This window comes from Xiphophorus hellerii, chromosome 2 (genome assembly GCF_003331165.1).
Source record: "Xiphophorus hellerii strain 12219 chromosome 2, Xiphophorus_hellerii-4.1, whole genome shotgun sequence".
Classification (NCBI taxonomy): domain Eukaryota; kingdom Metazoa; phylum Chordata; class Actinopteri; order Cyprinodontiformes; family Poeciliidae; genus Xiphophorus; species Xiphophorus hellerii.
Window position 1 is genome coordinate 20255208 of NC_045673.1, and position 256751 is coordinate 20511958.

General features: G+C 37.8%; 13 protein-coding genes across 24 annotated transcripts; 8 read left to right on the top strand and 5 right to left on the bottom strand.

The window, feature by feature from the left end:
• Positions 1–2441: 2441 nt before the first annotated feature.
• chka (choline kinase alpha) lies at positions 2442–30361 on the bottom strand. Of its 2 annotated transcripts, XM_032587029.1 has the most exons (12): positions 29833–30361; positions 27536–27644; positions 24731–24784; positions 15497–15610; positions 12357–12490; positions 11456–11560; positions 11019–11077; positions 10831–10918; positions 7571–7679; positions 7385–7491; positions 7204–7285; positions 2442–6613 (listed from the first exon to the last, which is right to left on the bottom strand). In XM_032587029.1, the coding sequence occupies exons 1-12, from the start codon at positions 30066–30068 to the stop codon at positions 6554–6556; spliced, it is 1257 nt and encodes a 418-aa protein (XP_032442920.1). In that variant the 5' UTR covers positions 30069–30361; the 3' UTR covers positions 2442–6553. The 2 variants fall into 2 exon arrangements, with proteins under 2 accessions (XP_032442920.1, XP_032442927.1); XM_032587036.1 differs by lacking the exon at positions 24731–24784.
• Positions 30362–32033: 1672 nt separating this feature from the next.
• On the top strand, positions 32034–39373 carry LOC116710010 (uncharacterized). Of its 2 annotated transcripts, none has more exons than XM_032548788.1 (3): positions 32034–32560; positions 34449–35074; positions 36020–39373. In XM_032548788.1, the coding sequence occupies exons 2-3, from the start codon at positions 34544–34546 to the stop codon at positions 36605–36607; spliced, it is 1119 nt and encodes a 372-aa protein (XP_032404679.1). In that variant the 5' UTR covers positions 32034–32560; positions 34449–34543; the 3' UTR covers positions 36608–39373. The 2 variants fall into 2 exon arrangements, with proteins under 2 accessions (XP_032404679.1, XP_032404690.1); XM_032548799.1 differs by lacking the exon at positions 32034–32560 and adding an exon at positions 32572–34219.
• Positions 39374–41162: 1789 nt separating this feature from the next.
• anpeplb (alanyl (membrane) aminopeptidase-like b) lies at positions 41163–59161 on the top strand. The gene is made up of 20 exons (XM_032587048.1): positions 41163–42359; positions 42912–43054; positions 43147–43277; positions 44062–44182; positions 44424–44578; positions 44788–44901; positions 45579–45722; positions 46766–46831; positions 47878–47943; positions 48045–48190; positions 49231–49310; positions 50346–50479; positions 51687–51742; positions 52135–52282; positions 52502–52590; positions 53075–53185; positions 54967–55134; positions 55259–55399; positions 57100–57163; positions 58399–59161. Exons 1-20 carry the CDS (start codon positions 41749–41751, stop codon positions 58549–58551), a joined length of 2841 nt encoding a protein of 946 aa, XP_032442939.1. The 5' UTR covers positions 41163–41748; the 3' UTR covers positions 58552–59161.
• Positions 59162–60138: 977 nt separating this feature from the next.
• arpin (actin related protein 2/3 complex inhibitor) lies at positions 60139–63564 on the bottom strand. Of its 2 annotated transcripts, none has more exons than XM_032587123.1 (6): positions 63374–63564; positions 62934–63009; positions 61897–62029; positions 61452–61658; positions 61088–61251; positions 60139–60649 (listed from the first exon to the last, which is right to left on the bottom strand). In XM_032587123.1, exons 1-6 carry the CDS (start codon positions 63463–63465, stop codon positions 60641–60643), a joined length of 681 nt encoding a protein of 226 aa, XP_032443014.1. In that variant the 5' UTR covers positions 63466–63564; the 3' UTR covers positions 60139–60640. The 2 variants fall into 2 exon arrangements, with proteins under 2 accessions (XP_032443014.1, XP_032443005.1); XM_032587114.1 differs by having other exon boundaries at positions 60139–60705.
• An 86-nt stretch (positions 63565–63650) lies between these two features.
• fam169b (family with sequence similarity 169 member B) lies at positions 63651–70322 on the bottom strand. The gene is made up of 8 exons (XM_032587101.1): positions 70196–70322; positions 69742–69874; positions 68516–68618; positions 68348–68433; positions 67720–67885; positions 66961–67143; positions 65634–65764; positions 63651–64676 (listed from the first exon to the last, which is right to left on the bottom strand). Exons 2-8 carry the CDS (start codon positions 69868–69870, stop codon positions 64623–64625), a joined length of 852 nt encoding a protein of 283 aa, XP_032442992.1. The 5' UTR covers positions 69871–69874; positions 70196–70322; the 3' UTR covers positions 63651–64622.
• Positions 69827–75928, top strand: ldhd (lactate dehydrogenase D). 4 transcript variants are annotated; one of them, XM_032587072.1, is made up of 11 exons: positions 69827–69903; positions 70824–70923; positions 71506–71618; positions 71738–71879; positions 72084–72225; positions 72356–72790; positions 72934–73062; positions 73285–73412; positions 74440–74530; positions 74861–74972; positions 75105–75928. In XM_032587072.1, exons 2-11 carry the CDS (start codon positions 70831–70833, stop codon positions 75283–75285), a joined length of 1566 nt encoding a protein of 521 aa, XP_032442963.1. In that variant the 5' UTR covers positions 69827–69903; positions 70824–70830; the 3' UTR covers positions 75286–75928. The 4 variants fall into 4 exon arrangements, with proteins under 4 accessions (XP_032442963.1, XP_032442971.1, XP_032442981.1 ...); XM_032587080.1 differs by lacking the exon at positions 69827–69903 and adding an exon at positions 69953–69971; XM_032587090.1 differs by lacking the exon at positions 69827–69903 and having other exon boundaries at positions 70631–70923; positions 72356–72515; positions 72591–72790.
• A 3926-nt stretch (positions 75929–79854) lies between these two features.
• znrf1 (zinc and ring finger 1) lies at positions 79855–128136 on the top strand. Its single transcript, XM_032587135.1, has 5 exons — positions 79855–80959; positions 109580–109675; positions 120728–120833; positions 122707–122798; positions 125069–128136. The coding sequence occupies exons 1-4, from the start codon at positions 80566–80568 to the stop codon at positions 122762–122764; spliced, it is 654 nt and encodes a 217-aa protein (XP_032443026.1). The 5' UTR covers positions 79855–80565; the 3' UTR covers positions 122765–122798; positions 125069–128136.
• Positions 128137–130921: 2785 nt separating this feature from the next.
• Positions 130922–134793, top strand: gins3 (GINS complex subunit 3). The gene is made up of 3 exons (XM_032578216.1): positions 130922–131191; positions 131976–132209; positions 132967–134793. The coding sequence occupies exons 1-3, from the start codon at positions 131021–131023 to the stop codon at positions 133195–133197; spliced, it is 636 nt and encodes a 211-aa protein (XP_032434107.1). The 5' UTR covers positions 130922–131020; the 3' UTR covers positions 133198–134793.
• Positions 134794–151400: 16607 nt separating this feature from the next.
• On the top strand, positions 151401–202872 carry ndrg4 (NDRG family member 4). 6 transcript variants are annotated; one of them, XM_032587164.1, is made up of 18 exons: positions 151401–151583; positions 175325–175415; positions 177127–177285; positions 181306–181344; positions 187385–187490; positions 191423–191543; positions 192277–192339; positions 192746–192806; positions 193279–193365; positions 193475–193531; positions 193703–193806; positions 193913–193969; positions 194254–194305; positions 196274–196321; positions 196644–196679; positions 196795–196846; positions 196982–197020; positions 198771–202872. In XM_032587164.1, exons 2-18 carry the CDS (start codon positions 175338–175340, stop codon positions 198923–198925), a joined length of 1314 nt encoding a protein of 437 aa, XP_032443055.1. In that variant the 5' UTR covers positions 151401–151583; positions 175325–175337; the 3' UTR covers positions 198926–202872. The 6 variants fall into 6 exon arrangements, with proteins under 6 accessions (XP_032443055.1, XP_032443073.1, XP_032443064.1 ...); XM_032587182.1 differs by having other exon boundaries at positions 151402–151583; positions 177127–177150; XM_032587173.1 differs by lacking the exon at positions 196982–197020 and having other exon boundaries at positions 151402–151583.
• A 282-nt stretch (positions 202873–203154) lies between these two features.
• Positions 203155–206615, bottom strand: LOC116735336 (olfactomedin-4). Its single transcript, XM_032587149.1, has 7 exons — positions 206484–206615; positions 206278–206400; positions 205978–206196; positions 205646–205802; positions 205234–205452; positions 204828–204996; positions 203155–204025 (listed from the first exon to the last, which is right to left on the bottom strand). The coding sequence occupies exons 1-7, from the start codon at positions 206535–206537 to the stop codon at positions 203584–203586; spliced, it is 1383 nt and encodes a 460-aa protein (XP_032443040.1). The 5' UTR covers positions 206538–206615; the 3' UTR covers positions 203155–203583.
• A 3785-nt stretch (positions 206616–210400) lies between these two features.
• On the top strand, positions 210401–213446 carry LOC116710475 (olfactomedin). Its single transcript, XM_032549547.1, has 5 exons — positions 210401–210541; positions 210632–210790; positions 211608–211820; positions 211902–212034; positions 212293–213446. Exons 1-5 carry the CDS (start codon positions 210506–210508, stop codon positions 213138–213140), a joined length of 1389 nt encoding a protein of 462 aa, XP_032405438.1. The 5' UTR covers positions 210401–210505; the 3' UTR covers positions 213141–213446.
• A 1289-nt stretch (positions 213447–214735) lies between these two features.
• LOC116710482 (olfactomedin-4-like) lies at positions 214736–223064 on the bottom strand. Its single transcript, XM_032549561.1, has 7 exons — positions 222934–223064; positions 222741–222863; positions 222451–222669; positions 220670–220823; positions 220304–220528; positions 216531–216699; positions 214736–216396 (listed from the first exon to the last, which is right to left on the bottom strand). The coding sequence occupies exons 1-7, from the start codon at positions 222991–222993 to the stop codon at positions 215961–215963; spliced, it is 1386 nt and encodes a 461-aa protein (XP_032405452.1). The 5' UTR covers positions 222994–223064; the 3' UTR covers positions 214736–215960.
• A 3716-nt stretch (positions 223065–226780) lies between these two features.
• On the top strand, positions 226781–231428 carry LOC116728974 (olfactomedin-like). The gene is made up of 5 exons (XM_032577343.1): positions 226781–226816; positions 226949–227107; positions 227787–227999; positions 229274–229406; positions 230138–231428. The coding sequence occupies exons 1-5, from the start codon at positions 226781–226783 to the stop codon at positions 230983–230985; spliced, it is 1389 nt and encodes a 462-aa protein (XP_032433234.1). The 3' UTR covers positions 230986–231428.
• The last annotated feature ends 25323 nt before the right edge of the window (positions 231429–256751 follow it).

The following is a 256751-nucleotide window of genomic DNA, read 5'->3' on the forward strand; positions in this document are numbered from 1 at the left end:
CATATGGTCAAACTTTAGAAATGAACTTAGTCTCTAATCTCTGTCCAATCGAACAAATTGAAACATTTTGGTTACAGAAACATTAGCGGAGGTTTGAGGTTTTTAGTGGAATCCATGTTTGGACAAATTAGAATTGTTTTTGAATCAAATATGGTACTTAAGCATTATCAGGAAACTGGTTATTATGTCACACCTAATTGATATGTGGTGATATAGGGCTTCCTTCGTTCCAAAAGAGTTCGAGAAAGATGGCAGGCCTGTCTACATTTCCCATTTTGCACCAAGCAGGGTATTTGTTTTCAATTTTCAATGGAGATAAAGATACATTTTAATATTGTATGGACAGTATCTGATGCTTATTTATTGCGTTGGCTATATAAACTCAACTGCTGAGGAAGTTGGTACTACAGAATGCAGCCTTCTTTGAGATCAATGCTCGGTAGTAGAACCGTTTTCTAAGACTAAACTTAGAGGAAACAGCCTTTGTACAGTAGCGTTCAGCCTTTGGTTAACAGGACGGAGTCTTGTCAGCTGCATGTGCACCCAAAACATCGACGCATGTGTGGTACATTGCTGAGATAAAGGGAGAAGTAAGTTATAATGGAAGTGGAGGAGACTTTTACTCCAGGCACAGGTTGGTGGAGACACTTTGCTGACTTGGCAGTCACTCTAATTGCTCTGGATATTTTCCACAAATGCCAGCTTCAATAAAGGTGATGCAAGAAAATCAGCTTTGTGTAAATTTGCTGCGACAAAAATTTAACAGAGCCTTGAATCGCGATTGCAGTCGGTGCTATAAAATACAGTCAAGACAAGCTTATCTAAAATATTCAGCCATTAAAGACATCTGCACTTACATAAAATTTATTGGCTGAATAAGTTGGTTGTAAAATTGCCTTTGGTTTTTGTACTCAGTTGTCTACGTGTTCTGAGATGATGTTGCTGATTTGAACGCACTTTAAAAAATAACCTGTCAAACTGGAAGAACATTATGCTTTTTGAGCCAGCCTCAAAAATCTCCACTCACCTTCCAACAACATGAATAAGTTCTGACAAGGTTGTACTTTCAAACTTTAAAGCTTTTAGGCTTAATTAAGAGGCAATGAGCCAGCAGGCATATTAAATTTATCTGTTTTTTTTTAACAGGGCAAAGTATAAAGGTCAGATCTGATAAAAGGCAGATCAATCTGGACTTGCACTGACACACTGATGTACAAATCAGACGTGGAAGCGAAATCGTTTATTTCACATATAACACATTAGCATTTGCTGACTAGCGGTTGTCTCATCAAACTGCACCACTTCTGCAGACCTGTTGCTACTGGCAACAGCAGGATGTTGGCAAAGGTAATATTGCCAGTCTTTTATAAATAATGGATTTGGCTGCAGCTTAGCTTCAGCAGGCCAAGTGTGACTCACCACATCCATTCAGCCGTCTCGCTCATCCCTGTGTCCATTAACTCAATGAGGTTCTATAAAAGCAGATCCTGAATGCTGACACCGTCTGCTGCAAGATCACCAGAGAAAACTCTGGAAAGTCCGAAAATCTTACATCATCATCAGATGTACTTCAAACAATCAGTTCGCTTTGTCTCATTTATTCAACTCTGCCATTTTATAGTGCTTTGCTGCTACACTATGACCAGTATAGATGAAAGGCCACCTTCATTTTATTGTTTTTTTGTCTCTGTTGGCTGAAGGCAAATCCTTAGTGTTTTAATATAAAAATGCTTTAAAATGTTTTTGTTTTTTTTCTGAAGTGTGCTGTAAATAAAAGAATAAGTTAAACTAATTTGAGTTAGAATTAGACTCGATGTTTTTTCTGAGAAGTATTTCTAAGTTAAAAATGTGAAGTCAGAACAAAAATGTGCATTGCATGTAACCAAAACCTGACTCATTTTGAAACTTGAATGGACTTATTTTAATGCTGAATGCTGTTGCGAATAAACATCTACAAATTTTTGTTTAATTATTAGTTCAAATTAGATCTATTTTAAAGTGGCCATGGACATTATCCTAAATTCAAGCAGTATATTTTAACTTATCTCACAATCCATGTATTATTGAAGCTTTTTTCTTTGTTTTATCCCTTTTATGATTACTACTCGCTGTACTTTAATATCAGTACAGCCACATTCTCCATGTTGGCAATTACCACAGTTACACTGGTATGGCTCACCAGGTGTTGTCTTCATCCAGTGAGATGATAAAATCTGACTTGGATCTTGATGTGTTGGAACACAGATAAATATGTGAGCTTTGAACTATGCCCCAAATAAAAATAAGTCACCGTGTGTAACTTCAGGCTAAATATTGCGGCGCTCCTTGAAGTTTATTATGCCTAAAAATAGCTGAAGAAAACATTTTTATGATTTTCCTGACAATTAAGCATCACCGCGTTTCTCATGTTTCAATGTTCAAAACAGATGAAACCCCCAAAGTCAAATTCTCTATCTCTTCAGTTTTATTTGTGCAAAGCATAGATTTACAGTCATTTCAGTGCTGCTGCAGTTTAACAAAAAACTTTCTGATTACAGAGCGAGTTGATGTGAGTACATATGCATTCAGTTACAGCTGCATAGATAACAAAGGTGAGTAAAATCACAGAATATTTGTGGTCATCATCAAAGAATAGAACAATACCATAATGTACAGCGCAGCGAAAAAGGCATTCGCCCTCTTACAGATTTCTTTTGATTTGTTTTCAGATGAAAAAGATCCGACTTTATTACCAGACAATGACAGTCTGAATAAAAATAAAAAAGACGTTTTCAAATGTTGGGTCAGTTTTTATGGGAAAAAAGCTCTCTAAACTAACATTAGCCAATTGGAAAAAGTGAAAAATACAAAAGGTTTTGAAGTGGTTCAGTCAAAGTCTTGAATCACATTGAAATGTTGCAGCATGACTTTTAACAAGCCAGTCAGGTGGAAACCTCTGCAACATGGCTGATTTAAAACATTTCTGCAAAAGGTGGGCACAACCAGTTGTTAGGTTTAACATATTCTAGACGTGTCTCTGTTCCAGAACACCTTACTTAAATGTTTGCATGACCTTCACTCCTGCTATCTAGGAATGCAGAAGCCTGTTAATCACCCACCTATTTAAGTCAGGTGTGTGGAAGAAGGGAAACACCTACAATATGCAGGGCAGTGGTCCCTGAGGACCAAAATTGAGAAACACTGGTGGAAGGGGCAATTCCTTCTTCGCTAGGTTGACTCCGATATGTTTTCACAAATAACTGAAATCAACTACTCTTTATATTTTCTCACGTCATAAGAAAAAAAGTTGGTTTTTGTATGATTATGATGACGAAAACTAGCAAAAATAGAAGAAATCTGTAAGGGGATGATACTTTTTCACAGCACTGTGCACCAGCAATGATGACAGGATAAAACCTTTTCATTATTTATCTTTGAATATTTTTTTCTACTTGTTTGTTAGAGAATATTACATTAAATATATACAGAGTGGGTGTGTTTGTTCAGCGACCAGGGTCTAGTTACAGTTTGACTGAGAGAACCACTAAAAGCCAACTTCTAGGTCTCAAGGTTCAATGTGATCCCACTTTTAAAAAAAAAACCAAACCAAAAAAAAAAAACATGAATGGAATGTGGCGTCTTACTCATCAAGATGCTGTTCTTTTTAAATAAACAATGACATTACAAGAGAAACAAAGGAATAAAAGGCAATGTCTAAAACAAAATAAAAATCCGAGTTAGCTTAAAGGAAATTCCACAAGTGATACAGACAGTAAAGATGTACCAGTAACATTACAAAAAAAATTAAATATCTGTCCAGTACAACCCCTTGCACATTCTGACGGTGGACATCAAGTACGATCTATCAAAATGAAAATAAATCTACATATTAAACACATCAAAAAGTAAATATAAATACACAAGCAAAAGTACAACTAACATTTAAATAACTCCAAAGTCACAGTTCAGAAACCCTGTTTTTTTATTTTCCTCTTTTTTATAAGCTTTTCAAAAGTGCCTCAATCGACGTTTGAATCTAGTTTTTAGCTCCAGGTGTAGTGATCAGTTGCTGTTATGCTTCACAGTGCTCAAAGGTTTTCACTACAACCACTGCAGCTTTTATATAGCTCGCCTTTTTCATGATGCCCACCAAAGTATTCACTTATGATCAGATGAAGGAGAGGAATAAGGCAAAATGTATGCAGCGTAGATTAGTTAGTTTTGTCTGACAATGGGGCAGAAATCGGAAACCAAGCAGAAAATGACAGACGAAGTAAATGTTTCAATCTTGCATACACCAAGTTTGATGTATTTATTTTAAAAGCGTGCATGGTGGATTAATGGGATTGGACTTTAGACTAGTATTAGCAACTGTCAGCATGTGCCAAATAAGGAACTGTTCACAAAGTATGCAAACTTTTCACAGGGAATATTCTGTGTTAATATAGAGGTATAACAGAATAAAAACAGTGCTGTAGTGTGTCTCAACATTCAGGCTAATTATCTTTGTTATGATTAGCTTTTCCTTTATCCTTTATTAAATAGTCCAATTTAAAAAGCTGTCATCTTTAACTTGAGTAAAATTAAAGTTTTTATTAATTTGGTCAAATAGGTTAAAACTGCCTTAAATAGGGAAGTGGGGTGAGGGTTTTCCTGATTTTACAAAGCACAATTTATGGATTGTTGGATGTATTTATTCAGTTTATAAAAACTAAAAAGTAGCTATCCAGCCCTTTCCCTGATTAATCTGAAGTAGACTGAGTTTAAGAAACAGTCCAGTTTAAATTCTGTACTCAAGCACTGCAAAAAAAATTGCTGAAATGTCCAATTTTGATTTTTTAATACGTCTGCAGATTTTGATGACTTAAAAAGCAAAATACTTACGGCTATAATACTAATTTCACAATATGATATGACAAATCAAAAATGTAAAAAAAATCATTTAGACATGAAGTAGTACAGAAATCCTGTTAAGTATTTTTTTTAATAAAACATCACATTTTTTAATCCATTAAAAAACAAAATACGGAAATTAAGAATGGAAACAAACTTCAGCATTGTAGGAACCACGTTAAAGGAGGCCCAGTGTGCCAATTAAACAGGAGATATGAAAAACAACTAAACACAAGAAACTAAATATTGTATTTAACTGCAATACACATATAATTGGTGTTTGGTGTCCGTTGATTTAGTGCAGTGATTATATTTCTCCAGTTTCAACATTTGGATCCATGTCTATTACTCAACAGCATAATAGTTGAGGTAAACTTGAGAGACCGTTTGCCCTTTTCTGTTTTCATTTCTGTTATCAAATGCAGTACGATTTTTACCACGACTGAAAACACAGATTATAATACAAGCTTGAATTTTTAACATGACCTAGGTCTCTAAATTGTAGAAATCCTTCAACTACCTCCTTGTCACAGTAATTATTTACGACGTTTACTTTAGTGATTTGTGCAAAACAGATTAGCTTTGATGCCTCGACTGCCAGTGTCATTACTCTGGATGAAGAGTACAATGAAGAGGCAGCGTGGTACCAGGCACTTGTGTCAACACACGAGTGACCAATCACCAAGAGACCATTATTAGAAATAAAGAAGCAACGCTCTATGTAAAGCCGTCTCTAGTATACAATTGTCAATGTGGCGTTTAGCAGCAATGTCCATAAAAACATGCTAAGGTATTTGGCTCAGTTAATTATACAGAGATGTGTATCTATTGGTCACTTAAATAAAATAAAACACTTTAAACACTCCATACTTCTGCTTTAAAAAATATAAAGCCCAGTTGTGAGTATGATTAGTAAGGATGTCACAAAGACTCGGGCATAAGCACTGACGATTTTATGCCTTCGAGTATCATCTGGAGGAAGGTATTCACATCTTTAAAAAGTTCTGGTCTGACAATGACAAACACACCCAAATAAAAAAAAAGGAAATCACAGCAAAAGTGTACAGAAAAATCTATAAATCAAGTCATAATTTCACCAACCCCTTCAGCCCATCATCAGTTAACAGGCTACTGGCACATTGAACGCTATATAATATATTATAATACACATAGTTAGCAACTGGCTGCCTCAGTGAGCAAAACTAGGCAGAGTAGTCTGCGTTTTGGTTCCTTCCCATAGAGCATCTCCATCAGAGAATGATCTATACATACACATTGATGCAATGTTAACATTTCTGCTCTAGCAGTAACCCAAATCTGCCGTTCACCTACTCAAATCCATCATCCATCATCCATCAGTATGGTCCAGCAGAAGCAGAGAGGACATCTGAGCGGCAAAGAAGGTTAGTAGAAGTCAGTGCCTTTTCTTTTTCGGTTGGCCTTTGTGTAGCTACATTGTAAACTTTGAGCTGCGATTGATTTGGAGGTGTAACTCAAGAGCCTAGCCATTGGATTAAGTTTTGGCTTTGGTCAACAAAACACCAACACGAGGCAGCAAAATCCCCTTTAAAGATGGGGAGAGTAGGTAAAGCGTGAATCTTTGAATCTTTTCTCAGCCTTTGTGTCCTCCTGCTGACATTTTGGCTCAATGTGTTGTCTAATCACCCAGTCGCCTGCTGCATTAGGCGGCCCAGATCATCTTCTGCTGGAAGTAGGCGTCAAACCTGGCCTGGGCGTACTCCTGCAATACAATCAAGCGTTCATGAACACATGGCAATGAGCTTTACAGTGGTCTGAGTTTTTAACTTCTGTAGTTAAAAAGCTAAAATTGGTTTGTTTATTAATTTGTTCGTCCTGTGGGAATACAACACCAGTCCATCCCTGGTGTTTAGCAGCATTTTTGTGCCCGAATGAATCAAACTATTTTAATAATCCTTTGATTATGACAGAAAGAGTCCACAACATTTTTCCTGAAGCATATTGTGCTGTTAAAAATGTTAAAATTTTAGCAACATCAAGTGCAGTGGGATGCAATATTTTAGTTACTTTGATAAGGTGTTTTAAAAAAAAGTAGCATAGTTGATAACTCCTTTTTTTTTTTACATCAATCTGTTTGGATTCAAGGGTTTTAAATAACTGTTCACCACTAGATCATCACATCCTGTCCGGCTATCATGATAACCTGCTCTGATGGACTCTGTCCTCATCTCAACTCGAGGTGTTGACACAGTGCTTACTGCCATTTGCACATACAAACACGCCAATGACAATGAAAATAACAAAATGTAGAGAAGCCAACTTTATCCCTGTACAACAAAAGAAAAGGCTCACCAGGTATCCAAACTCAATGGTTGACAGTCTCGCTTGGATGATGGACCACAAGCCCCAAAAGAAGTGAGATGCAAGTGAGAACCTACCCACAGAAACAAACGCAGAGAAAGTTTTGCACTTCTTAGAAAAAACACTTTGAAAGTATTATCTTCATGCTAGTCAGGTTAGACATTAAACTCACCTGTTGACCTCCACATACAGCTCCTCTTTCAGCTTCATCTGGTGCTCTTCGCTCAGGTTGTCAAAGCCCTGGTCGGACTCTCGCAGGTAGCTCTCGATGAAGTGAAGCTGCCCACAAAAGACATTCACATCAGTTAATCATCCGTCAAGAACAAAATGCACGAGGCACAAGCGAGCTGATATGGACCTGCTGGGCTTTTGAAGGGTAGTTCTGGGTATCAACTTTGAAGAAGGGAAACTCTTCGCAGGTGTAGTCATACATCCACTCACAGAAATGGTTGCCGATGTCAAAGCCTCTGCAACGCAAACAGACAGTGGAGTGATCTATGGGTTAATGCCTTTAGTTTCATTAATCAGGGTCATGATAAAGAATGGATCCTCTTTGTTCTGTTTGCTTCTGTCTGAATGTTTGATTTAATTCAGTTTGGTTTATTTATAAAGTGCCAAGTTCACAAGAAATATATATTTATTTATAGGATATTTTGGTTCTATTTGAATTAGTTACAGTTGTTATTGTTGTTGAAATTGTTAATATCTCAATTTACTTCCTACCTTATAAAAACTCAGTGAACAATACACATGATGTGTTTCTTTTCAATAATGTCTACACTATTTTGTGTCTGTATAACATCTACAAAAAGGTCTGCATTAAGATTGAGACCACATGTTCTTTTTATTTTAGAAAATCCTCCTGTGTTTGATTTATTAAAAAAAAACACTTTACATTAGAGTATCAATAATATATTTTCTCCACTTTCTGTTCTGTCTGCAGGAGCCTCTAAAACAGGCCAAGTAAAAAAATGTTTTAAGTGTGTTGAAAGCACAAGGGCCTTGGTTTAATTAAAACATGTTTACACCAGTGCTTCCTTTTGTTTCTTAGTTGTGTTTGATGAAGAACCAGCCCCAAGTAGATTAAACCAACTCTTCTCCCATTCTCTAAAGCTTTGCTAGCAGATTGTGTTTACTGCTGTAAGAGTCTTAAATGATCAGAAAATGTTCATTCTGAGCAGTTTTAATATCTCCAGATGTCTAGAACATTCTAAAAATAAATAGAGAGGCATTTCTTTCTGACTTGCCTCATGAACTTTACTTGTGGCAAGTACAGTCATGTAAAAAAGAAAGCTATATGTCACAGTGGAACCTCAAGTGCATCTTTTTCAGGCTACTGTCCTAAACAAATCTGGGCTTCATTATGCAAACCTTTTGATTCAACAGCTTGTAGAACCACTTTTAGAAGATTTTTAATTTCTACAGAAATCTTTATCTGGATGACTTCTCAGTCAAGTTTCAGCAGCTGAGCCGACGGCCACACATTTAATTCTGAAATATTTCACCTTAGTGACAGCAACATGCCCGAGTCCTGTGGCCATGACACTTCCTCTTCTATGTTTGAGGGTTTGTCTGAGTCATTTCACCTGATGTGTCCTGTTTGGTTTGCTGCTGCTGCGCGTATTTGATTGGTCTAATCCAATCAAATAGACATTCTTTCATAACTCTTGTGCTTGATTTAGCTCCAGCTTTGTAAACATAAGCTGTACTGCAACAGAGAGGTTTTTTTTCTATTTTTAATCACCAAGTTATTTACAAATGTCTTTCTAACTGTTCCCTGATTGATAAACAGCAAAAACTGCTTCTGTGTGATTATTTCTAATCTGTTTCCATCTTAACGTTTTGTTAAAACACCTGAATGACTCCAAGCTGTTGCTTACATGAAAGTGATAAAGCATACTGACCAGTTAATGCTGCAACTTTCCGTTAATCCAACAGAGGGAGCAAAGGTGTATATAATTTTAAATATGATTGTAACAGTCGTGAAAATCAATTTTTGCAGAACTGCAAAGTAGATTATACTCTACTAAATACAATTTGCATGGGCATATGACAGATTTTTCAAAGTAATTTTCTAATGGTCAGAATGATTTGGGAAGTAACAGACAGTGGCCTCTTGTGTTGCAGTAGATATAATTTCCCACACATTTTATCAGGACTGTATTGTTTTCATCTCAAAGTCTCCCTTGGCTCTGCTGGGAAGTGCCAAATGGGGCTGGTCTCCCCTTCTGCTGTTTTTTCGAGCCAATGCCTATCAGCCAAGACCTAAAAAAACCCAAACACCCCCCAGTAAGGGTCAGAGTGAGCGCAATGGTGGGCCAGCACCATGAGGTCATGTGTTTGCTGTGCAACATTTGCAGGGGATAGGCTGAAGTTTGGTGGGAGGAGGTGGGAGTTCCCTGTGATCTACTCCATTTCCCATAAATGAGCCACTGAGGAATTCACACACACACACACACACACACACACACACACACACACCCCCCAGTAGGTTTTTCTATCGTCACAAGGATTTCACATTGAATTCCATTAATTTTTCATTAACTTCTGTAGCGGGACCCAAAACCTAACCAGTACCAGTACCAGTACATGCCAAACCCTAAAAAAATTTGTAAAAAAGTGCTCCTTTAGATTAACAGCAGTGTAAATCCACTGCACCATCATGCCTCAAAGTCACACTCAGGTCTTTCCATTTTCTCCATGCAGGGCACCCTTAGTAATCTGCAGAACGGTGATTACGTAACAGCTGCAGTGAGGCCGAGTTACAAGCGCCAGTCAACAAATATTGATGAAACTACAATGCCTGATTTCTCTCTCCTACAGCTTCGCTGTCTCTGACTTTGGTTTTGTCCCTCTCTACAGCAGATTGCAAGCAGAGCTCATCTCATTTCCATTGGACAGAAGGTCAAATGGGAGGAGAGTTACTGGAAGGAGGATGGGTAATCGGAGATTTGCAGTTTGTAGAAAAAAAATGATTTTGTACCTTCGTTTCGCATAATTTTTGTTAAAGGGGCAGTGTTATATATTTTACAGGCACAGTGACATTTCACAGAACAATCGAGTGACTATTTTACCTTCAGTTGTAACAAGTATGTTGTATAAGTCAAAAAGGACGAATGGATGGTGTAATATTTTAACTTCCATGACCGTCTCGACAGTAAGCGACTTTTCTATATTTATGCTGTTTTTTTATTTTTTCTCCAAACAGAAACTAAGTTATTGACTTTATGCATTTCTTTCACATTTTACTTTATCATTATTCCCCACACTTTAAGGATGTAACATATCTAGTCCTAATGTACCAGTAACATAAGAGAAGTCTAAGTAAAATAAACAATACAGTCATCAGTAAAGCACTCCACACAAAAGCAATGGGAGACGGATCAGATATGGTATTTTAGAGGAGTTTAAAGACATTTTCACTATTTATAGAGAGCTGTGTGACTGGCTTCGGTAAAGGAGAGCGAGTGGTGGAATCATGGAAAGTCAGAAAGGCCAAGATTCATAATGCCGTTGAGAATTTAACATGATCATCACAGCATGCATCTATTCAGTTCTGTATTTATTTTTTATTTTTATTATTATTATTTGTTTTGCGTTATGTTGCTAATTTAGTACCTGTAGTTGTAGCTGCTGTATTCAAAGTCAATTAGCATCAGCTTCTGTTTGTCTGAGCTGTGGCGGCCCTTCAGGAGCAGGATGTTTCCTAAAAGCAACCCAAGAAGCAAAATTCAGTTCCTCTAAAAAGGACCAAAACAAACAGATGCAGAGTAAAGATAAACAGTGTGTGTGTAGGTGTGTTTTACCTTCTTGGCAGTCATTGTGGCAGAACACAACAGGGGAGTGTGTGGACTCCAGCAGGAACCTGGTCACACATAAAAAAGAAGAGCTGCTTCAATGCTAAGATGGTGAAATGTTTATCCATGGAAATTAACATAGATTACCACCTTATGCTTAAGGTTCCCAATTTGTTTATCCAGGTGTTATTTAATCATCTGTTACTGAAAGCTTCAGGTCACTTTTCACTGATCATATGGCTGAAAAAAATTAACAGCCTGTTCACCTTGGTTTTAGATTTTAGAATCATGTTTGTTGAACAAAGAGTATTTGAATTATACTCTCATGTGCTTCTTAAATGTTTTGTTGCCCTTTTGCAACATTACATCAGGACGCATCATCAGTTAGCTCAGTTTTAAAGCTGTGCATCCACATGTTCCATAAATGTGTGATCTTGGTAGCTTACTTTAGCGTTTCCATCTCCTGTGGCAGGTTGTAGGCCAGCATGCTGTTGAAGCGGCGCAGGTGGGACTCTCTGGTGAAGTTCAGCCTCATGACCTGGCTCAGGTACCTGGAGGAAAAATGAGCAGTTACCCCGAGACAGTTCATATCAAAAACTTTATTTTGACTTGAAATACTTAGGCTAGACACTGATTTTAGATTGTTGAAGTGAGACTGGGCTCATACTGAAATTGTTGCAGGGATTTTGTGTTTCTGGTATAATTTTTATGATGTCATGATGTCAAAAACACAAATGTTTTAAGACATTTTGCCTGGCACTTGTCTACAAATTTGCAAGTTTATGTAATCAAATCTATTTTACTTTTTATTTATTAGAATTGTGATACTTAAATGTTTGCCTTAGTGCTTCCTGTGGGCAAAAATCCTTATTTCTGCAATAGCTTGCTCTGCGTAACAGGCATAATTTTCATTGGATGGGCTCTGTTTTTTTTAGGATAGTTTCACAGTTTCCCTCACTGCAGTTTTCTCATTTTCCAATATGTATCTGGAAAACTCATATTTTTTTGTTGATGTGGAAGTTTTCACATGAAAGGTCAAACTGCAGGATGACAGAATAAGAGAGATAAGAGCAAATTATAGGTGCCTACAGGAATGAGGTGAAAGAACCTCATTCCTCTGAGGTTGTTCCACTCCTCAGAGGAATGAAACAACAGCCCTCATTTCCTCAAGCAGGCATAAAGCTGATGTAACATAGCAGATGTTGTGAAAGCACTTCAAATATCTGATATATCAATAACTTATCAGCAGTGCCACATGTTATCATGGAAAAATCCTAGGTTACTGAATAACTAAACCTTTCAAAGGCCGATTAATTGAATGGTGACACAGAGGCCTGAGTGACTCACTTCTCCATGGTCCCAAACAGCCACTTTGGCTCCTTGTTGAAGGGCATCCTCATCCCGTGAAACCTGGCCATCTTCTGTGCCACCTCAGTGGAGATGCTGGGGTCGCTTAGCTCACAGGTGTCCAGTTTACGGCTCTGTAACGTCACAGTTTTTTCTATTACAACTGAATTCACCATGAAGACAACTATAACAGGATTTCCCCCAGTTTATTATAAGCGTTTACATCTCGCACACTGTCACTCAATACGTGCCTTGACGTGCTTGGCTCTGTGTCTGCACTTTGATGAAGTTAATACAAATAAACCAGTAGTCAATCGTGAGCACATCTTTTTCATCTAGTATTCCTTGAAAATACTGCATTTGCTTTGAAAGTTAAAGACAAATCACCACCAGCAAATCACAATACCACACCAAGCTGCAGATATTACTAAACAAAGAAAAGGTAATACAAGAAATACTTGAATTTTCACCCTAATAATATATAATTCAGCATACAAATACTTATCATTGTCCATTTTAGGTGATATTCCTTTTATTTTATTTTACTTTCAAATGCGAACAGGGCTGGCCCTAGGTTCTATAGGGTCTTGAGCAGAACATAATTTAGGAGCCCCATTGTCCTGTTAAAAACATCAGCACCACAAAACAGACTTGGCGGAATCTGAAAGAGCGGGACAGTTTAAGCTTAAAAGCAATCACTGATAATTGGTTATTATTTGCTGGGAGGTATTTGTGAACAAACCACGCTCGAACACAAAGATTTAGCTCATAGCATCATGATTGTTGACATGGTAATACAATAATCAAACTATTAAGGATATTATTTGCACTTTTACAGAGAAAACTTGCCAACTCCTTAAATTCTGAAATGTAAATGTTAAACAATTTAAACTATTGTACTTATTTAAGCTGAAACCATTCATTAATAATACTCCCATTCTCCATAAACATGTTAAAATTCTAGGTCTGTGGTCTGTGTAAAATTTCAAGCCTTTATGGGGCCCTTGAAGATCTAAGCAGCTGCTTAGTTTGCTGTTGCCTTGGGCTGGCTCTGAATGTGACCAGCATTACAAACTGTTTTAAGATCCACTTGCTAATTACTTAATTGGGAGTTAAGTGAAGTGCATAAATTACTGATATTCATTAATTTTTTTTTGTTTGCCTCTTTTTTAATACTTTGGTATGCTTGGTGTTTAAGGGTTGCCAATAATGTCTTCAAATAACATAACTAACATGTCATATTTTGAATATCCTGTCAACTTTTAACATTTTTTAACACAAAAACACGGCGAGCTGCTGATGGACTTGCCTAATGCCCATCCCACCAGGCTTTGCAAGTTTTCTGGGTGTAACCCTATTTAAGACATCCAAAATATTTTCCAGTAACAGAACATGGGGAAAAATAAATTAAAAGAGATCCATAAACTTTCAATCCTTTGAGTCGATCGACTATATTTCTGTCTTTGTGTACCTGTTTGTAGTTACTCTGATGTGAAGTCAGCTGCTGCAGATCAACCAGAACTGCTAGAACCTGAAACACTGCTTGTGCATTTTTGTACGTTAAAAGTTTTAGAATGATGTTGTTGGTTTAGTGCAGGATTGTAAATAGATTTCCAGTGAATGTCTAAACGAGAAAACACGCTTCCCTCGCAATGTCGGCTTTTTCCATTACAGATCAATGTTTCCCACGCTCAGTCAGCAACAATCAGCTTTGTTTTAAGCCATACCTCAAACTCAGTGAAGAAAAAACAATGACATCCATGTTAAATATCTGCTGGCGTTTTTGTTAACTCATTTTTGTGCTCAGTTATGAAAAAGAATCTCAGTCCATGCTTCTCCAGTGAGTTATTTATAAGATTATTTTCATATATAATATACTAAAGTTTTCATAGAAGCTAAAAAGTGAAACTGTCCTCTCATTTGACCTAAGCAACTTGTTGCGCCTGTGTCTTCTTCATAGTGTGTTGAAAACTGGAAATAGGACATCTTTCTTTGAACAATGGCAACTTCTTCTTTTGCCAGAAAGCTATAATTGATGCTCTCCCTGCCTACTCTGTTAGTTTCTTGGTAAGTTGACAGTTCCTCCATACCCGCTAAAATTTTAGATGATGAACTGAACAACTTTATCGCTGACCTGTTTGCTGTGTTCCTTCGCCTTCATGATGCTGTTTTAAGTGTTCTAGTGACGTTTATATATTAGTTTGGTGACTTTCAAAAGCAATTAGATGAATGCAATCACGTAAACGTATATCAAAATAACTAAAATCATGTTTCATTTTCCACTTTGCAATTATCCCCTACTTTGTGTTAGTCTCTTTTACCATGAAATCTTCACATAATACATACATTTTTTGACAAGTGATAAAATTTCGAATAGTTCAAGGGGTATCAGTACTTGGGCGACATGTTGAATTTGAACTTCTAAACTGGACATGTTTGAACAATGTTTTCTCTGTTGGCATTAAATGCAGCCAAAAAGAGAAGTTAAATCCTCTTCCTCCACCTGCCCTTTGCAACATTACAGCTAATGCTAGAAATTGTTTTCTTATCAGCGTGTCATATTCTTTCAATTCCCAGATTGTATCTAAGGGTGTGTTTATTCATACCTTTGCAGCTAAAATAGAGTAAGGCTATCCGGCATCAGTCCAGCTTACAAAGTCACAACATTCTCTAAAAACTTCACACAGACGTTAGCATGTACACTGCACTCTAAACTTCAAAAGGAAACATTTTAGATCAAACTAAAGTAGCTCATTGTGTTATCATTGTTCACAACAGAGCAATGAAACAAACACTGTGTGTTTGTCCTGCATTGAAATCAGCCTGTAGCATATTTTTCTTTCTATAAATTCAACTTGTGAAATGTGCCAGAGGTTAAAGTACCAGAAATCATGGTTATGGCTTCTTGGTGACAGGAGACCTGCTGATGGACACATGTACATCATAATTTTAAAGCCAGCCTTACAGCTCAGCAATTTCTCATTATTTGTTTTTGAATTGACAAAAGATGAGTATTCAGCTGGAATCTATCTGGAAGATTAATACCCCAAAATCTGGCTAATGCATTGGAAGTTATTTTTTAATCTGTGTTTTAGACAATCACAGGGACTGTACATGCAAACAAAAGCATGTTGACTTACGGGGACATACTGCTCCAGGCGGCCCTGAGGGAAAATGCCGTAGAGTTTCGGACCCAGCTCCCTCTCAGCCAGGATGGCGAACATCACGCTCTCCAGAACCATGGCCTCTGCTCCCTGCAACAGACAACGTAAAACTCTTCACGTCTGGGAAAGGCTCACACCAACGATTATATTTTTTAATTCTATAACATAAGAGCAGCTCATTGCAATGTCACCAGGTGATTATGAAACCCATTCAAGTATAGATGTAGAACCAATCAATGGCAAAGTGGTGAATTTTTCACAATGTGCCATAATTTTCTTCAGCTGAATAAAAACACAAGTAATTATTTTGGACCTAAACAGGAACAATCAAGAGTCTTTAATAATCAGGATTATTAAAGTTAGAAACTCGTGATCAGGCTCAACATCTGGATGGACCTGAACCTTCTGAGACATATAAAGATAATTACAAAGTCAGCCTTCTATCAAATACGTTTCTAGGATTGAAGAACAAATGTCCCAGTAATGTCATGATAAACTCATTCTGATTGATTTATGCAACAGTGCCTTCAGAGGTCTGCTAAGAAGTCAGACAACAGCTGCAGCTGATCCAGAATGCTGCTGCTCGTGTTCTCACTAAAACTAAGAAAATAAAGCACATCAGCCCAGTTCTAGACTTAAAAATATAATCCTTTTGTTAGTTTATAAATCATTAAATGGTTTTGCACCAAACGCAACAAAGATCTGTTTCTGTTTTATCAACCTTTCAGACCACTTAGGTGTTCTGGTTTACTTTGCATCCCCAAAACCTAGAACCGCACATGGAGAAGAAACATTCATTTGATAATCTTCTAATCTGAAATAGATTGCCATAAAACTGCAAAAATGCTGAAACCTACAGTTCCTCCAAATCAAGGAAAAAAATATTTTTAGCGTTGTCTTTCACTAATAACTAAAACATCAATAATTTTAGTTTGCTTTCCAACTTCACATTACTTTCCTTTATTTTACCATTGCAATGTAATGTTTTTGTGTTTGTTTGTTGTTTTATGTTTTCATCATGTGAAACACTTTGACCCTCCTTATTTCTGAAATTTGCTGCACAAATACATTTGCCCTGCCTGCATCAAGTACCGTAAAATTGAGAGAAACAAATTGTGAATAGTTAAACATTTTTACATACTACAAAAGTTGCTTTAAAGGACCAGGATTTGATGAGTGACGTGTGAAATGCCAAAGCATTCCCAGGGTGATAGGCAGGCCTGAAAAAGGTTGTAAAGCAGGTTTTGGTGTGGGTAACATGGATGGGTGACTCGGAAGAAAAAAACGTGTTTGGGTTTGCCTGCCAGGGTGCAGAGGTGGATTAAACTCTCTCAGGACTTGGCAGTCTCGGAAGAGTAGTCGCTGTTGACGCTGCCCAAGCAGGAAGGACTGCTTAGTCTTGCTCAATCTATCTTGCAGATACATGCAGAGACTATCATGCTGAGACTTCCAATCAAGAGTCCAGCAGGAGCTCAAGTTTAATTAAAAAAAAAAAACGTCTCACATTCCCACATGAGTAATGTTACTCTGTGGTACAGTGCCTTGACAAAGCATTCCATCAACCTTTACTTTTTTCAGACTGTTACTTGTTTAACTCTCGATCTATTCTGTAGAGACTTTGGCAGATTACTAAACCAAAAAAATTTTAATTTTCAAAATTAAAAGTTGAACAGGTTTATGACTAAGGTTGGAACAGATTTGTCCTGTTGGAGAATACCTTTGACATTTCACACTGTATTTATTGATAGTCTATTAGCACATAATGTACTGTGCAAAGTTTTCCTTTAAACTGTAGATGCTTTTTTCACCCAAGTGCCTGACTCTGTTTTCAGAAAGGCATTGGGTATTGGAGTGAACACAACATGTTTGCCCCTATAATTCAGAACTACAAATAACTTATAAATATAACACATAAAAAAAAGGCTAATAAACTGAATGAACAAGAGGGGTGTCGCATACATTTTTAAAAGTTTCTTTTCTGACACTAGTGGCTGTTATTTGCATTAAATTAGACTGGAAATGGCTCAACAGAGAGGAGGGAAGACATACAGCAAATGTCTGAGCGTCAGGAATCGAACCCCACATAGCCGTGTCTCCAGGCCCCGAACATTTTAGAACACAACCATTTTTTATTTGCATCCTCCGATATTTAGTAGCCTGTCATAAACACACAATTTGATCCTATTTATTTGGCTGAATCTGTAGAAAATAACAAAGATAATCCTATTTAACAGTATGGACAGGACTTCAGCATGTTAATTTACATAAATTTCAATCCATTAAGCAATTAATTACTTTTTCCCATGTAAAAGTCCATAACCGGCCCGGAACCTTGTCTTGAGTTTCTGGTACAGCCTTAACTCTGACACACAAGCGACATCCACAAACAATAAAAATCAAATCCCCCAGTTGATCACTTCTCTTGATCAACTGGGGGATAAATTTTGTTTCAAAACACAATCTGATAGATTGGGGGATGAGAAACAATTAAACATTTTTTTATTAAAGAGTATTTTCTGAAGAACAATCAACAAAAAAGGGGCAGGGAAGACAAAAGATGGAAGTGTGTGTTTGTGTATGGGAATGCTGGTGGGAGAGGTGAAATATCTCTCCCACCAGCCGACATCTTTATTTATTAACATGATTTATGAAAGGTTGCCATGTGACATAGGAGGTGTCGACTTTGTCCTGCATCTCAAAAATGTTATATTTCCTAATTGGACATGTTTAATTATATCCTGTAGCAGGTTAAAATAAAATGGTGAGTTCTTTTGTTTCCAATTTATTAATTTCACAGTGGGTCCTTAAAAATTACAAAATTCACCTAATCAATTTTGTAAAATGGATAAGACCATCCTTTTTACAAAATTGCAGACTTGTAGGAACTTGAAAAAAATCTCACAGTTGGTCAGAAGGAGCAAAGGTCCTTTGGATAAATCGATCTTGAACACAGTGTATCCCTTAAAGTTTCCATTGATTCTATGAGACTCCTAAAAGTGAAAGGTTTTTTGATTATTGGCCCATAATGAAGCCTGGGTGTGTATACATAATAATCTTACTGGTAATATAAAATTAGAGCCAAATCCAAACCTTGTCAGGGCCGAAAACAGACAATCCCACTCGACTCTGTCAAAGACCTTCTCCATATCTAATAAGAGTAGTAACTCTGTACCTTATCGATCAATATCTTGACTGTAGTTAATATTTAATAACCTCCTTATATCAAATATATACCTATCTTTTATAAACCTGTTGGATCTTAGGATACAACAGTTTGGAGAGTTTCTTTTGAGTGTCGCCAAAATTTTAGCTGGGATCTTACAGTCAATATTTAGTATATTTTATAGATCTATTGGATCCAGGATTTAAAAAGGTCCCTGCCTGTCTTATGGATAAGTGATATATTCGTTCATAAAATGATGGAGGAAAAGAACCTTTAGTTAATGCTTCATCAAACACCTGTAGCATAACAGGTGAAGTCTGGTCCTTAAAGGCCTTACAGTACTCTGTGGTATATCATCCAGGCATGGGGTTTATGAGTTTTGCAGTTTATATGCAGCTTTTTTTATTTTCTACATCTCAGTTTCTAACAGGCTCTTATATTGTGTACTAATTTGTGGGATGTGGACATTTCTCAAGAAGTTCTTCATTAATGCAATGATGTTCTTGGATTCAGAAGTGTACAGTTTAATGTAGAATCTGTCAAACATTTCATTGACGTCATCAGGGTCTGTGGTTATTTTGGTCCTAATTTGTAGGAAAAAAATTATGATTATTTTATTAGCAGTTTTCTAAACATGTCTTTTTAACAGATGCAAAGTAAATAAATTGTTAGATATCATTATTTTTATCTGTTTTTACTGGAGCTTCGAGAGGTAAGAAAAAGAAATGCTACATATTGATATAACACTAGTATGGAAGACAATGAAACACCAATAGTCATGTGTTTAGCTCTATGACTTGTGATCTTTGGCACATTAAAAAGGGGAATGCGTTTCACACAGTTTGTTCAGCAGGAAACCAGCTCAAGGAAAACATAACTACTCACTTTGCGCTCCCTGAGATGTTTGGGTCCAAACTGTGATGGACCTCTGAATAACAACACTGTTCTGAAGCACCAACACAGAAACTCGGCACTAAATGTACCGCTCAGAGAGGTTACTTGGATTTTGGTTTCTTATATGATAAGGCTTCAGGCCAAAAAAGGCAAATGTTCCAAAAATATATACATATATTTTAAATGACAATGAAAGACTTTATCTTAGAGACTTTCTTTAAACTGTTGTATGTTCAGAGAGAACATGGCATGCACTTTGGTTATCATAGGAAGAGTTTAGATATATGTAAGGCACAGTGAATACATCTAAAATGACTCAACGCTTATGCAGAACAGATGATACTGCAGCTCACCCTGTTTCCTTTGCTCAAACAATATTCCCTGCCTTACATAAGGCCTTATCTGCAGAATGCTGATCACATGCGCTTTCAAATCTCCAACGTGAGTTATCCACATTACCATAATCATCTTGACACAAATACTGCCAGATGACAAACCAGCTGACAGGGAGTCTACATCCAAAGCACTTGTAAAGACTCCAGTAAATAAGCTCTCTCTACAGAAACTAAATCTAATATCTTCTGCTATTTTTACCAATGTTTTATACCAATGTCTAGCTAAGAGTGAAAGATTTCTGTAGGAAGAGCACCTCATTTAATTTACATTAATTCTATGTCAGGCAAAAAGTTATTTAATGTCTTTATAAGCTAAGCCAATATTTAATATGTGTGTGATATTTTCTAAAGTCTTGGAAACAGCCACATTAAAAAATTACATCCCTTTGTGTGAATGAATTTTGTTTACTGGGAGAAGCTAAGAATACTCCTCTCCTTTTCTTTTGAAACTTAATCTTACTGCCACATTTGCCTCTCCATGTCTTCATTTTTCCAGTCCTGCTCTTAGATTTAAAAAATATATAATAATATAAAAATGATAAAAATCGATTTCTGTGCCTTGCAAAAGTATATTTAACTCTAGTTTTGCACATTTTGTCACATTGTAACCACACTCTTCATTGTATTTCATGGAATAGGCTAGAGTTAAATAATGAACCATTGTGAAGTGGAAGGACAACAATTCACTTCACAAAAATTATGAGTAATTTTGTTAAATTTAAATCAATATTTGTTCATGTGCTTATTTTACATTTTATTCTGGCCTCTAAAGTTTCTTTGTGAAATATATGTATTTTTTTTCACAGTACAGCTGTTTTTGAATATTCCCTGTTCATAGCTGAATTATTTAAAAACAAAAGTCTATTTAAAAGCAATTTCAGGAAATTACATTAAAAATGTAAGTTTAAATTAACAGCTATTTAATAGATCACATTTTGAGCAGACCTTTAACTTTGTGGATATCCACTAAGCCATTTGTTTTGGACTTTAGGAAGCAGCAAAGCCAGATTGACTGAACTCTGTTGCTCCCATATTGACTGTCTGTCTGATGCCACTACTATCCTCCATCAACCTGTTTCATTTCCCCTGACCTATTTTCAATGTCAGCGTTGTTGGATTCATCTCACTTTCTCTTCATACGTCGAACCGTCAGCTAAGAATAAATTTGAGGCCACTGAGGCTTCTTGGCAAGTGTATTTCACAATTTCTAGCAAAGACCTTCCACCCACGCCTTCCTGAAGCTAGACCGGAAACACACGCTTCCTGTAGTATAGCTGGTATCCTCTGCTTGTGTCCCACTCATGTCATTTTTCCCCCCCAAACACACTGGGTCTGATGCAGGACTTTCTCCTACTCAGTGTTTTGATTACAAATTGTTACTCTGGACACACTTCAGTGCTGCTTATCTGCTCTGAGGTATTTCACGGCTGGTCTTGGAAAGATGTCGCAGGTGCATCAAGGGCTGCCAATAGCTGCTGCTCTGACCTCAGTGCTTATCTCCCCCTACTGTGTGTGTAAATAAGCCAGTCATGGGGGTGGTACTAATGACCAGCCAAATCCTTCTGAAAGGAGCAGGAATACAGTGACGCATTTTTTCCATTAATCTGTCAAAAGTAACCGCAACACTAATAAGAACTAAAATGAATACTTAACACATCTTATGTGAAAGGGCTCAATAACCTTTTGCTACCTATTAATAAGAGCAACATTTAAGTGGTTAAGAGTCTCCTTTGTTTACTATCATTAGCACAATCTCTCTGTGTCTCCATCCCTTGGGTTTTAAGAATGCATGTTAGAGGCTAATGTACCGCAGTGACGTCTTCCATGTCACTCTAATCCAGATCGGATCTACCTTGACCAGACAGCATTGTTAGGAAAGCTGGACCTAGAAACTGACACAGGGTCAGTTCTGCATTAACCCGGATTAAAGTCGAAGGAAGCCGCTGAGGTGAAGCAGTAATCTTTAAGGAAAGAATGCAGCGTGGTAATGACAGTTAACTGACTGATGACCTCAACATGACCACATGACCAAGAGTCATTGTTTGGCTTTCCGGGATGTAACTCGAAGGTCACAACCACATGATGTGTTGCAAGATCGAGCATTTTCCAGGTCAGTGGATCCGAGTGTCTGCATAAAGGAAAGGTCCTGTTGTAAATGTTACCTTTACTAGGAGCTTGACTCAGTGGTTCATGGAATCATCCTGATGGTGGAGTTTGTGTAAGGTATAAACAATCATCATATACAAACCCTGATATAAACTGTGAATTCAGTCTACATTTTTAGAGCAGTGTTTCCCAACCCTTGTCCTCAAGACTCACTGCCCTGCATGTTTTAGGTATTTCCTTGCTTCAGTCCAGCTGATTTCAATTGATGACTGATTAACAGGCGTTTGTTGAACTGCAATCAGCTGAATCAGGCACATTAAAGCAGGGAAACCTCTAAAACATGTAGGACAGTGTGCCTTGAGGACCAGGGTTGGGAAACACTGTTTTAGAGAATAGTATTAAGCTCTATATGAGTTTGTGTGAATAATATCCATGCATCATAAACCCTTTACTAATTTAGATCTTCAAAGTTTTAAATACACAAGGTGTGTCTGCTGAGATGCTGAATTGGATCACATATATTGGAACTGGGTTGCATTGCAGCCTTTGAAGGCAACAATAGTTAATAACATACAGAGACATGGAAAAGCTAAACATATTAAGGCTCAGACAAATCCTGCACAATTGCCTATTTTAAAGAAAATGACTAATGCAAAAAAGGTCTTGGATAAATCTTATTTCTTTGTATAGAAAATGATTTTTTTTGGTTGATATCTCTTTTCTCTTAGGTCCTGTCAGGTTGCTGAATTTGTCTTGTATTTTTGAAGGCAAGACTTTAAAATAATGTTTATAAACTTGTTATATTTTAGGCTTCTTTTTTTCCCACTTCCCTCATTTTTTTGCACATACAGCACAATATTCTGTCAACCAATAACAAGAATTTAACAGACTTCAAAATAACCATAATTCCCACATTGTCTATTCTTATGGTAAAAAAATTTTGTGATTAGATCCCCTTATTTTTATTTAAAACTTAGTAGTCAAAACAATAAGTTCTATAAGTCAGGAAAAGAGTATCCGGCTTTGCTGTATGTGTACTCTTCGTTTGAAGGTAGAAAACTTCGCCGCTATGTTGTCCGACAGAGTGAACCTTTTGGACAACATAGCCAACATGACTGTCACAGCTAAGTTGGCTTTGTGCTTTGAAATGAAGCACAACTCCATTGTTTAGGATTTAACTGGTTGAAACAGAGCGGGGGAAAACAATGGGATGGATGAAAAACATTTCTCAACTTTGTTTTAAAGAGTCATGCCGTGCCAGGATGAAAGAGAAGCAGGCAGGAGGTAAATCTATTGTCAACTTACAGTGCCTTGTGAAAGTCTTCCCTCCCCCTTAATGCAACATACCATCATGAAGTGCATGACTGTGAAGTGGAAGGAAATGCTGTATGGAACTGTCTTTTTCCCCATTTATAGTGCCACACCTAGACTTTTTACCCAAGGTACCCAGAAATGAAAACCACCAAAAGCCCCGACACAAAACACTTGTTCCTTTCTCAAGTGTTTTGCTGACTTAGTTATTTTCAGTATCTAGTTAACTTCTCATTAACTCTGAGCAGTTCATCTTGTTCCTGAAGAGGAAGAACATCCCCAAAGCATGATACTAAGCATGATTCACATTGCATCTTCACATTTTTTTTTTGTTACATTTTGGTCTTTTCTTAGCAGAGCACTTTGTTCAACTTTTCATGCTTCTTATCTTATGAATGTTGACCTAGCTCCAAATCGAGTTTGTTCACAGTACAGTTCCTATTTTCATTTGATAGTTTGAAAAAAGCTCTGTAAAATGGAAAAAGCTTGAGTTGTTGTTTTATAATCTAATCCTTCTTTACGCTTTTCCAAAACGTCTCTGAGTTGTCTGCTGTGTTCCTTTGTCTTCATCATGCTGCTTGCTCACTAATTTTCAAAAAACCCCCAAAAAACTAAAGCCTTCAAAAAAAAAGCCTTATTCTGGGATTAAATTATACGCAAGCTGACTCTACAAAAAGACTTCAGAAAGCAGTGGGTGGCACCATATTTTATTTCTTGGTAGCAGAATAACGGAGATGAATACAAATGTGCAGAACACTTTCAGATTTTTCTGTGCAAAACTTACTAAAAAGCATGTGCCATTTTCCTTTCACTTCACAATTATGAGTTACTATGTCAGTCTATCACAGGGGAATGAAACTCCAGTGCTCGAGTGCCAGTTTCATGCAAAGTCCTGATGGTCCCTGCTTCAACACAACTGAATCAAATGAGTAGTTAATGATCAGGCCTTGGCCTTCGACTGGCGTTTCAGATATCTGGTTTATTATATAAAGGCCCAATAAAATGCATTGGAGTTTGTGGTTGAAATGTGATTAAAAAAAGGGCATCAACACATTAGCGCAAGTTCAAGATATCCACTGATTTCTCTGTGAATCTCTCTAAATATTTGGTTTTGACTTGGGAGCAAAAAAAAGTAAATTCAAAGGGATTAGAACAGTTTATGGATGTGTGAACATTCAGTTTATGGATGTTCCCTGGAACATCCAGTTCCAGTGAACATCCAGCCTCTCCTAGGATGTTCCAGGAGAGGCTGGAACATCCTAGTGCGGGTTGTTCTGTTGTAAACCATCTTTTGAGGGCAGAGAAACAAAATGTACCGCAGCACCAACATCAGTTACTTACTTGGAAGTGATTCTCTTTGTTTGACTGTCGGGAGTCCCCTTTATTACAGGACATCTATCAACAAGAGAAAAAGGAAAGAACTATCCATGAATAAAGACGAAGCCAAACATGCAGCATCATCAACTAAAAGCCCTGACCACCCCTACAGTACGAACAGTACAGTATGAGTTCGAACACACACCAAGTCTTTAAGACGTTAAACAGCTCATCTTTTTTTTCTTACTATCCTTTTACACATCTGGGTTGACGTGACACTGACACATCAGCCCAGAGAGAGAAACGAGTGCCAAATGTTTACTGTCACCAATTTAACGTTCTTCTAGGCCAGAGTTGCATGTCTTCACTGCTGAGAAACCCTGTCTCCAATGCGGTCAAAGCTGGTTTAATCATTAGTAGCTGGGCACTTAAACATGGGCGTCTGTCTTCTTTAATCATATTAGCTTTTTGATTAGATGCCGCTAATTCCTGCTGTGAGACAGCAGAGAAGGCTGCGGTTACCTTGGTGAAGGACGCAGTGGTTCAGCTCGTTCAGACATCCCGAGCAATAAACACTGTTTACGCACCCATTAGTAATTACACAGACTCAAGTCAATAACTTAATGCAGCTCTCATTAAGTCAGCGGTTAATGTGAGCTGGGGTATAAATTGCCTTGAAAGGCAGCCGACATATTTGTCTTGGGCGGTTTTTTAATTTATTTTTACTTTGTTTTATTGCAAACAGTGTTTGTTTTTTTTTCCCTACAAATCAGAAAATGCCAGCAGGTCACTAGTCAATGTTGGCCTGACGTCTCAAAGTCCTTCAGCCTTTATCATTCATCCTCTGAAATCATTGCGACTGACTGGAGTTTATCTCTGCAGGAGTTTTCTCACCAGCATCCGTGCTACAAGACGAGTCTGGCATTATGAATCTGTGGACTCAGCATGTAACCGTGTCGGGCGAGAATATAGACGTGGGAAAAAGTTTCCATTACTGTCAATACAATCACTGGGTTAACTAAGTACATCCTGTTTCTTTCATAGGAGCAAATAGGTAAAGCTGATTAACTGGACTGAATGACTGGGTAACAAACAAGAGTGACCGCTCCATGAAAACTGGAGTTTTATCAATTTGAAATCCATCAGCCGACAGTTGCTTGCAGTTTCAATGTATGCATTATTACAGCTTAAATGAACTGCAATATTTGATTTTGCTATGATATTTCATATGCTATGATATTTAACATGCATTAAAACTCTGTTTACTAATAACTAATGTAGCTTGTTGGATGAACTTTCACTTTCATACCTGATTTAGATCTTAGTGACTGAGATGTTAAAGCTTATAGAGGGTGATGATGATTTTAAAAAGTATTGTTGCAATACTAGAGACTGAAATTTTATTTTTTACTAATATTGGGCAGCCCTATTGAAAACCATTTAAGATGGCGGCTGATCCTCCAGTTAGTGATTACACCAGCAAATGCCACCCTTCGCACCCCAAAGCCACGCTGTGCAAAGCTCAGAAAAATTGTAAAAGATTTTTGCAGACTTTCCAGGCGGTTAGCAAGTTAAATGTTAAAGTTAATAAAACAATTATAGCTTGTTTGGATAAAAGCTTTAGCATTCAGATTAGCAAAGTTTGTCTTGGGTTCCAGGATCAATGTCTTTGAGACAGACGAGACGTGTTAGAGATATTTCACAGCACCATCTTTGCAGAAGAGGAAATGAAACTTAACTGTCCTAAAACAACTTATGCTAACTCCGAAGCACGGAGGAGGAGCGATGATTATTTGGTCTTGCTTTGGAGTCACAGGAGCAGGGCAGCTTGCAGTAGGTGTCCTAACAATGAGCTCCTCAAATTATTGTAGAGGAAAGTCTGAGATAATCTGTCGGAGAGCAAAAGCTTTACCCAAGGAAGAAGACTTGTTCAATTGATTGTAGCAAAAAATTGCCCCCCCTGAATTTTATGTTGACCTTTCATTTTTCACATGACTGCGTTCATACTTTATAGCTTTATTTTTCCAGCGACTGTAAATCGCACAAGATGTAAAGCATTTGGAAGCTAGATCGTTCTCTCTTTAGCTGAGGGATCTGCTGACGTGCAGGCATTGCCAAGATCTCCACTCTGTCCCCTACTTAAAAAAATTAAGCTGACATCTTCAAAAGTAGAAATCACAAGGCAGGGATTTAGAGAAGGGGAGGGGGAAAAGATTCAGCTTGCAGCTTTTTGTTTTCCCTCCACTCTGTGTCTTCCTGGCGCTGTGCTACATGAGTGTGTGTTACATCTTTATATTAGGCTGAGATTTCAGAGATCTCATACTGTACCGTGTTTTTTGGTGGGTTCACCTGGGAACAAGAGTGCCCAAGGCACGCTCCTTTGGGAAGCCTACGGCAAAGAACACATGCATGTACAGCCATGGGGGTACATCACTATGTACAACAATGGCTAACACGCACACACACACACACGCACGCACACCCACACACGTGAAGGCATAACTACTACACATGCATGTATACTCTAACATAGGCATATGAGCTACAGGCGCACACACAACAGTAACCTTTGATGGTGGCACTGACACATCACACTGACCCCTGTTACATGAGTCATCTCTGAGATAAAGGCAAACAGTTTGACGGTTTTACTTCAAAGAAGATTTAGGTATGCATTCTACATTTCGGTTCTTAATTGTGTGTAAAAAAAAAAAGAAAAGAAACAACAACTAAAAACACTGACAGGGAACTACTTTCTTAGTTTTACATCCTGGTAAGGAGTCTGACCTACTTTTTGGTTTATGATTGACAGACTGAAACAACTCCCACCTGCAGGATGGCCCCATAGAGGCGCAGCAGGACGCTCCTCGGCTCGTCCCCGACCGAGCCTAGGGAGTCGGGGAGGCTGCACAAAAAGAGTTTGTTGCTCAGACCACCTCTGGAGAAGGAAAAAAAAAAAAACAGACATGGAATGAGTGTGATAGTAGTGAACATAGTATTCAACGTTCATGTTTTCTTCAGGTTCTGATGAAGCCTCAGAGCAGCTTCTGCTCATGTTTAATGCATAGGCGTAAATCCCAGGGGCCTCGGGGAGGTTTATATATGGCCCAGTGCTTTAAGCGCTACATTTAAATTATGATTCTCCCCAGATATTCATTTCTATCCACTTGTTGGTTCTCAGCCATCCAGGACATGGCAAAACTAAAAAAGGCTTAAAAATAAAGCAACTTAACAAGTTATCATTTAAATAGGCCATAACTTGTATTGGGAGCCATTTCAATAAATCAATGTTTATGAGGAATTTTATTAAGAGGAGTTACTCATTAAAGCTTTTGTGTTTAGAACCTTAAAGTTTTATAAAGGTGTAGCAGAGATTAGATCAGTGAGACTGAACAAGACTCATATCTAAGCAATAGCTGAATTTTAGTTTTACTTCTTAGCAGGTTGCTTACCAAGAAAAACACATGTTTGATGTGCATTACTGGTCATTTTTGTTCTGCAGCTTTAATGTGGTTTAAAATCTTTTTAAACCACATTTGACGTTACATGTCACTGTAACTTTGCCGAAATTTTCCTGTTTATGGTCCCCCCCAATAATGAGATGGGATTTACGCCCTTACTTTAATGTGACCAGTTCAAACAGTATTAGCTCCTGAGCTGCAGTAGACATCCAGGCCGAGCCTGGTCTGGCTCAGTCTGGATAGTCGTAGCCTGGCTCTAATATTCAAAATCCAAATAAATAGAAGCTGTTGTTGAACAACAGATCAACAGAAACCCACACATTTCCTGTGCGAGACAGAAGGAGAGCAGCAACTTGTTTTATCAGGATGTAGCGAATACAGAAGTGTGCGCTGGCATTACTTCAACTTATGTATAAATGTGCAACTCTGGCTCAGCAAGTCAAGGCCTGTTTGAAGCTGTAGACAAAACAGAGAGGAACATCTTTATCGATTTCCCCAAGAAATAGTTCAAGATTGACATCTGGAACTTCCAAAAAGAGCATAAATATTGAATTTGGACCCTAATTTTTTAAAAAAATCCTAAATTACTCCTGTTTTTCTCTAAATGTTGTTCTTTGGAGTAAATATCTGTCTCTAAATCTGCAAATGTGGCCTAATATCTCTTCAAATTAAAGATTTAAACTAAATTTATATAAAAAATAAAGAAAACAAGAGTAAAGGAAAGGAAACAGTATTAGGTTGCTGTGAAATTCTTGTGAATAAATAGTAAAGAAGACCACTGATCAAGAACCAAGTACCTTAGGTATAACGTAGCGCTCATCTTCTGGTAAAAATAAAGATGATCAGTTTTATTGAATTAGGCATCCTTAAGTCAACATCTGAACCAGTTTAACAGAAAACTGCCAGAAATGTTCATCTTAAGCCTCCAAATCAGGTATTGCTTTTAGATTCAAATCAAACATTTAAGCTTAAATTTTTGCAGAATGTATTTAAACCTGATTTCATCCAAACTTTGCCATTCAACTCTTCTTAGAAAGAACTGAAAAACTCGTCTCTCAATAGCAACATCTAAAAGCACATTTGAGGTTAAATAAGAATTACTGAATGACTAGTTTTACTGAATTAAACACCTGAAATTTACAATTTACATCTGCATAACCTTTCAAAAAAAATTACCTAAACGTCACATCCGGTACTTTCAAACGCGGCATCATTTTTTTTTTTTTTCCTATTTAGCTTTATATTAAACAGTGTTGGGTAGTAGGACCGACATTTCGGCAAAGCATGCAGCTTTTCTGTTCTCCACCAAAACCAAAAACTGTGAGAATGAACAGCGAAAATAAACCTTCCACTCCTACAAAAATCCAGCCAGCAAATATAGGACGTTGCTGCTCTTAACCTATACTAGAATATACAAAAATACAAAAATAACACAGTATTTAAAGAATATCTGGAAGGATCAATTACAGTGATTCACCTTACTAAATTAACCAGATGCATTCGGTCATTTCCAATAAATTAAGAAGCTTAGCATCACCACATCACATGGCTGTTCTGACTCATTATTATTGGTTTGAGTCTGACTTCATCTTTTCACACAATGGATCAACAGAACCGCTGGCCTCTATCACGCCTACTACACATGCAGAGTGGACGCATTGTAACCTTATGATGGTGATCTCGAAGTCCTCCTCGGCCAGTCCTTTCCAGGCTCCGTGCAGAAACTCCCTGCACCACAAATAAGCCTTGCGGCGGGTCTCCAGGTCCGGCTGTTCGGGGCGGACAAGCTCCCTGGAGTCCTCCTGGGTGTCGGGCTGGACATGCAGAGCGTTCGCGGTCACTAGGAGGCCCAGCGACATAGAAGGGGAAGACGAAACCCCGTTGATAAATTTGGTTTTCATGTTTGTTTATTTAGATATATATATATATTTTTTCTATCAAGAAGCAAGCAAGAAAAAAAAACCTCCCCCGCAGTCTCCACGTTTTGGATTGTGTCGCAGGTGGATTTAATTCGGTTATTTCACGAAATGTTCGTGAAAAGCAACGCTCTATTTTTAGTATTCAATATTGCTGTTTGCTGTAGTGTCGATTTTAAAATGTTAAAGAACGCAAATATCAGAGATAAACGACGAACCCGAGCCTTAAATCGCAGAGACTGAAACGAGGATGAGGGATGCGCAGACTATCAGAGAAAGGGGCGGGGCGCGGAGGGAGGAAAAGGACCCGCCCGTCCTGCTCTCTGATTGGTTTGATCAGAACCACAACAAATCTGGCGATGCGTTCAAAGAGTGTGGGACATGTAGAAAAATTAGTGGAATGGTTTATTCGATTTCTCGCTTTAAAAATAATGATAGGACAATAAAATATAGACAAAGTCAAATAAAAATGTTAAATCACTTAATGAAAAAAGTAAACAATTTTGTTTTAATGTATTTTGCCTTATACCAAACTTTTAGCATCTATCCAGGTTCACAGTGGCACTCAAAATGCGTTATACGGTCTTACAAACACTTGCTAATTAATAAAAATAAATAATTTGATCAATATTAAAAATAATCATTTACATATTTTGAAAAATATATATATCTTCAGTGAGCTGGTTTATCTAATTTATCAGTATAGCTTCGGGCCGAGTCTATTCACTAAAGACGTTTAGAAGACATTTCTAATAGATTTTCCGTGATCAATTGTCCGCTGAAAGGAAACATAAATGGCAAAGTTTGTAAACTAGGCCATTCAAAGCGTATCTAAAAATGTAAATATTCAAGTAAAAATTAACAGCTAGAACCAGCCAACAACCTTAATTCATTTCATTAATGAAACTTTTATAAATATAATTTTTTTTTACAAAATACAATTGTATTTCTTGTTTATATTTCTTAATTTCTCATACAATATGAAATATTTATAATTATTCAGATACCAAAACAAGAAAAAATAACGCTTTTAGCCTGCTATGTGGATTCTCTGAAGCACTTTCTATTCTCTGATATTTTCAATGAGTCTCTGAATGCAACACAAACACGTGTCGCATTTCTGTCTCGTTTCTCACGTAGCACAAAAATCCCCCAACAAATCCTCCAGCATCACCAAAACCATGCGGTAGTGTAACATTCATAATTCCTGCAACACAGGGAAGCAGAAAACCACAACATGATAACCAAAGAAGCACTGAATGTAGGGAATTCCAGGATTTATTTACTTACTTCCACAGTTGTCACAAAATAGGAAGTGCTCTCTCTAAAGCTTAATGTTTCTCAGCAGTATGCGTTCTATGCACAGTTGTAAATTTAAAGTATATGGAAGAATTTTAGCTTATAACTTTAAGAGTTAATTGTTACATTTTAGTTTTGCCAATAATTTTTTGACGTAAAATATTCCCTCCGTTTACCAGCTGTCAAGATACAAAAAGAAAGAAAAGCAAGGCACCTTTTAAGTTTGTCACAATCATACATTTTCAGTCAGATGTTAACACCCATTAAGGTAGAGTGAGTTTTAATTTTAGGATTTTAATGATTCAGAATCTTTTCTTCATTTTTAATGAATAAATACAGGTTAAAATATTAGGCAAAAGCAGCACCTCTCCCGTCCTGACTAGGGATAAGGATGTACGATAATGGATGGATGGATGGATGGATGGATAGTAGATTTTCTTTTGCACATTGGCTATTAAACTGAACAGAAAACTAATTATAGTCTACTAAAGACTATAATAAATTGCCATAAACTCACTTTTTCATTACGACTTATTTTTCTAAATGCACTTGAATTTTTTTTAAAAAGTGGTCTTGATTGGAAAATCAAAAAGAAAACTTAACAAACCGCCAACACAGAGCTAACACAAAAGCGTTAATCACTAACTTCCTTTCTCCACCAGGGGGAGCCCGTGCTTTTAGTTCTCAGAGGATTTTTTTTTTTTCACTTAGTCAGCTTCGTACGTATTCTTTATATTTAATGTTTTCTATTAAAGGGAATTTTAGTTTCAGAGTTTGGTTTCTTCGCAAAGTTTTTAAGACTCGACATTTAGATTTTTTTGTGTGTTTTCTTGCTAAGCTCCGCTCCTCTGTGCAGCTCCGATGTCTAAAACATTCGCACCAGTTCCTTTGACAGAACGTGTTGATGACGCCTTCATCTACAACAACAACAACAGAACTCAGCTGCTGTGAAGCTAACTAGCCGGCCTAGTTATTCTGATTTTTTTAATATATTTTTTTTATTTTTCGTATTGTTTTTATTGGTGTCTTAACAGTTACTTGCTCATTCGGGTATGAAGTTAACGCTATAAAATCTCGACTTTAGTTTATCATTTGTTTTGAATTTGAAAGTCTTTGTCTGCTAGCATGTTAGCTTTAAAGCCGAGCATAACTCGGAGCCTCTCCTCTTCCAGCTGAAGGTAACGCATTTATTTAAAGCTACTGTTTGTGCAATATGCATCCATACAATCTGCGTGCGGCCTTTATTGTGCAAACGTTTAAACTTTACCAGAGTGCACCGGGTATCCTTACAGAAACTAGAAGGTGAAGATGTGAATAACGGAGCTGAGATGACTAGCCTTCATGTTCCAACAAGCTAAGTTGTAATCCAACTGTCTGATATGTGAAGGCGTGGATGTTAAATGCGGTTTTAAATCGCATTCATATTGGGAACGTAAATAAGTTCAGCAGGGCCGAGCTCAAGTAGTGGCAGTGGCAGCTATTGCGGCACTTCCGTATTAATATTTGTAGCCTTTGGAGTGTAAATATCAACTTAAGTATACATGTATTTTACAGCAAATATTTTAAAGTAGACATCAATAAGTGTCCAGAAATTCCAAGAAAAAAAAGTGAACTTTCAATAATATGAAATTAGAAAATGTAAAAAAAAAAAATTAAAATGTGCAGGAAGAGGTTATAAATGTCCATTTTGAAGTATTCCGACTTTTAAGTGGAAGTGGTCTGCTGCAATATACGAGAAGCTTGTCAAGCAATCTGTACATCTCTTTACTTGCCTTGTGTAAGAAGGGTGCTTTCAAAATGAAACTAGTCTTGCTTTGTGTGACCAGTGAAACATAGAGGGATAAGCCACAGATATAAGAAGCTTAGCTTTTCAGAACACTGCACAGAGAAAAATTGTTTCAACATTTAATGTTGCCCAACTTTAAATCCATTTACTTTTGGCTTATCTGCCAATTTGGAAAAGGTTTTGCTCTTTGGAGCTTCAGAGTATTGTAGGTATTTGGTTGGGTATTTATGACATCAGAGACCAAGTGAACGCCACATGAGCCAGAACTCTGTCAGTGCATGCCTGTAAAAACACTTGTATAACTGTGTGTGGAAAAGCAACATCAAGTCTAACGAATGCAGACGTTGGCAAAAAAAAAAGTTAAATAATGTATGTCTCTCTAGAAACGCTGGAAAGACGATCTTTAGCGAAAACTGGTGTAAATCTAGTAACTGTTTTTCCTCTTCAGGACTTTCACTGCCAGCTGTAAATCAGAACCACAGTAAATCCCCTCTCCACTGCCAAAAGAATAGAAAAGAAAAAAAACAATAACAATTATTTTAAAATCTAACAACAGTACAATTAAAATATGTGTGCATCTGAGTAAAGTAGATTACCATTCCAACAATTTTATTTGAGCAATTGTGTCCTTGAAGTAAAAAAATAGATTAATTTTCCACAGTAATGTATTTCACACATTTATTTCTGGTATTTCTTGTAGTATCAAGAATTATGGCTTACAGCTTATGAAAGGTAAAAATGTATCTGAATACTGCATAAGACCTACAAAAAATGAGTTTAAACAGAATTGTTACTTTATGTATGCCTTAGAAAATCACTAGGGATTTGGCAGTGTTCCCACCCACAGTAAATTACACCGTCCACAGGGATTGTAGGCCACAAACGTTTACAGCTAAAGAAGCCGACTGATCACGTGTGTTGTGAACAACCATATTGTTGAAACATTCAGTGGAAGGAAAAGGTGCAGGGATAAACACAGCCTTGGAGGGGTTGTAAAAAAGGAGAACATGACGGGAATGTTGTTTATTGATCCGAGGTCCTCTTTTCAGACGTAAGTATATTTTGTTTCTTTCTGAACAAAGAAACAAAAAAAAAAAATATTGGCTTTATTACTATGCATTTGTTTTCTGTTTCATGCTCTTGATTAAAAGGCTTATTTGTAGTGTTTATAGTCAGGGTCACAAATTTCACCATATGTTATTATAGGAACCAGAAGCTGAAAAATTTGCCGCTCCTACAACGTGGTTAAAATAAACTCTCCTGTCTTTATCATCTTTCAGGGCAGAAATATTTATGGCAAAGCCAGAACACAGGACCTTCTGGTGGAGATTCTGACCTCCACCAGTAAACACAAGCCTTTAATTATCCGTCAAAAATGTCGCCACAGAAAAAACTTCTCGTCCCAGTAAGCAGCAGGCGGAAAGCCGCGGACGACTTCTTCCCCTTTAACTCGCTGCCGGTGGAGTGCCAGCTGCACGTCTTGTCCTTCCTGAACGAGGTGGACAAATGCAGCTGCGCTCTGGTTTGCCTGAGCTGGAGTTGCCTGGTCCGGTCGTGGAAACTGTGGCGGGTTGCAGACTACTCTCGGCGCGGTGCCTTCCATCTAGGTCAGGAGGGGCTGCTTGTTTCCAACAGGGAGTTTGAGCGATGGAAGGCCTGGGTCCACCACTACACCCACCATCTGATCTCCCGGCGGGCCAGCCTGCTCACGCTAAAGGCCAGCTTCGACCTGGGAGACCGCTGCAACAAGTGGAGCGAACTGCTGAGTCACCTGCTGGATAACGTCCACTGCAGAGACCTCAGCCATCTGGACCTCAACTGGACCTTTACCCTCTTTGAGCCACTGGACCTAAGAGTGCACTCCAGCTCCAGTTCACACCAGGACAGCATAACCAAGATGGACCAGGTAATTAACTGTATTATTCTTGAGTGGTTAAGCGCAGGATAGACGTACTTTGTATGGGAGACACAGCTCTAAAAAGACAACACAGCTGAAGTAGAACAAGGAGAGTGAACGTTATTATGATGTAGATAGAGCTGCACACTAAATCAATAACTATATATCACAATAGACACGTGATCAATATCAATAGATAATACATCTGATAGAATAGTCAATATTCAATATGCAGAATATTCGCTTAACTCCGATCTAGAACCGCGCAGCATTCTGGGAGACGTAGGTAGATAATATATTTTATCTGCTCAACCTCTCACAGCTAGCTAAGCATGATTGGTGGCAACAACTAACTCACTCTTTGGTTACCTAGCAACAAGTTGTTGAGTAACTTGTGCAGCAGCTTCAGGTTTCACCACCGTGCCAGTTTTCAAACTTGCAGTGAAAACTAGATAAAACGTGAAGAGTTATTCTACCAGTTTGGCAGTATTTCAGACATTCAAAACAAAAAACTAATCAATCATTATCAATATCCCCAATTATTGATATTGACTCATGAGAAATGCTTATATTATTATACGTTTTTCAGCCATATCGTCCAGCCTTAGGAGTGGAGTGGCTCCATCAGGTGATCCATCAAAGAAAAAAGACATAATTAAACTTAGTAGCAGTGGACCAGGGGTACTGTCTTCATAAAAGGAACAGTCCACAAAGTTAGTTGTTGCAATACCGCCATCACTGGGACAAAGATACAGACACAGCTGAACATAAAGTCACTAGACTAGGTGTACCTTCTATCGAAAGAACCAGGAGAGGCTAGAAAGATGATGGCATCAAATAATAGATGATAATAGGAGAGTAGCAGGAGAAAATGGCACCTGGTAAACTGGCTGCTATGTTCTCCAGCAGTCTAAGCTTATAGCAGGAACTTTCTTCTTTTCTTTGGTTTGGCAGGTGACCAGCTTTCAGGAGCTGCTCGGCAAACTCACCCACAGCTGCCCGCGAATTTCCAAGATGCGTTTACATTTCGACTGGTCGGATCTGTCTGTGTCCCTGCTCACCCGGTTCCAGCAGCTACGAACCCTAGAGCTCAAGTACTTCTGGGTCTTCAAACTAGTGACATCCTCCACGCTCCAGACGCTTACCAAATCCCTGCCCAACCTAAAGTCGCTGACTTTGCACATCCTGGTGCCTCTGAGGAACCTGGGAATCTCGTACACGTTGGAATCTGAGTCTCTGGAGTTCCTGGACGTCTCGCCCAGTCGTGGTTTGGTCTTCTCCTGCCTGAAGCTGCCGGCTCTGAGAGAACTCCGAGCTAAGAAGATAGTGCGAGGTATCACGCTGGATCGTAGGACAAGGCTTCGGATCCAGAGCAGGTGGCCTTGTCTGTACCATGTCCTCCAGCAGGGGACGCCAAAGCTTCAGACCCTGAACAACGAGAGGCTCCTTCCTACGTGGAGGGAGAAGAGCTATGGAGAGCTGACCGCCATCCTGGAACAGTCCTGCTACTGTGTGCAGCATCTAGACAGCTGGCTGTGGTAGTCAGCTGACTGAGACCGAAGATCCGTCTGTGTATTGTAAATTCCAGCCAAAGCAAAACACTGTTTTACTCCCCTCATTGTTGCTTTTAGTCCAACAAACTGAGGACACAGAAGTTGTTTGTTGCTGCAGAGGAAAAATAGGATGTGACTGCAGGATCCTCCCAGTTCCTAAACTGGAATCTGCTCTTTGTGTAAAAACACACGTAGGATTGAGGCAATGATGCACAGCGGCTTTGTAATCATTTGTTCGATAATCTGCAAAAAGCAACGGTGCTTCTTTCTATCGGGCTCTGCTGCTGCACTGGTTAGGAAACGAGCAGAGCCACAAGTACGTGGATCAGGACTGAATGAAGAATAATATCGCCATTATTTAGCTGGAAACTTTCTAAACCTTTTGTTGTCAAGGAAAAGAACAGTGAAGAATAAAGGCAAAATATTTTTGGGATTGTTTTTTCATCCAAGATGAAACTTTATGCTTTCATGCATGAACTTTGAATTCAGTTGAATATTTATAAAAAAAATATGGTAAAAATGAAAATCATCAGTAATAATATGGTTCTCTTAGTCATTTAGGTTGTAATCTCCACTGCTTTGATGGTGTTTCCATAGGATTACAGTCAGAAATTAAGGGGGGGGGGGGATCAAAATTTTAGAATAAATGTTTTTTTAACAAGTTATTTTTGCAGTCAAAAAAATTTGACATTTCAGGCCCAATTTTTAAGTAATAAGGGAGCTTGGTGGGTGACTTTTACATGTATCTATATTTAGATGACATCCTTTGTAACTGCACTGATCTCAAATATCCATGCTTCATTCGCATTTTTTTATATTCCACTGTAGAAAAACAAACCACCTTGAAAAGTATATAAAAATACAATACATCTACAAGCATAGAATTCGGTAACCATTATATAAACCTTTCTCTTTTTCGTACTATCATAGCATACGAAGCTTAACTTTACATCTATTAACATTACTGTCTTTGTTTGTAAAAACCAGTTGCAGAATGAGGGAGCCCCCCCGCTGTTTTCTGTTTGGCTTACTTAACTTTCAGTCCTGCTTCAGGAGCACTGTTATGTTTTTTAAGCAAATTATTTAAACTCAACAAATTCATAAACACGCTAGGAAACATGTTACAAACATTTGACATACCTGAGCATAGGATAATACTCAAAAAAAGTGAATGTTTAGACGAGTAGAAACAGCAACTAGCCTGGGTTGCCATGGCAATAGGAAACAAACAGCAGGTATGCGCCCGTTACATCCTACTCTATTATGTTGTGTTAACCCCGAGAAAATTATTTAGGACCAGGATTCAAAAGGCAGAACAAAAACACAGCTGATCCACAGTTGATTTTGATTATTTTTAATTTGCAGAGCACATCCTAATAGATTCACTACTTTGAACTGAAAAAGGCTGCTGTGCTGTTCGTTTGGCCTGTAGATTCTTCAAGATCAGGTTTAGATTCCCCCCAAAATTTCCACTTTTAATGTTTAAATTTTTACAATAAAGTAAAATAAAGAAAATTGATCACAAATTGTGCTTTATCAAGTTGTATTTAGTGTGGTCTTATACAGTGATGAAATTTTTAGAACAGAACTCATCCCAATTAGAATGGCCTTGGTATATTTCAGGGAGAAAAGCTAATTAATTTAAACGTTACAAAAAAGTTCTCTCTTTTTTTTTTTTTTAAATTAAAAACATTTTGCTCCTTTTTCTTAAAAAATATACAGTATCTAACAATTCTCCAAAATATTTTGCCTTTCTTCTGCCAGTTTCTCCAGACTAAGCCATCTAAACTTTGAACCGTGACATGTCCTGTGCTATAAAATTAATGTTTGTCTGATTGTTTAGAAGAAATACAGTTATATTTATCTCCAGATATGTGATGGAGAAGCATTAGAGAAGTTTGCACAAAAAAGATGAGGTCAAAGTTAAACATGCAGTAAATATTTAGGACTGAAAATTGCTGTAAGGTAATGTTGAAGTGGGCTTTGTAACTAAAGCCGCAGAGCAGCTCCAGTCTGAAAATGAGTTGAAAACTGTTTGTGTGTTTTTGCTCCCTGACTCTGCTGCTGAATACTGTAAACTGTTTGCTGTTAAGCTGGTGTAATTCCAATCACAGCCGGCCAGGAATGCAAAGTGAGACTTAATTCCGGTGCTGGGCCACATTGTTCAAAATTGCTGGTGCTCCTTTACAGTTTGTTTTGTTTGTGCCGTTCCTCCTGCAGCAAAGGGAGCCAGCAGGGTTTTGAAGTATTTGTTTTGATGGTGTTTGACTGAAGAACTCCCGCAGCTCTTGATTTTGCAGACATTTTGCACATTTCTGTTGCCTTCATGGAAAGTTTTATTCAGGAAGAGGGCGACGCATCACATTCCAGCTTTTCGAGACTCTTTGCAGAGAAATCCGATCAGTTTAATCCGCAGTTTTCCTCCAGGTCAGCAGGTGTCCCCATTTTCAAAGATTTGGTCGTGAAGATTTCTGTGTTTACTGCTGCATTGTGTGACACGGTGGGCTTTTAGGTATTTAATGTGTGTGAGAGCAGCTTGACATTTTTCATCTTTGCTCTGTTGTGGTCAGGTTTCTTTCCCAGCCAAGCACACCAGTGTCACTTCAAATTTGCAGAATGATATGACTGACAAGCCTTTTTCCGTTTCTGAGAATTAATTTGTCCTTCACACAAGCAGGAGGTGCTCACATTTGCACAGATGTTGTAAAATCTGGTCCTCTTGTTTTTAAGAATAAAAAGACTGGCCTTCCAGGGGTTTTTGTTGTTGTTGTTTATTTGTGCTACTGCAACTACTCCAGGAATAAATGCAGGAAACCCCAAAGTGTTCTCAAAAACTGGAAATGTTCTGCCATCTCTCGACGGGCCAATTTTTCACACATTGTATGAATTTATTTTTTTTTGTACTGTTTTTCTCTCTAAGACAGAGTAAATACAAAATACATCCTTAATGTATTATTTCATTTATTAACAGAAAAGGCTTTCAAAACCAACTGGCCTTTTGTAAAATAAAGAAAAGTTGATTGCCACCTTGGTAAATCATGAACCAAGAGTGACCATATTTTTTGGAAACATTAGCTCAATTTCCCCACCTACCCCAGACCTGAGTACCACCAAATGTATAGAATTCAGAAACAGGACATGTCTGACAGTGTGAAGTAGGCTAAAAACTCTCCATAAAAACATTCAAAGTCATTTCTAATACTTTGGGACTCCAGGGATCTCTACGTCAAGAGCCGTAATCCACAAATGCGGAAAACATAGAACAGTGGTGAACCGTCCCAGATGACTGGTCTACCAATATTACTCTAAAAGTGGCAGGCCACAAAACATCCCAGAACATCTAAAGCACCTCAGGCCTCATTACATTGGTTAAGGTCACTGCTTTTGACAGTAAGAAAGAAACTAAGCTAAAATTGGTCTGCTAAACCAAAACACACGAAAGGTCCATATCAAACATCTTGATGATCCTAAGACTTTTGGGAAAATATTTTGTGGACTGATAAAGAAAGTGTGCGGACCATTACATGTGGCAAAAAGAACACCATGTTGACAGTAAACCATGATGGTGGTCATGTGATGGTCTATCATTTCTGCTCTACCAGAAAATCCCAGTGGAGAATTATAGAGACCAGTCGGCAACCACAAGCTCAACTTCACTTAGGTTCTAGGACAGTGGTGCCCAAAGTCGGTCCTGGAGGGCCGGCATCCTGCATGTTTTAGTTCTCTCCCTTGTGGCACCAACAACCTTCTCAGCATGTCAATGTTCTTCTTAAGCCTTCTAACGAGCCATTGTTTGAACCAGGTGCGTTAAACCAGAGAGATAACAAAAACATGCAGGATGCCGGCCCTCCAGGACCGACTTTGGGCACCACTGTCCTAGGACGATGATCCAGCAAGTCAACCTTTAAATGGTCATAAACAAAATTAAGGTTAAGGAGAGGCCTAGGCATCTAATTGAGCTTCCATAGCAAGACCTTAAATTATCTTTTCAAAGCTTCCATTCTGGCTGAATTAAGATCACTTGAAGGAAGAGTGGACCAGAATCCCTTCACCTGAGTGTAAAAGACTTTTTGCAAATGCCAGATGGGAGTTGTTCCTGCCAAAAGTAAGGTAATCACTCATTAGGTGCAGGAATTAAGTGTTTTTTCACGTAGCACTAGGTATGTAGGTGTGTAAAACAGAAGACACCTACCTGTAAGGCGGCCAAAACTTTTTCATAGCACTGTAATATACAGCCTAAATCAACAAAACTGAAACACTGTCTAAGCTGCTTCATCAGAACTCAGCCTCATGCTGTGTATGTCTCGACAACTTTTGCCTGAAATGGGAACATCTGGTCTTTTCACAAACAGTCACCTCTTTCTATATTTGTTTGCTGATTTGTAACCCCTCGTGAGAAATTCGAGCACAGAAGTGATGGTGGTCGAGCCTCCCTCAGGACAAGCCTTTGCAGCCAGTCCTCTGTTTTTCTGCTCTACTCCACCTCTTTCATCCAGCCCCCTCAGACATCCTTTCCTCATTTGCGTCCTGTTTGCTGTGAGTTTGTCAATCTCACAGAGCTTTTCTTACGGATGCATATCTTTGGAAACCTCTGCAGCAAGGACCTGCTTACCTGTGGATGGGAACCCTTGGTTGGGGCACGATGGTGGCAGACTGAATACCTGGACTCCTGCTACAATCAGAAGACGGTCATTTTCTTTCGTGTCACGACAGACACTTGGTGATATTTGTTTGTACAGTATGTGCTGTGCTTATAAATAGGAAAAGCGAGGAAAGTGTGATGGCTCGGAAACTGCAGCCTTCCCTGAGGTTTACCTAACCCTTGCATTAGTGGTAAGAACCAAGTAACCTCCTCCAGATGTGTGAGAGAGAGCACTGCCTGACTATCTACAGTGAACATCGCCCTCTTCACACTCCAACACTTACTCTTTGCTCCTTTGGCAGTGTCCAGGTTAATGCTTAATCCAAGCACAGACCTATAATTTTTAAGGCCAAGCCCTGTTTATGAGGGAGAAATAAGGTGGATGCCTACAGATAAGTTGGTTTAGTTCACAGGTAGACACGCTCAGAGATTCAACTTCAGCTGCAACGCAAAGGACGCCTCAGGGGCGGCCAAAGGAAGCTGCCACAATGCCACGAAAATCCACCTTATCCAAAGGTTTGGCCGTCGCCTTCGCTGTTCTGGCGGTTTCTGCCATCGGTGGGATGGTCTCCATGATGATTGTTTTCAAGATACAGACTTCTAACCTAACCATGACAGAACGTCCAACCGAACCAACGACAACTCTGGCCCCACCACCGGTTATGCGGCTGCCGAGGTCCCTGATTCCCGAAAGATACGAGATCCTGATCCATCCTCACTTCTACAGCAGGATTGTGGAAGAGGTCAACGTCACGACCCCAAACCAGACGCTGTTCTTCAATGGGAGCTCGACCGTGTACTTCCGCTGTCACCAACCAACGAAGTACATCTTCCTCCACAGCTTCGAGCTGAGCGTGTCGCCTCTGCTGGTGAAAGACCGCGACGAGAATGGTCAATCGATAATAATCACCTCATACCAACACCACGATGATGAAAGTGACTTCTTGGAGATTGAGTTGGAGGAAAACTTAAAGACAGACGGGAATTACAGTTTGTCTCTGTATTTTGAGGGAGAAATATCTGAATATCTTCAAGCAATGTATGTGAGCAGATATACAGAAACCAACTTTGATTCTGTAAATGAAACAATAGAGGAAAGGTAAGCGATTAAAAAAAACAAACTATAACGCTCTTTTAAGATTAGCTGTTACAGAGAAAGTACAAAGATGATGTATGGAATATAGAAATGCTTTTCTATTTGGAGAAACAACATATTTAAAAAAACATACTTCAATATAAAAGAATAATCCAGTTTCATTCTAAGGAAAATATTTCCATGTGGGCTATTAGGCTTTTATACCATTAAGAAAAGAAACTGAGATATTTAAAACTTCAAAGATCTTAAACTTGTTTGACACTCTAAAACAAATTTGATCAGTGGAAAGATTTTATTAAATAAAAAAAGTAAATATTCTGGACCTCCATTATAGTTTTTCAAGTTCAAGGCACAAACTGTCTTTGTTTTCTTATAGTAAATAGTGATAACTTAGTCTTGCACTGTTTGGTCTGATTTGGTTTCTAGACTTTATGAGATAGTAAATAAATATACTCATATTTGACATTTTAAATATTATGTTTTTAAAGTATAAAATGCATCTCTGTCTGTTTTTAATATTATTCTTTCGATTTTACTACAATGTCTTTTTCATAGATTCCTTGTAGCCACAAATTTAGAGCCAACGAGTGCAAGGAGATTGTTTCCATGTTTCGACGAGCCCGACATGAAGGCTGTTTTTCAGCTGACAGTAATCCATAGAGTGGGTACATTCGCTTTGTCAAATACACTACAACAAAGTAAGCAAATAAATTCAGTAAACAAAGAAGAAATCCTAATTCTTAGACCTATTGCACTGACTCTTGCTTTGTGTATTATTTTCTTCTAGCAGGCTCTATTCTAGATGAGGATTGGAAATCCACAAAGTTTTTCTCTACGCCAAAGATGTCAAGTTATTTACTTGCCTTCACAATCTCAGAGTTCCTGGCCATGGATTCCCCAAAAAGTCGTGTGAATATTAAAGTAAGTGTGAACTTGTAAGTCTAAGAAATAGCTTGTTCAGAATTTGGGTTTATAAATTAATTGTTAAACAATAAGCAGTAACACTTTATTTGACGGGTGGTGAATAAGACTGTCATGACATCGTCATAAACATGACATAACACCTGTCATGAACATGAGTAAGTCTTCATGAATGTTTATGACTGTTGTCATAAAGTGTCATTCGGTAAATCATGACACTTTTAATACAAAGTTGACATTATTCAAAATGTCTTTGTTATGACAACTTGTCATTAACCAAGAAATCATGATCTGACATGAATTTGTTATAAAAGTATTACTGATTAAGCTTTAAAAATTATATAGCTTTATGTTATTAAAGCTAAAGCTAAACCCGTCAAATAAAGTGATAACAATTCTCTTCATTAATTGATTAGAAACATCACCCATATTTGTAGCCAACAGATATTAGGCTTATAATTTTCACCACAGCTGAAATGTTGAAAGCAGGAAAAATGGAAAGGATGATAGTTGAGTAAGTTTTTGATGGTTAGATGGGTCTGAGTATCTCCAAAACTGCAGCTCTTCTGAGGTTTTCTCAGTTTGCAGTTTTCTGTATTGTTGTTAAAATTGATCAAGCTATGAATTGGCAACAGAGTCGTGATCTTTCAGGGCTGTTTTGGTCTAACCCTGCATTAGATCTGTGGTCATGATATTATACCTGGTTTACTTTGTACAATCTTGTTGCTGTTTCTCACACGTTGAAGAATAAGCAAGATAACATTTTTGTGTTTTGTTCATGCAGACCTATGCCCGTCCTGAAGCCATTGCAGCCGGACACACGCAGTATGCCGCTGGAATAACTGCGAAGATCCTCGAGTTCTACGAAGGGCATTTTGAGCTGCAGTATGGATTTCAACACCTCGGTAAAACTACAGCACCCAATTTTAAAACTTGATTGACAGACTAAGGCAAAATATGACAATTTTGTTTAATTTCTGTGATTGACAATAATATATATATATTTTTTTATCTTTATCCACTTTTTCTAAAACCACAATTTTGTCCATGTCTTTTGTAACCATTATATAATTTAACAATCTGTCAAAGCAGAATCATACAGGTGGTGTAACTTATAATTTGCCCATATTTGTATGTTTCCTTTAGGTCAAGTTGCTCTGCCAGACTTGGAACCGTTAGCAATGGAAAACTGGGGTCTTATCACGTACCAGGAAGGAGCTTTGCTCTATGAGGAAGGAGTGTCCTCACTGTTGCACAAGGAAGTAATCACCACTATTATTGCTCATGAGTTGGCACACCAGGTAAGGGGAAAGACAATTTTGTGTATTTCCTGGAATGACACACATACATTAAAAAATGTTTAATACTTCCTGGACATATTTACTGCCATGCCCATATTTGGGCATGGCAGTAAATATGTCTGGCATATAAATATGTCTGGCATCTTCTGTAGGTAAAGTAGAGTTTTGCAGTAGATTGATTGCTGGATTTTTATTTTTTTTATCAACAGTGGTTTGGAAATCAAGTGACGATGAAATGGTGGAATGAAGTTTGGCTGAATGAAGGGTTCGCCACCTACATGTCCTACCTCGCAGTGAACCATGCTGAGCCGTCATTTCAAATAGTAAGTTGAGGTTGGGCGTCCCCTCATCCACTGCTAGTTGATCCCAAAAGCAACCAGTGTTAGGAGTTTTTTACCAAACTACTTCAATCCTCAAGAAAACCACCAGACCTCCATCTTCTTAGGCTTTTATCATCACCCCAGGCTTGTAATCTGATGATCTTTGGTTTGAAGCAGCTGTCATTTCTCAGCTCTTTCATCCAAAAGGCTTCTTCATCTCTGACTGACTGACTGACTGATAAGAAGTCAAAGTATTTGACCTTTAGTTGGGTCTTTAGCACTTCAAACATCTTTAAAGCTTTAAAAGTTGGCTAAATCTTTCAAATTCTCCCCTGAAGCCTTTAGAATACATATAATGAATCACAGGTTGGATAAAGATATGCATCATTTCTATTTTTTGACACTATAGGACCTAAATAGACATACAAATTTTTTTAATCTGCATTCTTGACTTATATCTCCTTTAATGTTTAAAGACTGCTAAAATGAAGAATGTTTATCTTTGATGATAAAGGGTGGGATCAAATCTATTTTGTATGTCAAAATAAAGCCACATTTTGACCAAATTCTGTCATTACTTCAGCAAACTCTTACCTCAATAATCTACTTCCAACTTGTACACTTTTCCGGTGTCATTAAACAACCTTTTTGTCTGTTTTTTTTTGTTTGTTTTTTTACAGACAGAGAAATTAATTATGGATGACCTTCATGCAGCGTTTGAGGAGGATGCTCTGTTGACATCTCATCCTCTCAGCGCTCCACCGAACGATGTCCAGACAACTGGTGAGATCCTCGGGATGTTCAATGCTATAAGCTACAGTAAGGTAAAGTACCACACACGTGCTTGCTTGTTTTTAATTTTTTTGGTTGAGCTTTTAGAAACATGCCTTTGAACGTCATTATGTTTAAAATGTACATTTGCATTTGAGGTGTCTCTCTAGGTTGGGAACTAAAAGAGAGTTGTTTATTTTGCTCAAACACATTTAAAAAATAATGAAATTAGACAAACTGAAAAAACCTGAAATGTTTTTCTTTTTTTCCCAAAGCTGTATTTAGTCAGTGTAGCTTGAAGCAAAGAATATAAAATATTTATAAAGGATATAAATAAACAATTTTGTCCATGTCTTTTGTAACCAGAAATATTTATAAACAGACAAAGTTACATTTCTTCTAATAAAGAAGAAGTTGTGGTAGACTTTCTTCAGTTAGCTGACCTGCAGGGCTTAGCAACAGGTGGGGGAGGAGAAGTGCTGCTAACTCCAAACACAGGGAAAACTCCAGGGACATCGTCACCCTCCTATTAAGTACTTTAACCCAACAGAAAGGTGTGACGTAACATTTTAGGCAGTTTTAAAATCACACCTTTTAAAGCTTTGGTGTACACTGATGCCTCTAACCAGTCCATGACTAACCGGATGTATTTATCTCACAGGGATGAAAAGCTTTAGTTTTATGTTTTTTAAAGCATCAGCAAATCCAAAAATATTAGAAACATGCATAACAAAGACAATTTTCAGCAGCAAAGATGGCAAAAGAAAAAATGTTTTATTTGGATAGAATTGGTGACACCTTTTACTATGTAAGAACGTATTTTGGCACTGAACCCAAATCGCTGGTGCAAATTTGATGAGTTTAATAGTGTGGTGACTCTACAACACTGTGGAAAGATTTAATTTAACTGTGCAAATTAAAATGTCAGTTTAATTTGTCTTTACTGCTAATTTGTCCTTTTCTGTTTTGCTGAGGACCAAATGTCACCTTGCTAATATTTCTTGGAAATATTAGGTCTCTATCAGATTTCTCTTGTTTTCTCTTCTGAAAGCATCTGTTGTGTTTATAACAAGCCCTGGTTTCATGTACTCTGCAGGGGGCCATGGTGCTGAGAATGCTGGCGAACTATGTGGGAGAAAAAGCTTTTGACGACGGCATCAGAGTAAGACACTGATATAGACCCATGTCAAACGCATGATAATGATGCTGCAATACATTTAACCTCATCCTTTTAAATAATAAATACTCATAATATATAAATACTCATTTAATTGATGTTAAACAAGCTATAGAAAAAGGATAACTCACAATTGTTGCTAAATATCTACAAGAAGAAATTTCTTCATTTTTAGACATCCACCATTTTATTTCTACTTTTGGGTTTTGAAATAAAGAAAAAAATAGCAAAAACAATACATTTATTTCCATGGCATGTTGATATTTGTGGAAGTTGATGTAAAATGAAAGCACATAGTTTCAACCTAATGTCAAGGAGAATAGATTGAATTAATTTAGTACTGGTACTCTTGGTGTCATTTTGTTGAAATTCAATTAAATTATTCTGCAAAAACACAGAAAAACGTTTGAAACCTATTTTCTTAAATTATATTTAAAAACATATGTTCTTCATTGTTTTTATCCCGAGTTAGCAGAAGTCATTGTGGAAGTTTAAAAAGCCACAGGTTGCAGACGTCTGGCTCAGATGAGTCTTGCACATATTCTCTGGGACTCAAAAGTGGTCTCTGATCCCTTCATCATAACTTTGTCTATTTGGAGTTAAAACCAGACAGCCTCTGGTCAAAGCACAAATAGTCTTCAGACTTTTCCAGTTCACCATACTCAGATGAATCATACCAAGGCCAATAGGAAACCAGAGCAGAGCAGATTTCTAATTTGATGAGTTGACTGAGTGTCATGATATCAACTATCGAAATAGTGTTTCTGAATTCTCTGCTTGTGCAAGCGGGCTTGCCAAGTGTAAGAGAGGATTTAAAGGTTCTCTGATTCTGTTTGGTGTCCAATATTGTCAGCATAGACTGACTTTCTCAAAATGACCAATTTCAACTGTAAATGCTTTATGCTGTGCAGAGAAACAGTAAGGTTCGACTCAGACTTAATTCTCTGATTTAGAGAGAACCACAGAAGCCTAGTGCTTTGTTTCAATGTTTACTTTTCTTGTTTCTCATCACCTTTTTCCCTGCTTTTTAGGCTTACCTCAAAACGCACAGAGGAGAAAATGTAGAACAAAACGACCTGTGGGATTTCATTGAAAATGTAAAAAACGTCTTGTGGTTTCAAACAGCGATTGCATTAAGTATGAACATCTGAACACAAACATATGGCTACGTACAACTGGCTTGTGATCATCTTTCCAGGCCCGCAATGGAAAATCCCAGTACAAGGTTTCCGACATCATGGAATATTGGACCACTCAAATGGGCTATCCTGTCATCACCATCAACACCACCAGCGGAGCGATCTACCAGAAGCACTTCCTCTACAACAGCTCTGCTGTATCCAGGTATGGGCTTTTTTTTGTTTACTGTTTCTTTACCATTTAATGGAAAACATGGGGACAGCGAAGCCAAAGTCCAGTCTAAATGAACAGCAATAATCAGAGCTGTAAAATTATTTAATCTTAAAAAGTAGTAAAGCTCTAAAGATCTCTGCATATTTTACATATATTTCATGGTTGTTGGTTCAGTCATAATTTTGAAAGTCATAATTTGTAACTAATAATTTAATGTAATTTTTAGTGTTAATATTAAAGCTATGAAATCTTACCAATGGTCTTAAAACTATGGAGCAACATTAGGAAATTGGTAAGAGGTTTTTATTTTTTATTTTTTTGTGCTACTGTAGGTTAATGCTGTTTGGGGGCCCTTTGAATTTCACTGGATTGTGACAATTCAAAAAAAGTCAAAACTAATCTCTGCGTAGGAATTATATAAATTTACTTCTCACTTCCAGCAGCTTTAAACTTGTTTCATTAGAAGCAGTTATGTATTACATATGAGCGTGTTTCCATAAAATAGCACATGGCTAGCTGAGCTGTTTGTCTCACTAGCTGTGATCGATGTGCCTTCTGTTAAAAAAAAAAGTTTTGGCAAAGTTGCAATGTGCTGAATTTCTTACTGTCAGATTCAGTTTATAAAACACAGAAGGTAATTCCCTGCAGGCCAATTTGCTTTTTATCTTCCTGCCAGGCCTTCATGAAATCACTGCTGCTGATTACAGCTAACCTTTGGCCCTGCAGAATGTTTTGAGTCAATGTTTATCTATTTATTTTTTTAACTGTGTACGTCATGAAACCACGGAGGAATGATTTAGCAAACTGTGATCTGGTTTTCATTTTTTATTGGACCCCTCCTGCAGCTGCAGCATAAAGTGCCATCACTGTGCGGCAGACCTGATGTCTTTTTTTTCTGTCTGCAAGCTTCTCTCTGTTCTGTTGTCCTTAAAAAACTTAGAAGACTGTATGCTTTTATTTAGACTCACTTTCTGCATTACAAGCCATTTGGTGACATTTTAACATATAAGTTTTTTTTTTTTTTTGTTTAGTCTGACGTGGCTCATTCCCATCACATTTACTACAAATATCTCTGGACTGAACGAGGTCTGGCTGGATAAGAAAGGACCAGGTAATGTGCAGGAACACACAGTTCAAACCCCTAACACTCACACAGAAATAACAAAACTGTCCAGAATCGTTTTTAACCAATCAGATTAATCCAGACTGAAGAGATGTGCAAAAAGCTTTACTGTATTTTTGATCATACGCCAATCATTCAGTTGTAGTAAAAAAAAAGGACACTTTACTTCCATTCTTGAGAGTTATCAGGGATTGATATAACAAACTGACTTTAAGGGTTCGAACAGTACACAATGCATGCTTTTGAAGGCTTTATGAGAGAGATTCTAATAAAACGAGTCTTTATTAATTGATCACCATCTTGTTTGATTACCTCAAAAAATGTCTGAATTTTGTCCGTTTGCTGCTCCAGAGAATTAAAGTGTGTTTTATCACAATGGCAGTGACCCTAGCAAAGCAATTGTTGCTCTCCATCAATCTGAGAAGAGGTGTTAGATCTTTACCAAATAATCTAAATTCCAGTTTTGTAAAGTGAGAAAGATCATTCAGAAGTGGAAACGACTTAAAATGGTTTGCCAATGATATCAGGATTGGACATCCCAGAAACATAGCACAAAAGTCACACCATGCAATATCTCAATTAATTAGACAAAAACAGAAAACATAAGTGCATAAGTTCTCTAAGTTGATATGCAATAAGTAGATGATCAAAGAATAAACAGACAACGAGCTAAATAATCAAACCTCCATGACATTTATATCTCATGGAGACTAAAGATAATGAGAACAAGGAGAGAAAAAAATGTTTTTTTTACTCTAGATATAGAAATCTTAGATATAATCTTAGCTTTATATGTTAGATATAAACCAAAAATCATCTTTTAAAAAGACATCTGCTGTGGGTTTGGTGTTTTGTTTGCATGCAGGGCTGTTTGGGCGATTATCTTTGTGCCCAGAGGCCTGAATTGTTATAATTTGTCCTGGGAAACAGAACTGTTCTGGCCTTGTTTAGTGTTCTTTTCCAAAATCTTCAGTTTTGTGTTGAGTTTAAAAATGTGTTCTCCAAACATTTTTCATGGAACAGTGAAGATGGAGGAATTCATTTCAAAGAAAGGAGAGTGGATCCTGGCTAACGTCAACGCCACTGGATACTACAGAGTCAACTACAACCTGGAGAACTGGGAGCGCCTGCTGTGGCAGCTGGAAACAAATCCATCTGTGAGTTAGCAGCTGAACTAAATGCTTTTCAGACTATTCTCAGTAAAACGTTTTACCAGACAAGGAAAACACTTGTCCTTCAAGAAGATGCGATGATGAGCTTTGGATTCATGATCAAATCCTTCAAATGAACAGATAAAAATCAGGAATGTACCTGGCAGAATCTAAATTAAGCTTATCAGCAACTAGAAAAGCATCTGAATACTAAAGATTTTTCAATCTCTGCGCTTTATATACACCTACAAAAAAAGAAAAGAAAAAACATGTTGTTTTTTAAAGGTGGAACACAAGACTGATTTTGGTCTGGGGAGCTACATACTCCCAAAAGATGTCCAGGCCTCATTCACAACTTTTTCTACCACTGTTGTTAATCCTGACCAGATGATGTCCAACACAGCCAACATACACACATAAAGCAAACCGTCAGTCAACGCTTTCAGAGTTACGAGACCACAGGAACTTACGCCGGTCTGAATCTCGCCCTTGTATCAACGGTCTTAGAAGTACTTTGTTAATTGGAGCATTTTTATGCTTCCAGGATAAAGTCCTTATTTGAAAAGTCAAAGTAAGAAATATAAATAATGCTTTCCCAAGTTCCCTAATGCAAACCTCTTTTTTTTATTTTAATTGCGGTCCACACTTTCAGAGAAGATACCGGATTCTTAAGAAGTTTGTAAGGTTTGTAAAACTTAAATAATGGACAAGAAATGATCCATTATTTCTGTAAAGAAAACACTAAGAAAATCTTTAAATAAAATCCTGTTTCGACATGACTGCACATTGGTGGCAAGGCAAGACCCATAAATACATGAAGAACTTAACCAGAGGGGAAATTATTGCTCGGTTTCCTAGAATGTGCCTGAGGGACATAAAGTAAGAATAAAACACTCACCCAGTGAAAACAAGTTTTTAAAATTTTTTTTCTTAAAATTCAGATTAAATTACAAACCGTGCCTGGGATTATTCTTGGGCTTCATATTGGAATTTTTTCACAGATGATTTCAGTCGGCCCAGTAAACATATCCAACCAGAGCAAATTTCAGTTTTCACCTTTAATGTAGATTTGTACCAAATGAAAACAGCAACCATGACTCCCTGACTGGAGCTTGATAAGTTAACCTTTATATTTGTCTTTAGTACAGAGCAAACCCTTGGAAGTCTTAATATTTGGATGCTTCATTAAAACACTGAATTCTCTCATTTGCAGCGCATCCCTCTGATGAACCGAGGGCAGCTCATTGACGATGCCTTCAACTTGGCTAGGTACTGATATTTTTACATTATTTTTCACAAATATTGAGAGGAAAAAGTGACACAGGGATTAAAGGATATAATTTCAGCAGTAAAAATATTTGATTCGGTTTGACCCTAGTTTGTTTAAAGAGGAACTGCTTCTAGTTTAAAGCAACACCGAATGAGGAAATGGGGGAATGATAATTTCCCTCTGAAAGATTTTGCAACCTGCTTTGATCTGTTGATATATTTGTGTAAAAATGTGTCTTAAGTTATTTATTTACACACATATTTGGCTTGAACGAGGATATGTAGGTTGAGTGACAGTGCACCCATTTAAAACAAATCTCCAGTAAAATGAAATGAGGATTACTTTTCAGCAGTCTCTGCAAACCGTCTCTACTATCCTTTGTTTTTCTCAGAGCAAAGCAGGTCGACGTGACTCTGGCTCTGAACTCGACCCGTTTCCTCCGTAAGGAGACGGCTTACCTCCCCTGGGAATCAGCCGTCAGGAATCTGGAGTACTTCATCCTGATGTTTGACCGTTCCGAGGTGTACGGCCCCATGCAGGCAAGCGCCAATAAAATGCTGTTGCTTAATACAATAAAACAAGTAGAACATTGTCTTGTTTTATTATATGGGGTTGTCTTACAGCCATGTTCAGTGGATATAAAATCAGTTTTACTAGTTTACTCTTCTTAAAATTGACCTAGAATTTTATATACAGATGTTAGAAAAGCATGACCTGGAAAGTCTGCTCTAAATCTCTCTCTCTTTCTCTCGCCGCAGCTTTATCTTCGACATCAAGTAGAGGAGCTTTATAACTTCTTCAAAAACCAAACGGACAGCTCGACTATCCCCGATGATCACTCATTACAGTAAGCAAAAATCTACTTCACTCCATCTGGAGCTGTTAAACTAACAGGTTAAGGTGGAAGAATTGTCTGCAGTTTAGTCATAACCAGATTTGCATGTTTGAGGTCTATAAAGTTCACAGCCAGACACTTTTTATTCTGAGTACTTTGGCACGCAGGGCTCTGGCATCCATCTGACAGCAGAAGCATGCAAATTATATATTGGTCAGAGATTTCATTTCCTGCTTTTGGAAAGTCAAGTATAGTTCATTCTTGCGGTTTTTCCTTTTGACACAATTTTTGTATGAATGTCACCAATTTTACCCAAACTAGTTCTGAGGAGAAAAGGTTTGATGTTCAACGTAAACTTGAATTAGTCATTTAGAAATAATAATAATTTAAAAAATTGAAATTTGCAGTTTACGTAAAGCTGACAAAGAAAAGTATTTAAATGTGTTGGTTTTTGTGACTTTCAACCATTGGGTTCTGTCTGCGATGTTATTTGAAGGCACAACCAGATCACTGCCATAGAGGTGGCCTGCTCCAGTTTACTCCCCGATTGTGTGGAGATGGTTACGGAGAAGTTTGCTGACTGGATGGACACAAGCGACACCAACAAGTATGGTTTGAGATGAATATAACTTCTGCATCTGTTTTCTGAAGAGCCATAATTTGACAGTAACTGTAATAGCATCCCTTGCGTTCTGTAGCTTTGCTCTCTCCAGCAGTGATTTAGAAAAGGTAGGTGCTGTCTGCTCACTTTTTGTGTCTTTTGGTGTCGCAGCATCGTGATTTATTCTAAAGCTGCATCTCTCTGGATTTTAAAAATTATTTTATTATAAAATGCAAAAGTATCTGCCAGAATTTAACTAACAAGGAACTCCGAGGCTTATTATTTTTGTTGTTGCAATTTTCTCCAGTCAGTTTTCTGAAATGTCTACAGGTGCAGCTTTAACTATCACTGCATGCGTTGCATATACCAGCGTGAAATGTGGTTGTGTATCAGTCCACAATTGCATGTAATTATAGGCCATTTCAAGCAGTTGTGGGGAGAAGCTGATACACAGTTGCGTGTAATGTTAGTGTGTCAGTAGTAGCCCACAACTGCTTGTTAGTGCATGTGATGTTTGTGTGATGTATTGGGGAAAAAAAACGTATTGAGTGCCCTCTTCCATAGAAGTTCAATGGTCATGGTTATGTGAACAACCAAGAAATCTGACCTCTCTTTTCAAGTGCTTACGGAGGACAGATATAAAGCATAAACATATAAACTTTAAAGGAAATAAAATAATAAAGAAAAATATGTGCATGTATTTTCAACCATTTTTTGTCATGAAAAAGAAAGAAGTGTTGTGATGGGAAGTTTGGTTGACATCTTATGGAAACGTAACATACAAGACAACCTTTATTTTTTTCCACGTCGCCTCCAGAAAGCTCAACGCAGAGCTAACTCTGATGTGTTTTCTGTGTTTAGATACATTTGTCTGTCTCAACTGTGTACTGACGAAGTTTCTGACAGTCAGAAAATCTGTGAGATCTGCTGAAAGCTCAGTGACGAGGCAAATCCCAAATCAGTAAGACAAGCCCATTAGCATGTTCAGTGACCACAGTCAACACACGTTGGTCAGTAACAAATGTGCGTGACTTATTTAGCAAAACGCCAACTTTCAGATGAGAAACTCATTAGTTTATTACGGCAGTTTCTATATGTGCAGCAGCCATGTTGGATTTTAGGGCAGATTATTGAGGGACGTTCCAACATTTCAGGCCAGAATGTGTAACTCAAGAAGAATATCAGTTGTTTCTGGTGTAGGAGTTAGACATTAGCCACTATATAAAATGGAGGCACATCAAAATCAGCATAAATGCTTCAAAGAGCCCAATGACTTCTTTTCATTCGGAACCATATAAAAATTATTTTTGATACACTGACATGCAAGGCAAAACGGGAAAAAAGCAACTTAATGTAATCTGAACAGAGAGATTGTGCAAATATATATGTTTAAATCATATCTGAGTAGTGTAGTAGATGTTAGTCATTGTACATACAGTTAGAAGTTTTCAATTATTGCTGTGTGGATATTTCTAAAATTACAAGAAGGAGAGAAGTTGTGTCAAATTATTGAAAAACCTGATTGAGATCAGATTGAATAAATTTAAAGAAACGTAAAATCTAAATAAAAAATATATATGAGCTACTTCATTTTAAGCCTTTTAGCTGGCTTGGTCTGTAAGTGTTTGAATAGATGGCAGAGCATTCTTCACAACATCATTGTTGTAAAAAATATCCCGCGTGTCTGTGGACGAGCTTCTCGAGAGGAAACAGACTGAGTCAGCAGTTCTGCATAAACAATACGCTTTCAATCAGTGGACTAAGGCATTTTTCTGTTTGTTATTCAGCATTCATACCAATTTACGGTCTGTAATCTACTGCCAAGCTGTGGCCGCTGGTGGGAAGAAAGAGTGGGAGTTTGCCTGGGAGAAATTTCAGAGCTCCACTGACACCTCGGAGAAAGACCAGCTCAGAAAAGCTCTGTCCTGCACCAAGCAGACTTGGCTCCTCAACAGGTGATGAGAATAAAAACTAAAAAAAAAACCGCTCTCATAACGGGCATGCCTGTGATAAAGTGAATTACAGTCATGCCAGGTGTTGGGAGGCAGATAGTGAATCAGAACCTTCCTTATCTTACAGATACCTGTCGTACACTCTGGACCCTGATAAGATACGGCTGATGGACGCCACTTCCACTATTAACCTCATAGCGCAAAACGCCGCGGGACAAGCGTTGGCTTGGAACTTCATCAGAGCCCACTGGGATTACTTCAGTCAGGGGTAGGTTGATGTTCGGGTCAGAAGTGCCTCTGAAATAGGAATTTTCTCAGAGGATGGGGAGGAAGGAGTTTTGTTATTCAAACTACATTTAAAGGGGACTTAGGATCGATTTAATTATTGAATTGAATCAAATTATGTTATTCCTAACATCAGTCGTTCAAAAACGTACACCAAAGATTCCAGCTGGCCATTACGTAACAAACACTGATTAACATCTAATTGTTTTGGGCAACACTCTGTCACTTTTTAAAAATATTTTATTTAGAGGACTTTAAACAGTGTGGTGTAACTTATTTGTGATTTTGAGCTGTAACTATGGGGAGGAAAAAACAGTTAAAGTTCAGGAGTAGAAATCATACTTGGACAAAACTGGAACTTTTTAAGAGTATTGATGGATCCTGTATGTTGTCTGTGGGAAAATTAATGTTTGGTACTACGAAGAATTACAAATTTGTCAATAGATGTTTAGCATTGTGACTATTATGTTTTAAAAATATCTAATACTGAAGTAGAGTAAGGGGTAAACTCTGTGTATTGACCACACTGATAAAGAAAACACCATTAAACAACATATATGGTCAGCGCTGCTTTTTTAGCTACAAATAAACATAAAGTTTTGCAGGACCGCCAACTAGCTGAGTGGCTGGTCCCCCAGAGTTCCTCTGTTGATGTTTATCTTGGTTCTCGAGACAAGAGCTGAGCCAAGAAGACGGTTCCTTCAACTCGCCCAGGGAGGCGTTGTTTACAGGGGCTTCGTGACAATTTAATTGCTCGTGTTAAAGTGAAGTCATAAAAATTAGAGTTTCCTAGAGTGGCTTACAGTAATCCTGCCCTGTGTCGTCAAGGACAAAGGTCCTGAAATTTAATCAGTGCTTATCAACAGCTCCTCACCATAAAGTCTCCACTGTTTACACTGTAACCGGGAAGCCAAGAGATTTTGTATCTAAGTATATATATGCACAAGATACAAGATTTTATTTAATAACCAGTAGTTGTTGTTTATCTAAAGCAGTGAGTGTCAAACTCATTTTGATCATGAATGTTCTTAAAACCCCACTCACAAACCTGTTAAAATGTCAATGAATTCTTAAAATTAAATAATATTGAACATCTTTTCAGTCCCTCCAGGATTTCAAGATTGGTTTATGATTTAATCAAAGTGTTCTTGTGGTACCAATTTGGAAATGTTTGCGATATTTACGCTTGTTTATGACAGCAAATGCGACTTTTTAATACTCGCTGTACAGATCATGGACTGTAATCTGACATCAATTAAGGCTGAGGCAGCTCTTTAGTACAAGCAAAGAAGTTTTTCACAACTTTTGAGAAAAATCTGCAATAAACTCCCAATTATATATTAGTGCAAAGAAGTGTGGGGATTTGTTGATTTTGCGTGGATATGTGATAATTCGCAAGAAACTGGAGGAACTGATTGATATAATTTGTCAGTAAACAGATAAAAACTGCAGTGATTTGACTGATAACATAATATTTAAGCACACTTTGTGTTTAGTCTAGAATTTAGAGGGCCACAAAAAAAGTTATGGCGGGCCAGATTTGGCCCACTGGCCTTGAGTTTGACACATGTGATCTAAAGTAAATTAAAAAGCAAATATACTCCACCCTCTACTCTGCTTGATTTACTGGTTTCTTCAGCTTCTTCACTTGTTTTCTTAAATGCTGTTGCTGCTGTTTTTCAGGGATGCTGCTTCACTGGTTATGGGCGTGACCAGACGGTTCTCCACACAGTTTGAGCTGCAGGAGGTAATTTACTCACATTTTATCTGTATATATTGAATAAGTGCCACACCTCGAACCGAGTTTTATTCTGATTATCTGCTTTAGCGCTTGCATGAGTAACCCAAAACACCCTGATACCTAATCAATCACAAATCTGCCCCATCATGACCAGTCCGGTTTAAGACAAAGTTATTTATTTATTTTGTTGACTCTTGAGTTCTGACCCTGAATTTAATGAGTTGTCAAGTTCATGTGTGTTTCTCCAGATGTTTCCTCATATTACTTAATCAGTTGAATGAGTCAAAGGTCACTTATCAAAAACCATGTTATATAAACTGTGGCGATAATGTGACTCTACTGGTCAAAGTTTGGTTTTGCTGCGGTTTGTTCTTGTAAAAAAAAACTTTCAGTTTCTTTTAAACTAAGTAGATCCTATAAATATGTTATAACTCAACTCTTCATTTCTCTTCTGAATTATTTGTGAGTGGTTCATAATTTTTAGCATCTGGAATTCATATTTCATTATCATTATTCCACTTTTTTAGCTTATTGAATGTTTGCACTTTTGAATGATTTTTCTTTGTGTTTAACATCTAAGTAGCAATTACTTACCTACAGCTTTTTGCGTTATTCACTAATTTTCACCAGAGAATTGATGATTATGCCATGGTTTAATGTGAAACATTGTGTAGTATAATCTAGAACTTTTATTTAATCTGTTTGTTCTGCACAATGGTTAACACTCAACCATCTTTTGTTAAATATGTTAATAATGCTTTCACAAGTCTTTTTAATAAATCTCATTTTATAATAAATCAAAGCTTTTAATGATTTTGTAGCTATGTTTTATATTTCGATCTTCTAAAAATGTGAATTTATTTTTCTATTTAAAACACACACACACACAAATCACTTCCTTGGTTTTGTTAATTTATGTCCTATGTTGATAAGACTTAAAAATAAATTATTTGACATCACCCAGCTATTTATCTAATTAGTAACTTTTATCTTTAAGATTTGTGTATTGTGTTTAGCTAACAAGAGTCTGGAAAAGGAATTTGGTCATTACAGTAAAATCATATCATATGCATACATCTTTTATGCTTTCTACAAACCTCTGAAATCTTTTGGAAAAATATGTTTGCTAAAGATTACAATATTTCCTAATGATTATGAGTAGTTTCATTGAAGGTGAGGGCTCCTGTCGGATTTAGCTTCCACATTTTTGTGTTTTTAATCACATCAATTTGTGTCTCCAGCTGATTCGCTTCAAGGACAACACAGAGATGAATGGCGCTTACAGAGCCACACTTCAGGCCATCGAGCAGACCCAAGTCAACATCCAGTGGGTCAAGGAGAACCACGACACGGTCCTGGAGTGGTTTGAAAGAGAGACTGCCCATCTAGAATAATCAAAGCTTCAGATGTTTTGCGGCCCGTCGGATCGGCGGTTAAGCCGGTTTTCAGGCGACTAGTAAATCTAAGTAGAGATGAAGTTAAAGGACTTTACACACTTCAGTTGATCAGACAGAAGTGGCATGATGTGTAGCACAGACAACAAGAGAGGTGTGCTCTTGTTTGTGTGATTAACAATGAACATTATTTATAGTGTATTCAATGCAAATAGTTAAAACAGATTTTATTCCCCTTTATGAATTGTTCGTTTCTTGCTGGAACGTCAATCCATTGGTAAAGATGTTCTTATATGAGATTACTTGTGTGTGTGCTACTGCTGATTTATATAAATATAATGAATATATATTTTTTTCCTTTTACGGACTGACAGTTTGATTGTTATTTTACTGTCCCAATACACAACTTTAGTTAAAAATAAAAAATCCTCAAATTAACCTGTTTCCATGCTGCTGCTGGTTCCCAAACACTCACAAACATCCAGAATAACATATGAAAGTCTGCTTGAGCATGAATGTTGAAATCAAAGAATCCAATTACTGTTATTGCATTCATTTTTGCTGAATTTGTTATTTTTAATAATAAAATACCAACCAGCAAGCCCTTTCATTTGGTCTGTGTTATTTTAGTTTTAGCAACAGGAAATGCCACGCTGTCCGAGTCTGAACTGAGATTAGATGTAATCAGACACAACTTGTCTTAATTACCAGTTTGTTTTTCAAAGGATTCCTTCATTGCACAGCAAGCCTGTAACCATGTAGGATTTATTTGGGCTCTCAAAAGTAAAGAGAACAAACAACACAGGGTGAAAATTTACTCTTCATCGCTTTTAGCATTCATTTATGTCAGAAGGTTTTTATTTACTGAATCATTTAGGAATTAAAAGATTCCTAAACTACAGAAATGACCCTGTGTTGTGTCCACAAGTGAAAAACAACTTGGTATAGAACTTTAAATTGGCTATTTTGGCATTTTGTCAGCAAGCACCTTCACAAAGACATATTCCTGTTGTTGACCAACTTTAAAAGACTGAAAACAGGATTTACATTTCAACCAACTGATCATACTTTATTGGTATTATGCTTAATAGATAAAAACAAAGTAATAAAGTATAAGGAAAAGTGGTGTATGCTGTATTTTTTCACATATAAAAATCTTAAGAAGTGTTTTGAATGTTTTACTCCACCGCCTCTAAATAAAAACAGCAGAACAAAATGGCTACCTGTTGGCGTCTTCACAGGTTTGTTAGAAAACAAAAGTGAACTAGTAAAAGGAGGGACACAGTTATGGAGAGGTTTAAAGCAGAGTTGGGTTAAACAGCAAAATCCCAAGCTTTCAACATGTCAGAACTGTTCAATCCAGCATCTGCTAGTGGAATGAGTAAACTGTTCAAAACCTGAGAGTAACTCTGAACATCAGAGAGATGTCCTGTGCCAGTTGGAAAAGTTTAACTTTCTTTTTTTGTAGATACTTAGTTTAGGCCTTAAACAGATTTGTTGTTTCTCAACTTATCAACTAACCTAGTTTTTTTTTTTTTTAAATCATAATATGCAGTCGCGATTCAAAAATTAGGAAAGAAGCAGTCAAATGTTATAGAAAATGTTTAATCCATATTCAGAAACAATCAACTTAAAAAGAAACCATAAAAATTTAAAAGGGGCTGTTTGTGATGAAGGGTTTTGAATGACCTTCAAGATTTTGAGAAAATCTGGCTGCTTGGAAAGAGACTTTGAACTTTTCCCTAATGCGGAATAAATTTGGGAAAGAAATCTTGTGTTATGTGCCTGAGCTTCATTTTCAGACAAGTGGGGCAAAAACAACAAGAACTCAAGGAGCTCTGTTCTGTGAAAGAAACAAAAAAAATGATCAAGAAAATAACTTTGTTACAGTGATTAATGACGCTATTCAGGTTGTGTGTGGCAGTCAAATTTTTATAAATGAGGCCATTTAATTCAAAAGATAAAACAAAAATATACTTTTTATTATTTTTTTTTTTTAAAGCACTGCAGTTGCAATCTTCGATGCAGGATGAAAACCGTTTAACCCTGAAGACTGGATCAGAACCCAGGATGGAGCAGGACCTTGTCTTCAATCATCCTGAAGAGAAATGCAGGTCAGCTTATGAGCAATAAATCCAGTCACATGCAGAACTCCTATTAGAGAAATAGGCAAACATGATTGTCTATTTGCATGTAGAAATATACACTGTAGATTACTACTGTGCCAGCTGCCCTCTTCCTCTTTAAACATTTATTTACCAAAGTCAGAAGTCATTAAGTGAGGCTCAAGTCATGAGTGAAGTGCTTATCTTGCTAAGCGTTAAAATTCATATTCCATTTTCCGGTCAATTAATCACAGAAATATGTCATACTAGCATTTATTTTTTTATCTGTTTAAAATAGTTTATTATTTATTACACCAAAATATGATTAAAAGTTCAAAAATAATGAGTCATATTTAATAAAAAACATAAACAAAACTAAAACAACAAACAAAAATTGAATTCAACAAATAATAATTAGATGTGGTTCTGACCCATTCGTCCTCCTCGGCTCCCTCCCCTGCAGCGCCAGGCCTCTGAGAGCTGCTGCCATCTGTTTTGTTGGCCATTATCTTGTCAGTCCACGAGGCGCCGGCCTTTTCATCTCCAGCAAAGTTGCATTTGGTCACGGTCCCGCTGTCCACTTTGGCTAAAGAGACTGTGAGATAAGAAAGTGAAGAACGTGATCCACGCTGCACGTGACGTTCAAAAAGCAACCGAACCAATTATTTAAAATCTTGATCGTTACGTCTTAGGTTTTAGGCTTGTGATGTGGTAAAAACCAGTACAGCACAGCTAAATAAGTTTGTTTTTAAATTATTATTATGCAAACCAACTAAATAATTAAAGCACACTGACAGATAAAAGGACTGTTTCCTCTGGTCTTCAGTCGGACTTCCTGTCCCGTTTCCAACTCTGTTTTGTCCATCTCTGACTCTGGGTACCAAAAGGCCCAGCTCCCAGCAGGTCGGAGCTGGTCTGTGATTTTAACCAGCTCAGTTTTGTTGATCATCTGCGACAGCTGATCCTCAGTCAGACGGTCGGACTCTCCTTTGGCTTCCACCTCTGCACCGACAAAAAAAAAAAAAAAAAAAGAAAGTATGTTTAAGTCAATTCCATTTAAAAAAGTGACAGAAAATTAAATGATTTTCCCCACAGTGTGAAAGTTTGTTATTTCTAATAACAAACTTTCACAGTTTGTTATTATTTCTAATAAACTTTCACACTGATTGTTTTAGTTTGCACTAAAACAATCAGGTTTACGGAGGACTGAAGATATACAAAAACTTTAGTCGTCACTCACTGTAGGAGGACATAAGGAAGCCTGTGTTGACCTTTCTGGTGTCGCTGAAGTTCGGCTCCACCTCCTTCCCACTGGCTTCGAATTTCCTCTGATGGATGCGTCCGGGTTTGATGTACAGCACGTAGAAACGTACCTGACATTTTTTTTAGAAGATATCAGGAGTGAAAACAAAGAGTAGTTTAATTTTCATCAGTCTTTGCTTTAAATTTTGGTTTTGTTTGGCTCTGGTACCTTCTGAGTATTTTTTTTTATATCTTTATATCAATCAAATACACCCTTACAGCAGAGCTAACTCAGTTTAGCAAAGCTTGGATTAATTCCCTTGTAAAGCTGCTGTTACAAATATCTACCGCTATAGTTCATGGTATTGCTCTTTTTTTGTTTACTTTTATTGCCATAAACAACAACTCAAACCTTTAGTTATCTCATCATTTTTTAGTAATTAGCTTTAGTTTCATATTTACTGGTTTTATTCACATGCATATCTTCTTTAACAAAACAAATGTTGCATGTCAAGAACACCTACTGTGTTAATTAATTTAAACAAAAATAATCTAACAAAACAGGAAACAAAATAAAGAAATAAACAAAAATCATACTGAAAAAATAATAGTAAAATAGTCAAATGTAATCTAATATACAAAAGTAAAAAACACAAAAACAAAATTAAAAAATAAAAGCATCAAATAAAAAAATAACAGAAATAAACAAAAATACATTAAATAACAAAAAAGACATACATTCCAATCTAAAATTGCATTTAAAACAGGCCAACCTAAAATAAAACTGATATTTATTTGCATAAGTAACCTAATAAAAATAACAAAGAATAAAATAAAATCAAAACACATTACACCACGCTAAATTAAAATAACAAAATAATCAAAATTTTAATTATTCTGTTGTAATTACTAATTTTGTTATAAATATGAATAAATTTGAACCACATGTAACCAAAATTAATTAGCTGAAATAAAAGAAAATATAGTAAAATAATATAAATAAATGAGTAAATAAATAAGTCTGGTAGCCTACACCTTTTGTCCATCGATGTCACTGACTGAATGTCTGGAAACATCCATCAGCTTCCCCTCTAGAAGAACCCCAGGACCACTGAGAGAAAGCAAAATATCACGTCTGAATTGAATGAGTACAATTATTGTCACACTTATCATTGTTACATTTCAATCTTAAAATATGTTCAGTTTGTAAAGTACTGTATTAAAGGTTCTAGCGCATTGATGCGGATATAAGTATTTGTTGATGTTTTGTATTGTTGTATAGGCATCTCAACATTATCTTCTTTAGCACTTTGCAGATTGCAGCCGAATTGTTTATTTTTTGGAGTTAAGGGTTTCTAGGATATACATAAAAGCGTTCTGCTCTTCATGTTAGGAGCAATAGAAAAACTGTGATTTTACTATTGGGATTTGGTGAAGCTGCACTTTGAGGGACTTATTAAGTTTGGAGCTCTTACCTTTCATACGAAGCAGGACACCACACGCGGTCAAAACTCTCATTGTGCACCGGTTTGTTCTGTAAAGACGTGTTGTTATAGATTCTGCTCATTTTTTAAAAAAACGAAATCTCAAGTTTTTCTTCCTTCTCAGGGACTTTTTTCCTGTTTCCAAGCTTCCTGTTCCTATTGGTAGCTGTGTGAGAGCGAGGTGCGCTGGTTTTTTACGCCTGTAGTGCCGCCAGCCACAACAGATAAGAGCAAACCAAAGATCGAAACAAGAAAGGGCAACGAAGCTTGACTGAATAACAGGTTTTATTTAAGTGGATTTTAAATGCGTCATTGCATCATGCAGTCTTGTATGTGATATTTTCCAAGGTACATTTTATACCTCGTCACTATTTATAATGAAAAGTTATTAGAGGAACGGACACAGATTTGATGGATCCCAGGTTATAAAGTTATATAAATATGGGAACATAGGAAATCAATCTATCTATCTATCTATCTATCTATCTATCTATCTATCTATCTATCTATCTATCTATCTATCTATCTATCTATCTATCTATCTATCTATCTATCTATCTATCTATCTATCTATCTATCTATCTATCTATCTATCTATCTATCTATCTATCTATCTATCTATCTATCTATCTATCTATCTATCTATCTATCTATCTATCTATCTATCTTCAGTGTTCTATCTGATGATATTTGAGTTGCCTTCACCAAAACAGGACATTTAAGGTAAATTGAATATTCAGAAATACAAGAAACATAAGGAGAGAGGTAGGGGGTAAAATTACTACAGAATTAACCGAAAATGGAACAGGTGAACTCCAAAAAGCTCAAATGTTTTGCCTGTCTTGAGTAAGAAAGAAATTCAGAAACACAAAATCTGCACAGAGCAGCTTTTCTCATTTTGATATTTGAAAGCCTTTTCATGCGCCCCTCACACACAAGGAAAAGAACAGTCCTTGCTGGAGCGTGTTGTTGTGCAATGAGCTAAGTTTGTGATTTTACTCGTTGATGGATATTCTGGCTCTTTTGGACCTTTTTTGCATCTCCTCTGGGCTTTCTATGCTAGGCTTCCTTGACGAAGCTTCCTTCCATTTCAAACTTTCTTTTAAACGTTGGGGCCTCCTGGGAGCTTTAAAATCCAGAATATCAGTGCGGACTGAAGAGCAACATCCTGTCCCAGAGAGCTCGCTGCTCGGGGAGTTATCTTCCTGGTTCACATCACAGAGCTGAGCAGAGGCCGTTATCAGGGGAGCGTTCGAGTTACAGGGCTGACTGGGGTCAGGACAGCTGGACTAGTCTGTGGGTGGACAGAAACAGCTTTAAAAACATATAATATGCTTTAATTCGATTTCTTGTTATTACAAACCACTCCCATCATTGTTCACATTCAGCTCATGCAATATATACGTTTAAAAACAGAGGGGTTTTCTATACTCATCAGTGGATTCCATGATGATAAACTCCATCTGACCGTTACTCATAATATTCCCAGTGATCTCAGAGTTTTTGTTCATTTGATTCCTGGAAGAACTTTTAAGAAGCCAAGATAACCTATATGTGCCTCTGCTAGTACAGTATAATCTCAATGTAGAGTTTAGAAAAACCTAACTTGAGTACATTTGCTAAGGCATTATTGTGTTATACGCAATCCCTGGTGTCGAAGGCCATGGCTTCGTTATGGGTTAAACTGTGTAGAATCCCATTTACTTTGATCATATTACATTTGACGAGGTTAGAGAGAAATCGATCTTTGAGTATTTTATTTTATTTTATTTTTTTTTTTGCACAATTCCTCTATATCGTCCCTAGATCTGGGTCTCCTTTCTGCAAATCACCCCACCACAGGTTTCTACAAGGTTTATGTCTGGGGACTGAGATGGTCATGGAAGAAGGTTTCTAGCAACTAAACCAGTCAGTGTCGATGTAGATGTCTGCTTTGGTTCACTGTTCTGCTGAAGAACCCAGAGAGGCCACCAGAGTTTCATTAAAAGACAAACTCCCTGAAAACTTTGATATTTGACTCTTTAAAAATGTTCAGTGTAGTTTTGGTTCTGAAATAAAACTATTTATTTTAGGTCTCATTGCACCAGGGGTGTCAATAAGCTTGGGGCAAGCTGTACTTGTAGAGCACTGATTTTCCTACTTCAGTAATTGTGCGGACTAATGTATGTACTTATTTTGTTTTTACTGTTTTTGTTTTCTTGTAAGTCCATGATAAGAAACAATGTGCTCTGCGAGAAAAAGGGCCATTCACCTGCTCAGAAGCGTAGCGACCAAGTTGGATGTTGAGCCAGATGTTTCTTCTCTGAGTCCACCCTCCTGGAGCCTCCACCTCATACAGACGTGCCCGATGTTCCTCATGCTGCTGCAGGAACTTCCTGATCACTAAATACAGTGTTAAAAAGAAAAAAAACTATTTAAATAAACTTCAACATTCTGCATGAGGCTCTAAAAACATTTAGTTTCATAATTTGTTGTTTTACTTTTTCTTTAAAGTCTTTTTTATATACTCCTCCCTCAGGAGGTAAGCATGTTCCCTGCAGGTTTTCCAGTTAGATAACCTGACCATCTATTCTAGGGGTTTGCTCCCTTCTGACCTCATCACTCTGCAGAATTGTCCACACATGCAGGTTTGATTACAATAATAAGGCAGGAGTTACTGGAAACTGCTACAAATGCATGCTGGATTACCCTGGGATCCATTAAACAGACAGATGTGGGCAATTTTTCAAGCATGCATGACTGAATCTGCTTTATCTGCAGATAAAAAAACGAACCAAGCAGAAGGTGGGAGTCCAAGTCATTAAATTTACCGTGTTTTGCTTGATAGAGGTGTTAAACAGGGGGCATATTGAATCTCCCCCTGTGGTAAGAGTTGAAAGGAATAACAGTCAGAACTAATGAGTATTTAACAAACTGTCCCTTAAGAACGTTTCACCTGCCAGAAAACAACTGGAGGTGAAAGCAATGAACTGACTCAGCTCTCCACCTGGTCAGAGAGAGGCCGTTAAAGTTCCTGTCTTTGTGCTACGAGCTATTAGCCATTAAGACATAAAATATAAAAAAAATGCAACCGCAGTCTGACAGTGAATGACCGTCACTCTCCACTCTGGTCTCCAGGTATTTTTTAATAAGGGTGCCCATATGGGAAACTTTATGTTACATCCAAGCCAAATGTCACCGCATACAGTAAATGACAGACATCAAAAAGTGAGACATGAAGGGACAAAAAATTAATCACTTTTTTTAACAATTGTTCTATTTGTCAGCAGCCTGACTCCCAAGTGGTAACTCAAGTTACCAGCTGTTCCTCATTCATGGATAATCGACATGGTGAAGAGAAAAAAAATGTTTGAAACGAAAAGTATGCAAATAGTTTATAGCGTTAATAGAGTTTCTCCCAGTGACAATAGCATGTCAGAACATTTCCAAGTAAAGCTGAATGTTGCCATTGCAATTATTACAGGTCTTCTGAAATATCCATTCTGTCTGCCTAATACGCCAACAAAACACTAAACATTCTTCCCCAACACAAAAAAGAATGCAAGGAAGGGGTTTAGATTTGAAATAAACACGCTGACCTGCCACCATGCCGGACGACAAGGGAGAGCTGACTCCGAGAAACTCCTCCGAGGAGAAGGAGGAGCAGAAGTCATGCAGGATCTGAAGGCCGAAGCCTCTCCTCCTGCATCTTCTCCTCACCAGCACAGTGTCCAGGACAGGCAGCAGGTAGCAGCGGCTGCTCCAGCTGTCACAGAGTCTGCCTGAAACAGCACAGGAAAGACTTTTTATTGTCTTTTGCTTGACCACAGGATGTTTCACTTCAGAGGAGAACTTCAAGTTTTTAGACGTTTTCCAGCTGAACAACAGTATTAAGGTTTAGATCAAGCATATTCAGTTGGAGTGGCTCAGTGAAGGTTCAGAATGAAATTTGACAACGTTTGAAAATTGATTTCCATGGTTACTCTGCATCCAATCTGGCTAAGCTTGAGCTATTCTGCAAAGAAGAATGGTCTGAAGTTGTAGTTGCCATTAAGTGCCACGCTGGTAGAGGCATACTTTCAAAATCTTACAGTTTTATTTACAGCAGAAGTGAGTTCAAAGTGTTGAATCAGAGAGACTAAATACAAATGCAGGCCAAACATATCAGATTTCCGTCTGAAGGAACTACCGAAAATCAGGAATCACTTTCCGTCCAACTGTGGCAGAGCACTGCTTACATGTCTTCTATTTGAACATTTTAAACTTTAATAATAAATTCACAAGCTGAATCCTCCCTTCAGGTTTGCAGAAATTGTTTTGTTAATGGAAACTGACTGGTCTTCCCCAACTTGTCCCACCTTTGTGTTTGATGGTGTAGAAGCCGACCGCCTGTCCATCCTTCCACAGCACTTTGCAGGTTTCTGTGGGTGGATGCAGGGAGAACGACACCTCTCCATGTGACCCAGGCCCCTCCACCACCTGACTGAGCAGGAACACGATCAACCTCTCCATAATGGACTGCACCTGCGGACGACGTGCCGACTCAGTTTCTGATGTAAGTTGAACAACAATTTAACAATTTAAAACGTGTTTTTTTTTCTATTAGCAAATATTTTTTGATTTAATATGAATAAACAAAATGCATAGTTTAGACTATTTTAACTTCTGTAAAACCTGACTGACCTTTCACTCACATTGTTATCATTTTTGCCTTATGATACAATGTTCCATGATCATGAAGGAAAAATCAATTCAGATTTTGATTGGAGTGTTGAAAGAATCTGACTTTTCAACCCAGTTTTTAATCATAACATGCTCTTGGAGAAGCGACTCCGATGCAGATTATAGAGATGCTTCACTCACTGGAATGTGGAAAGACCTCAATAGATATTAAAAGTGACAAATGTGTAGGAAGTCCTACATGCAATGTTCTTTCAGATCCAGAAGAGAGAATGTCTCACCAGATTCTAAAATTGTTTCACTTACTGGCTGCAAGCCACTTCTGGATTCACTGGAGGTCTGCAGCACGTCGTCCAATGGCCACCACTTCTTGTGCAAGTATAAAGCTAAGACTATAAGGTGAAAACAGAGAGGTAGGAGTTGGTCTGCGTCTGACATGGCGTTTTTGGTGAAAGACCGTGTTTGGTTCCAAACCCTGTGTTTGATCATGTGGAGGGTGAAGCGCCAGCACAGTACAGGCAGGATGTTCGTCCTCAAACAGCTGGAGCTGTCTGATGTTGGCTGGTGTTACAGCAATCTACACGAGAAAATGACAACAGTTTACAAACAATGTGTAAGTGGTGTTGCATTTTGTAACAGGAGTAGAAGAGATGAAGCTCTGTCAATTATTTGTCTTTATATAATTATATTCTGCTGCAGCTCCTCTGGCATTTCTGACAGTTCGGGATCCTTGAGGCATGGATCCAGCCTTCCTGTGTAGCAGCTGATAGATCAGCACTGCAGGATGGAGCCCAGTCATGCAACGTTTGAAACTTCCCCTTCATTTGGGATCCAGACTGTTTTCAAGTTATTTCATGGAACTAGTTTGGATTTCCTGCAGAGAAGTTAGAAGGCTCTGTACATGGTGGACAGAATATTTTTTCTCCCCAAAAATGACTTCATTGTAAATAACCCCCTTTTGTACTGTTGGAAACAAGATCCACCTGTGCATTAGGGATAAAGGCTCCCATCTGGAGCTCCTTTCGTTTCTGTTACTTTGGTTTTTCAACGTGCAAATCCCATTTACTTCAGCTGGACTTGTAAAGTTCACAATAGTAGTTTACTCTAGCTTTCTAGCTGGCCCAGGCTTTTACCATGTTTCACTTTTATAATCCTGGACATTTTGTTTGTCCTGCATATACATTTTAGACCTGTTAACCTTTTGTCACAGTCTGAACGGACTTCTGGAAGAGGTTTTTGCAACAGTTTGAATTGTTTGAACCGACTGTTTTCTTGCTGCTGCCATAATTTCTGTCAATCAGTCAGATGTTGCAGTCTGCAAGTATTTCAGTCTAACAATGATTAAAAAAACATAGTTTAACATAATTAATAATAACATTATTATTATTATTATTATTATTATTATTATTATTATTGTGCACAGATTTGAAAGGGGAAAATAAACAAAATAAAAATGAATAATAATAATAATTCAAAATGGTATATATTTTTATTGCTGATCATTTTTCATTATTGTTTCCTTGGTGTGTTTTCTTTTCTCACTCTCTTACCTTCAAATATTTGACGGTAACAAGTCCCAACGTTATAAAAGTAGGTAATTAATATATAATAAATGTGTACCTGGAATCAAAACAGTTACATTTATATAAATGTTTTATAAAAAAGCAGTTAATGACAAGAATAAGAAAGCGTTATCCAACCTCTTTTGGCGTCAGTAATGACCGAAACCACTCATTGCAGGAATTTGTTGCGTTCAGTGAAGCTAGGTAATTTTCAGATGCGGATGTCAGCTCGGTGTCGTCCACAGCTGGCAGATCGACAGGATACATAGCCCTTCCAGAGGACAAATAGGAAAGTCTCAGGTGGAGTGACACGAAAACTGATATTTAACCTGTCATAATACTTTGTGTTTTTACAAGTTTCAAACATTGTAAGTCAATAATTGTAATATAATTTTTGCGCTTCATGGTGTTTCTTACAAAACTTTGTGATTTCGAGGCATTTTCTACAATAAACAGCTGCGCGTCTGATAATAGCGACGACAGTGCAAACAACACGTCACGACGTCATAACAGATGTCTTCAGCCGAAGACAGCGAATATTTATCACATATTCTGTAAGCTTTACAATGACATAATAATGCGTAAGCTCTACCTTTACAGCCTTGGGGTAAGCCTAACCTTTGATCCCACCTTTGCGTCAATCAACAGCGCCATCTACCGACAAAAAAACAGAGTTTCTCATTTGGTGACCAGAAGAACATACAGGGAATAAAAGCAAATACTTTCCTTTTATTATTTTTTCATGAGCAATAAATAAATAAATAAATAAATAAAGGCTCAACCCTATTTACTGCGAATAGAGTTGACCTTTAAACGAATTAAACGAAATGTACAACTGAGTTTTATTTTTTTTTAAAACAACGTTTTCTGCATATACGTTTTCCACGAAGGTTTTCTCGAGATTACCGCTTTACCTCAGGAAAACGACCGGGGAAAAGTATACTCGTAAAACGTCCGCTCTAGGCTTCCGTAACAATTACTGTACATATGTTTGTGCATGGAAAACACACCATAAGAACATGGATTATGAATATAAACATGTTTTGCTTTAATTAATTGTGCAGTAGGATTTTAAAAGATCAAATATAAAAAGTAATCAAGGCGACAGTCAAGGTCTGATTTGTGTTTATTTTATTTTGAAAAACCAAAAATAGCGGAAACTCTTCTCTGTGTTGTTTATTATTATTATGAACTTAACGAGTCAGGAACCGTGTTCACAGGTAAACAATGTGGCTTTATTTGACGCCGAGCCGCAGGCTGCTTTCTCTCCGGCGGAGTCTCATTCAGTATCGCAGCATAACATTAGAAAACAGCGCCAGGGTGAGTTGTATCTGTTTTATCAATTTTTTTTAGCCTTATCTCAGAAGGTCGTTTACAAAGTGAAACCAGGGGTATTAAAGGTTATTTTCCAAAGTCGGAGGAAGGTTGTATATTTAAATGTGAAATACATGTATAATTATTTAACTTAATATGCATTTGGTTTTAGTGTAAAAATGTTTTAAAAAAAAAACACCTTAAGATATTCTCTCAATTTGCGCATTGTTTATTAATTATTTTTGGCTTTTAATTTTAGAATCTATTATTCTGGAATAGAATAGACAGCTTGTTTATTTTTGTCATGACCTAACACGTTTTTCCTGGTCCGCCATTGTGATTGGGTTTAATATTAAGCACGTGACGTTGGCGCTGCATCAAATCATTGATGGTTCGGTGGTTCTGGCCTGCAGCCAAGAGTAGTTTATCCACAGCTTCGCTAATGTCCGTAAATTATTCTCAATGCTAGCAAAGTGAAATATATACTTAAATTTCAGGGACAGCACTGACCAGTTAAAGAAAATAAAAAAAACAACCGATATGGGCCTATTGAATGAAAACTATTAAATGTGTGTGTTATTTATTCAGAAAGCTGCTGTAGACAAGGTTATCTCTCCATTTAGAAGTATATGTGGAAAGGACAATGTCTCTCTGGGCGAAGCCATCAGAGAACAACATGGCAAAGATGAGTCTGTGCACAGGTCAGAAGTTCTCCGTTTACTACATCTTAAGAGCACTGCTGTAAAAATAAAAATAAAATTGTGTGTTCTTTTCTGTAAACGGTGGACCATGATCTGAATCATGCATTACTTCTGTGCAGATGTCGACCCCCAGATGTGGTTGTGTTCCCGCGCTGTGTGGAGGAGGTCAGTGCTCTAGCAAAAGTCTGTCATGACCACAACCTTCCCATCATCCCATTTGGCACTGGGACGGGCTTAGAGGGAGGGGTTGGTGCGGTGAAGGTGAGAGCATGTGTCAGTATTTGTCCCATAAATGCATCTCTGATAAAAAGTTTCTGTTTCCAGCAGCACGTCCAATTGGGCTTTGGTTTTAATATTTAAATACATAACTGTTTTTGAAAACAAAAAATCCAGCATATGCATTCTTATGTGAAAAAAAATCTTAAAAATATTTCTGTTATGTGTCTCTGTGATTCTTTTTTTTAGGGTGGTGTTTGCTTCAGTTTGAGGAACATGGATCAGATCTTAAACCTTCACCCAGAGGACTTCGATGTGACCGTTGAGCCTGGTGTGACCCGGAAAGCCCTCAATGCCTACCTACGGGACACAGGCCTATGGTTCCCTGTGGGTCAGTCACACAGTCTCCCAGTTTATACTCCATGAATCACAGTTTACAGATTAAATGTTAACTTCTGTGCAGTTGTATCTGGGCAGTTAGTGGATTATTGTCTAGCTGTCTTCTTGGATGTTGGCTTTAGATCCTGGAGCTGATGCTTCCCTCTGTGGCATGGCTGCCACCAGTGCTTCGGGAACAAACGCTGTGCGTTATGGCACTATGAGAGAAAACGTCATGAACCTAGAGGTGGTTTTGTCTAATGGAACAGTCATACATACAGCCGGGAAAGGCAGGCGTCCCAGGTACAGCGTCAACCATCACATACACTCTCTAGCCTTGCTTGTTGTAGTTTCATCATCTTATTATTCTGTTTTCAGGAAAACTTCTGCAGGATACAACTTGACAAACCTGTTTGTGGGTTCAGAGGGCACATTGGGGATCATTACCAAGACCACGTTAAAGCTGTACGGCGTCCCAGAGGCCATGGTGTCAGCTGTCTGCTCTTTTCCTTCAGTCCAGGCCGCTGTAGACAGCACCGTGCAGATCCTGCAAACTGGAGTCCCTATTGCTCGTATCGGTGCGGACAAGTCAAATATCTTCTACTTGTTAAAAGTTGACATCTACAAAATATAAAGCGACTTCAATAAATTGGCAAAATGTAGAATATCACATTTGTATTCCTTTTCTCTCCCCATTTCCATTGTGTGTTTGTGCTTTCAGAGTTTCTGGATGATGTCATGATTGATGCGTGCAACAAGTTCAGCTCTCTGTCCTACCCCGTCACCCCAACTCTGTTCCTGGAGTTCCACGGGTCAGAACACAGCCTGGAAGAACAAGTCAGCACAGCTGGTGTGTGAGAGAGTGGTGAACGGGAACAATTTCTCTGACATTTACTGTTAGCGACAAACGTGTTACACAGATCGGCTGTTGTGATTGTAAAGCTTAGACTACTTATTTTTTGATATTTGGGCAACAAACGAATAGAACCCAGCTAATGAAAATTACTTGATTAAAAATCAAGAGTCATACTGAAAAATTAAACACTCACAGTCTCCATGTGTGTTTCTGCAGAGGAGATTACACAGAGTAATGAAGGGTCAGACTTTCAGTGGGCTCGAGACGCTGACACAAGGAACCGTCTGTGGAAAGCTCGCCATGACGCCTGGTACGCTGCACAGGCACTGAGACCGGGCTGCAAGGTAAAACTAATCAGGACATTGAAACATGCAACATTACAAAAGTCAACCATATCAAGATGTGATGCATTTCCGACTATACCAAACCTTAGATCAATTTATAACCGATAGTCTCAAATATTCCTAACAGTATAATCATATTGTTAGAAATAATTGTCATTGTCATCGCTTGTCATAGTATGGCTCTTGCTTTTTCAGTGTACTCAGTTTTTTTCCATCAAGTAAGATGGAGGCCAGTTACATATTAAAGTAGTATATTTCTATCTAGCTTTGTATAGAAGAGCAGTCAAACAATATACAATTAAAAGCTATATTAAAGGTTTTTTTTAACTTAATATATTAGTATTATCATTATACATTTTTCCTACTCATAAGGTAACTAGTGATTTTAAAGAAGGCATTTTCTCAAAATGTTTGCAATGTAAGTGACTGAATGATTTCCTGAAATGGTAAAAATCACTTAACAAGTTTATACCAACTGTTATCAGTAATAGTACAATATATGTAAGACAGTTTTGGGTGACAAATGTATCATTGAAATATTTCAAAATTTTTTACGATTTCACTGTTGATTCTTTCCATATGTCATCAAAGGGAAGTGAGAAAGAGGTTTTCTTGAAACCCTTTATGCTTACTCAGATTTATAGCAGAATTTTGATGAATTTATTTTGACGGGAAAAAAAAAACTGTTACTATGATATAATAAAGGTTTTGTTTCCTAAAGTTATAAGCAGTACATGTCAGTTAAATATATATAATATTTGAGCCAAGTCAAACTTAAAGATGTGAAGGCCTGGTGAAGTAGAGACCAGGGTTTCCTCTTTTTTTTTTTTTGTAGAATAACTCTGGTGTCTTATTGACTGCTGCTGTTCTTGCACATTATTTATCCAAATCAGAAGCAAACTGCTCCCCTCTGTGTCTCCCTCTATTAATAGTTTAAATTTTAAAGATTGCAGCAGAGAGCTGCTTAGAGCCATTCAGATACAGTGACTTTATCTTTCTTGTATATGTGTGTGTGTGATTTTTGAAGGCTTACTCCACAGATGTGTGTGTCCCTCTGTCGCGACTTCCTCAGATTATCGTGGAGACAAAGAAGGACCTGCTTGAGAGCAGGCTGACAGGTGAGAGAAGGACATCGGAAAGAACTTCTGGTGTTTTAGAGGTTTTAGCAAAACAAACCTCTAAGTGCATTCAACCTAGTTCAGTTTTATCACTTAGCAAACCAGCAGTGTACATACAAGACAATTGTTGACTGTGTGTTCTATGACTTTGTATTTTTTTGTATGTCTTTATGATGTAAAGCACCTTGAACTGCCTTGTTGCTGAAATGTGCTACACAAATAAACTTGATTGATTGATTAATAAATCCAACTGAAATAAAAATGAACACACATAAGACATCCACTGGGCCTTTTCTGCTTAACACTGGACATAAACACATCCCGTTTCAGGTCCTATTGCAGGTCATGTTGGTGATGGCAACTTCCACTGTCTGATGGTTGTGGATCCAAATGATCCAGACGAGCTGCACCAGGTCCATCTGTTCACAGAGAGGCTGGCCAGGTAACATTTCTCTGAGGGCTGAACCAATCCTGAACCAATGCCTGCTATCTGTGATTGTCTGACTTTCTGGCTGTGTTTCCTCTCTAGGTCATTGATATGCGAAAATCTAATTTTCTCTTCGTTCTTCTGCAGGCGAGCGTTGGCCATGGATGGTACGTGTACAGGAGAGCATGGTGTGGGTTTAGGAAAGAGAGCGCTGCTGTGTGAGGAGGTGGGACCTCTGGCCATTCAGGTCATGAAGGGACTCAAGGATAGTTTGGACCCAAGGAACCTGATGAATCCTGGGAAAATCCTCCAAAGAGGAGAGTTATAAACTGAACTCCCCTATAGAGGGTGAGAGTATGGCATAAGATTGGAGTAAAAAATTCATTAGATTGTCTGTGTAGTTGTGCATCAGAATTCAATGAAGAAAGTTTTAAGATTTATTGCCATTGTACTTTCTGTTGGTTGCCAGGGCACCTGGAAAACAGAAGAATACAAAAAATGTAGCTGCTGTTTTTGTTTTTAATTACTTGAAATGATAAAAATGTGACATCAAATAATGAGATTGTATTATTGTTGCTGAGGACACCCAGTTAAAGCCTTATTGATGTTTGTAATATATTATTATGTTTTATTTCATTTGTAAAAGTGTTTTTAAAATGCTACAACAGAATTAGTTTGGTCTCACTAAAGCTTGAAGTTTCCGCAGTGTTTTTAGTTTTGCTGACTTTAAATTTTATGTAGTAATGTTATCCTTTGAATTATGTTTGTAAATAGGAAACAAAAGTAAAACCCAAATATTACATCTATTATTTTTAAAACAATAAGAGGTTGATGCTTGTATATAAATGACAGTGAAGTGATTTTTCTTTTTCACTGATTAACTGGAAGGTAATAAATACTTTTGATTAGAATTTTCTCAAGAATGGCATCAAAAAGTGACTATTTGATTCATTAAATCCCAAACGTCCATATGTGGTGTGAGTATAAATGTCTGTTCATTTGAACAGAAATACATAATCATCAACTTGATGATTATGTATTACAGCCACACCTAGAATGCATCTCACAGAAAATGTGAGAATTAGTCCACCTCCTGAAATGTACTGTGTCCACGTATTATACACTCTGTGTTTAAGATTGTTTTTGCAAGAGTTACTGCATCACTCGATCCTGGAAACTTTAAAAATTTCCAAAGTTCCCAACACAAGACACTAAAGACAAGGCGACATGAAAAAAAAAAACTATCTCTAGTTATAGACTTTGACAAAACTAATCACTGCATTATTGAGGCAGAATTTCATAGTCAAGATGTGAATATTTTTACTTGTTAATCACTAACAACAGAGATGCTGGAGTAAACACCAGCTAGCTGCAGTCTGTGTTAATGCAGAAACCCAGGAAAAGCTTTAGCTCAGGATGATCCACTTTTTGGAAGTCCGAATCCAAACCCAAGTGAAGCGTTTGTTGACACTGCAGTACTCTGTTCCACCAACTGGTGTCAGCATTTCTTCCATTTGTGACAAATTCCATCAGTCCACCTGAAGACAGACATAATAAAAGCTTATTCTTGCTGTCGTGGTTACTTACTGGTTGGGTCAGCTGCTAAGTGGAGATTTGGAATGAGACAGTTTTCCTAAAACAAACAGTTTGAGCTTCTGGGCTGCTCTGAAAATCTTTGAAGAATATTGAATTTGTCTCTCAGTTTATAGACAGTTTGTTTTTATTACTGATATTGATTTGTAAAAGCTCCCAGCCCCTGTGCATCCAGACACAGATCACTGAATGATTTATCTTGAAGAAGCTCTGTCTTATAGATGCAAAATGCCCCTAAATGGCCATAAAGTGGCACAAATTTATCCAACATGGACCCATGAGAAATAAATCACACAGAATCAGCCACAGAGAGATCAACTGTAGACACTCAATATCTCAAGTGGTTTAGAAACTCAGCTAGAAAATGCATTAAATCTTTGATAGAATATGGCACGGCTGCACGGTGGCACTGTTGTCTTCCATACAGCACCTCTCACTGTAACAGCAGTTTCAAGGTAGGCATTTTTAAACCCACTCATGCCTCATTGGTTTGAATGTTCACCTCTAATTTTATGTATTGCTTCCAGGCAGCCAGACTTTTATGTTTTGTTTTAAACAAGCATTGATCACAGGTTTTCCAGGCTAAATGAAGGACTTTCAAAGTATTACTTTGGACTTGGACCACCCATCCTTGTGCCAGAGCTTTGCAGCATACTTACTGTGCAGCATGGGATTTAAAAATGAGGAAAGTGGAGGGCAAAGGAAGAAGGGCTGCGAAAAACAACTGCGCCAATCAGATGAACAGTATCTGATTTGCTTAAGTAACAGGGAAAATGCAGCAAGGCTGCTTCAGTATGCAAAGGTTTAATCAAGCAGCGCCAGAAGAACAGCTTTTTCAGTGCTAAAATTCTGTTTTCTGTCTAACTATGTTATATTTGATGTTTTTTTGTACAAGAAGTAAAAACAAATTGAGGCCTTGGTAGATTCTGGTAACAAAGTGCTGGTTCAATATTTAAAGTTAGGAGCCTTTTTACATCTGAATAATTCATGTGTCGGAATAAGGTGGATTAAATAAACAAGGAAACCTTCCTCTGTAAATGTTCAGGGATTGAAAGAAAACCTTAGAGTGACCTACTGAAAGCGAGAGAAAGCAGGTAATACTTTTTAAAAGATTGCAAGAATGTAACAGAGGGAGGATTTCTACACAACAAAGTTGCTATCTTTCTCTGGATGAATTTACGTTATTTATTTTCTGTCAGGCTCTTAAATTTACATGAGACCCACTTGAGCGGATTGTGTTTGGTTTATTTGAGTCTGCGAGTGTGATTACATACCTGAGCAGCAGAGAGTAGACCATTTATAGGCCTGCTGTCATTATAGCAGGACAGATTAACACCTTCTGCATGACAGTAAGGACTTTACAATAGCTTACCTTATTGGGGAGAAAGACCAGGACAACTGCAAGAGACCTGCAAGTGGTAAAACACTCAACCAAACATAGAAACCAGAAGACAGGATCAAATTCCTAATTTCAAACAAAACCTGCCAGCTGGATAATTAAGTAGGGTTAGAAAAAGAAAAAAAAAGCAGTCACAAACATCTGTGTATTTTATTTGCATTGAAAAGATCAGCTTTACTGAAGCAGCTTCCAGCAGAGCACAAACCCAAACATACAACCAGAGTTACACTTGAATGTTTCAGACCAGTGTAGTTTCAGCATCTGGATTGGCCCAGTCTAAGTCCCAATCTAATTTAATTCAAGAATCTTTGGTGAGGCATGAAAATGTATGTTCACAGACATTGTCGATTTTAAAAGAAGAAAATTGAAAATCTTGAGCTTTACATACCCCAAAGGACTTGTAAAGGGTCAGCACTTGGGTGTGGCTAGATACGAACACACACCAAACGTTTCAGATGTGTTGCAAGAGATTTTCAAAACCATAATTTTCTTTCCATTTTAAAAACACTCCACTTCATCTTTTACATCACAAAATTCAGATAAAATTCACTAAAATGTGTAAATATAACGTTAAAGAATGTGGACAAGTAAAGGGGTGTGAATATAATAAATAACTTTATGGCTTCAGCTGATAAAGTTAGCTGTTGTTTATCCGGTTTGTCCAAATGGTCAGTTTATTTTGCCAGAGATTTTCCTATAACTTACTGATAAAATATTAAATTACATTAGTTTATACTGTTCTTATTGGATATATACAGTCTGTATCATATAAATAAGTCAATCAGTTTGTTGTTCCATTGACATGTTTCAGAGTTTTTGAAAGGCAATAATTATTCAAATATTAAAATAATTGTTAACTGCAGCCTTATGAATAGTAAAATTACTAGAATGGATGTTAGCCCGTTAAGTTTATTAGTTTAAAATGAAACTCCACACATAGATGCTGGGGAAAGAAAAACTCAAAATTATGCAAAATATGATCATAAATTTTATCACAGTTTCTCCATTAGACTCAGGTTTTGACTGAATTTTAACTGGGCCATTCCACCACATGAAAATACTCTGATTCAGATCATTCTGCTATGTGGTTGGTTCTTTGTTGCTCTGCTGGAAGTGGGCTCAAGTCTTTTGACTCTAAAAGGAGATTGACTTGTGTTTAGAATGACTCTGCCACCACATTTTGATTGTATTTGAGATGCTTTGGCATGACTTCAATTATGCCATTCATGCGGGAAAGCCCTCCAGAGTGGCCATAATAAAGCAATTCTGCAGAGAAGAGTGGGCCACATCATACTGAAGTAAAAGACGTATGACAGTCCCTGCTGCCAGGACTGGCACAACCTGTTAACAGACAGGAGGATTAGATAGTCCTCCCATCCCATTTGCTTCATGATATGAACATTTAAGTCTGGCAATAAGCAAAAAAAAAAGGGATAGATATGACAAAAGAAAAATAAAAGTTCTTATTGGGATTTTTTTTATTGATAAACGACCAATAACAAAATTTAATTTTTTTTTTTTTTTTATGGGGCCTCATCTGTCCATCCCTTTGAGAACTGTGGCTCTTCTGAATTAGCCCTTGACTTAGTAGGAAGCTGTTTCAATTGGGGAAGTAGGTAATAAAAGCAATTCGCACATCTTTTCACACTTTCTTCTTCCAAACACTGGTGCACAAGAACGTAGCCCAGTTCACCTTCAGGTGCCTGCCGGCCTCACCACACCTGTCGCAGGTTATCCTGAAATGCCTCCTGTCTGATCCAGCAAATGAGACCCCCCACACGTAGAAAAATCCAGGCCAATCCCATGTCGAGGAATTAAAACAAAGTGTTGCTGCACCGTCTCCCGGTCTGTCTGTGTTTATGATCCGAGCTTGCGCACTGAGCGCGTCCATTGTCTGGTCAGGAGCAGCAGCAGCAGCAGCAGCATCGGCGGCGAGGAGCGGAGAGGAGCGCCCGATCTGAGCGCAGGGGAGCGGCTTCACTGTGACCCCGATCTCCGGGGAGGGGGGCAGGAGGAGGAGGAGAAGTGTCCTCTGGTTGGAGCTCACCGGACCGGACCAGCGCTCGGTGACGACGTCATTTATTTCCAAGACAGACCATCTTTTATTTTTTTTCCTGGCGATCAGACAGACAGCAACAGTTGTCACGATGTCTGAGATCAGATGAGTGGAGAGCGGCGGAGTAAAGACTGCGGCGCTCCTGTGATCCGGACCGGCCGGGGTGATTCAGCCGTCTGAAGCAGCTGGGACGGCGCGGGGGAGCGGCGTGCATCTGTTTAACCTTGCAGGGATTTGGTTCGGCTCGGCAGCCACCCCCTCCGGTTGTGTCGAGGTTATCTATTTTAATTATAATATATTAATTTGTCTGAGGGTGAGGTGAATCCAGACGTCAGGGCTGGCTCATGTTCCGCTCGGCAGGGAAACGGGCTGTTGCGTCTGCAGAGAGTCAGAGCTGACGAGTCTGCTGAGACACACGGACAGACAGACAGACAGGCAGGCAGGCCGAGAGACAGACAGGAACGAGTGGAGGGAAGGGGGGGCACAGCCTGTTTGGGCTTTCTCGACCCCTTTACGGATCGAGCCACCCAGAACCCCCACCCATTTCTCTCCCGCTTTGGATGGGGGGGAAGCAGAGCACGGCAGGGCGGCCCCGGGGTGCTTTTCCCGGCGTCTCTTCGGATGACAGCGCGGTGCCACCCTCGGCCCACTTTGGTCACTACCGGCCGAGCGGCACCATGGGCCTGAGGAGCCGCTCGGTGAGCTCCGTGGCCGGGATGGGCATCGAACACAGTCCCGCCGTGCCCTTCGGCTTCTACACCCCAAGAGGGACGGACTCGGACCGAGCCGGAGGAGGGTCTGGGGGCACTACGGCGGCCCCCCACGGAACCGGCTACCAGGACTCTGGGGGCGGCGGGCATCACACGGACGGGGTGCTCTATTTGGGGTCCCGGGGGTCGCTGGCTGACACCTTACCCCTGCACATTGCACCCCGCTGGTTCAGCGCGCACAGCGGTAAGATCTGCCGCACAAACGCACATCTATTCACGCCGACACACAAACCAAGCTGGATTTATTACAAGGGTGGCTCCAAAAAGTTTTTAAAGGGGTGCCTAGATGGGGGTTCTCACATAATCTTTGAATGGCACGCAAACAATGATAGCTATAATATAATTATTAGAGTTGCCTCAATGTTATATTGATAAATAGTAAAATAATTAACAATTAGAAAGTAAAAACTGCTGTCTTCAGGTTTGGGGAATGGGAATCAGTATTTTTGAAATATAAAGGAGAAAAAAGTGACATAGGCAGTAATAGATTAGAAATAAATAAATAAATAAAGACTTGTCTTAAGCTTATATTTGGCCTATATTTGTAAATAAAATAAAAATATTTAAAAAAACATGTATACGATAGGGGATTGCTGGGGATGTGGCCATTCCCCCTACAACCTATTACAAGTAGAGGTCATGTACTGTATAAGGTGTTAAAATGCATGGCTAGATAGGGGTCATTTAGTTGCTCATCAAAAAGGAAAGTAATTTTATTATATTATTATCACAAACTAAAAAAGAACTAAATACAAATACTTTTATCATATGAAGGGGGATGAAGGATTGGCACAGAGAGCAGCAACAAAACAACAGGCCAAATTAAAAAAAGTAACTCAACTTCCCTCCATCAAACTCAGACATAAACAAATCTGCATTTAAAATGCAAATTACTTGATCACACCATGGACTCTCTTGGCCCCCCTTGACCCCCAGCTCCCCTCCTTGGAGGTGCTTCCAAGCACCCACTCTTTATTTACCTGCTGCAGAATAACACTAACGCGGTGCCATTAATATTCACTGCATTAAAGGAAAGTTGAGGCACTGAAACATCTGCTTCTTCTTGCATCTGCTGGACACACACTGGGATGAAGTATATATATTTTTTCCTTCTGCAGGTTTTGGCTGAAAATGAGACCAGTGTAACACTGGTTATAGACGAGCTGTTTATAGGTCATATTGGATTCTAACCGTAAAGAGTGTGCTCCGCCTTGACTGTCACCGCAGCACCATATGCATAGGTCATTCCTTGTTGTGTGAAATGACACTAATAAGCCTCTTGCCAAATCTGGTTGAGTCAATTAGCTGTGCGATTAGAGTGGAAGGAGGGCAGAGCGGGATGGAGGAGGGCGAGGCTGGAGAACCGAGGGTTGAGAGCGTTGTTCCCGCTCGCTAATCTTCAGCTCGCTTATCTCTCCAATATGTCTCTGTTTTTGAGTGAACACACCTGTGCAGACACGAATATAGGCCTGTACATGCACAGGGTAAACCTTAGCTGACCTTACTGGGAGATGGACCGCAGCTAAGCCTAAAATATAAAGTTCCTTGCAGAGGTATTTATACCCCTTGAACAGTTTTTCAAATTGTTCTATTGCAACCACAATCTTCAATTTACTGTATTTTGTTGCTCTGCATCTTATATGATTAATCAACAGAAAATAGTGTACATGTGAAGTGGGTGGAAAATGCTGAAAAAGATTTTAAAAAATAAAAATTATATATACCTGATGCATATGTCCTCTGCCACCTTTAATCTGATACCCCTAAATAAAAATTAAATGCAAACAACTTTCTTTAAAAGTCACGTAATTATTAAATAGAATAAACCTTTAGGTAATTTTTGTCTCATTATGAGTCCAGCTGTTCTGTGAAGGCCTCTGGGTTTGTCTGACAGCATTAATGAACAAACAGCTTCATGAAAACCAAGGAACACAGCGGCCAACTTAGTGACACATATATAGAGAAGTTTGTAGCAGAGTAAGGTTATAAAACAATATCCCTGGGTTTGAATATCTCACAGAGCTCTGTTCGATCCATCCTATGATGCAACACATTAATCAGAGAGCAGAGGTCCATAGTAAGACTGGAGAAGCTCCAGAGGAGTGGTAAAAAGAAATTCATTGTTGAAAGAAACCCATAAGAAGCTACATGCAGTAAACATGTGGATGAAGATAGTCTGTTAAGATGAGATGAGATTTGTTTTTTACACCTAAACTCTGTATGCCTGTTCATCACCCTACACTTTTATCCCTGTGGATACACATGATGGTATAGCAGTAGGTGCTACCTATTGCTATAAATTTGCTTAATGAAAAAAAACAAACACATTTTTCTATTTAAGTTTTTGCGCTAGGATGAGGTGGTTTTTTGATGGCATCAAAATTACCATATTTTACAAAACTGCAATGGAAACACTTTTTCGCCTCACATGAGCCATGTGATCAACAACCTGATGTTACTTCTGACGGAAAAGACAAAGAAGATGACAGGAAGTGGCAGGAGAAAGTGGCGACAGATGTTTTTTAGTGAAGTATCTATTCACGTGTGACTTTAACTTTGCTTCTTATTCAGTGGAAACAATGCCATTTTGACATTTTTATTCCAACATAAGTGGAAAATTGACAATGTTTTCACACATTTGTAGTGGAACTGCAATCAAGATGTATGGTTGCTTTTTTCCAGACACACAAGCTGGTCAGTACTGATGGGAAAATGGATGGAGCTAAGTGCAGTTCAGTTCTAAAGGAGAAACCTATTTGAGGCTGCAAAACACTTGAAACTGAAGCAGAGATTCACACAAAACAACCAGCATCCAGATTTGGCTATAAGATTCAGATCAGAGCATTTTCATGTGTTTGAAGTGTCTAGTCAAAGTCTGGGCCTAAATCCAGTTGAGAATCTGTCGCAAGACTCAAAAACTGATGTTTACAGACACTCTTCATCTAATCTGACTGAGCCTGAGATATTTTGTAAAGAAAAATGGGCAAAAATTTACATAGTTGCTAGAGAAATACTCCAAAATTACTGCAGTTGTATGTGAAACAAAAAGTAGATTCACAAGGTCGGATAAACATGCAAACCACATTATTTAGATTTTTATTGTTAGACCATTTTGAAGAGCATGTGTGAATTTTCTTACACTTTACATTTATTTCCCACTATTTACTGATCTGTCTTATAAAAGGCCATAAAAATACATTGAAGTTTGGAGTTGCCAACGATTGTGAAAAAATTTGAAAGGGAATAAATCTTGAATCAATACATTGTCTACAGTTTTTTTATGTAATAAGAAAAAATGAGAAAAAAAATGAAATAAAATCTCATCCAAATTAGTATCTATCAAGAAGAAGTCAAAAAAAAGCCCAGAAACCGGTAGAAGTCTGATCAGTGCAACTCTATTTATTAGTATCTGGCACATAGTTGATCATTAAATAGATATAAACAGTTTAATTTGGGGCCAACTAAACAACCAATACTGTCTAATAAAAACTAAATGAGCTCAATATGAACCAAAATAATGGTCATATGATGCAGAGTCCGGCTTCCATCGGTGGTGCAAATTTTCCAAGAAATTTGCATGTAATGATGTTATTTAGATCCACATGACTGTGGTTAAACGCTTGACTTTTATTATCCCTGCAAATGTGGCCGCCCTGCAGCTGGCTCCACTGCAATCAAATATCCTGAAATGCCCAGAATAAAGTAACCAAGCAACATTATGAACACCCTCTCCCTCCTCTCTCACATGCATGCAGCAGGTCGGGCCAGGTCCCCAGGCTCTCATTACCAAAGCCCTGACCGGCTCACAGCAGGATGATAGCAAGTCAGACGTCAACATCTCAGCTGTTTCTGCCCTTCTTACATTGGCTAGCAACTCTGATGTGCTTTCATATCTATGGAGGCAGATAACAACTCCAAAGCAGGGGAGGGAGTCAGTGGAAAACTGATGAAATTAAGACAGGTGTGCATGTCCGATTGCAAAGCTGAACGAAGGGGCGACTAGCAAATAAATAAACTGCAGTAAGCAGAGGCGTGTTAATAGCTAAGTCGCTTCTTTGATTTACAGTTGGACAGCAGCCGAGGGCATTTGTGGATGAGCCCAGTTCCTGCAGAGTTCACCGGGTTAAACCTAAGACGTCTTAAGATCTTTTAATCCCACATAAAATGCAAAATAATACCCTTTTCTCCATCACACAGCACAAAGGATTACCGACAGTCCTGATGGGCCTAGGAGCTCGAGGTTCTTTAGAGCCTTCAAAACAAGACAAAGATGCAAAACAGAAACACAGAGAAAAACAGGAGTAATCCAAAGGCACTAAAAACAGACACATATAGCTACAAGGGGATCCAAATGAAATGTAAAAAGAGACAGAAGGCTTACAAATTTAAAATCATGAAGCAAACAAGATAAATGTACACAAGTAAACATAATTTGGGGAATCGAGATGAGAAAAAAAGCCAGAACAACTATGGCCTTACACTATCTGTGATGATACCCAAAACAACAACTAATAGCAACTAATAATCAGAGTAATGATTATAGACCACTGGAAGATCCCCTCAGTTACAGACACAATTAACAACAGAGATTTACAGTAGCTTCAGAGAGATGCATCACATTGTATTAATTGCCATACCTATTTTGGTTATTTTGTATCTTATTTTACCTGGTTTTGCTTTTATTGTATTGTAACTCTGAGAGCTATTGATGATTTTATATATTTGTTGCACTTTAGTCCACTATTGTTGTTTTAAATATAGAAAAAAAATACATTTTGACTTGACTTGATATGATTTGAAAAAAAAGTCCGAGCTGTCAAAGAAGTGAAAACAGTTGCGACGTAGTGTGATTGCTACATTTACAAGTTCACAAAACGACTAGAACTAACTGCAGTTACTGTCAGTACAGTTTAAATTGAAGCATGTGATTGATTTAAAATGGCCTAGTAAAAGTATATATCTAATTAGTTGCAGTTTTCTGGCTGATCGCCGATTACCGATCTTTTAAAAAGCTTAGCCTGCCAATTCCGATTTTAGCCGATACCAGTTTCTTTGGTCTGAAATGTTGCTCAATATAGCAAGAAAGTTGTTGAGCTGGCAACAGTGGGGTCACTATTGTTAATTGTAAATGTGCAGACATAACTTGGTGGGCCGATCTGTCAATCAAATCTTTCTCACCGAAGAGCAAAAGAGGACGGTGGTTGATTCTTAGACCTTTGCCAAGCTAGGTAAGATCGGTGGATAAGATCGGCTTCACATGTAAAAATCGGCCGATCTCCAAAAATTAAGGAAATCGGCACCGATAAATCAGCTGGCCGATAAGTCGGTGCACTCCTATATCTAATCCTATTGTGGACAGACTTAAAAAATGGTTGTCCGACTGAATAGGGACTAACAACAATTCTTATTCAACTGGACTGAGCCTGAGTTGTTTTGCAAAGAGGAATTGGCAAACATTTCAGAAACTACATGTCCAAATCTGTTAAGCACACCTCAAAAGTCTTGATGCTGAGGGAACGTTAGACACTCTGTTCATATCCAAAGACTGAAATTAGAGAGATGTAGCACCCTGTGGATTATACAAAGTAGTGTAAAGTCTGACATGTTTTAGAGATGCTGCATGACATGTAAAAGAGCAAAAGTCCATTAGGATGACAAAGTGACGAGCATTCAGACTAGACGTGGACGACCAGTGGAGAAGGTGTGCAGGACTCACATTGTTCATCATAAAAGTGAGAAAAGTTCTGTTTGTAGTTGCCAGATACAATCTAAACAATCTCCAAAATGTCACAACGTTAAATCTGTTACAAATGATTTGCTTCTTCTCTGATGAGTTTTACCGCTTTTAATCCATCAAAACTTGAGCTGTGAACGCACGCATGACCTTTTACTTCAGTTATATCTAGTCCAGACAGTTTTTTGGGGGAACCTGGCTACTATTTTTTGCTTCAGTCGCAGGGTCCTCGTTTATTTCGCTGAGACCACTGATGCGGCTCAGCAGCCTGCAGATGCAAAAAGAAAAAAAAAACTTCTGTGGCTTGTCTTGTAGCACCAAGTATGTCAACATGTCTTCATGGGTTTAAACAAATAATGAGGCTTGCATTTCTAATTCTACTGTTTCAAAATGAAACAGGTTAAAAACGTGCTTTACTTACTAAATTAAACGAAGATTAATTTTATGTAGGCAACTTTTGTTCCATCATTAAAAGTTCTCACAAAATCAGCCAACACATCAGGAGGAGAATTGTGCAGCTCCCTAGTCTGGGTCAAGTTCACCAACTGTGAAGAACGGGAGTGGCAGCATCATGTTGAGGGACTGTTGCACTCCCCAAAATAGATGACATCAAATATATAGATAAAAACACTGAAATGTAACATCTAACAAAAACTGATACAGATGCAGCAAATCTAAAGTAAAGAGCAGCAAACTAAATTTGAACCGCTCTTGAGTTTTAACTTTTCAGTAATTAGGAGTTGTATTTTTGACAGGGATAGAATAAAGTGATGAACTCTGGAAATTGACACCATCTTCCATGGTCAATTTTCTTTTTCAAAAACCTTTTTCTGACTTGGCAATGATACAAATATATATTTTTTAACCTTTTATGACCAATCTGCAAAACTGAAGTATATTGTTTTTGACATTATCTTCATCCTAGCATTTGTCTCTGTTGGACTCATGACAGGTTCAGATCCTACTTGAGTTTTCTCCCGTTGTAGATCCAGTAGGCACCAGTGCCCCGGTGACCCTGGTCAGGGTTAACCTGGATAGCTCTTTGCATTCGTTCGGCTTCATTTTGGTTTGAATTCCTACAGCAATCCCGTATGTATTGATCTTCACATTCCCGTTTAGAAATATTTTTCTGCTCAAGAGTCTAAAGAAAACACATTTAGACACGTTTTAATCTAAAGAGACATAGCCAAGAAGAAACACACAGACTTTGACCTTCACATGTATTCACTTAGTGGTTGTTGGCGATTATAGAGAAATCCTGCGGTTGACATAGTTACAGTTATAGTTATTTGCTCACCCGAACAAAAAGCACAGTTCAGCCCACATCCTGTTTCTCACACTTGCTGTCTGTTTGGATGATTGCTTTATAAAATTACAATGATCCTTAGGCGAAAATTACAAGCATTGTGGTGCTAAATTCGATTGTGGCAGCAAGTACAAATCCAGCATATTTAAGACACACGTGTAACTGTAACTGTCTTCTGCCATAAATACACACATAATCATTTAGACCAGATTTTTTTTCTTGCTTTTTCCTCTCATCTTTATCCATGATTCAGTTGCATATTTACACACAAAATGTTTGATTTGGGGGAATTCCAGAGCTCTGCAGCTTATTGCTTCCAGGAGACCAGCTCGAAAAAATAAAAAGATGTTTCCATTTAAAGACTATGAGAATCATGTGGCATTGCTCTGTTTTCACCCACTTCCACCGCCATGAATTAAAGACTTTTAACTGATATTCAAAATTTCAACCCACTGTGAGAAATCACCAAGCAATGTCTGACTTGATGTGTGGATGCTCTATGAAGAGTAGTCAGAATACGAAATTGTAAGAGGGATCTCGTTTATTTGAATCAAAGTTTGTTAGCGGTGCATGAGCCAAACCTGTTTAAAAGCATGAGTATAGATTACTGTGCTCTGCTATAACTTTGTTCCGTTTTTCCTTTTTCTTCCACCCCAATAACATGTTTCTGATCAGAAACACTTTTTAATATTAGCCAGAGATGAAGAACAAATCATGATTCGTTTTATGAAGAGAACATAGATATTCAAACAAAAGAAAAAGTCATTATTTGCTGAAACAGATTGTCAGTAGAACATGTCATTTTGCACATTGCTAGTGCAAACAATTTTTATAAAAAATATTTTTTAACTTATTGTGTGACTATGTGTTTTTTAGACTGGTTCTCTATAACTTGTTGAAAACAGATGGGCCAGTTCTCGAGAAATAACATCAGAGTACATTTTCTGCGGATTTACTTTGACCTAGCAAAGCATTTGAAATTGACTTTGTATTTATGAGAAACTTTCACTTGTCATGTTTTAGTCCTCCAAGTTGTTCTTTCTGCTCTTTTTGTTGCAGTTTTTAGGTTTCTTTTAGAAGAAACAATTTGATACTTGAGGTACTAAATTACTGACATTTCACGAGTTAATGCTGATCAAAAACATTCTTGACATTTTGAAGCAACATTAACTCGGCTGTCAGCTCTGTAGTACTCAATATTTTGAATACTAGTGGAACTTTTCCACATTTTGACAGGCTACAATGAAGAACTTAAATGTATTTCACTGGTGGTTTACATGATAGATTAACACAAGATACTGCATAATTGTCAAGTTAAAAAAAAAAAAACTGCAAATCTAAAAATCTCTCCTTTCACACTGATACTAGCTCAGATCCACAGCTCTGATGGGCAGATATGTTGACAAGACAATTATTAGTTGCACTGTGGACAAATCTGGCCTTTAAGGAAGAGTGCTATGATTGTTGAATTATTGAAATCCTGTTTACGGCTTGCCATGCAGCGTGACAGCAAACGTGGAAGAAGGTGCTCTGAAATAGATGAGACTGAAATAAGACTTTTTAATCTCTATGCAAACATCCAACTGGAGCCACAAGAGAATAATTTAATTCAAAACCTATCCATGTGTTTTAATGGCCCAGTTAAAGTCCAGATCAAAGCACAAATGAGAATTTCACACAACCATCAACAACTTTTTGTTGATCTGCCACATGAAATCCCAGTAAAATAGATTGAAATTTTAGCTTTTCAATAAATACTTTTGTAAGGCACTGAACAACACACTTCAGCACCACATTTTCCTGAAGTATCAGTTCATATGAAATTCAGCTTTAGCACCAGAGCCACAGTGGAACAAATTCTCTCTCAGGCACCATAAACCAACCAGCTCACACACAAAAATACTTGTTTTATTCTCCGATGTGATCTCAGGAGAGAGCTGTATCGTTTCCTCTCAAATATTTTTTAAAAATAAAATGGCTCTTAATCAGACAGGCCACAGTTGTCTTCTCTCTGCTTGCTCTTAGACCGTTGTTGTGTTTGTGGGGACAAAAAGGGAACATGGGCGTGAGTAAGAGCACCAAATGATCTTCAGGAGAGAGAACATCTTTTTAAGATGCCAGAGGTGCTGCGGAGGTTTCTGTTTGTCTTTGTGTGTGTCTGATGGACCTCTTTTAAGATGTTAAAAGACGCGGGCCGATGTTAATCACGACTCAAACCGCTGACAGCGCTGCAGCTGCATCAGTAATGCAGTTACCTGCCTTGCCTTGAGGGGTGCATCCTCTGCTAAACGCACATGCAGAAAGCAGCAGCAGTAAAGACGCCTCCCATTTATCTTTGGACCAGTGCCGGTCGGAGGTCAAATGCACCACAACCGGCCGCATTAAATGACTGCAGCTTGGTACTGGAACCTAAGCAGATTTGAGGGGTTTTTACAACACTCTTTCATGTTTCTACAACATCTCTGTGCCTCTGCTGGCACAACATATGGCTGCTTGGACTGCACATCGAGGAGCTGCAGTCTGCAGATGAGATCAGTAAAACAATCTTAATATAGCCACAATAACAAAATAGAGCCATCAAGTAATTTTCTATTACGCCTGGAAGCTACAATTATTATTTTTTCTGTCAAAGAGTTTTTCTTGCGGTTGATCAACATGAAAGATTCCAACTTTAATTTAGCTGTTTTGGGAGTCATACTTTGTTCATGTGTGGCTGAGCTTTATGTCAGAAGCCAGCATTAACATTTCTTCAAGTACAGTGCTTTGTGATAGATCAATGAAAAGCATACAATAACTAAGTGGAATGAAAAGAATGTTCGGTTTTCAAAAATTTTGTTAAGCGTTTGTGTTCACTTTTGTGAGTCAGTGCTTTGTTGAATAGTCCTTTACTGCACTTATATTTGTCAGAAGTACATGGTTTGCCTCCACCAGTTTTATACACCAACAGACTGAAGTTTTGATTCACTGTTCTTTGGAAAGTAGCTCTGTGTGAATGAAGAGTGTCGGTGAACATTGCTTTGCAAAATTCGCCACACATTCTCAAAGACATTCTTGTCTGGATTTTTCCTAGGCCATTTTAAACCTTTCCTACCGTTGTTCTGTGCCCTGTGTTTTGCCCCTTTTTGGGCAGTAACTGTTTCACAATTTTCTGGTGAATTCTCATCCTAACTAGCTGGAAAACTGCTTATTGACATGTAATAGATTTGTGCTTACAGAAGTCTGTTTTGTATTTTCCAAAGCCAGGGCGCAACTCTGGGTGCTACATAAATGTGTTCTTATGTACTTTTATTTGCAATAAAGCCCTAAAATGAAGCAAAGTAGCTGTCTCTGGCTGTGGGGACCAGCCGTGTTTTCTAACATCTGACTTTTTCTGCTTTGATTTAGTTCTGCTTGCAGAAGGCTAGGCTCTGATTAATCGTAATTGCTTTGATTAGATTTGATGTTCCACATCTGGTGTCAGTGAGAGGCATGAAGGCATGAAATAATAAGTGAGCTAAAGTTGGAGACCTGACTGGACTCTGAGTGATTAATACGTCCAAAAGCGCAGGAATGAGAACAAGTGGGCTGAGAGCGGCAAAGATGCAAAAGGGAACTGATTATTGGTTGAAATAATCACAAGCAGGATGAGTTTAGCTCATTGTGTTGGGGTGTTAGCGTGGTGTAGCTCTCATAGGGAAGCTTTTTATCCAGAACATCCCAACACGAACAGATAATTGACTTTACCGTCTTACCGAGTGCTTTAACAATCTTTACCGTATATCTATCAGTCAGCCACACTCATTCCTCAGAGCAGGGGGCCTCCCTCAACCCTCCCAACTCTTTATTGACACATTTTGTCAATACAGCATCAGTGCTTAATCGATATAGCATTTGCACTCTTTTTCTGACCAACATGTTTAATCCCCGCCGACCTTGGCTGCTGATTCCCCCAGCGGCGCCCTCGAAAGTGCAAAAGCATTCCTAACGCCTAATTACATTGATAGTTTGAGCAGAACAGGGACTAAAACAATAACAGGACTCACTCGATGCTTCTGGAGGCCTTTTATTCTCACACATATCTCGGCAGCCATAGCTGGTCCTGTCATTGATTTCATTTATCTCTTAGATTAGGTCAATTTAGGACCTTGGTTTTTAGCTGACAAATTTTTTTTTTTAAAGAACCTGAGCTGAAGTATTCTACAGTTGAAAATGAGTCACATTTTTATTTATTTTTTTTTAGATGAATCAGGAGTCTTTTGTTTAATTTCAGTGGAAAATAAGGTGTATTATTTCAGGACAAACTGTTTGATTCTGATCTGTTTCCTTTTGGCTTCCTAAGTTACATTGTGGATACAAAGAGTTTACACACTCATGTTGAAATGCCAGATTTTTGTGACATAAAACATTTAGACAATAAGTAATTTTGGAACTTTTTCCTCCTCTATTTACATTCATCCTGTGCATTTGGACTCCTTTGATTTTCAATCAGATTTAGTTCTGGAGAAGTGATCACTCAGTAGTGGTGCTCTTCTTCTTATTCCTTTCAGTTCAAAAAGCTATTTTTGACCACACTGCAACAAAATAAAATTTCTCTACGACCACAGAAAAAGATCCATTCTATAAATATAAACTAAATTAAATGTTCTCTTGAATGCTAAGGAAGTTCAAATAAAATGTATTACTATTTTCAACACTAAATCAAAGAAAAAGATCCCTCTTGTAAAATGAGGGCAGCTGAAATAGAAATGAAAAATGAGCAACCCACATAAAAGTAAAAAGCACATTGAGGCCACAAAACATTAAATGACTTTAAAAGCCTTGTAGTGGAGGAAATATGTTTTTCATATTCATCTGTTGAGGGCAAAGTGGCGCAGTTGGTAGAGCTGTTGCCTTGCAGACCTTCCCATCCTGGGGTCTTTCTGCATGGAGTTTGCATGCTCTTCCCTGCGCATGCGTGGTTTCTCTCCGGGTACTCCGGCTTCATTTCATGAATTTATTTTTATGAACTTGTTACTTATAGACTTAAAAAAAAAAAAACATTTAAATATCTGACATTAGAGCATAATGTCAGATATTTAATGCTAAAACACAAACTCCGCTGAAAATGTCCCCTCTCACCGTCACTCACCTTTCCGAGACTCAAAGCAATTAATCAGAAACACCATCACTTCCTCTGTCACCACCCAACCCCTCCGCCCTGTGTCATGAGTGGATGTCTGCTCGCCATTGTTCTCAGATTACAGACAAAGCAAATCCTTCACCTCCACACGCAGGTGCTTTTTAATTTAAATGTAAATAGTGAAGTGGCGTTGCACTCATTCAGAAGAATTCCTCTCTCCGCCTGGAAGATTAGTCCGGCACATTATTCATCATTAAGAGAGAACAAGAACAACATCGAGTTTGTTTTCAGCTCTGAAACAAACATTCATAGAGACAGGCTTGGGGATTGTTTAATACGGAGAGTTATCTGTGGTGTTGTGTTTTTTTTCTTTTTTTGAACATGCTGCCATTTGTCGATATGACTGGAAACTGAAGTAAATGCTGCTGGAACCCTAAACCCCATCTCCTGTGTACGGGGCAACAAATACATGAACAGCATAAGTTAGATGAGATTAAGGCAGAAATCACTTTATTCATCCACAGAAGCAACCTTTAGTAAAATCTTAATAAAAAGTTCACAAAAAACATGCAGCACCCCAAATTACTCCAACCGCTGATAACGCATGGAAACTAGGTGAGAGGAGTTTTAGGAAAATTATTATTATTTATTTAATATTTAACTTCACAAATATGTGATATGCATGTATTCAGTGCTTTATATTCACTCTAATAGCCCTAAATAAAATATAACTGATTTCAAATGTCACCTTCTTAATATTTGTGTGACATAAATTCAGATGTTTTGTGGAGGTTTGTTAAGAAGATTACAGAGCAAACGCCATGAAGAAGACACGACAGAACACAGCAGACTGGTCAGGGATGAAGATTTGCAGAATTTTAAAGAAATATTAGATTTTAAAGCAATATCCCAAGCGTCGAAGATCTCACAAAACACGTTTTATTTCATAATTTTCAAACAGAGAGGATGTCACAACTGCAAACCTAACAAGACACGATCTAACCTTTAAAATGATGCGGTTAGCTGTGAGGCATGCAGAAAACATAAAGCATGTGGAAGAAGGTGCTCTGGTCAGACGGCACCAAAATTGTGCTTATCTGCAAATCTCTGCATCAGATCAACCTACATACAAACAAACAAACAAAAAAACAACAACAACAACCCTGCACATCATTCCCATGGTGAAACATGGTGGAGGCAGCATGACGTCATGGGAATCATCTGGTCAGAGTTGGCAGGAAGATGGATGTAACTAAAGACACGGCTATTTTAGAAGGAAACCTGTTAGAGTGGACATGAGACTGTGGTGGAGGCTCAGCTTCAAGCAGGACAGCAAGTACAAACATAACAGCTAGAGCTACAATGCAGTGGTTTATATCAAAGCATGCTCATGTGTTAGAATGACCCATTCAAATCCAAGTCAATTGAGAATCTGTGGCAAAGATTTGAAAATTGATGTTCACAGATTCTCCAAGTACAATTTCTCTTTTTCTGATTGAACTTTAGCTGTTCTGCAAGGCTGAATGGGCAAAGATATCAGTCTGTACATGAGCAAAGCCGGTGGAGACAAACCCCAAAAGACTTGCAGCTGTAATTATAGGTGGCTCTACAAAATATTGACTCAGGAGTGCTGCATACAAATGCACGCCACACTGCAGTTTGGTATTACTAAGCATTTTTTTAAAGCCAAGTGTCAATTTCCTTCCACTTCCAAGGAAGTTACATCAAATCCAATGCAATATGTTGAATTTAGAGGTTGTTAGTTGATAAACTGTGGAAGTTAATATATTTTTTAATCTTGACCAACACCTAGTAATGAAGCCTGAAACATTTTCTTTAGCAGTATATTAAGGGATTTTCTATGTTGCACTCATGGAAGACAAGCAATGAGACCAGGCTGCAGCTCGACTCGAGAAATATTAAACATGCGAAGCCTGAAATAAGTCTTCATCCCTGATGCTTGCATCATCAGGTTTAGTATTTGGAGGGCTGAATAGAGCCTACCGGATGCAGATTATTAACAGGAGCGCAGTGGCGTCCGCACTCCTAACAGAAACGTGGACACTAAATAAGTCAGGTGTCTTTAAGCACAGAAATCGCTGCAAATCCTCCTACATTCCCCATCACTGGTGCACACAAGCAAATACAAACAAAACCTTCTGACGGGCAGCGTTCATTGGATACACACAGAAGCTCAAAATGAGGCTGCCATCGGTGCAGGCAGATGTTGTGGTCGCATGTTGCAGCTAAGGAATGACGGGATGGAGCAACATCTGTGCTGCTGAAGTGTCTGGTAGCGAGAATGTAGGTCAGCATCGCAATGTATTTCTGGTTCCTCTCCGTCGCACGCTCCCCACATCTTTCCTCGTCTTTTCTCTCCCCGTTAACTCGGCGTGCTGCGTGCTCGGGAGGCCTGCGAGGACACAGACAGACAAACACACCGTGGAGGAGCAGAGCAAGATGACGGGGAGGGAAGGAGAGACTGCAAGAAGGCGTTCGGAGATGGGTTCTTTGTTGCTCTGACAACCATCTAGCTCCTTATTGCTGGTGGATTTCCAGAAAGGAACTCACAAACATACGCATGCTGACCTTTGCAAATGTCACCTAATCGTTACTATTACATCCATGAATGATTTCTGCATCACGCACACACAAACAGGTGAATGCTGTTTAGCAGGGAATGATTAATGTGCACCAACAGACAGCAAGAGCCACACATACATCACAAGGAAACCATTAAAAAAACAAGGAGTACAAGGAGGCAGAAAATTATATTACAGTTTGACTAGAATCATATAAGACAATTCTAAAGAATGGCAAACTTAAAATGTATCATAGAATCAACTAAAGGACAGACAATAACCATAAAATGTCAACAATATGCAAGAAAATGACTGAGAAGATACAGAAAACAGTGAAGCAAACTACCATATTGTCATAATTTTTGAGTATTTGCGTTTTGTTGAGCATTGATTAACATTGTGGATCATATTTTACCTCAGTCATGTTTGTGTTCCATACTCAATGACTTTTCCTTCCCCAGAAATTGGTTCCAGCTGTTCCTCATCCCCTTAATTACCCTTGTGAGTGTGTATATATATTCCCACTGGAGCCATGTTTCTAGCTTCCTACGTCCAGACATGCTCTACTCTTCTCCGGCGTTGTCCTGCAAATGCTTTTGGTTTCCATTATTAAATCATCATATGACTGATTTACTCCTGTCTGCACTTCAATCTGCCATTTGCCTCATAAATTATGACAAAAATATTAACCAAGAAATGCGAAACAAGTTAAAAAAATGAACAGAAAATGAAAACTAGCACAAAAACACAATTTATAGTAAAGCAGAAACAACACTTTGCAACACTTTAAAATGATCTGCATATCGTCAATATTTACTTTTAGTGACATGTACTGTCTGATAATAAGCTGTAGCAGCCTCAGTGACTGTTTCTATGGGCAACGCCTTGATGTCATAACCGCCGAGCACAGCAAAGACACTCTCTAAAGATACACCTGGGACTTGGTCAGTAACTGGAGTCAAAGCGCCAGCTTTTTACAGCTGCACTGTTTGATCCCTTTTTACATTTATTTTACTTTGAGAGAGAGTTTTTAAAGATGTCAGGTCTTGTGTTTGTTCTGCAAAGAAGCGGAGAGACGGATATTGCTCTTGTTGCATAACTGGTCTTATTGAGGTAAAAACGGAGAGGAGCAATGAAATAAAAAAATACAAAAACTGAGACGCCACCAAACTCTCATAGCCCTTTCAGATATTTAGGACCCTCAACACCTTACATGAGTTTTTTTATGGTCTGCTAGTTATCAAGATGACTGAACTACTTTATGTCTTGTCCCAACCCTGAGACTGATTTACATTTGGACACCCTACCAGGAGTCAAAACCTCAAGCAACAAATGGTGGGTAAAATAATGACTGAACATGTCAATTTTTTTTTCTCAGTTTTAATATTTTCAGCTTATGGTGCTGACAGACTTTATATAATTGAAGGAATGAGAGATGCACCAGGACATCCTTGATAAGAATCTGAAGACGACTGATTTCTAAGCATGACAATAGTTTCAACCACATAGTCATAGAAAAATCTTAATTGGTTTCAGCGAAAGAAAGTAAAACTGCTAGAATGTCCCCTTCAAATCCTCTGGAAATCTGGAGATCAGAGTGCAGCAGGACCCATTCAAAATTTGAAGACCGTTTCTGTATAAAAATGGGTCAAAATCACACTTGAGCAATGTAATTTCTAAAATGTTCCACTTTAGAGCAAGCTAAGTGCTAAACAATAATGGATCTGTTGAATAACAGCCTTGAAGGGTAAATGGTGTCATGAGATTATTTTTGCTACTTGTTTGAACGCCATTTGTTTATCAATCTGTTTGTTAAGTAATGTTTCCAAGCTCTCGGTCATTTCTTGTGAAGAGAGTAATTGTTAAGAAGGTAAGGACATTACAGTGTGGTTATCAGGGTTGTTTGCTTTCAGCTCAAGCTTGAAAACAGATCCAAAACCTTGGAGAGACAAGTCAACACCAGGTACCTTGAAACAACCCTGAGGAATGTGTTCATGGTATCTTTCAAAAGATTATTAATATTTAAAGAGCAGAAAAACCGAGTTCACTGAACTGTCAAACACTTTCTTTCTTTCTTATCTGAAGGTTATTTTGGCGTTTGTTTGTGTGGCTCAGAGAAATGTAGTCAGTGACTCCTCCAGATACATTGAGAGACATTTCACTGACGTAGTGCTCATATAACAGCTGGTGTTGAGGGACGAGTGAAGCTGCACAGTGACCGCTGTTAGGAGTGGCTTCTGTTCACAGTGTTGTTTACCGATCCCTGTCTGGGCCCCACATGGTCTCAGAGGACACGGACTCCTAGGGGTTGACGGAGCATTCAGGGACTCTCTTCAGAGTAAACATCCTTATTTAACCTCTGCTGACGGCCGGATTGTCCACATCCAAAATACAGACTGTATGGATACTTGTCTCTTTCCTCTCCCTGCATATAAGGGTGAATTATTTTCTCTTGTGGCAAACAAAAAAACAGATCTTCTTCTTTCTGCTTTTCTTTCTTTCTCGACACCCCCAGCATCCATCCTCTCCCGTGTCTCTCCATCCCTCTCGTTTTCTTGTTCTGTCTTGTTCCCATGGAAACTGCCGGTCTTTCCGGTAAGGTACAGAGAGTTTGCTGGCGCGAGTGGCATTAGTTGTAAGTTGTGATGTAATGAAGCCTCCAGTTTCCAGGGTTTCCGTTTATGGTCGTGGCAGTGGTGGTCTGCTGACGATCGGTTTTCTTTCTGTCTGACTCCAAGACGAAAAAAAGGAAAGGGGTGCCGCAGTTCATGCAGGCTGCTTTGTTATTATGTGTGGCTTTAAACACATCACCTGCAGTTAAAGACAAAATAACTTAAGAGTCCAGAGGGGCATTAAAATTAATTACTTATAAAATTGACTTCAGTTTTATTACATCACAAGTCAAAGGCACCTTGCAAGTAAAACAGGTCCTATATATATTTGGTCACAAGTATAATTTACTTTGGTCCAAATCGAATTTAAATCCAGTTTATTGCAAAACAATACATTACTGAACAACATTACTCAACTGAATATATTACAAATTCTGTTCAGAACCAATTATATAAAGTCGAATTCAGACAATATTGTAATACTATGCAATCCATTTAAGTTGATTATAAAAAAATCTGAGGAAGCAAACATAATTGTACCAAGTCATTGCTGTTGCAGCAATCCCTCTTCCTGAGCAAGGGTGCTGTGGCAGTGGAAACGATTGACTGACTTTTAACAATAGAGAGACGTAACTAGACATTGATACGCAGGAAGATCAGTACTTTCAACGGAAAAGTCCAAAGACATTACAAAGTTGATAGCAGCAATAGCTCTGTCAATAGCTCTGTTAAGGGTACACAACTAAATACAATATCACTGCTCAAGAAGTAATTTCTATGTGAATAAACAAGGAGCTTTCACATCATTAATGTCAATATTAGCTACACCAGCTGCTTCAAAGGAAAATATTTAAACACGTAGAACCGGGCCGTAAATATGTCCCACAGGAAAGACAACAAATGGAGTAAACTCAGATATCGACAGTGCTGCTCCATCTAAGAAACAGACACGGCTTAACAAAGAAGTGCTCCCCGAGGTGTCCTTTCTATGAAAAGAACAAGAGTAAAAGAATCCAAAATACAGGCCAACAGTTTTATACTTGTATTTAGTAAATGTTTCTATTTACAGAAGCAATGGCTAGCTATAGTTTGCAGCTTGAGCTGACAATCATTTTACAATTCATGTGTTCATAAACAGCCACCCGAGTTAAATTTGACCTAATTCTCACTGATTGAGGTGCAGTAGCTTCATGCTAACTGGGTGTCCTCCACCTCTGTTAGATCTGGAAACACAAGCGTTCGAATGCAGTTGGGTAAATTTGTCTTTTCTGAATGATGTATCGCTACAAGACCAGTTCCCTCTCCTTTCCACATCCATCCTCTCAGCTGGTCGGCTCCGCGAGCGTGACAAGCAGTGCGACTAGAGTTGCTCTCACACTTTCCATCTGTAGTATTAATGGTGTCTTCTCTCCCCTCCACTGTGATCTGTCTTGGTGACATTGCCTGCCTGATGTGTCTCTGTGTGTTAAATCTCTGCCTTCAGTCTGCAGTGCCACAGAGCTAAACCCCCAGAGTGGCTTTGTTGTGCTTCTGCAGGAGAATCTCAGCCTTCAGCCTGTCTGCTAGAGCGAAATCTCAGCATGACTGCGTTTGTGTGTAGGCGTGTGTGTGTGTCTGCAGTTGAATCAGTTGCCGAATTTCCTGGGTGCTTGTGTCCTTACTTCCTGAATTAGAGCACAAATTGATGAAAGCATCTTGAATTTGTGGAGCCAGCCATGTTCTCAGCTTACAAAGCACCTTGACCTGCCTGACTTTGCTCTGTGTTTTATATGTAAGAGATTATCTTCCTCTGTTTCTAGATGTGTTGAGAAGTTAGTCCTCAAAGTACATATGCATGGTGATTTTTGGAGTAGCAGCAATTGGTTGTACTGTGGCCAATTACCAACTAATGATAGATCCATCCATCCATTCATCCTGACCTCTGATTACAGGACATGGTTGATTCTCCATTCGAGTGGCTCAAGGAAAGATCATGCGCTGTTAAAAAAAATGCATGAATGGCCCAGTTGTTGTTGAATCACCCTTCTGCTGAGGTCACGGATGGGAAAATCAAACCCGTCGCATGGTGCGATGGTCACTCTCTAACTTTACAGAAGCTTTAGAAAACAAAGAACTCAGAGAGAGTTTCAGAATTTTAACAATCGTTTTCCTTCTGTGTTTAGTCGGTATAATTCTCTGCTTTATTTTCTCATCTCGATCTGCCCTTTTCGTCTCCTCCACATTTCCCCTTTTCCTTTTATCTTTCCGCTCAGTTTGTTCTCAGCCACTTCCTCTCCTCTCAGTCATACGCCAGCCTCACTTCCTGGATTTCCTTTCAGTTTTTTTTGTTTGTTTTGTTTTGGGTTTTTTTGCTTCTACCCTTACCGTTTGCCCCTCAGAGCAATCTTTTTTTCATCTTTTCCCCTTTGACTTTTCTGTCTCGCCGCTCGCTTTGCTCTGCTCCACTGTCCCCTCATTTTCTTTGCACTCTCTCGTTCCTCCTCCTCACTTCTGCACCATGAAGTAGATGCCTGGATGATTCATCTCTGCCCCCGGACTGTTGTGATCCTCATTTTATTGCACAGTTAAATAGCACTTCCCATTCTGCCACACTGTCTGTCTGTCCTATTGACAGTTATCAAGCTGAATGCACAGCGTCAAAGAACAGGAAACAATAACAATAAGTAGTAAGTAATTATTGCTTTAGAGATACGCTTCAATAGGACTAAATACGGTCAGAATTGAATCGCGGTATTGATTGGATCTGAGAAGCTGTTTGTGCAGCCATTATGGTCAGAGGCGCCAGTTTGATTTAGTCTGGCTCCTATTTATGACTCTGGCCTTATACAGTCCAGAATGGTCATCGCTCATCAGCACGAGACAGTTATGCATGTTTTAATCATGCTGTCTGCTGCAGCTAAGCTGTGTATCACTATAATTCATTGCTCATTAGTCTTTATCATTGGTGAGTTGATACATGCGAACCACGGCAGTAATTATATAGCTGGACATGGAGTAACACTGGAATCATGAAAAAAAAATAGTATTTAGTTTTGGTGTCATACTCAGAATTAAACCAAATAAAGTCCCAAGCTGATTCATGCTTAACATCACACATGCTAAAAAAAATAATAAAACATTTTTATTAGCGTTATTGTGCACAAACTGACAAAAAACAAAACCCAAATTATACCCATTTTTAAATCTGAGGTTCCACATTTGAGGATACAAAAATGGGCCTGGCTTTTAACAGGCTCTAAAATTATTGCAAAAATCACTCAACCAGTTCCACCAAATATTACCCATTCACAAAAGATGAATCAAACTTGTGTGAAAAAAGTAAACCCTTCAGGAGGTAAAAAGTGGCAACGAGGTGCTGCTAATCAAATGCACTTGAGTGTGTGACTGTCTCTATCAAGCAGCAGTTTTAGCATTTCGGTGTGTGGTTAAACAATGCCGAGGAAAGAAACCAGCAATGACCTTAGAGAAGCAATTGTTGCCTGTTAATCCAAGAAAGGTTATAAGACTGTTTCTGAACAATTAAAAGTCCATTATCCTACAGAGATAAAGGTTATTCACAACTGTAAAGCTTTTAAACAGCTGCCAATCTTCACAGGATTTTCAGCTAATTCCAGCTTTTTCAAATTAAAGAAGCTTTAAGAGCACCTATCTCTGACTCTTCAGGCCTAATTTAAATATTATATTTCATGATAGGACGATGAGGAAGGGCGTAAAATGCTGTAGCTTTTTTTGGAACCATTGCATGAACCAAAAGGCTTCTGCAGCAATGCCAGCACAAACTCCTCATACCATAAGGGAGATGTTCAGAAATGAACTGAAGCACTGTTTAGAAGAGAGGAACACAACTATTCAAGTTCTCTTAAGGTGTTGCTGATAAGGGTGGTTCCAGTGTCTACCGAAATGTGGGTTGTACTTAATTATTCCCATGACTGTAAAGGATTTGATTCGCAAGAAACTGGCTAGAACTGCATGTGAGGGGATTAGTTATGGCTCTGCGGCAGACAAACAAGCTTCTGAGTTTTGTTTTGGTGTAATTTCATATTATTATGACCCTAAACAATATTTCTTTTTGATAGCAAATAAATTTTAATAGTGATATGCTTAAAAGAATAATTTCATAGAGATCAGACACACAAACAGCCGGAGTGAGTGCAGAAACAGTGCATGTTTCATTCCAGGTTGGATTTGAGGCATTCGGGGCTGGACCACTGTTATTTGGTTCAGGGATGATAAAATATGCTTTGGACTAAGTTTAAGTCTCCTCATATGTGCAGGGGTTTACAAGAATAAACCTCCATGTGCTCGTTTAAAATCATACTGGCCCATGTCATGCAATGGCTTTACTCACCTCCTTTCAGCTTAACTTGGAGAGATGGGTGTGTGTTTGTTGTTTGGATGTTTTCATGTTTGGCCGATAGAGATGGGAAAAGATTGCCCGTATACGGTCTTTAATTAGAGCTTCATAAGTGTCTCCATTTTTGCTACCAATATGTGAAATATTGGTAATAATTGAACTGCCAGTGTGAGAAAAATCACCTGAATTAGTTTTGTCATGCCAGAGTAAAACACTTAATTTGATTAATCCTGCTGTAAATGAAACGCATGCACAAATCTCCAAAGGCCAAGAGTGTCTTAGTCCTGCAACTTTTAAGTGCAACCCTACCCTAACCCTAACCTCCTCAGTATGCCATCAAATTCTGCAGATGCCCGGTAAAAACCCATTCATTTGATTCTGGTGTGTTCGAGCAGGGGTGCATCGAGGACGATTTCTCTCGAGGACTGGAGTTGTTAGAGTTGATCCATTTAGATATCAGGTTTATTGGCAGTGGCGACCCCAGGAAATGTTTATGCTTACAAATTAATACTTGAAAAGTACTAATTTGTGTGTGTGTTTATTTAATTGTTTGGTTTTATATGTATTTCCTGATTGAAGAAGGAGACCCTGTATGCCTTGAGAGGAACTGAACATATTTCTCTGGGTTGTGGAGACAATAGACTGCCCATTACCTTCCTGTGTAACCCTACTTGAAAAATATTTCACTTACAACACAGTCTGGGGTTTCTCCCTTAGACTTGGATTGTCTGGTAGATTTTCTACTGGGCCAATCAGTGAACAGAAGGAGAACTGTGAACGATGACGTTGATTTTCCGCACTGTTTTAGAGTTGTAGTCTGCCTGTAGTTTTAGCAAAGGCAGCGGAGGAAGTGAACGAAGTCATTCAGTCTATGTTGGCCACACTTCAAAATATTTAATTGACATTAACAGTTGCCTCTTTGGGATCAGCACTTCTCTATTTGCAGTGGAGGATGGTTGTTTACAGGGCAAGCAATTTTTGGTAAGCTTCTTAGCTTTGAACTGACGCATTAGTTCGTCACGGGCAAACTTTAGCAAGTGGGTAAAAATTAAAACCTTAACACAGTTCACTCCTCCAAGAAGCAATCATTTCTCAATAGCTGAGAGCCCAGATCTTCTGTATGAAGCAAATAGCATAGGACAACAGAGTGTTTTTTTCCAGGCAGGCAATTTTTTAACAGGGGTGGCCATGAAGGTTGTATAATACAGTCTGTGTGAACGGTTGAAAAAGATACATGCTGCCAGAAATCTAGATAAACAGCTGTAAGTAAGTTTATAAATCTCTGATTTTCACTCTTGAAATTCCAAGTTCTTCATTCTTTTTGTTAGTTTTCCCTACTTTAACATGGGACATGTTAATTTCTAAGTACAGTTATTATTTGCACTGATAACACGTTGTATCCTTCCCTTCAGCTCATCATTCCATGACAAGGCTTTTTTGAACTTTCTCTTACCAATATATTGTGGTTCTGTTGGTCAAAAATGTTATAAGATGTATGTTCAGATTGTGTTTCCTGGAAACCTTGGTGTTGACTGAAGTGACATTTGATATGAAATCTTTAAGAACAGCTGTCTAGTTTGAAAGCTTCCCAGAATGGTTCAAAGGCAACACGTCTCTAAAAAACATCCCTGTTAAATAGTTCTGTCTCATTCACTTTAAAGTTGCGTTGCTGTGAAATTTGTTCAAGATTGTTTATCAGCTTGCTTTCATTTCTTCATGTGAACGTAATAATCACAGCATCAGTTGTGTTGTTGGGACTGGCACTGATTTAGCAGTTTTATGTATGACTGGTTAGAATCAATATGCTTCAGTCTTTTATCTATTTTTCCATTTTTCCTCATGAAGGTGGCATGTTTTCAACCTTTGGTTATAGACTTAAGCTTGCCTCTACTGGAAGCAAGAGTGGCTACACCGATTTAATGAGGAATCTGTCAAAGGCTTTTCTGGTGTTGAAATAAATACTGAAAAATAGTAAAGATACTGGTTTTATAGCCACAACTGCCGTTGCACTAAAGCTTTATGCACTAAAGTGTTTTCATTCATCATCATATCTCCACAGTAACTACAGTCAGACCCATGGTGATTTCTAATTTGGTCTTCACACTTGATGCATATTAAAGCACTTCTGTGTCAGTGTATAAGGAGTCACCTTGAATTTAATTTGACCAATCAGGCGTGGCTGCTGCAATCATGATTCAGTAAGATGCTCCCATGCCTGCAAAGAGCCAGCTGTTTGGAAATCCAATCTGGAAGTCCAACAGCAGATTTTACACATGAGTCATTATTAAGCTTTGATCCTCGCTCCTCACTGAATGTTAATTAATATCGCAGCAAAGCGCTGCTTTTTCCCTGCAACTTTGATTCACTGTTTTACATCACTTAACCATGGCACACCTGAGCGAAAACATGATAACACAACAAACAGCTTAGTTCCAGCGATCGCTCTCAATTCATGAATGGAGATTTATACAGCAGCTGCACTACTGCAGTTGCAAAGGAATGAGCTGGCAGTCTTTCTTTTTGCATTTTAAAACAATATAATTTTACCTTTTGTGTCTAGGAGTTACAACAGGCAATTTTATTTTCCTAAGCATAGAGACTTGACTAATTTAGTGTTTACAATTTCAACCTATTATGTTCCAGATTTTAAAGACTTTCTAATTGTGACTTTCTGCAGCTGTATCAGAAAATGTATTTCCTTTTACTATTGTCTTCCAGACTCATCAACTAAGCAGTTCTACAAACCAAACAAAAAATGTCATCACAGTCTGGAACCAAATGTTGCAATTACAACTGCACTGATGCTGGTTTAGCCATATTGGATTAGCTGGCGCTAATGCTGCTGTATATAAAGATTGTCAAACCTTTCCTAAATACCTTTAAAACACCAAACTAGTTCCTTACTTTAACTCTGAATCAGGCACCAACTTCAGCTGTATCATTTCCTCAGTTACTGTAAACACGAGGTGTTTTGTGGATAAATTATTGATTATATTTCGGCTTGTGCCACCCCCTAACCTGTTCCGCCGTTGGCCAGAAACTATGGTAACTTATTAACAACTGCAATGCACACACATCATTCATATTTGTACAGAAATCCTATCTGGAAATCAATGTTAATTCTACAAATTTCTCTAAGGACTTTCTCTGGTTTAGAAAAAGCTGTGCAGGAGTTTTTTAAATGGTGCAAACCTACTTAAATGTGTTGCACTTTTTAACTCAAATAGTGCATCTCTGCAAAGGTGCAGATTATAGACATACCTAAGGCGGCTTTCATGTGGGTCAGCACTTTCTGTACCATGCTGCTCATTCCTTTGAATTTCAAATTTCATCCAAATACACTGGGCTCTTTTAAATATTTATTTCGGCTCAGGATGACTTCTGTTTCCATGTTGTTGTTGTTGCCATTAGTGAGAAGTTAGTCTTAAAAGTGCTGCGTAGCATTAACAGTGAATAGCTGCAGACCACAGCAGAGAGCTATATTTGAGAAATATGTCTCTTTTTGACCTAAACCAAATCCTCAGAGTTCATAATACAGTTACTGGCCAAATACAGGCCTGAGCACACATCCACAGGCACATTCTCACATAAGCACCAGTATAATTAATTTATGATCCAGTCCTGTGATTTATTTTTGTCCCTATCTGACCTTATGTGCTGCTTGAATGTGAAACGTCCTCGAGGATTTGTGGTGCTCTGCTCAGCTGAAACCTCAGCTCGGTCTGCTCAGCTCGATTCCTCCTGGACGGTGCATCATAACCCTTTATTTCTCTTCCAACCAGCTCAGCTCCTTCACCTTCCTTTTCTACATCTTTTCTCTCATTTCCTTCATTTTTTTTCTTCTGTGCTCGTCCCCTTGGATCATCTGAAAATAGCAGCCAAGGGAAAAGTGGGTCAGCTGCCATAGAATATACTGCATACACTGAATTCATTTCTGGATAACACTACAATTTGTCAAACTACTGTACCTCAAACAGTTTTATGTACCAAAGCAGTTTTCTTAGCAAACAAAGCTAGGGTTTATAAAACATAAGGCCTTGTGTAAAACTGCTGACACAAACCAATTTTTACTATAAAACAACTTTTTGAGGATTTTAAGTGAGGGCATCATGCAGAGGTTAAAATCTTGAAGGCACACAATTCCTCAAATGCAATAAAATTTCATGTAGAGCTGTAAAAAAAATATATATTAACGTTCAACTCAGGGACTTGGTTAATATTCTCAAGTTTTTTCAAAACTTGAGAATAATTTTAGTTATTTTATTCACTAAGAGATCTGTACCAGCCATGTGCAAAATTATTTAATTTCCTGGTAAATCGTGAATTAAATGTGATTCACCACATACTGTATATGGGATGCCAAATTCAGTTTTGTAAGCTAGACCTAGGCCTGATTACTGCCAAGAAGAGCTACAAAGACATTTCTAAAGATTTTGGACTCCAGTTAATCACACTGAGAGTCTTTATCCACACACAGAGAAAATATATAAAATAGTTGAACCTTCCCAGGAGTGGCCAGCCTTCTGAAATTACTCCAGGATAAAGTCATCTGCTCATCTAAGAGCTAATGAAAGATCCCAGAACAACTTCAGGACTTTTCAAATTCAGGGGCTGCATTGCTCGAAGGACATGGTCGATGTATTGGATGCATGCTTCACTGACCACAAAAAAAACATAAGTGAGTGAAATTAGATGGTCTGGCCTTCAAAATTATTCCCACCCTTATCTCTGTGTATTTCCCATCACTTACATCACCTCATGTTGGTGTTAAACACAAAATGGTAAAAGTGAACAAAAGCTAAAAGCTCAATATATTGCTGAATATATTGAGCTTTTAGGATCTTTTTAATATCATACCAACAGTCAAACATGGTGGTGGTCAGGTAGTGGCCTGGGCTGCTTCTCTGTTTAGAAACTGGATGCTTTGATGGAACTGTGATTTCTGCTCTCTGCAAGAAAATCCTTGGAAGGAGAAAGTGCATTCATCAGGTGGTGATGCACATTTAGGTTATGCAGCAGGAGAGTGATCCAAATCAAACCAGCATATCGACCTGCAGATGGTTTTGAAAAAATAAATTAATTAAATAAAGGCCTTGTCAAAGTACATAGTTGTTATTCAAATCAGACACTGTGTTGTGGCATGTGATTTCATCCACAGTGAAGACGATGTGAGATTCAAGTGATTTTAACAATTCAAAACTGTTTTTATGAACAAAAGCTATATCTAATTTTGTGCTGGGATGCTTTATCAAAATTTGACAGAAATGGAACAGATTACAGGACTGGACTAAAAAGAAAGAAACTGACAACAAAATGAATCTGGCAAAGAACAATAAGATCTGGGAACATACATAAACATGAGGGGGAAGATCAGACCTGAGAAACAGGTGTGACTGAAATTAACACCAAAAAAAATTAATTAAAACAGATAAAGGAACCAATCATGAAATAAGTAAAAAAAACAAAGTAATGTTCAATGTTGAACATTGAAGAACAATATTCAACATACAGATGTTGTAAAAATAAATAAGATCTGACTGACAACAAAGCAAGCGAAAGCATTTCTATTTGGGCTCCTCTTTTTCACAGAACTTGTTTGTTTTCAGCTGTAAGCAAAGTCGACTCATGTGGCCCAGTGGATGATCTAATTATCTGTTATGTGTTTAACTAATATCATTAGGCCAAATGGGTCCCATCTAAACAGCACAGGAGGAGTCTGCTGAGGCGGCTCCAGCATTACAAAACAATCAAGAGAGGGGAGAGGATGTAAAAGCGTGGGAGAGGATAAAAGCAGGCAAATATACACAGATCAGTGCTTTATACTTTAAAAATCACCTATTGTGAAAGTTAGAGTAGAGAATGAAGGATGGTAATGTGTGATTTAAATAGGGCTCATATGGAATCAAAAGCTTGAGTAAAAACAAGAACAAAAAATGTGTAACATGATCTCATTGCTTTTACTTAAAAACAAAAATGTAACCGCAATTACCACTGATACTGAAATAATCTATTGCAACAAAAAAATGAGCTATGTAATAAATGTTCAGCTAAATGTTGATCGATGTGGGTTGTTTTTCCTGTTAGCCAGGACCCAGTCTGCTGCTTACTTTGCTTGTAAGAACCAGAGGAATAGCAGTTTGCTCCAAAATTCATAAAAAAACAGATAAAAAGTGAATTTGGGCCCTCCCTTAGTGTAAAAACCGTGACCTTGTTTGATTTTATTTTTTAAAAAGACTGTCAGTCTTTTATATCAGTGTGAAGGAGTTTCTCAAAGTGATGATTCACTTTGAGAATCATCCACTCATCATCATTAAGCATTTAATGCTTAATGATTACATTAAGCATAAAAAGTCAAAGTTTTGCAGCTGTGTGGCATCAGATTATATATACAGTATATATCTATCTATACATGTAGATAGATAGATATATATGCTACATGAAGTAGTCTTTTTAATTCAACAACAAAAATTACTACTATTGTCATATCAGTTGTAAAGCGGCATGCGATTATGTCCATAATTAAATTCTCATAAACCTGTTGAGTTTAATCAGGAAGGGAAAAATATGAATCAACACAAAGAAAAAACAGCAGGTTTAGGAAAGGCTGTATTGTCTCCTGAATATTGTGCTTTGCTTTCTTTTATTAATTTTGGGACCTTTTAGTCCTGCTTTACTTGACCAATCTAATGTTTTAAACTACAACTTGTTTTTATAATTGTTGTTGCAATATCAATGTCATTATACAGCTAACATGAGCTGTTATAGGCATTAACTGGTCTGTATTGCAGCATTTACAACAAGAACATCACTGGGATTTCCGTCAGAGAGCTGCCTCCACACCTAATTTGTCAAAGTTTGGCATGTGAGGGGATTCAGGAGCCCTGAGCAGCAGAGTTAAATGGTCTTCTGATGGGTAATCCATCATTGGGGCTCCTGGACTTCAGATTATCTCACAAGAAGATAAATGTGCATCATTTTCAAATCTTAAACATGCCTTTTGGTGAACATAAAGACATCTTAAAATCACTGTTTAAACCTTTGGGTTGTATTATGGTAATGTGTTATCAGATTTGATAAAACTGGTGCTTGCTTTTGAACATCACTGTTTATCTTCCCAGGATTCAAGTGTCCTGTCTGCTCCAAGTCTGTGGCGTCCAATGAGATGGAGGTCCACTTCATCATGTGTCTCAGCAAACCTCGCCTCTCCTACAACGGTGAGAAACATCTCACTCGTCTTTACATGTTCTCATTTGGGGGGAAATGTTGAGCTTGGGATAAACGGGGAAAATGGTGGTGTTTGCATTACCTTTCATTTTTATTTCTTGATTTCGTGCATGTGTCCTGCTGCTGTACAGCTAAATATTCACAGCGATGTGGCTGGGTCTACACAAAGGCTTATGATATCAAGCTAGTCCTTCCAAAACACCTTAAATATGAATGAGATGGGAAAAAAAGAGAATTCATAATATATTCATGGTTTGATTGTACGCAGATAATATATTCAATTAAAAAAACATACAAACATACAAACCCACCTGAGGCAGCAAAGCTACTTGGTAACTCATAACTTCTTGTGTTTCACAGCTTGTCTTTATGCCATGTGACCCACACTATGTCTGATCATTCTCTGCCCCTTGGTGTTTTTCTACTGGAGTCGTATTGCTGCAGCAAGTGTACCTTTTTGCTTAAATAAAACAGAAGCACATAAATAATGCTGAATAAGCTCTTCATTATGTTACTGAGTCATCAAGTCTTGGAAAAAAAATAAAAATGTAATCCAAACAACGGTATCACAACTCTTAAATTTGTCCTCATTTTGTCAAGTCACAACCATAAACTTCCCTGTTTTTATTTTTTCCCTGTTTTATTGCTGTACCGTGATTAGATGCCACATGTATTGATAAAAAAAAAATGGAAGAGATTGGGAATGTTGGCATCCCAACCATGTAGAATTACAGAGCTGTACATGTAAAGATTGTCAACTTTCTGCAGTCAAGGAATGGGATCTAGAATTGTACCATTCATGGTGGCAGGATGTTAGGGTTGCTCTATAGGGTTAGTTCTGATTTGTAATGTTTATAGACATTTGTTCATAATGTTTTTGGTTGAGGCATTGCACATTTGGACAGGTGTTCCCCACAATGTTAAGTACTATACAACTGGAAGATTTTCTCTCTTATTCTCCATTGGATAGTTTTGTTTCTACAGCTGGGAGCAGCTCATTAGTATCTCACAAACTCAAATAATACCTGAACTACGACATCCTCAGGGACGACCCTAAATCCCTGAGGAGTTACAGGGAAGGCTTCCTTTGAGCAGAGTGAGAAAGAGAAAGTTCGAACCGTTTCTTCCATCTATCATAGTGGGTAAGGAGCATATACCCAACTCCAACATGGCTGGCCTTCTAACCATGTGACTAGATGGAGTTCTTGCCAACAACTGATTAATTGGCATGTTACTGTGGAGTGTTGTCTCTGCTGCCCAGAAAGTGAGCTGATAACGTGGCATGATCTTTATGAGACTATCATACAGTAACAGTCTTCAGTCAGAGGTCTCTTCAGAGCCGATGCAGGACTGGCTGCTACCAGAAATCCTTCCTGGCCACAGCATCACCATCCACAACAACACTTGAGGATTCTTGGGACATATGAGTTGAGACATTTTATTTCCCTTTGGTATAACCAAAGCATGTTTGAATTTGAATTGAATTTGAATTTATGCATCCAAGCCTTACATCCCTTAATGCAATGCGACACATCAGACGCATTGCATCTGATCCAAAGCCAGCATAGTAGTCTACCAGGCATGCTGCCTCTGAATACTAGAGCAGTGGATATGCATTCGCTGGAGTAACAAATCATGACACTTGGTCTGGCAACCTCATGGACAAGTCTGGGTTTAGTAGCTGCATGACTACTGCCTGACTGCATTGTGTAGAGTATATGGTTTATGGTTGTGCGGCTGTTTTTCAGGAGATGAGCTTGGCCCCTTTGTTCCCATAAAAGGAATCGTTAATGCTTCAGACATTTTGGACTATTTCATGTTTAATTAATTGAATTAACTATTTCTGTTTTACATGGTTCATTGCTGGACTCTTCTGTTATGTTGGCTGTTACTGTGTCCATGCTGCATGTCCTGTTAATCTTGTTCCAATGCCTCATTTCTTTGGGGTTCTGTTTCAGTCCGAGTTGTTAAAAACCTGCAAGTTGCAGCTTTACATTAAATTTCAGATACCTCACCATCAATAACTTTGAAGGCTGATGCTTAGCTCAGTCTCACCGGCATTTAACACTGGAAGAGTGAGGAAGCTGACCATGTCAGAGCATTTTTCATTTCTGTATTGATCTTCTGTGTGTAGTGCTGCTGTGTGTTGCACTGTTAACTGTCTGCACCGCCACGCTTGGATCTCCCTGTTATCTAACAAGTTGACTGATTCAGTTTCATAACCAGAAAGCTGTTGCATCTCATTCTGGTTTTTTTATTATTATTATTATTAGATTGATACCTGGATTTTTGACTTTTCAGACTGATGAGGAATGCTATGAGATTCAACAACATTGTTTACCCACTTTCACCAGTCTCCTGCATCAGTCTGATGATATATCTCCATATTGTTTGACAGTAGAGGGAAGCATGAAGTGCTGCTAAATGTCCTGGTTTTCTATGCTGGTTTTGGACTTCATAAAACTCAGTGGACCAACACTAGCAAATGACAGAGCTCAAGAAATCATTATTGACTTTGAAAGGAGATGGCACTCCCTCTGAGTTGAATAGGTACAACAGATTAGAGGGAGCAAGTTACCAGACTGGGATTACACAGCATTATCCCCCACCACGCTGATGGAGCTGCTGGCCCAGGCCACTGTTCTCATCCCAGTGCAAGATTTGTGAATCCTATCAAGGTGGAAGTTAATACTGTTGTGTGCCTTTTTGTCTTTTAAGCCACAATTTTTCCTTCCACTAAACCTTTCACAGAATGCTTTTATGCAATACTCTGTAAACTGCCAGCTTTAAAGTCTGTTTTTGGCTGCAAACTGTCAGGTCAGCATTCTTTGCGATGACAGCGGAGACAAGAACATAACATTTTATGTTAAACAATTCCTTTTCTTTTGGTATTATAAAACAGAATACTTTTTCTGACAAGCTAACTTTTGGGTTTTATTAGTCGCAAGCCATAATCATAAAAATTAACATAAATAAACATGTGAAGTATCTCATTCCGAATCAATACAAGTTTCTATTTTGAAACTTTTAAGTAATATTCTACTTTATTGACATGCCTTTTTTTGTAAATTCAAGGGGGGAAAAAACAATCAGAGTAAACTACAAATAAAGGAATCTACACCCACAGTTGAGATAACTGAAAATAAAGAAGCACACAAAGCTGCTGCAGACTTACTGTGTACCATCCAGCCACCTGTTTATACCAGTAAACACAGTGCTGTTAGTTATGATCTGCCTCTGCTGGTTGCTTGGAGACGCAGGTCCCAAATGTTTATTGCCCCACAGCAGCTCATCCATTGACACTTCTCTGACTTGCCGGCTGTGGAAATGGGCGTCTGCTGGGGTCACCTTGTTGAGGTCTCTGCATCATCTTGTGTTTCTGATCCTAATGATAACTAAATCATGTGATGTAGTTTGAGGCGAGGAGTGCAGGGAGGCGATTTTACAGTTCCACAAATAGCTGCCAGTGTGGCCCACAAGGCCAGTGCAGTAAAACATAATGTAGGTTTGAAGCCTCCAGCCAAATCTGAGCCGAAGATTGAGTGACACAGGCAGAGAGGGGAGAGTGAAACTGTCTTAAGCTTGATGGGATCCGGAGTGATGGAGTACTCTGATGCCTGATAACGGACGAGAGGAGAGAGGGCAAAAGGAGAAGCTTTCCCATAATTCCTCTCATTTTTTTTCTGCATCTCCTTTCCATCCTGTCGCTCTTTATTTCCAGCCAATTACACTCTGCAATTTCTCCCTCTGCTCCGTGAGTCCGTCCGTCTGTCTACTCCTGCCATCCAATTTTCCTCCTAATTTCTTTGTTCCTCTTTATCTACCTTCTCCTCTGTTCTGTGTGGTTTTTGAGACCCACAGAATGAAACGTGCTTATCTTGTTTCCCAGGATGCTCAGGGGTTTTATTGCCAATCACCTGGGCTGTGGTGTGTCACATCCACATTTTTCAAACAAACAAACAAGTCTGCGGTGTTATTTGATAGACATATTCAGACTTCTTACAACCTTTTAAAAAATATTCTTAGAACTTTGGTTACTTATTTCAACAGCACACAGTTTAAATGTTAATATTTTTCTCCAAGAAGTAAAACTTAAAAACATTAGCTATGTTGCTTTTATTTACTCCAATTGGTCAAGATGATGCTTTAGAGCTGAGTAAACCAATTTGGTCTCTTTTTAAGTTTGACTAAACCTTTTTAACGTTCTAGAGATTATTACTGTTGTTTGCAATACCAGCCAATGACATGTCAAGTTGCATCGAGGTATTCCAGCTTTTCAAGCTGCGGTTTCTTTTGAATATTTTAGATGAGCAAAACAAAAACAAAAATTTGGAGTCACACTCCACAGAAGGATCTGGAAATATGTACTCCTGCAATACTAAACGGAGAACAGGCAGGGCATCATGTATACATACTAAAAAATGACAACACTCTGGTGTATGAAAATGTTATTTTTTAGTTAATATTATTGTGGTTTTGAACATAAATATAATCACTATTACTTACATTATTAACATTAGTAGTAGTACAAGTAGATGCATTGAAGTGTTTTTCATAATTTCTTAATAATCATCATCATCATCACACACTATATTTTCTGAATCACAGTCTGCAGTTCGGACACACAATTTCCCCAACCTTCGTAAAGTTGTTTATGCAAATGTAAACGATACTGTAAGATATTTTAATAAACTTTTGAAAATATTACTGTATTTTTCGGACTATAGAGCGCACCGCACTATAAACCGCACCCACAAAGTAAAAAAAAAAAACAAAAAAAAAACAAACAAACAAAAATAAACCTGGAAACTTACAAATATAAGCCGCACCGGGCTATAAGCCGCTGGTATCTCCGCCGCTCTCGGTTTTCCACAAGAACGCAGCAGAGGGCTGGGTCTTTAATAAATCTGCTATTAAGGACGCAGCCCTGCGTCTCCAATGCTGAACCATGGATTCGTTCACGCCGATTCCTTCAACTTAAAAGCGGCATCATATGAACTTCTTCCTGTGGTTTCCACGATGAGGGGGTATGAGTTTAAAAACATTTCTCCGTCGTACCTGCTGCTAACATGTGGTTGTTCTAAATGAAAATCAGCACTTTCTTTGTTTTTGTTTTTCTTTTAGCACTTTCTTCTTTGATTTCCAATTTTGACTTCCAATGATTCACTTCCTGCTAAAGAGCCCCCTGGCGGTTGAAGAAAAATTCACAGAAAAGCCGTACCGGGCTGTAAGCCGCGTGGTTCAAAGTGTGGGGAAAAAATAGCGGCTTATAGTCCGAAAAATACGGTCCTTGCTATTTGAAGTTCAGAGAGTAGGCTAAGCAATATGGTTAAGGCTCTTATTTTGAAGGACGCTGTCTGAGTTCATTTGCTATTTTAACACAAAAGTAAAATATATGCTCTACTTGTTTAGACTTCTCCTGTTATATAGACTTATAAGAATACCTTCAGCTAATATGCTGATAATTCACACTGGTAACAGGTTGAACAAACAAGGCTAACTAACAAGACAAACTGTTTCATCCCTGTCATTGTTTGTTGAGGAGGAAAACAAAACTGGGTCACAGCAAAGAACTGCAATGCATGCAGCACATCATAAAAACAATCTTATGATCTCTCTGCTTTGGCAGATCAGTAACACATTCTAACTCTTCATGATATAATATGCCAACACCCCGACCCCACACCGTGACAAGTTTGTGTTTGTCTCAGGTGGTTGACACTCCTTATCAGAAAGTCACATGCATTTATTCTTTTTCCTATTTATCTGCCATGACCAAAAATTAGTACATAAAAATATTCCACACCAAAACAGTGCAATAATTGTAGGTAATAATAAAATGCCTACTTGTGTTGGTCAGCAGTAAAAAAAATTATATATATTTTGAGGTTACTGTGATAAACTCAAAATATTTCAGAAGGCAGTTTATTACTGTACTACTGGGCTTGACCCCCTTTTGCAGGCAGAACGGCTGTAATTCTTTATTTCATAGATTTATGGCTGATACGTTCGTTCTACATTTTGGTTTATATTCACTCTACAGGATCGTTCAGCATCTGCAGACATCAATGACCTGAATCACCAGTTCCACCAAGTCCTGAAGGGTTGCTGGGGGGTTACTATTTTTGTTTTATTTTATTTTTTAAATAAAATAAAGTAAAGTCTTAGCTGTCTAAAATCAAGTTTTTCGGTATAAAATTTGACTTTTGGGAATGACTCTCACTGAATACACATGATCCCAGCAAAGCCCTCCCTGATAGTTACGCTTCATGCAAATCGATTACTTTCAGCTATATCTTATTTACATCGCTATAAAGTGGATGAAAGCAGCAGCTGTTGAACTACGCTCAGAAGTGTTATCCTGTGCCAGGATGCAGGAAAAATTGAAGGTATGATCAAAGTCTTTGATAGTTTCACCTGAGGCAATTCAGACAAGCCTAAACTTTGAACCGGTGAGTGTCTGCAGAAACTGTTTTTGGCAACCGCCTCATTAAAAGTGGCATTACCCCTGCAACGACCTGGAAGTACAGTGCAGTGGTTGCATCAACAAGACTAAGCTATAATGCCTTGCAATCCTTGTCACATTTTGTCATTTCACAACCAGAACTTGATGCATTTATTGTGTTTATTCATGATAAACCAACAGAAAGTAGTGGTTAATAATTGTATATTTAAAGATAATAGTCGACTTTTATAGTTTTGAACTAATGAACATGCATTTGCATAAATTCCCCAACACCTTTCACAGGAACGATAGAGCTGTTAGTGTTTTTTGCTGGCCCATCTTTTCCTCAAGGTCAAGTTTAGTCAGAGACTGAATAGAGACCTTGTGAGTATAAATTTCAAATATTCCTACAAAATCTCAATTGGACTTAGGCCAGGTCTTTGACTAGGTCATTCTAACACATGAGTATGCTTTAATCTAAATGTATCGTTCGTAGCTCTGTTTGTATTGCAGTGGGTCAATGTCCTGCTGAAAGGTGAATGTCAAATCAGGTTCTAAGTCTTCTGATGCCTCCAAAAGGTTTTCTTTTGCATTTAGTTTCGTCCATGTTTCTTTGGCTTCTTGTTTGAAGAAGAGAACTGTGATTGTTCGACTTTTGGGAGTTTTTTTTCTTCTTTTTTACATTGTTAGCTTTCCTCTGACCTGATTTGCATGCAGGTTACAAAATATCACAGTTTTGTATCATCTGACCAGCTTTCCTTCTTCCTGTGACCGCCACATGGCTTATCTCAAACTACAAACGGCACCTCTTGTGGCTTTATTTCAAGAATGGCTTTCTTCTTGCAGACAGGCCAGATTTGTGGAGTGCATAACCAATAGTTTTCTGTTGGCAGATTCTCCCTCCTGAGGTGTGAGTCTCTGCAACTCCTTCAGCTTTACCATTGTCTTCTTGGCTGCTTCTCTGATTTACACTCTCTCTGCTCGGACAGCCATGTCTTGCCAGGTTTGCTCTTGTGCTACACTCTTTTCATTTCCAGATGGTTGAACTGAGCTCTGTAAGATATCCGAAGCTTGAGATATTTATAATCTAATTGTGCTTTAAACTTCTCCATAACATTCTTCCTGACTTGCCCATTTTGCTCCTTGGTCTTCATGATCAAGGAACAAAGACGGTTTCTTTCCCAATAACAAATCAAAAAGGCCTTTACAGAACAGCTAGACTTAGTCAGATTTTATTTAGGACAGTGAGTTCATATCTATGACACACTTTTAAGACTTTAAATCAGAAATTAAAACTGCATCTTTTTGCAATTCCCACTGTTGTGAGTTGTTTTATTATATTAGACTCCACCAAAATAATCATCTACATTTAAGGTTAAAAGGTGACAAAATATAAAAAAGCTTGAGAGTTATGTTTACTTTTGCAACACACTGTATGTGCAAGATGTAACTGCAATGGTGTTGAGGATTTCTGAAATATAAATCAAAAACATATCTTCTAATTTTAAATGTTTGTCTACAGTAACTTAAAACAAATGTCATTTCTCTGTATTTTTCTTTTAGTATTTTTTGTCTACATGCCTGTAGAGGGCAGGTGAGGTTCAAGGGTAGCACAAAATCCACGTGAGGTGAATTCTGGATCTTATCTGGGCTTCGGCTTTCAGTAATGATATTTTTAATGTGTCCTGCTAAATATAGCACCTTGAGCACTTGCGTGAGTGGCGTGAGTGAGGGGGGCAAAGACATTTAAGTCAGGAGGACCAATGTGGAGCAAAACCAGAGAGAAAGCAGAAGGAAGAGTCAGGTGAGGCACATGCAGTTTGCCTCCTGCAGCTCGGGCCACTGAAGGACAAATACAGACAGGAAAAGAAGGAATTTAGTGCTGTGATTCAGGAAAGCAAAGAGCAACCCCTCTAAGTCATTATTGACGTGAAGTTGCTTGATGCCAAACGTCTGCTGGCAGGCAGGAGAGACAGCTGAAAGTCAAGAGGGAGGCAGGTGGGTGAGGAGAGAACTAATGAGTTGGAGACCCAGAAAAAGAGCCCTCAGATCCCATTTCATCCAATTCTGATCAAACGAAACAGAAGACCAGATTTAATGTAATGTCAAACACATCTTTCTTCATTCACTTTGCCTACGATCTCATCAGTAGCGAACGGGTATGGCTTAAGGGTTTTCTGGAAATGATGTGACTGTTTTAATGTCTCAATCATGATCACTGTAAACATACGGTTCTACTCTGCACGGTTCTTAACAGATGACACAGCACCACTGCTGTTGAACAGAATTGCTTGGCTTAGGGAACCTCGACCTCATCTTTGCTTTATGCAAATGAATCAAATAATTTGGTTCTGTTTCTTTAATCAGAACATGATCTTCTATGTGTACTGAAGTAGTTCATTGCCGAAGCAGATGGACCCGTGGTTCTCTACATTTAAAAAGTGGAATATCCCCTTTTCTGCTCAGTGTTAACATTTTGACAATTTATGTTTGGTGGTAAGCTCAGACTCTGAGGCTGGATGGCCTTGTTGCCATCGCCCTAATGTTTAGCTCCCTCCACAGACTCTCTGTTAGTTTTTAGTAGGGGTACACTCTGGACAGGTTGCCAGTCCATCATTGGGTAACACAGAAGAAACAACCATGCACACACTCACTCATCGCTGAGGACAATTTAGAGAGACCAAATAATCTGCCAGTCGTGTGTCTGGACTGTGGGAGGAAACCAGAGTACCCAGAGAGAGCCCACACATGAACAGAATCTGGCAACAAAGCTACCAAATTTGCCAGATTCCACCACCCTTCTAATATTAGTTTTTTCCATTTGTATAATAAAATGTTTATTATTCAGTGTAAATTATTACCGAAGCGTTTCACCTTAACAGCTCATCCAACCAAAATTCTAATTTCTATCAAGTATTAGGTATTTTACTAGTTTTCTCTGCTCCTTCGCTCTTTTTACAATTAATATTATTACGTTAGTCAAGTTATCATTTATGTAATCATCAATTTGAGATTGTTTAGTATTTTTACACAACTTTAACAAACGTGGAGGAATATGTATGATACATGCATCCCTAATTATATCTGTTTTCTTGCTTTGTATAATTGCACATGATCCGTCATTTTGCACCTTCAGTGAATCGCGTATTGATCCTCCAAAGAGCCGTGGAGATTTTCCTGGCCTCGGTCAGGAGGGGGTAATCAGGATCGAGGACGACTCATTTGATGTAGCTTTTTGTTTTAAAGCAAGCAGAGAATTTAATTTATGAGCAACTTATTCTCTAGAATTTCACACTTTGTGAGCACTTTATTAGTCTCGGCATACCTTTACTGGGTCAGGCCACACACTGTGCTCAGGCAGCCTCACCTTTTAATGAGATGTTCAAAACATCTTACGGGGCTCTGCACTACATGACCGGATTGTGTTATTTTTGCAGCTTTGCCAACGGCAGGTTAATATTATGAATCCTCCCTTCTACCTCAAGATAAGCTTTTATTCTGGATGCAGGGTAAGTGCATCCAGAAGCTGAAGCCCACAGAAAGTTTTGGAAAGACATTCAGAAGGCTATAAGAACTATAGATTACCAGAGCAAAGAATGTGGAAATTCTGGCTGTGTCATGAATTTTCCACACTAATACTGGCTAGCTGGATGTCCTGACTTTAGACTTTAGACATTATTGTCCCAAAGGGGAAATTCATTTCCATCAATGGAAATGACATCATCAAATCATCCAACCACATAGCAACCACATGAACAATAACAAACATGCCCTGGCTGAAATTCAGTGTCAAGAGCAATGTAAACCCACTTCATCTGTACGGATACTTGAGCTGGATTGTTTTAAATTACCGATTAAAGTCAGCAAACAAGCTGAATCTGTTTTATTCAAAGCTGTGGATCAATTAAAAAGTGATTTTTGGTGATTTATTTTACTGTTATTAAAACATTGATCTAATTACTTGTCCTTTTACTTAAAGAGAGACTCAGTCATCATTGCACACTGTCCTAATCTAAATTCTCTAAATGTGGGCGCCTCGACATGTTAGTACCGTCGCCTTGCAACAAGAGAGTTTTATATCTGGGATTGAGGATTTTCTGCTTGGAGTTTGCATGTGCTCTATGTGTCTTCCAGCTGCTTTCCAGATTCCCAAAGTATGCATGTTAGGATAATTTGTCACCAAATTCTGAATTGATGCTTGTTTGTCCTGGTCGTATTGGAAATGGATGATGAATACTGGTTAAGTCCTATACTTAACTGTGTGGTTTGATACAGATCATTCAAGTCTCTGTAGCTGCTGATCTTCAGTTAGTAGCGTAGTGGAGGGGATAAAATATTCGGAAATACATTTTCTAGTAATAGCAACAGAAACTGGCTCAAAGCTCATCACAAATTGCTTCTTTCTTGCGTTTTTTTTTTTTTTTTCTTTATGGCTGGAAGCAGAAAATGCCAACGGTATCATCTTTGTGATGCACCGAGCTGCTTTCCCGGCTGCTCTCTGCTGTGTTTGATATGATGGCTGACTTTATCAGTGTTTGTGGTGAAATGCTAATTCTTCTTCCGCTCTGTGGCTGTTTGTGTGTGTCTGCCACCTTAGATGATGTGTTGGCGAGGGATGCCGGCGAGTGTGTGATCTGTCTAGAGGAGCTGCAGCAAGGGGACACCATAGCCAGACTGCCGTGCCTCTGCATCTACCACAAAAGGTGACTGACACACACACCCACACCCCCCCGCGTACACACACACCCCCACACCTACACACACACAAACGCAGACAGATTTGAATCATTGGCTCTTATATAAATTTTGCACTTCTTCTAATTAAATCCCCTCCCCTCACAGCACTGTGTAAAGGTTTAAAGCTCTGATTGCTCTGTTTGCTGTGCTTTATTTTGATGCAAACATTATTCAATCATTTGTTTAAAGATAAAGCAGCATTTCTGCTCTCTATCGTAAGAAGTGTTTCACATTATTAAAAAGTTAATTAAAGAGATGAGCTGATATCAAGAGTCAAAGTAGCACAATGCAAAGGAATTAAGTTGAATAAATGTTCACTTTATGTGATCATTTCAATAAAATTGGAAATTCACTTATTACATAAATCAATCTATTTTATTAAAATTATTTAGATATCTTTAAAAAATTAGAAAAACATATGTGGAAATTATTCTTTCTAATTTATTAAATGTAATAGCTTATATAATTTTGAAATAATTAACCACCATCAAGTCTGTGGAAGTGGTAAACTCTGCTAACGGATAGGTGATTGGTCTGTCATTAAACCACTGTTACCAGTTTGACCAGTGAAATATTAGAGTCTAACTAGATGAACGAGAGTCACAGATTAAATTAATTTATGATAAACTGTGGCACAGAAAATGTTGAATAATTATTGAGATTGGATTGTTTTAACAATTCAATTCAGTTCAAAAATACTTTATTAATCCCAAAGGGAAACTAAGTATTAAATATTAACATACAAAAAATTCAAGTTTGCCTTAATTATTTATACAATAAATTGTATGTTTGTGTATTTAAGTAATTATTGACACATTTCTTGAACTAATACATTTTTATTTATTGCATACATTAATAATTTTAGATTTTATACATTCAATTTTAGAATTTATTTGTTTTTTCTGTATGCAGTACTGATTTACTGAAACTGTAAAATATACTTTGTTGCCAAACTAATTTGCCTTCATGTAAACATGAACTTGAGTGACATCCCATTCTTAATCCAAGGTGCTTAATAGGATGTCACCAACTTCAAGTCTTCTGGAAAGGCTTTCCACAAGCTTCAGGGCTGTGTTTATAGGACATTAAGGGAAGCACATTTGTGAGGTCAGACGATGATGTGGGACAAGAGGGTCTTTGATTAATTCCATAGTTAGACTTTGTACAGATCCTTCAAGTTCCTGAAGACAACATAACTTTAAAGAAAGTACTCTTTCCTGCCCAGCATCTACTGAAAAGAAAAACAAAACGATCTGTGATCGTACTACTTTGTGGCTGAGTTGCTGTGACTCCCAAATGGCTCCACTTTGCTATAAAATCATTAACATCTGCTTGTGTAAAGATTTTGTAATCAGGACATTTCAGCACAGCACTTACTCCACAAAAGTCATCCCAACGTGGTGGATTTTTCTTTTTACTCTCTGGTCTTTGAAGGCTCCGATTTTAGTACTCAAGCTATTAATGAAATAAACTTGACATGACAGCCCCTAAAGATGTGGTTACTGTCAAATGTTTTCTAAGAACACAGGGAGAAAGATTTTATAAATTCAAAGCAGGTCAGAAGAGGTCTCTTCTAGTGTCGTCCCGTGAGGTTCATTTATAGGTTTTATGTGTCTATGAGCTTCCTGTGTGGGAGTGTTTGGAGATTTTCCAACAGGGCTACATGAAACTTTAGCAACAGCTTTCCATAACATTGAGTTAAATGTGTATTGCATAACATAGCTCAGCTTGTTTCTTATTCAGACGTGTAAATTCATCATTATCCGTATGAAGATGTGTTTTCTGATTTCTATATCCGATTCAACTACTTCATATCTATGTGTCTTTGTGCTTCTGCAGCTGTATAGACTCATGGTTTGAGATCAATCGGTCCTGCCCTGAACACCCCTCCGACTGACCGACCACCTGGCCCACTCTGAGTACTCTTCAAGGTGAGAATCACAGCGTGATCACCCGCTGAAGAACTTAGACTTAGACTTAGACTGACTTTATTATCATTTTGCATGCACAGGGTGTATACAGAATGAAATTTCGTTGCATACGGCTCAGGACAATGTTTTGAGGTTCCAATGTTATGAGGTTACTCCAGAATAAAATAAAATACAATATAAAATATAAATATAAATATAAGTATAAAATATAAAGTGCAGGGATGGCAGTAAAATAGAAGTTATTTAGCTATGTACAGTATATGTGCAAGGTATGAAGTGGAGACCAGTTTTTGAGTACAGTCCAGTTAAGAGTTCTGCAGTCTGATGGCAAGTGGGAAAAAGCTGTTTCAGAACCTGGTGGACCTGCACCGGATGCTGCGGAACCTCTTTCCAGAAGGCAGCAGGGAGAACAGTCCATGGTGGGGGTGTGAGGGGTCGCTGACGATGTTTCGTTTGTTAGAAAGTGCATAAACTCTAATATGCCGCACAAGATTCCTTTCATTATGGTTCTTTACCACTAAACCTAAAGTTGGCAGTTCATTCAGTTCAGTGCCGTTTATTTATGCAAAATCTGTTCTTTTCAAAACAGGTCAGTTTATATCCAGAAATGTGTAAGTGAGTCAATCCAAAACAATCAAAAAACAGCAGGCTAGGTAATCCTTGGAGTTTACTGCCAATGTTTCACTTCTGACAGTTTTTCCTCAGTCTCTCCACTGATGGCCACTGATGGCCAGGACATGGCTGACTATTTTGTAAATTAAGAGAAAATCTACTGGCAGCTCGCAGCAGCATGTATGGGAGAGCATGACAACTCTAATTTTAAAATCCCAGTGTTGGCATCTCATTACAGTAATTGAAATTGCAGGAATAGCATGATGGAAATGTTTAATAGCTTTAAAAATGATATTGAAAAACTGTGGGTTTCCCCTTGAAACACAGTCTGGTAAAAACCATCCCCATGTTCTACGCTTTGCTTGAAAAGAAGGTCTGCTGCTGAGAAACAATTGCTGTCTCTCTCTGTGGATTCTGTTGAAATTTATAATTTTACCCAATTGCTAACGTTTGCCCCTGATATATGTAATGCGCCAGTTCAATGCTTTGAAGCTCACTGGAAATTGTCTGCACTATAAACAACCATCCTCCACTATGAAGAGAGAAGTTGAATGAGATGGATGTTAATGTTAATTCAATATTTGGCAGCATGAACTGAATTCCTTTGTTCACTTCCTCTACAACTCTAAAACAGTATAAAACATTCACAACCCCTCTTTCAGTTCACTGATCTGCCTGGTTGAAATTCAACCAGAGAAATCTAGTTCAATGGGAGAAATCCAAGACGGAATACTGAAGGGAAATGAGAATCGAGTGGAGTTGCATAGGAAGGCAATGGCCAGGCTACTTAAAACAGGTTTTGTCTGTTGTCCTTGGGTATGCTGTGATGCATTAATTAGTTGGCATGATATCAAAATCTATTAATGTTCAACTAATCAGCTTTGCTCATTGATTTGTCATATACTGAAAAATCTGAGGCAGGGTGAAACTTAAATAAAGAATTCACAAACAAGCAAAACAAAGTTGCTGGGGTAATTAAATAACACTTTATGCAATTTTATCTTAATGGGAGTATTATGTAAAGTTGACATTTTTGAGCTTTACATCATGTTATAATGTTATTCCTTCATCCAAATTATATATGGAGTATTGCCTTAATTCTATCATACATGTTTGGGGACTAATTGAATGTTCCATGGCAGCAATTTGGAAAGAACAGAAGCTTCTTAAAGAGACAGAGGCCAATATCAAGGTATCAATTTGCAATGTAAAGGTTTTTTAAGCTACTTTTGATATATACAGTGTTTTATGATTTTCTGTAATGATATAACCATGAATTCCGCTTTCTACCTGAAAATCCTCAAGCAAAACGTCTGGCCATTAGCTTGTGATCTTAAACGTAACAACAGTTTTGTTATGTGACATGATAGGCCTATTCAAAGTCCAGTCTTAAATCAGATTAGCACGGTCACTTTACACAGGCCTTTTAGTCAATAAAAAACTTGCTTAAAATAAGTTTACCAAGAAGAGTGGGCCAACATTCCACCATAGAAGAAAATTTTAAATCAGTATCTGTTAGGAAAGGTCTGATAAACTCTAATTTCTTTATCGTCTAAAACGATTTGAAAATTTAACGATTGACAGCTTTTGACTTCTGACATTAGTTTCTAATTTCTGAAAATATCAGTCTTTCCTGTCTGTCTCCTCTTTGTTTTCAGGACATATTAGGTTCCTGCCATGGACATCTGGACACAGACGCTACCAAATCTGATGAAACAAAGTGATCATCGCATACTCGCCGAGACGGAATCCATAGTCCTATCAGACAACTGTTCCTTGTAAACTGAACCAAAAAGAAAATGTGACTTTCCAACCATCACGCATTAAAGGGCCTCTGTTAAGCTTTTTATTTCGAAACTTGCTGATGATACTGCATACAACGTGGACCCTCTCCTGCCTCCCTTCAGACACCCCTCCAAATCAAAGCATGGTCTTAACGGGCCTCCCATCTCGTCTCTGGATCCAGGCCAGTCTGTAACTTGCGTCCAGTCCTCCCATGGCCTTAACTGGGTGGGGATGGGGGGAGGAAGCAGGGCAGGGTGGATGGAAGAGGAAAAGGAACCACATGAGGATGACGGAGAGGGAGAGGCAGAAAACTGCAAACAGACCTGTACATTATTCAGTGCGCCTCTCATCTCACACAAACAGGACTCCAGCTTGGTGGTGATCTCTCATAAAAGACTGCCTCACAGTGCGTTCCTCTTTCATAGCCCCTGCCTCAGTTCTGCGTACCTTCCGCACCAGATTAACAACATCAGAAAGTACATAAAATGTTTTCAGATCAGGTCAGTGCACATCTGAGCAGGAAGAGAGAGGAAGTGGCACGTCAGCTTGTCCGGTGCGTTCGCTTGGTGTGAAGATGGGTGTGTGTGAACCGTCTGCACATGCTCAGTATCTGCTTAGTCCAGACTGGGAGGAAGGAGGGAGCCAGAAGCAATGTAGTTTATGCCCGTAAAGCGTGTGGGTGTGTGTGTATGGTTGGGATGCTTCACCGGAAGGGATGTGTGTGTGTGTGTGTGTGTAGGCGTGCGGGGGTGCGTGTGTGTGTGCGTCTGCGTGTCCTTGGATTGTGACAGGTTACTGAAGCCATGTGTGTGTGTGAAAGGTCGTTGTAGAGGGCTGACTGGGACAGCGCTGTGTGTGTCTCTGTATTGAAATGTTTACAGTCTAGATGTTCCCTGTGTGTGCAACTGGCAGTCCTCCCTTTACGTTGCTAATGTTTACAGCTGCAGAAAAGCAACATGACATATTGTAAATTTCACTTGTAACTTGTCTCAGTTTTCTCTATCAGATCTGCCAGATTTTTCATGTAAAAATTAGTCATTTCTTAAAGAGAGAGAGTCTGGAATGAGCGCGAGTGCGAGACTGTGTCCATTCATATGACTGCTTGCATGGAAGGATTACTGAGTGGAACCAGCCAGGTACAGAACCAGAGGACCCAAATAGTCACAGACAAACGGATAGTTTTATTTTTTTTCCATTTGGAGGCCCACTTACAATTCAAAAAGAGAAACTGATTTATTATTTGTCCAGCAGCCAGTCACTCTCCACATGGAGAGTAAAGCATAGACAGTAATTATGAAAGAAGCATGCTGGTCACAGAGTGCTGTATCCAAGCATATCACTGTAAGCGTTGTAAAACCTGTCCAAGCAACAGAAAACTGCAGCCTTTTTTTATTGGTGTTATGTAATGTTCTTGCTTAGGAAAGGTCATAACCATGAAAAGAACCAACAAACGCTTGAAATGTGTGTCAACACTTAATCTGTTTAACACAGATGCAATAAATGAGTTTTACATTTTTCTTTTATGATTTTTTTTAACTTTTCATTTCAAATAAATATTTTAGTATACACCCATAAAAATGAACAACCAATGCAGTTGTTAACATGTTCTTTAAGAATTTCATAAAATTTCTCTGAAGTCATAAAATTTGCTTACACCTCAGGTCATCTACCTAACCTAGAAATTTAGAATTAAAACTGATAAAAACAGCAAAAGTAGGACAACGTCCATAACAGTCAAATAAAAATTTACAACAGTGCGGCGGCATCGTTGTATGCTATGAAATAGCATCCAACTATAAAAATAATAATAACAATAATTATTATTATTATTATTATTAAAAATCACAGTATTTTTTGTTAAACTGAAGACTATTTCTATGTTTGGGACTGATCGTGATTTAATTATGACTTATCTTTTAAAAGGGCTTTTCTGAAATTCTAACATTACCAAAGTCACAGGGATTGAGACAGGGTATTTCACCATAAAACTAGAGGGACAAGGAAACATTGATATCAAGAATGTCTTCGAGGTATTTGGAAAAGACATATCATGAAAAGGTAAAATCTGACTGTTTGTGGTCACTACATCCAATTGCTGTCAGCTTGTGACATTGTCTGCTTCAAACTTGACCCTCTGTTGTTTCTATATTTGAGAACTTTTATTTTAAAATAAGAAAGTACGAGTTTTACCTGAATTACCTAAAAGCTGATATGTATTTATATATCCCTGATTGGTACAAAAAGTCACAGGGCAATGGCGTCTTTTTATGTCTGAAACGGTTGAGTATAAGATAACTAAATCTGCAAACATATGAAATTGAACATGATCTGTTCCCTCCTCTAACAAGGGAGAGTGAAAATAAACAACAAAGGCACTTAAGAAAACTAGAGCATCACTCAAAGCGAAAAAGGCTGCAAAAAGATTCTGCAAAAACCTTTACAAAATTTTTAAAATAAATAAAAATTAGGATGCATAAGGCAACCGCATTTGGATTCTTCAAAATGACTCATGTGACTTTCTCAGTCCTCTTTTCCTTCTTCTGTTCTCTGGTTGCTCTGTTGGCTCGTAATCCCTCCATGACTGTTTGTGCATGTGTGTTTGCAAATCATAAGGGGGCCTCTTGGTCTCTGCTACAGTCAGCTCCCCCACATTGTGTTTCTGCTGGAAACAGATGTATCTGTCTGCGACTGGAGATGCGAGGCACTCGGACCCTCAAAAGGACTCTCGTTGTTCCACTGTGCAGCCACTGAACGGGGCTTATTTATTCATTTGTTCATATTTAACAACATTTGTTTAATATTCCAATCATGTGAGGTGTTACTCACTCTTCAGAATGCCAAGAGCTGATGTGTGAAGACTACTACGAATCAACGTACAAACTGCATTTACAAAGCTACTGTAAACAAATGGTGGAATAAATTGTGCTAGATGAAAAAAGTATTTCCTGCTTTTTTTCCTGCTATTTCAAATGTGTCTTTTACAGGAAGATGAATGCGAGTTTTAGTGGGAAATAAAGTCATTTTAAGTCACTGAAGGAAACTTGCAGAGTGGAGGCATCACAGATGAGGAATTATTTCTAAGATCTGAATGTGAGGTAACACATTTTTATCTTATTTCAATCTTCAACTACATTTTCTGGAAAGCCCACTTCTCCTAAAAAGTGTATTAATAGTCTGTTTTTGTTTTTTTGCTTAGAGCAAAGTTGCACTACTTTGGAAAGCCTCCATAGTGCTCAGATGTACAGTAAGTGTTACTGAGCTAAAAAAATCAGCAAGAGAAAAATAAAATCACATTTTAGTCCAACAGAAAGAGGTGTTTAAAAAAACATATGGATATGTGGAGTTTGTCTGAAATATCAGGCTCATTGTTTAACACAATAAAAATCTGTCCTTAATTTGATTTTTTTTTAAAAAGGAAAAATATACCACAAAAATAGGCTGTTGCAAATTTTTTAGTGCTTCAAATCTATCGTGATGCTTCAAATTAATGTCCGTTGAGAAAACTTCACATGCGCATCCACGTGCGACTCCACTCAAGTTTCATGTGGATCTTACACAGCGAGACCACTTCCTTGCTGTCCATCACAAGGCTTCCTACTGCTGTTTGATATTGGGAGAGTGTCACATAAAAAAAACAAAAAAAAAACCCTACAGTATGAATTCAGTTTCATGTCCTGTTAAACAGCCACTTCTCACAGGCGGTGTGTGACAGCATCTGATGCAGCTTTAATGGAGTTTGAAAGCGTTATCAACTCGCTTCTGGCACAAAGCGCTCAGTCCCACTGGAGCTTTCGTTCCGTATTATTCCTCATTTAATATTAAAGCAGTTGTAGTCATGATGCTGTTACAGCTCATTCCTTGCTTACAAGGACCTTGGTAGAGATGAGCGGAAAGCTTTTTTGCTGCGGCAAAAAAGCTTTGCCCTTATGGTAAATGGTGATGCTACAGCATAGTGCTTTACGTAGTCCAGAGGACTCCACACTACATTCAGTCATTCACCCCTTCATGCACACATTCACACACCGACAGTGGTAAGCTGCAGCTGCCCTGGGGCAGACTGACAGAAGCGAGGCTGTCATTCACTGTCACTAGTAGGCTCTCTGACCACTACCAGCAGGCAAGGCGGGTGAAGTGTATTACCCAAGGACACGACTGAGACAGACAGCTTTGAGCTGAAAACCCAGTTATTAATTCTAGCTTCATGTCATTTGAATCTTTATAATTTATGAGCTGTTTAATTTATTGAGTCATGAAGAAACACTTTGTTGAGGTGGAAGTTGGCCCACGTGTCTGATGACCTTAATGTGGAGTCTGAAGGATGTGTCTGAGAATCAACAATGTCAAAATAAGAAAAATGACTGAACTGTTTTTGCTGTCGTCAAGATTTGTGAACTGATTTTACCCTGACAAAGGAGAAAATACAATATTACAGTCTGGACTTGCTGTCATCCCTCATTTATCAGCTGATGAATGTTATCAGAAGTGACAGAGAGACGGTGAGGGCACTGAGACAAGTGCTGCATTTTAATTGGATGACAATTCAAGGTTGAATTTACTGTCTAACTTTTAGCTACTTGTTGTTGTGCCTTCTTTTTATGCTTCTAATATAATTACAATTCACATATTGGTTACAGCTTAACAGTTCCAACTGGTTATAAGGTGATCCTATTTTTATTCATGGTGATATTCTGGCCTCCAATGGTCACAAATATTATTACACATGATTTCATTTGGGTATTTTGATTCTGTTGATTAAATAACTGATTAAAATTGCCCTTATAAAAGATGTTATTTGTATTCAATAACGTGATATTTTATTCAAATAATTTGCAATATAGAAAATGCTAATAACATATCACAGAAGTCAATTTGACATTATACTGTATAAGTTCAGAGCTCAGTTCAGTAAATAGGTGTTTTCCATATCTAAGAATGACTTTACATCCAATTTATTTGATCTATTTGTATTTCCTTGATTCAAAGTTGGAAAAACCCAAGACTGCATCAAATTTTCGACTTGGAAAGTGAGAAATCCCGGAGTAAACTCAACATCAAAGTCCAAGTCCAATCCCATGTTCCTCATACTTTAAATATACAGATTTAATGTGTATCTCATCAAATCTCTCACATGTTTTATTCAATTTATTTTGGTATAGTTAGTCTGATGTGGGAATTACATTGCCCCAATTTAACAGCCTTCTAGTTGCAAGTTGGAAAATCAGTTGTATCTGCAATATACGATGTATTGAACATGCCATTATCAGTGAATTTATCTTTATTTTATTAATTTAAACTCTAAAATAAAAATGTCCGCAAATTATACTTAAAATGTGTATCACAGTCTTTTATACAAGCTGTCAGGAATCCTAATGAAAATCAATTATTTTTTTGTTGACGTTTAGAAGCAGTCATATTTGGATTTGAACCATTGTTAGCTTCCAACTATGAATCCAACTCACTAAAGGTACTGCGTAAGACATTTGTGAACATTCTCCTTTACAATACGTAAATTGCACAGAATAACACTTTCAATGTAGTAATCTTGCTCTGCCAATATTCAATAGCTTGGTATAACTATTAGTACCTTCTAATGGATTTTCAACTTCCAAGACGGAGATGTGTGTGATATAGTTTTAGAAATAGATATCAAACTTCCGAGGTAACTACAACGCACCGTCTGTTTGTTGATCTTGTTTGCAGCGTTGTGATTGGTTCCTTTGTTCCGGCGCCAAAAACCAGGAAGTGTGGTGGAAGCCCTGTAAGACGGGAGGATTTAATTGCTTTTATTCCGTTACTTGTTTAACTTTGGTCTTACATTTACTCACATGGACACACCGTCTTATTTCCCCGTACCTCCCGGTGTGGGGATGGAGGATAATTTTTTGTCTCTCGACGACATTTTGCTCTCGCAAGAGAGGCTGCCTGTAAGGACGGAGTGCGTTTTCCCCCGACTTGGATTTCTGGAGAAGTCTAGTGATTCGCAGGACATTCAGGAGGTTGGTTGGGTTTGCTGCAATAAATTACAATGACCTATGGCACAGCATTTATCTCTAAATCACTGTCTTTACTTTATTATGTGCTTTAAAGTTATGAGGCATAAATAATATGCAATTCAACCGAACGTCTCGCCGATATCAATTCACTTTAACTAATCATTGCTGTTTTAAAATTTACGTTTTTGGAGTTCAAGAATAAATACTGCTCCCTTGTAAAGTCGGCGCAAATTTAATCTTCTTTGGCTAGCTTTTAATCAAAACGCAACTTATTTGGGAAGTTAGTCACTTGTTAAAGAATAATCCGAATTGTTCAAATTACACAATTCTTTGTGTTTCATTAAACTAACATGCCTTCAAAGTGGATCTAAATATGACACTGTTGCCTTGTAGTTAGAAGGTCGTAGGTTCAAATCATGGTCAGGTGTTTTCTGTGTTGCATTTCATGTGTGAGTCTTTCCTCTGGATTCTCCCACAATCCAAAAACATGAATATTAGGAAAATTAGTGACTGAGCTGCTCTGAGTTATTAGTTCTATGTATCTAATTGTGATGGACTCCAAACCTGACCAGTTCAAACCCTGTCTCTTGCATGTTAAGCACAGAGAAAGACTTAAATCTACATGTAACAAAGCGCAGAATTAACCACACATTAAAAATTAATGATTGAATATAATGAAGAGTTAAAAATAAGTTTTAACTCTTGTATTTGCATTTGGCTCATTTGCCTTCCTGAACACATCGGTGCCTAACAGCCTGTTCACTAAGTTATCTTTCTTTCCTTTCAGGGCACAAAGATGGAGCTTCCTCTATGGCTCTGTAAGGGTCTATATGAGAAGAAGAGGAAGGTTTTGTCTGTGGAGCTTCCTAAAATCTACAAAGAGGGCTGGAGGACCGTGTTCACAGCGGACCCCAACGTGGTGGACTTGCATAAGATGGGTCCCTACTACTACGGCCTGGGCTCCCAGATGCTGCATTTTGACAGTCCAGAAAACCCAGACATCGCAAAGACGTTGTTACAGGTACGAGAGACTGGGAGGAAGTACAGTAGTTACCAGCATGAGTCCATTTCTGAAAATAATCCCCAGTGGACAACAATAAACGCTGTCAGTTAGACACTGATTAGATGTAATTTGCTGTGATTTATGTTCATCTTAAACGAGGTGGGACATGTTTGCAGATTAATAATTGTGTGTCTGACCTTTAGGTGAGGAGACAAACCTGCTCACTTCTGGTGAGGACAGAAACCAAATAGTTTCTTCATTAATTTACAATTTACCAAGCATACACAGCAGCATATTTTATTAACTTCCACCAACAGCTGACATTTTCTTACCTTTTCAGTGCATGAGCGAGTTATCTTTAATTTAACCTGTAAATTTTAAATTTAGATCAGAATTTGAAAGGTGTAATAGTAAACAACCTGGAAGTTTCCTCTTGCCTGTGTTTGAAATAAAAATGTCATTTAAATGGTCCAGCCGATAGAGGTTTCGCAGCCAAGCTGTTTTTTTTCTGCTCCATTTCCTTTTTTCTAAACATCAGAAAGCAAGGCAGCGTTATTGACCTCTATCACCACTAGAGGGTGCAGCAAGCCAATAAATTTATTTTGCGAGGCACCATCGCCCTCTTCCACTTTGCTTCTAACATTTTTTAACAATTTTGCCTGCAGAAGAAAAAATTATAGATGGGACCGACTTAAAAAAAAAAGAAAGCATCACTCATTAAAATTCATTAACTGCAAACTGCGATCGTGACCTTCTTACTCTGTCGTCCCTCCAGACGTTCATCGGCCGCTTTAGGCGAACGATGGACTCCTCCCAGAATGCCTATAATGAAGACACATCTGTGCTGGTGGGGCGACTGGACTTCTTGGAGAAGGTTCTGTTTAAGTCCGGTCAGAGCGGCCTGAACGGCTTCCAGGGCTGGGAGAAGGGCCAGGCCGCACAGCTCACTGCCTCCAGCCTGGTTCTGAACTACCGCAAGAGGAAGCTCGTTGATGTTCAGTCCTGAACTCGGCCCGCTCGTATCGGGTCAACAGACTCTCAGGAGCAGATTTAGTCAGGACGACGTTTTCCTCCACATCTGACCCAAAGAGACTAGAGGGACAAGGACCCTGGCTGAAATGTAGACATGTTTAATTGATAATTGATCAGCAAGATTTTTAGTGTATAAATATTGTTTTTATGTGTGAGAAGTAAAGGTTTTACAGTTTTTATTTTTTCTTTACATTGAAGCCCTTCTTAATTTGCCCTAAAATTAATCAAAACTTAGTGATCAAACCAATAGGGAATAAAGCACATCCCATTGTAAAAGAGACTGTATAGGTGAGATTAACAAAATCAGTCATGGATCTTCTTTAACCAGCATTTGCTGCTTCTGCTGCATTGCAATTCTGAGAGGCTAACGATATTAGTCCAGATGTGGGGATGGAGGATCAGCAGTGAGTCCCATCAGAAGCTGTTAAAGAAAAAAAAAAAAAAACAACTGGTGTCGATCCTAAAGTTTTCCAGTTGTCTAGTGTGATGAAGAAGACCCCAAACCGAATTTTGCTTGGAGGTTTTTTTTTTTTCAGCTCTCACAAATTGATCAATTGTGATTAAATTCAGGCAAGGTAAGCTGTAGGGAAGTGCGCTGACTGTTTTGCCATCCATGCTTGTTCAACTTTAGCAGCAAATGGATTTGAAAACGCAAGACTTTTGGTCAATATCCTTATTAGATAATGAGTTCCAGGCTGTGTGTGTGTAATCTCCAATGTTGATATTGTGTCAGCGGCTGATAATGTATAACCTCGGATCGCTCTGACAGCTCGTTTCTGACTTCAATTTACAAGCTTTGTCCTCCATTTAAGAGGTAATTTCCTCCCACACTGACTCGCCATCAGTTGCCAGATGATCTGCTATCTGACTTTAAAGATTACACCTAAGACGCATCCTGATTCATCCATTTGTGGGGTTGCTTCTCATCTAAGGAATTTATTTGTTTATTTATTTTTTCATTTCTCTGTAAGGATAATTCAAAGGTGGGGCAAAATGTCTTTCATGAGATACTTTTTCCAATATTCCAGACATGATTTGGCAATCTGTAAATTTCCAGCTTTAAGAAGTACTGTGATAGCAAAGCAGCTCGAATATTACAACATTGATTTTGGACCTGTAGCAAAATCTGTGCAGATTTGAACCCTTCTGGATTACCCAAGTCCAAACCTGGGGCATAAATCCCAGCATTCTAAAGTAGAAATTATATGAAGAAACGTCTTACTTGAAAAAGAACTAAAATCAGAAAACGTGCATGTTTAAAAATGAAAATGAGAATTTCTTCCACATTTAATGTTTAAAAGTGGCTCTAAGATTATGTATCACTTATTTAAATGTTTGGTGTAATACATTGTGAAAAACCTTAGAATCAGTTAGTTAATCCACACAGAAACAAAGCAAAACTCACATTAGAGATAGTAGCTGTTTTTTTTTTAAACTCTTATGAATGATTTCAGCATGCATCTAGTACTAAACTATGAAAGAGGTAATTAATGTGCATATTTTTGTATTTTGTGATTTTTACCCAGGAAGCAGCTCGATGTAATGAATACAGTAGAGTCTGTTCACAGTGTGCAGATTGAGGTCCCTTCTAAATCACCAACTGTTGTGGGGAGTCAGAAATGACCACCTGCCAGGCACCAAATGCTGCTAAAATGTGTCACTGGGTTACACACAAACACAACACAATGTCCGAGTTATTGAGAAAATATTTCATTCTGAATGCATTTACAGAGCATGTCCAACAAAACTGCAAGTACATTAGTTTTTGGTTACAATCCTCATTGTACTTTTTTCATTTTTAAGTTTTAGCCCCTAAAACATGCAGCTCTACAGAGAGTAAATGATAGATTAGCAAGTTATTTGAGGAGGTACTAGAAGGTAGCGTTTTTGTTTATTCTGAGCACAAAATTAAATTTTTTTTAAACTGCCCTTTAATATTTTAAGTTTCTTTAAAAAAGAAAGAAACAAAAAAACATCTTTACTGGTTTGAGAAATATTAAATTTTTCATTGAGGGAAACCCTTGAAAATTAAGCTGAAGACTTTAAATTTCTCTTATATCAGCCAAATTATGCCTAATTCTTTACATCACACATTTTTAATCCAGTCTATTTAATATTTTAAAAACCCTAATAGTTAGAATATTTCCGTTTTAACAGTATTGCATTATCATTTATATGGTGGTTTATATGACAACCATAGGCCAATTACCGTAATAATATTCAGCCAACTAAAGGACTAAATATAGAAATAATTTGACACAGCAATTCTCAATAATCATTGCCATTCATTACTTAAAAGAAGATGGTCCTGAGCTTTAATATGGAAAATTTTACAGCCACTTTCATGATAAAATGATCTCAAAGTGTTTTAACATAAACCAAGAAACTTTGTGAAATTACGTAAAAGCTAGTTTTTATAAAAACAAATAGAGTTCAAAGATTGTGGAGTCAGTGGTAGAGTTTTAGACTGATTCTCTGTAACTAAAGCTCGGTTCCCTCAGTTTTCAGGCAGGTGTGATGCACAGCCAGCAGGTCCTGATCACATGACCTCAGCTACCTGCTCTGGACATAGACATGTAAAAGTCCTCACTACAAGCTGGTGTTCATCAGTCTAATCCATAAGAAAAAAAATAATATTCCAGTGTCACCAGATTGCAGCATTCATCATTCCTATTGCTGCTTTTTTTAACGATACGAATGAAGACTGTCACTTTTCTGCGTCCCTGCAGACACAAACATGTTATACATTTTTTTGTTTCACCTTTAAAGATAATCTTTTAATGAGCTTCAGACCTAATAAGATTTATAAATATTCCTTTTTGAAATGTCATATCGATCAGTGAGGGCTCTTTTGGGCTGGGGTTCATATGTGTACAGTGTGCATGTTTGAACTGTGAAGACATGATGAAAAGTGAAATAACAGTGTTTAACTGTGATCCAATATATATTCAACAAGCAAAAACTTGGATTCACAGACCTCCTGGTTTCGTCCCAGGAGATTATTACTATTGAACATGCTATTCATTACAATAATACACAATGTCTTGTTTGCTCTTGTTCTTTGTGCTGGCTTTTTAAATTTTGGACTTGTAACATCAGGAGGCACATAAGTGGAACTAATTACATAAAAAAAAAAAAACTTTCCGGTTGAACCAGTAGGCCAGCGATGCACAATAACACAATCTGCAACATGTTCATACATCTGAAAGACAAAATCTGGGCTTAATGTGCATGAACAATGCCTTCAATAAATAAAATGCACAAGTTATTTAGATATGGTGTTATAGAAATCATCTTGAATAAATGACCTGCATGCACATGCTTCCTCCCATTTCTATGGTTGATTAATAATTAAGAACATAATCAAATTAATTGATTGATTTCAAATTAAATTGTTGCTATAATTTAATTTGAAATAATGGACCAGTTCGTAACTAGCATGGTACGTCATTTCATTTTTTTTCACATAACTGAATCAAATCTTCATATTAGGTTGATTAGAGGGAAAATGATACAAATGACTTAAATAACCAACCATAACCCCCCCACCACCACCACCACCATCAGTTCAGGAACATTTTCACCTCTATATTGTAAATATTCTACATGTGCAAAAATGTCCTTTTGTTTAAGGGTTGTGTAAAGTCATCCAGAATGTGAGGGTGGCTGGATCCTGGTAGCATGCCGTTGTGTTAAGCATGGGTCAGATGATGGATTTAGATGGTATGTCACTGGTTATGTAAATATTGACATTCCCTCTGGGCTGTCACTATTGACCCTGACAGAGGACCAAACAAGAAGCATTCATCACATCACTGCTGGCTGAGTGATGCTATTTTTGCAGCATGTCAGCAGGATGATTACATATTTGGTGTAAATATCTATCTATCTATCTATCTATCTATCTATCTATCTATCTATCTATCTATCTATCTATCTATCTATCTATCGCTAGATAGATATCTAGATATAGTATAGCTAGATAGAAGGTTTAGATGCAGCCAGTTATTTAAATTGGCCATAAACGGCAAAAGATTCACAAGAAAAGTGACCCATATTCTATTCTTGTTGCTGTGCAACAAACTATGAAACAATTGTTATCCAAAATAACAGAAAACAGCAATTTGATTGGTCAGACATACTGTAGATAAGTCCTTTCTACAAAAAACAGACATGTTTATTTATTTCATTAAATTATTGCATGTATAGCTCATTCTTAAGTAAGAAGCAAGAAAGTTCACAGAAGAATTTATTTTGCTATGAAATGTGTGTGCCCTCCTCTAATTATTGTGATTTGTTATATTCCAGAACAAGTGGCCTGCTATTTTGTCCCTCTAAATTAGAGGTTTATTTCAGCACCTGTATCATAAAAGTATTGAACAAATCACAGTCCTCGTAACTTTAATGAGTTTAATTTATTTCCTTAGATCGACACCTTCCTGCCTGACAGCAGATCCATTATGCCCATCCGTGGATGCTGATGGGCAGTCTCAGCCAAAGGTTTCGCTGAAGCAAAGGGCAAACTGAGGGCGAGCGTCCAGAAAGCTGACATACCAGACACTAATCCTGGTTCTGGCTTCTGTCTTTTTTAAGGGCCTCTGACATTTGGTATTTGTTGGAAAAGCATTTGCGTACACAATAAAATACTGAGGGGAGCCCAAGGCTCACTTTTTGTCTCTCAACTTTACATACAAGCTCCTAAATTGTAATTTAATTTATATTACTGCCAGTATTTCATTGAAAGATCATTCACAGTGTCTCCCCGCTTACTGTACAGGTTGACATAAATCACAAGAGTGTTTACGTCACAAAGTCTCCTCACAGCTCTTAAGCATATAACTAGGAATAAAAACACCGGAGAAATAAAAAGTTAGAACAATGAGTTTTTTACAAAGACAGCAGAAATAAAGTAAAACTGCACACAGTTTTTTTTTTTTTTTGGACAAATTAAAGGATCTATAAAACATACTTTCAAACATGAAAGCAAAAGTACCAAGACCTCTGAATATTTAATTACCAGAGTCACAGTAGTTCAAACAGGGGCAGGAAGGTCAGACTTCAAATTTAAATATTAGATATTTTTGCCGCTAGCACGTTTGAAATTTTTTTGGGCTGAATGAAACTGGCTCGTTATAAAAAGATGAAGAATAATATTTAAAGCCCAGGTCTCACCATGTCCATATTAATACATGTATTAGAACTCCAGTGACCAATTTAAAGAACGATAAAGATATGAAGCTGATTAAGAGTATTCCTAAAACATCTTAGTCTAAGAAAATAGCTTCATGAAGGGTTCATGACTTCCAGCTTGTATTACTAACGGGGAGAAAGTCTGGAGCCAAACAGAAAAAAAAATAGGAATAGATGGATTACAAACAATTTAAAGAGATCTATGAAATTTATTAGAAATGCTACAATAAAAAATAAACAGGTACAAGAAGAATAAGCGAGCGAATCAGAGAAACCTGTAGCTTATTGACATGAAACACACCTACATTTAACCTTGTTTTACTCATTAAACTTGAGCAAAATGGGTTTTCTAGTTGATGAAAAGGTTATAACTCATCTGAATTTTACCCCATTCAGCTGAAATAACTTCAGTGAGACACTTGTAGCCAGCTACCAGTCTCTGACAGTCCTGAGGAAAGTTTGTCCCACCTCTCACTTACAGCTGTAAAATGTTTGAGGGCTTTCTTGGATGTTCATCCCACTTTCCAAAGCATCTTGATGTTATTGACTTTGACTAGGCCAAGGACTATCCATTTCTTAATTTGTTAACACTTTATTTGAAATAGTGTGCATAAGACTGACATGAGACTGTCATAAACATGACATAACATCTGTTATGACCATGAAGCGGTCTTCATGAATATTTATGATTGATGTCACAAAGTGTCATTCGGTAAGTAATGACATTTTCAATACAAAGTTGACACATTTAATGAACTTTTAATGCAAGGTGTTAAGGTAACTTTTCTGTCAGTGTCAATGTTTACCCAATAATGCAAAATTGACACTTTGAATACAGTTTTAATTCAACTTTTAATGCAACTTTGCAGTAAAAATTTAATTATTTACCGAATGACACTTCATGACAACAGTCATAAATAGTCATAACGACTCCTTCATGTTCATGACAGTGACATGTCCGTCTTGTGCACACCCCTTCAAATAAAGTGTTACCCTCAATTCTAAGCCAATTTTTGCTGGATCTATTCATCTGTTTCAGGTCATTGTCATGTTGTGGGTTTGGGTTCTACTGCAGCTTTTTTTTTACATGTAGTCTAATTTTTCTCAAATCCTTATATAATTCTAGGTGGATTGCATGGAGGCAATATGTCCAGGTCCTGCAACAGTAATTTATCTTCAAACCATGGCATTTCCACCTGAGTTGGTATGATGTTCTCTTCCTGGAACATCGTACCAGGAAGAGTATCGTACTTGATTTATACCAAACACCTCCCCTGTTCTGTGTCCATGGAAAGTGGTTTTAGGTATAAAGTATGACAAACTATTCGTACCTAGTACTAAAATACCATCTTTAACCTTTGAAGTCTAGTGAGAGGAGTAGCTTTCAGTGAGCAGATCTTGTGGATAGGATTTGTGTTTCTTTAATCTTTTTTAGTTACAGTTACAAAATGTCTATATCTCCTTATCAGAAGTAGGGCAGATCCTTTTCTCCAGCAGGGTTGGGGTACATCTGGGCAGGTCGCCAGTCCATCACACAGCAACACTGAGGCACACAGGACAAACAATAAGGCATGCACACACTTACACCTAAAAACAAATATGGAGAGCCCGGTTAATCTACCTACTCATGGCTTTTGTACTGTGGTGGTCAGAGTACCCAGTGAACCCATATACTTTGTCAAAAGTTATCTTACTTATCCAAGGATTAGTGGATGTTGTGAGTGATTTCTGACAGTAGCGTCTGTTTCATGAGCATAAAAATGTAATATGACTTTCTTGTAACTGGGATTCCAAACTTAATAAAACATCTTTTTGATTCTTGTCAAGTATTTTTGCAAGGGGGTTAGTTTGAAAGAAGTTTTGTCAAAGGAGTTTATGATCGACATGACTCTTGAACATGTAAAACATGTAAATAGAGGGAAAAGGCTACACCATTAAAAAACATCTCCAATGCCACTGTGCTGAAAACTCCTCACATTATCAGTTCACTATCATATTATAATTCCATGATAATATGATGGACTTATCATAATATCGCCATTATTTTTTCTACTGCACCACCCTTTTGTCCCTTAAGCTGATGTCCCTGAGGTGGGGAGAGAGAGAAAGAGAGAGAGAGAGAGAGAGAGAGAGAGAGAGAGACAGCCAGGAAGTCTGAAGAGATGAGTCGGAAGACAGCAGGAATGGAACAGGAGAAGAAAAGAAAAAAAAGGTAGCAGCCAGACACATCTCAGCAATGAGGTGTGAAGATTAGCTGTATCTGAGGCAACGCCCCCGCTATGCTCTCCAAATAAATATTATCTCCCTCTCAAGCCCTCCTCCCCTGGTTTCGGCTTGAGCAACAGCTCATACAAAGGCATGTTGTGGGGACCGGGACGGAGGAGGAGGGAGGGCCGTACTCTGTTGGCCTCGCCTTATTATCTGTAGCAGGTGGCTGGCAGCTCCTTGGAAGCCTCTGATAAAAACCACCATTATAAAAACTTATATCTGTAGAGGGCCTGAAATTTGATGTATAAGAACTTCATGAATCATCTTGTCCTCAACTGGTCCTGAATTTATGCCAACCTAATGGACGTCACACTGGATTAGAAAGTGGACACAAACGAGTTTGTTGTGGCTAGTTAATTAGGCGCATATAAACAAAATATTCATAAATGCATAAATAATGATGCAGGGTTATAGGAATATGTACAAGCTTTGATGTCATGGTGGTTTATTACTGCAGTGGATTGTGTTGGAACATGGTCGCGGCTGTGGCCATGTATCTATAAAATGTAGCCTGTGCACACATAGCTTTGATATGTAATTCTTGTGGCTGTAGTGCCATGCTGGCATTAGTCGATATTCAGGTACTGCATCCTGACATGGTCTGTGAAATTTATATCAGCTTGGGCCTGTGGTGTGGTGCAATTATAGGAATGTGTACTGACATATGAAGATTCATCTCAATATATAGAGATGAATATATTGAGTTATAGAACTACTAAGTTTTATAGCTTCTATAGCTGAGACAAAAGAGCAAACACTTGAGGATTTTTGTGCACTTCTTTGTACAATGAGATTATTTTTGATCTCTTGTAACCTATATATATATATATATATATATATATATATATTTATATATATATATATATATATATAGGTTACAAGAGATCAAAAATAATAATATATTATTATATATATATATATATATATATATATATATATATATATATATATATATATATATATATATATATATATATATATATATATATATATATGTATGAAGTGGAAATTATTGGTACTGGAATTTTGTATTTACTTTGCATGATTTGATTACATACTGTATTTATTATTGAATAAATCTGGCACCATTTTTTAGGTTTGGGGTTAATGACAACAACTGACAACAACAAAACAAAATATACTGCTATGCATCTAATAGTACATAATCGAAGCTGCTATAAATATTTTACATTTAAAAATTACAGACCAAAAAATTACAGACCATATTTGCTATTCTGTATAGTCATTATGGATAACCGACAGTGATGCAGCACACACACACACACGCCCCCCCCCCCCACACACACACCAATCCCTAATGCACAGGTATCCAAAGTGATTTATGTTACTCCTCGATGTACATTATATAAACATCTGAGGAATTCAATGTAATATACAGAGTTCACTTTAGTAGCCCTTATTTTCCATACATCTTTCATGCAGACTCTCACAGCCGGTTAAATCTACAGAGGCCACTTTGCAGTGTGACCGAGTGATGAGTCATTCTAATAATAACAGTGGCTCGGTCCTCCCAGGGGTCAGTCTGTCTGTTGGCAGCTAACACACTGTGCTCTCCTGTGGTGTCACTGCATTGAGTGAAAGCTTTTTAGGTTTCAATCAATGGGAGTGAACATTTGGGACAAGCATGGGTTGGCTTTGACAGCCCCACACGGAGTTCTAAGTCACTTCCACTGTGTTTGAACATTTATGGTTTCTTTGTGCAGGTGTAGGTGAGTGTAGGGTGCACAGACATGCATACATAAAGAGGGCTTTTAGTAATAGAGCCGAATCTTTTGCATTGCTCTGAATAATGTTTCGGTGTGAAGACTTCATACCCGATGAATGAGATCTGCATATGAATTTGTTAGCATTGTGAGCAAATGAAAACCATTTGCTTTTTTTTGTTTTTTTTAATTTTTTATTTAAAACATTTTGGTTGCATTTATTTATGCAATAGAGCATTATTGTCTCCAAATCTTTGAATTACTCTTTGGATGCATTGCCTTCTGCTTAAAGATTGGGTTGCAGCAACAACAGATCCAGGAGGAACACCAAGACGTTTTCATCTTCCAAATACACTCTAGGGCCTCTCAAGTCACATCCAAACTTGATGATTATGGTTTTAACCTGATGAAAACTGAAAATGTATAAAATTAATATTAAGACCAATCGATTAAAAATAATACTTTCAATGCATCAATCATACACAAATGGGGAAGACTTTTGACTTGACAGCTGATCAGGTGATACGCACTATTCCTCAACACAATTTAAATTATGTGGGGACTTACTAAAAGAGGAATGTGGTAATGATGAGGTGTGGGATCTGCTGTATGTTTTGATTGCTGCAGGCTGCAGTAAACGTTGGGTGTGTTTCTTTGTTGAGTCATTTAGGTCCTGTAGCTGTAGTTTAGCCTGATGCAGGTAACTGGGCTCAGCTGGCTCCACTGTGCTGTCAGGATCATAAAACACAAAGCTGTGAGGTGATGTTCTGGTTGCCTGTTGACCATCTGGGAGTGTGAGAATTGTCTTATATGGTGGTGAGGGTTTGTTTCAAAGTCTGTTTGTTCATATGCTGTTTTCTGTCTTCTTGGTGGTAAGGAGGAAGGTGTTGTATGGAAATTGCTTTTGAGTAAACGTGCAAACACTTGATTTGGTTTGGCAGTTTTATTGAGTCTGGTCCTTGAAAGGGAAATACCATACAAATCCACGTGTTTAGCCCAAAAATGCATCATTTTGTTTGCGTGTCCAGGAGTGCAAAATATTAAATTTACTCTCTCCTGGTGCTGGGTTATATTTTTCAGTCAGAGAAAATGAACTTTATGAAGTTCATTTTTCTGTATTGCATATTAAGTTGTTTTTTTTTTTTTGTCTATGACATCACTGCATCTGCGGTGGAACTCCCGAAAAAGGTCATGATTACCAGCTAGTCAGTTTTTTAATTTCGCCATTTTTTTTCCCTGCAACGATTTTGTTGTCCAAGTTCAATTATACTAAAGATGCAAGTAGACAAGACAAAATTTTCAGTGTTACGACGCTCTTCAAACTCTTTGATACGCGGTCACATGGTTCATGTAGCCGGAGGGGGTCGGGGAGGTCCGGACCCCCCCAATCTTGGAAAAGTCTAGAATTGTCCTCCCCCACCAAAAAAAAAACCAAACAAAAAAAACATTTGCATATAAATAATATCAATATAAAAAGGCAAAAGAAACAAAGAAGGAAATAAATCTGCCATTTATCTAAGAAAAAATAAGAATTAACTTTTAGGTCCCCCCTACCAATAATAATCTAGATTTTTCCAAGATTGGGAGGGTGGGGGCGGGGGATCCGTTGGCTTGCTGGGTAAATAAGTTTTTACAATCTGGCTCAACAATTAATCATTCATAACTTTTGCTCAAATATCTGGCTATTTTACCTTAGCTCACTTACCCTGTACAAGATAGCTAATATAAATAGCAGAGTCAATTTATATGTACCTGTTAAATTATAATAAGACCAAAGTATTAATTAAGTGGCGTTTAAGTGATGTTTCAATTCTTGGTTAGAAATAGTAGCATTACATTATGACTGACTGCTCTCATGTGAGAGATTGAAGCTTCCTGTGAGAAACTGTCCATGTCCAATTTTCTGGGCAGTGAACGACGTGGCTTTAGGGTTTGATCTAAAACCTTTGTGACGTGTCCTCACATATCAAACGATTCTTCATGACAACATGTAAAAAAAAAAAAAAAGCTGTTGCCTACTGTCAGCAGGTTCAAGAATATCTCACCTCTCGACCTTCGACCAGAGCTACCTCAAACTGTACCGTCCTTTATTAGTGACTGACAATCCTAACCTCTTTTCCTACGGTTTTGGCATTCAGCTGACATAGTCTTCTGTGGTTTTCAGTGAGATGGTAAAGTCCTGTTAGCTGCAGGCCATTTTGTGCAGATACATGACTGCTGATGGACACGCTGGGAAATTGCAGAGATTGAGCCTGTGGCGGTCCAGTTTCAGAACCGTAATGGGACACTTTCACGCTGTGAGGTGACTGACCAGGGTAGCATTTTTAACAATTTTAATGGGGACTGCTTCCTAGTTTGGCCCAAAATTTCCATCTCAACAAAATATAATTTAAGAACATTTTTATCAATGGAATGCAACAATGGATGAAAAATAATTGTGAGATAAGATATAGTTTGAGAAGTAAGAAGGTAATACATGTAACACTAATTAATTGCACTTTTGCTTGCTTCTAAAACCAAACCAAAGTCAAATTTCAGTCTTACTAGAAGAAAATGAAAGATTTTAATTCATTATAAGAGAAGACAATCCTTTATTAATATTGCAAGTGGAAAATTGAAGATGTCGTGGCGAAAAGTGGACAAAACAAGAGTAACAGAAGTTAAAAACAGAATAAAAAGAACAGTAGAGTGTAGAGAAAAACACCATACAAGCTAAACCATAAATTTGCAAATATCAATATGTACACAAATTATAAGTAATAAATGCATACCCACACATACAAATATATATTTACAAAACATATACATACAGGTGTGCACATACACTCAGAATTACATACAACCACAGACATGCATATGTAAATGAAATTACACATAGAGAAATGTACATTAACAGAATGTTAATGTTCAACAGTGTTTTAAACCCTTTACCTGTGAAAATGTTTTTTTTTTGTTATATATTCTTTAGATTTTAACAAACATGCTTGAAATAGTCTTTGGTGGCCCCTAACTGGACCCAGCAAAGAGCCAGTCTACCGTATCAGCTTAGATACAGCTTTTATCTTTGTTTTTTATTGTAGTTTGAGGCTTCTGTGTCTTCGTCGTTGTCTCCTGTTTGTCCTCTCGACCCGTTTTCTGTCCTGTCAGAAAAATACTTTTGTTTTCTGTTGAAGGTTAGTTGTTTCTCTCTACAATCACCAAAGGATTTCTCAGGAGTAGGGGATACTGAGAAGCGTCACAGACTTTATAAAAGCGACTGGGTCACCACAGCTTGGTTTTTACCAGTTGACATTTTTACAATCAACTACGTTTTAAAAGATTGTATTGCAGTTTGAATTGAATTAAACTAGGGTTGCAGAAGACTAGAAGAATGATTGTTAATACTAAAAATGACATTTTTGAAAATATGCGGGGACCCACTGCTGAGCCATGCCAGTAATAGCCTCCTGTTCAAGGTTGACGAGGTTAATGTTATTATCTGTTTCGTAAGAGGTAACACTCAGGTCTAATAAAAATCAGTGCTGCATTGTCACCAGAGTCTAGGGTGTACACCAAATCAGCAGTTTCAGTGCTGTGACATGCATCAAAACTCTGTTGAAAAGGTCTGTTCTCACTTTGCTGTTAGAGGATAATTTATCGATGAAAAGAAACTTTCATATCGCCCATGATTTCTTTCTACTTTACTCTCCAGTAGTCAAATCTGCCTGTGATCTTTTGATATTTTTTGATATCTCAATAGGTTTTCTAAAAGTCTTCATAAATTTGTATTGGGGCATTTGTTGCTTGTCACTTATTCTCAGTCCAGTTCTTATGTCTGACCTTTTACCTGGTGATATCTTCAGGAAACTGAAGAGGGGGAATCCAGAACAAACTTGACCTCAGAGAGAGATCATTTTTCAGTTTGTCAAAGGCAAAAGGTTTTTATCCATTTTAACTCTTTGGTCCTAAATATATTATTTCTGTCCTTTAAATAAAGCTGTTGCTTTTGGTATTTTTTTATACACGTATAGAAAATAAGACTTGTCTGTGTGACAGGTTGTAAGGTTCATTATTGGTGATGCACTTACTTATTTGAAGTCAGAAGAACACATACACAAAACCCAAAATAACAACTTATATTTCAATTTTGACCTTAATTAGTTGTGCTTATTACTTATTTTAAAAGCTTTAAATTAAGCTTTAATCAGCTTCATACTGTTTAGCAATATGATGGCAAGAAAAAAAAGAATATTTCATATGCAGTCAAATTAAACCATTTAAACATTCAATGTATTTTTTTGTTAATTTTTCTTTTTTATTAGAATTGAAAACGGTATATGATTTTAACTTTATTTGTATATGAAGCTTACATCTTTTGCCACAGATATCTGTTGTAAAAATTGTCCTTGCTTGCCTTCATTTTTAATTGTATGACTGCTTCAATGGAGATAATCACCCAGGAGAAGAAGAGCATCTGTTGCCCATGGTGCCAATGGGACTCAGCACTGCCCCCTATCAGTGCAGCATGGTACTTCCTGCCTCACCATTTATGACCAATCAGGAAGACTAAATATGACACACACATTCAATAAGTATTAGACAGACTTTGGAACGTCAACCTTTGTAATACATTATATAACTAAACAGGTAATTTTGCACATCCAATATGAAGAAAGACAGTAATGGGCATGGGTCAACCTGCATCATTCACTGTGTGTGAACCAGAGCTACCAGAGGTGAGGAACAGCTGCTTCACCTCGCCCTTCTCCATGTATTTGAACAGGAAATGCGTACATTCAGCAAATTTGACCAATTTCCATAATATTTTGAAATTACACAGAAAACAATTTTATAGAACAGTCAGATGGACAAACTGAGTTTCTCTTATCTGATTGTTAGTATTTTACTTCTCTAAATGCCTCACTTGCCTCCCCTGACTGCATGTCACTGGTAACAAAGCTTATAAAAGTCCATTTTAGTATTTGTTCTTCCTGTGCTAATTAGTTTTTTTGTGTTTTAAAAAAATAGCACTCGTGTCTACCATCCACTTTGCTAAACCCCATCCTGGGAATTAAAAAATGCTGGTGAGTGCTGCAGGCACCGGGACATCAAACATGCCAGCAGAGGATTTATTCATTCATGCATAAAGGTGACACTTCAGGACTTGCAACAAAAATGTTGTGGTGTTTAAAGCAGAGACCATATTTTATCCTTATTTACCAGACTCCTTGTGCATCACAGGAGTCTGCAGCCAGGAATGGGAAAGGTTTAGGTTTTTCTGTAAAACAGCAACCTATTACAACAACTATTTAACCCATAGTAAATAAAACAACCTGATCCCCCTAAATCATCCCCCTACTTGCATGATATGTTGAAAACTTAGCAGCCTTTTATGAATAGTATTTTTTGATATAGTATATTATTAATTTACATATAGCCATAGTTATAATAGTAGTTTATTGTGTGAACAGCTTTGATGTTTTTTTCTGGTCAAACAGACTCAACTTAGATTTGATGTGATTGGATGTAAATTGGATTTGCTAATATTGTGATGTGACTTAAGATGATGCTTATTATGAATTGGTACAGTACAGAATTAATATTCTAAAAAAAGAAGCTTTAAAAAATATATTTAAACTGTTGCACAACATATAACTCCAACTTTTTAAAATCTAGAATTTATTACACCAGTCTACTGAACATTTTCTCTTGTTAACACAGAGTCAAAATAATATGTACAGGCTAGACTATGTAGAACAACCCTGAATAATATTTGGGTAAAAACCCTTAACAAGTTAGAGAGAAGCAACAAGCTTTTAGTATCCATCAGCAGCCTTAATATTTGACCGCTCTTCTTAATTTGTGGAGCATATTTGAATTGATTGTTTTCTGACACAGGCAGCAATTTAAAGTATTGCCCATACATTTTTAATATGAGGTTTGGAGCAATTTAGAAGTTCAGTGATAGTTTGCTTTTATCCATTCTATTCATCCAAATGATTTTAGGATTAATATCCAGTTGCAACATCCAACAGGATAAGCTTCAGTCATCTAGCTGTTGATTAGAGGGAAGGTTAAGAAATTTGGAGCTAGTCGTCTTAATTATTCTTCCACCATCACACAAGGAAGTTGGTGTGGTTTTCTTTGGCTTAGTCTCACCTTGACACCTTCGAAAGTACTTAGTCGTTAATCAATGCTCGTCAAAAAAGAATAAGTACTTTTTAGCCTATCCACATGAATAGCAGCCAATTGCAGCCGCGCTCGAAGGTGCTGATTTTAAAGCAGAACCTTTTCTCTCATCCTCTTAGTTTTTGGTGGTTCCTGAGTTTTTTGCTGAATATCCTGAACGGTTATCTTTTTACCTGTAAGGGATATTTTGTGTTAGATGGTTAATACTTTGACACAAGTGAGTGTTCCAACAAGACAGTGATCCCAAATACACTGGGATCACTGGGATAAAAGTGGTTTTGGAATGGAAAGAAGGAGGCTAACATTAAACATCTGAAACAAGCCTGTGCTGAAGAAACCAATCTAAGAGACACATGTAAATGTTTCCACCCTGTTGGAAAGTTATGGACTGTGCTGAAAAGTCGAGTCTGTGCCAGGAAACCAACCAATTTCCAACGAGTTCTGCTAATTCTCAGAAGAAGAGGAGTCAAATAACCGACCAGAGTTATGAGAGAAGCTTGTTGATTGCTACAAAAAGGGTGTGAGTACTTTGAAACTTGGTACGGACCATTTAGCCACATAAAAGTGTATATGAATCACGAAAATGAATGTCAAGCAGGTACATTTTTAAAACATATTTCAGCCTTTCTTTTTCAAAATGTAATATTAGCACAAGAAATAATGCCCACAATAAATAAATAAACAAACCATAATTGAATGCACAAGTTTATGTTATTACACATGTATGTAGTCTTCTCACTGGCCCTGCAACTGGACAAAATTACATAGAACAAAGCTCCTGTATCCATTTGCATACCACATCCTTGTTTGTTTCTTCACACCTGGCCTGTGTTAGTTAATAACTTACATGGGATATACTCCCAGGTTTTCAGACAGGCTGCAAAATCCTTGTTTTCTTTTTTTTAAGTTGTGCCCTCCTGTTACACAGTTGTGCCAACTTTAGTTGTGTCAGGCTTTGTCCTCATGCAGTCCTGGTTTTGTTGAATAAAGATACCTGTTCTTTTTTTTTTTTTAAATCTGCCTTTCTCCTGTCTCTGAACCCTGTAAGATTTCTTCTTCACCATGGAACTGTATTTTTAACAAAGATAGTTCATCTGGTTCTTGAAATTAAAAAAGTCTTTGTTGTCTTTTAAAACAGACAAGGAAAAACTGTGGGTGTATCTGTTTCTTCTTCCATTTAAAAGAGGACAAATGGATCTTTGAGGCTCCTCCAGAGTTAGTTCAAGGGAAAGTTTATTTTTGTATATCACGTTTCCATCAACTCAAGCTACACAAAGCCTTTTACAAGGAAATATGTCCAAAAAAGTTAAAAGCCATAACGGTTCTAAAGGCATTTATCTCTGTTAAGATGAAAAATCAAAAAGCAAACAAAAAACTAGGACAGCATATAAAAAAGGAGTGGATTTCCACCATAAAACTCAGACATTTTTAGATTAATTTCAGATTTTTTATTTTTTTAAATTATTCTTAAAACAAGGCCGTTTCTGAGCTCCAAAAGCAGAAAATTTGCAAAAAAAAAAAAACGTTGGAATTTTTAGATTAATCTGAGTTTGAAAAGTAAAAGTAAATTTCTTTGCTGGCAGGTCCAACAAGAAAGAACGAGAACTACCAGAATCCAAAGTTAGAAAAATATCAGGTGCAAGCTTTGGTAGGTGTGAAGTTGTGCCACATGCTTTCTATTTTAAGTTAAACGTGGTGAACAGAATTGCACACCGCTTGAATCCTTTTCTGCGCAATGTGACAAAACATGAACATATTCCAGGGGTTTGAATACTTATAAGGCATTCTATAGCACTATGACCAATCCTGCAACGTATTAAAGACTCGTTAGTTCATTATTTATCAGGTTGCTGTTTCCTGCATAATACATTCCACTTCTGAAAAACCAATAACCACAAACCATTCACTGTTCCTGAAGGAAAATGCACAGCTTCCCCTCCTCCTCCTGCCCTCTTTGTGTCTGGTATACCTAACGCCATGAAAGGTGCAGCTGATACTACCAACCTTACTGGGTCGTATGAGTCTAAAAAAATAGTAGATAAGAGCTGTGAATCAAACGTTTTACTATGCGATGGCAGACTTCAGCACCAGAGTGTCCTCTGAATCCCTAAAGGGCATGGCAGTCTGGAACAGTCAGACGAGCAATGAATGGAAGAACTGCTCTACTGCTCTACTTCTCCTATCCATCCCTAATGCTCACATCAACAATCACACATTTATCTCTGGAAAATTACATTGAAAGAAAAAAAGAACGCAGACATATTTAAGATGGATATTTCTTCTTGTAAACCACCACTGTGCTGAAGAAATCAGTCTAACAGAGACATGTAAATGTTGCTATCAGTGTTTCTATCACTTCATGGCCCACATGCCCAAACATGGTCAGATCCTTTGACGGCAGCGCCGACCAGACAAAATGTTCCCCCGTTTGCCTACAGGCTGTTGAGCTGGTCTGCTTGTGTTGAGTGTGTGTGCGTGTGCGAGTGTGGGTGTGAGGATGAGTTGAGCTGATATGGAGTCATTTTGTGTCACAATTGCTTGTTCAGAGAAGGCTTCCCTCCTCCCCACTTTCTGATGAGATTGAATATTTCCCTGCTTTCCAGCACATTCTGTGATCTCAGTCTTTGTCAATTCAGAGCAGCCGGCCACACCCATTAGATGGAGGTCCGTGCAATTTCCTTTCTTGCTTTTTGTTTTTAATTTTCGTTTTGTGCTCGTCTGTTTACGTCAAGTCCTTCCCTATTATCCTATTTTCTCTCTTCATTTCTCGGTGGTGTGATTTTCTCTGCGTGCTGCATCGTCGGTGAAGCCACGTGCTCTGTGTTTATCATGAGGAAGGGGTGGGAGGCAGAGTGACGAAGAGACCATTCTCTCTTTTTGTCCACTGCAACCGCAAGCACACACTCACACACACACCCCTCTCCCTCTCTCTCTTTCTTTCATCCAGATTGTGGCAGACGGAGAGACAAGGACAAAAACCCAACCACGATCACTGAGAGCTACGCTACAGGTACAGTAAATTTGTATCTATCTGCAGCTGTGTATTAATTTAAACATTTAAAATGGGTAATACTAAGGTACTAATACTAATACTAAATGGCTTAAAATTTGCATTTATCCTTTATATTGTCCATGATTGAGACTTGACGCCTCCCTTGAGAGGTGGCTTTTTTGTGTTAGAGGACAACAGCAGCAGGAGGAAGAGGAGGATGTTAAAATGAGGACAGCAATTTTTTCCTTCTTTTTTTTTTCTTCTGGCACAGAATCTGTGAATACTGAGGCTGAGGCTTTGTACTTCTGTTTACACACCCCCGCTGGCGGCTTCTGCATTTGCGTGAACGGAATGTCGACAGGTTGAATTTGTTGACCCCGCAGGGAACAAAAGGGCACCATTTGCTGAAGACTGAGAGCAAAATGCATATATAAATATTGCGTTCTTAAGGGGCTTACGTCACTGAGAAGGGAGCAGAAAATAATGTCTGGCTGTCGCAGGGTGAGGCAGCTGAATGATGCCTCTACAGTAGGTGGAAGTCATAAAAGTTGATTGAATTTGGTGTAGGCTTGGATAGCGATGCCTCATATCTGAATGCATGAATGCTCCTGGCGACACCTGTCTGATTCCGAAACGCAAATTCTGGTGTTCTTTTGAGAAATAAAACCATGCATCTTAATTTTGCCACCTGAACCCTTTGAAAAGATTACATCAATGAGCAAAAATACTAGCTTTGTCCTTTGTAGTGTCACCAAACCATTAATGATTAAAAGGAAGAATAATTAAAATATATCCTTTTGCCAGAATTGCTTTTTTTTTTTTTTGCATCCAGTGAGTGTTTTGTCTCTAAACTGTTTTTTTCTCCCCCATTCCCATTGAAGTTGAGGCTGTCTTCCCTTTGGGAGCGGTCTGTTTCCTTGCTCTGAATTTATTAATAGATCTACAAAGGCAAAATAGACTCTGTTTTTTGTTCTTTTAGCAGCCTCACATCAGGTTTAATTTAGACCGTGTCACTGCTCCATTAAGCCTATTTTGGCATCTGACTATTGAGATTTACCATAGCGTTAGGAGACCAGATAAACCCAGAGCCCTGTGTGAATATTAATGTGTCAAATTGAGCTCCAGCTGAAAAATTAATTCTGGGTGTATCTGTTTGAAGCTCCTTTGCTTGCACAGTTACAAACGACCGACTCACACCCCATATTTATGAGGTTGTACACTGGAATGGCTTCTCACCATTATTTTTGCCCCAGTTTGCAGTAGGCTACTGAAAAGGCATATGTTGGAAAATACATGCTACAATACTTTTGTTAGTTTTGTTTTTGGTAAATTAGATATTTTTATTTGTTTTCATTTGGATGTCATATTAACATCGCTTTCACATGTGAAATGGCCTGTTTTTGTTTTTAATTGATGGAAATGCTAAATCTGCATTCTTATTTTCACACCGCAATCAAGTGCCAAAATAAAAAAAAACTAGTCATTTTTATCCTCAGATTTAATATTAACCATTAGTTTTCTTAACAGGATAACAAAATGCAATATCTTTAGAAAAGCCATCATTGGAAGGCAAGCTAACTCAGGTAGCTGTGTTTGCTAGTGTTGCTAATATTGGTAATGTTAGTAAATAAAGTTGTTACTGTTATGCTTTGGAGAACTACTTTGTACCTAAAACTCACAATTTATCAGAATAACAAAAACCTACATTTTGAGGAATTTTGATTTCTGTTAGCAATGTTAGCATTCCTCATAAGCAAACATTATTTTTTATCATGTTCAGTCCAGGAAAACTATTTACTTAACTATTTACTTTAGTTTATCTAAATGTTTAGATAAACTATTTACTTTGTATAAACAACAAGTTTAGACAAACAACAAATTTGTAAATTGATTAACAAAGAGCAACATTTCAAAGCGTTGAAACAAAGGTAACAATGTTTGCTAATATGTTTGTTAATGTTGCTGTAGCTGCATTGTCAATATTCTGTTTTGTCTAATAGTGCTATTTTACTATATATATTTAAAACACAGAAATGAAGGCAACAGAACAATTAAATACAGCATTTTAAGGACAGGCAACTTTAGTAAGCAAAGTAAAATTCCCTAGCTGTGCTTGCAAATATTTCTAAAATTTACGCTAAAAGAAAGCAAACTTATTAATGACTTATCTAACACAATTGTATCAGTTTTCCTAAGGTTCCTTATTTTAATTATTTCTAACAGAAATGTTTTTCTAGAATTTGTAGAATAGATTAGGTTAAGAGACCAATTTAAACTACTAGGTATGTATTTCACCTGTGGCAGTGGCACAAATTATACACCAAAATATATATAAATTTGTAAATAAATGCAAGGAGTAAGGGTTGAAAAGTGACTGGCATCGAAGGATTTACTTATTTGTAAGTCTTGCTGTTTTTCTGCTTCTTTGTATGTTGAAACAAATCTTCTCTCTCCTTGGAGTCTCCAAATCTCTCTCTAAACATCCATCTCCCTCCCACCCAGTGGCATTCGCAACAGCTAAACAATGAGGTTGGCACTGTGAGTGAGCCACTGGAAGAGCAGCACTGTTATTAGTGCGTTCTGCATGCTAATGCTTTCCACTTCGCAAGATGTTTTTCCTAGATTTCTTCTCTTTATTTGGGAGCTCTCCTTTTATCTGCTTTAGGGTTGTTGAAATTATTTTTTGCTAGTAAATATTCATCTCAAATTGGGTTTTGGTGGTTCTTCAATACAGCTGTGGGACATGCAATCCCACCGGTTCGGAAGCATCAATATTTCAATGAGAGTGATTGTATTGCAAAGATTTTTGACATTCACTTTGCTAGAAATTTTTTATAGGATTCTTTTCAGGCTGTTGGGTGTCCTTTTGTTTGTGTTTAGTAGCTTTGTTGCACAAAGTCTTCCAATAAAAGTCTGTAAATCTTTTCACAACCTTAGCGCCTTGAATGTCCCAACAGCAGTATAGTAGATCTTGTCTCTTGTATTTTTATACCTGCTGATATATGGGGCGAGGAACTTCCCTTCCAAGTCTGGCTGCTCGGTTCCAGTGATCCTTCTGCAGACCATGTACGTAGGATTATAAAGCCACTGTAGCCAAAATAACGTACCATGCTGTGCCTCACAGTCCCCATCCCCCGCTCTCTCCCCTTATTCAGCTCGGCTGTAATTGTTTATGGCATTTTCCGTTCATCTGTTTCATTCTGTCAAGCAGTCCAGTGTTGTGCATATTCATTATGCAGCAGTCAGCCATTAGAGAATCATTATCTAGTAATTAAACAAATATGCTTAGTACAGAAGTAGTTCATTTGTCATGACATAGTTATCTATTTAGAGATAATTTCATAGGCGCAAGAGGCATTAGGGTTATGCTCAGAGGAAAGGTGATGTTATCCTAAAATCTTCTGTAGGTCATTTTCAGGTTGAGGTTCACATTGTTTTCTGGCTCTGCTTCAGCTTTGTGAAGTCTAATCTTTCCCCAGGTTATTTATTCATTGAACACTTATTATGTTGCCAACTTAATACCGCTGCTAAATGTTTAGCCCTCATGGGCCCCCAGGCATTTTGCTTGTGTTTTTGAATTTTATTATTAATTAAGTGTGGCTGTGGGATGATTCAAATGGAATAAAATTTGTCCAGGTTGTTTGTTTATCTGTGATTTTAATTTGTTTTTTTTTAATGATTTCTATTTATTTTTGAAATCTTGCATATTCCTTTAAAAAAGTTGTGTCCTTTCTACCATTTTTACAATTAACTCACATTCAAAATTATTTTTCGTTGTTTTATTGGCATATTTTATCAAAATGCATCATAGGAATTTGTCTTCTACTATCTGAGGAGATTTTTTTTTCAAGGACTATAAATCAAACAATCTCAATGCACAGACCAAAAGGCCTTTCTCATTTTTCCTCATAACATCTTGATGACTCCTAACTTTGGGGAAAAATCGTCTGTAGATTGAAAAAATTGTTACTTTTTGTAAGGCATGTTCCCCCACCCCCAAAGAAAGAACATCCTACTATAGTAATAATTATACATGGTTCTGCTAGTGTAATCGTCTTTGACTGCTTTGATGATTCAGTGTCCAGATGACTTGATGGAACCATGGATTCTGGTCTTAAGTTGAAAATCCTGCAGGAAAATGTCCACCATCAGTTAAAATAAGGCCATTTATCATTTATGACCCCCTGCTTAAGTGAACTCGGGTTATGCACAATAATCTGAGAAAAAAAGGCAAGACCACCTTTGAAAGTCTAAAAAATTAAAGGTTTTGGAATGGCCTAATCAAAGTCTGAGTGTATATGTAATCAATGCTAGATATGCACTGCTCATGGTGGCAGCATGTTGGACTAGCTCTGTTACATTAGTTTTGATTTGTTCTATTTTTAGACTTTTGTCTCCGTTTCTATGTCTGGACAGTTTTTCCCTCTGGATTTGGATGCTTTTCAGGTGGAAGAAATTTTGCTCCCACTTTTATACTTTCATACATTTGCTATGATGTGCAACCGTGGCAACAAAGGTATTGTTTTTACAACTGGGAGCAGCTGTTTAGCATCTCAAAAGCTCAAATAATACCTGAACTACAACTGCAAATCTTAGAGGAGTTGAAAAGGAGACTTTGGGGCTGCAGAGCAAGACTAAAGAGCAGAGAGAGAAGGCAGAACTTCAAACTCTCTGTTCTATGAATCATAATGGGCGAGGGTTATATCCCCAACTCCAGCATCTCTCACTCTAACCACATGGTCACAGAGAGATTTAAAAACGAACGGCAAAAGTAAATGATAAATATAATCTCTGCTACCTGGAAATTGAGCAGTCAGCACGTCAAATGATGGTCATACAGCAACAATCTTCAGTCAGAAGCTTCTTCAGATTTGTTGCAAGACTGACTGCTACCAGAGAGCTCTCCTCACCATCCACAGTAACTCTTTGAAGATACTTACCGAGTTATGTTAACATTTAATTTCCCTTTTAGATAAACTATTCTTAAGTGGAATTTAAATGAACTGTATCATGTTGAACTGAATATGATGTGGCGTGACCTTACACTCGGTGTTAGTGTTTAAAAAACATGCAGTGTGGCTGAATGAAGACGATTCTTAAAAGACGAAAGGAACCAAACCTCCTTCACAGCGATAAAGATTCATTACCAATTATCCCATGGCAGTTGTTGACAATTTCTTTAAAATAGGGCCAGGTTTGGATATCTTTTTCCCCCATAAGAAATTATATCAAAACTTGAATATTTGACTGGAATTGGAAAAAAAAATTATCCAAATTATTGTTTGTATCACAATCTTTTTAAAGATGACATCGGTTAATAATGGCATTTTGGAGAAAAAAAAAGTGTGGCACAATATTTTTTCTTCTTCAAAGCATTTGCTGTGTCAGAGGGACAAAGTTGGAGCAGAAACCAAAGGGACTCGGAAAAGCCATAATTAAATGAATCATCTTGTAGTTTCATTAAGACACACTTTAGGTTAATGTTGAACTTTTTATGCCAAAAGGTAAAAGAAATCTGGAAAACAGCAATCTAATCTAATCTAATCTAATCTGTGTGCTTCGTTTGACATGTTCTGCCACAGGCTTTCACAACTTAGACAGGACACAGTAATGCAATAAAGTTAATTAGGACATATAGCTAGAGATTACATTTGTATGTTAAACAGAGCAAATTTTCAAAGAGATTTATTTTATAGTTGGTTTTTGGAACAGATTTGTGTCTATTGGATATTTGTACTTCCTGGCATACCCCAGTATGACAAAAAGACTGAATAACACCTAAATAAAAACAGTTTTCTCTGGAAGGCTTTCCAAATGTTAATATTGCCTTAATAAATATTGCCTTCATTCTGTTTCCGGTCCAATGCTTATAGCGCTGCAGTCAAAGTGCTAAAGAAATCCAATTATAACACAGAGCAGTTTTCAGTTCAATTTAAGAATATGCAGCTCAACTGGGCGAAAGATTTTCAGATGAATCTCACTCTTATTTCCTGTTATTGCTGTACTCAGATGAAATGGAGCATGTCAGTATTACACATTTTTACAAGCGTTGTTTTCCTCCTCAGTGTGTGTGTGTGTGTGTGTGTGCGCGGGCGTGGGGGTGTGTGTGTGTGTGTGTGTTATCCATTACTGTTGGCCATAAGTGTTCGGATGCCAGCCTGTGTGCTTGGCTGTCCATGGTTACTGTCTCAGTCTGTAGGGAACTACTGATTCTGCACTGGTACCACACTTTCTTGAATTATTAATATTAGAAAATCTTTGTTGAGAAAATACAACCACCATTTTCAACTCTAAAGAAAGCATAATACGTTATGAGTTTCAAAATATTGGATGTTTATAAATGAGTATATTGATGAGATGAACGATGCACCAAACCAGCCTGATATTAACTTTATGCACTTTGACACTTAGTGGTCACTAATGGATGCCTTGTTTGAAAATGAAGACAGGCACAGCAGGGTCAACCATTTGTGTAATCTATGGCAACATTCTTTGTCCTCATGACAGTTTTTTTAAAGATTATTTCTGTAGCCGACAGGGTTCAGGATATTAAAAAAGGTGTGGACAGTTCTTATGACTCCTGAAATGCTGTATGTACTAAATTAATATCAGCCACTAACTGCTTCCCAGGTGCCGGACCAATAGATTTAAGAACTCTTTTGTCCCCCATGCCTTCAGACTGTACAATTCCTCATTGGGGGGGAGGTGACACAGGACAGAGGGTAGAAGGAGTAGTGACCCCTTGTATTTTTCTCCATACTTATCAGGTCAAACCACATAGTGCAATACGATATCACTGGTCAATTTATCCGCCAAATTCTTATATTTTTTTTGTGTTGTATTTATATTTACTTATATTCTTATATTCTGTATTCTTATTCCTTGTTTCTTGCATAATTTAAGGTTTTTCTTGCATAATTTAAGGTTTTGGTTACTCACATTTGGTGTGTACCTTAGTATTTAATTTGTATTTTGTATTCTTTTGCACTTTTGCTTACTGTGTGTTATCTTTGTTTTTTGCCTGGGAGTTGCTGGTAACTTCAATTTCCTGAGGGAGTCTTCCCAAGGGATCAATAAAGTCTAAGTCTAAGTCTAAGTCTAATGCTGTGGATTTCAAAGAACTACATAGAAAACAGTATTTCCACATATGAAACTAAAACAAACTGCTCGTTAATATTCAACATTTTACCAAAAACTGTATAAATATGTTTAGATAAGAAGCTACCAAATGAGTTGGCTTTTTTTAACAAAACCAAACCTGACCTAACACTAACTAAACTTAAGCTTTATCAACATCAAAGAGCTTACATATGCTAAATGTGTTGTTTTGTTCAAAAACTTAACTATAATTTAATGAGGAAAGTTAACTTGATTTTACAATCTGTAGAGTAGTCAAAAGCCAAAAGCAACCAGTTATATTTACTCTCATCACTGTAACTAAGGACAATTTGTCTGTACCTGGTACTTTAAGTTGGAAAGTATTTTACTCAGTTACACTTTAAATCATATCCATCAATGAATTAAAATAAAAAATAATAATGAACACCAAAAAAAAACGGCATTGATGCTTACGGATTAGTACTGTATTAAGATCCCATGGTGTAGCATCAACTGGAAGACAAGGGCACAATGAAAAACCCATCAAGTCTAGTTCAAGTAAACCTCTGAGGAAAAACAAAAAGCATGGCCATACTTAAGGCGCCATGAGAGAGGCAACAGTTTTAAACTTAGCTTGGTTTATGTTCATATAAACATTCGGAATAATATTTTAACAACAAATGCAAATAGTACCCGTTTTATCTGGTATTTGCAATTATAATTTTTATGGACTGAAGCCAAAACAAAGGATCAAGTGCTTAGTTTGGAGTCAGTAGTTTTAAACTGTTAGATAGGAGGGACAGTGGGTATATTGGACATACGGTTTCCTCTTTTACAGAAGTGCAAAGTTCAGAGGAAGAGGAAAACCACAGATTTGTAGATGCAATGAAGGATGTTGAGGCCTTGGTGTGACAGAAAGATGCTGAAATGAGGGAGATGATCAGCTAGAGACTAAAGACAGCAGCTGACAGAAGATATTGGAAATTTGTCTCATTAAAATTAAACATGCTACCGCCCAAATATTCACGAGGTCACATGATTACATGTTTTATTTTGTTTTGCATTTTTATTTATACTTGTACTTATTTAATTATAAACCACTTTGTAATATAATCATGTTGTTGACCAGTTAAACTTTGCTACATTTATTCCTTATCTGTTTCTTTCTACATTTTAACAAGCTCATGTGCTAAGCTAGGATTACGTGCAGCAAACCTTAGCAACAGGCTAACATATCAAGCTTATATCTTCTAATAAACCGAGCTTTTTATAAATCTTTTGTAAAAAAGCTAGATTTATTAACCTGACAAATTTAGGTGTAGATTCAGGAAGATCAACAAGTCAATTTCTTAAACTTCTTGTTTTTTTCTGTTGTAATCATCAAATACATCAAAACTGAAAAACATCGACCCTGTAAATCCTTAATTTTCTGTGGTCTATGCTTTTTACAACCACTTCTGTTTTTAGATTATAGGGGAGAATCAACAATCATCAAAAGTAAAACCCAGAGTTTCAGAATACAAAAACAAAGTACAAAGCAGCAAAACATTTTTTTTTTAAATGAAACAGACAAGAACACTGGCCGTAACATGCTTTAATAAAAGAGCAGAAACCACATTTATTATCTTTTATGGCCAATTTTTATCACAGCTAATGGTTGTACTGGAAAAAGTTCACACAAATCCAATCGTATGTGAAGAAAATCAGAATTGGCAAGTCATACCTGAAAAACAATAAAACAAATAACATTATAGGTCAGAAGCTAATTTTATTTTAATTGACTTGATTCGTCGTTAGCAATGAAAGCAACATTTGCTCAACTCACATATAATGACACACCAGGATATTGCATTTCTATTATTAGCTTTGATAGAAAATTAGCAACAATGCTTCTCAATGTTTTGTCATTTTACTGCTAATTTGGTCCGTAATAAAATACAGGACAATTAGTGCTGTGGAGATGTCAGTTTAATAGTGCAATAATGACAAGCAGATCTGAGGAAGAAAACAGTAGTTAATCAGGAAAGCCATCTATTATCACGGATTGCTCCATTGGGCTTTGAGCCTTGACATCCAGTCCAGGAAAGAGTCTGGTGAAGCCATGCATCTCCCACCAATGATGACTAGTGGCCACATACTGTCCGTCCATCTGCCCTGCAGCTTAACGGGGAGCTATAGAAACAAAACCAATAGAAGGGGAAAGCAGGTTGCAAATTATTTTTTATCAACTGCTTAAAAAATATTGAATCTAAGAAAGTAATTTGTGCAAACTTGGAAAACAATATCAAATTTACTTACAGGTACATTCAGTAACTTATCTTTAGCTGGATGAAAACGTTGCAGCTAGACTTACCCCTCAGCCCGAAAGAGAAAAACACCTTTCCACCTGTCTTCCCTCAAAGTGTCCTTGTAAATGTCATATTGCCAATAAAATTTTACAGGTTTTTTTTGTTGAAAGCCATACATGGACTTCTCACTAGATCAATTTCTTGCCCTATATAACTGGTAAGAACAATTATCAGTTGCAGATAATGTTGTTTATTCTACATTATCTAATGTCCTAATTTTCATTCTGTGACAAAGGTTATATATCAAGCTTGTAGCATTCGCTTTAAAGTGTTTGAAAATTCATCTCCAAGGCACAAGCTCAGTAGACATCCTTAAAATTGATCCTGTCCCTATAACGGACTAAAGTCTCTGAATGCAATTATCAGCCTTAGAAAAAGTATAAGAAGCGGAATTAAATTCTTCCAGAAATGTGCTAAAAAAATCTGATTTGTCTATAAATGAAGGATGACAAATGTGAGGTAGGTAAGATCTACTCGGGGTGATGTTTTTTAGTTTTCTTTTTAAAGTTTATTAGGCAAGTTAAACAGTGTACCCTGAACGTCCAGTGACACAGTTCCTGAATGAATTTATGCAGTATTCCTTGTGCAATTTTTCTTGCAGGACTTGACAGTTCATACTTCACTAAATTGGAAAGAAAATATTTTTTGTCTCCTTCTGGTAGTTTGCATGGTAGAATAATCACACTGAATGAGGTTTGATGAGGTTCTTTGAATAAATCAAAAACAGACCCAGGACTGTACTCCCTCTCCACCACCAGCACCTGTCACCATGCTGTCAGACCAGCAACATTCTGGTGGGAATCCCCAGAATACATGAGTGATTCTAAATTTGCCTGAAGAGAACAACCTGGCAACATATTTCTACAGTCAACCTTGTGTGTGTGACTGCATGTGTATCAGATACAAAAATAAATACAATAATTGCAGGTTTATTTGAATCATGAAGTAGATTAACAGGATAATAAATCACTTCAACTGTGTTGTTGATTCATTTTTTGAGATTCTCATATGAAAAATAAATTTTTGAAAGTTTTTTATTTTATTTTGAAAAACATTCATGTTGAATAGACTCATTACATACGTTCATATTTCACACAGAATTAAAAATGGCATTGTTTATATTCCCAGTCATCTAGGACTTACCAATCCTAAGTGCTGAAACAGAATATATCATCTTGAGACATGTGAGTGAAAGATATTGTTTGGATCTTTAAATGACAATAAGTCCAACATCAAATCAAACAAAGGTGCCATATTATTGACCTTATTAGTGTGACTGTTCTGTCCACTACTAAACCCTGATACTTTCAACCTATATTCAGAACTATAGAAGCATGAATTATTAATGTTATTATTACTTTACAGACCCGTAAATTCCCAACGTTAGAACCACAGAGACATTTGAATGGAGCCTTTTGTCCGTCTTCAGCTTTCATTTTGTGCAGAATTTCATTTGTCATCACGGATTTATTAAGGATGTATTTAATGGCCTCACAAACTGCCTGTACTTACTGCAGTGCCTCTTTTAATGTCTATAATGACAATGCACTTCATGAAGGTTTCCCCTCTCATTGCCATGTCTTCTTTCCGAAGCTTTCCTCTGAATTCAGAGGCTCATTCACAACCATCCTCCAGATGCTACATTGCCTAACGAGCACTATTTCGTCATTATGTCATTATTTTTTGGTACACATACATTTTCATGTAGGACACAGAAAACACTTCTTGGGTTTTCTATTTTTAATAAATTTACCAAGCACCCAAAATCCTTTACTTTCCCTCTTTGTCTTAATGGTGTATCTGTGTGTTGAATTTTGAGGAAAAAGATTAATTTAATACAATTTTGAAAAAAAAAGCTGTAAGATAAAATATGCGGAGCGCTGTGAATACTTTACGGTTCTACTGCAACCTCCTTTTTTTTAATGGGAGCTCATCTGTTGGAGATACTTGAATACATTTACAAGACAACAATTGTTCTTATATGTGTTAAAATGCCATTACTGCCATTTTCAGACAGATGGACGACAGCAATCATTTCTGTTAGAGCATTGCTGACATCAGTGATCAGCACCTAACTGAAATTCTGGGCAGCATCAAAGACTTTTTTTTTTAACACCATCAACACCAGTGACTACATGAATGAATATTGATGGAAAGCACAGACTTAGTACTTTATCTTCTACACAAATCACATGGACATTACCTTCATTATTGCTCGACAGCTTCTAGCTCTTTCAATACTCCAAAACAATTTGGCCGGGGCGGGGTTGTCCTGTCACACCTAACCCCCTCTAAGAGGTAAGGCAAAAATAGATGTTTGAACAAGAGTGTTGTCAAAAGAGTAAGTTCCCAGTGTGTGACTGGACGCTTCCTAGACCTGCCTTCTTTATTCCTTTGTTTATTTTCTGCTTGAGTCAGCCAGGAATAATGAATAAACAAATCTACTTTTCTCCATGAGTGAAAAGTCAGCTACAGCATGTATCTTTTTCTTGGACACCACCTTTGAGACAAGGGATCTTTGAATGCCAGAAAAATGGCTGCTGAGTTTCTCTGTCAAGAGGTGAGAGATAATTTTTAATATTTAATCCTCCTCTCAGAAATTATATCTGTGCTCTGTGGAGCTGCTCAGCTAAGGAAGATTCCTCTAGACACCCAGTAGCTATTAATAATTAAAAGTAAAAAAGCCTCTATGGTTTGGTGTGTAGCTTACAATACCGTCGGTGTCAGCTGGTGAAGTATTTCCGCTCCTAGAGTGCTTGGAGGCCAACAGGTTGGATGATGTGGAAAAGGGCTTAATGTGGGGATGTGTGGCGAAATGTCAGTAAGGGCTAATATCCACAGTAGAAAGATACTTAAGTAATAAAATCCTGCATTTAGCTCAACATCTCCAACAGTTAAAAGACAAGATATTGGCAACGAACCCGGACGTTGTTTTATATGAAACAGCAGATGATACTGTTGTTTCATCGGCTTTGACTGTCTTTAATTTAAGTATCTTCGGTAGCGAGGGATTGAACTTGCAAGATTTAATGCTTCATTTGTGACAGAGGTAAAACTTAAAATCTGGTAATGACATCACATCCAACTGAACTTCTTCTCAGTTACAAATTGAAAAATCCCAAGGATTTTGTCACCGTCGTGCTCGTTGTTGTGCACACAAATACCTCTAATTTAACCTTTTACCTGCAAGGATTTCTTTTCTCAAGGCTCCTTCAAATGTCCTCACCGGATTTTAGATCTAGTCAAAGCAAAAGTTTTCACTCATGTAGGTGGTTTGCTTAGATACAGTGCTCTAAAAACGCTCGTCCATCAACATGTGGCAGTGGAGATTGAATTTTTCCATAGCAGGATGACCTACTGAACCACAGAAGCATGATGTAGATGAATTAAAACAGTTATCTAAAAAAAACAGGAGGTATTAATTTGTTCACCGAGATTCATTGCCAGTTTTAAGTTTGTCAGTTTTTATCAAATTAAAAAAACTGTATTAGTAACTTAGAATTTATGATTTCTCTGAGCCAAGATTAATCGTGACTTTCCTTATTTTATGCAGTTGTATGCCAAAATTAAAACAAACTAACAAAAAAACACATTTCATTACTTCAGTGTTCATCTTGCCGATAATGGGGGGAAATAACGCATATTGATATTAACAGAGGCGAGAAGTCTAAGTGAATGCTTTAGTTGATTCTGACATAGTTGAAGGTTCAAATGAAATGCAGCATTGTTGCAATCCCTCTCTTAGGAGGAGAGGAATGACTCAATTTAGTTTGGGATGTGGGAAGGAGGCACAATAATTGGACTGTCTGAACCTACAAAATTAGATCCGAATTAGAAATGCACTACTGAGGGTGACGAGGATTTTCCTAGAGTATACCCAATTAATCCTCGAAGAGAAGCAATTAGACTAGAGCTAATTACAGCAACATTTGTTACACTTCACACAAACAGATTTGCTCTTACTCCCTGGGGATGACGTGGTTTGGTTTTTATTTTTTACATTTTTGTTTTGACAACTGAAGATATATATTGCACACCATTAGAGATTACAATAACAGAGGGTTACTGTAAGTTTTATAGCCTAAAAAGGTAATCTCATTGGACTTTAACAATCATGTTGTTTGGAAGTTCTCCATCTGACAGGTGGAGTAGTTCAGCTCGACAAAAACTGCAGCACAGAACATCAGTTCAGTTCAATTCAATTTGCTTACATAGTGCCAGTTTACAACACATGACATTTTAAGGCACTGTAAAATAAAAAAGTTTGTTCGTCTGAGTCAGATAGACAGATTTCATACACTCCTATGGATCCTAGATACAAATAAAGCAGTCAAGTTTAGTTTGTTTTTCAAATTATATAAAAAAAAAGGTTTGCTTTCTTAGGAATCCCAACAGGTCATGTCCAGTCACTGATTTGCAGCAGTCATTCCTCCTAGAATGACTGCTGCATGTAGTGACAGTGTACGGTTGCTTGAATTTTGCAGCAATCCCTCACAGTGAGCATGCAGACAGAAAGAAAAAATCTATTTTAAAAGGAAGAAACCTCCAGTTGAACCAGGCTCAGTGAGCGGCCATCTGCAATGACCAGATTTTTTTGTTTGTTTTTTCTCATAAGAGAAGATTTTGAAGATTTTGTTTTTTAGACTTATAGAGAAATACAAGTCAAAAAAAAGCATCAGTAGAGCATCATTTGAGGAATTCTGTGAGCCATTGTGTCACAAATAAGGCAAAGATCGTTGTTTTTAGCAGTGGCAAATATTCAGATGGTTTTTGCACTTTATTTATTTATCATTGGTGAAGGTAATGCATTAATTGATTCAGATAGGCTTTTATTGCTGCCATGACTAATGTTCCTTCTGTGGTGAGTCATAAGCTGCCAGTGAGCAAGCCTGGCACTTCTATGGATGATGCAGGATGGTTGCAACTCCTCTTGACGAATGAGCTTGTTTTACAGCAGACATTTTAGGTGACAAGAAGTTGGGAAAAATAGGTGGGTTTTTATAGACCTGCATGTCTGTATCTGTATTATGTTGGCTGTCAGGTAGAATGTGTGCAAACCCAGAGCTTCATAGAATAAAAATTTTATTTTGAAATCAAGGTCGCAGAGTCTGGAGGAAGTGTTGAGAAGCACAGAATCCAAGCAGCTCGATGTTTCCTCAGTGATTATTTGAGGTGCCATATTATCTGCTGGTGTTGGTCCACTCTGCTCCATCAAGTCAGAGATAGAATAAGAAATTAACTAACAACTTGAAAATATGTCTCTCTGTGTTCAGTAAATCTTTGATTTATTTCACTTTTTGAACTTAAAGTAAATAGCTTTTCAACATTTTATACACTTGCAAAGTTAATAGGTCAAGATTTATAACAAGTGTCCATTTAGCACATAAATTACAATCTCAGATTTACACCAAATGATTCTCTTTGATTGTAAAAATCTTTCTTGTGTGCGGAAGCAAAAATATTTTCTTTTGCGACTTATATTAATCTATTAAATTATCTTTGAACATTTAGTTAGGTGCATAAAGTCAGTCCTAATTCTCATTTACAGAGCTCAAGCAGAGTTCACTGGAGGTAATTTTATAAGTAAAATATCTGCAATCAACCCTGTTTTCATGTCCCTGTTTCTTGCGCTTGAGTGCAGTGACTCCATCTTCCTCTTTATCTGTCTGTAGCACTCCGGCAGAGCGGTCTTATCACTTTGAGGGTACGTAGGAGAAAAAGAAGTCATGTCCCTTGGAAGTTTTTTTCCTCTGAAGTGCAGCAGCCATATGTCTAATTAACACAGCTGAGTGGATTCAGTAACCTTGTGGTATGACGAGGCTGCGGGAGACTCGGGGGAGCAAACCTGAGCTTTGTCACTTTTAGTGTGGGAGTTAGTGACACAGCAACCTTTTGGGTAATGCACTGCAATAAAAATAAATTACAATCAGCTATTTAATTTGTGTGACAGTTTAAAGAGGTTTCTACTGCTTCTCATGAAATTCTAACCTTAATCCTCTGTCAATGCATGTGCTGATGCCATCCCAGTTTCGGAATATTGATTCCATCTTCATAGATCAGATGTGATGCTTCCCTTTCACGTGAATCTGCAATTGATTTTCTGTCTGACAGAGAGCTTCTCTTTGTGCTTGCAGTGCTTTACAGAAGTATTAAGACCTTCTGAACTTGTTTTGTTGTGTTACAGCCACAAACCTTAAAATATTTTATCGGGATTTTATATGACGGATAAACTTGTGCGTAATTGTGTAGAGAAAAAAGCAAGATTCATATATTTGAAAACATTTGACTTCAGCTCCTCCATCGTCGATACATTTCAGAGCCATCTTTCACTACGGTTACAGCTTCAATCTACTGTATTGTCTGTACCCACTTATCCTTGACAAGCTAGGTCTAAAATAATTAGTTTGTCAAAGATCTCTGACTGTAGGTTTAATTGTAATGCCAAAATACATGTTTAAATAAATACCTGACTATTTTTCATGTGTGCTTCACAGTCGAAAGAGTTGTAGCTTTTCCCTTGATACTCTGAGCCTCTGGTGTCCGTCTCTCTAGGGTTCTGTGTGCAGAGACATAGACCAGCCCCTCAGACTTCTGTCATCAATCACAACTATTGCTTTTGTAGGACCTTAAAGGATAGAAAAGCTTAAAATAAGCATTATAATATATGCAAAGGTAAAACAAACAAAAAATCTGCCAGTATGGAGTTATTCTGGGTTTTTGATTTTAGTTAATCAGCTAATATTCCTAATGAAACACCTTATTGTCTACGCAGCTGATTGCAGAGTGCAATTGTAACTATGCTATTTAGATTTGTCAACATTTTTTATGTATTTTTAAAATTTACAACACATTTAAGCATTTTTTACTGTTATAGCAGCTATTATAACAATGAGTGTGAAACTATTGCCCTCTGTAAAATGTCCCAGTTTGTCAACACATTCAAGCAAAAGCTGCACAGATTTAAGTCAGGATTCTCCAATTCCAGCCCTCGAACGCTACTATCCTGCAACTGTTTGAGCTAAGCTACCCGCACACCTGACACAAATGACTGAATTGCCTTCTCTACATGTTTCATTTCATTCAGGTGTGTTGGAGCAGGTATTCAGGTAAACGTTGCACAATAGTTGCTCTCAAGGGCTACCCTTTATTTTAGTTATCTCAAATTAGGATTCAGTTGCCCAAGGGCAGACAAAGAGCCAAGAATGCTGTGTTTTGCACATGATAATGTTTACAGTCTAAAAAATCTGTCATTTATTAAATGGGACCCTTTAAGAAAGAATTAGTCTTAAGGGAAGATTTTCTTTCTGTGGAGGAACCTGAATGAGCTTTAAAATGCTTGAAAAAGTCCAATCTCCAATCTTGTGTTTGTGAAACTTGCCTATGTGAAAACTGCACAACCGAAATGAAACAGCAAAACACTAAAGGAGTTCACAGCCATATACTAGCTGAAGAGGGAAGACAGTTAGAAAAAAGGTTAAAATGGTGTGACTGTGAAATGTGTAATTTGGCAAGACAAGCCTGTGAATGGAGAAAAAGAAAGAGAAGCATTGTGTGCAATATAAAGCAGGAGAGTAGAGAATAGAGAAGAGTAATGATGCTTCATTGAGTTCCAATAGTTACATTGACAAAAATTGGACTTTACAACCAGTGTTTGGCTCAAAAGGGGGCAGCGTATGTTGTTTATTCCAGTTGTTTCCAAAGGTTAAATCCCTACCCCACTCTGAGCAGTGAAAACAAAGTAGGGGAAGAGAAAATATTTAGATTCAGTCTGTGAATCAAAATTAATTTCAAAATGTGGCTTTTTTTTCCCAACAGAACTGCAACAATTACAGGAACACACACTAAAAAGTTAAAAACAGTTTCATAGTTATTCTGGCTGTTTTTGTGGTCTGTATCCTCCACTTTAATTCAAATGTTTGAACTATTTGCCAACCTTTTTTAGGGATAATGAATGTCACAATGAAAAAAAGCAGACAAGTACTGGTTTGTCCCAACATAAATAGAGATTGCGTTCAGTATCTTTAACCTAAAATTAGGTAGCATACAGTAGTTGCATTCAGTTATATGACATGTTCACATACACCTCAGAAAGTTTGTACCGGTAGTTGCGCCCCTGTGTGTATGCATGGCTGCTTGTCTTGTAACCCACCTCACGTTCAACCCTGAATAGGCAGGTATGGACTATTGATGGATGGAAATTGCTCTACTCTTTTCCTATTATTGGCTTAGATGTTGCTTTATCACATGCAACAGGGAATCCAATGAAAACTACGTATTAACTCTAAAACCACTGGTTTTTTTATATTTGTGCATTTTTTATTAAACAGGAAAGATTAATTAAGGTTAGAGGCATTTATCTTCAAGATTAGCTTTTATCTTTTTCAGGTGGTGATATGTTGTTGTTTGGTTTACGTTTCTGTGATTAATTTACTCATCTTGCTTATGATTTGTTACATTTAGAAAAACAGGTGAGATGCAACCTGTCATGTCCGACAATATTGCTAAGCTGTGTTCGTGTGTAGACTAGAATACGTAGTCAAGATGGTGGTGGAAAACATAAAAGTGTAATTTGAAAGGAAAAGAGAGGGTGAGCCAGATGCCATTGGACCCAGCTGGGTTGTCACGGCAACCCTGTCTGGAGAGACGTGAAGGAGGAAGAAAAAAAAAAAACTGGATGAATCCATTTTGTTCTCTCTCTTTTTTTAATGCTGAATAGGTTTTCTGCTCAAAACCCAATTCAGTAATATAAAAAAAATTCTTAGCTGCATTTACTCTCCACAAACGAGTCAACAGAAAAGTAGATTTACCCCCACTGACACAGACGCTGTCTGAGCCCAGTCGGTGATGAAGACAGGCCTTGAAGTTCGGCTCTCCTCTGTGGAAAGTGGACTGCATGCCTCAGTGGTCCTTTCAGTGTCCTGAGGGGCAGAGTGGTTAGGAAACAAACACTGCTGATGGACAGTAATTTCATAAAGTGAGGTAAAAATTGTAATTATTTTTTTATTCTAGAAATGTTCGTTAAATAAATCACCAATTCAACCTCATATATAAAAGTAATATAGATTTCTAATATGGTTCATTTAGTGTATGAAGGTAGCAACCAAATGCTGCCAGTCAAATGTACTTAATTAGCCAGTAAGTGTGAGCACCTCTGTTAACGCAGGTATTTCTGCAGTTTGCTGCTCTGGGGAATAGAGCAGAGTTTGATTTTAAAAAAATAAATAAATAAAAGAGCTGGGAAGGCTCAATGAACATAAACAATGTTGTGAAAAAGACAACCTCAAGCCTATCTGAACACTTTTAAAATCTTCATTTGTGTCTTTTGAGCACCTTTCAATTTAACATTGAAAAAGTGATCTGCTGTTAATTGTTTGGAAAATGAATAAGGTCGGGTAATCATTACATTTTAGAGGAAAATAGTAAAAAATAGGTTAAAACCAGTGAATGTTTAGTAAATTTTTAAAAATTCCTCAAGGAACAAATTATGTTCTTTCCAAAAATTATTTCAATGCAAGCCGTTCTGCAGTCATGAGTGTTAAAGAAAGGTATTTGCTACAAAGCAAAATTATAATTTGCTGATAATATGAGTCTGGTTGTCACTGGACAAGCCACACAAGAAGCCAGGAGCAGTATTTTTCCACCATCAACACTGGCGTCATGATGCCAAATATAGCTGATAAAATGCAACACTAATTGATTTTAAAATCTGACATCTTACATAACCACATAACGGTAAGGCCTAAAAAAAAAAAAGCAATGACACCGGCTGGGGAAAAGTGCAGATATGGTAGGATGAGATGAGGTGTGAAAGACAAAAAATTGAAAGCAAAGCACTGAAAGTGAGAGAGGGCAGCTGCAAGACAGAGATATTGGAGTGACAGAAGGAGAGGTAAAATGTCAAAGTCTGTGAAGATAAAAGGAGGAGATGCTTGGAGATAGAGAAGCAGGGATTTGGAAATAAAAAAAGCACAATGTCAAACAGACGACATAAAGCTTTGGAAGAGAAACAAAAGAAGCAGAAACGAAATCAGGAATATAACAATGAGAATGCCTAGGAGTAATCAGCAGGCACAATGCAAATTATATATATATATATTTTTTTCAACATTAGTAAAATTCTAGTCGTTAGAACAAAATGGTTAATGCTTAGACTTGATTATAATAATCAGTTTTTGCATTGTAAGGTGATTCACTATTGACCATCAGTTTGTGACCTGATGATCCAAGTGCACCAGCGTATCCATCTCTGTATGGTCCAAATCAAGACTATATGAATGTTTTGCAGAATGTTTGATTTGGAAATGGATATTCAAGGTCTTTGTGAGGGAGCCCCCCCCCAAAAAAAAATGTCCGAAGTCATTCAGGGCCAAGTCGAAATCAGTCATGAAGGGGGAAGGCCAAACTAAGTCTCAAATGACTGAATTTAACATCTTCTCATCTCATGACATCGAGGCAAGCTAAGCAGTGTACATCAGACTGAGGAACTGCATACCCAACAGGTAACAATCTAGGGCAGAGGTCCTCAGGCCGGGGTCCTGCAACTTTTAGATGTGTCCCTGGTTCAACACACCTCGATCACATGGCTGAATTACCTCCCCAGTACAGCCGGGTTCTCCAGAGTTTTGCTAATGACCTGATTTTTTTACTCAGGTGTGGTGAAGCAGAGCCATATCTAAAACCCACAGGACACTGGCTCTCGAGGTTTAGATTTGAGGACCCTTGGTCTAGGGAAGTGATGCCCAAAGTCGGTCCTCGAGGGCCTGCATCCTGCATGTTTTAGTTCTCTCCCTGGTGGTAGTAACAATCTTCTCAGCCTGTCAATGTTCTTCTTAGGCCTTGTAATGAGTCATCATTTTATCCAGGTGTGTTAAATCAGGGAGAACTAAAACATGCAGGATGCTGGCCCTCAAGGACCGACTTTGGGCACCACTGGTCTAGGGTATATCTATCTTTGCCTGATCTGGTTGCTCTGGGCTAATTCCACATTTTCACAGTCAAGAATCCTGTAAGTTTGACAAATTGGAAACTCTAAATTACTTAGTTATTTGGTTCAGGTATGTTTTGTTGATATAATGGACTGACAATCTGGCCTATGGTGTAGTCTACCTGTTGTCTGTTTAAGGCTCATGTAGCCCCTGCTACCTCACAATTATGTATAAAATTATATTGGTATAGAAGACCATTAATACATTCATAATTTCTGTCTTTACCAGAGTTTCTGGAAAATCTGTCCTTAATGTGTTCTCTGATTTCTAGAAATCAACCTGGGATCTTTCTCATTCTAAAGTATTTCAATTACAGATTGCAGATTTTAGTTCAGCAAACAGGAAAAGTAAACATGTGCCACTAATTGTAGTAGCAATCAAACTGGGGTAACTGGACCATTGGCGGTGTTGTTTGGGTTCTTTTCCCTTACTATTACCCCTCATGACTCCATTCCAGTGACTGTAGAAGGTCACTCTGACCCATTTAATAAACTCGTCACGATGAGAGGGAGACAGAGAGAGGTGATAAACAGAAGGAAGGAGAAAAGATGCTCATGAGTTACCGTCACAACACGGTAAATGGTAATGCTTATGGTATCGGCGAGAACAAGCACCTGGTAAGACTGAGCTGCAGTGAGTCATCTCTAACCCTTTTCAGCAATAAATCTAGCACTGCAGGGTTATAAAGACAAAACTCTTCATCAGCTTCTAAAAGTGAATGTAACTGGCATCTGTGCTTTGTCTTCTTAAGAGTGTCTGATAAAACCACTGAGATAAAGTTGAATGACTGCTGGAGGGAACAACGGAGGACATGAGGAAGAGAAAGGAATGATGAAGAGGTTAAAAGACGCAGACGTTTTTTTGCTTGTTTTATATCTATGTTTTTCTCACTTCCAAGTTAATGTTCATATCTTACCTTGATAGTTGAGAGTGTATCCTATATATCCTATAATTTATCCATATATATATATACTATATATATACTTCAGATTTAAATAAATACATTTTTGATATAAGTAATCTTCAAATATTTTAGGGGTAGGTTCATGCATATAGATTGCAAAATCATTCTTCATAAATATATTATTTAAACACATTTGATATCAAATGTAATCTATGGTACAGATTTAGACTTTTTTTCTGTCTCCTAATATTTTATGCTGAAGTTCTTTATTTTTCAAGAATTTGCAAATAGAAATGAAACTACACAAACTACAATTTTTTTTATTTCTTAGTTAAAACCAAAAAATATTTAGGTCCACCTCCAGTAATTACAACTGAAATACTCTGTTTCCTATTTACATCATTTTATGCACAGTAAAATAATCAAGAGTCACAGGGAAAGACTTTTATAGCAGCAGCATTTGCATGGTTCTATCCGATACTTTTGATATTGATCATCTTAAAATATCTAATGAATTACTTTTTACAGTTCTGACTCTGTACAACATGTGTTGCCTGGACATTTGTGCGCATTTATCGAAATGACATCAAGGAAGAGGTGTAGCTGTCCTGAGAGTGTCACTTAATATAACACAAAAATTGTTTCACAGTAACATTTTGCAGTTTGAACATGGAGCATTTAGGCAGCCTATCCTCTGAAGCAGCAATATTCCCTGGTGGTATCAATGTAGTCACGCTACTCTGTGTTTCTGTGTTGGTGGAGTGATGTCATGAACTGGCACTGTTGTTGTATTATTGCCGTCTGACCTCGTTTTTGGCGTGCGTTGATGTGCCTGGTGTACACTGCGTGAAGCGCTGTATCAACTTTGTGTTTAACCGCAGCACTCCGTTCTGATTAGGGCTTTTATCGAGGCTTAGTATTATCTTTGGAAAAATAGCCCGTGTGCGTCCGAGCTCCACTATAAACCGAGTAATCTCGGTCAGTAAGCATCTATGTCAGCTCCTGTTTAAAATCTGTCTCTGTTATCAGAAGCATCCCACATAGTCTTGCTTTTGAAAGGGATTCAGAAGCCCTTTCAAAAGCTTCTGAACATAATTTTTGAACTTCTATAACATAATTTTTATGCAACAAAAAATTATGTTACATTTTTCTTTTTAAGGTTTTGTTGGCTCTAGTGGTCTTTATTTGAAAGTAGTTTGACAGGAAAGAGGGTAATGAGAGAGGGGAAGACATGTGGCAAGTGTCGCCGGGCCGGGAGTCGAACCTGCAGCCACCGGCACGAGGACTAAAGCCTCAATAAATGGGTTGTGCTTTGCCCCTGCGCCACCACAATCCTATGTCACAGTTTCCAATATTAAATATAGTAGTGTGGTAATAGGCTTTTTGACGAAAATTTAAAATATTGTGATGAAGCACAGATTCTGGAAAAACAACAAAAAATAGCAATCTGTCTGGGAAGAAACAGAAGACAATAAAAAGAAAGGATAAACACACTTATTCATTCATAAGATACCGGGATGGATGGATGGATGGATGGATGGATGGATGGATGGATGGATGGATGGATGGATGGATGGATGGATGGATGGATGGATGGATGGATGGATGGATGGATGGACGGATGGACGGATGAATGGATTTCTTTTTTCAAGAGTGAGGTGAAACAGATTTTCACCCTTATTCTATTTTGTTTTTTATTACCAAAGATTTGTCAAACCAAATTTTTGGTAATCACTTGTGAAAGCTATGAATAAATTAAGTGTATTTTGAGAAAAATCAAGACATATGAACTGTCTTGTTTAATGCATTTTATAAGACTCAGGTGTAAGATTAAAAGTATGTTACTATGTCAGGAAAGAGAAAATTACTTTGCCAAGATGTGACTATGATTTTGTTTTCCTCTTCTGTTTGTAATTCTTCAATCTTGGGATGAAGGTTTAATGATTTGTTCACTGTCTATAAGTGCCCCCAAGTGGCAAATTATGTATTTATCAAATTAATCAGAAAATGGGTTTGAATTATCTCCTGTTGGAGCTCCTTTAAATATTAAATACATACTGCAGAGAGTGAACCTTCAGTGGTGCAGATTGAACATCTGCATAATGCAGCATGAAACCAAATCATGTTATTTTGGGGTAAATTATGCAACATTTGAGCAAATCCCATAGAAGTGATGTGTATGCATAGCTTGTGTGCTGCTTCTAAGGTGTGTTGTTCATGCTACAGAATTTTTCAACCTGCCTCACTCTTGCTTAGCTGCATGTATAGAACGGAGAAGCTGTGTCAACTAAAAACTTTTGGGTGGATATGCAATTGCGTGATATGGACATAAAAAGACGATAACTTGTTTTTTCACAGACTTTGACACAAAAAGTAATCTTATATGTTTTTTCCTTTTATTCCATGTTGGATTTACGATTGCAGGTTGTTGTCCAGGATGGCAGGGATGAAGGAACAGCAGATCACGGAAGAGAAGCCCCTGCTGCTGGAGCAAAGAGGAGCAGATGCAGACATGGTTAGTCCACCATGTTTATCATTTGCATGTGTTTTTGTTGCCATTTGCCCTCCTGTCTGGGCATTCAGATGCCATTACTGAGGGCTTTTAAAAACTCTTGGCATATTAAGACTGAGATGTTTGTGCTCATTATTTGTGATGGCTTATAATTAGACAATGGGCCTGTTTACCAGCGGAGGAGGAAATTAATGAACTCTATCCAACCATGACAACACTGTGAGAAGATGAGAGCTCATTTAAGCTTTGAGAGAAAGAGAAAGAGACTGAGGGATTGAAAGACAAAAAAAAGAGAGAATAGGCAGAGGCGATTACATAAACACCACTTATTCCAGTCCACTTACCCGTTAAATAAGCAACAGGTAGAGGCTGAGGCTAAATCAGGGGCTCTTGAATACCTCTTGATGCAGGAATGATGGAAATGCTGGAGACTTCTCTGATGCAAAAGTGACTCAAAGAGGAAAGATATATGCCTGAAATATATGCACACCGTCAATTGCATCTTGAAGTTTTTCTAACAACAATTTCTAAGTAAAGTGACTTGGTTATTATTCTTTTCAACTGTGGAGATAAAAGTTGCTTGATTTAAAATAAGGACTCAGATAAGCTTGAGGAGAAATGACTAAACAGTCTTAACAGCCCACGATGGAAAGGAATACAAGAAAGAAAATTACTTTCCAGTAATGCAACTCTGTCTCCTTTTGCCAACCTTAGTTTTGCTGACTAATGTAATGGCTTAGCTGTGACTCTCTTTGTCAGGGATATGATTCATCCAGGTGATATAGGAGCTCCGTCTTTTAATGGGAAGAAACAGAATATGTTCTCCATTAGTACAAATCTCATAAACCACCATTGATCAGCTGGAAAGGTCATTAGGCCTGCTCATTATAACTCTCTGTTGGTAAATATTGAATGCCATTGATTGCTGCCTCATTGATCCAGTTACATGTTGCATGACTTGACTAGCCGCTGTTTTATTCTATGAATGACCTCTTTTGCTCAAGCACACACTCTGATGCCTCTCACTGCTTATTTAAAGTCCGCAGCCCTACAGCACAGGCGACCTTTAAAAGCAGTGAGTGATTGCTGGTTGCACAAGACGGTGGTAAAACCCACAACCATTAATGTCTGACAAGTTCTTCATTCAGTCGGTATGGGAAAAGAAAACACAATGTTTGGATTGAGAATGATAAAAGAATATTTGATCAGATAGAACAAATGGGATGTTGTGCTCCTGTTCACATTGCAGAACAAGTGAAACTGTCAAAAAAAGTTCACAAGAGTAAAAATTGTGATGAAATATTACATTTTATTTTTTTTAAAGTTTCCATAAGTGTCATTGCTCCAAAGTACATTTTAGCAAGGCATGAACGGAGCAGATTCCTGGTATATTATTGCTTTTGATTCAGAATTTGAACAAGACCTACCACTTGTTCTTCTACTCTAATTAGAAGAAGCCTGCAAATCTTTAGCCTGACCTTTCTGGTGACAGAGGAACAGAAAAGCTATAATGAAACGGGACACGATGTTTATTCCTTGGACATTTAAAGGACAAGAAGCTCACCAAGAGCATTTTGGGAGTTCTGCACAAGCATTAGATAAAGAAAATGTGAAATATAGACATTATGTTTTATGCTGACTGTATGTTGCCAATCTGCCTGACTTGGTTGTTGCCCAGTAACCACTTTGTTGTGCTTGTTGTTTTGCAACACAGCAGGATAAAGGAGAGGAGGCATCGGTGGGACTCCCGTGCCCCGAAAGCCCTGCACCCCCTAATGAACCCCCTCCCCCCCGCCGCCCCACTCACCGCTGGCATGCCATCGCACGGCACTGGCTCCGCCAGACCCGCCGTCGGACCAGCGGGGTCCTCCCGGTAACTACCAGAACAACCAGGAACATCTGACAGGCAGAACACGAAGTCAACGCACAGTTATTATACGGTTAAAAATTAACTTTAAAAAAAGAAACATTAAGACACTTTTTTTCCAAACTAAGAGTAATAGCTAAATGGTGACAATCCTAGTTAGATTTGAGTCTAAAATTAACGGCAATAAATAGCATATACATGAATACCCAAATTTAAATATTTGGTGAAATTAATTTCTATATTTTTCAGTCTTAAAGTCCCAGATGGCGTCTGTCTTCAAGCTAACTAACTGAAGGGTTTCTAACATAAGAAAAAATTTGAACATTTAGATTAACAACATGCAATGAAATCACATATTCTCATTTATACAATTGGTTATTGATATAAACAATATTTTTTGATGAAAAGACGAGGTGAAAATGAAACATTAAGACATTTTGTTAAACACTAATTTCTACTAAGCAGACTAGCTAAATGCTAACAAGCTGAAATGCTGAGAAACATTTGAAACAAGCTCATAAATGTGTGCAATTAACCTATATTTGAATAAGTTGGATTGATTTATTAAACTGTTGCCATGGTGAAAATTAAACTGAAAATGAAACATTAGGGGATTATTTTTGGTGTATCTAGTCCTTACAAGCTAACAAGCTGAATGCTAACATTTTAATCTTAACAGAGAAAACTAAATTTTATTTGATTAGTCTAAATCACATTGTGAAAGAAGCTGTTGGTTCTTTTATTAAAGTAGTACCTTTGTCAAAGTTTAGTTGAAAATTAAACATGAAGACATTTTGTCCAGATCCAGTTGTAACAACCTTACTAGGAAAATGTATTACAAATCTGATATGGAGTTAATGTCTTCTAGTTATTTTTCTGTTAGACCTTATTGTTTTGTGCAACTACTTTGGTTTAGCTCATAGTTAAAGAATGACCTAAGCAGTAAAGCAAAATGCAGCAGTACAATAGGTTTTAATCCCCTGTGGATTTAATCAAGTCAGTTCCTTGATCCTCCAGGACCGGATGTCTTAAACTTAGTATTGCTGAGAGAAATCCTTAGGAAAAAATCCTGAAATCTAGGCCAAAATCCGCATTCCCAAAATTAACTCAGAAAGACAGACACAGATCAAAATTGCAGCCTTAGTTATTTAACATTCTGTTCAGGTCTGCAAGGTTAAAGGAGACACCACCTTTAAGAATTAATTTCCTGTGGTTAGTCTCACATCTTCCTGAACTGAGCCATTACACATTAAGTGTTAAAAGGAAGAGAAGAGTGCCACCTGCTGGTCCGACCTCCTTATTACCATTACTAACGTCTTCCCTGTTTGAACAAAAAAATATAACCACCTGCATGAAATAAGTCAATGGGGATCCAAGTTGCCTCAAAACTACACCTTCCTTTCAAGGATGAGTTAAATTAATTAAATAACTGTCTGGATAGTCTGCTCCGTACACATCCTGTTAATGTGGTACAAACAAAGCAATATATTGGAAAATTTAAAATTCACTCCAAAATTTCTCATAGTGAAGTTTCTTCTTTGGGGCAGCTTCAGATCCTGTGTTTTTTGTAACTTGTTTCTCTTTCTTTAGGTGTTTCCCTCTAATTCTCTGTGGCACTCCTGTCATTTTTCTTTCAAGTCATCACAGCTACTCAACTAAAATTTCACATCTTGTTTCCATTATTCACCTCTTTTATTTCAGTCATGGTTTTATATTTGTGTTTTTTGTGTGTGTGTTTTCTTTCTGAAGCATCCCCAATTAACCCCACAAATTCAGAGTGTGCATCAAGGAGGCGAGCCATCTGTTCAGACAAACTGTCTAACCACACATCCATGCCCTTAATTTGGTTGTTTGTGTCTTGTTAAGATTTACAGATGTTCCTGCTCTGCTCTAGGCTTTTTAACCATGTTTATGATGAGTGAACCTGTTTGGGTGTGCAGAAAGTTTGTAAAAAATAATAATAAAAAAAAGATATATGCTAATAGCTGTTGTTCTTAAGCATGTAGTATTTGTGTTTTATGTCAATACATCAACGACCAGATTCCTCTTAAAGTTCAAATCACCTGAAAGGTAACATATAATTTACTTAAAACCTGCATCTACAACTTCAAAACCAACAAATGAATGACTATTGTCCAATCAAGAAAATGTGTCATGTCTTGATCTTGATTTGGATTGAACTTGCAAAAGTACTCTTACTCCTTCAAGCTTTTCATATGTCACATTCCTAAACTCAAAATATTTTATTTTGAGTTTAGATCAACACAAAGCATAGCGTATAACTGAAAGGTGGACAGACGCATGGTTTTTGATTTATATCCTATTTTCCTGGTCTTTATGATGCTTTTTGTTCACTCGTGTCCTATGAACAAATCACAGAGTGTATATATAAAAAATTGCAGCTTCTGCATCCCACGTGTCATCTTCCTTCACAGCTATGTGGTACCTTGTGTTGGTTTATCACAAAAGTCCAAATAAAGTGCACAAGTAATTTATGGTTTAATTATACCAGATGTGAAAAAGTTTGTCAGGTATGAATACTTTTGCAAGATACTAATTGTTTGTTGACTCAGATCATTTTCGAGGTGGTTTGCCGTGAGAAGGGATCTGGCTGCTGCACAGCATCTTGTATTCAAACACCATCTTTCACCATTATTTAATTTGAAGCTCTTCTCAATTTCCCACACATCCTTTAAGTTAAATATTTATGTGATGTTTCTATTTGGAAAACAATCTTACAATACTCTCTGAGTATCCCTCAAAATCCACAGATCTAAATAAATAAATAAATAAATAAGGAGAAAAAATAAGATGTCAACTTGAACATTAGGAAATATGTGACATAAATTTGACAATTACCATTATGTTATATTAAATATACATAATTGATATGTATGATTGAATAGTTGTTCAAATGCTTAAAAAGTGAAGAGAAAAATTTTTTTGAGTAACTTTCATACTCTTGAATTCATTTTGATGTTTACTTTTCAGGCCTATTTATTAATTTGCTGTAGTATTAGTGAAATATCCCTAAGTATTTGCCCTACTTGTATGCTTCAGCATCTGATTGCTTTGAAAAAATGAAACTATGATCAATATAATTTGGGTTTTGGGACAACAATCTGCAAAAAAAAAAAAAATTACCATATAAATATTCACATCCCTTTAGACCCATACGCTGGTCCACCTGTGGCTGAATACAACTCAATCATCTTTGAAAATCTTGATATGGGAGCTTCTCTCCGTTCTTCCTTAGAAACATCCCACGCTTGATCAGGCGAATCAAAATTAACTTTATTAGTGCACTTAAGTTTGCGCAAACAAAACAAGAAACTTGGGTTTGTTTTAATGTGAAATTGAACACCTTCAGATTCTAGTGCTTGTTTTGTTATGATATCCTCGTCTTCCACTGCTCTCTCCGAATTATTCTGTTTTCAATTGATTGTTGGTAAAACACTTTGAGATAACGGAAAAAGCAAAGACTTACATTGACTGCTCTCTGGTAATCTTCATTTTACTAACTGTGACAAAACTTTCAGCTGGATTTCTGTTCAATAAGAAAAGTATCTTTAAAGGAACGGAATATGGATGCAATCATTAATTTCCCCAATATATTTTAAATTAATTTATATTATATTGCAAAAATGAATTTTACCTTTGACATACAGTACAAGTATACTCTGTAGATTCTTCACAAAATGTCAAACTACATTGACACTGGTTTCATTTTTAACAAACCAAAAAAAAAAAAAAAAAGGCCGGTGATTACGTTTAGAGGCGTTGCAAGCTCAAAGGCATGAAATACCTTTTCTGTTAAAGTTTGTGAGTTTTTTTATGCTACTAACGCTGCAGCTGATGGTAAATATGCCACCTTAGCATGCCCTGTTCGGACCGACAGAGCGCTTCTGTTGTCTCTACAACAATGGATGCTCTGTTCCTTGTATGCAGGACAGTAAAGTTCATTCATGTTTTCTTATTTTGACATAATAGTTTTTATGTGTTTTATGTGCTTGCCTCCCTGACCAGGAATGCCCTGAACAACTGATGCCACCAGGTGACTGGAAGGTACGAACCCGCTCACTCCTCTACTCTTTAATTATTACTGTTTCTGTTTTCTCACGCTGTGGCGGTTCATGGTGTTTTTTGGGTCATCCCTTTGACATGCTTGCTTGGGTAAACTGTCTCAATGTAGGAATTAATATTTTATTCCAAGGCCTGAGATAAAAGCTGCTGTCCTGAAAGTGATAGACACTAATTTTATGCAGACTTATAGGGAGTGTGTGGTACATCTGGATGGGGAAGTCAAGACTTTGTTGCTCTCATGCACAAAAACAATGTTTGCTTTTAAGAAGTTTTTGTAAAAACTTCTTTTTTATGTATTTTTGTGGCACTAATGAAATTTATTTGTAATGATAAGACAGGAAATAGGAAGCGATAAGAGAGGAGGAATATTTGAAACAAAGTTTGAAGGCTGCAAATCAAACCCAAGATGGCTGTGTCCAGGAGTCCTGACCTACTTAAATGGGTTTCTTGCGCTACCTGTAAAGCAGTTGTCACCCTGAAATATGTTTTCATGTCATATTAAGCCTCTGAAGTGGAGTTTTGTGGAGTTGTAATCAGCAGTCAGTAGCTTACCACTACAGTAGTAGAAAAGCTTGGTGCAGCACTACGCTTTTCAGACGACTTCAAGTTTTGAACTAACAACTTGTTAGCAAAGAAGAAATAATGGAGAGGAAAAAACCCAAAAAGGGTAACCCAAAGCAGACTGCGAAGCACATCCAGTTCAACAGTGTGGATATGATTCAGAGGGCGTAGACTGCAGCTGAAGTCGGTGCTTCAGGAGCCTCCAGGACACGGAGCTACAGCACTCTCAGGCTCTCCTGAATCTGAGACATCAGATGCAAAGGACTGGACTGTTTCTCAGCCATCCAAACTCCTTGACTCCAAGTTGCTTGAGGCCAAATGTGAAAGTTTTGCAGTTTCCAAACTTTAATAAACCATTTCAGAATCACATGGATCATTCCTGATTGGTTTTGCTGATCAGAACGTGATAAGTGGCAGTCAGGTGTGACAGAAAGTTTCTCAACAAACTCTTCTCTCTCTCCTCTGTCATCACACCCCACCTTGTCTCAGATCTCAGGTACTGTAATAATGAAGCAGGAAGGTTCAGTGTGATGTGTGATTATTTTTAAACTGTGACTTGTTAAATTGTTCACTCTGAAATCAGTTTGTGTGCAGTGAAGAGTCTTTAGCTGAAGACGACTTTTCAGACATTTTATTCCCTTCTGCTCTAATCTTTTCACCTACACAGTTACAGTATAATGTCATTTGTTTTTACATTTTCAGTTTTTAAACACTGAAAATGTCCAAATCCAGTTCATGAAGTCATGACAAGAAAAAGAATAGATTGCAGAGAGCATTTTCATAAAAAATGAAATGTTTTTATGCATTATAATTATTATAGAATAACATTTAGAGTAAGGCAAAATAATAATAATAATAATAATGATAATAATAATAATAATAATCCAAGAACTATCAAGCAATATGATGTGAACATCAGTGAATCAGTTATGCTGAGTGTGGATGTTTATATGTTTGAAGCTGACGGGGAGCTGCAGAGTCAGCAGGGAGAGAGTTAATCTCCTGTGTGTGGGTGAAAAAGGGGGACAAAGTCGTCAATGACAGCAGGGGAAAGATCCTGAGTGATCTGTCTGCCAGAAAATAGAGAGATGATGGAGTGAAAAAAATGTGAAAGATCGAGGGGAGAAAAGGCCAAGTGGAAGTCGTAGAGGTAGGACAAAGGGCTTGTTGATGAATGTCAGAGTGAGGGAGGCTCTGCAGTCGGCACACCATTGCTGCCACCTTGATGTGCACGTAGGCTGCTGGTTCTCCACCGTGGCGCATGTTGCTTTAACTGGAGAGAAATGTGGGTTTGGTGTCTGTGAGCATCATACAGCGTGGTGAGCCTGACTCTGCTTCATCGCTGGGTCGAGCTTGTTGCAGCTCCCATATGACGAGATGGGAGAGTCAAGGTCACATCGTTGTCACTACAGATGTGTAAAAAATTTACAGGGCTGTTATTGAATAAAAACATTGCAGATTTCAGTCAGCCAGAGTTTTGCAGGTTGAAGATGCCCAGTTATTTATTCTTTATATCCATGAAACCGGGCTGCACAGTGGTGCAGTTGGTAGCACTGTTGCCTTGCAGCAAGAAGGTCCTGGGTTCGATTCCCAGCCGGGATCTTTCTGCAAGGAGTTTGCATGTTCTCCCTGTGCATGCGTGGGTTTTCTCCAAGTTCTCCGGCTTCCTCCCACAGTCCAAAAACATGACTGTCAGGTTAATTGGTCTCTCTAGATTCTCCCTGTGTGAATGGTTGTTTGTCTTGTATGTCGCTGTGTTGCCCTGCGACAGACTGGCGACCTGTCCAGGGTGTACCCCGCCTCTCGCACCAGATAGATAGGCACCAGCACCCCCTCCCGACCCCATTAGGGACAAAGGGTGAACAGAAAATGGATGGATATCCATGAAACCACCAGATGAATGTAGATATTCCATTGTGTCTTTTCTGTTGATTTGTGCTGCTGTGCCCATTGACTTCCTACATAAATAGCTGTTAATTATGTTCTGAAAGTATTTTCACTAGTTGCTGGTTCAATTAGTGGAGGTGATGCTGATGCCATTTCGTTGGGGTTTAGCTTCTGGTTTTGTTGGGCTGCTGATTAGATGGAAAAGAAAGAAGCCGCTATGCCGTGCCTAAAGCATTGACTTATCTCTTTGAATGGTAGTCTAGTGCTAGAGACGGGTAGCCAGGTAAATTTGCATTTTGAACTCCACTAGAGCGGCCATGTTTTACGTTTTTCAGTATCCTATAGCATTATATCCACCGAATCCTAGCATCAAAATGCACGAAAGTGACCATGCTTCTGCAAAAATGTTATTAAATTAAATTTTACATATTGTTTCCCCAAATATATTTGTTGTTCAGAGAAAATCTTTAGAAATGATTTAGCAGAATCCTGGTCTCATTTGTTTAATAAAAAAAAATTGTGTGTGTGTAAACCTATTGGATCCAATGTGAGCGAAACAATGTGCAGAATAATGACCGATTTCATTCTGAAATAAACAATAGTTAGTCATGCTGCTCTTAACAAAGGGGTTCAAAACACATGCATCATATGTCTGCATTTGCATTGCTGACATAATCCATATCTGTAATTAACTGTGTAACTATTGGACTCATTTATTTGTCAGAAGCCATGAGCAAAACAAGGTCATAGAGGAAAACAGGCAAACATTGCATCAACTCAGGCGCAGCGATGCTGATGAGAGAGCCTCTGATGACTGACATGATAGTCAAGCCAATAAGATAGTGGGGAGGGGCAGCTCTCTGAGCCTATCACCAACATGCTACACATGCTCTCCTGCCTCCGCCGCGTGGAGTACGTGAGGCAGGGTAAGGGATGTGTGAGGGAGGAAAGAGAGAGGAGGGGCGGCTGCTCCCAGAATAAGACCGCGTTGTTGGCTGCAGAGCAGAGCAGACAAAGACGCTGCGGCACTCACCATCCAGCCCTCCATCCTCCAGCGAGTGCATCACCAGGACCTAGTCCCGTAAAACAGGAGAGGTCTGGCCGCTCGTCTGCCTTCCTGCAGCCGTCAGTTAACACGTTGCAGCCATGCCTGAGTGTTGGGACGGGGTGAGTGATGAGTGCAAACAAAATAACACCAATGGGAGGTTGTTGTTTTTTTTTTAGCTGTTGTTGCTTCTGCTTGATGTAAAAACGTGCATTATGTGTGCTGGTGTGGGGGTCTGCTTTGTCCTGCAGCATCAGTACCAAATGATGCGCCATCCTCTGAGTTTGTCCCACTGACACATATTGGCGCACAAACGCAGTTGGATGTTGACATCCTGAAGCTCAATCTCAGAAGCCAATCTGAGGAGGAATATTAGAATTTTTAAAAATCTAGTTAAAGGTGAGAAAATGTGTACTGCTCGCCTCCTTTTTCCTTCGGCTCTTTCTACAGAGGAATCATGCCAACATGTTGTTATTGCAAAAACCTCATGTTTGTAGGTAATTTTGATCTTTTCTGTGTTCATCTGAGTTGATGCACACACTGAAGCAGACTGGAAACACACCTCCTCATGCAGTAACTGCCTTAAATTAGAACGCTGACTGTGGATAACATTTTAAAGCTGAACTAACAGCGAAATAAGCGGTCTGGATTAATTCATAACTATCCTGCATGACTCTCTGCCTATAGAGAGGATTACAGAAAATTCTGGCACTTAACTGCTGTCTGTATGTTTATTATTATTTCATGTTATGCAGGGATAGATTTGAATAGCCGTGCCATGAATGTTTGTGTTTCTCCACACTGGGAGATTGACAGCAGCAGACTTTTATACTGGGCAAAAAAAACAAAAAAAAACATGCATGGATGAGGACAATAGGGATGTGATGTCAGAGCATATTTCCCTGAAATATGTTTGCTCCAGAGAGGAGAGGGTGCAGTAGCATCATCAGAGAGGTTTCAGTGCAGCTTAAAGCATGAATCCAGTTACAGTAATCACTGCTCTGTGTGCGTGTGTGTGCACCCCTGCAGGCGTGCGTGTGTGTGTGTGTGTGGGGGTGGGGGTGTGCGTGCATGCGGGGGGTTGTGTGTGTGCAGTTACATTTGCTTCATACCTCCATTTTGAGTTTGCCTGGCTGTGACCAGAAGACAAAATGTGGGTCATAACATGAGATGTTTTTATTCACGGCTCAGCTGATGATGCAACTTCTGCCTCTTTCTGCAGCGCTCTGTTTTGGTTTCACAGATCTCTATTTGAACATAGAGGCTTGGTGAAAGGCTATGACTAACGCTCTAAATTGCTTTTCATGTCTGGCGACAGTATCTGCTTATGATTTTTCATTCGAGTGACGTAATATTTTAGACATGATGAAATACTTGCAAGGAGTCAATAACCAAGACGCAGATACAAAAAAAAAATGCTAATTTTTGTCTTCCATTCGTTAAATATATCCAAACTGCGATAAAGCATTACAACACCTGATGACATTAGATAAATGTTAAATAAAGATAATCTTGGAAATCTTCTGTTTTTTAATCTTGAATTCAAAACTTCTGCCTACATGTATGAATCAGCAACGGATTTCTTTCTCTTGTGGCCCATCTTGGATCAGTAGGTTTCAGATTTCTTTCTCACAATTAAAATTGACAGTATACAAATGACTTTTTCCAACCATTCTGCCATAAACTATCAATCATTTATATCACCACAGGTGAATTCACAACATGCATATATGTGAAAGCGTTGCTTTTATTTCTCTTCTGGTTAACTCCGGGTCCAGTTGTCCCTTTATTTTTCCGTTTTTGTCCGTTTCACAGCCAAGTGTTGCCAATTCATCCGTTTAGCATATATTCACTGGAAATAGTACTTCATGTCAGTTTATTTATTCTCTTATTTTTCCAGAGTAAAAAGGCTCAAATTTCATAATTGCATATTATTTTTCTAAAACCGTTGTATCGTGTCTCATTTCTACTTATTTAGGTTTTTATCCCACTTTTTTCTCCGATTAATTCCTATGGCTCAAATTCTTGTAACAGATTCTGATCGAACCATAGCAAATAGTAAATAACTACTCGTTGGTAGATATTATTTATCAGAGTAATATAAAAACATGAACTTAGGGCATACCCAGAACAAATAATTGGAAATCACTTTAAGCCACTCGTTGTCAAGGTGAGTCCAAAGCCTTCATGGATATTAAATCATGCATGGTCTGCATGAAATGTCCCATGGTAAACAACTATGAAACTAGAAAAAATCAGATATGAGGAGTGACTTGAGCAGTGTAACTTACAGTCCATTGAAGATAAAACTGAAATTTTATTAACACTTTTTCATCATATATGTGTTTATCTTTCAATCCTTTTTTTCTTAATTATTTGGAACAATTTTGTTCCAATAATAAACACTTTAATGGTTTTTAGTAGCACAGAAGGAGGTTTAGTGAAGGTCGGGTTAGTGTAGCCTAGTCCAGATGGATTCATGTGTTCGTTGAGCCACCAGGTGAGTTTGTGTCTCTGCATGTGTCACAGGAACATGATGTCGAGACTCCTTACGGGATGCTGCATGTGGTGATCCGAGGCGCTCCCAAGGGGAACAGGCCTGCGATCCTCACCTACCATGATGTGGGATTGAACCGTGAGTATTCGAAACGTGTTGCCAGGAGTTCTGCAGCTCTTAGAGGCGATAATTGGCCCTCTTTGTCATCCTGATTTTCTGTTTAATATGCAACACACCATAAGGCTAAAGTCATATCTACGAAAATAAAGGAAGACATTTTTAAATTAGTACAAAAAAATAAACTATTTATATATAAATCAGAATTTCATCTTTGAGCAAGATGAAACGAGAAGAAACTTTAAAGCAAGAAAAAAGGAACTGACCACAATGTGAGATTTTTGTAAGGTGACTATTGTGTACAAATTCATTATGGTTATGTTATAGACTAACTACAAAAAACACAAGCCCAGCATTCAGACTGTTATCAGAATACTTTTGCCACTAAAGAAGATGCTGTAAACTCCTTTAGTCAGCTTCAAAGTATGTTATTCAAAGCTTAGAGTGAGGTATAAAAGCTTGAGGCTATAGAGAATGTTTACAGGAAGTTCAGTCTTTGTTTTGTCTGCTGTACTGGTGATTTTGTTCAATAGCCAATAAATAACTGGACTTTTTAACTGCGGTTATCATGCAGGTAATTTTATTGAAACCAGTTTAAAATCCTGATGTAAATATGTCAAGTAGGAAACAAAACTAATGAAGTGAGTATTTTCAATATTTTGGGATAGGTTTTATTACTGATTCTCATTCAGTGAAGCCAAACTCAAAATACTGACAGCAACAATATTATATTTGTTCAACTTTTTCATCACATCTCAAGATGACAAGATTCAAGACAGTTGTGTCTAAAACATATCATTAAAATGTGCAAATGGTAGATTCATGACAAAAGCACACACATTTTTTTTATATTAATACAAAAAATAGATGCCTAGAATAAAGAGAATATCATAAACAATGCTTTATTTGAGATTAATAAGGATGCAAAAATACACATGTAAAATACATTTCAGACATGTCATTAGGTACTTAAGTTTCAATTAGTTGTAAACATCATCAGTTCTGCCTTTTTTAAAAAAATAAAATATAATCATTAAAGACAGACAAAGGTGTTCATTTGTTACTATACTTATTTCAAGCCAGTGTAATGGAGAATAAGTAGCTAATTGTTTAACCTCTGAGAAACTTTAAAATCCAACTTTAAACCCAATGAGGACAGCCTGGTTTAACTTATTCAGCTTAGAATGGCTTTGGAATGGCAGATAATCAGGATAATCACATAAATGTAAGTCTGAAAAATGGAAAAAGTCAATTATGCAAATGAAGACAAACCCAATTATTGAGTTCATCTAGTAAAAGAAATGTTAATTTATCCTGAATTAGGACAAAAGTACAATTTCAAAAAGCTAAAACGGGTTTTATGACTTGCTCGCTGCACAAAGATCGCCTCAATCTCTGTGTTGATCTGTCACCATATTTATGTCAAAGTTGAAGGTCACTGAACGAACGCCTTACATGCCAGAATGCAACACTACCTGATTGGCATTTCTTTAAATCAGACACTAGATAAACGATCAGTTTCTCAGAGTGTCCCTCTGAGAAACTGTCTCAGAGGGACGGTTATGTAAAAATGCAAAGACGATAATAGTAAAGAGGTGATGAAAGAGGCATGGATGAAATGTAGGTCAGAAAAACATCCCTATCCTGCAGAGAGAAGTGGGTGGGGCCAACCAGCAGCAATGCGGCGCTGCCTCGATGAGTGAAGGTGGGATAAGGATGGTGGTGGGGGGCTGGGTGCACCATCCAATGCTGGTATGACTGCAGATATCAGGTTGTTTTTGTTATCTGACCTGCTGCTTTGTTGACTGGTTCTGCCTAAATTCACAAGTTAGGGGAAAAAAATTCTAATAATCAACCCTATAAACTAAAAATTAAGAACTTAAAAAATTAATTATGTATTTTCCTGCAGCAGAGCCACATGACTCTTAGTATCTGCAGCTTGTCATTTAACCACAGGACAGAGGAAAATGCTCAAAAAGCAGAGAAATATGGTTGAAATTGGGTGGAAATTTATTCTTCCGTTACAATAAGGCTTAATAAGCAGATGGCGGGGAAATCTGCCAAAAGACTGATGAGGAACACTGAAGAGGGGAGAACATGAGAAAGGAGTGTGTGTGCATATGTGTGTGTGTGGGATGCGGGGGGCTACATGGAAAATGAAATGAAGAGAAACGGATTAGAAGTGAGCATACAGAGGGTCAGTTTAAGAAGTAGAAAAGAGGTCATGCAGCAGGAATTGTTGCATATGATGGAGCTAAAGTATTAAGTCTGACTGCAGAGAAAGCGCAGGATGAAGACAGGAGGAGAATTCGAGCTTTTGCATAGGGCGAGGTAAAGGAAGTCCAAGAAGAGAAAGTAGGTCATGGAGTCGGTGGGAGTGCAGATACCAAGCATGCATCGATGAGTCAGCGTGTTCCTGATGGGGAAGTTCTCACCTCAATGATGCTCACTTAATGTAATGACCACATTCTCATAAGCCTGCAATGCAAAGCCGCTGCTGTTGTAAAGGCTGAACATCTACCTCTTTTCCTGCCTTCCCCTACTTTTCTTTTCTAACCCAGTTGTCATGTTAATTGGTTCATTTAATTAAAGCCGCTCTGTCAGAGCCCTGAGGAGGAAACATTGTTGCTGCGCGGTTTCACCGATTCGGACACACATGGGCTGAAAGTAGGACGACCGCAGAACCGGTGGGAGGAGGACAGAGGAAGCGCTGACACTATAGATTAAGCTATTCCAGAGTTTAATGTTCCGAGTTTTTTCCACTGCGCTTCAGGAAATAGGGCTCTAAGTTTAAAACTAATCCTTTGTGAGTCATTGCCACAACAAGCTGGATTCTCTGGATATCAGAAACTAAAAATATTTTTAAATTTTAAGATAGTTGCAGTCTGGCAGGCACCGAAATTAGTGTCAACAACCAGGAAACACCAAGTAAGGCAGTCGGAAAGTTTGGAAAGTTAAAAAGTTCTCGCAAATATTTATTTATTTTATTTTTATTTGTATTTATTACCACAGTTGAAAACAAGAATCACTTCTGGCAGTTTCTTGTTTTACATATTTCTCATGTTCAGTTTAGATTAAAACTTTAAATCAGTGACAAAACCAACAGTTTTAATCAATATTAGACATTGTTTTGACACTGAAATGAGAAAAATGTGACAGTATTTAGCTTTAGTTCAGGGTAGTTTTACTGTTTGTATTTTCAAAGCTGTAACTAAAACAGAACTAAATGCACTAATATTTAGTTTGGGCTTGAAATAGTTTCTAAACACAAGTTATTTAATTGTATTACTAGGTGCCATTTAGTTTTGGCTCAGGCTAGCAGTAACTGCATTTTTATTACCTCCACATATTATTTTTGAAAGTTATTCATTCAAGAAGCTATTATGCAAAATAAAAACCAATCTCACAAATATTGAGTTAAAGCTGAATATTTCGACGCATTTCAATCCCCCCAAAATTGCTTGATTAGGGAAAATATGACAAATTAAAGTTTAGCTTTTGTTAGGTGTGACTACATTGTCACCAAGTGTAACATAAAAATTTGTTTGAATGTTGTAAATTTATGCAATTAAAGTGATGGTTTTACTACTAAGGTATATTTCAATGAAATATTTCAGTCACACTAAAATATAGAGAATTATTAGAGAAATTTGAAAACATTATAAGTAGCTCTAGTTAAAGTTACCATATCAGCTCAACATAGAGAAAGTTGACCTTTAGAAACTTGTGAGATATATTTTGAAATTAAAGAAAAGGTTTAAATTTGTTTTATTTTAGACAAATACTTTGTACTTCTTATAAACCTAAATAATAATTTTAGAACTGTTAATAATTAGCCACGTTAGCAATAATCAGGGCTAGTCATAGTGTGATGCATATTCAATAAGATTACATTTCTCTGCTCCTATCCCTCCATCATTGCGCTTTTTTCCTCCTCCCTTTTCCTCTTCCAGACAAAATGTGCTTCAATCCCTTCTTCAATAACGAGGACATGCAGGAGATCACCAAGCACTTTGTGATTTGTCATGTCGACGCCCCAGGGCAACACGTTGGAGCTTCGCAGTTCCCACAAGGGTATGAAGCACTTCATGTTTTAAAAAGACAAATGTCATTGTTGGACTGAGACATGTTCATCATTGAACACTTTAATTATCCAGTGTTTATGCCTGTAATTAAGCTTAGCATGATTAAGTTTCCAAAGACACCAATTCTTTACTTGTTTTTAATATAAATATTATTACTAAACTATAATTTTAAGCATATCTCATTTTATTATTATTATTATTATTATTATTATTATTATTATTATTATTATTATTATTTTACATTACTCTATCGGTGTAACTAATACTGGAATAAGGGTTGATATATAATCAAGAAAAAGGTAAAGATTACAGAGTCCTAAATTTTTATACCAGCAAATACATAATATGTAACATTGTTAAATAAATAGCTATAGACAATACAAACTACATGTAATTAGAGAACCAATGAGGGCAAAAATGCAAAAACTGTTTAAGTCTGCCAATAAGAGTAAAGCCATTGATAAATTAATTATTAATATTATTATTTAGCGTTTTAAAAGGTTTGATTATCTGTTGAAGGACATAATTTGTCTATATATGTAACTCTGCTGATATTTATTAGCATATTAGCAATGCATTCAGTTTAAAATGACCCTAAATGAAAGATAGGAGTGACAGATGGATATAAACACTAGTTTCTTATATGGTTTTAGTGAGTGACTGATTACCTGTCTGGTCAGTAATTTGAATTAAAAAGACAAACTCTGTCCTTTCCTCAACAGGTACCAGTATCCCACCATGGACCAGCTGGCTGGGATGCTGCCCACTGTTGTGCAGCATTTTGGGTCGGTGTCATTTGCATTAAAGCTGAATTTGCTTGTACATTTGTGTATGTGTTTATATCCCATTCAGTGTCTGAGAAACCAAACATTGTTGGAAATAACTGCAAATGATTGTGAAAAGCCAGTTGGAGCTTGAGTTGTCAGCTTTGTGCTTCATTTTACAACAACATTTATAAAGTATTAAACAAATGTAGCCATAAAGTAATGATTACATCCAATAAGGTTTTATTTTTAAACTTGATTCAGCTAAGATTTATATTTGCTTGTGTACAGCTGTTTTTTAAACAAATACTCTGGGGGTAGATTCCATGTAATTTTTTGCTGATATCATTATTATTATTATTATTATTATTATTATTATTATTATTATTATTATTATTATTATTATTATTATTATTATTATTATCAGATTCAAGAGCATCGTTGGGATCGGAGTCGGAGCTGGAGCTTATATTCTGGCCAAATTCGCTGTGAGTTAAACTCTTATCCTATATCCTGCACCTCTTCGTGAATGATCAACTTCTTTATCAATATTTAAGTGTTTAGCGCTTTCCACTGCAACAGCTTCCAGTTAATGTTTAATAATGTCTCAACTTTAGGCACATTTCAGCCAATTGCTGCATGTAAAAATGTCCCCAAAAATGTAGATTTTTTTTCTATTTGGTTGACTTGACCTAAGTTTTTGATGCTACAACAACCACTGCAGATATTTTGGAACAATTTATCAAAATAAATGGAAAACCGTAAACAGTTGCACTACATCACTGTGGTATAAATTTAGTCACAGATTTTCCTGAAAACTACCAGAGCTAAAACCACATAGGCTGTTATTTCACATGTATACCTAAAATGATGTAAATGTAAGGAGCTGCACTTAAATGAGTTAATAAGTTGCTTTCTTTCCATTAAAGTAGTTGTTGTGCTTTATTCGTCTTTATTCAGCTGTTGTTCCCTGACATGGTGGAGGGTTTGGTTCTGCTCAACATCGACCCGAACGGCAAAGGATGGATTGACTGGGCTGCGTCAAAGGTGCCTCTTTTCAATCATACTTCTAATTCAAGTCTTCCTAAAGTCAGGTGGGATTTTTGTATTAAGCAGCTATCAGTAATAGAAACGTGTGTCGTTGTTGCATCTTTAGCTGTCAGGTCTGACCAGCACCATCCCAGACACTGTGCTGCCACATCTTTTCAGCCAGGTAAGATCAGACTTTGTTCTTTTTTTTTCACCACGTTCCTATTTCTCTTATTTTTTTTAGAATCAGGAAATATAAATATTGAGTTACAAAAACCAAACAGAATACAGTAAATAAATCTTTTTGATCCACATTTGAATTTCCCCAAGTCATTCGTGCTTTGTGTGTGCGCAGGACGAAATGGTGAACAACACAGAACTGGTTCAGAGTTACCGACAACAGATAACAAACTCCATCAACCACCAAAACCTCCAGCTTTTCTGGAACTTGTACAACAGGTGAATGAGCAAACCAACAATCTTGTTCCAGTCTGAAAGGCACAACCTTTACTTGACAGAGAGGCTCAAACTTGCACGGTTTTCCTCTTTTGTTCGTTTGTTTCAGTCGGAGGGACCTGGAGATGAACCGTGGTGGAACAACGATTAATGCCAAGACCTTGAAGTGAGTTTTTAGGAACTTATTTTTACTGTACAGTTTCATACATTCTTTATGATTTTGACCAAACCTGATTACAAAGTACCTCAGTTGGTTTTACGTGGTAAAAATTCATAGTTATATTTGTTTTTATTGATTCATAGTGATTATAACATGACTTTCCATGAATATAGAAAAAGAGGAGTTTTGTTTCTTTATTCAAAAAAATTGCAAAGTCTTTGAGAGTAAAGTGTTCAGTAAAACCAAGAGAATTTGAAAGAATATCCTAAATGCTTACGGGTTTTCTGCAGATGTCCAGTGATGCTGGTTGTAGGAGACAACGCTCCTGCTGAAGAGGGAGTGGTGAGTCCTACAACATAATTCATGTTTAGGTATAACAACACAGCCAGTTAGTAATAGCAAGATGAGACTTTATACAATCTGGGGCAAAAGAAAATGTGACTAGACAAAAAGTTACTAAAATATTTGACGAAAATGAAGATCTATTCTTTTCTTTTCACAAAGAGACAAACCGTTTTCTAAACAATTTAATCCGTGCAGATTTGACTTGTCCATATGTTGTGCATTAAGAAAGCTTTCATAAAAAGATTCAGTCTCAAACTGTGTTCAGTGTAGCACTTTAGACTAAATTAGAAAGTAAGTGGGCCTATTTTAGTCTTTAGACTGAAGGCAATTAAATGCATCCCAGACTCATCAAAAGACTGTGAAACAGCCCTTTAGTTCAGTGCCGACAAGATGTGGATGTCGGCTAAACTGCTGTTTAACAATTTAGCCGGTTTTTCTGAATGGTTACCCAAAAGTTTGTAAATGTTATAACACATATCATCATATATCAAAAGCTTGTATTGTACTCTATATTTCATTTTCTTCTTTAGAGAAATGAAATAAATAAAAAGAATTCCCTGAAGATTTGCATAAAGTGTCCAATTGAATTAATCTCCTCAGTCATGGTCAAAATGACACCATTTTGTTGCTGACCCCACAGAATCTTTCTGAGGGCCAAGAATGGCCTGCAGGCCACACTTTGGACATCCCCGAACTAAACGTTTCAAAAGTCTAATACAGGAGATCAATGTTTTGTAAAAATTGAGTTCTTCTGTCAGCAGCCTTCCTTATTTAGCAGAGCCTGTCAACATGAGTCAGAGTAAATAAACAATAATCTAATTCAAGCTCCAGGCAGCAGACCACCCTTCCCTTCCCTCCCTGCTCCGTCCTGCTCCGTTCAGTGTTTTTTTCTCTGTTCAGTGTTTTGTTCTTGGCTCGTTAATTCAGTCAGCAACTGTTTGTTCTCATTCTGGTAAACAGAAACAGGTCAGCCATCAGAAACCTGGTCCTTTTACTCCACAACCCCGCTGCCCCTGCAGGCATGCTGTCCATCTGTGTGTCTTTATGAGGATGATGCATATCTGCGATTCTATAGGTGTGCAGATATGCTTGTGGGTGTGGGCGTGTGTGTGCGGGCGTGTGCGGGTGTGTGTGGGTGTGTGTATTCTCAAAGGGACAGGTGTCTCTGGGGTTCGCTAGTTTGAAGTGACCCAGATATGCATGCCCTTCTGCACCAGTTAATCTGCAGCGTGCCCAGATTCTCCTCTCTCCGATGGAGGCAGCAGGGAGGGATGTTGTTATGAAACATCCTACAGAAAGGAAACTAGAACGAAGATGAAGGTGTAGATGCGGAGTGTGAGGAAGAGGAGGGATGTAAACAGAAGTTGCTTTGTTGGCTCTAACAGATGATGGTCGAGTTTAACATTGAATGTTTTCTCATTTTACGAGGCAGGAGCTGCTGAAGTGATCGCCTTACATTGAGATATGGATGAATTTTTCTATGCTTGAGATTTTCACACATTTTCTATTCCTGTCCTGTGGCCTGACCTGCATTTTGTTGTCTTTGGCAGTAACCCACATCATTTGATCCATTAGCATCCAAGATTAAATGCAGCAGAGTGAAAAGATCTGCCATGTGCATGATGTTCACTTTGTGTCTAGGCAGCATTGCATTACGTGAATTAGTGCACATCTGCCTAATTTATGTGTGTGAACACTTCAGCCGAGTCTCTGCCAGCCAGACTGACTCATCTCTGCAGCACACTGCACCATCTAGGTTACAGACACGCAGTCCACTTGAAAGTGTGTTTCACCGCTAATTCTGAGCAAGGTTTATGGATCATAGAGTTGTATATAATGAAAATGAAAAATAAAATGCAAGAACATAAAACTCAGTCGATCTGACTGAGTTATAAATTCTAAATGCTAACACTAAGTAAGACTGATGTATGATCAAACAATGCAATGTTTTATTTTGTCTTCAAGGTTGAGTGCAACTCCAAGCTGGATCCAACCAACACCACCTTCCTAAAGGTAACTTTTCGTCTTTATTTTACTTAATTTGGTTTTATTAACATAAAGAACCAATCTTAAGGCAGAATGTAGCTTATCAACCGTTTGGCTTTAAGTCGAGTCAAATGAATAAAGTACTTTGTCATCTGCATAAGGGCACATTTTAACTGCAAAAAGGATAAAAAAACAAGATGGGGTCTAAAATACTGCCTTTGGGTGCTCCTTTTAAAATTCACAAATGGGGTAAACTGATGCATGCTGCTGTTGCTAATCTGATGCAAACAACAACTGGGGCTGAAATGTTTAAATCTTAGCGCTGATGTTTGATTTCTTCTCGTGGCAGATGGCTGACTCTGGTGGACTGCCACAGCTCACACAGGTAACATCACAAACACTTACAAGACTTCCTTCCAAACAAAAATAAACATCCGGACAAACAATGACGACGGCATTTACAGTGTGACTGAATTAAAAACCGATGAACTTTCTTCCAGCCAGGGAAGCTGACTGAAGCCTTCAAGTATTTCCTGCAGGGAATGGGCTACAGTGAGTATCCTCAACTTGTACTAAGATTAGTAAAAGTAACACGAAGAAATAGTATACATATGATGAAAATGTTTTAATGCAGAGGGAGATGAATTGTTAATCTTACCCTCTGTCTTCCTTGCCCCGTTCTTTCAGTTGCTAATGTGAAGGATCGGAGGTTAAGTGGAGGGCCAGGTACTTCCTCCTTCCCATTCAGCTCTGACCTCTTACTGCTGCCCTCTTCAATGGCATTTTCAAAATTATTTCCATTTTTTTTTTTTTTTTTGGTTCATCTCTTGGGTTATGAATATTCTAATATTTTTTGGGCTGTGATTATCTGTTTCACTTTTTTTATTTATTTCTTTTTAATCAGATCAAATTTTTCCTTCAGTGGAAAAATACACTGTCCTCACTCCCCGTTCCCCCATTCCTACTCCATCGCATCCCCGATTATGCTCTTTGCATGGCGTTATGCTAGCTTTGAGCAAAAGCATTCAAATTAAAGTCACAACAAACAGAATGTCTTCAAATGAAAATTATGCAAAAATGGGTCCCACTGGGAGTCGAGACATCCAGGTGGATATTTTTGCATATATGCTGAAAACCAGATGTTTTCATACACTGTATAAAAAGATACATAGCCTTCTTTTCAATAATTTCATAATAAAATTGACTACAATTTTCCTCTTATCTAAAAAAATACCAAAATTATGTCCTGTGTGTAAATGCCGGGAGAATAAGAGAGAATTCATGGAGATTTTATTTTACTTTCTTCAAATTCAGTAGTTTACATCTTTCCCTAAAATGTGGCAGAACTGCCTCCAAGCCACATGACTTTGGTCAAATCTTTTGGGTGTTCTTTCACAAGCTGCTTTTCACCCTTCCCTCTTGAGAAAACAGGTGTAACTGAGTCAGCATTGTAGTCTGTCTTGCTTTCTTACACCATTTCAGCTTTGCTGAAACAAGTTTTTTGGGAGATCAGGGCTTCATAACGGCCTGATTTCACACAGCACGGATTTTATCATTTGCAGGCGGCTGTGGTCCCTAACACCGTCGACTACCGGGGGTTCTCTTTGTTTTCTGTGCACTATTCAAAAATAAATTGTGTTTAGAGAGTCCACACATAACTGGTGAAGACTTCAGATTAAACAAAGGCAATGTGTTGTACATTGCAGCTTATTTTTGCATGGCCATTATTCCTGTGTTTTGCATGTGGTGGAAACCAAAGCAGTGGGACTATTTTTATTTACTTCTTTAGCTAGATTTGTCCAAATACTGTTGAGATGTGTGGTGAACAAATCATAAATTGATAAATCAATCAATCAGTTATCACTTTAACATTACTGACATCTACTGACCTTTGGTGGGAACTTTGACATTTCAGACCTTTTCGTACAGATGAAACAAATAATTTCAGAAAGTGATGTAGCCATGGGATTTACTTAATAAAATAGATGAACTGAATAAATTTATTTAAAATATAGCTCTTCTCTGCGACAGACTGGCAACCTGTCCAGGTGACCCCGCCTCTCACCCGGAACGTTAGCTGGAGATCGGCACCAGCACCTCCCGACCCCATTAGGGACAAGGGTATTAGAAGATGGATGGATGATGGATGGATGGATGGATGGATGGATGGATGGATGGATGGATGGATGGATTGATTGATTTGTGTATCGTAACCTGAGAATAATATGCATGGTGCCAACAATGTGTCTCTCTGCTGACACATTAGCAGCTTTTTTACCAGCCCAATTTTTTTAATGGCTGCTTTACAAGCCAGTCAGCTGAAAAAGAGGTATAATCTTCAGTTATTCGCATTAGCATGTCCTCCCTACATCTCCCTGACATTACCTCATTACGTTGTGTTTTTTGTTTTTTTTGGAGGTGTGGGGGCTCTTTCCAAAAATCCAACTGCCTCTGCTTCTCCTCTTCCTCCTCTCAGTGCCCTCTGCCAGCATGACCCGCCTGGCCCGCTCCAGGACAGCCTCCCTGACCAGCGCCGGCTCCGTGGAGGGGTCCCGCTCTCGCGCCTGCACCAACTCCGACAGCGGCGAAGGTGTCGGTGCGGTCTCCCAGACCATGGAGGTGTCCTGCTGAGGAGCCACAGAGAAAAGGGAGGAAGAGGGGTAGTGGCGGGTGGAGAGGGAAGAAGAGGATCAAAAATAAGGCTTGATGAGTGTCAGCTGGCGGCTTTCTCTCTCTCGCTGTCTTCATCTTTGTCTGCCATCTTCTTCCCCTTGTCACTGTAAAATACCATCTATACTGCTTTTAACACGTCCGGCAGACCTTTGACTAGCCACCCCAAACCCCTTTCACCCCACACTTAAGGATTTAAACTGCTGGTTTTGCTCTTGAAGTGTCATTCTTGTGTTTGCTAAGTGTTCCTCATTTAATTTGCCTGCACCCCTCTAATTCCCTTCCTCCCCCCCCCCCCAAGAAAAGACACACACACGTGCACCCCGACAAACTACTGGTTACCCACACACCGATATGTAATTTAAAAGCTCCTGTTTGTTTCGAAGGCAAAAATGAGAAGGAAAGCAGAACTTTTTGGGGGTGCCACAAAGGTAAATAAATGAAAATAGATAAATGCATGTGGATTTTGGAAAGTAGTTTGTGTTATTTGTGAGAAATTGGCAGCATCTCTCTCTGAAATGCTTATGAGGAAGCTGATCTATTGCCATAAGAGGGCCGGTAGGAACAAAAAAGGTGCGTCCAGAGTGGGGCAGGTTTCATCACGTGGTCTTATCGTAGCATGATGTGTTAGACATGATGTGTTAGCTGATTTTAGAGCCTAGTTAGAAGCACACTGAAGCATAGCTGCAGTTGGTCTGAGTTTCATTTTAAGATAGGACAATTAGATGTTGCCATCTTCCCCAGCCTGGCTCTGTAGATTTACGTTTCAATGGAAAATAAAGTGGAGGCAACATTTCTTACCTGTGATCCTGGAAATTAAACTCCCATCAGTTTAAATAGATGCAGAGAGCTGATGCGTTTGGAGTAAGGGTGATTTTTATGCAAGATGACAATCTGGAGCTGCGTGGTTTCAAATCAGGCATGCAGATTCTGAAGGATGTGCATTTTTCAAGTTACAGGAAAAGTAAAAACATTATGATCATTTCTAGGCTGGTTGCAGTTCTGTGTTGCATGTTTATCTCTGCAGTATGGTGATGGTTGAAACTACATTTTCTTATATGAAATTTTTATGCATAAAAAATATTTTTTATTGTTTAAGCTGTTTGTTTAGAGTTAAACTCATCTGTAAAAGTTTATACATTTTATTTTAGATTAGTGGTCATACTGAACCAAAACAGGATGAAAAGATGCTTCATTATCATGTCTGTATTATTTGTTCATCCTACGATGAAATACCTCAGATTTTAGAAAGTTTGGTTGTTTTTAAAGAATATTGTTAGTTCTATAAAATGAGTAGAATATTTTTATATTCCCTATATAACTGTAGGGGATAGTTTTCAGATCTTTCAAATTACTTCTCTGCCTTTTCGAAAGGAAAGTTACATCAGTCAGTCAACCAGAGATTAGATTTATCTTGAAAGACAATGATTTGTTAAAAAAAAACAGTTTTCTTTCCACCTGTTTGATAAAAGCATCAAAATTAGATATTCACATTATCTTTGTTCTACAAATGCATCCACCAAAGCACATTGGCCTACTTTGACACACTTTTTCTTTATGTAACCAGTTTCATAAAAATCTTATAACGACTAGGAGTAAGTGGTTTAATGCACAGATGTAGGATAATCTTGTTTTTTGGGGGGTTTTTTAGATTTAAAACTACTACCTCTATCAAAAAGCTGGACCACATTTCTTCTCTTTTGTGTTTTATAGTTGTTAGAATTAAAGAAAATAAGGAAGAGCCTGCCTCTCTACTCTCTTAGTGAAATCATTTAGGAAAGTCTCCTTCATTCTTGCATTTGTCAGGCCGGGCTGGTGAACATGACTGCTTTAGCTGAAACTTTCTGTATTAGTGGGATTTACTGCGTGCAGCTTTAAGGTGTGTGTAGGTCACTTCACCTTAAAGACAATCCACAACAAAATGATAGCTTAGAAATGTTAAACGCATATTTGCATGTGTGTGTAAATCTTGGTGCATTCCTATTTGAGTAGTACGTAAAAATAGCAACGTTTTCGTTAGGCTGATTAGATGGATGTTTAGAGTCATAAATGCGACACCCATCGTGGATCTGAGGCTCTTCTGCACCAACGCAGTTCTGGCAGTAGTCGGCTGTTTGCGGTCTCCGACGTGACAATCACACTCTGACCAGAAGCCAAACCAGAACAGGTTTGGGGAGTCGAGGCACCCGAGAATTTCCCTTACAGCGCCCAGCCCTGTTGCATGGATATACCAAAGCTGCACCCTCACACTTTCCACTTTCGACACACAAGTGCACATTTTCGCCCATTTACTGAAAGGAGAGCTGTGTGGGCTGGGCTTTGTGATGAGACTGTGCCAAAGAAAAACACAAAATGTACACAAGCTCATCGCTCCATGGCCAGTGAGTGATTTGGTGTTTACTCATAATCTCACTAGTTTAGCGCTTTTAGTCGTACAGCAAGAGTAGTTTGTGACTAAGGCACGTGCTGTCCTCTGTGAACTCTGGCCATCTTTACTGAGACTAAACATGGTGCTCCCCGGGTTTGTATTTAGCTGCATTAACGTCCAGTATTCATGTACTCTCACTTCACCTGTGACTGATTTCCGTTTTTCTTTTTCTTTTTTTTAAATGAAACAAAGCATTTCCGTCCCCTTTAGGAAGGGGCGTAGCTTCCAAATACTGAGGTGTGCGTTCCCTTGAGGCGGCCTGCCAGAGGCGGGGCTTTTTTGGCGCCATTTGGGCTCCAAGCTCGGAATGTAGGGCAACCCCCAGCCATCTTAAAAAAAAAAAAAAAAATACCCCCGTCCCTAAAAAAAAAATCACAAGGTGCCCCGGCTCTCACAGGCAAGCCCAGCCGCACCCTAAAGGGCTATCAACTGAAGTCACTTTTCAAGAGTGTTGTAGTAACTGTTCTGGAGCACCAGGGGGCGACAGGGAGCGTGCAGAGAGTGGTGGCTAAAGCAGAGCAGAGAGAGATGCTGCCCTGAAAAACAGTTGAATGAATGTTAACGGAAAAGAATGTGAATCTGTTGATGCATGAGAGATTAACTGTTGTGGATATATTTAAAAAATGTAACATAAGTTGAAAGCGGATTACGAGATCTGATCACCCTGCGAGTGAATTTTCAAACAAATCGAGACTGCATGTAGCGGAGTTCGTGTTCAGTCATCTTTCAGTGTTTCTTCTCTTCATAAAAAGCTATTTTCTGCCTTCTTACACTCTGGTTTCCTCCCACACAACTTCGACCCACACTGCCTGGGGGGCTCCTGAATGTATCTTGTCCCTTTTTTGAAGTGCTGTACGGTATTGTCATCCTACACCTCGATCTCACCACGGTTTGCACTTCTTCTCTGTGCCCCCACACCTCTTAACATTTAACCCTGAACATGAAAACAGCAGATCCTTCCTCTGCCTTCTTCTTTGAAGGTCTTTCAACAGAAAAGTCCATGGCTCCCTGTCAGCTACTCACTGGATCGGTTTGTTTAGGCCTCCTCGCTCGTGTAGATACTTTTTATTTCTAGAGCAGGTTACCATTACCAAACACTAACACTACTGTAACGTGAGAAAACACATTTCTGTTTCTCTCCCCTGCATTTTTATAGTTAACTGTAGGGTGTAACCTCATCTTGGTATAATGATCTTGATAAACGTGTTACTACTACTCTTATGCTTCTACTTACTGCCATTAATATTGATTTGTATGAAGCAATAAGGTCTTTTTTTTCTTGTTTGTTTCATATTGTGGGAGTCTTCCCTGTTAGCTTGTTTCTATTCACAACAGTAGAAAGACTCTTACCTGCTTCGTTGTCATTCAGATGTGTAATGTAAAATTTAAATATAATATATATACCATATAAATACAAACTTAGCTGTCTCTGTCCATGTACTGGTCAAGTAACAAGAAATAAAGACTAAGTGTCAGAATTTCAGAAGTTGTCACAGTTTTTTCTTCATTTGTTTTTAGATAAAGCTTGAAGAACTGCAACTACCAGCGGTTATGGAGCTCACTCACACCCAGCAGCGCCACCTAGGAAACATCTAACCCAGGTCCATTTACAGTATTGATCCTTTATGCATTTTCTCAGGACTCTACCAAATATTTTATTAGATTTCATTGGGATTTTATGTGATAGATCAGTACTAAGTTGGGCAAAACTCAAGATTAAAAAAGATGGGAGATGGTTTTCAAAAAAATAAAATTGCAAAAAGTTTGCTGTAGATTTTTATTCAGACCCTTTCAATCTGATATTTATTTTCTTGAGAAGGATTTCAGGAGTGGAAATTACTTGGACACTTTGTCAAACTGCATCAACTGACTGTAAAAATCATCTTGAGGACAGAAAATGGTCCTGGCATCCCAGATCTAGCTCTAAATCTAATAATATAATTTGTGATAATTTTGACTAAATGTCATTTACCCTCTCAGATAATTTCTGGCTGAGATTACAGGCAATGACAAGAAATGTTCTGTTTTCATTTCAAACAAATCAGACATTAAGGAGATAACATTAGTTGATGAAACTGGAAAGCAGAAGGAAGGTCACTTTTAAAAAGAAAACATTTTTTAAGACATAAAGAAGATGAATTTTCAGATTAGCGCAGTGCTTTCTGGCACTTATTCAGCATTACTGCTGCTTTTACCTCATTTGAAACAAAACCTTGTAAGAGAGCATTTGGGCATCACTGTACACATACAACATCTGGTCCACTGGACTGTAGTTTAAGGACAGAATGTCAGAAGACACCTTATTTATGAAGATGCCAACTTTGAAATTCTCCTTTCCTGTCGTCGTATCAAAAGAATAAAAGATCTCCTCTGTGTTTTTGCTGACAAAACGTGTAGCATAGAGGACGCCACAGGCCATGAAGGTGTTGGTCACGCTTCGCTTGTAGACTGAAGTCCGCCAGGTTCTGCTGAGCTTCGGCGGCTCACTCTCCTCCACCTTTGATAGAACCAGGTTCCCGTGGTCCTGGGTGGTGGTGTAGACCACCCAGACACCCGACTCGTCTGTGGCCAGGTCCAGGTCCGTGAACGGATAGCACTCTTCAAGGTGGCAGAAATCACCCTTTGAGTTGTACCTGGTAAACAAGCAGAGGTGATCACAGAGCAGTGTTTTAGTTATGGACAGTTGTTTGAATACAACAAGTTGAAAATATTTATAAATCATGATGAAAAATATTTGAGATTATGCCTGTTATAGCTTAAAGTCAGAGTTTGATCAAGTGCAGCATTTTTTCCGGAAGGTTATTTAGTTTTATCTAGCCATTATTGTCTTTCACTCACTCTCATTAACATAGCATATTACATAAAACTACTGAAATTCTGCTGTGGCTTTCGGGTCCCATCCATACAGAGAGGATTTTACGTGTGTCCGCAAAATGTTTCTGTGCATCAACAGTGAATCGGCATCTTGGGAGCCCAGAAATAATAATTTATGAGTCCAGGTTCCAGTGTGGATAAATTTCAGGAAGCTGGTTTTGTGTTTCTGTGTGGCTGCACACACCGCTTCCTCTTTTAAACAACAATGACGGCAAAGCTCCATCACTCTCTCTTCCCCGCATGAAGAGAGAGTGATATTTATTTCACCCTCACAAATAAACGTTGTGCCAGTCTATGTTTGTGGTGTCATTCTCTGGCAGCACTACAGAGTATCTGATTGACCCAGCATACCTACGACATCATTTTCTGTGGTGCATCCAGCCGGATGGATGTGCGATTTTTCTTCAATTTTTCTCTGTCATCATTGATATTGACAGATTTTCACAGTCGCCATCAGTTTCATCAGCTGCTCATAGAAGCTCTTAGAATTGTTCGGAGTATGTTGTCATTTTCTGAATTTTATTCTTACTTTCACAACTTCAATAAGAGTTAAGCACCAACCTGGTTCCTTTGGGTAAATCCAAGGAGGTCACACCTTTGGAGGTGAGGTTGAATCGACAAACTGCATCTTTGTTGTAGCAGTTGTAGTACAAAGCCCCTGCATACAGAACCACATTCGGTCCCTGGATGGTGTTGGTGGTCGGGTTAGACGGATGGATCTGAACATTTCCTAAGGACAAAGAAGGCGTAAAGCACTCAGTTTGAATTAACATAAAGGCGATTTTTAAATATTACCCTCTAAGTGACATTTTCTATAATCGGTCGACCTACACATGAAATATTCAAGCAATCAGTTCTCTTCTGAAGATAATCCCACACAAATTGATAGTTTTTACTTGACAGTTTGAGTTATTTTTAGTCAGAGAAATACAGATGTAATCAAGCCTGCGGGGGTTCAGGCTCTTACCTGGAACACTGACGCCAACAATGAGAGAGCTCAGGCTGGAGTAGAGACGGACGTAATGAGCGTATCTGTTGCTGGACGTCAACATCACCCTCCAATGCCAGCTCTCCTTCCCCGGCTCTGGTTTGGGATCCCGACCCCAGGCTCCATACTTGTACGAACCGGGATACTCTCCAGCTGTGTGGACCCTTGGTCCGGTGATGTTGACGAGACGACAGGTGCCTAGGAGAATGTGAAATCAAAACATCCAGGAAGATATCAAGCAATACTGTATATTTTCACAGTTTCAACAATTCCCAATTTTCATCAGCAGGAAACTTCCTTTAAACGACCTATTTATGATCCAAACAACCATTTTCTGTGGTTCTGTTGAGCTTATGTGATAGGTTGTTGCATTCAGATGTTTAGAACTTACCACCAATTGGCTGAGCGGGTTGGATAGTGGGGATAACTTCATTGTTTCTGCACTGGTCCAGGTCTCTCTTCAGTCGCTGGTTGGCTTGTTGTCTCTTCACCACCTGCATGGTGTCAAATTTTTCCAGCTCCTCCATCTCTTCCTTTACATTCTCCAACTAAAAAAACAAACAAACAAAAACCCAATGAATGTCAATTAATGATTTGGAATTGTTGATGCTCTGTTAATATATTTAAATTTCTCCAAATGTGGCGACATTGATGAGATATGTGTCGGAGTAGTGATTCATTTAAAGACAAAGCACTAAAACTACTGAAGGATTATGAATTTACCTGCTGAGCTACGTTTTCACTGAGGTGGTCGCTTTCTGTGGTGGTTCTGTTGAGCTTATCAATCATCTGCTGGATCTCTGCGAGCTCGTTCTCGATGACGTGCAGACTCAGAACTCCGAACAGCTGTCCATCATCCTCCTTTTCCAGCATCGCTACGTCCTGCTCCAGCTGGGGCAGGCGTCGACTCAGGCCCAGCAGCAGGCTGTCTAAGGCAGCACTCTGTCGGAGCAGTAAGTAATCAAGCAGTGCACGGATGTAAACGCACAGCAAGTCCATCTGAAAATGAGGAGACTGGCCTACCTTCTTTGGAGTGACGGTGTTTGTGCAGCCTAAAGCGGCATCCTGTGCTGCTTTCAGCTTGTTGTAGGGAAATTGTTTCTCTGAGCTTATCAGCTCACACCGACAGTCATCTGACGGTGCTTTCTGAAATAACGACACATTACAAGCAGAGAGAAATGAGCAAATAATTGATATCTAGAAATAAATACCATTAATAACCTTCTTACCTGCTGGGTGACAGTGAACAGGGCCCACAATGGAAGGACAGCAAGCAGCTTCATGATGCATCAGAGAACAAATCAAACTGCCTCGCTGCAGCACCAGCTACTCTTTCATGAACACTCCCACACGTTCCTGTATGTGAGTCGGTGGATTTGCATGCTTGCAGGGTTTCACTTCCTCTCTGCGGTTGGGATTGCAGAAATGTGGGATTTCTTCGTTCCACCTGTTGAAGAAACACACAGAGATGGATACAATATACAAGGTCATTGCTTCTGGGTGGACACATTTTACAAAAAGAAGAGTTGTTCAAGCCTGATATATGCATTGCCTAATCAGTTAGTGTGGAAAAACTTTAATGCCTGGGAAAAACTCTTGTTCCTCAAAATCCACTTAGAAAATGCACAATGATGCAAAACTTTCTCAAGTTACATTTTATTTTACTTTGCTTAAGATTAGGACATTTGTCTTCCTTTATAAAATTTATTATTATTTCTCTACTTTTTGTTTTCCACAACACCTTCCAAGTTGGTACAATAAACAATGAAGTTGCTAATCGCCTTCAGTATGTTGACCAATATACAGAATGAGTCATTGAACTGTTTTCAATAAATAAATACCATTAAAAGATTTCCATGCTACAACCAAACAGTCATTATTACTTTTTTCGTCAGTATTATTATTTTTGTATTTAACGCTGACACAAAGTAACCCATAAGTGGAAATTTAGTGGAAGATACTGCAAGGCATTTGTAGATGGATGCTTAAAATTTTAGTTACTGATGTATCATTGCTGTGAACGGAACAAAATTATGTATTAATATCTATAAAACCTCAGGGATTTTGTTTTGAAATGGAAAAGAAAGGATTAAGAATGATATTTTTGACAGGTTCTTTTACAGGGCAACTTTAGAGCTGAAATGTTATAAGAAGTCAAACAATAACAATCATGGAAAAAAAGGGGAAATGAGAGAGTCCTTAGGCGCCAATATTTGTTGTGAAACTCCATAGTTTTAGTTGTTTTGCAATTTCAATTCCATGTGAAATCTGTCAAGGTTTTGTAGTCATTTCCATTCTGGTTTTTCACATCATATCAATTTATGAAAACTAAATCTCTTCAATTGTAACTCCAGAATAAAATCAAGATATAATGCAAAATATTGGGTCTTAAATTAATGTGAAACAGCAGAAAGAATCAAAATTGAAAATCTCATTTGATTGAACATTAATATCAAAAAACATTATTTATAGAAAAGATATTTGTTGTTGGAGCCAGCTGTCCCTCATTAATGAAAGAAGAAGTGATTTTCTTTTCGTGAAGTAAAACTACCACATATATTAACGTGATGGAAATAATATCTTTTGCATTAAAGAAACAGGAAATGAGTGACTCCTGAGTCAGCCACAGCTGTTGTAAAACTAGCTACAATTTCCTTTTCTGGGGAAAATTTTATATCCTCAATGCCTCTTAAATTGAAATAAATAAAGAGGAAAATCATAGGTTGACATGCAGAGGCTTAACAATTAACATTTTACCTCAGACATGGGTTTATGCAGTATATTGTTTGATGGCATACACAATTTTTAAACATTAAAATGTAAAGTGAAGTTGTGATTTGAAAAATTTCACAGTTTGCACAGAAGAGCTTCTTCGTTAGCAAGGGTGGTTCTGTTTTCTCTCTCTGCTCTAAAATAATACCAGTTTACACATTGTTTTCACTTGCTATTGTTGTAAACACATTAGCACATAATCTTACTTTTAGGGGTTCAGAAAGGATGCTGAAATAATAATAAATAAGTTTTACATAAAAAAAGAAAGCCTAATATTGTTATTGTTTTAAGTTGTTTGTTGTTGGCAGTTTGTAGTAAAGGACACAATCAATGTAAAATTATTTAGACTTGGAGTCAAACTATATCCATTATATTTTTTATTACACTTTGCTTTTTTGTTGGTGTTATTATTACTTGTATATAATTTTTAAAAGAAACAATCTATAAAGGATGGCAGTTTCTAGCTAAATAATTGACAAATGACATCATGTTGTCTCTAGTTTTAATCATTTTATTGATTATGAACTGCTGCAAAAGATTATTTTTGTCATCTGCATAGAAGAAAAATATCACCTTTGAACAAGCAATGGATTATAACACTTGATTTAGAAAAAATGATCTAATACTGCAGTACAAATAAAATGTGTTTTGTTCAAACTTGTCCTCGAGGACAACATGGCTCTCTGCTTCAGCACACCTGGCTCCAATATTAGCTCATTAGCAGCATGCTGTAAAGCTCGACTGCATGCTAACGAGACATTTAATTCAAGTGTGTAAGTCAAGGAACAAATCTAAAAAGTACAGGACTCAGGCCGTTAGGTGTGCATTAGTCTGAGCACTGGCGGAACAAGTCAGAGTTGGGCCGGGGGGCTGGGGGGCCGGGGGGCAGGGGCTAATGACACAGACAGTGGACCTTACAAGTGTCACCACTACGGAGAGTGACTATGTCATTCTGAAATCCATCTGTCATGAAGTACAACAAATCAAGAGAACAGAAACATCTGGAAGATGCTCTTCCATTCGGCTCCAATTTAAACCTTAACTATAAACACCATACTGCTGTCTTGGCTCAAAAACGCTCAACCCGAACTGTTGAAAGCGATTATAACTCAGCCTTCTGTCCCTGACATCACCGCTGTACCACCGACAGAGAGAAAAAGGGATGTAAGCTCGGCGGCTGGACTGATACAATTTACAATCCAGTCTACAATTAACTCACACTTTTTGAATAATGTCAGAGTTGCTATCTGTAACTAGTCCGGCTCCTTCGCTGGGCTGGCAGTTTTGGCGGGTCTGAATCGCTGCCAACAAAAAAGTTCGGTTCATCTTCAAGACGAGAACAAAATATGCGTCCAGTTTTTGGTTTTTCCTTGTTCTCTTTTTTCCATCCTTTTCACTTTGCCGCTCCATGGAGCTCAACTCATGTTAACTTAGTCCGTAAAAATGCTTAGCTAGTTTGCCATCTGTTGCCAAGTGACTGATGATGACGTTGGTGGACGGCTGGTGACAAGCTTTACCCAGAATACACTTGGAGACAATATGGACTATCCACTTGTAAATTTGTGTCATAAAGTTAAATGTAAGAGTGAATATAAAGCCAGTCATGTAGCTCAACATTTTATTCAATATTTTATACCCACTATGTCACTAAAATTAGTCGGTCTTGTAAAGTTTTTAGCAACCATGAGGTAACAATGATTGGAGCAGCCTACTATATAATTTACTGGGGGACCATTTTGTATATTTCTACAGTCATACACCACATCAACAGGAGAGAGAGTCCAGCTCTCATCAAACTTGGACCGGCAGAAAGGCTTGAAACCCTAAAGTAGGGGTACCCAAAGGCGGGCATCCTGTTTTAGTTCTCCCTGGTTTAACGCACCTGGATCAAATGATGGCTGATTAGAAGGCCTAAGAAGAACATTGACATGCTGATGAACCTGAAAAGGTTGTTGGTACTACCACCAGAGAGAGAACTAAAACATGCAGGATGCCGACCCTCGAGGACTGACTTTGGGCACCTCTGTCCTAAAGTCATATTCTGCCTCCCATCGGGGCACCCTGAAGCTCCGCTGAGTTTGAGACCACTGGCATAAGAGATTTGTTTGAATTAATATAAAAATGTAGCAAACTGCATAAATGGATGGATGTCATCATTTTATTCAGCTCAGTGTTGCTGGTTCAATGACATGTTGCTGAGTTGAGAGGGAGGAAGTGATTTTGTTTTTCAGGGCGAAACAATATGTGTTCCAAAAACATGAAACAATAACTCTTGCATTAAAAAAGGGGAATGGGCGACTCCTGAGTCAACCATATTTGTTGTGAAACTTTATAGTTTCCCATCCTTTGTGGGGTTTCATGTGGATGTGAAAGCTTTCTGTGGTGACAGATTTGTGAATCATCAGAGGGTTTGGTCGTAGTATTTCAGTGAAGGGAGAGAAAGGGGAGATATTTGGCATTAAGGTGTCCTGCCGTGAAGATGCTGCCATTTCTCCTTCTTCTGCTAACATCCCTAGTGAGTTTTAAATCTGTTCTTGTTTCCTTTTGTTAATCCAGCTTTTTACCAGTGTTCTGTATACTGCATTGTTTTTGTGTGTAACTGCAGAAAGGTGGAGATGCCCAAAGTGTGCTCGGCCGGAGGAAAGATGGCTCCTGCCATTGTGAGGTGAACTCCACCATGTGGTCCTTCCCGGTGCTAAAGTACGAAGCTGTGCTGCTGCAGGTTAAAACCTGTGAGGGATCTCTGAGCAGTCTGCAGGAACAGGTACAAAGTAAAACTGCTGTCACTGATATTTTCCATTAAATTATTTGGATTTCATGAAAAGACATCATGTTTATTGCTTAAATACATGTCAATTAATAATGATACTTGCATTCCCAGAGTATCGTTTATACATTACGCAGTAAAGAATTATTAAAAACTGTGCTGAGAAAGTTATATGACATGAGGTTGATGGATTGAAAACATTAAACTGCACTTATTTTTGTTGTATTTTTACTTCTTCAATAAGCAGTAAAAAGTGGAATTATTAGGAAAATGTTCATGATGACAGAATGACATAGAATAAACTGAATAAAAAATATATATATTAAATGTAAAATTGATTTCTGTGCCCAGTAAGCCCACTACCCAACAATAATGCCAAACCACATTTTCGTTAGTCCTTTACATCAGACTCTTTCTGATTGTTGTTCAGGGTTTTATTCTCCCTTCCCTCTGCCCCCCATGTAGGTATAATGTAGCTAAATAAAGCTTAAATATGAAAATCCTCTTTGACTAATCAAATCACATGGATTATTTTTAAGGAAATGGATACTGGATTACATTTTCTTTATTTTTCAGTGGAACATATGTAGCTTCACACAAAATTGCCAGGCTATGAGGTTAGCATCTATGAATAAAATCTTGTCTGTATATACACTGCTCAAAAAAATAAAGGGAACACTTAAACAGGTGTTTAACACTTAAAGTGTTCCCTTTATTTTTTTGAGCAGTATATATATATATATATATATACACTGAGTGTATATATTTCTGTTTCTATTTCTATTTCTGAGTTTCTATTTCTGTTTCTCCTCAGGTGTTGCTCTCCACCACTCGTCTTCCTCAGATTCAGGCTCAAGTTGAAAATGTGACAGCCCGTCTTCAGCCCTTTCAGTACCTTCGCCACGAGGGCCTGTACACCGCACTGTCTCTGCGCCTGCTGGGTCAAGAACTCAGCCAGCTAGAGATCGGACTCAGTGCAGTCCACACCCAGCTGAACAACACGCAGACTCAGAAACTTTCCACAGAGGTACAACAAAGTGCAGAAAAATATGGATTCTCATAAATGTTTACCGTTCTGAGGGGATGTGTGTTTATGTTTGTTTGCTAGGTGGGTAAACTGCGTAAAGATGTAGAAAAGATGCAAGTCTCAGACACTATTAATCTAAAGACCGTGAAAGAAAATCTCCGCTACCTGAAGAACAGCGTGGAGTCCTGCAAGACAATTCCCAAAGACTTTAAAGGTAAGTTGTTGTATTAATCAATTACGACATGTTCAGTGTAAACAGTAGGTACACCATCCACCATTTTTAATTCTGGCCTACCTGACTTCATTTTTTTGAATGAAGTCATTAAGTGTTGATGCCAAACACTTAACTAGTGTTTGGCATCAACAGATGCACTGTATTGCAAAATATAATAATCATACCAGTCCTGTGAGAAACACCTAATGAAATATTGAAAGTGTAATCTGTACTCAAGGCACTTTTTCCCCGTTTCAGGCCAGCACAGGTACTGCATGAAGGGTCTAATTACCAACATCAGTGAACCTGTCACAACCAGTACCAGTCCCTATGGTAAGAGCTACATCTCTGGATCATGGGGCAGACAGGCAAAGATGGACGCAGAGGGAGAGAAGGACAGCTACTGGGTTCAAACTCTGCTCAACAGCCACATCTATGGTAACACCCTCCGTGTTTACCAAACCTATGAAGATTTCATGGCATCTGTCAACCATAAGGACTACACCCTTGCCCCATCCTACAATCATGCTGATGCCGTCGAGGGTCCAAGCGGTGTCCTGTACGGTGAAGCTCTGTACTATCACTGCTACGGCTCTGCCGACATCTGCCGCTATGACCTGAAGACCATGTCTGTCAAGCGGGCGACCCTTCCAGGTACTGGTGTTGGGATCAAAAACAAGTTTCCATATTGTTACTATGACTGCCGCCCGCATAGCGATGTGGATGTGGAGGCCGATGAAACCGGGCTGTGGGTGATCTACACCACTCTCAGCAACCATGGTAATCTGGTAGTGAGCAGGTTAGTTTGGGATGGCGAAGCTCAGATCCTCACCGTGACACAGACCTGGGAGACGAGGCTTTTCAAGAAGGCGGTAAGCAATGCTTTCATGGTGTGTGGTGTGATGTACGCCACTCGTTATGTGAACGATTACAGAGAGGAAGTATTCTACGCGTTTGACACAGCTACTGGTAAAGAGGACAACTCTCTTGCTCTGCCACTGGAGAAGGTAGCCAAAGGAGTGGCTAGTCTTGGCTACAACCCCATCAAACGGCAGATCTACATGTACAATGATGGATATCTTCTGGCCTATCAAACCTACTTTTGATTTCATGGAATCATTTTATTTTTGAGCTAAACTGATTCAATACAACACAAATATTACTCAAAAATGATGCTTAATGAGCAAAAGTGTTGGCTAAACAACAACAATGGCCAATCAAAGATGTTAGCAAGTGTTGACTTATCATCAATGTTGGCTTTGCCATTTCAAAAACGTTGTATAATTAACGATGGTCGATCTGTAATGTGTAATGTTTGTTAATCCTGCAATACTATCTGAATAAAGATGTTACCTAGCAAATTTTTACCAAACAATATTGTCAAAGTTTATATAAATAAAGGATAAATCTTGTGTTTCAGTGTGTTTTTATTTCATGCCACAACACTTAAATATGAAAACTGTAAAACATCTTGTAATCTTTAAAAAGTACCTGTAATCACACTGGGATTTTTTTTTTCATTTGGATGTTTGCTGCACACTTTTGAATCAATGTGTAGGAAATTTTTCTCTTTTGTGTCCCCTCTTCAAAAAAAAGGTTTAATATTCAATGAAGTATCCCTTTCCAATTTCTTTTAGAAGAATGCTAACATTATCTCTGATAATCTTAATCCTGGCTGGTTAGGTCCAAAGTCGCTAAAACGTTGCCATGGTAACCTGGAGGGTCAGTGGCAGCTGCTCTTATCCCTCCCTCCTTCATCCTCAAATATTATGTGTAAAAGTAATATTTTACACATGACTAAAATATTGCTCTTATATGGCAAGAGCCATAAATTACAGTTATAATTTTTTAAGAAATTTTTTAAAATTGTATATGCCTTTAGGGTATCACATCCCAAAATGTCTGAAGTCTATTATTTGCATTTTTCCTGGTATTTTTTACTTTACAAGGCAGCCTGCAGATGGAGCAATTGTCCAAGGAATTTACATATTCATTCACTCAAAATGAAGCACTGTGATTTACTATCTTGCGAGATGTTATTTATTAATTTTTTGTTCTGTTTTTATGACAAACTGTTAATATGTTTTTTGGTATTTATTCACATTTCAACCAAAATTGTATGCTTAATATCAAGGACATTTTATAATTTATATAAGCAATTCTCAGTAATTAGTAGAAAAACCTAAATTTGCATTACAGCACTGAAATAATTTTTATAACTGTTGACAAGTTTTTTGTGTGTTTATCTGATCATGTTTGACCATTCATCTTTTGAAATAAGTTCTAAAGACAGCATATCACTCTTACTATTTTTTGCACCAATACAAAAAAATGCAAAGGCAGTGTAACTAATTACTAAAGTGTTGAGTGTATATCCAATAAAATCAACTGCATTTAGATGTTTTATTAAAATATAAAGATCCCAATGAATTCATTTTAAATTGAAGTGTTATTTTTTGCAGTGTTTTTTTTACTGATGTAGGCGTTTGCCTACTCTTTGTCTCAGGCCATTTATCATGTTTGTTAGGCGATTATAACAAACAGGATATAGTGTCCTGAAAACAACTTCACTACTCAATCAAGAACAGGTGAAGTAATGGTCAGTTTTTACTAGGTTGGAAGATTTCAAAACATAACATCATGTCTGAATGGAATAATGCAGGATATAGCCATGTATTTATTCTTGAATGAACTTGATTGATTGGTTGATTAAGCCATTTTTTTATTTCATTAAAAAAATTGTGAAATCAGTAACATCATACATTTTAGATTTGACCAAATTGTTTTGAATCATATCACATTTACTCTCTTGATTCTTGTTTACAACAAAATATGTTTTTAAATATATTTTTTTTGCTGTTAATGTTTCAGTAGATAACTTTTATGAAAAATGTTTTTAACATATTTGTAAGAGTCAGATGATCTGCTGGAAAAAGACAGTCAGAGACAGGAGGAGATTTTTACTTTCACTATCAATCACACTTGATTTTTTCACATATCCATCATATATACCGTCATAGCATAATGACAGTTTTACATGTTTTATAAAAGTTACCTACCCCATCTTTAAGGAGGTACAAAATTTACTATGGAAATAGGGTAAAATATTTTGAATGATCCCTAAACAAACAGCTAGAAAATCAGATTTATCTTTGGAGAAGAAAAGCAACTTGAGAAATTTCTAACCCTATAAACATCACTTCTCATATACAGTGTTGAAGAGAGTTAAACAAAATAGCAACATGATGTAATTCTTTAGATTTGTAAATAGAAAATACCATACTTTCATAGGCAAACTGCATTTTTTTTTCTTAATTTTAACCTTAATTGTCATTATTGCAAATTTTCTTAACTCTGAAACTGAACCCTTCTTTCTTTTGGTTTCCACTGTATGTATTATTGCATATCTAGGTATATTTGGTGATTGTACTACTAATATAAGCAGTTATAATAATTTTTAAGTTAGGTTTTGGTTCCTAATCCCCGCTACTATTAAGAATCTACTGTACTACGAGGAAGTAAAAGGAGACATTATGGCTTCTTGTTGTTTCAAAAGTATTATCTTATAAACTTAATAAAAGGATTTTCCATATTTATCACAATCCAGCGTGCATTTGAACAAGCCGAGTAATTTTATTTTTTAACTGTAGTTGATTAATTATCTAACTAACAAAAGTTGAATGTGCCTCTTTACAATCAACTTCTCTTTCAACGACAGCGCTGCTGCAATAATAACACTAAAGTCAAGCGGAAACCTTTTCAGAATTTGCTGTCTTTCATAGGAAACTTGTTGCATCTGAAATTTTCATGACTAAAGAAAAAGGACAATGCTTATACATTATCTAACGCCATGATGATACTATCATGTCAAATGATCATACAGCGAGTACCATTAATTGTCACTCCTATGAAAAATAACGATCAGGTTACCCAAACAAAGCCTTGTAGGAGACCATTTTAGCATTACTGTATGCGTACAGCATCTGGTCCACTGGGTTGTAGTTCAAGGAGAAAATGTTAGGAGACACCTTGTTTATGAAGATGTTAACTTTGAAGTTCTCCATCCCTGTCGTGGTGTCAAAAGAATAAAACACCTCCTCCACATTTGTGTCGATGTAGCGTGTTGCGTAGAGGACACCGCAGGCCATGAAAGTGTTGGTCACACTTCGCTTGTAGACTGAAGTGTGCCATGTTTTACTGAGCGTCGGCGGCTCAGTCTCCTCCACCTTGGTCAGAACCAGATTGCCTAATGCCTCGGTGGTGGTGTAGACAACCCAAACGCCTGACTCATCAGTGGCCAGGTCCAGGTCAGTGTAGAGGTAGCAGTCTTCAAGGTGGCAGAAATTACTCTTCGAGTTATACCTAGTAGACCCAAGACAGAGGTAATACTAACAATTTAAAAATAAAAAAAGAACAACAATAAGACTGTAGTGATGACTCAAACAGAACCAGCACATCAAATGTTCTTGTTAAAATATTTAGCAACATTATCTAACCTGGTTCCTTTTGGTAGTTGTACGCTGGTCACACTTTTGCTGGTGAGGTTGAATCGACAAACAGCATCTCGGTTGTAACAGTTGTAGTACAAGGCACTTCCATACAAAACATTATTAGGACCCTGAATGGTGTTGGTGGTTGGGTTAGAGGAAGCGATCTGAATGTTGCCTGGTAGAAAACATGTACAATCAAGGAAACATTAGAATACTCTTACTGGTGTGATTATAATACCTGGACCTCAGTTTGTCAAGAACAAAGAAGCTTAGATGTTTGCAGCGATCATATGTAGAATATTCTTCTCTTGTCACAATGTAAAGGATTACTTATTTGTTTTTTACTCACACCTACTTGCAAATTACAATAGAGATAGAGGAACAGATTCAGTGCTTAACCAAGGACCTACTTCAGGTTCAGATGGTTAACTTCCATTTGGGTTAATCACCATGGTAACTCAGTATGGTTAAAACTAATTTGTTCAAAAGGCAGTGAGTTTTCTAGATAAAAGATAAAAGTCCTAAAAGCAGTGCCTCTCTACCAATTAATATTTTTATGATAAAAGAGAAAAATATATATATGCATGGACAGTGTCGTGTAAGGTTACATTTTACTTTTAGTAAAACCTTTAAGTACTTGAAACAGAAGCTAAAGACATTAAAGTTTTACCTAATAGAAGCTGAAGATTAAAAACTAACTAACATGCATCTATTTATTATCTATATGTGTTTACTCTTGCAGGGTTATGGGAGGGTCATGTTTTGGACTGCGTTAGGGTTGTGGACTGTGCAAACGCTATGCAAAAATAAACAATTAATATTATCATTAATATTGAAATAATTGGGTTTGGGGCACCATGTGGTGTAGAGGTAGAGCGAGCACTCATGTATGGAGGCAACTGGTCTTTGACGCAGCTGTCCAGTGTTCAATGCCTGACCCTGGGATGCTTGCTGCATGTCTTCCTCCTTCTCTCTTTACCCACTTCCTGTCTATTATATTGCAAATAAAGGCCACTAGTGTCATAAAAAATATATTAGAAAGAGACATAATTGTGTTTGTGTTGAGAAGGTGTATGTGAGTGAGTGTCACCTGGAGGTGCACAATTGTTCATGCCAAGAAGGTTGAAAGGCCAGCAACCCACAGCACCCAACAGCAGCAAAGGAAGGATAAGCTTGGATCAGAAAGGCAACCAGTCCACACAAAAGGTTGCTTAGCAAAGCAAAGGAGCAGCAACTCCCAGGCCAAAGAGTCACAAGCCGAAATGTAATGGTGCACAAGTAGCACACCACTAAAGGGGACTCCCCACCTTGTTTCTTCTTGTACCAGCTGTGCCTAAAACCAATGCAGCACCTGCTGAGACGTGGAACCTTTCAAGGATCAAAGATGTTAAGAGGAGAGTCCCCACAGAGTGGCCTCCTCCAAGACGAGGGCAGTAAGCCAAGCCAATTGAGCCCCGCTTCAGTGGCCCAGGACCCTAACACCCTGCCCCCATCCCAGTGCACTGCCCACAGGCACAGCCAGCCACCCCACTGGAAGGGTTTCTGCCCTTTCAGCTACTAAGTCTCACACCTACCAACAAAACTTCCTGGAACCATACCGGGAGCAGAATGTTCTTCTTCTGCATTGGTGAGTTCCAGATCAACAAACAAATCATCTGATTGGCTGAGCCAAGATCCAGAAGAGAGTTCTTCAGTCTGCTGTAAGTATTCCACATAGTGATCTAAACGATGTGAATGAAACAAGCAAGATGAACATTTTATTTCCTTGTTTTTCTGCCTGACAAAAAGCTCAGTTTTTGTTTACAGAATATTAGAAAGATTCCCTACTTTCTTATGAATATTCTTAATGGCATTCAGGAATTTTGCTATTTTGTAATCAATCTAAGTAATCCTTACATTATTTTATCTTCTTAAATATGACTTCATGCCCTTTTATAATGCTTAAAACACTAATGTGTTATTTTTGCAATATAATTTTTTATCTAGTGATTTCTGGTGAGCTGGGAATCTGATAGAGACCATTCACCTGGGGGATTAAATCACAACCTGGTTCTTCTTCATGGGTGTAAAAGCCTCTTGTACACAAAGAACCAGCTATGAAATTCACAATGAAGAAGTGGTCTGAGGAGACCAAAGACACTCTGATGGACAATTCCAGCTCCATCATGTGGGAAAATCTCTGTGTTGGCAACACTGTGCCCCTCACGAAGGTCCAATGTTTTGCAGCTCTGGCATCAAACCTGAAACAATGGCTCTTCATGAGAAAAAGAAGAGACTGTTTGGATCAGGAAACAGGGAGGAGCTGAGAAGAAAGATTAGAGAAGGGGAAAAAAGTGGTGTTTGAAAGTCTGACGACAATTTCCAGTGACACACTAAATGCCCAGGTTGTAGGAGATTTACAGTGGATGAATAAGTTGAAACAGTTGTTCAGCAGATATAATCAGTCACTCGCCACTCTCTCGTCTCCCCTGCTGCAACCCCCCTCATCTTCAACAACCGCCTGCTTTTCTTCCCCAAACTTGACAACTCTCAGCCATCTCTCACCCACTTCTGTTCAGAGAACTTCATCTTACAGCCTTCCCTGACACCACAACCCTGCCCCTTACAACATTTCAGGTAAGGAACAACCTGCGAAAGACTGAGGTGCAAAAGGTTGATGGTCTGGATGGCATTAGCTTCAGGCTCTTGAAGTACTGTGCAGATCAACTGTATGGCATCATGGGAGACATGTTCAACATGAGCCTGAAGCTGGGGAAAGTGTTGCAGCTGTGGAAGTCCTCCTGCATGGTACCTGTGCCGAAGACCTCTCATCTAAATTGGTAGCATTTCCCTCTCATCTGATGTAGATCCTCTGGAAGTTGGACATCAGCCATATTTACTCCCTTGGAAAATCTTCATCATAAGATCCATTACAATTTACTTACAAGCCTGATATCAGAGTGGTTGATCCCATCTTCTACTTCCTTCTCTGAGCTCTGATCTACATTGAGAAGCGTGGAAGCACAGTGTGGATGATGCTCTTTGGTTTATTCAGTGCTTTTAATACAATCCAGCCAAGACTTCTGATGGACAGTCTGAAACTGTCAGAAGAGGACCACCGCCTGTCCCCGTGGATACTGGACAACATCATTTTCCGGCCATAGTAGGTGAAGACACAGGGCTGCTGTCTCAGACAGGCTGGTCTGCAGTACCGGGGCCCCAAAGGGAACTGTGCTGTTACTGTTCCTCTTCACCCTCTACTCTGCAGACTATTTCATCAACTCCCCATGCTGCCACTTTCAAAAGTTCACTGATGACTCTGCCATAGTCAGCCACACCACAGGTGACAATGACTTAGAGTCCAAACAGATTTTTCTAACTGAACAGTATTATATCTTATGCTGTAAATTTACCCCTCCAGTAAATTCTTTATCCTTTTTTTATATTACTGTGTGAATGTGCATGGTTGCATCTTCTTAAAACGTTGCTGTTTGTAAACCTGAATTTTCAAACAATTAAAATAATAAAATATTTTGTTATTGTATTTTACCAAATACAGAGCAATTTTAGGTATTGCTAGATACTTTTAAGGAGTGGGGCACTAGGGGTGGGGTGAGAAGGGTATTTTTGAACACGTTCTGGTATCTTAAAACCAGTAGAAATTTATAAATAGTAATCAAACCGCTAACTGTACTTTACATAAGTGCGGAAGTTAAAACGAAGCACTGGATGCATATATTTTGAAGAATTATTGAGTCACTTTTTTTTTTTTTTGCTTTTTTGTAGGCATACATCCTCACCTGGAGTGCTCACCCCAATGATGAGGGCGCTAAGACTGGAGTAGAAACGGATATAGTTAGCGTACTGGCTGGAAGTCAGCGGTACCATCCAGTACCAATTCTCCTTCCTCATTTCTGGTTTGGGATCGCGACCCCAAGCTCCGTATGCATAATTGCCAGAGAACTCTCCTTGTGTGTTCACACTAGGCCCGGTGATGCTCCGAAGTGGACCGCGTTGACAGGTACCTAAATAAAATTTAAAAAACAGGCTAATGAAACACAACTACACAGCAGCAGTTTTTTTGACAATTTTTCCTGGGAAAATGGTCAATACATTTAAGCATTTGAGTTCAAGGTCATTGGGATCTTTATGTTTGAGGGAGTTACCATATGGTGGTTGGGTGGGTGCGACAGTGGCATTAACTCCGATCCTGCATGTTTCCAGGGCGCTCTTCAGGTGCCTGTTGACTTGTCGTCCCTTCACCACCTCCATGGTGTCAAATTTCTCCAGTTTTATCATTTCAATTTTTAACTCCTCAAGCTGAGAAAGACATTGGAAACATTGAACATTTGGGGGGGAAAAAAGGTTGAGTTTGACTTGTGAATTTGTAGTAATATAAAAAAGCGTTGAAAAGTAATGGAGCCAGAGACAGACTTTTAATACTGATTTTATGTGAGTGATGTTTTATTGAAATGGAAATGAAACATGTCTAGTTTATTTGTATCGGTCAGAATATTTGCTCTATACACAAACTGTCTTGCTGTCTACTTTATAGCCACTAGATGGCAGCAGCTTTGCACTGTCTTTCAATAATAATATCTACAGGTTTTAATACATAAGGATACAACAGGTCAGCTTTAGGTCTCAGATTATAACTTTCCAACTTTAAACAAGAAAGAAGCAGTTTCTTTGTTATAAAGTTTTTTTTCTCAGCACACTGGATTTTTTTTTCTTTTTATCACTATCTCTTTTTGATAAATCATCAGTCATGTTTTTAATCAATTTTATTTTTAATATTTCTTTTTAAAGTAGATCAGAGAGTCTTTTAGTTAGGAGCTAGTCCGTGACTTTCTGTTTCCTGTATGAGATGAGAGAGAAACATATTTCTCTTTGTCTTCATTTGCTTAATATGCATGTAGTTAATTTAATTTATGAATGCCTTCTTTTGATTTGTGTTGATCTGAAACTAAAACCAATTCCAATAAAGTTGGAAAACATAAGTAAAACCAGAATACAGTTATTTCACATCCTTTTCAATCTATATTCAATAGAATACACAGCAAAGACAAAGTCCAAAAAAACACTTGTTTGGCACATTCCACAGGCGAACAGAGTAAAACCCCTTGAAATGAGACACAAGGCTTGAAGAGCAGCCAAGTTATGTTGGCAAACAGCTGATGGTTAAGTCAGGGAGCAACAAATATCCAAACATGACTGTTGAGGATCTACATCTGCTGAGCAACTCACCATTAGACAACATTTACATGTCGAATGGTTGGGAAATTATCTAAACTTAAAATTTGTTTGGTCACTGAAGGTAGGTCTGGTGTGAAGCAATGGAAAATGTGTGAAAAAGACATTAATTCCTGCTGCTCAGAATAGTGGAGGATTTAAGATGATTTTTGTTTGTTAATCCGTGGGAAACCTTTGAAGCACTTGATATTTTGTGCTGTTTAAAATACAAGGACATTTTCAAACTAAACCTTTGTGGGTAGTTAACTAAAATTAGCTTATTATTGTGTCTTTCAATGGAATTTCATCAAAGTAACTGAAAAAACCCAAAAAACATTGTTCAAATTAATATGTTTACAGATAAAGCAGTATTTCTCAATTGCTGTCCTCGAGGAATACTGCTCTACATATTTTACGGGTATCTCTGTTTCAGAACACCTGATTCAAATAATTGCATGCCATCAAGTGCTGAAGAAGCCTATTAATCACCCCCTTATTCAAGTCAGGCGTGTGGCAGAAGGGATTCACCTAAAACATGCAACACTGGTTTAACGTGAGGGGAGCCTGTCAGTGCACCACCGGGTGATTTTGAGTGACAAAAAAAAGAAGTTGATACCCGAATTAAAACTCGGAGTTTTCTCAAATTTTAACTGAGTCAATGCTAATTGATTGTACTAAAAATTGACAAAGAATGAAAGTTAATGCATGAATCTACCTGTTGAGCGGTGTCAGCGGTGAGGACTTGTTGTTCCACAGTGGTGCTGTTGAGCTTGTCCATCAGCTGCCTGATCTCAACCATTTCGTTCTCTATAACGAACAGACTGAGAACACCATACAGCTCTCCATCGTCCTCCTCCTCCAGGACAGACACGTCACTGTGCAGCTGGGTCAGGCGTTTCTCCAGTCCCAGCAGCAGACTCTCCAGCTCCAGTGCCTGCAGAAGCATACTTGATTACACAACACTCAACATGACTGCCGACATGCAGGTAGACATAGTGGGATTACCTTCTGTGGTGTGATGTTGGTGTTGCAGTCTGTCGCATTGCCTTCCGCTGTTTGGAGTTTGTCGTGAGGAAAAGCCTTTTCTGTTGGATTCAGCTCACATTTGCAGCTTTTACTTGGAGCTGCCTAAAGATTGAAGCATCAGGTTGCTGTTTTTGGATTAAAATGAAGAAAGTTGTCATTCATTGTTTCTTACCTGCTGGGCTAGGGAGAACAGAGCCCACAGTGGAACAATTAGTGGAACAAAGAGCTTCATCGTTGACCAAAGAGCTTGATAACACTGGAGTTTGTTCAAGGTCCTGTGTGCAGATGAGGTTTCTAAGCAGTGAACACTCCCACTAATGTGTGCATGCAAATGGGGAAAAGAGGAAGTTTCTTTTCTTATTTGTTGCATCTTATTCCTTTCCTATTTGTGGCTAAGAAGGCATAAGCATAGGGAGAGGAACTTCTGATAAATTAATCTTGCACAAGTACTAATATGGACTTTTTTTACATTTGTCACATAGCAATTAAAAACAAAAAAATACTTAAAGGGGATTTTAGGGACTAGAGCAACACTGTGCTGTGTCAAACTACGCTGCACCCTTTACTCTGATACCCATAGATTATATCTGGTCAAAACAATTGCCTGTAGATTTCAACTAATCAAACAGTGCTGTGTGTAATTTATTCCCTGCATAAAATCCAGCTGTTTTGTCAAAAACATTACAGAGCAAACACCCTCAGCGCACAGTGGTGCGGTTGGTAGAGCTGTTGCCTTACAGCAAGAAGGTCCTGGGTTCGATTCCCAGGTATCAATGCATGGAGTTTGCATGTTCTCCCTGTGCATGCGTGGGTTCTCTTCGGGTACTTCGGCTTCCTCCCACAGTCCAAAAACATGACTGTCAGGTTAATTGGCCTCTCTAAATGTGAGTGTGTGTGTGCATGGCTGTATGTCCTGTCTGTCTCTGTGTTGCCCTGCAACAGACTGGTGACCTGTCCAGGATGAACCCCGCCTCTCGCCCGAAACGTTAGCTGGAGATCGACACCTGATCCCACTAGGGACAAGGGTGTTAGAAAATGGATGGATGGCCTTTTTTTTTATTACAGGTAGATTTAACCAACTGAGAAGAAATGCTGACAGGATGCATAGACACAACTCCTAGGCAACATTAAGTTGAAGATCACCTAAACATAAAGTGTAATTTACTCTAAAACAGAAACTGTAGTGATGCTTTAGAAAACATGACATGAGAGTCGTTGACGCCAGCAGCAAATGGAGTCAGATCCAAATCCAAACTCTATGAATGGACAATCTTGTTTGTATTTATCTTCATGGTGCCGGTGCACAAAATTCAACTTGGACCAAGCAGCTTGACATGCAGAGTTCAGTTCAGATTTGCACAATTCAATTCAACTCAGATTTGTTTAAGGACAAGTCTGAGAAAAAGAAAAGTCAGTGTAATCAAAAAAATCAGACACAGGAACAAAACTCAGAGTTTTCTTTCCATTTGAAAGAAATTATTATTTTATTTGAACAAAAACAGCAAAAAATTAAAATTTACCATCTCTAGTCATTATTATTAAGCCCAAAGAGTTTTGTTGTAATTTGCTCATTGTGATTCCTTTAAAGACAAATCAGACTGCTGCGTTGTAAAGAATATATTTGTTATTTGTCTAACATGCAAATAATATTTTGCATATTAAACACACAGGTAAACTGTTTTAGAGATGTGATCTGGTTAGAATTTGGACTTTTACTTTTGCACATTGTGAATAATTGCTCATATGGTCTCTACTGTTGAGATGCAGTGACACGAAGTTGCTAAGGGAAGTCACGTGCAAAAGAAAGAATGACTAATAAATAATCTTTTTGCTAATAATATTTGTATTAATTTGGATTTAGGAACAGAAAGTGTCCAATCTGCACTGAAAGCAGAAAAAAAAACCTTAATAAAAAACCCACAACCCTGGACTAGACTTTTAAATTTAATATTCATTTATGTGGTTTGTGTTAGTCACATAAAAGATTCAGTACAGACTAATTTCCTCAAGCCAAGCATTTTTTATGTCCCACTGTCTGACAGTGTGCTTGTTTTTTTCTTACCTTAAATAGAACCAGACTGAAATCAGCATAAAAATAAAGAAAAAAATACCACATGTAAATGAGTTTTTAAAATGTTCAGAACTTGCTGACATTGTGTCTCCTTTCTTTAGGAACTATGACTAGATTAAGTTCTAAGATTCATCAGTTAGAACGGTTTATATGTGTCAGGCTAACGCTAAGCTTTAATGATTATTTCCCTATAATAAGCTAACGCTTTAACCATTTTAAATAACCTTATTTATCTGAGTTCTGACTGCAAACTCAGAGAAGAAAACCTGACTGAAGCATGCCTTAAATTTTATTATTTAGATTTTTGGTCCACTTTTGAGGATGTGGTTGTAGGATTCAGGAACAGAAAATGATCAAGTTGCACAATGAATCAGAAAACCCCCCCACAATTTGATCAAATCGCATGTTTAAATTAAGTGTAGAATTTTTCAGAGTTTAAAAACAGTGTTTTAAGAACCACTGCCTTTATTCTGCGTAATAAGCATTTTTTGACCTCAAACAAGTTTAAAAAAAAACATGGTATAGTCATCATTATTGGGATGAACAGGGAAAGGCAATTTTATTTGTAAAGTAGATTTTCAGCAACAAGGCAATTCAATGTGTTTACATAATTAAAACTAATATAAAACAAGAAACAACAACACATTGGGTGGCAAAGGAAAAATTGAGAGGATAAGATAACAAACTATGATTTAAGATAATCCAGTTGGTATTAATCCATGGTAGCTCTAAACAAAGGGAATCTTTGCCTTTGATTTAAATAAACTCTGTTTCAGCATTTTATTTTTTTCAGTTTTCTGGAAGTTTGTTCTAGATTAAAGGAGCATACACACTGAATGTTTGGTTCTGGTTCTGGGAATACAGAACCTGATCTGAGATCAGATCTTTTTTCGTGTTAAGCCATTTTCAGGACGAGGGATTGTTGCAAGTTAATGACTTCACGCAATTTACTATCTACATGCTTGTTCAGGAGGAGTGAATGCGGCCAAGTCAGTGACTCAATGAAATATGCTGGGATTCCTCTGATTTAAAGAAAACAAAAACATTTTAACCAGTTTTTTTCATTGCCAAATAACTAGGGTTGAACTGGAACAGATATGAATGACTTTGAAGCCATTTTACCTTTTTGTAAATTGCCTCCTTGACCCATTATTTGTTGAAAATTTGTGCTACATAAGTACACCCAGTTGATCTTAACTGAATAACTAACAACAGAAGACAAATATATTCATTATTTTTTCCTTCTTGCCACTTTTTTTTTTGGAGGTTTCGGTCAGAAGGTATCTTGGTGGTATTTGTACCACAGTTAGAGAATCGTGGCTTTCAAACATAATTGATCACCACTGTCACTTAAAAGAGGTTGTGTTCACGTGCTTTCATTACATTTCCATTAATGTTGCCAAAAGTCATCACCGAAAAGAAGTAGATGAAATACTTTCTAAAACTTTTCATAATTAAAGCAATAGAATAATGGTTGGTAAGACTCATGTTTGTGTTAAAAATAACAGGGAATAAAAGTTTAAACTTTCTGGAGATGAACAAGTAGCTGTGGGGGATAAGTAGTTGATGGACAGCAAGAAATGGGACAAATAATTTGGCACAGTGCAGCAACACAATCTAATTAATACTGTTAAATAAAATATGGAAATAAAGGTTTTGTTCTGTAGGGTTTTATACATTTCAAATAAAAAATATAACAAGATTTTTTAAAAGAGGAACTAATCTCACAAATAAATGACCAATAAAGAAAAGGGGAAGTAGGAAACTCTGAGCCAGACCACAAGTCTTTGGTAGCTTTGCATTTTGATATATTTAGTTGAGTTCTGGTTTTATGGGTCAGTAATGACTAACGAGAGACAGTAAATTAGTCTGCTGATTTAGAGAAACTCACAGACGAGCGTTTGTGTGTTTGTTGATCCAATCATTACTGAGGATTTTTTCATCAAGCATGATGCTGCTGCTCTTCCCACTGCTGTTTTCTTCGGTAAGTCACATTTCTACAAATGCTTAAAATTACACTGAAACCTCAAGATACAATCTCAGTGAGGAGTTTTATTTTGTTTTCAGCAGCTCATCTGTTTTCTGCTTCCATAAACATCTGCGTTTTTGCACGTAGGTACAGATCTGGGCTTACCGTGTACCTGGTCAGAAAAAGTCTGACTCTTGCCAGTGCGATGTGAACACCACAATATGGTCGTTCCCTGCTCTGAAGTATGAGGCTGTGCAGCAGCAGGTTGAAACCTGTGAGAAGTCTCTGCACGGCCTGCAGGGGCAGGTAAGAACTGAAGATTATTTTTATGGAGTTAAATAATTATACATTTAAGGACGAAAATGTGAGATTTAAGTGTCATGTTATGTGGAAATAATGTAAGTTTATCTGGTGTTTGGAGATTTAAATGTTTATAAGTTGATGAGTGAGAGGGGCAGGAAATCATTAGATCGTGTGTTTTCCACCTGCTCCTTTTTGAAAAGACAATGTAAAATTGCATTTCAATTTTAAAGCAAAAGGTAATTTGCTTTAATTTTATTTTTATTTTTTTCTTGTTTTTACTTTGTCTGTTCAAAACAAGTAAAAATAAAAACCCCCACAAAACTTTGATTGTGTGATGAAATTATATGAATTTAATAATAACAATAATCAAAAAGATTGTTAGTGTATTAAAATTTTATTTACATTTTAACATATATCAATCACATGTTTATTTAAATGTTTTGATTATAGCCAATTATTAAAACTAACATCTTTGGCTATCAAATTGCCTACACATGGTATATAGTCTGTTATTTTCTACACCGGAATAATAAATTCATTTTGTGTTCTTGTCTGACTTGATTTGTTTTAGAGTATTTAAACCATGCGAACCATTCTCAAAAAATAGGAAACAATTTCTTGATAATTTTGCTTCAATCTGCAACCTTAACATTTTGGAGCTTCTGTGTGTGTTTCCCTGCAGGTGTTGGTCTCCAGTCAGCGTCTCCCTGGCATTCAGGTTCAAATTTCAAACTTGACAGCGCGACTTGAGCCATACCAGTACCTGCATGACCGCGGACTGTACACAGCGCTGTCCATCCGTCTGCTGGGCCAGGAGCTCAGCCAGCTGGAGACGGACATCACCGTTGTGCACAGCCAGCTCAACAACGCCCAGTCACAGAAACTCCACAAAGAGGTTCAACAGATACTCAGCAAAAATCAAGACAACACAGCTTAGGAATCATTGAAATCATAATAAAGTATTTGAGGGGTTGGAATCAGTATGAGTGGCCAATATCTTACCTGCAGGAGTTTAAATGTATGAACTCAAATGAACACATTCTTGAGTTGTTGCAATATTTAAATAACACTACTCTGGAGAATTTAAATGTTTTATTTTATGTGGTGACTCTCGTGTTTAGAGTGATCATAATGTTTCTCAGGTAAGAAAATTTATTTTACTCTACGATTGATTTTTTGATTCTGAGCCACATTTAGGTGGCTCAGAATCAGAATGCTTTAGCATTAGCTTGAAATGACTTCAAAGCCAAACAACATGGTGTGAGAGAACTAACTATAGACTGACATGCAGATGATATCTTCAACTGGACTGTTTAATACAGGTTGAATAATTGAATTACTGTATGGTTATTATAAGGTATCATAGCAATAGCTTTTTGGATCAATGGAAGCGCTAAAGCATGTGGCAGTCTGAGAAACAATACAGGTCCAAACTGCAGTCTTTGCTCTGAATGCTTACAGAAAGTTAAAGCGACACTCACGAGCATTTATTCCCTGCTACAGGAAGCTTGGGTTCATCACATGGCACTTTTGAATCCCTCCACAGGTTACGGTTTGTTAGGTCTCCAAACTCCTGCTCTCGGACAACGGTTCTCCTGACTCCAATCTACTATTGGAAACTACCACTTAAATCTTTACCTTATTAACTTAGATTCAATTTAAAGAGTTTGCTACCACAGCTTTTGCCTGGGGTGGCTATTAAATTATGAAATTATGTTTGAGTTTCAATGTAAAGTCATAACTCTGTAAAAACTTTCAGCTGCATGCATTCGCGGCTCATGCTTATTTCTTTTTCTAGAAATTTTTTGATTTTTAGAAATAAAAGTAATATAATAGCTAATGTAATAATTGATATAGCTTACCCTAAATATAGAAAGTATAACAATGAATGAATTTTAAAGGCCATGTTGTTAACACGCAACTTGTCCATTTTATAGAAAAGAAAAATGTGGAAATGTCATACAGTAAACAGAGTGTGAATAAATTTGTACATCAGCATTTCCTAGTTCTAGTTAGCTTAACAATGATTCTCCAAAACCAGCAAAAGTCTAAATGCTTCCTAATGCAGGTAAAATACTGACTACTCATAACTGTCACACATAACCAAAGTTCAAGAAATTGTAGACTGTGCTTCAGGAGATATTTATTTAAATTATTTGTGTCTTTTAGGTGGGTAAATTGCATAAAGATGTGCTAAAGATGCAAACGTCAGACACAGTGAACATGAAGACAGTCAAGGAGAAACTTCGCTACCTGAAGAACAACGTCGAATCCTGCAAGTCGATCCCAAAAGACTTCAGAGGTAGGTCTGTGTGTCTGCAGTGACACCAAAGATCTAATTAATCAGAGCTATTCCAGGTCATTATTATTATTTAATGAAAGTAGATTTTTTAATTTTACTTAGTTTGCATTATGTAATACCAATTTCACATTTACATCTGAATTTTCACAGAGTTTCGAATACATTTATATTGTGTCTTATTGAAATTTCTTTTACAGGAATCTATTGCACTCTGTTATAGTTATAAAGCCTTATAAATGGCTTTTTAACCCTTTCTGGACTAATTGAAGTTAATTATTTTGTTTCTCATCCATTTTTTATTTCTCCAGATTGGAGACTAATGCGTTGCTTTTTGGGGTCTTTTAGCCTATTTCATGCTTCTCTTGCAGTAATTAGGGCTGGGTGTGGCAAATGAAATTCAAGTCAGCTTTCCAAAAACAAATAGTTAATCCTGTCCAATGGTTGAACAAGGGGGTGTTTAATTTTTAACATAGGTTTGAACCAGCTGGTTTTTAGAGCCTTTTTCACTGAAATCATGACTTCCAAACTACATTTTATATCCACTCTGGTTGCCTTGGTCAGAAGTTAAAATTTATTTCTTCTGAAACATTTTGATGTGACCAAGAAGTAAAACAATCAGTGTACTATAATATGTATTATGCAAAATATAATAATCATTCCACTCCTTTATGAAACACCCAATGAAATATTGAAAGTTTAATCTGTACTCAAGATTAAACTTTCTGTTTCAGGCCAGAACAGGTACTGCATGAAGGGCCTGATCACCAACATCAGTGACCCCATTACAACCAAAATCAATCCCTATGACAAGAACCACATCTCTGGATCATGGGGCAAACAGGCGCAGATGGACAGTGGGACGGACACAGAAACCTACTGGGTTCAGACCCTAACCAGCAGCAACATCTATGGAAACATAGTCCGCCTTTACCAAACCTACAAAGACTTCATGCGTTCTGCCAACCACAGGGACGCTACTTTCTCATCCTCCGTCACAGCTCCCACCGCCATTGAGGGTCCTAGTGCTGTGCTGTACGGTGACGGTCTGTATTATCACTGCTACCGCTCTGCAGATATTTGCCGCTACGACCTGAAGACCAATGAGGTCAAGCGGGTGACCCTTCCTGGCACAGGTGTGGGCTTCAACAACAAATTTCCATATTGTTACTATGAATGCCGCTCGAATAGCGATGTGGATGTTGAGGCCGATGAAACCGGGCTGTGGGCTCTATATGCCACTGTTGGCAACCATGGTAATCTGGTAGTGAGCAAGCTGTTTTGGGATGACAACTCAAAGACGATCAACGTGTCTCAAACCTGGGAGACGAGGCTGTTCAAGAAGGCAGCGACTAACGCTTTCATGGTATGTGGTGTGATGTACGCCACCCGCTATGTAGATGAATACAGAGAGGAAGTATTCTACGCCTTTGACACAGCAACAGGAAAAGAGGACAACTCTCTGGCACTGCCACTGGAGAAGGTAGCCAAAGGAGTGGCTAGTCTGAGCTACAACCCGGTCAACAGGCAGATCTACATGTACAATGATGGATATCTCCTAGCCTATCAGGCCTACTTCTGAGTTTTGCCTTTGAACCTATGAAGAAGAAGCAGAATATTCTCCTCAAATCACATCTAACACCTTTTTCTGTTGCTATTTTAAGAAAAAATGAAGGATGTAGTAATAAATGTCTTGTTTTAATGCAATTTTTCCTTTCTTTTATAAGATACTTAAAAACTTGCAATAGACTTGTTTTAGGTGAATAAAAATGAATCTTTTATTGTGTCAATATAATCTTAACATCACACTTCCAGTTGTTCAAATATTTTGCCATGAGTGCCAAAATGATCAACTTGAAAGTGATTGGGGGCCACATAAACATGTTATTTTAAAGTTTTTCATACAATTTTAAAAATGAATTTCTTTTTATCTGCTCACTAATAAACATTCAATACTTCAGTGAAATGAGTTAAATAGTAAGAATCTTGTAAAGTAAGGACTTCATAGTCGATCGAAAAACATTTGAAAAAATCTCGCATGATTGCACTATTTTAAGACAGATCTGCAGTTTTGACATTTCATGGGGAGTTTTTTGTGTTATGGGCTAGCAAATGTTTTTACCCAAGCTCAGTAACAAGAATGAAACATAATTCATGTTGTACTAGCATTTTTTTTTCTTATTTTAAGACATTTTTTAAACATTATATAGAAGAAAAACATGTCCATGTGCATCAGCCACCATGTTTGCAGACCACTGATTCTAAGGGTCCTAAATATCACCAAACATTGGACACCCCTACTTTAGACTTTTTAATTATCAATCTTCAATGACCTACGAAGAATTATATCTGCTAACTTAAATAAACCTGTGTTACAAAATAAGTATACCTCATGGAAATAGAAAGTTACTGATTACTCCTAATCGACGTAAAGTGCAATCTGAAAAAAGGTGAAACATCAATTTAGATGGACCTGAAAGACTTGCAGTGTAAAGAAAACATTTTTAAGAGTTGACTTATGATGTCTTTATCAATATTTTCAACTAATTGATCTTCTGAGAAATCAGATTTTGTTTATGTCAAACTGTGTCATCTTTGATGCTTTGAATCTTAAGAAATGACAATGAGTTTTCTGTGTTTAGCTGCCTGATGGTGCAATCTAAAAGTGGTTATTTGCTCAGTTGTCTTTAAGAACATTTTTTATGCAACTATGAGTCATAGTTAAGTGGCCTAACAAAAAAGAAAACATTTTCTCTGAAAATGATCAGGTGCTGACGAATTAGTTAGAGTTAAAAGAAAAGCTTGGAAGGAGGTTTAGGAAGCCTGAAAAACAACAACTTTAAATTATTGCAGATAATCCTGACTGCTTAGTCAGGAAACAACAAAAAATAAGAAAATAGGTTTCTAATTTATAGAAGCATTTGAGAATGGCAACTGGAAAAAAAGAAATAGGAAGGGGTCTCAACTTATTGTCAAACATGTGAAAGACTGTACAGAAGACATTTTGAGATATTACAAAATCATTCATGTAGACCATGCTTATTTAAAACCAACAGAAAACTTGGAAATAAAATATATGTATATAAAATTACAGCAAAGCTCCTCAGAATGTTCAGAGTTTTTTAAATTTACTTTCAAGAAAAATTAAGCATTTTTGAATGTAATTTTTTAATATGTTCTTCATGTGTACTAAGCTGCAGCAGGGTAGCGGTTGTCCCAGGCCTTGTTCTGGAATTTGTGGTACAGTATTCAGATTTCCCATTATGGTTTAAGAAGCCCTTTGTTGTAGTGCAAGAAGTTGGCAGTAGGGGGAGACACACACAGAGAGTTTGTCAGTGGACCACCGATGTTTTACAGGCCTGGTTTTCACTGTCTGACACACCCAGAGCTCTGCTCCTGTAATGACAGACTTGCTGGCCAACAACTTTAAAGAAGCCAAGCAACAGCTGCGTGTTGGTCTGTGTTTGTGGCTTTTGATTCCATGTTTCTGCACAGAGAAAAAGGGATTGGAAGACCTTCATGCACTCTAATGATATGCTGAGACGTAGGAACATTTTGGAAACCCTCAGACCTTTGTAGCTTTTTAGGTTTTAAGTCACTCTCTGATCCCAGCTAAAAATAATCTCAAGCTTCTGTATAATATGTTCAAGTTATATTTTTTTTCTGCAGTGTTAAATTAACTTAGACCCCAATAAAACAGCAGGCTTTTTTGTGCTTTCTTGTGTTACTTTGACTTTGGTCATGTCAGTTGTTATATCCAGAATCTGAAGCATGTAGCAGGTTGTCAGAGGCTGTAATGGGAGTTTTAACTACACAGCTGAAATCACAATAACAACATTATATGTAATTCTGTTTTTCTTCTATATTTTAAAGTATTTCATTTGTTTGCACATCTGATGTTTGTAATAGAGTTCTATAAGAGTAAATATTTTATATAGATGAAAAAAATTTTAATGTGTATGCATTTCTGAAGTAAAACCTAATGGATCACACAACACTTCTAAAAAACCAAAACTAACAAAATAACAAAAAATGTACTTAGTTGCATACACTGGAATGTCACTTTCTATTCCTGGCAGTGCAATAAGAGAAAGCTGCAACGTTTTTCTCTTTAGAAGACACACTGGATACATGGGAGCAGGTCATCAAAATAGCCTTCAGAGAAAAATAATGTAAGAACGAAGAGTTTTAAAATCTAACTATGTCATCCTACTAGCTTGTCACTGCTGGTTTATGGATAAGGCCGAGTTGACCACTCAGAGTTCATTCTCTAATGTCTAAAAGTCCATCCTGTTTATTTTCCTGAGCAGGATGATTGCCTGACAGTTTCACCTTAACACATTATAGTGCAATCAGTTCTCATAAATATGTAATACTCTGATAAAAGACTATGTGGTATGCCATTATCACAATCAAAGAGTTCCAGTAATATCAAGCATCAGCTGAACCTTCAATGATCTGTCAGTTTCAAATTTTGATATCTCTACATGAGGAGGACAATTGTCCAAACAGAAACAGAATTTATTTGGTAAAAACCATCACAAGTGTGTAGAATTAGACAAGTTAGAACCAAAATGCATTAGAAATGTATTATCATTGTGTCAACCTTCCAGATATTCCAGGTTTTCTGGCTTTGGACTGCTCTGCAGCCCCAGAACCATTACCAAAAATGGAGATGCAGCATTCAGCTTCTATCCACCACAAATCTGGAACAAACTTTCAAAAAACTAACATTGATCCATATATGTTATGTGTATTTAATGATGGTGTGGTGCACCTAAAATATGTCACCATATTAATTTGGTTGTTTTGTAATTTAGAAATATTTTCATATACAATTTTATTATTATTATTGTTGTTGTTGTTGTTGTTTTATTTTATTTTATTTTTTACCAAAAATGAACAAATCATATTTTATTTGTATGTTATTCCGACTGCATTTAGTATTTTCCTGAGGTTGAAAGAGTAGTTGTGGCAAAGTGGAACCTTTGTTTGGGAGGCGTTGCTTCCCGGTTGGTTTTGGGGCGGACTTCATGTTTACCTCGGACGCAATCTGAATGCTAAAGGCAGCGCTTCTGTCGTCGTTGCTGAGTCCTGTTTTATTATTTTTCAGGTCAGTACACGGTAAAACACACCAACACCACTCTGTAAGACGTTTACCTCTTATTTGATCAGTAAACAGCACTGCAACAGGGTTTTTGTGCACCTTTCCATTGTACGTTTTATCCGCCGAGTTTTAGATTGGCTGCATGAAAACCTGTGCTGGGAAGTCCGGTGTTATAGATTAACTGGTGGCTAAATTAACTGGTTGAAACCTATGTGCACCGCAGATGTTTCTAAATTGTAGGTGGCTGTGTTGATGCCTGTTGGAAAAATGCTACTTGTGTGACAAAACCGTTTGCAAAACTTTACTACAAATCCCATTTGAAGCAAATATGTTTAATGTTGCATTTGAAAATTATGTTTCAAAACAAGTTTCTACAGAGCAGCATTCAGTGCGCTTCGAAAACACCGCATTGGAGCAAAACCAGATCAATGAGTAACACGACAATCCCATTCACAATAATTAAGGTTCACCAGAACAGCCGCAACTCATGAATAGCCGCAATGTAAACCTAAGTGGAAGGTTTCTGCTTTTTGTAACCAGCACTGATCAGAAAAAACATTGGAATTGACTCTCAAGTTCCTGTGATTTGCTTAATACTTCTAGCCTAATGTGTGTTTTTGGCTCAGATCCTGCAATGCAACCTCACTGTTCTGAACTTTTTCCTTTTTTTAGCGACACTACCTACAGTAAGTGTCGCTACACGATGAGGTTGGTGTCATCATATTTAATAAAATTTAAATCACATACCTGATGATGTTGCTTGTGGTGTTTACGTGTCCAAATAGAGAGGAATATCAAGTAATGTCGATAAGTTATACTGCAATAAAATCTCATCTAAATTATATAAAGTTAACTGCCAGTATTATAGCTGGTGGTGATATCCAAATTGACAAACCAAAATTATAATAATAAACGTTCCTACATTACTGTCAGATACCACCAACCGATTATGAGCCATATCTACAGTATTTGTCTGTGTTCTCTACTGGGAAACAGTTTGCAGGCTGGTGACGAGGGGAAATGAACTTAAAAACAAAAGGAGCTGCATTAAGACCTGAATTAACTAGTGACAGTCAAACGGGGTCCTCAAAGCAGATGTTTGTAAAAAATTAGGTGGCTGTGTCGTTTCCTGATCAAAATGCGACAAAACGTAAATTGTTTATTTCCTGGTTCGGTAAAGGGGTCTTAAAAAGCCACTCCCACAGAAACATCTGTCTCTCCCAGATGCCACCACCAGTTAATCTATAACACCAGTGGTCTATTGAAAGACTGTGATATCTTACTAACTCTGGGTTTTGGAGTGTTATTTTTGCTTTTGTTTGAATAATATTCAGTACATGTTGCTTGGTGACTCACAAAGTAGATTAAAGCCTGAGAGTAAAGTGAGTCTAGCTGAGGTTAAAGGTAGAGAAACTATTCTTTGTTCATGAAGCGTGGGAATTGAGAGGAGGAAGTTGGGACAATGCCATGTTAAATTTTATATATTTTATGGTAAGTCTTGTAATTCTGTTTTTGATCATTATTAAGTTAAGATCAGTGAACATTTTGATGTTTAGACCAGTTAATATGCATTCACAATACTAAATAAAACAGTTCATTTATCCTGTTTAGTATACTTAGGTTGTCTTCATCTAAGTGAAGGATGGTAATGTGAAAAAGTTAATTATTACTTGTGAGAAAAGGAAACAATGTTGTCCTTCTTACTTGGACAGCATTATTGTCCAACTAACTGTTAAACTATCATAAGATTTTAGGTGGTCTTAGTTGTCAAACAAACATGTTCAGTTTCAAAGCAGCAAATCTAAACAAACACTAATCATTATTCTGTGCCGTTTGTGCACAGATCACAAATAGTGTAAGCATCATGTTTCACAAGTTGCTTTGGCTTGCAAATTTCTGCTGGACTTTGCATATATTTAAGGGATCTTTTATAATCATGCACGAGTTGCAAACCAGCAAGGAGTTGGTTTTAATTTGGAAAGATTACAAAAGATCCTCCATGTAGCTTAATAACATGCTTAATACAGTGGAGAGGGGCAAAGGATCTTTTCTGCGACCTATATTTCTGCCTCAGCTAGACAAAAAGAGATGACTCTTTATGCTCACAAGCAGATACTATAATCAGATCAGTGTTATGAGATTAACTACGTTTTGATATCAGTTTGTGCTCATACAAGCACACACTTCCAGTACATACATCATGGGAAGTAAAATAATTATGGGTTTTGTTTGGGTTGGAATGATTACATAACAATCAATTTCTTTGATTGATAAAGAAAAAAAATAATAGTTTACAAGTGTGAATTTACAGTCTACAATATGTGCATAACATTCATCTAATATTTTCTTAAATATCTTTTAGCAAACAGCATCTCTACCACACATTTTACAGTGACAGCAAGAAGCTTCTTGGTTGAATATTTGACCACTTTTCTTGACATTTCCTTCTTAACATTGACAGTTCATTTCAACGTCTTATTTACTTGGCACATATTTCCAATAGGGTTGAGTAGTAACCTTTGCAGAAGTTAAACATTAGTTAGCTCTGTTGCATAAGATGGATCCACTGATGCAGAAAGCAGCAAATGAACCATGTATTCCTATGGTTCACATAAATAAGCCAGTTTGTTCATGACTGACACATTATTGATCAGTTGTGATTGGTGTAAGATAGTTAGAAAGTGAATTCTGATCATGATCAGAAATCAATGTTGAAACATCCTAGGTTTTTGGCTGAGGACATTCAGGTCCCTATATCTGCATGACAATTAGCGTCCAGATACTGAAGACAAGGATTTGGGTGGAAAGATTAAATTATGTGCACAGTTCGTACTGAGGTCAGTAGGGCAACCTTTTAAATTTTATTTTTTTTTAAAAAAGACACAAAAAACAAGCATCTGTGGAGATTTAATCCTTTTCTATCATCCTTCCCTCTCCAGCATCACAGAGATCGTTTTGCCTTAATTATATAATTTGCACACACTGCCAGTATTGTCCTTAATTATAGAAAACTTTAGGTAGTAATTAGCCAAAATACATTTCCTAGAATTAACACTGAAGAGTTGAATTCAACATCCTTTTTGTAATGCGTTATGTTGCTGAGCAGTAGGTGGGAGAACAGAAAAACTACAACGGGATAATAAAGATTGAGTATTAGGATTATCTTGTGTGAATGAAGGGTTAGGATTGGTTTTTGTTAGGATGTCTTTCTGGCACTAGATGGGTTTTGACAGGATATTAGGATGTTAAGTTTGGAGATGCAACGTCACAAACTGGCTTCTTGTTTTGACATCTCAGTGTATTTCACATATTTCTGTTTTCTGGAAAAACAAATTTGAACTATGCCATGTTTGCTATCTTAGGGAATTCTTATCTGAAAGTCTTGATTGTAGCCACTTATGTTTGAGTAATGTTTTTATACTTCACACTTGAGTTACATTATTTTGAATTGCTGCTACTCTTTCCCGAGTAAGATTTCTGGCTACTCTGCCCACTGCAAATAACTTCACTGATGCAAGTTCCAACCAAAATTACTCCAGACACAGAAACAACGTCAGGCATCTTCATCATTCTAATATTATTTTCTATCTGCTGAGCTTGCTGTTTCATTTGGAGGTCAGATTAATATACAGTAAGCAGAATATATTGTTACCAAAAGTACTTTACACTGTTCTAATGTATTGCATACAGTAAGTATTGGTTTCAAAAATAATTTGAAAATGTTTCTTCTGCCTGAATTCGTATAGTAATTTAGTTATTTTCTTGTATGCAACCATTTACGGTAACCTTCAAAATACCAAAATCTGAACGTAACTTAAAATTTTGTCTGTCTGATCACATACTCTTTTTTTTTAACAAATTACATCAGATGTTATGATCAGTTACACCAAAACATTTTTTTACTCTTAAGTAATTTTTTCGTTTTATTTGAAAACAGTCATGTCAAAACCCTGCTACCTTTACTCTAGAACACTTTTTGGCTTCTCTGTTTACATATGATGGGGCCAAAACGGTATTGGTTGGGTTTAAAATAGTAGTCTGAATTTATGGTGATGAGAATTGACTGTGACATTTTGAGTTATTGCTTATTAAAAATAAAGAATGTTGTTTTGGCTTCTTAATAGTCATGTTGTAAAGCTATCACATGCACCATAGTTGAACATGCAACATGGATCAGCTTGAAATAATTGTTTCCCGGATTATACATATGGGTGACCTAATATGCAACATTTTCCAGACAATTTTAGTTTGGATAAGTTCCATTTTAAAAGTCTTTAAAATGCTTTCTGAAACATTGCAGCTTCTGACTCAAACCAACATGAAGAAATGCTAAACTTTTATTTCTAAATAAGAAGGAACAAAGGATTTCTGTGTTTATTTTTCTGTGTGGCTCAGACTGCAACAAGAACCAACTCTAAGGAAAAGTGTCTTTTTTCCCCCCCACAGTTTCTGTCCCAACATTGTTTTTTTTTTCACCAAATACAAGCAAAGTTGTTTTGGCTCCATTATAAACTCTGATTAGCTTTCAAGATATTTTCTTTGCCTCCTCAGAGGGAGTTTTTTTTATTTATTTTTTTTATAATAGAACAAATATTTGTAAAGCTGAAATGTCGAGCTTGGCAGAAGCAAAGCAGCACGTTTGATCCACAGAGAATAATGAACATGGAGCTTCTCCTTTCATCTGAAATCTTTTTTTTCCCCAGTGTTTTATCACTGCTAGAAATCATAGGATAAATAAAATGTTTTCTGAAAATGTCTGGAGTTAAATCAAAATACATTGCAATGTTGGATGCTTGATTTTTCTCTTAGAAACTAAAACTGAATCTTCAAAATTTAGCCTGAGTGTGAACATTTAACTCTTATTGGCCATATTTCATTTAATTTCATAGTATAAGTACGTTATCTCTAGCACAGCCAACTATGTGAAATATATTTTGGATATTAAATGTTTAGTTTTTTTCATAAGCATTATGAAATTCCTTGTACACCATGTTCCAGATTATTATGCAAATTGAATTTATCAGATAAAAAAATGTTGTTGTGCTATTAAATTTATAGATGGTATTGTGTGTCAGGGCTCTTTGAATCACTATAATTAATTTCAGAGAGCTGGTTGATTAGTTTGTCTGGTGAGCTCCATTAAAGAAAATCTACTTAAGAAGGATGTTCCACATTATTAAGCAGGCCACAGGTTTCAAGCAATATGGGAAAGAGAGAATCTCTCTGCTGACAAAAATCATCAGATAGTGTAGTGCCGTATGACAAGGTATGAAAACATTAAATATTTAATGAAAACTGAAGCGTTATCGTACTGTGAAGAGATTTGTGGCTGATTCAGAACAAAGACGGGTTTGTACAGATAAAGGCATAATGAGGAAGGTTTCTGTTGGACAAATTCATCGGATTAAGAGAGCAGCTGTTAAAATGCCCTTACAAAGCAGCAAACAGTTATTTGAAGCTGCTGGTGCCTCTGGAACCTCAAGGTGGAGGATCCTCCAGAGGCTTGTGGTGCATGAACCTGCTGTTCAGCCACCCCTAACCAGAGCTCACAAGCAGAAACGGTGGCAGTGGGCCCAGCCGTACATGAAGATTAATTTTCAAACAGACAGTTCATCAGTGAACAAACAGACTGCTGTGCAGCCCTGGATGGTCCAGATGGACGCAGTAGTGGATTGGTGGTGGATGGCCACCACGTCCCAACACGGCTGTGATGTCAGCAAGGAGGTGGTGGAGTCATGCTTTGGGCCGAAATCATGGGGAGAGAATCATTGGTCGGCCCCTTCAGAGTCCCTGAAGGTGTGAAAATGACCTCAGCAAAGTATATGGACTTTCTGACTGATCACTTTCTTTCATGGTTCAAAAAGAAGAGCCGTACCTTCAGTAGCAAAATCATCTTCATGCATGACAATGCACCATCTCATGCTGCAAGGAATACCACTGTGTCATTGGCTGCTACGGGCATAAAAGGGGAGAAACTCATGGTGTGGTCACCATCCTCCTCTGACCTCTGACCTCAACCCTATTGAGAACCTTTGGAGTTTCCTCAAGCAGAAGATCTGAATGCAGCTCATATCAAAACAGCAGCTCTGGGAAGGTTTTCTGACATCCTGCAAATAAATTCAAGTAGAAACTTTCCACAAACTCACAAGTTCAATGGATGCAAGAATTGTGCTGTGATATCAAAGAAGGTTCTATGTTTACATGTAACTCTGTCTGTTAAGATGTTTTTGATTGAAATAGCTTTTGATTTTAGTACATGTGACCATTTAATGCTGCACATTCATAGAATGACCGTTTGCAGTTCTTTATAATCCATAAAATGTTTAGAAAATCTGCTGTGCATAATAATTTGGAACAGTGCATTTTGAGTTTTTTAGTTTTGAAAAATATACTGTTCTCATGGGGAGCTTTGTTCAGTAAAATTTGATTTATACTGTAATAGTTCATGACTTGAAAATTATATTGACCATCATTTGCATTGACCATTTAAGAAAATCTGAGAAAATGTCACTTGCATAATAATTTGGAACATGGTGTAGTTGTTACAAGCAACATGATGATGGTGATGATGATGATAAGGTTTATTCTTAGTTTTATTGATTATATTTTGATTATGAGTTGATTGACCATTGTTTTTATATGATATTTTTCTTACAAATAGAAATTTATTTTGTTCAGCACAATACCCACAGCTGAGTTTATATAAAAAGCTGTAGAAATTGTGGCACAAAGAGTTTAGTTAAGTTACAAAAACTAAATTAAATTAAATTCTTAAGTTTAGTTTTCACACTAAACTTAAGAGAAGGCAAACTAGTTAAATGTAATGTAACATTTCCTCAGATATTCAAATAAGTGGTTTTACAAAACTGCAGATGTTTTGTGAAAAATAATGTAAGTATATAAATCATGCAGTCTTCTGAGGTGTTTGAATTTATCTGTTTATTCATCACATCTCATTAGTTTGGCAGTTCCAGTAGATGCTTCCATGTTTTGGCTCCATTTGTCCTTCAAGCTCTTCAACAAGCATCCCTGCTCCCCTGATGTATCTCTTTTGGACGGCGTAATAAAGCATCTCAGTGTTTTTCTAATAGAACAGTGGGCATGCATTAGCCTCCGTTGAAGTCAAATGGAGCCAGCTGGCATATTTTCTCACAGTTCTTATGGCTCTTTTCTTCCTCTCGGAAATCTGACCAGAAAAGAGAAGACGTTGGACTGCTTTTCAACACATTTTTTGAATAATATGTAGCGTCCTAAACTAAAGATCGCTGAAGTTACTGATGCAACATTCATATTGTGTGGAAACCGCTCTCTTCGTCAAATCTACAGTGCTGTGAAAAAGCTTTTGGCCTCTTACAGTTTTCATTAGTTTCAGATAATCAAACAGAATTTAACAAAAGATCAAGTTAACCAAAGCAAATACAAAAAAGTGCTTGATGATTTAAGAGAAAAAAGCTATCCAACCCAACTGGATCATGTGTGAAAACCTAAACAGTGATTGAGTCACCCTAAAGTGCAACAACTTTACTTTGTGAAAACTGAGAATCAATCATTTACATCCCTGGAGGAAATCTGACTGACTCTTCTTTGTCTTAATTCAGCCACAATGAAATGTTCATTAGCATAAACGGCCTGTTTAAGGTCATATCTCAGCTTCTAAAATGAGGTTTAAGTCTGGACTTTGACAAGAACATTTAAAATTATTTATTTAGTTTTGTTGTTTTTTTTTTACCAATAGGAAGCAGACCCTGTGACTCGGACAGGATTACCTCCTGGATGAGTCCTTGGTGCACGCCTGGAGTTATTTTGGTGTGCATGACACTCCTGGCAAAGTTGACTATATTTTTTCTCTACTTCTGTTTTTATCTACTAAGGGCATTTACTGTGATTCACTGGAGTTCTCACATGTTCTTGAGTTCCCATTGTGTTCTGAGAGATTTTACCTACTTCATGGTGGTAGACAGGTTTTATGAAGTGATATCTGACTCCGGCCTTGATGTGGCTATAGTGAAACCAAACTTCACAGTCAATTTATGCTTTAACAGGGTGACATTTTTATTCCAGACTCTGGTTTTGCTAATGTTTTTCCCTTCAGCAACTGAAAACATCATTTTGTATTTAATGTTTTTGACTGATGTTAAAATTTGTTTAAAATCTCTTAGTGAGGTGAGCCCTAGAGCTACTATCCTGCAACATGTAGATGTATTTCTTCTCCAAGATACCCGTATCAAGTGAATGGCTTGTTAATAGGTCTGAAAATGTTGATGAGGTAATTAATTCACATGTGTCAGAGAAGGGAGACATCAGAAAGCTGCAGGATTTCTCTTAAGGACTGGACTTGCTCTAAGGGATAAATGAAACTACAGTCTGAGTTGCTGCTGTTTCTTTTCTTTTTGGCAGACTTGAGCATCTTAAAGCGTGTGAAATATTTTATAGTAGCACAAATTTAAATGTCTATTTGCTTCTGCAGAAGGATGATATGTCAAACAAGTACTGGATTTTCATAGCAACTAAACGAGTCACCACTAAAGTGTCGATGAGACGACCAGATGTCTTGTGGGACTTCACACTTGGCATCTTAATGTTGTGTTTACACAAACCCACAAAGGTGGCCTAGTTGAGAAAAGGAGAGAACGCGCTGTGGGAGAGATGGGTGGGACTGCTCTCATTGCTAAATTAGACATTCTAATGACAAGGCGTCTCAGAACTTTAGGATATAAATACTTTCTTAAAAAGCTGCTCTGAGGAAAGTCTTCTGGAAGGAATCTGTAAATCACAGGGTGGATGGAAAGCGACCGTGGGTGGGGGTGTGTATTTATGTCAGTTAATTCAAACACTGGGTGGACAGTTTTAATTTAAATTTCCTTCCTTTCTTGTATGTTCTGCAAATGTGCCACACATGTTAAAAGCAACACTTGGCGTGTTATGAATTACTGAAAAAGCTTCTGATTCATGGTTCATTTTCTGCTGACCAGCTGCTTGCTTCATGTTGACTTAAGGCAGGGGAGAGCCTGCAGAGAGTGGGTGGAGGAAATAACTCTTTTAGACAGAGCAGCCCTTTCAGGCAGACATAAGTCTTCTATTTTATTGCAACGAGCAAATAAATTCCCTTATCAAGCAAAATGTTTCCTGTTTATGCCAAAGATCTCTTTTTATTTGGTTTTTCTGTGCTGCTTTGATTTTTTATTATATTGTGTCTCATTTTCCCTGAAACAAAATGCGTTTTTCTTTTTTTTAGCAGAGACATTTAGCATATCGAGTCATTTTCCTGACATTTTCTGAGCATTTTTACTGCAATAACCAACCTTTAGTAGTTCTCCAATAGCCTTTGTCGCTGCACTCTAAAAACTTCTCCACCGACAGTAAAAGCATTTTTTACTCATGACTTTTGTAAACTCATCACTCTAATGGATGTGAGAAGTAGGCGCTGGTATTTTAGCTGCTGAAGGTTAAGAAACCATTTCTTTCAGTCCTTAAACGTATGTTCTTTTCTTTTTTCTTTTTTTAAACGGGTCGTAGAGGGTTTGAGGATTCAACATGTACAGTTGGAAAGACATGGCAGGGGGACATGGTGTATTACTACATACAAAAACACTTCTAGGAAAATAAACTTAAGTAGACAGCATAATGTTAAAATCAACTGCACTACAGGTTGAATATATGTCTGTTACTGAAGTGGTAATAATTACAGTGGCACAAAGATTGGTTAAAACACAAACAAAAGAAACAATTGTATTTATTGCCTTTTGCAGGATTTTAAATCTTTTCTAAGGCCTGTGGAAAATTTCCATTATATTATAAATGTGTGATTCCTCACTATGTGTATTTGTTTGTGTGCGTCCAAACCTGATGCTAAGCTGCCACAGTGTGCAGCTGGATCAGCCCCAGTGTTTTATATAGAGCAGGATGTGGCAGAACAAACCGGCTTTTCTCCTCCACAAAATATAATCCGTTCGCTCCTGTTAATGACAAGACAGATGGCTTTGTCCCTCTGCGGCCACAAATGCAAAAGACAAAGTGTTTGGGTGCGTATTCTGCGTGCTTATTTAATGATCTGCAAACAGAGCTGACTGTCAATTACACTGTGTGGCCAGATGAAGAGCAAGCCTTTTGGGACTAATTTGTATATATTTCTTTAAAAGATCCACTTTGGATTTTAATTTAAATACTCTGATTAAATCTAAAACCAGGTTAAATCTTATTTATTCTGTTGCCATCATAACAAACTAGATGCATTGTTGATCAGAAGTTTACATGAACTCGACATTAACATGAGTCATCTTGCTTGCAGGCTCTCAATAATTTATGTGAACTGTCCTTTCTCCAGGAAGGAATGAGCATACAGTTAAACAGCTTCAGTCATTTTAGTGATTTTATTTTTTTTTAGTTATTTCTTGATTTAGCACAAGATCACAGTTTTACATACAGGCTCATGCACACAACCTCAGTTATATTTGAGTAACATCCCTTAGCAACTTGCACCTCAACCACATGGTTTCCATACCCATCAACAGGCTCCTGATATAGTTCCAGTTAGATGTGTTTTACTTTTTATTATTACTCTTATTATTTTTACCTTATTTTTTTCTTGTATTATTTCTATTTTTCTTTTCATCAACTTATTGTATTATTTTTGTACAGCAGTTTGGTGCCGTTTTAAACTTGTTTTTAAAGTGCTATATAAATAAATTTGACTTTGACATTTGGCCACAAGATCCACAACGTGAAGCATGACTGAATTACTCATGGATAAGCTAAATGACTTAAGTCTTAGGGTCAGATGAGACTTTATAGAGCTGACTGGACACAGTCACAGGAAGTATGTTTGGAGGAGACAAAGTGAGGCTTTCAAAGTTAGTAACCCTGTATGAGTTTTCCAGCATGGTGGTGGAATCTCATTCTGAGGGGCTAATTTAGTGCCGATCCTCACTCTTGCGTTGCACAAAGTCAACTAAATCATAAATACTTTCAAATTATTTAACATCGTCTTTAATCAACAGGTAGTTAGTTGAAACCTGAACATGATTGAATCTTTCAACAGGATAAAGACACATGAGATTAGATAAAGGAGGCCTGAATTCAACCATATATTGCCTCTCAACCAGGAAGCTAAACAATTTAAATGAATCTCACTGGGTAGAGTTTTGTGAGGTGCATGTTGATATTTGAGCTGGTGTATATAGACTGCAACTTGTGTGATATATATATATATATCACACATACACATATATATATACTGTATATATACAGTACAGACCAAAAGTTTGGACACACCACCTCATTGAATTCAATGAGAAACTGTGTCCAAACTTTTGGTCTGTACTGTATATATACTATATATATATATATTTTTTTTTTTTTTTTATTTGTTGTATCAGTATCCCACCCTTAATGAACAATGCATCATCAAACGCCCACAATGAACATGACATTCAAACGCATAATGAGGGGATGTGAACGAATTCACTCAGTAATTATAGTGAGTGTAATGGAAAATGTTATAATGTGCTCCTCACCCCTCTTTTGTTTCAGATTATTTGAAGTATTTTATTCTAAGATGGGTCAGCTGTTTTCACTCTGTAGACCTCTCCAGAGTCATAAAACCGCAGGGAATAGGTCCTGCATGCTTGAGACCAACCTTTGTGTTACCTTCCTGACCCAGAACATATCAGGATTAAAGGTTTCCTCTCAGACATCAAGCAAAGATAACCTCATTTCCTTAAAACTCAAATTGCAGGATAATTTGTTCCAAGTTTCACAAAATTTTAGTTGCTTGACTATTTACAACTTCAAGTTCAATCAAGTCTCCTTTGCCTCTGTTGGGAAATATCCACAAATTCTGACAACCTGCTTTAACAAGATCTGCTGACCAGAACCTGCAACAGAGGGCAAGAATCAACCGCTAGCTACAGCGAACAGACCTATCTTGTTATCATCAAAGTTATGTCTTTCAACTCTAAGAGGAAGTATTGCAATGACTACTTTGCACCCTAATGTTAGACTATAATGTCAGATTTCCTACTTAGCATGTTAACAATATGTTCTCATTTGTAGTTCAAAGCTCAAGCCCCCGTTCAATTCTTCATCTTGGTTTACTTTGCTGTTCAGAGCAAAGTAAACCAAGAGATGTGAACACAATCTTTTGTAGCTGTACTTATGATTCAAAGTGACTCACTGCAGATTGTAAGTAAATGGCAAGTAAAAAATAGGAATTTTGAAGCCAAATAATAAAGTTGGGCATTTTTATTTTAACTAAAATGAAGCTATTTTTGTTTTCAGAAGAAAATGCAATCAAATAATTCCCACTAAATCTGAGTGCCCTAAAGCAGTGGTCCCCAACCCCTGGGCCGCGGACCGGTACCGGGCCGTGGCCCAATTGGTACCGGGCCGCGCAAGAAATAATTAAATATTTCCTTGTTATGTATTGAGTCTGGAGGATTCTGTCGGTTACGTCTTGCGCGGCAACATTGAGCCCACAAACAGCATTGGTTTCGGTCTCCTCCCTACGCGCGCGCACCCTCAGCCCCCGGTCCTCCTGACGCGCGCAACCCCCCCGGTCCGCAGGAAATTTGCGAAGTCTTACTAAAAAGGATGGGGACCACTGCCTTAAAGGACGTATCGATATCAAGGTAATAAAGGTTTTTAAAAAGCAGTCATCTTGTCACAGTAGAACAGTAAAATTCACTGACCTGTTATTTCACAAAAGTTTATGAAACCTGTCTGCATGCCTGAGTGATTGATTTTATCGACCTGCAGTCATAGAAATTAACAAATTTAATTATTTGTAGAGGTAAGCAAAGACTTTTAGCAAAGTCATGTTTGAAACCCCCAAAAATAAGTTTGACAGTTCTAATTGTCTTTGCTTTCCTGAGAGAATAAATTAAATCAGTTGATGGATGTGACGAGCTTTATGTATTATTTAGAATGACATCACAACGTCAGCATACAAGTTTGTGTCATTTTTATTGTGCTATGTATCTTGGGACATGCTGATCAGTCAGGTTTTAGATATTTAATCCCAAACAGACTTCTAGGGTGTTGCTTTGTAGTTTCTCTATCCTCCTTTTCTCCTCTGCTCTTGTCTCCTTCTTTCCCTCCCAACCGTCCCCCTCATTTTTCTCCCTTTTCATTCTGCATCACTCTTTCCCACACTGACTATTGGATCTCTAAGCACAGACCAGGTAGCATGACACAGACGAGACGGCAGCAGCTAATAAAATCTGTTTTTCTTTTCTTTTTTTGTCAAGCATAAGAAACATTCAGTGTGTTCAAGAAAATCCAATTTGTCAGATAATAGAAAATAATGCTAAAACACCTTAATACAGTGTGGCAACATTTTTCCAAGAAATTAACCAACTGTTCCTGTAAAAAAAATAATAGTAATAATCCAATATTCTGAGGTAATTTCTCAAATTCCTTGTCTTTTTTTTTAAATAACTAAATTGATTTCATTTCTTTTCATGAGGAATTGTGAGATTGTTGAAAACCTTTGCATGACAATGGTCAGAGCCACCGGGCTATTATCTGTTATTATCTTGGGAGCTTTTATTACAGGTTCTCACATCACACCTATACTTTGCAATTTGTGCATGATAGTTCCAGTCACCGCATGGACCTGATGCCTGATCTCTCAGAATCTCCCTCATTATTCTTTATCTTTCTCTATCAGACTCAAATATAAACAAAAGATGTATTGGGGGACATTAATAACTGTCTCCCATGAAATAACAGATGAACAACATTCTTATAGATTTCAACACTAAAATGGGAAACAAAACAATTAGTAACCCCTAGATTGATACCACAATACAACACTTGGGATCTTATAGTATTACTCTGTATTTTGTGTGATACATAACAAGGTCCATGTATTGCATCTGTAGTATTAAGTAACTTGAAGTGCATCCAACTTGCAGAGTTTATGCTGTAGTAATCATGCACCAATGCTGGCATCCAAATTACCGTGTACCGTACAACCCTCCTTTGCCAAAAGCTTTTTAAACCAATGAGGGTCAGTTATGTGTAATAAACTGAAGCAGGCAGAGGAGTGAAAACACTTGGGGAGCGGCTCAGCTCAAAGCCTCTTTAATCTCATAATCTTTAATAGAGTAGATCCTGTTAGCTGGTTTTGGCCCCGGAGCAGACGTCCACGCTGCCGCTGCTCCTCTGTTCTTGTCCATTATTACCGCATCAGCATGCACAAAGACAATCAGTGCAGCATTTGTTTACATGTGCAGGCACTGCAGGCCAAAGATTTCAAGCCAAAAAGCAGATAATTGACTCCTGTTGCATCCCAGATCTAAAATAAAAGAAATGTTTGACTTAACTGAATCATTCAGATAGATAGAGGACATGTTTCTGTCTTGTCTCATCAATGCTAACCACATGCTGTGCCTGCTAATAAGAAAAATGTTCTAATAGAAGACTACTCTGTCATCTCACATTTACCTGTCATATCCTCAAATCAAGGGCATCCTTTAGTCTCTTTTCATTTCTGCAGCTCCACAGGGTCCAATTCTCTTCTGAGGATTCCCATCAGCCAACAGCTGAAGCCCTGGCGCAGATTTCCATCCTTTGATTCAAAGCCTGAAACAAGCTGAGAGCTTGTCCTGCTGTGCTATCTGCTGCTTTTTCTCTGTTGTACACCATATCCTCATAGAAATTAATTCCCAGAAAAAAATATACAACCAACAAAATTTTATTTTTGCAATGTCACTTCCTATCAAGCAATAGAAGGTGTAAAATCTGAGAAAGTCCAGAGCTTTTTTTGTCTGATGCCAGATTTGCACTCTGCAATGTTCATATCAATAACAGAGTGGAGAAGAAATCTGATAAGTGCAGAGTCAGCACATTTCAAGTCCAAGTCAATAAATCTGAGCGGTAACTTCACAGAAAGCAGCTCAAAAACCGCAGGAGGTGTTTAACCATCAACAGGTCTCATGCGCCTCTCCTTATTGTAGCTCATCTCTGTTTAGACATTTCTGACTACTTTTTCAACAAAGGTTAATGAGTTCACCTGTATTTTATTTCAGTTCTGTAGGGTTCCAGGAGTTCATGTTGAAACCTGTGGTACAGATGTACCCCAAAGAAAGTGGCTCTGAAAGTATTGATGCAAGAAGATTGAAGATAAATGCCAGCCACTATGTTTTCCAGATTTGTTGGTAAAAAAAATAAAATAAAATTCTCCTTCACCTTCTTACCACTGTGTTAGTCTTTCACATAAAATTCAGATACATTTAATTTAATGTTTACATGAGAGCACACAAAGTAAAACACTTAATAAAACACTGACTGTAATTCTTTTAAGAAAAAGAGATATTAAAGAGATGCATATCAGAATAGATTCAAAGACAACTGAGGGTACATCATTCAAGATTGCAGACTTTTCTTTACTACAGGCTTCTCCAAGGTATCTTCTGTATGTTTGGGAAACTGGTTCTGTGTTACTGATAATTATATGCTGTGAAGGTTGTCTGGGAAAAATAAAGTCCTCAATTTGATTATTTGACCTGTTTGGGGTTTTTTTCAAGTGACTCTGACACAGAGACAATTAGCGACACAGCAAGGTGTTTGGAGAAGCAACAAGGAAATCGGGAGCATCAAAAATGAAGAGGAGGTGGAAAGGACAAATCAAGGAGGGACACAGGGATTAAATATCTAACATTCTGAGATCTGAAAGGAGAGACAATAGAAAGAAAACCAGAAGAAGTAACTCAAGCTTGTTTGACGCTACTCTGCCATTCCTTCAAAGTAGCTCAGATGAGCTGCAGCTGGAGCTTGTTACCCCCTTCTGCTTGTAAAAGACACAGACACACACATACCTGCACCTTGCCTGGTGGATATGACATTATTTCTCTTTTAAGTGAGGGCAGCCTTAATGTTATCACGTAGTGATCTGTGTTTCCAGCTGAATGTGTTGTCTCCTGAAGTGACTGAAACTCATCAGCATGTGTATTTGGCCCAGGCTCTGTGTAAGAAGATAATCATCCACATTAAGGAGAGCTGCCAGGGAGCGGACACGGGGCAGCTTTATGGACTGAACACATATCGGGTAGATCGACTTCGCAAAAGTGCCACAGATGAAAAAACATTTTCATATTATAACTCAAACCCTGAAAAGTGTTATGCTGACTACTTTTTAGTTACTTTCAGAACTCATTCTTTAACAAAGGTCATAATGAAGAAAATTTGCATAAATGGTGAAGTAGGGCCTCTGCCTTTATCAAGGAAACATGCAGACCTGCTTAATGCTTACATAACATGTCTGGTCATCTTTAAGAGTCTAACTACAACAGGTCTCCCAGTGCCACTTCTTTTGTTTCGCTGAAATAATCCAGAAAATATGTAGAAAGTAGTTCTGCTTTGACACAAATCTTGTATACAGCAGCAGAAAAATCAATTTTGTCCTGTTAAAGGTCTTTTGTGACAAAGAGTCTCAGGAAAATTGGCTTTTTTCTCGTGTGTTAGTGCAAAAAACAAGCTAGCAGTGGTGAGTTTACAGGGCTAAACAGGGGACTGAGTGCAGCATGATGGCTGTTTCTCTTGTATGTTGGAAGGTGCAGTCAATACCAGCCACCTGTCCGCCCCCACTCAATCCCTGGCTGGTTATTGCATAACGTGAAGCTCTTCACTATCTGATGGATCAATCCGGCTGACCGTCAAGCCTCAGTTTCCTGTGAGGCGTTCAGAGCTGCCACTCAGGATCTGAGAACAGGTTTTTCAATCTGCGTTCATACGGCCTCTGGAAGCACGCTGAAGTGCTTTTAGATGATTTGTTGAGAACAAACATCATTTGAGGAGGCAGAGACGCACACACAGGCTCAGGAGCAGGCTGAAACACAATGAGGACTTGTTATAGTCCTTCAGATGAATAACTAACCAGCCCCAAAGCAGCATGTGGTCCCATAGGCTTGTTGAACATAATTCTTCTCAAAAAGTCCAGTTATTGTCCTCAATGGGTAATTGAGTGAGTATGTGGTTTGGCATAAGAAAGCCACAAATTTGCTGGCTTGCTAAATCATAGGCGATGTGGGTCTTAGCCTCTAAAGCAGGGGTCTCAAACTCCAGTCCTCAAGGGCCGCTGTCCTACAATTTTTAGATGGGCCTCAGGTACAAAACACTGGAATGAAACGGCTTAATTACCTCCTCCTTGTGTAGATCAGTTCTCCGAGTCTTGCTAATGACCTAATTATTCTATTCAGGTGTGGTGCAGCAGAGGCACATCTAAAAGTTGCAGGACACCGGCTCTTGAGGACTGGAGTTTGAGAACCCTGCTCTAAATGATCTTCAGAAAAAAATAGTGAACATAGTTATAAAGAAGCAATCCTGTTGCAACTTCTGCAGGTGAGTAAAGTCCACTTCGTTCAAGACTGAAGGCCACACCCCAACACCAAAAATCGGCCAAAGCCTGGATGGATTTTTAAGGGTCCTGCGACAGAATACAGCAGGGATGTCAAACTCCAGTCCTCGAGGGCCTTCAACTTTTAGACGTGCCTCTGCTGCACCACACCTGAATAGATTAATTAGGTCATTAAGGCTCTGGAGAACTGATCTACACAAGAAGGAGGTAATTAAGCCCTTTCATTCCTGTGTTTAGTATCTGTGGCACAACTAAAAACTGCAGGACACCGACTCTGGCACAGGAGGTACGTTTCAACATCGATATCCTTCCTTTCAAAATAATAATGGCAGATCAGTACAGTGATCATGTTGTTGACCAAACAAATACATCAAATTTAAATTTCAATTTGATTTTAGATCCTGCTGCTGGCTTATCGCACAAACCATACTGGGTTAAACCATACTGTACATCATTAGTACATCAATCAGTCTCTCAACCTGCCTTGCCCCTTTACATGTCAGCTGATGCACTTCTGTCTTTACATCCTTTGTAAATGTTTCAAACTGACTTCTTCTGCACTCGTAGCATTAATAAAAATCATAAATGGATAGCAAATAGTTCAGTCAAGTAACTTCCAATTTACAGCAAGTGGCAATAAGTATCACATCACCCATATGCCTCTTGTACATAGAAAACAGTGAGCTACGTATGTACTTGTTGGTGTAGGGCTTCTTGTGAAGGAAAAGGACGCATCCCTCCAAATTGTGCCCATTCTACATGATACAGGTTGCTGATAGACTAAAGAAACACCACAAAATATTTTTTTTTTTCATTTTAACTCATTCACTTCTGAAATTACAATTTCTACCTCAACGCTTCCTTTACAAGAAATGTAACTCAAGCATTTATAAATTTATACTTTAAGTTTGAAGTTGTCCAGATTTTTTGACTTTTCCTTTCTATTTGTTGTAAAAGATTAAAAAAAAACCTCCAGAGAACAGCAGTGCCATTTTTGCCTTTTGGGCATTTGCAGACTTTTGATATGGAACCTATGCAATCATTCATAAATGAGACCCAAAACCTTTACTCAAGCTAAACACCTCAGCAGTTTCTGTAGCCTGCAGGTGTCTGTTGCCAGGAGAAAATCTTGTTTGGCTCCTGACACTTCATTATTGTAAAAGTTTAGGGCGCAGACCGACTTGGTTGACATCCATAGTAAACTGACTACCTGTCATTTCTATGTTGTGTGTCGGACTGACTATAACACTTTTTACACTTCACCATCATTCCTTATCTTTCTGTCACAGTGAACTTCTCTGTGTTACTCTGAATTAATTTCTTGGTAAAGTATGTGTATTTTTAAGTTAAAAAATAAAGGAAAAAACTAGAACTACAAGCAGTTTTAAAAGGTTCCAAGCCCAACCCAGCAGGTCGCCCTCTTGTCCAACACATCTTCACATGTACTGTCTTGCTGGGACTCTACACACATTGATTGAGCTGGGAATTAGCAGTATAGCATTTAGACACGAACCAAAGGTCTAAATGTTGGTATTATAATATCAACTTTAGATATCCATTTTAGAGCAAATCTGTCCTGGCACATGTAGGTAGCCAACTTCTATGAAAAGAACAAAATAAGAAAGATCTCCTGGGCTCATATTCAGGTTTGGGGTCTTTCTTCATGCATTTGCATGTTTTCCCTTGTAAATACATTATCCAAATGATCAAATTATAGTACTAAAATCTCCTAACTACTGAACAGAGGATTTTTATTAATGCTCTGAGAGGCTTCAAATGGTAAACCTTGTAAGTGTGGGCTCATTACTGTAGTGAGGTTGCTTCTTTTTATTTCTGTTTTTTTATATTAAATACAGTATTGAGAAGGTGTATTAGTGTATTTTGTATGTTTTATCTTGTTTTCTCTTCCATTCAGCAAGATGTTGTTGTTTTGTCTTTATAATGCTTCATAAATATTCAACACAAATACAAAAACTACTGTATGAAGGTCTTATACAATTAGCTATATTTTTTACAACTTTAAAGTTCTAGGTTTTGTTAATTGTGTAAGTTGTTTGGCTGTTTTTCCCCCTTAGATTACTTGTATTTTATCTCGTCTTAATCCCTGTTTTTATCTTGAATCTTCAGGAAATCAGAGGATTTTGTTTGATGACATAGATTCACTTGAAAAGGATTACTGTCCTCTCTTTGACTAACTGAGGCCAGGTGCTGCTCTCATACTGCATGGTAAATCACCTTAGACACTATCTGACTCACAGATCACAGAGCCACAATGATGTAAGCCCCCACAATCCCTCATGTCCCAAATTTATTATTACAGCTCTCTTCGTCTGTCTTCGCTAATCTCCTGCAGCTTCTGTCTGCAGGCCTGTCGAGGACTCCGGAGGTTGCCCTGCAGGCTCTCAGCTCTTGAATCACTGAACTAAAAGCTCTGATTGTCTGTGTCCTATCCTGTCTATCTATCTAATACATCCTCCTTTTATTTCAGATGTCAAAGTAAAACCTCTCTGGAAAAGATGCTCCTGTTTAGTTTAAGATCATTAATGTTTGAAATATATCTGAGAGCAGAATAATCTATTCAGAACATTGTGATTAATTTGTGCTCATTTCCTTGCTGGTCCATGGAGAGGTCATTATGGCACGTTCTTGTCACATTGGATTTACTGCAAACATGAACTATCAACTGCAAAAGCAATTTACAGAAGTCTGCTGGCTTCATTTTTTATGCACATTGGGGTCACAGGATCATTAAACAAAAGATCCACTCGAAAATTCATGCAAAATTGTACATGTGTGAGATTTGAAATTGTTCAATAAATATTTTATAGAGAGTTAATTAAGTGTTTTCTAACAGTGAGAAACACATTTCAATGTTTGATTAAAAAAAGAGTAAAGTATTTAATGTTTACTGAAAAAATCTGTGTTTTTCTTTTCATTTTGTGCTCCCTTTTAGATCAAAGCGAGATTAAAATTAACACAATAGCATAGGAAGGCATTGGTCTGTCTTGAATAATTAAGACTCTGAGAATTTTTTTATTTCAGAGTGTAATAGTCTATTACAACAATTAATTGTAAATTTGATGACATATCTATAATTTAAGTTTAAGTTTCCCATGTGCATGCAACCGAGGCCATCGTGTTGGTTTTGAATCTACAGATTATTTCTTGTATTGAGGAGGTTCCAAACAAATATGAAAGGTAGACAATATTATGTTGTTGCATACTTTACTAAACCTACCAAAGAAATACAATGATTTGCCACTCTGCAAAAGAAACAAGTGAAAAACACCAAGGAGTTAAATGGGTGAGAGCTGGAACCTGACAGTAACTCAAAACAAACCAGAAGTGGAAATACTGGGAGGAGTGACTTGTGAATGTGAAATAGCTGTGAGGGGAGCATGTTGAGACACGAAGGGAGAATTATTTTGAGGAATAATATATATATATATATATATATATATATATATATATATATATATATATATATATATATATATATATATATATAATTAAGATTACTAAACTGAGAAAAAACACAGGGCTGAGTACAATAAACCAGACATGTCTGCACATCAAAGTACCTAAAAGACAAACACAAGAATTCACCAGGAAACCCAAAACAAGATATGAAAAAGTACATAATCTAGTTTCTAAACTATTTTAAATGGTAAACAAAGCACTAACTTTAAAATAGGAAAGGAAACTGTATCAAGGGAAACATGAAGCTGGTATTTGTGTTCAAGTGGCCATGGGAAGACAACCTGTTAAAAGGGTCTATGAAGAGCAGCCTGACAGGAAGTGAAAAGACAGCAGCCACCTCACAGAGCCCCAGAGTCTCACACCTCTGCACTTACAGACGCTGGACTGAACACAAACAGCACAGAGAGAAACTTCAGGCTGTTCACTTGTCTCTAGTCACAGCTTCAAGCAGTAAGAGAATTAGCACAAAGAAAAAAAGCCTTGAGAAGTACGATAACTCGCTGACCAAAGATGGTAAAGAAATGATTCAGGTCAATAAAACAAGAGTAACAATAGTTCTAAGCAAAATGGAAGGGAGAAGATATTGATCTAAAACAATGAAAAGAGCTGCTCATGGCTTTTCCGTTACTCATTTTTACTGTAGCTTTTATTTGTTTCGTTACTCTATGATCAATTTATCCCCAAATTCTTCTCTAGCATTCAGCAATTTTTTGTTTAGAAAACACTCCTGTTCAGAGTGTCCATGGATGGGAAGCACTCAGAGGCAGGAAGGTCTGTGGTCATAGTTGTTGCAGATCAGCAGGTCACGGTTCTCAGCTCTTTGCATCTTAGAGATGAAACTCAACATTAATCAGAAGAGTTGAAGTATCCTTGTTTCTGGATGCGGTGGCAGGATAGAACGGGCTTCTACAGTAATGAGAGAGTTACTGCCGCCTGTCATGCTAAAGAAAGCGATGAAAAAGATTCATTTTCATGGTTCAGCTGTGCTCCACCCCTGACCTGATCATGAGATATGGGTTGGCATTCTGGATGACTCCATTTCAAATTGCTAGTGATCCTGAAAAAAAATTAATCTTAAAGGGCAGCATGTTTTGGCTGATGCTGCTTCTAAAACTTAGACTGATATACAAGTACATTTTGGACAGGCTAGTTTTTGTTTGTCTGTTTGTAAATCACCTAAATTAAGCAAATGAAAGGATAAATGTGCCAGTGCATGATCAGATTCTGAAAATGACATCAGGGTGAGGTTCTCAGCACGAAAAACAAGTTATGGAAACTGTTGAATTAAGAGAGAGGAAATCAAGCTGCTAGATGACCCAGTTAATCATCTGGCTGGAAACCAAATGGAAATTCATGAAAGTAACTGAATGTCAAAGTTTATGCAGTTTATGTTTTTGAGTAAAAT

Bases quoted from the DNA above. Each gene is read 5' to 3' on its own strand.
- chka (XM_032587029.1), bottom strand. From the start codon at position 30,068: ATGAAAACCAAATTTATCAACGGGGTTTCGTCTTCCCCTTCTATGTCG. The intron at 10,919-11,018 runs GTAAAACACACC...GGTTGCTTTTAG, and splicing joins CCACAATGACTGCCAAGAAG to GAAACATCCTGCTCCTGAAG. The intron at 7,286-7,384 runs GTGAGTTTAATG...TTCTGTGGGTAG, and splicing joins CTGTATGTGGAGGTCAACAG to GTTCTCACTTGCATCTCACT.
- LOC116710010 (XM_032548788.1), top strand. From the start codon at position 34,544: ATGTCGCCACAGAAAAAACTTCTCGTCCCAGTAAGCAGCAGGCGGAAA. The intron at 35,075-36,019 runs GTAATTAACTGT...TTGGTTTGGCAG, and splicing joins GCATAACCAAGATGGACCAG to GTGACCAGCTTTCAGGAGCT.
- anpeplb (XM_032587048.1), top strand. From the start codon at position 41,749: ATGCCACGAAAATCCACCTTATCCAAAGGTTTGGCCGTCGCCTTCGCT. The intron at 45,723-46,765 runs GTAAAGTACCAC...TGTACTCTGCAG, and splicing joins ATGCTATAAGCTACAGTAAG to GGGGCCATGGTGCTGAGAAT. The intron at 57,164-58,398 runs GTAATTTACTCA...TTGTGTCTCCAG, and splicing joins CACAGTTTGAGCTGCAGGAG to CTGATTCGCTTCAAGGACAA.
- arpin (XM_032587114.1), bottom strand. From the start codon at position 63,465: ATGAGCAGAATCTATAACAACACGTCTTTACAGAACAAACCGGTGCAC. The intron at 63,010-63,373 runs GTAAGAGCTCCA...GCTTTCTCTCAG, and splicing joins TGTCCTGCTTCGTATGAAAG to TGGTCCTGGGGTTCTTCTAG. The intron at 62,030-62,933 runs GTGTAGGCTACC...AAAAAATGTCAG, and splicing joins GTGACATCGATGGACAAAAG to GTACGTTTCTACGTGCTGTA.
- fam169b (XM_032587101.1), bottom strand. From the start codon at position 69,870: ATGTATCCTGTCGATCTGCCAGCTGTGGACGACACCGAGCTGACATCC. The intron at 68,619-69,741 runs GTTGGATAACGC...TTTCTCGTGTAG, and splicing joins CATTACTGACGCCAAAAGAG to ATTGCTGTAACACCAGCCAA. The intron at 64,677-65,633 runs GTGAATGGCCCT...GTCCACCCACAG, and splicing joins GTCGCTACGCTTCTGAGCAG to ACTAGTCCAGCTGTCCTGAC.
- ldhd (XM_032587072.1), top strand. From the start codon at position 70,831: ATGTGGCTTTATTTGACGCCGAGCCGCAGGCTGCTTTCTCTCCGGCGG. The intron at 72,226-72,355 runs GTCAGTCACACA...TGTTGGCTTTAG, and splicing joins AGGCCTATGGTTCCCTGTGG to ATCCTGGAGCTGATGCTTCC. The intron at 73,413-74,439 runs GTAAAACTAATC...TGATTTTTGAAG, and splicing joins CACTGAGACCGGGCTGCAAG to GCTTACTCCACAGATGTGTG.
- znrf1 (XM_032587135.1), top strand. From the start codon at position 80,566: ATGGGGGGGAAGCAGAGCACGGCAGGGCGGCCCCGGGGTGCTTTTCCC. The intron at 109,676-120,727 runs GTGAGAAACATC...CTGCCACCTTAG, and splicing joins ACCTCGCCTCTCCTACAACG to ATGATGTGTTGGCGAGGGAT. The intron at 120,834-122,706 runs GTGACTGACACA...GTGCTTCTGCAG, and splicing joins CTCTGCATCTACCACAAAAG to CTGTATAGACTCATGGTTTG.
- gins3 (XM_032578216.1), top strand. From the start codon at position 131,021: ATGGACACACCGTCTTATTTCCCCGTACCTCCCGGTGTGGGGATGGAG. The intron at 131,192-131,975 runs GTTGGTTGGGTT...CTTTCCTTTCAG, and splicing joins ATTCGCAGGACATTCAGGAG to GGCACAAAGATGGAGCTTCC. The intron at 132,210-132,966 runs GTACGAGAGACT...TCGTCCCTCCAG, and splicing joins TCGCAAAGACGTTGTTACAG to ACGTTCATCGGCCGCTTTAG.
- ndrg4 (XM_032587164.1), top strand. From the start codon at position 175,338: ATGGCAGGGATGAAGGAACAGCAGATCACGGAAGAGAAGCCCCTGCTG. The intron at 194,306-196,273 runs GTGAGTCCTACA...TTTGTCTTCAAG, and splicing joins CTCCTGCTGAAGAGGGAGTG to GTTGAGTGCAACTCCAAGCT. The intron at 196,322-196,643 runs GTAACTTTTCGT...TTCTCGTGGCAG, and splicing joins CCAACACCACCTTCCTAAAG to ATGGCTGACTCTGGTGGACT.
- LOC116735336 (XM_032587149.1), bottom strand. From the start codon at position 206,537: ATGAAGCTGCTTGCTGTCCTTCCATTGTGGGCCCTGTTCACTGTCACC. The intron at 205,453-205,645 runs GTAAGTTCTAAA...ACATTCTCCTAG, and splicing joins ACCCGCTCAGCCAATTGGTG to GCACCTGTCGTCTCGTCAAC. The intron at 204,997-205,233 runs GTAAGAGCCTGA...CTTTGTCCTTAG, and splicing joins TGTTGGCGTCAGTGTTCCAG to GAAATGTTCAGATCCATCCG.
- LOC116710475 (XM_032549547.1), top strand. From the start codon at position 210,506: ATGCTGCCATTTCTCCTTCTTCTGCTAACATCCCTA. The intron at 210,542-210,631 runs GTGAGTTTTAAA...GTGTAACTGCAG, and splicing joins TTCTTCTGCTAACATCCCTA to AAAGGTGGAGATGCCCAAAG. The intron at 210,791-211,607 runs GTACAAAGTAAA...GTTTCTCCTCAG, and splicing joins TGAGCAGTCTGCAGGAACAG to GTGTTGCTCTCCACCACTCG.
- LOC116710482 (XM_032549561.1), bottom strand. From the start codon at position 222,993: ATGAAGCTCTTTGTTCCACTAATTGTTCCACTGTGGGCTCTGTTCTCC. The intron at 216,700-220,303 runs GTGAGGATGTAT...GTTTTCTACCAG, and splicing joins CATTGGGGTGAGCACTCCAG to GCAACATTCAGATCGCTTCC. The intron at 216,397-216,530 runs GTTAGATAATGT...TGGGTCTACTAG, and splicing joins CAACTACCAAAAGGAACCAG to GTATAACTCGAAGAGTAATT.
- LOC116728974 (XM_032577343.1), top strand. From the start codon at position 226,781: ATGATGCTGCTGCTCTTCCCACTGCTGTTTTCTTCG. The intron at 228,000-229,273 runs GTTCAACAGATA...TGTGTCTTTTAG, and splicing joins CACAGAAACTCCACAAAGAG to GTGGGTAAATTGCATAAAGA. The intron at 229,407-230,137 runs GTAGGTCTGTGT...TTTCTGTTTCAG, and splicing joins GATCCCAAAAGACTTCAGAG to GCCAGAACAGGTACTGCATG.